This window comes from Myotis daubentonii, chromosome 3 (assembly GCF_963259705.1).
Source record: "Myotis daubentonii chromosome 3, mMyoDau2.1, whole genome shotgun sequence".
Classification (NCBI taxonomy): Eukaryota; Metazoa; Chordata; class Mammalia; order Chiroptera; family Vespertilionidae; genus Myotis; species Myotis daubentonii.
The window spans coordinates 140030859-140274388 of record NC_081842.1 but is presented as its reverse complement, the minus strand read 5'-3'; the positions used below and the strand labels follow the sequence as shown (position 1 = coordinate 140274388).

The following is a 243530-nucleotide window of genomic DNA, read 5'->3' as shown; positions in this document are numbered from 1 at the left end:
TAATACATATTTGATATGGATCTGTGATGGTGAAGGTTAGAAGAAGTGAACTGGAAATTTGTGGTTTCACTGCTGAGAAGTTAATGCCTAACTAAATTGCAGGTTCATGCATTCTCAGCCATTCTTTAGGCCCATACGGATGGGAATTAGGCATTCTGCTGTGCTAGAAAGGTTTTGTTTTTACTTAGTACCTTTTTTATTTTTTAAACAAGTGACTGAAAGCCATGAAGTTGCTTTTCTTAAAAGTGAAATCATCTGCGCCTTGGCAACTGAAGTATACAGGGCCTGGAACTTGTTTTTTCCATCTCCATGGTTGAAATTCTCAGGCTGCATAAGGCAACTTGAGTACATTCATGGTAGCAGCTGTAACTTCCAGCCTGTCCCTATTCAAGCTCAGCAGAGGTATCTCCTTATCAGACTAGCTCAGGCTATAGAACCACTTTTGATACACTCTCTGTGGCTGTGATAGCTTATATGCTCCATACATAAGTAAAAATTGGGGGCTGCTTGTGGAAGGGTGGTAACATGACAAAACAATATTGGCCCACTTTTCATGCTGGACCAATGAGGAATTGTGTTTTTTGTTGTTTTTGAATATGTTCTTACTGATTTTAGAGAGAGGGAGGGGGGAGAGAAACATTGATCGGCTGACTCCTACTGTGCCCTGACCTGCAACCTCTCAGTGCATGGGAGGAAGCCCAGTTGATTGAGTCACACCAGCCAGGGTGAGGAGGAATTGTTTTTAACTGAAAACAATCTCTGAAGAGAGAAAAGCCTTATGTAGAAAGATTGAATAATTAGGTTTGTTTATATAATTTGGTCAGTAGTTCTCACTGAATTGTACATCCATGTAAAGTTGTGTTAGATGTATATTCTAGGACCTCCTCGTCAGAGATTAACTCACTGTGTCTGGGCAGGGTCCAGAAATCTGCATCATTAAATAAGCACCTGGAGGACTTGCCACTTTAAGTACTAGGTTGTTTTGAGTAATTTATGATTTCAGGCATTAAGAAAATTCAGACAATGGGAAAATTTGTCTTTAAGTTTTCTTTATCCTCATCCGAGGATATGTTTTTATTGATTTTAGGGGGAGAGAGAAACACCGATATGAGAAACATCAATCAGTTGCCTGTCATACACACTCTGACCAGGGGTTAAACCTGCAACCTAGGTATGTTCCCTCACTGGGAATTGAACCTGCCATCTTTTGGTTTACGGGATGATGTGCCAACTAACTGAGCCACCCAGGTGCTTATTATTTGTTAGAAATTCTCCCCTGAAATTGTGTTAAGATTTTATTTTAAATAAAAGTGGTGGACTGATTTTAACAATTTATAATCAAGCCTTAAACTTCCTGGTTTAGCCTGGGAAGAATTTGTATTTGCTTCAATTGTATTAGTATAGTCATGCGTTATTTGACCCCGGATACATTGAACAATTTGTCATTAGGCGATTTCATTGTTGAGCAAACATCATGTAGTGCATTTACACAAATCTAGATGGTGTAGCCTACTCCACACCATGGCTATTGCTCCAAGGCTACAAACCTGTACAGCATGTCACTGTATTGAATACTGTAGGCAGTTGTAATGCATCATGCTATAACATAACGGCCATCTCGTTACTAGGCAATGGCAATTTTTCAGCTCCATTATAATCTTAGGGACCACTGTTACACATTTGGTTCACCAAAACATCATTAGGCAGGACGACTCCATTTCATTTCCTGGGTCTGTTTATATATCAAGTTTGAAACTCAATGGAAATTTTACAAAGGCTAGCCTGTTTAATGGAAATTGACAAATTTGGTATAGTAAAAATGAAGAACTGGGTGTTTTGGATCCAGCTACACACAGCTGCAGTATGGCCATGTCAGTGCCTTTATTTCCTTACTAGAGGCCCAATGCACAAAACACATGCATGGGTAGGGTCCCTAGGCCTGGCCAGCAATTAGGGCTGATCTGTGGGGCAATCAGGGGGCCCTTTTTGGCACCCACCTTGGCTGGCCTGGGGGCAGCTCCTGCATTGAGCATCTGCTCCCTGGTGGTCAGTGTTTGTCATAGTGACTGGTCGTTCTGCCGTTTGGTCGATTTGCATATTAGGCTTTTATTATATAGAATAGGATAATACAGGCAACTTTTATACACTTACCTCAGAAGTCCACTCTAGTTCCATGATGGGCTGGACTCAGAACAGCACCTTGTCTGTCTACAGGACTCAGACCAGGCCATAAAGCTACATTTGAGTTTATCCTTCATTATCTTTGCCTTTGAAGAACTTGTTTTGTGTTCTGTCTTCTAGATTTGTAAAGATTAGAACAGGAAATGCTTGTGAGATCAGAACTAGGTTTAAATTGCCCAGCTGACTCATTTATTAGCTATGTGACTTGAATTTCTGGTTCCTCATGTGTATGGGTCCTTACTATGTTGCATGATAGTTGAGGTGGTTAACCACTTTAAGACAGGAAAGTTTAACATTAAGCCTAATCATCTATGGGCAACTTTTGAATGACTTGCTAAGATAATATATTCCAAAAGTGGATGATGATTTTGGTAGTCCTTTGTTTCTGAAAGCATTCTAGTTGACTGCAGTGGCCACTCTGAAGACAGAAAGCTGTATTTGGAAGGAAGTTCTCCCTTTGGAGATTCTAAAACCTCAATGAAACAAGCAAAACATAAAATCATTGGTGACCAAGTATTTATTGAGACAAAGAATACAAATTGGTGGCATACAAATTATTAAAAATAGAATGCTGTATTTATTTATAGGCCAGGCCATCAGGTATTTGTGGGTCAAGTCCTACTATAATGGCTGCAAGGATATATACAGTTTGAAATGACAAACTTCACCCAGTCAAGTACTAGTACATGAAAAAATTTCAAACTTTGGTATGGGAGGTGGGGTATGGCAAGTAATTGAAATACTTGTCAGATTTTAGGAATACTGTTATTTAGAAATATTCTTCAAAAGAAACAAGAGCCTGGGATAGATGCAGAATGAGAATATTTAATGCCCCCAATTCCTCTCAAAAAGCCCTTTATTCCCAAGTAACAAATTAATTTCCAACTCCTACCTTCTTTTTGCTGGAAATATTTATGCATTAGTGAAACACAAAGGAACATCTTTCTTTTAGAGTTAAAATATTTTACTACCATTTGAAACAAAAAACACTGAAGATGCATTTTTATAATTCAGATAAAGTGGCCCTCTAATATAATACATTTCCCCCCAATCCTACATATTTGGGTAAAACTGGAAGGTAAATGTTTAGGTAGAAAGAAGTAACTTCTGAACCAGTCCTACTCAAGTATCAGTTGGGCAATATTTTAAAGGCTTACTTTAAGAAGTGTTGGCTTTATTTCTGTGGTCACAGATTAATCTAAAAACAAGGCTTGCCATCACTCACACATACCTACTCTAGGCCCAGGGTGAATATTAGTGTCAGACCTTCCCATGATGAACCAGACACTCAAGTTACCTTTGGCAATGAGAACTGAGATTTCCTAGAGGCCTGTGGTTTTTAGGGGACATTCATAGAAAGTGTGTTCTCGCTCAGCTAGACTCCTATTTTTTGTTTCATTATTTATGTTACAAAAGTGATGAGTGATGTTTGTACTATGAAGATAACTTTCTGCCTTTAGGCTAGAGCTTCAGCATGAGAATTATACTTTGACACAGAAAAATCAGCATTTCTATAAGACATATACTAAATAAATAGAAAATACTGAAAAGAGGGATTCTCCACTCTTTACTCCAAGAGAAAAAATGGCTCCTCCATCCTCCCCATTTTGTCACTTTCTCAATTATTTGGGAATCAAAATCTTTTCCTTAGGGCTGAATTCATACATAGAGTTGGATTTTTTTGTTTGTTTGTTATAAAAGCAGACAAAATAATACTATATAGTTATTCAGTATAACTTGAATCCTGAGATGAATCTAAATGAATCTACACATATGTACAATGTTTTAAGTGTAACAAACCAGACTACTTATTTGCTCTGTTTTACTATATAAATAAAAATAGCCTAGGTGGTAAACCATCCAATACCTGAGAGGAAATGATACATTAAAGCTAAATTCCAGAATTACATGACTGAAGGGCATTTCAACTTGAATTTCAATCAGTACCAAAAATATGTGTGTGTGTGTGTGTGTGTGTGTGTGTGTGTGTGTGTGTACACAGTGGTAAGTTTATGTAACATTTCCTAATTTCTAGTCTAATAAAATTTTAGTTTTCTTACTTTTTATTGTGAAGGGCCATAACAACTTCCCAGAGGTTACAAGTGAATGAACTGTTTAATACTGATACACTTAACTGACAGGCTATCTGTGATGATGTATTTAATATAACTTATTCTAAAAAACATGGTTTATGCAGTTTTACAAAGGGTATTAAGGATACTGTTAAGGTTTCTATAGCCATTAAATGTGAATATTTTCAGTTTTAAATATCAAAGAAAAACCCACTTTAAAAATTGATACAGTGATAGACGTGTCTTCCATTTGCTAATAAAATTAACACCAAAAATAAAGCATAGAATGACCCTTTAACACCAAAAATAAAGCGTAGAATCTATTTATGAACTTGTCCGACACAGTTTAGTGTTTTGTTTTTTGAAGATTATCAGAGTTGGAGAAATGTCTAAGAAACAAAACTTTTAGTTCAGGTATATCTCAACACAGCTAACTGGATCATCTAACAAAAGCAACCACACACTTGAAACAACTTTGCTTCAATAGGAAAATAAATTAAAATAGCAATACACAGTGTTACCTAGCTTAACTTTTCCTTCAAAACATCATCCGTGGATAGGCCCAAAATACAAGCTTTTGGCTCACACAACCAAAGAACTTAGAATTATGTCTGGAAATGCTACTCTTCCTTGTTTTAGAACAGTCCATATGGGGAAATTGCTAATATTTCACAGGTTACCAGTATTTAATCATGAAATACTCAGATTATTTAACTTGACGTTTCAAAAGTTATGGAACTATATAAAATTTAGAAGGAAACTAGTGTGTAGATATCCTGTGTGTAGAGAGAAGTTATATTCAGAACACTGAAAAGCACTAATACTTCATGCTGCACACATACTGGGAATATTGTTTTACAGTAAATATGCAACAATTTGATGGAAGTAATTCCCCTCCCCCATATGTATAGTTTGATTTGGAGCACTGAAAATACTTGCACATGAATTTTAAGTTAAATTTACAATGAAAAATTAGCCCCCCCCCCCATTGAAAGCAATCATTAACTTAGCTTCTCTTTAAAAAAAAATGTTAAGCAATGACAATACTTTTTCATCATCATGCAAAACTCTGCCCCAAAATACATGTTGAAGCATTAACAATAGTTGTAAAGTTACATCATTCCCACAGTAAACTGCAGTGCAGATTTTAAAACTTTAGGTAAGGGATCTGCTAGGCCTGCCTCACTTGCCCCTCTCTCTTGCAGCGAACTCACCACCTCCTGGGATGGGAGATAAGTGGATTATCAAATTTGTGTCCCCATTCTCAGCGAAGACAACAATTTCCCCAAGAAGTGTTAACTAAAAGATGAATAATGTGTTTATAAAACACAACTGGACATTTTCCATCATTTTGGGATAAACCAAAATAAATTCTTAAAGTTTCATTTAGAGATTTCAAAACTGAAAATGCTTTCAGCAAATTCTAATGCCTTAGATCTTAGTATATTTTGTCCATTGTTGATTATGAAACCACTTGACTTCTTTTTTATCTAAAATTTTAACACTTGAATTCAAACAGGTTTTTCTTCTGGAAAAGTTCTTTGGCATTCAAGTAAAATCAATACTTTCAGAATAGTCACCTGTATCACACTGGAGTGACTGCTTTAATTTCTAAATCATCAATTAACGTAACCCAGGGATACTGATGGCCTTGATACATAATTTAGTCTTGTCATTCCAGAAAGTGTGGAATTCAGGGCTTTTGGGGGCATCATCTGACCCCATTTCTTTTTACCACAATGGTTCCTGCTACAATGTCATAGGCTGTTCGATTATGCTGAAAAAACAGCAGTGTGATGAAAGCAGGGAAAAAAGAAGCAATAGAAAAATTCTTGATCAATGCTCGTATAGTGGACCTAAAAATAAAGGAAGTAAAAAATATCAGATAATTTGTATACACCACATATAGATGAGTACCTTCCTATCAAGTCCAAAGTATGTATTTAAAACATTCATAATTGAGAGAAATTTTACCTTTGATATCTAAGTTATTTTCAAGTATCCTATCAAACATACTCAGCTAGTTCTAAAGACTTCATCAACATAAAAGACTAGAACTTTCACATGAAAAGCAGTAATGTCTTACAATGTGAACTAGTTTATAGTATTTTGCCAGAAGAAAACTACTTGCCTTTTTAAAAAATATATATATTTTATTGATGTTTTTACAGAGAGGAAGGGAGAGGGATACAGAGTTAGAAACATCGATGAAAGAAAAACATTGATCAGCTGCCTCCTGCACACTCTCTACTGGGGATGTGCCAAGGTACATGCCCTTGACCGGAATCGAACCTGGGACCCTTTAGTTCGCAGGCCGACGCTCTAGCCACTGAGCCAAACTGGTTAGGGCCTTGCCTTTTCTATAGTCATCCATTCCTGTGTTTCTGTATCTTCTAAACTGAGTATGCTTATTGCAGCCTCATTTTCTATCTTTTATGAAGCACTAACATTTTAAATTACTGTGTATTTTTTTTTATCAGCTTTTTGTGGGATCCTGTGATTTAAAAAAGCTTTAAAAGGCTTTCAACAATAGCTTAGAATGGAGACGTATCCTACTAATGTTAGGTTTCTGCCTCAAAGGCTACAGAAAAGCACAGTGGCTAAGAGAAGGCTCTGGATCCAGACTAGCAATTAGATCCACTTTCTGGCAATCACAAGTTGTATTCCACATCTGTAAAAGGGTAAGAGTACATATAGTACCTATCTTGTAAGGTTGTTAGGATTTAATTAGTTAATACATATGCACTGTTTTTAAGTTTATGCTCAATAAACATTAGCCATTACTGACATTAACAGGATTATTATAAACACAAAATTATAAGGAATTTTTAGTATGTCAGCAAAAGTAAGTTTCTAGAGTTTTGTTCATATTTCCTTTTTATTAACAATCCAGCTCTGAATCATTCTGGCAGCAGTTCCAACCAGTATCTTGTTTTGCTCAAATGATTACCACCTACTCCCCTCCACAACTTCTATTATCACTATTTGTACCTTGCCCTAGAGCAGTGGTTCACAACCTTCCTAATGCCGTGACCCTTTAATACAGTTCCTCATGTTGTGGTGACCCCCAACCATAACATTTTTTTGTTGCTACTTCATAACTGTAATTTTGCTACTGTTATGAATCATAATGTAAATATCTGATATGCTGTATTTGTTTTCCGATGGTCGCAACCCACAGGTTGAGAACCGCTGCCCTAGAGGCAGATGCTAACAGCCTCTTGGGAGTATTACAAGCAGGTTGCATGTACAGTTCCCAAAACTCTTACTGCCTATTCTAATGGGATGATGACAGGTATTACCAAACGGAGACTGAAGACAGATCAGTAACTGACCCATTCATTATCCAAAGGTCTAGCCCAGTGGTCGGCAAACTGCGGCTCGCGAGCCACATGCGGCTCTTTGGCCCCTTGAGTGTGGCTCTTCCACAAAACACCGACTTCTGCGCATGGGCCACGAAGTTTCAATTGCACTGTATGTGCGCACCCGCACGTGGTATTTTGTGGAAGAGCCACGCTCGGGCCAAAGAGCTGCATGTGGCTCGGAAGCCGCAGTTTGCAGACCACTGGGCTAGAGTAGAGAATTAAAAAACTAGGCATGGAGCACTGCATAGATAGCATCAACACCCAAATCATCCTTTCCTTATTGTAACTTAAATTTCATAAAACGATTCTCTTGAAAATATATACTGAAGAAGGGTCTACAACAGGGGTGGGCAAACTTTTTGACTCGAGGGCCACAATGGGTTCTTAAACTGGACTGGAGGGCAGGAACAAAAGCATGGATGGAGTGTTTGTGTGAACTAATATAAATTCAAAGTAAACATCATTACATAAAAGGGTACGGTCTTTTTTTTCAATAGTTTTATTCATTTCAAATGGGCCCGCGGGCCGTAGTTTGCCCACGGCTGGTCTATAATCATATAATTGAAAAACACTCAAACTCTTGTTATAAACTTAATAAACGTAAGTTTATTACAGTATGCTATGAAGAAAAAATACCATCTTAAAAATACTATATTAAATGGTATAACTTATGAACTGTATTGATTACTTAAAAATTTATCATTTTTATAAGTATATAGTAGATTAAGATAAGAACTTACGTTGTAATGCTAACATTTGAGGAAGGAATCACTAAAACCCGACTTGGTGCAATAAGCACTGACGTGTCACATGTCACAACTCGAAGCCCCAGCAGGAACTTCCCTGGGGTAGCTCCGCCTGCTCCCCAAATGCAAATTATCTAAGGAAAGAAGGATAATTTAAAAATAATTTACTAGCTCAGCCATACCAATTTTAATTTTTTTCAAACTGATTTTAGAGAAAGAAGAGGGGACGGAGAGAAACATTGATTTGTTGTTCCACTTCCTCATGCATTCATTGGTTGTTTCCTGTATATGCCCTGTCTGGGGATTGAACCCACAACCTTGGCATACTGGGAGGACCCTCTAACCAACTGAGGTACCTGGCTAGGGCTCAACCACACCAATTTTAAGGTTAAGCTTTCCTGCCATGTTATTCATGTTTTAAAAATTTCAAGTTGGAGGAATTTCACAGAATACGCAAAGGTTAACCTTTTAATGTGTATTACTGAAGATATGAGAGATCATTTTCAATACCACCAGTTGTCTACTATAATATTTCTCTATGATCCAGTTGTTTCTATGGAAAAATACATCTCAATTTCCACAACCAATTTATAAATATATCTTTGGACCATGAGACTAAAATATATTACAACGAAATTATAAAATGTCTCCACTCAGAAAGTTTTAAAAATAAATTTATTTTTTAATCCTCATTCAATGATATATTTTACTGATTTGGGAGAGAGAAAAAAGAGAAAAAGAGAGAGAGAAAGAGAGAGATGGTTGCCTCCCGTACGCACCCATACTAGGGACCTGAACTTGAAACCTAGGTATGTGCCCTGACCAGGAATCAAACTGGCAACCTTTCTGTGCATGGGACGATGCTCCAACCGAGCCACACTGGTGCCCAGGGCAGAAAGGTTTTTTTTTTTAACTTGAGAAGTTTTATGTTAAAGAAAATTTGAAAAAAAGTAGACATTTGACAAATACACGATTAACTAAATTTCCACTGATTTTGGGTTGATAAACTAAAATTAGACAGTTAAATATTAATATTTGCTGAAGTCAGTAGCTTACCTCATAGAAACAAACTAGTAATCTGTATATAAGAGCCACAACCATCATTTTCTGCAAGTCTTCCATTGATGTGTCTTCATCTATTTCTTCTATTATATAATGCATAGCAAACTTAGAGATATCCCTACACAAAATAATAGTGTTGGGTTATAAAGAATTATCAGAGCAGTTGCATTGATTTTTTCCCCCATTAGTGTTAGTCACAGACTTTATTTCAAATTCTAAACTAATCTTTAGGTGTTTCACAAAACAGCTTATTCAACAAATAGGCAGCACTATCATGAGCAGGCACTGTACTAGCTCTGGTGAGTGAATTCAACATGGTCTCTGCTTTCATGGGACTCTAACCAAGCAGGGAGGGTAGGACAATAAGTGATAATAAAGTGAGATGAAGACTTGCGATAGGAAATTATAGTGTACTATGGAAACATACCAGGCACATTTAACTTGTGAAGCTCTCCAGAAGTGACATTTAAGCTGAGATCTGAAGGATGAAGAGAAGTTAGCCAGACTAATAAGGGAGAAGTTTCAGAGAGAGGGACTAACAAAGGGAGAAAACCTTGAAGCAAGAGTGATGGAAGCTATAAGCAGTTTGATGTGACTCAAATCTTAAGTATGAGTGGTAACAATGATTAAGAAATAAGGGCATCTTACTTAAAGGTAAACCATATGAAAAAAAACTTTACCTGATGGCAATGAGGAACCACTGAAGGAAGGATTTTAAGGCAGGAAAGGAGCAGAATCAATTTATGATCTCTTTGGTTTTATATCAGAGACTGGATTAAGATAAAACAGGAGACAAGGCTGAGATACCAGTTAGAAAACTTCTGCCATAATCCAGGCAAGGCATGACAGTAACTGGACTAGGGAAAAGCAATGATGATAAAAAATGGTCTGGGTTGAAGGCTATTCAGGAGTTTCAACAGAAAGGAATTGGTATTTGGATATGTAGAGGGTAGGAGAGGAAGAGAGAGAAGGAACCACAGTTAACACTCAGGTTCCTGGAAAGAGCCCTGAAATCTGACTACAAGGGTTTGTATCTTGATTCTGTCACTTATTATTACCTTTGTAACTTAGTAAATTCTGGGCTTAACTTCTTGTAAACCCAAATTTCAATCTCTATAAAATGGAGATATTAAGCTCTGTGGTTCATATGGTGGTAAGATTAAGAAAGAATCCTTATAAAGAGGTGAGCTCAAAAGAAAGTTGTTCTTTGGGAAGGGGGAGGTGAGAAGACACTGAGGTCAGAGCAGTTTTTAGAGCATTAAAGGGGTAAGAACGCTGGCCTTGGGACCTAACGACTCAGTGAGGGGTCCCTTCACCTTGTCATAGAGGGGCTTTGCGAGAAGACTAAAGTTGGGAACCCAGAAGCCAAAGTACCCAGCAAGCCCAATAAAGGAGATATTTTTTGTCTAGAGGAGGGGACATTCATGGAGGAGACAGGCATTTACAGTCTAAGGCTCTGAAGAAAAAAAGAGGTGAGTTCAGTGCCTAATATGTTCAGTGCCTAATATGTAGAGAGTACTTAGTGAGTACTAATTACTATGATTATTAATGTGAGGGGAGGATTATTCAAACAAATGGCTTACTTTTCAGTTCACTTGGGGACTTTCCTGATAGTATAAGCAATCCCATTTGGAAATGCCATCTAGCTGATTATTAATAGTTCACCTACCAAAACCTCTTTATGCATAGTAAGAGGGAAACGAGTTCTGCCTAAGAAAATAGCTGAATAAAATCAAGCCAGGCTTGGGGCTCCTTTTACCTACTTTTGATAGGTGAGATTCCCACAGATCTGGCAGAATTTATTGTGTTATTCTCTTTTTTGTAGTTATTTCTTAAAACTAACAAAAAAATCTCACAAAGCTCCTATAAAGAAATCATGACATTGGCAAACCAATTATCCATACAGTCACATGCAGGCATAAAAAGAACTTAACAAAATGAGATCTCTAGATAGGTTTTAATAAACCTTCCTGCAAATAGTCTTAACTTACTTTATTCCACTGAGGTGCATAATGCTTAAGACAATAGTTGCTTTTATAAAGAAGAGAATGAAGAAATCCACCATCTCTGCCATAAATCTGTGGGCTAAGGATGGAATAACATACTCTCTGCCTGTAAAAAAAAAAAAAGTTAGGAAAACTAATAATTTTACAGGCCTTGGGACCCAACCTAGGTAAACAAATGGGGAATGTAAAGTCAAGGTACAACTTACTAATAAAAAAAAATCCTTGCAACAAGCACTAGCATTGGCTCCACTGAAAGTACATTTTATTAAAATATAGCATACTCCACTATTTATGAAGAATTTAAGTTTGCTTTTACCTCTGTTTAAAAAGTGATTTCACAGATAAATTTAATTACTTAAGGTACTCCATGAATTTCACTAGGGACTAAAATGAGAATCCAGGTGATCACAGCTTATGACACAAAACCAATGTTATGCATAGAAAATTAGTACAAAGTAAATCCCTGTGTTACCTCTTATTCATTTAATTTGTCTTGCTTTCTATGTAATAAATCAATCTGCCATACTAAATTCTGAATGGGATCAAATTCAGAAACTTATTCTAATCCCATATATATGTAAGCTGAATAAACAGACACTAAATGAAAAACTATAACTAATGCAAAATATTCTAATTCTCATACAGACATAAACAGACAACATAAAGATCACTCAGCTAGGCCCAAAGGTTCATAACTCCATTTGTATTTACATAAATCTCCTTTTCTAACCATCAGTTCCACTGAACCTAATATAAAATGTAGAATTGTTATTTCTCTATTATATATTCTATAATAAATCCACGCCTGGTTATTTCCAGCATTGCCGTCAACTCCCTAACCCCCACGCCCACGTAGGTTTGCCATCTGAGAATTCAGCTGTGAATCTTATTCTCCAGAGCGTGGAAACCAAGAGGATAATTTAAGGAGCAGAAATTCCTTTACACGCGTTAAGGAGTAAGGGCATCGATTCGGAATGCCGGGCCTAAAGGAAAAGAAACGGTACAGCCCTCCGTGCACTTTGGGCATCTAAGGCTGGGGCACCGGCAGCCGGCGCGAGTGGAGGCGCATCCCTCGGAGGAGCACAGCAGCTCCGCGTGTAAAACCGACCCTGCCCCGCCGCCCCGGCAGAGCCCCGCAGCCCCGGCAGAGCCCCGCAGCCCCGGCAGAGCCCCAAAGCCCCGGCAGAGCCCCAAAGCCCCGGCAGAGCCCCAAAGCCTCGGCAGAGCCCCGCCGCCCCGCCTCTCGCTCGCGCTGCTCACCTGCCTGGCGCCCGGTCTCGCTCGGGGTTCGGGAAGGGGCGGCGGACCCCGCCCTCGTTACTGGGGTGGCCCGGACGGCGGCCTGAAGGTGAGGAGCCCGGGGCCCCAGGCCTGGGACTGGAGCAGGAGAGGCGCTGCCGGGAGCCGCCCCCGGCCCGGGCCCCGGGGCCGCGGCGCTCAGGAAGTAGAAGGGGCTGTAGTAGCCCGGCGGCAGGGCCGGCGGCGCCCCGGCCTGGGGGGCGGCGTCCCCCGAGGGGTAGCTGGGCGCGGGCAGCTGCGGGCAGTAGGCTGGCAAGGCGGCCAGGCAGCTGTGCCAGGTGAGGTAGCCGCAGTAGGACTGCCACAGCCACTCGTGCACCTGCCGCGAGTACTCGCGGGCGCTCAGCCGCGCCGGCTTCTCCCGCGGCCCCGCACCCGGGTCGGCCGCCGCCTCCTCCAGCATCCCGGGCTCGCGCGGCGGCTCCGACTCCCCGGCGGCCGCCGCAGGGGGCGGGAGGCCCGCGACGGGAGGCCGGCCCGGGGCCTGGGGCTCGGCTGGCGGCCCGTCCCGGGGGCGTGGGGCGGGGGCGGCAGCGGCAGGAGAGCCTCTCAGGGAAGGGACGGGTTCGCGGTCCCCGCCACCGTCGCCCTGTCCCGGGGGGCGGCCTCGCGGCTGCTCCGGCCCCTCTGCCATCGCCTCAGCAGCACCCGCCGCTGTCTGGTTGCTGCGCCTCTCACCTTCCCTGCTAGCCCCTCCCCAACCGCCCCGTCGCCACCGCAGCAGCCGAGGGCGTCAACAATCCGACACCGGAAGCGGAAACCCCGCCCCTCCGCAGCGTGGCCGGCGCGGGGGCGGGGCAAGGCGGGGCGGAGCGGGCGTGGGGGGAGAGGGCGCTGGGGCTGCGGGCAGGTCGCAGGCCGCGGGGCGCGTGGCTCCCCTGCTGGGTCCTCAGGGTGTAGATTTGGGGCCCACCAGCCGCCCCCCGCTAAGGCTTTAATGACGCCCGAGGCCGAGGCCCCTGCAGCTGGTCCCGGGGGCGGGGCTTGGCCGGCGGGGAGGGATGCTGACGCAGGAAGCGGGTTCCTAGAGAGCTCCCGGGGCCAGCGCCGCCTGTTCTGTCACCCGGCCCCGCCCGTCTCACTCCCCGGGCGCGGGGCTCATTGCTTATTTCCGCTCGAATTCATTCCACATAGCCCTCGGCCATTTGCATGCCAGGTGATGCGGGACGCATCCGGTCAGAAGGAATGAATAACCAAGTTAAACGGACATTTGTCCAGTTCGTTTGGCTCCGCTGCAGAGTTGCATTGTGAGAGAAGAGGGATCGTGCTGATTTAAGAGCTAGACTGTCCTTATTCTGGAACTAACCTTTTAAAATCTTACTTTCCACTGCTGTAGACAGAAGCCTACTGCTCCAGCAGAACTGCGCCTTTCCTCAGATCCAGTGTCCCCCACCGTGGGCGCCTTTCCTTCTATTTTCTGTTAAGGCAAGACCTTTCATATCGCAGGGCTTTGGAGCCTTCTCTGAGTGTATTTGTATTTTAATACACTTTCCTATGTCCTCAAGTTGATTAAGTGATAGCAGTATGTGTATGCGTTGGTGGTGAGAGCAGCACCAGGTGTTAGACTGGTGGAGTCAGACCAGACCTTGGTTTAGCAACCTCGTACTTGAGTTCTGGCTAATTTAGAGCCAAGACTTAAACTATGAGAGAAAGTTTATTTAGGAAGTCACAGAAGTAGAAGTGAGCTGTAGAAGAAATGGGCGCAGGAAACAATTTACAGGGGGAGCTTAGGAGAGAGAAAGGTAAAGGCAATGAACCGAGGGGTACAAAGAGGGAGAGGGGAAAATTGTGGGGATGCTTCCAGAAGGAGAGCGCAGCTGGGTCCTCCTGTCCTAAGGGCTTTTTTTTTTTTTAATCTTTAATTTCTTTATTGGTTAAGGTATTACAAATGTGTCCTTATCCCCCCATTAACCCCCCACTCCCCCCCCCCCCCCACTCATGCTCTCATCCCCCTGTTGTCCATGGCCATTGGTTTGGCTTATATGCATGCATACAAGTCCTTTGGTTGATCTCTTCCCCTTACCCCCACCCTCCCCTGCTTTCCCTCTGGGGATTGATAGTCTGATCGCTGTTTCTCTGTCTTTGGATCTGTCCCTGTTCATCAGTCGATGTTGTTCTCACATTTGAAGACCTATTTAAGACAATATTAGTATACTATGAATCTAAAATAAAGGAAAGGTCATGGTAGCATATAGCTAGAAAGGTTACCCTTACAAATTTGGTTTTAAAATAAACGAAGTGTAATGTTTAAACAAGCATTCCAAGTTTGGGTGGTGGAGGCAGGAGAAGCAGGAACAAAGAAATGAAGATGACATAAACAAGAGTGAAATATTGTGCTCATTGGACACATGGACTTTGTTTGGAACGCCACTGATTATATAGTAGCTGGCACAGTGCCACTCACATAGTAGACATTTAATCAGGACTATTGGTTACAATTGTCAGAAGTCCAAATGAATTTATTGACTTGCATAACTAAAAAGTAGAGGAATAGGTTTAAAGGATATCTAGTTACAGATAATCAAATGATAACTTCAGGGGTCACTTCTTTTTTTCTTTCTCTGACTTTGCCTTTGAGAAAAGTAAGAGTGTTTCTGTTTTAGTGCTAAAAAAACTAATTTTAACTTGCTTATGTAACCAACAAATTAAGAGGTTCTACATTTAAAAGGCATTTCAAAAGAGAGAAGAGAGGCAAAGTTCAAAGAAATGTTGGCCAATAATTTTCTAGAATTGAAGAAAGATGACTCTTTAGATGGAAGAAACACAAGTTGTTTTTTTAAAAAAATGTATATTTTGTTGATTTTTTGCAGAGAGGAAGGGAAAGGGATAGAGAGTTAGAAACATCGATCAGCTGCCTCCTGCACACCCCCTACTGGGGCTGTGCCCACAACCAAGGTACATGCCCTTGACCGGAATCGAACCTGGGACCCTTCAGTCCACAGGCCAATGCTCTATCCACTGAGCCAAACCAGTTAGGGCAAGAAACACAAGTTTCGAGAACATAACATACAATGTGATGAATATAAACAAAGAAAAAAAATTGACAATCTTAAGAGCAGCAATTAAAATATAACCTAGCTACAAAGAAGTGAGATTTAAATTGGAAGCCAAATTTTCAAAAGTAAAAATATGTGTGCAAAATATATATTACTGAGGGGAAATTATTGATAACCTAGAATGTTATAACCAATTGAATTATCACTCAAGAATGAGGTTGCAATATAATGCACCACTGCAAATTCAAACAACATCCTGATTAACCCTAGCTCCTTCCCATCATACTCAGCTAAGGCTGAAAAGCTCAGGGATGTAGAAAGAGAGTATTCATGAGTCAAAATGTAAATGGATTCTGTAAATATGGCTATACATGAGTTTTGAATCTCCATGAATCCCCACATAAACACAGAGTATACAGTGAAACCAAAAATGCATGGGACAATATTTGCAACAATACTAGATCACAGATAACTCCACAAACACAAAATACAAGAAGGTGGGGCCAAACTACAAATGCAAAACTTGCACAGTATCAATGCTGAAAAAGTCCTACTAAAACTGTTAAAATTTTAAGAAAAGTATATAGGATATGACAGAAAAAAAAAACAATAAGAAAAATTCAGAAATGAAGTAACAACTTGGGAAAGAATCAACACTAATAAAAGAGAAAAATGGTAATTGGCGTACGAGCTACCCTTTTCATTGGCTAATCAGGGCTATATGCAAATTAACTGCCAACTGAGATTGGCAGTTAACTGACAACTAAGATTGGCAGTTAACTGCCAACAAGATGGCGGTTAATTTGCATATGTAGGCACAATGCAGGGAGGCGAAAGGGAAAGCAGGAAGAAGCCCCCTGCCACTGACAGTGATTGGAAACCCAGGGCCGCCTTTGCCCTGCCCCCCAGCCATGATCGGAGAATCAGGTGCCTTTGCCGCCCTGGCCAGTGATAGCAGGAAGTAGGGGTGGAGCCAGCGATGGGAGCTGGGCACGGTCGAAGCTGGCAGTCCCGGGAGCTAGGGGTCCCTTGCCTGGGCCTAAAGCGGAGCCCACGATCGCGGGGCCGCTGCAGCTGCGGGTCCCCGCTGCCCGAGCCGGACGCCTCAGCCAGAGGCATCAGGCCTGGGCTGGGGGCAGAACCAGTGATGGGGGGAAATGAGGGTCCCCGCTGCCCAGGCCGGACGCCTCAGCCAGAGGCGTCCGGCCTGGGCAAGGGGCCGATCCTGCGATTGGAGGGTGATCGGGGTCAACGCCTGAGGGCTCCCAGTATGTGAGAGGGGGCAGGCTGGGCTGAGGGACATTCCCCCCCCCCCACACACACACCCAGTGCACGAATTTCGTGCACCGGGCCCCTAGTTAGAAATAAAAGAAAAAAATACTAAACTAGAAGGAACACTGGAGTAAACAAACACAATGATAGTGCCTAAAGAAAGCTAGAATTTGAAAATAAGCTTTTCTTAAGTCAAAAAGAAATACAGAAAGACATAGAAATTATTTGAGAGAAATGATAAATATTGAAAATAGGCAAAGAAGATCCAACATATGGATAAAGAGCCTCTGATAAAGAACACCAATCTTGCTAACAGAACAAATACATTATAATTCAAGAAAATTTTTCCTGAAATATATATTCTATTTACATATATTCACATATGTTTTTATATAAATATGTATATACATTTGAAACCATTTTTAGAAAGAGCATACTGTGTATCTGAAAACACTGAGAATGAAGAACAACAAGCTGTATTCTAGTAAAATTACTAGATTTCACATTTTGAAAAGTGGTCATTAGGCCAAAAAAGTAACTAATGAGTGAAAGAAAATGAAATCATCATAAGACTGTAACCTTAACACTTCATGTGAGAAGAAATCGGTGAAACATTTAGAATATTCAAAGGAAGAAAAAGAGAGCCAAGGCCTTTGTACCCAGCAAAACTGACCTTCAAGTATAAAAGCATAAGTGTAATTTGTTTTCAAAATGGAAGAATGCAGAGAACATTATGCACTTGAATTCTTCCTGAGGAATCTACTGGGGAATGAATGATGCCACCCAAGTGACTGACTATGACAGGAGGGCGATTGGTGAACATTAAATATTTCATTACATGTAGATTTAAGACTAAATGAAGGGTTGTTTTGGTCAGGGAGATTGAACCCACAAACTTGGCATGTCAGGGTGACACTCTCACCAACTGAGCTACTCCGCCAGGGCTAACATCACACAGTAATTTGAACAGAGAACATTTACTATAAAGAATTAATGGAATTGGAGTAAAGGGGAGTTAACTAGTATGAGGCAAAGATAACTCCTACAATATAGGATTAGTAGATAGAGAGAGCAGTCACCGCTCCTAGGATAGAAATAGAGTGGCCAAGGTACAGGCCCGCTGCACTTACCCCCACCCCCACCCACCCACAGGCAACTCGTTGCTGGAGAGGGCATGACCGTGGCTCACTGGTTGTCACAGAAGTTCAGTGAGGAGTGGCCTCAGTGGGACTCATTAGAAATTTTCTCTTGAGCGTGTGGGAGAAGCTATCTACAGGGAGGGGCCTTTATCTCAGAATTCCTTGCAAAGTGTCAGAGAAGCCACTTACAGGAAGGTGCTTTGCCAGCAGCAAAAGCCATCCAAGAAGCAGTGTCCGGGGGGAGCGGCCGTGGGAAGCTGCTGCTTGTTGCTGGTCATTGGGCACTGCTGAAAGAGACCATGTGCTCTGCAGGGGCCCAATGAGAAAAGCACATGAGAACCAGAAAGAGAAGCCTCTTCCTCCTCCAGTGGCATCCCAGTGCCCTCTACCAATAAAACATGTCAAACCTACTGGCACGGGAGAAGTATTGACAGAGTTCGGATTCGCTATTGCAGAGCAAGCAAATATTTGGAGCGGAGAGTCAACTGATATATAAAACAGGGTTAAAAGAGAATATACTCTGACATGGATTTATATTCTGAAATATTGATACAAAGATTACTATAAAATGAGAGTATGGGGAGAACATCAGCAAACATTTTTAAACTTTTCAGTATATTGATGGTGGTAATAGTATTATTTTGACAATGTGTGTGTAAAATGAGTGATTATCATTAATATGAATTCTCTTTTCAATTTTATTTTTATTTTTTTTTTAAATTTTGTTTTATTGCTTAAAGTATTACAAAGAGTATTACATATGTCTCCCTTTTCCCCCCCCCTTACATTCTTCCCGCCTCCCCTAACCCCCAGTGTCTTGTGTCCATTGGTTATGCCTATATGCATGCATACACGTCCTTCGGTTGATCTCTTACCCCTCCCCACCCCCTGAATTCTCTCTCTTAAAGAATTACAGAAACGTGATGACTATCAAAGTCAGGATAATGATTACTGTTAGGGTCACCGAATGAGGTACACATGAGGCTGAAAGTGGTAAAGAATTATAAATTTACTAGAGGCCCGGTGCACAAAAATTTGTGTACTCAGGGGGGAGGGGGGTCCCTCAGCCCGGCCTGTGCCCTCTCGCAGTCTGGGACCCCTCAGGAGATAACAACCTGCTGGCTTAGGCCCACTCCCGGGTGGCAGAGGGCAGGCCCAATCCCAGGTGCAGCCCCTGGTTGGGCTCAGAGCAGGGCCGATAGGGGAGTTGGGGGGCCGACCCCTGTCATTCACAGAGCAGGGCGGATTGGGAGGTTGCAATGCTACCCTCAGTCACGCTCAGGGTAGGGCTGATTGGGGGGGTGGGGCACTGCCCCCTGTCACACTCAAGGCAGGGTCGAAGGGAGGTTGCGGCGCCACCCCCTGTCATGCACAGAGCAGGGCCAATCAGGGGGTTGGGTCGCTGCCCCCTGTCATGCACAGAGCAGGGCGGATCAGGGGGTTGGGGCGCCGCCACTGTCACACTCAGGGCAGGGCCAATGGGGAGGTTATGGCTCTACCCTGTCACACACAGAGCAGGGCCCGTGGGGGAGGGGGGGTGGTGGTTGGGGCGCTGCACCCTGTCACACACACAGCAGGGCCAATCAGGGGGTTGGAGCACCACACTCTGTCACACACAGAGCCTCAGGGCGATCAGGGGGTTGGGGAGCTCCCACCTATCAGGCACAGAGCAGGGCTGATCAGGGGGTTGGGGCGCCTTCCCCTGTCACAAACAGAGCAGGGCGGATAGGGAGGATGTGGCCCCGCCCCCTGTCACACACAGAGCCACAGGGCGATCAGGGGGTTTGGGTGCTGCCCCCTGTCACGCTGATCCCGGTGCCGGGAGACCTCGCGGCTCCGCTGATCCCGGTGCTGGGAGGCATATTACCCTTTTACTATATAGGATAGAGGCCTGGTGCATGGGTGGGTGCTGGCTGGTTTGCCCTGAAGGGTGTCCTGGATCAGGGTGGGGGTCCCCACTGGGGTGCCTGGCCAGCCTAGATGAGGGGATTATGGCTGTTTGCATCTGGTCACACACCCTTCAGGGTGGGGGTCCCCACTGGGATGCCTGGCCAGCCTGGGTGAGCGGATGATGGCTGTTTGCAGCTGGTCACACACCCTTCAGGGTGGGGGTCCCCACTGGGGTGCCTGGCCAGTCTGGATGAGGGGCTGAGGGCTGTTTTCAGGCTGGCGGGTGACTGAAGCTCCCAACTGCTCCTTTTTTTCTTTTTCTTTTTTTTTTTTTACAGAGAGGAAGGGAGAGGGACAGAGAGTTAGAAACATCGATGAGAGAGAAACATGGATCAGCTGCCTCCTGCACACCCCCCAATGGTGATGTGCCCGCAACCAAGGCACATACCCTTGACGGGAATCGAACCCGGGACCCTTCAGTCCGCAGGCCGACGCTCCATCCACTGAACCAAACTGGCCAGGGCCTTTTTTTGTTTTTTTATTCTGGGCCAGCTTTAGCTCTGACTCCAGCTCTGAGGCCTCTGCTGCTGAAAGCAGGTATCTGGTTTGTTTGGGTTCTATAATCGAAACACTGTATCAACTCCAGCTCTGAGATCCCTGGGGCTAAAAGCAGGTTTCTGGGGTTTTGTTTAGCTTCTATATTTGTAACAATGTTTCAAACTGCAAGCTCAGAGGCTGGCAAGGCAGGCGGGGAATGTTGGTTTCCTCCATCATTGAAGCAAGCAAGCCTCATGTTAGCTTCAAGCTGCCTGGCTGCCGGCCGCCATCTTGACTGGCAGTTAATTTGCATATCGCCCTGATTAGCCAATGGGAAGGGTAGCGGACGTACGCTAATTACCATGTTTCTCTTTTATTAGATAGGATTAGGTCACCTGGAAACCAGATGGGCTGAGCCCCAAAATGGCACCTATACCCAGGGATAGGGAGTAGAGATTTTAAAGGATTCTAGGTGGGCTTTTTTCAATTGGGAATTCTCTTGGCAGGTCCGGATCCTGGGCAAGTCCAGAGGGGAAAGTTACTGGTCTTAGCTAATGGAATGTGGTCTAAGTGAAAGGAAATGTTGGTTGTGAAATGATCTACTGGTCAGTTTCCCAGGGAAGGGGTATCAATTCAGTTATGTGATCAGACCTAACAATTACTTTTGAGGGAGGGAAGGGTTTGTGATTGAGATGGAGCACACAGACAGGCTTCTGGGGTGGCTGACAAAATTCTGTCTCTTCATTTGGGAAGTGATTACAAGGATATTCACCTTATAATAAACCATCAAGCTGTTAGGGAAAGTGACACAAACGGAACCTCTTTCACTCACACACCTGAACTGTGAAGGATATCCTTCAGTAAGAGAGAAATGGAATCCAGAAGCAAGGAGTGAGATGTAAAAAAAAAAAAAAAAAAAAAAAAAAGCCTTTAAGAAAATGAGATCCTGCAAGGATCTAATGAGATAAATGAATTTGAGAAACAGAGTCTAGAAAAGCATGGTGAACTGATCATTGCTGGAGACCAGTTCCAGCATGTCATAATTTCAAGAGTTTCATCAAAAGGTTGATGAGACCTGGGGACTCAACAGGGTTGAGTCACACATGTAGTCACCTGTTGGGAATGGCTGAAGGCATTTCCCCAAACCTGAATAGGATACATTAAACTAGCCGTGGGCAAACTACTGCCCGCGGGCCGGATCTGGTCCGTTTGAAATGAATAAAACTAAAAAAAAAGACCGTACCCTTTTATATAATGATGTTTACTTTGAATTTATATTAGTTCACACAAACACTCCATCCACGCTTTTGTTCTGGCCCTCCGGTCCAGTTAAGAACCCATTGTGGCCCTCGAGTCAAAAAGTTTGCCCACCCCTGCATTATACTTATTGCTTGCTGCCAGACAGCTAAAAGGCATCTTAATCTACATGTTATTGCCTCCTACTGGCCAAACACCTGAACAGCTGTAGGCTAATTCCCCCATTCTGACAATGGACTCTGTACCGAACCCTGACCCTTTGAAGTGTATATCTCTGCCTCGCCTCAGGACAAGTTGTGTTAATAAAAATTATGGGGTTGTGGGGACGAGGAGAACCTAAGAACTTAGACTTAAGATCTTGGATCTTAGCTCCTTTAGCTAAGCTCCTCTGACTCCCAGTGCCTTTCAAAATTGTATCTCGTCTCCGGACTCTTTATTAGTCTCTAGATTCCTATTAAACCTACGCACAGCCTTCTCCAGATTCTTGAACCCTTCTTGATGCTGAGACAAGAACCACGGCAGATCATGTGTATTAATTTCCTTTCCAAAATACCCATTGAAAAGAAACAAAGGACTAAAGCTGTAAACCTACAAGGCGCATATAGTTTTGCAAGGCAGGAGGCCATTGACGTAAGGAGGAGAGACTCAGAGCTTGGAGGTGCATGAAAGTGGAAGTGAAGTACAGTAAGTTCACAAGAAGCAGATTGAGTAAAAGTCTGTATGCTAAATAGTGACTCCTCAACCCCACTCCCCCCTCCTAACTCTGTTCTTAAAATTCTATCAGCCAAACCTATGCCTCCAAAGCTAGATATTGAAATCTTTTGAGAAACTGAATGCTCTCAGAGAAAACCCTCTATATGTTGTCATTTGGGTATCCAAGAACCAAAGTTTGGTTTGCAGCTTATCACTCTCCTCTGAAACATACCAGGATATAAAAATAAAATGCTAATGTCTCAAGAGCAACAGTAGAATCTAATCTGTAAACATGTTTGAGATGGGAAAATAATATTGAGGAGCATTTAACAATTTAAAAAATAATTGCATAGATATACAAAAAACAACAACAACAAAAATTGAAAGGCAATCATTAAAACCATGAAGAGCAAGCCTTTCTGAGCTACCCAGAGAGTGGTCTATCCTGCATTGTTCTGAGTTCCTGTTGTAACTTAAGAGAAACTTGCACCATGTCCGGAGGCTTTGATGTTCTGCAAAAGAAGGAGGAAGATGTCCTCAAATTCTTTCCTCCCCCTTAGGTGACACTAACCTTGATTTTACATTATAAATCTAGAGAGAACCTGGGATAAACTTCTGCTGGCAGCTTTTGGCGTTGTTGCCATTGAAAACCGCGCTGATGTCAGTGTCATTTCCTCCAGAAATACTGACCGGGGAGCTGTGCTGAAACTGCTGCTGCTTCACTCCAGCATTCTGAGCGCGGTGGTTCCTGATCCCGGGGCTGAGCACCAGCCTCTCACAGAGGTGTCTGCGGTAGCCTGCTTACCGTTGCTCCGTGTAACCCAGACTCTCCTCTGCGCTGTGTGAACAGGGCCATCCTGTGAAACCACAAGGGAGCTCTCACTCAGTGGGTCTGATGTGGTGATGCTGGCCCGGGAAGTTCTGCGCATGCGCGGCACCATCTCCAGTGACCACCGTGGGAGGTCATGCCTGAGCTCTAAGAGCAGGCCACTGCTGAAAGGCTGTGACCAAGGAGGTGTTCCTGGGTGAGTGAACCGCTCTCGCTCTCACAGTGACTGCTGCTCAAGTTGAAGTCACAAGCTGGTCTGAAGGCATGCAGGTGCCCTCTGCGCCTGGTTCCCTACTGAAGACTGGGGCACTCAGCCTGCCACTGCCCAGAGCCCCGAATGGGTAGGAGCAACCACCGAATGGCCTAAAGCTGTTCTTCCACAGACTCTTAAACAGAATGGAAATAAGGGTGATGAAAATCAAACAGTTAAAAGATACCAGGAGAAGAAAAGAAGAGCCCCAGGGAGCAGGATGGGGGGCTGGGAATGGGGCCTGTGGGGCAGGGTATTGTCATTTACCTTTTCCTGTATTTGTTTTTAAAAGCTATATATATGTCACTCTGATGGCAACAAAAAAGGAAGGCAGGCAGAAAAAAGAGAAAGGTGGGGCTGACTTCAGGTTTGGTTACATAGAGAGGGTGCAAATAATATCATCAGGACCTGGGTTCTGTCTCAGCGACGCAAGCTATTTTTTCTCTCTCTCTCATTAGAACTTGAATCTTGAATGGTGATGGAAAGTGGTTGGATATCTATTAGTCTAAAAAGACCGTTCATGAGTTTCTGTTACTGGATCCTTGGATTATCCTTGGTTCCTGATAATTTTAAGGTCCAGTTGTTCACCTTTCCTTTAGATTTTGTGAGCCTGATTCTTTGGATTTTAACCAAAGAATAGTAACTATAACAGGATAATAATCACAAAATTCTGTATCAGTTGAACACATAAAAAAGAATTATTATTTTCTTTTGCTTTTCAACATCTCTTTGGGGAACTATACCTCCCTCCATTCTTAATCTATGTAGTTCGGATAAGATTGACTCCGTCTCCGTATCCCTGAAAGTAGACACACGAGAGTATTCATCCCCTCGCCACAGGTTCGGGGATAGGAAAGTGGTATGAACTGGGCTACACCGAGTCATCTTTGGAATTTTGCCACTTGAAGGAGATACTTCTGATTCGGAACCTATAGCTGCCAGTGGCCATTTTTTATGCCTCATCAGTTGACCTTTCCTAAAAGTGAAACCAACATAGAGAAAAGTGAAACTGTGAGATGGAGAGAAACAGAGAAAGTATTCTTGTGACATCCTGGATCCAGCTATATCTGAAACCATCTCCTGGAATTTTAGAGTTGCCCAGGCTAATAAATTCCTCGTTCCTTTGTTTCTGTCACAACCAAAAGAATCCTAATGCAGACTGGGATTCCAAAGTTCTTCACATGCCTTTTTTTGCTTTGCCATTGACCTAAGTCACTCACAAGTTCTCTCCTGCAGCATTTTTCCATGAGGAGAAAGGTTAACATCACAATTTATAGGTTTTTACAAGTGTTGACTTTCAACAAAAGCCCTTAGAGCCGGGTCGCACATATTTAAATGGTACCGTTTAAATGGTGGTGTTGCTCTTGAAAGCATTTTTCTTCATTGGTTACAAACCAGTGCTCAGGTCAGAGGCCAGTGGTGTTAACTCTCTTCCTTTGGTGGGGAAGCTGTTTGCCATCTGGGCATTCTTCTCCTCATCATCCCATAGTCCAGCTGGTTTATGTCATGAGTACTATGTGCCAGGGGCTGCACACTACAATCTCTGAGGAGCCTTTAAAAACCACCCATGTCTGGGTCCTACCCCTAAAGATTCTGATATAACTGGTCTTGGTTAGGGTTCAGCGATATTTTCTAAAACCTCCCCAGGCCATTCTATTGTGTAACCAGAGTTGAAAGAGCCGCTGGCACACACTGCATCTCTAGAGAGGCCTCACCGGTTCTAACCAAAAAGTGTTGGTAACTGTTCGCCCTGAATTGCCCCAGTGAGTATGTAGACTTTCTTCACCTCCTATAGCCACAAATTCATTTCTATACTCATTTACTGAGCATTTATACTCATTTAAGCATTCCTGGATACTAGGAATACAAAGGTGAATTAAGCCATGTTTTTTTTGTAGTTGAGGGACTACAGAATAAATGGGAGAGATTGGTAGGTAAGCACCTACATGACAAAATGTGAGCCCAAAGGAGGGTGTGGCCAGTTCTCCCTGCAAGGAGACAGAGTTGTAAATTGGAAAGGGCTTTATATAGGAGGTGACTTTGAGCTGAGTTGACTCTTTTAATTTTTTTATTGATCTCAGAGAGAAAGGGAGAGGGAAAGAGAGATAGAAACATCAATGATGAGAGGGAATCATGGATCAGTTGCATGCCCCCCACTGGAGATTGAGCCCACAACCTGGGTATGTGCCCTGACTGGTCAGTGCTTAACCACTGAGCCATGCCGGCCAGACAAGCTGAGTTGACTCTTAAAAGTGTTTATTATAAGGACACAGTAGGGAAGGTTATTTTGGGAAGAGGGTGCAACATGAGCAACTTTCATGGAAATAGCTAAGCTGATATTTGAGGTCTGGGGTGAACTGAGTAGAGATAAATTTGGAAAAGTAGGGAGGGGCTGGATTAGGAAGGGCTTTTGTCTCTTATAAGAGAGTTTGGACTCTATCCAAACGCTGTGGACAACAGAAGCTATTGAAAAGAGATAAATCTGGTCAGATTTGTTTTTTAGAAATATCTCTCTGGTAGCCATGTGAGAGGTAGGTTGGAATGTTATAAATTTGGAGACAAGGACTCCAGCTGGGAGATTATAATCTGGGTAAAATGACGTGAACCTGAGTCAAGGCAATAGCAATGGGGAGGTAAAGGAGAGAAAGCATTTGAGTGAAATAAATGAAGCCCAATTTGCAGAATTCAGTGACTGAATGGATTTGGGGAGAGAGAGAAGCATCACACTGTCTTTGGTTTAGATGCCTGAATGAGTGGACTGTGATGCCATTCATAGAAATTAAGGAAGGCATAAGGAAGCACAAGATGGGAGAAGGGAGGAGCAGTAAGGTGCCTGTGAGATGTCCAATGGATACTGGCTGTTGAATATATTGTATCATAAAGATACAGATTGAGGTGTTGTAAGCGTACAGGTGGCCCTTGACAAGTAGGTGGAAAACTCTGTGAAATGAGAAGAAATGAAAGTCAAGAGCAAAGGCCAAGGGACTATTGAAGAAGAAGGAGGAAAAGGAGGAGTAAGAGGAGGAGAAAAAGGTGATGAAAGGATGCTGAGGTGGGAGGGAAAGTAGGATTGAGTAAGAGGAGAAATTTTTCATAAGAAAGGAAAACCATAAAGTGTCAAAACCATAAAGGAATAAAGAATTGTAGCAGGTGCCCAGCTGGTGTGGCTCAGTGGTTGAGTGTCAACCTATGAACCAGGAGGTCACAGATTCGATTCCTGGTTGGGGCACATGCCTGGGTTATGGGCTCGATCCCAGGTAGGGGATATGCAGGAGGCAGCCAATCAATGATTCTCTTTCATCATTGATGTTTCTATCTCTCTCTCCTCTCCCTTCTCTAAAATCAATAAAAATATATTAAAAAGAAAAGAATTGTATCAGGCATTTTTTTGTACCCTAGCTCTTTTTTCCTTCTTGTGGTAATAGCACCCCAATTTCCTCTTATCGAGTAACCCTTCTCTCAATATATGCAGTTGGGGAAGGACTATCAGGGCCTTCTACTCTGCCACTCCAAGCCATGTGGTGGGCATGTGACCCAAGCTCAGCCAACTGGACATGCTCACCTGGAACTTGGAAAGTTGGGCAGATGGTTCAGGGATGGTATAAATATAACACCGGCAGAGATTCCTGGTAATACTGTTGGTTATTTCTTGCTATCTATACTTCTTTCTTTAATCTCAGAGGCTGTGATATCCTTCCAATAAATCCCTCTTAAGTGTAAATTAGCAAGTGCTGGTTTATGATCCTTCCAACTGAAGAACCTTACATGAATTCAGCCATTAGGAGGTCACTGATGGTTTTGCCTGGTAATTTCATGGAGTGAAGGGTGAAAGGCTGATTGAAGAGGAAATAGAAGGTGAGCAAGTAGGGATAATAATTGCATTCTAATCATCAAGGAGTTTCTTTTGGAAGAGAAGGTGTTAGGGAAATAGCTAATTATTCTGAACCATATTTAAATCCATGCTTTGCTAGGACAACTGACAAGAGAGTTTCTGAAAGTTGGGTAGCCATGAATCTGTTATTTTAGTATTGATTTCTCAAGTTTTTAGTGAGATTTAGTTTATCAATATATTTTAACTCTTCTCACCAGTAATGTATGAGAAAGCTACCCCATGATGACAAATTGCTCTTTAAAGTGTCTACTTCAGAACAAAAGTTTGTCTGATTTGATATCCTTATAGAAAACAACGTGAAAAAAAGAAAACCACCATGAAAGGTTTCTTCTGACACGTTGTCCAATGCACCCAATAAAAGATTAAATTTAAAAATAATTTAATTTCAGTACTTTTAGAAATACACATTAAATATCGTTTCTTTCTTTAGCCAAACATTGAGTGAATTACCATATGATGCTTTTCTGCCCTCCAGTGGTTGTTATAAGCATTAAGAAATTTATTATCTGTTTTTTAAATATTTTATATTATAACAATATATTTTCTTTATAACAGAAATTTTAGAATTCAAAGTGATTTATAAATGTATCAGCATTTACAAGAGGCGCATGTTATTCTTAGAAATGGGCAGCACTCATAAAACAACAGCAAACCTCATTCTATAAAGTCAACTGACTTGAGGCAACCAGTAGGTGGAGGAATTTCCAAAGCTAAGAACTCCACCATGCTATCCAAAACCAACTTCAGAAGCCAAGGATCTTAAAAATAACTGGTTCAGTCTTCCCAGTTTTACCCTAACAGGAACTAAAGACTGCTGAATAGCCCCAAGCTATACATACATACATATACACTTCGTGTCCATGAAATTGTGGTAAAAGGAAAGACTATTCTAGATTAAGATTAGATTTTACTTGTGAAATATGAGACTTGGGGGTGAAGTGGAAACTTGTTAGGTATGGATAGCATGAAATAAAAAGCTGAAAGTAAGTAGGGTATATAAAGAAAGTTATTATGACACTAGAGTCTCGATGCACAAAATTCATGAAAGGGGCTTGGCCCTCGCAGTCCTGGCTTTGTCCGGAAGGTCGTGGGGCTGTCTGGTCTAATTAGCATATTACGCTTTTATTATTATAGATAAGAGAGGAAAAGCGGCCGAAAGTGGGAGCCCTGATAAAATCTTAGTGTTATGATATGCGGAGAGGTGAAGGGAGGGAGGATGAGTTTGGCTTTCACCTGGTTAGCAATAAAAAGCTATTATGAACGACAAATGACAAATATTTATAAAATATGAAGTGTGGGTACAAATGAATGTGAAAAGCACTGATTTGCCTCTTCCTGCTGCTCCTTTATTTATCAGCACTGGAAGCAACCAATGCAGAGGGAGAAGCCACAAAACCTCCTAACTACCTGGTCGATTTAGCCTTTCTATGCCGAACTCAAATTCCTTCCTCAGAATTTCTTTCTTAGCTGTGGTACCTCCCCTCCCAAACTTCTTCCTGAACTCCCTCCAAGACTCTCTCCCTCTCCATGATTGTTTACTTTATTTGCCTGCCTTTCCCCAATTGTGTTACCATTTTCATAAAGTGGGACTGCACTGCCGGGTCAATGTGGAGTTGTAAACAGGCAGGACATGGACTGAAACTTGAATTCAACTTCATCAAATTTCACTCTGTTCTTGGCCCTCTCTCTTGTGGTCAAAAGCATGAAAAAATTCCACAGTTCTCCAGGTTTCTTCTCTATTTTCTCTTTGTCATAGGGTTTTGCTGACCTGCACCCTCTTTTCTAAATTTAATACCCTGGCTCATTTTGTTCTTTTTTTTTTTCCATTTTGTTCTTACTAACCAACCATGATAACTTATCTTCTTTTTATATAATAGACTCCCCTGCATTCTCAGTCAATTTTATGTACAGTTTTATAGGCGATATCATGTTTTTTGCCTGGAAAAACTTACTAAGACTGATGGTACCCACTATTGTTGAAATATGGAAAAATAGGTTCACTCATACAGTTTGTGGGAGTGTAAGTTCGCACAACTTTTTGATGGCTGATTGGTAGCATCCACCAACATTAAAAATATTGGAGACTTATGACTAATTAATGCCCCCTTTGGAATCTGCCTTTCAGAAATACGAGCACTAGGTATGAAGATGCAAGTCTAGTACATTCCTTGCAGGATTATTTGTAAATGTAAAGTAGTAAGAATAAATGAGATAGCCATCAGAAATGAAAAGATCAGAAAGCAGGATAGTATAATTTGTCAATAAATCCAATAACTAGATCTTTGAAGAAAAAAATAATAAATTCTGGCAATTTAATGAAGAAAAAAGAAGAAATCACAGTCATGGAACTTTAATAATAAGAAAGAACGTATAGTGCTAGCCAGTTTGGCTCAGTGGATAGAGCGTCGGCCTGCATACAGAAGTATCCTGGGTTTGATTCCTGTCAAGGGCACATGCCCAGGTTGTAGGCTCGATCCCTAGTGGGGGGCATGCAGGAGGCAGCCAATCAATGATTCTCTCTCATCATTGATGTTTCTATATCTCTCTCCCTCTCCCTTCTTCTCTGAAATCAATAAAAAAATTTTTTTTAAAAAAGAACATGTAATTTAAAATCCTGAAATAATTAAAAAATAAAACAGAATATGTTTAACATCATTCCAACAAATTTAAAATATTCGGAGGAAGTGAATTATTTCCTAGAAAAATAGAAATTGCCAAAATTGACTGAAGAAGAAAACAAAAACCTAAACATTTTTATTATCACTGAAAAAATTTAAAAATCAAAGAACTATCCACCAAATGGTTAATCTTTTAGTTATTTTTTAATTCTCATTTTCTAATTTCATTGTCTTGAGCTCAGAAACAATGCCTGGGAGAAACCAAGATGGCGGCGTAGGTTAACGCAGGAGATCGCTGCCTCGAACAACCACTTCAGAGATATAACTAAAGGACAGAACGGACATCATCCAAAACCACAGGAAGGCTGGCTGAGTGGAAATTCTACAACTAGGAGGAAAGAGAATATCATACCCAGACTCAGAGGAGGCGCAGTGCTGAAGTGAAATACTCAGGTGCGGAGTGCGCGCGCGGAGCGGGCTGGTGGCGGAGGGCGCGGTTGTTGTTTTCAATCGGGAGGGAGTTTCAGACTCTGAGCTCCAGATCCGGGCGAGTCTCTGGGGAGCAAGACTCAAACGGGAGAAGCGGGACTGTCTGGCTTCGGTCGGAACTCGAAGGCAGCTTTCTCTCCGAGGTTTGCAGCCATTGCTGGGACTCTGAGAGGCAGAGCCCCTGGGGAAGGAACTGAGAGCAGCCATAACTGCTCGCTCCGGCCCGCCCTGTAGATCCCCTGGGACCCGCCCCGCCCAAGCCCTGCACAGAACCATTTGCCGGATAGCCTCAGGCAAAGGCTAGATTAGCACCGCCTTAGAGATCCAGCACAGAAGCCCTCCCACTGCAGACCCAGCGGACTCTCATAGCCAGTTAGCCTGGAGGTCAACTCACCCCCGGTATTGCCGACATCAATCAAGGCTTAAAGGCAACAAGACTGCACACAAAGACCACTAGGGGGTGTACCAAGAAAGCATAAAAAATGCGGAGACAAAGAAACAGGACAAAACTGTCAATGGAGGATATTGAGTTCAGAACCACACTTTTAAGGTCTCTTAAGAACTGTCTAGAAGCTGCCGATAAACTTAGTAAGGCCCTCGAAAAGACTGGTGAGACCGCCGATAAATGTTGTGAGATCCTCAAGAAATCTAATGAGACCCTCGATGCTATATTGGGGAACCAACTAGAAATTAAGCATACACGGACTGAAATAACGAATATTATACAGACTCCCGACAGCAGACCAGAGGAGCGCAAGAATCAAGTCAATGATTTGAAATGCGAGGAAGCAAAAAACACCCAATGGGAAAAGCAAAATGAAAAAAGAATCCAAAAATGCGAGGATAGTGTAAGGAGCCTCTGGGACAGCTTCAAGCGTACCAACATCAGAATTATAGGGGTGCCAGAAGATGAGAGAGACCAAGATATTGAAAACCTATTTGAAGAAATAATGACAGAAAACTTCCCCCACCTGGTGAAAGAAATGGACTTACAGGTCCAAGAAGCGCGGAGAACCCCAAACAAAAGGAATCCAAAGAGGACCACACCAAGACACATCATAATTAAAATGCCAAGAGCAAAAGACAAAGAGAGAATCTTAAAAGCAGCAAGAGAAAGAAACCCAGTTACCTACAAGGGAATACCCATACGACTGTCAGCTGATTTCTCAACAGAAACTTTGCAGGCCAGAAGGGAATGGCAAGAAATATTCAAAGTGATGAATACCAAGAACCTACAACCACGATTACTTTATCCAGCAAAGCTATCATTCAGAATTGAAGGTCAGATAAAGAGCTTCACAGATAAGGAAAAGCTAAAGGAGTTCATCACCACCAAACCAGGATTATATGAAATGCTGAAAGGTATCCTTTAAGAAGAGGAAGAGGAAGAAAAAGGTAAAGATACAAATTATGAACAACAAATATGCATCTATCAACAAGTGAATCTAAGAATCAAGTGAATAAATAATCTGATGAACAGAATGAACTGGTGATTATAATAGAATCAGGAACATAGAAAGGGAATGGACTGACTATTCTTGGGGGGGAAAGGGGTGTGGTAGATTCGGGAAGAGACTGGACAAAAATCGTGCACCTATGGATGAGGACAGTGGGTGGGGAGTGAGGGCGGAGGGTGGGGCGGGAACTGAGAGGAGGGGAATTATGGGGGGGGGAAAAGAGGAACAAATGTAATAATCTGAACAATAAAGATTAAAAAAAAAAAAAAAAGAAACAATGCCTGTATATTTTTGCACTTTGGAATTTGACATATTAATATTGAACTATTACATAACTAACTTTTAAATGTGTTCTATAAGATGTTGGAAAAATAGTCTATACAATTGGCACTTTCTAGCTAAACTGCATAAAACCCCCACAATATTCCTTATTTGCCTACCTCTCACATATTTTTAATTACAAAAGCAAAAATATGATTATTATAACAAATTCAAACCATAAAGAAATATCTTTGCACCCCAAAGAGAGTTAAAAGGTCAGCCATAGAAGAGGTCAGAGAGACTGGACGTGAGAGTGATCCTCATGTTGGCCTTGAAGGAGGAAATAGCCATGCTGTGATCTATCTATGGAAGGGACCATGAGGCAAGGACTTGGGGGATGGCTTCTAGAAGCTGAGAGTGGTCCCCAGCCAACATCCAGCAAAAAAACCCCAGAGATCTAACTCCTACCACTTCAAGGAACTGAATTATGCTAATAGCCAGAATGAGTTTGGAAGAGAACCCAAAGCCTTATATGAGCTCTAGATGAGAATGCAGCTCCATGCTACATTCATTGATTTGATTTCAGTCTTACCTGACTCTGACCAGAGCACTCAATTACATCATGCCCAGACTTCTGACTGCAAAACCTAGGGGATAATAAGTGGGTATTGTTTTGAGCTACAGAATTTGTGGTAGTGCTGCAATAGAATAATACAAATACATAAAGACTTCTGAAAGTTATATTTTCAGTGTGAATTGTATTCATTATTATAAAATAAACTTTAATTTTCTATTTAATATATTTACTTTGAATTTTATAGTCTTATATATTATTAATGTTGCGACTCCTGCTTCTTGTTTGCATTTATTTAATATCCTTTTGCCCATTTTTTTAGGTCTAACTTTTTATGATGCTTTGTTTAGATGGGGCTTTAAAAAACCGTGTGGAATATCCTCCCTTATTCATGGTGCATACATTTCTAAGATCCCCAATGGATGCCTAAAGCTGCAGATACAATCAAACCTTATATATACTATGTTTTTTTCTTATAATACATACCTATGATTAAGTTTAATTTATAAATTAGGCACAATAAGAGATTAACAACAGTAGCTAATAATAAAAAGAATAGTTATAATAATACTAGAGGCCTGATGCACGAATTTGTGCATGGTTGGAGTCCCTAAGCCTGGCTGGCGATCAGGGCCAATCGGGGCCATCTCGCCCAGTCCCAATTGGGGCCGGACCACGGGAGGTTGGTCAGCCGGCTGGGGGGAGGGACCATGGAGGTTGGCCGGCATTGGGAGATTGGCTGTGGGAGTGCACTGACCACCAGGGGGCAGCTTCTGTGTTAAGTGTCTGCCCCCTGGTGGTCAGTGCATGTCATAGCAGTGGGTTGACCGGTCATTCCGGTCGTTCTGGTCGTTTGGTCATAATGGTCATTTAGGCTTTTACATATATAGACTAGAGGCCCGGTGCACAAAAATTTGTGCACTCGGGGGTGCGGGGGGGGGCCCTCAGCCTGGCCTGTGCCCTCTCGCAGTCTGGGACCCCTCAGGAGATGACCACCTGCTGGCTTAGGCCCGCTCCACGGGGGATTGGGCCTAAGATGGCAATCAGACATCCCTCTGGCAGCCCGGCAGCCCTCGGGGGATGTCCACTTGCCAGCGGGGAGCAGGCCTAAACTGCAGTCGGACATCTTTAGCGCTGCTGAGGAGGCAGGAGAGGCTCCCACCACCACCGCTGTACTGGCAGCCATCAGCCTGGCTTGTGGCTGAACAGAGCTCCTCCCATGTGAGAGCACCCTGACCACCAGAGGGCAGCTCCTGCATTGAGCGTCTGCCCCCTGGTGGTCAGTGTGTGTCATAGTGACCAGTCATTCCCAGTCATTCTGCTGTTAGGGTCAATTTGCATATTACCCTTTTACTATATAGGATAGAGGCCTGGTGCACGGGTGGAGGTCGGCTGGTTTGCCCTGAAGGGCATCCCGGATCAGGGTGGGGGTCCTGCTTGGGTGTCTGGCCTGCCTGGATGAGGGGATGATGGCTGTTTGCAGCTTGTCACACCCCCTTCAGGGTTGGGGTTCCCACTGGGGTGCCTGGCCAGTCTGGGTGAGGGGCTGAGTGCCGTTTTCAGGCTGGCAGGCAACTGAAGCTCCCAGCCTCTTTTTTTTTTCTTTCTTTTTTTTTTTTCTGGGATTTATTTACCTTCTATGGCTGTCACTGGAGCTGAGAGCTGGCTCCAGCTCTGAGGCCGTGGCTGGCTGAAAGCAGGTATCTGGGGTTTGCTTAGCTCCTGTAATTGAAACTCTGTTGCCATCACTGGCGCTCTAAGCTCTGAGCCTGCTGGCAGCTGAAAGTAGGTTTCTGGGTTTGTTTAGCTTCTATAATTGCAACATTGTTGCATCTGGAGCTCAGAGCTGGGCTGCGGCAGGCGGGGAACCTTGGCTTCCTCCGTCACTGGAGCATGCAAGCCTCATGTTCGCTTCAGCTGCGTGGCTGCCGGCTGCCATCTTGGTTGGCAGTTAATTTGCATATCTCGCCAATTAGCCAATGGGAAGGGTAGCGAAGTTACGGTTAATTACCATGTTTCTCTATTATTAGATTGGATACTGTAATAAAAGTTATGTGAATCTGGTTTCTCTCTCTCTCAAAATATTCTAATGTACTGTATGTTCAGTGTGGACAAAGAGATGGTTCACATCCCGAAGAGGATACAGCGGTGAGAACAGCATGAGATTTCATTACACTACTCAGAATGAGACCCAATTTAAAACTTACAAGTTGTTTATTCTGTACTTTATGTGTTGTTTATTTCTCTAATTTTCCATTTAATATGTTTGTACCACAGTTGACTGCAGGTAACTGAAACCACAAAAGTGAAACTGGGGATAAAACTACTGTATATACCTGTTGAATTGAGTTTCTGTATTCTCATGGTAAAATTTGTCACATTTATACCCATTTTTGTAATATCTTTGGTTTTATTTTTTATCTTGCTCCATTTTCTTTCTATCTCATTCTTCCTTTTATTTTCTGTATTTTGTAATATAAATTTTTTTTTTGTTTTCTCTTTTCCTGTGTTTTAGAAAGTGTGCATTTATTTTTTATAAATATTTATAAATTACGGTTCTCTAAAGAAATCCTCAAGACAGAGACTATGAATCTGGCCTCCTTGTATCCTCAGTACCAATTACATAGAAGTGTCTAAAACACGTTTAATTTGATCAATTGATATCACTAACATCTGTGCAATTATACTAGCTTTTGCCACTTTTGTTCCCTTTGGAATATATTTTTTCATGTTAATTATAAAACATGAAAAACATTTTTTTACATGCTCATTAGAATTAAGGGGAAAGATTTTTTTTCTAACCCCATACTCCAAAAATAGGCATTGTTGCCATTTAAAAGATATTTTTATTGATGTCAGAGAAGAAGGGAGAAAGAGAGAGAGATAGAAACGTTAATGATGAGAGAGAATCATTGATTGGCTGCCTCCTGCACGCCCCACACTGGGGACTGAGCCTGCAACCCAGACAAGTGCCCTGACCGGGAATCAAACCATGACCTCCTGGTTCATAAATCAACACTGAACCACTGAGCCATGCCAGCTGGGTGGCATTGTTGCCATTTTAGAGTATATCTTTCCATATTTTTCTCTACATTTTAATGATGATAACAATAATAATAATTAATACTTATTTAACCTTTCTATGTACTATATGTATATTGATTAATTAAGTCCTCAAAACAGTCCAATGAGTAAGTACTATTTTTACCATCTCTGTACTAGGGATGAACAAACTGAGGTGTAGAGAAGTTAAGTGATTCCCTGCCCCCAAATTATGCAGCCAATAAGTGATAAAACTATGATACATCCTCTCAACCATATATTAAACTGTTTCATCAAATATGTTTATATAACTTTATATACAAACTAAATATAGTTATTTTAATTGACTTACATTCAATAAAAATGTTCTTATAATCTATTTTTCTGTTACACTAGAGGCCTGATGCATGAAATTTGTCTGGAAGGACGTCCAGAAGGTCGTTCAGCTGTCCGGTCTAATTAGCATATTATGCTTTTATTATTATACATGCTCATTTTACTTACTGTATTTGTATATGTTTCCAAATTTGCTGAATGTATTTCTGGTGAGTGAACCAGTAAATCAGAGAATTCCTTAGGTGGCATATTAGTTTTGGTAGGCTAAATTTCTCTGATAAGTAAATCCAAAGAAAGTTTATTTCTCATGCAACCACCTAGGGCAGGTTCAGATCAGTGAGTGGCTATTTTCCATATTGTGACACAGGGGTCCAGGCTAACTTGTTCTTCTTGCATAAGCAGAGTATACTGTCATTTGCATGATTGAAGCTGGATGTCATGTCCAGTATTTGGTTGGTGGAAAGGAAAGGGAACATGAAGAAAACATACTTTAACAGACTGAATCCTGAAGTAGGATTTATGTTGCTTAACACTCATATTCCTTCAAGGAGAATCTAGTCATGTGGCCATTGGAAAGAAAATAGATTTTGATGGACAGCTAGTGACTGCCACAGGCAGTTTTGTCGCATATTTGTTTTATCATGTTTGAAAAAGAAATTTAACACAATTATCTCATTTTTAAAGAATGACATGTTTTTAAATGTATCATAGGTATTTGTTAAATGGACACACACCTCTGGTTAGTGGCAGATCCAGAATAGAAACCAGATCTGACTCCCAGGCCAAAGCTCTTTCTAATTAATACAAGACCTACTTTACTTTTTTAAAAAACTTAATGAAATATGAAGATATTTTTTTTCCTGGTGAAGCCAAGTCCTGAGGTGGTGAAGAGAGACTTATTTCTGAAAACGATAGAGTATGGAATTAATTTAATTTGGGAAAACAGCTGTCTAGCCTTTTGGCAGAAGCAGCTTGCAGAATGTAAACCATATTGCTGGTGTAATTATTATAGTTGCTAACAAATGAGAGAACATTTTGATAACTGTAGAGAGCCAGATTTTTGTTGTTAATAGTGGGACATCACTCTCTGAATTCCACAGCCACTGAATGGGCTTACATTAAACTATTCTTTCTTTTTTTAAAAAAATATATTTTATTGATTTTTTTACAGAGAGGAAGGGAGAGGGATAGAGAGTTAGAAACACAGATGAGAGAGAAACATCTATCAGCTGCCTCCTGCACACTCCCTACTGAGGATGTGCCCGCAACCAAGGTACATGCCCTTGACCAGAATTGAACCTGGGACCCTTGAGTTCGCAGGCTGACGCTCTATCCACTGAGCCAAACTGGTTAGGGATAAACTATTCTTTCTTTATTCTTCAGATACTTGCATATCAGTGGTGATTGAGCATAGAGGGAAGTGCTGACCACTTACAAAGTGATTTAGAACAGGTAATTTAGGTAACTTAGGTTTTCAAATAGTATTTCTTTTTCAAAAAGCATATGTAATTAATTTCTTTTTGCTTAAATTAGTCAGATAAATATAAAAATCTCTCTTTCAATTTATCATTGTAGTTAGAACTAAACAAGTGAGATTTTCAATGGTGGAGGAAATTCCTGGTTATTGCAGCCAACTTTTTTCTCTCAGGATATGGAGAATACATATAACTTACTACTCCTTTAATAACATATTACAATAAATTTATATCCTTTTAAAAAAATATGTATCGTATGTGGCTCTTATAAAATATTTCTTTGGATCTCTATACATCTTCCAGTAATACTACAGGACAATGTCTTTAAGTATCCATGCAGGAGGATAGATTTTTATCATGCTTGATTGCAGAAGGCAGTCACTTCCCTGGAACTGACCATCTGCATCAGCCTAACTCTTATATTTTCTCTTTAGCTTTTAAATTGGAGAAGAATGCCCAAAGTAGGGATGTCATAGTAGCATCAGCTGCATGCAGGACATGTGTCATTAGCTCCTCCTTGCCAGGAACGTGCCATTCATTATGTGTGGGTACGATGCCCATAAGGACAAGGAGCAGGAAAAACCAGTCTTCCCAAACAAATCTCACTCCTTCCAAAAATATCTATAGAACTGTTATGTTTGTGGGAAGACTTTCCATTATAAGTTTATTGGCTTATGAGCTGAAATGAGGTCATGAAGTTAGTATTAAAAATAAAAAATTAAATGCATACTTCTAATTAGTCTTTAAGATTAATTATTGATATAATGGAAAAATCACCAACTGAATTTTAATGAAAAAAACCTCTATGATATTGGTGAATGGGATTTAAAAATTAACATTATTGTTTAGTAAGTGTGGTCAATGGTGCCTCTCTTTCATCTGGATCTTCACATCAGTAAGAAGTATTATTTTTTGACTATGATGGTGCTAAAAGCAAGGTATTGAAATAAAGTGGACTTAAAACTAAAATATTGAAAGTTGTAGTTGAAATTTTTTAAAACAAATTTATCTTTATTGTTGAAAGTATTACAGATGCCCCCTTTTCTCCCCCTTTGATTCCCTCCATGCAATACCCACCCTCCCAGGCCTTCACCACACTACTGTCTGTCCATGGTTTATGTGGAGAGCAGCTACAGCGTTCGGACAGGTTCAAGCCTCAGACTGATGAGAGGGCATGGTCCTCTTGTGGCAAAACCACATACAAGTCCCAGCTTGGAGGGCAAAGCCCTCCCAGCACAATTATAGCCAAAGGCTATGGTTGTAAGCTTGACCTTAGGGTCCGACCCTGTGGTCCTAGGTGGCTGAGGGATGTGGGCTGCGGGAGGTGCAGCAAGTGCTTCCAAAACAAAGTTTGATAGAGTTCAGAGAAGTGCAACAACAAGAAAGAAGTAGATTTGAAACTCGAAAGAACATTGTGAACATCTTGACCACTTCTTTGTTGTGCTTTGTGTGATCTGACTATAAAATAAAGACTCGGCTTACAGGCGGGGTCACTGTTTCCTCATCCAGGTGCAGTGATCCACCTGGCCCCAACTATATTCTCTTGTTTGTTTTTTAATCCTTCACTGCTCTCCTGACCCTCAGGTTCACCACTGGCCGTGCTGGACATGGTTCAGTTTAGGCATATATGCATATAAATTCTTTGGTTAATCTCTCCCCATCCACCCATTTTAGATATAAAATAACATATTGTACTGGAAGGAAAGCTGAAAAAAATTATCTACTGATAGGAAAATGTTACCCTTTATTAGTTGCATATTCTTTGCCAAGTTACTAAAAAAACAAACCATTTTCAGAAATCTGGATGAATTATCGCTGGTTAATTTGAGCTGCCTTACTTTCCACTTGCAGCACAGGTATAAACTTCATCATGTACAGAAACATTGAAATGGTTAAATTTGCAAAAGAAAACTTTAAAAGACTTAAATCAGCTTATCTCAGTTGAAACAATGAAGCCCTTAAAATTGCATTTGTATCTGAATTGGTGCAGAAAGTGCCAATAGTTCAAAATAATTCAAAGAGAAGGCAGGGGTGGGTGAGTGGGTGGGGGAGAGATTAGCCAGGGAACTTATATGCATATAAGTAGAGCCATGGACACAGACAACAGTGTGGTGAAGGCCTGGGATGGGTGGGTACAGGGTGGAAGGAGTCAATGGGAAAAAACACAAAGGGGACATCTGTAACACTTTCAACACCAAAGATAAAATTTAAAAATAAAATAATTCTTTTGAAATAAACATGATTAATTAAAGTCATTTTTTTGGAATATTAAACTTACAAAATACTTCCAAAGGATTTGTATCAGAGACAATGGAAAAGACTCAAGACCCACATCCACCTGCCAACTCTCCATTTCCAATGAAATATCACAGAGATGCCTTGTTAAACATGTTCAAGACTGAACCATGGTTCCCCTCCAGATCTGGTTGTCCTCCTGTGTTTCCTATCACAGGAAATGGCTGGTTTGAAATCTGTGATGAGAATTGACTAATTAGAAAGGTGTTCAATGAAGTAGGGATGGGCAAGACTACTCTGTGGACACTTGGAGTTAAGAATTTGGGGAGATGGACTTGGGTTGGAAATGTGGATTTGGGAGTCATCTGCATTGAGGTGATAGGTGAAGTTAATGAGCATTTGGGGGGGGGGAAGTAGAAAGGAGAGAAGGCAGAGAAGTTTATTGTGTATCAAAGTCAAAAGGAGTTTAATAAGAAAAGGACAATGTCAAGAACCTTGATGGATGAGGAATGAGATAAAATGGGACTAAGTGACTTTTGGGAGTTTTAGAAATGTGGTTATAAGAGAAGCCAAATTACAGTAGTTATAAGAAGGTGTGTGTGTGTGTGTGTGTGTGTGTGTGTGTGTGTGTGTGTGTTCTAGTCCTTGCTTTATCTCTAACTGGTTGCTTATCTAATGTCTAATGTCACAGAGCCTTAGCCTTTTCATTTTTAAAATGAGGGGATTCCTTAGATAAACTCATCTAGATTCTAAGAAGTTGAGGTACACATTTTCAATAAATGAAAGAGTGAATGACTAAACTACATGCATTTCCTATCAGTTCTAGAAAGAATTTCTATAGATAAGGAGAAGTGGTTAGTACCAACTGCTCACTTTAAGACATCTTGCTGTGAAAGGAGGACTATCAGTAAGAAGCAGATTATCTAATGGAGTCAGTATTATCAAAGAAAGATTTTTAAAGAAAACAAAGGCTCTTTTGGATTATTTAAAAAATCATTTTGATCCTATAACATGATACTTAATAATATGACAAAGTAAACAGATCCTTGCACTTAATTATTTTTACTGGCATTTATTCTAGTTTTGATATTTTGTGAATTTGTATGACATGCAATTCTACTAAGTATGGACTCCTTTTATTCCTCCCTCCCTCCCTCCTTCCCTCCCTCCCTCCCTCCCTCCTTCCCTCCCTCCCTCCCTCCCTCCCTCCTTCCCTCCCTCCCTCCCTCCCTCCCTCCCTCCCTCCCTCCCTCCCTCCCTTCCTTCCTTCCTTCCTTCCTTCCTTCCTTCCTTCCTTCCTTCCTTCCTTCCTTCCTTCCTTCCAACTCTGGCAAGTGCTATTTTATTTAATAACTAGAGGCCTGGTGCATGAATTTGTGCATGGGTGGGGTCCTTCAGCCAGGCTGGTGATCGGGGTCCATCAGGGTTGTCTTGCCCAGTCCCGATAGGGACCAATCAGGGATGGCCCGCTGGGGAGAGGCACCACAGGAGGTTGGCTGGTGTGGGGGAGGGACCGCGGGAGGTTGACCAGCCATGGGAGGTTGGCTGTGGGAGCACACTGACCACTAGGGGGCAGCTCCTGCATTGAGCGTCTACCTCCTGGTGGTCAGTGCGTGTCATAGCTACTAGTTGACCAGTCATTTGGTGGTTTGATCGACTGGTTGCTTAGGCTTTTATGTGTATAGATGTAGCATATCCTTTTTAGAGTTTTTTCTTCCCGGTTAAATTTTTCCTCCAGAAGTTAATTTATTAACTAGAGGCCCAGTGCATGAAATTCGTGCACGGGAGTGGGTCCCTCAGCCCGGCCTGCACCCTCTCCAATCCAGGACCCCTCCGGGGATGTCTGACTGCCTCTCACAATCCAGGACCACTGGCTCCTAACTGCTCGCCTGCCTGCCTGGTCACCCCTAACCCCTCTGCCTGCCTGCCTGATCGCCCTAATTGCTCCCCTACCGGCCTGATTGCCTCTAACTGCCTCTGCCTTGCCCCGCACACGGAACCCAGGATTCCCTCCTCTGGCCGGTTGCAGGCACCGAGGACCCGGGCTTCCCTCCCTCTGGCCTACCGCAGGCACCCAGGGCCCAGGCTGGCTTTGCCCAGGCTGGCCACAGCCGCAGGGGACCGTGGGCAGGCGGCTTTGCCCGGGCCACAGCCACGGGCGCCCGGAACCACAGGGTGGGTGGCTTGTCCCTCACCCAGCCGCAGGTGTAGGTGCAGCCACTGGTGCCTGGGACTGCAGGGCGGGCAGCTTGTCCTTCTCCCAGGCCACAGCCTGGCTGGTCTCCATTCCTCTCTAGTGAGCTCATTTGTGACTTGCTGGTCCCCATTCCTCTCTTGCAAGCTCATTTGTGCCTGGCTGGTCCCCATTCCTCTCTCCCCAGTGTTGAGTGTCTGAGCCGTTATGGCGTGACAGCATGAGGGTGTGATGGCCATTAGCATATTAGCTCTATATTATATAGGATTGATTATAAAAGTTATTTATATTTATATTATACATTAAAACATACAGTATCTCTATATATAAAAGCCTAAGTGACTGTTCAACCGTTTAACCAGTCCCTATGATGTGCACTGACCACCAGGGGGCATATGCTCAATGCCAGAGCTGCCCCCTGGTGGTCAGTGCCACTCAGCTGACCAACGGGTGCCAGACGCTGGGCTCATGGCTGGTGAGTGCAGCTGCAGCGGCACAAGCCTCTCCTGTGGACACTCCCCTTGCGTGCCCCTCCCCCACCCATACCGGGACCGGGATCGGTACTAGCGTTGGGACTGACTGGGCATGAGCCTGTGGCCACTTCTCAGTCATGGGCGTGCTGGTATCGCCCTAGGACGGGTGCGCAGAGACTGCAGCGGAGTGGCAGTGAGCCTACTGAGTGGTGGCAGTGGCAGGTGCAGCGGGTCCGGGATGAGCGGTAGTGGCATGGCGCCTGGCCTGGACTCAGGCTCCTCCCCAGCCACCTGCCGCTTCAGCACTACTATACCCCTCAGGGGATGTTGGACTGCCTGTTTCGGCCTGATCCCCACAGGCCATGCCAAGGGACCCCACCAGTGCATGAATCCGTGCACCGGGCCTCTAGTATATAATACTTAGAAATTAAATTTATTTTCTGGGGTTTACATTAACTAAGATCTATGAGGGAGGTTTTCTCAGTGAAGAGACCTTGAATTATAAAACAATTCTAGAATTTCCTGACTAACTATTCCAACTACAAATGGCGTTATGTGATATGTATCTCAGAGAAGCCATTCTTCAGAGAAGGTGAGGGCATGCTGGACATATTCTTTAATTCAACCAGAAAGACAGCTATCTTTCCTAAATCTGACAGATGAGCAAGAGGCAAATCAAAGGAGAAACAAAGAGCTTTAATACCCAGAAGTCATCATAGCATTTAAACGATTAGAATATTACTTTATTTCATAATAAATTTACAGTTGAAAAAAAGATATTTACTAAAGCCACAACATTATTCATATAGACAAAACTTTTATTGCAAAATCTTGGTACAGGAGCATTAGTAATTTTAATTCCATATGGATATAGAGATATTTAAAAAAACAGAAACAATGTATTCCAAAGGCTGTAATAGGCACAATATATATGCTTGTGTTTGGTCTGCAAGCATTATACTATAACTCAGTATATCTGATCTAAGAAGTTGCAGATTTTCATCCCTATGTACTAAAAACATACAAAAGAGTATCATACTATGTTGAAAAAGCATGTACTATCAATACTACAAAATAGGAGCAGCAAGCCAAACCAACAAACGATTCCTTGGGTTTTGGAAGAAGTAATACATTTATGGCTTTTTCATGTTTGTTTTTGAGACTGGTTAGCAAGTCTGGCAAGTGGAAAAGAAGAAAGTGGTCTATAATATAACATTAAAGACATCACTTACAAGGCATCTGATATTTAACAGGTGCATAATTAGAAAACAAAAATTGAGCTTGATCTTAGGGCAAATTGTAAGGTAACATATCAGCTTCCACCCATCAATTTTTTGGCATAAAGACCTTTATGCAGAAAAGTAAAAGTTTTCCCAACAACAAGTGGAAATATTTAAGACAGATCATTAGACCTGACTTTTGGTTTTTAGTAACTGTAAAGAATACAGGTGTCCCAAGGACCATGAAACTGGATATGGTCCTTTGTATGGGATTTTCTTTTGTTCTGTAAAAACATGGGTTGAAATATGTGTTCATGCTGACAGTGTATCCATGCTGATAAAGCTGAACATGTGGTAAAAATAAGAAAAAAAAAGGCAAATTTTTCAGAGCATACTACTGCTACATCATGTTGAGATTGTCTTAAAGGTAAAAATGTACATCTTAGATTCTCGAAGGTTTTATTTTCCAGCTAGCAATTAAATATAAGTGCAAAAGTGAACCATGCAATATTTTTTACCTATCAGCTACTGTGCTAATGATATGAAGGGAACAGAATTCTTTCTTTCCCCTTTAAATGCATAATGCTCACAAGTTATCATTGGAACTCAAGTCATACACAAAGGCAAATCATGAAGAAATGTTAAATATTTCAAAATGCCCATGAAAGCATGCCAGAAATGATGCTGTTTCTATAGCACAGAATTGTTGGAGGCCACTGCTAAAGCAGTAGGAGCGACTGCAACTTCTAGGTCTTTAACACTGCTTTTTTTTGAGGGGGAGGGGGTAATACAGGTCAGGGGGTCTGGTCTCTCTGGAGGTTAACCCATAATTTCTGCAGGTTCAGTGACCAACTTGGATCCATCCCATGCAGTCTTGAATTGTTCAGGAATAGGGAATTCTCTCTGGAAAAAGGCAAGGAGAACTCAGTTATTTAAGAAGGCTTCCTTTTGCAAATAGATGGAAGGCTGATTAGTGTCATACGATGGACAAAGTCATTTTATGGAACTCAAACCTGTATCATGGAGACTTCTATGTCACATGAAGACTTGCATAGTCATGGATCAGTTTTGTGACTGTCTGCGAGTCTCATCATTAAAGCTAGGACTTATTAAGAACCAGATATATATTTTTTAATCCTCACCCAAGGATATTTTTCCATTGATTTTTAGAAAGAGTGTAAGGGAGAGGGAAAGACAGAGAGAAACACTGATGTGAGAGAAACACATTGATTGGTTGCCTCCTGCACGTGCCCTGACCAGGGCCTGGGCTGAGGAGGAGCCTGCAACTGAGGCACATGACCTTGACTGGAATCGAACCCGGCACCCTTTGGTCCACAGGCGGACACTCTATCCACTGAGCCAAACTGGACAAGAACCAGACATTTTTAAAGCACTGGATATACTAGTATGTGAACTCAGTTAATCGCCTACATCCCTGTGAGCTAGATACTGTTGAGATGCCATCTGCAGCAAACAGAGGCCTGAGAGGTTAAGCTATTATCTAGATGAGGTTACTAGCAAGTAGAACAGCCAGACTTCACACCTAGACGGCCTTTCTTACCCATGACTCTCTAACAAATTCAAACATGGACAGGAATCAACTGTTAAAATGCAGATATGGATTCATAGATCTGGGGAAGAGAATGGCAATCTGCATTTCCAACAAGTTCCCAGGGGCCACTGGGCTACTCTTTGATGAACTATAAGATATGCTTCAGGTTATGCATCAATTTCTTACCCTTCATTCTGCCACCCTACTCTTCCCATTGTGAAATATATGCACACATACCACACACATACATCACACATGCAACACACACACACACACACACACACACACACACACACACGCAGAATAACCAAAATAAAAGTAGTTTAAACTCTCTCCTTTCCCCAGAGAGGGTCTCCAGTCATTTCAGAAGAGGATGAAAAAGGAAGGTGAGGAGTAGTCGTCCTTGGCCCCAGCTTCTGTGGCCTTCCTGGACTTCTGTACACACAGCACTGCTGAAACCACACTGTCTGATAGTGGATGCCTGTGCTCACCATTGGTGAGATGTGAAGTTTCATGGGATACACCACGAGCCCATATCTTCCTAGATGTAGGATCCAACTATTTCCTCTGGAAGAAGCTATTTATTTATTTATTTATTTATTTATTTATTTATTTATTTATTTAATTATTTATTTTAAAGCAGTGGTTCTCAACCTTCCTAATGCCGCGACCCTTTAATACAGTTCCTCATGTTTTGGTGACCTCCAATTTCACAGTTACAAATTGAAGATAATTAAAGCATAGTGATTAATCACAAAAACAATATGTAATTACTAGAGGCCCAGTGCACAAAAATTTGTGCACTCAGGAGGGTCCCTCAGCCAGGCCTGTGCCCTCTTGTGGTCTGGGACCCCTCAGGGGATGTCCACCTGCTGGCTTAGGCCCACTCCCTGGGGAATCAGGCCTAAGCTGGCAGTCCGACATCCCTCTGGCAGCCCGGAAGCCCTTGGGGGATGTCTATTTGCCAGCAGGGAGCAGACCTAAGCTGCAATCAGACATCCTTAGCGCTGCTGAGGAGGAGGGAGAGGCTCCCGCCACTACCGCTGTGCTGGCAGCCGTCAGCCTGGCTTGTGGCTGAGCAGAGCTCCCCCTGTGGGAGCATACTGACCACCAGGGGGCAGCTCCTGCATTGAGTGTCTGCCCCCTGGTGGTCAGTGTGTGTCATAGTGAGCAGTCATTCCCAGTCGTTCTGCTGTTATGGTCAATTTGTATATTACCCTTTTATTATATAGGACTAGGGGCCTGGTGCACGAAATTCGTGCACTGGGTGTTGGGGGGGGGGTGTCCCTTAGCCCAGCCTGCCCCCTCTCACATACTGGGAGCCCTCAGGCGTTGACCCCCATTACCCTCCAATCGCAGGATCGGCCCCATGCCCAGGCCTGACGCCTCTGACAGAGGTGTCAGGCCTGAGCAGGGGACTCCCATCTCCCCCCAATCACTGGCTCTGGCCCCCACCCAGGCCTGAGGCCTCTGGTCCAGGAATCATGCCTGGGCAGGGGACCCCCATCTCCCTCTGATCGCTTACTCTACCCCCCGCCCAAGCCTGATGCCTCTGACCCAGGCTTCAGGCCTGCAAGGGGACCATCATATCCCCCCAATCCCCGGCTCAGCCGCCCGCCCAGGCCTGATGCCTCAGCCAGAGGAGTTGACCCTCATCACCCTCCGATCACCAATCACCGGATCGGCCCCTTGACCAGGCCTGAGGCCTCCGGCAGAGGTGTCAGGCCTGGGCAGGGGACCCCCAGCTCCCCGCGGTTGCAGGCTCCGCCCCTACCCAGGCCTAACGCCTCTGGCCTAGGTGTCCGGCCCGGGCAGCGGGGACCCACAGCTGCAGCGGCCCCGCGATCGTGGGCTCCGCTTTAGGCCCAGGCAAGGGACCCCTAGCTCCCGGGACTGCCAGCTTCGACCGTGCCCAGCTCCCATTGCTGGCTCCACCCCTACTTCCTGCTATCACTGGCCAGGGCGGCAAAGGCACCTGATTCTCCGATCATGGCTGGGGGCTTCTTCCTGCTTTCCCTTTCGCCTCCCTGCATTGTGCCAACATATGCAAATTAACCGCCATCTTGTTGGCAGTTAATTTGCATATAGCCCTGATTAGCCAATGAAAAGGGTAGCTCGTACGCCAATTACCATTTTTCTCTTTTATTAGTGTTGAGGATATATGTGTTTCCCGATGGTCTTAAGCGACCCCTGTAAAGAGTCGTTTGACCCCCTAAGGGGTCACGACCCACAGGTTGAGAATCGCTATTTTAAAGGGAAGGTCCTTTCTATAGTGAGTGATGAATTCTTCTTGAGTGAAATCTGCAATGTAAATTTTGATGAAGCAAAGAAGCCACAATCTTAATGACCTTGTGTGTGTGTGTGTGTGTGTGTGTGTGTGTGTGTGTGTGTGTGTATAGCCAATCCCCTTCTGGGGCTCTTCTTGATGAGTAAAAGAATACTACTCTGGGGTGAAGGCACCTCTTTGATAAAAACTGCACTGCAGCTGTTCCAAACTTTTTTGGGGGTGTAAAGTGAGAGTGATATGATGACAGATTTCTCTTGGGATGAATCATTGCTCCCATCCATTGCCAGATGACAGTGCCCACAGCAGGACTTCTGTATTGCTCTCTATGACCTCCACCTGGAAAATGCATGAAGAGGGCCTAGGACAGAGGGCACAAGGTAATTTAGGAAGAGAGGGAAGACTACATTTTCATGTTCAGGTTTTGACCTGTACTCATTCTTTATATCAGTGGATCCCTCTCTTGGCTCCATACTGAAATTATCTGGGAAGCTTTAACGAATACAGATGTCTGGATCCCATGCCCATGGATTGTAGCTTAATGACTCTGGAGTGCTCATCCAAACCCAATGCTTTTCGTAGCAGATCCAGTCCCCATGCAACTGAGCCTTCTGCTTAAATAGCTGCAAAGGCCAGGCCTCACCCTCATTTTTGGCTCGCTTCTCTGGGGCCATTCTTTAGTGGCTATAGCACTTCAGTAGTTTGTTTTAGGCGGAGAACATGCAAGGAGCCTCCTCTAGCCCAGGGTTAGGCTGTCCATAGACCTAGCAAAGTGCTGGCAGAGTCTTGTTTTTTACACTTAAATAATGAACTATAGGCTGCAATATGTAGGTGTGTCTGGGTAGTGCTGGAGAACTTACTGAGAACTGGGGAAAGGAGACATTAGCAGGCATTGGTCCTGTCCATACTTAGAAAACATTCTTGAGTCAAATAGCCCATAACATTCATTTCTAGTTTTGGTTCACATGATTAAGATATAAAGAATACTACCATGTTTTATTGACCCCATCATTGTGTCGAGGCTATATTGCCAGTAATCACTCTTCTTGTCTCAGTAGCCTGGCTTGTGAAAGCACATGGAATTAGGTAGGTGGATTAGGATTTGAATTTTGCAGAAGAGCAGGATTATATTTACTATTAGAGGCCCAGTGCATGAAATTCGGGAGCCCTCGGGGTATGTCTGACTGATGGCTTAGGCCCACTCCTCAGAGGGAGAGGGCTTAAGCCTTCAGTCGGACATCCTTAGCGCTGCTGCGGAGGTGGGAGAGGCTCCTGCCACTGCCCTTGCGCTCGCCAGCCATGAGCCTGGCTTCTGGCTAAGCGGCGCTCCCCTTGTGGGAGTGCCACCCGGGAGCAGCTCTTGCATTGAGCGTCTGCTCCCTGGTGGTCAGTGTGTGTCATAGCAACGGGTTGTTCTGCCATTCGGTCTATTTGCATATTAGCCTTTTATTATATAGGATGAGCCAAGTGTCTGCACGGACGTTTTGGACAGGATCAAACGCCTTGCAAGGAAAGAACATGAGAACAGTCATGTTGTCTAAGGAGATTAACCCAAGTGCTGACCGTGGTGTAGATAGTTGGTTGATTGACCCACAGGTTGATGGGGGTCTCTACATCTAAATGTGTGCCAGCTATGTCATGTTTTCTCCCACCCTCCCTGCTTCACTGCGCCCTCACACAGTTAGAATCAGAGGGAACGATCTCAGAAGTAATAACTAGTGGGAAGCAGCACTTGCTTCCAAACAGTAACAACTGGCAGTCCACCACACTGGGGATGCAGAGAATATACTTCTTTATACTTCCTTGGCAATGTGTGAGGATATCCGCACACTTCTGTCAGAGGCTGCTCTGTCGGGGAAAGGAGGCAAAGAAAATAAATGGTGGCAAAATCACGCAGGCTAGTGTTGCTCTGAAGGGTTGCTGGGCACACTGTTGGCTTATTACAATACAGATTCTCAGCTCCAAGTCTCCCAAATCCCTTTTGGGAGCAGGCATTTTCATGAAGCTTCCGAGCGAATTCGTGTGCTGAGTTTGAGAACCTCTGGCATAAGGATAACGACATACTTTGGTCTACTTATTGTTACTGCTCCCCCCTCCGCTTTTCCCCCAAAGCATTTCTCCCTCGTTTCTGTTTGCCTCCGCCATAGCAAAGGACAATATTTACTCCTAACTAATATGGACTCCCATGTATGCTGTACAGTTTGATAAAAGCTCGCCCATTAAGCTAATGATTAGTGAACTGCCTTGAGTCACACATTTAGGAGTGAGCGTAGTCAAGGAAATTAAGAGGGGAAAAGATATGGATTATAAATTAGGCAGCTAATTATGTAAAGGCAACTCTCGGAATGCCTTTCCTGTCTGTGAATGAGGCTACAAATGAAGCTCATAGATTGGAAGCTTAATGAATCAATCTCAAAGAAGGTTAACGATAAAGGCTCCAGAACAATTCTTTAGTCTTTTGAAAGGTACTTACATAATCACCGTCCTGAGGGATAAGTATATTCATTTCAGATGACTTGGCACTCACTATCTCACAGTCTAATGCATCTTCACTGAGGTATATGTGGCAGCCTTCTGTCTTATTAATGGAAATTGTTGGCACTTTCCCCATGACCTGAAATAGAAAAAAAAATAATCTAAGCAAAGAAATAAAGATTACAGTATCCCCAAATAAATACAACACATAGGCCTAACCAAGTGTTAGGAATAGCAGGGTCAGAGCTGGAGGCTGGTTAAAGGTGCGGTCTCCAGGCTGAATTGGTGGGTGCCATTTGGGGACAGAATGAAAGGACCACACAAGGGGATTGTCAAACCTCAGGGTCTCTTTCCTGAGACAAAATAAAGGGATAATTTGAAAACAGCAGCTAAGTGTTGAGGAAAAAGTCTCACACCCCTGTTAGTGGATTTGAAACATATATTTGATTTCATGATAAAAAGTAACAAGATGCATTGCCTTTATGTGCTTAAAATTTTAGTTTTGACAAATCTCTGTAAAAGTTGGATTAAAAACAAGTGCTAATATTGTCATTTAAGAGCAAAGAAGTTATTCTTGTAATTGAGATTTCTCCTGAACCTAAATAAGAATAAATAAGAAACACTACAATTCTTTTCACATAAGTCCTTTGCTAGATAAAAATCTCACTGGCTGAATACGAAGCTTAAATGAGAGAATGAGGGTCTAGGTATTCTGAAATGTATTCATTTCAGGAGTGAAAACTGGAGACTTGGTTCAAGCCACTCACTGTATAGGTAAAAGGGACCATACACACAAGAGGAGGAGATGCTTTGTATTGTTTACAAAAATCTAAGTGCTATAAAAGTTTCTATCAGCCTTAAATGTCTCTTTTACCAGTCAGTTTTCAGACGTCCCCCCCAAATCTCTATAGGGGTAGACTGTTCCCCCAAATGACCATATTACATCTCTATAATTTTCCTTTTTGTAATGGTAATTGAAGCGATAAAGACATCTCCTCTTTCACCCTGAAGAAAAGACTGGATTGCAAACCAAAGGAGCAACTCCTGTTGCTAGTGCAGGTGATGTAAAGAATTCCTTTGGGGGAGTCTAGCCAGGTCACCACACTTCTCTGTTTTCTCCTCTCTCCACAGCAACTGGACACTGATTTGGATTTGAGCCCCAGGCAAAAGAAAAAAAAAAGAGAAAAAGGCAGAGGTAGTTCAAGGTCAGGTAAGCACAGGGCTTTGCCATAAATAAAATAGAATAATAATACATATATCTATATTTCAAAAATGTGTCAGCAATAATGTTTTGGCAATCTAGACTTGTGTATTTTATAATGCTGAAGAGCATACACGTACTGACCAGAACTGTATGAATAGCAAAGGAATAAATTGCCAGTGAGTCGTAGGTGGTTTGTTTATGAGACCGAGTGAGGCCAGCACATTATGCTAATATAGTGTGTTTATATATTGCTATACTAGTATTATGTTAATAATGCTGAAACGCCCTGAAAATCTGAACACCAATAGTAGAATTTAAGAAATAGCCCCGATATGGTAGGAATTGTCATTTCCACAGCATTTTGGTCGATACTGTAGAGAGTAGGTTATACACACGCCCTTCCCCCTGGTAGTCTGTGAACACTTTGAGAACAGAGATTGCTTCTTATCAGAACTGGGCCAAAGAGTAGCTCCTCTGCTGAGTGGCAGGTGACATGTGACCATGCCCAGGCCAGCACTCCAGCATTTAATACATGTTTCTGGATGAGTTTTGCTTTTCAAAAATTTATTTCTCCATAAAAGTTTCCAAAATTTCCATGGAGTACCCTAGTCTCTTCTCTCATAACATGCACTCTTTTCTGGGATAGTTTGCCAAAACTAGACTTGCTGGATCAAATCATATTAACTTTGGTCCATGGCCTTTTCTCCCTTTCAATCTTTTTAACAGTATTGAGGTGAAATCTGCAAACATAACATTCACCTAGTCTAAGCGTACAATTTAATTATGTTTAGTGAATTTACAGAGTAGGGCAACCATCACTTCCACTCAGTTTTAGGCCATTTCCATCATCCGCCAAATACCCCTGGTGCCCATTTACAGTCAATCCCTGTCCTCACCCCAGGAAACCACTAATCTGCTTTCTGTCTCTCTTGTGTCCAGGCCCTTTTAAAACAACGTAGTAAATGTATTAAATAGATAATGACATTCACTTGGTTTGAACACTCAAAAGTTCAGAAAGTATTCAGTAAAATGTCTCTTGTCTCTGAATTACAGATAACATGGCTTACCCTTCCACATTATTTTTAGAAATCCTGACCATATCCTTAAAAAATTATGATATATTTTAAACATAGAAGGAATCTTGTAAGAATATATAAATATGGATATGCCTGCCAAACAGCTTTATCAGAGTTGAGCATTTGGCTTATTTGCCTTTTTTAGGACTGTAATCTTACAATATCTTTGAAGATTACCACCCACCACCTCATTCACCAACCTTTTTCTCCCCCCAGATGTAACTAACTCTTCTGAATTCTGCGTTTATATAACCTTCTGTGTTTGTCCCTTGAGTAAAGTGACCTTGAGCCCTCATAAGCATAATTAACATGTGCGTACTGTTTTGCATGTTTTCAATCTTTATGTAAAGGGACACGTTGCCAATGTCTGATTCTGTAACTTGCATTTATTGCTCAGTGTTGCTTTTGAGATTTATGTTTCTATACATGTAACTATAGTTCATACATTTTAACTACTGTACAATATTCTATTAGTGGAATTTATTTATTCACTCACCAGTTGGTGGACATTTAAATTGTTTTTTTTAAAAAAATATATTTTATTGAATTTTTACAGAGAGGAAGGGAGAGGGATAGAGAGTTAGAAGCATCGATGAGAGAGAAACATCGATCAGCTGCCTCCTGCACACCCCCTACTGGGGATGTGCCTGCAACCAAGGCACATGCCCTTGACCGGAATTGAACCTGGGACCCTTCAGTCCACAGGCCGATGCTCTATCCACTGAGCCAAACCGGTTAGGGCTAAATTGTTTTTTTTTTTATTGTTATGCATGATACTGCAATAAACATTTTTACACATCTCACGGACGTATGCACTAGAGCTTCTTTAGTGCACAAACCTAAGAGTGAAGTTGATCGGGCACAGGCTATGAATGTCTTTGACTTTATTAGGTGGTGCCAATTTACTCTGCACAGTGAGTGGGATAGATTTATTCTCCTAACACCAAGGTATCAGAGGTCCCATTGTTGCACTTCTTTAACAACCTTTGTACCATGAGACTTTAATATACCACAGTCCGTAAGCTCACAGTTGTGACATACATGAGCTTCAGCTAATATGTTCCTTGTAAAGACAGCCCGAAAGCAAAACTTTTGAGTGTGAAAAGATATATGTAATTATAGTACTAATTTGTATTCCTATTTCTGTTAAGTGGGTCATGAATATTTTCATATATTATATAAAAAATTCAGTTTTTTTCTTCTCTGGATTGCCTTAATATTATTTGCCCATTTTTCAATTGGGCTATTGTGTTTTTTTTTCTCGTAATGATTTGTGTTAAGTTCTTTATAAATTCTGGTTACAATCCTTTTTGATTATCTACAAATGTCATTTTTCCACCCATGGCTTATCTTTGAGCTTTGTGTCTGATGTCTTTTACTATATAATTTTGAATTTAATGTAGTTAGATTCATCTGTCCTTTTCTTTACAGTTTGTGTTTATTGACCCCAAAAGCAACAAATGAACAAATAAAACAAACAAAGAGACAGACAAGAGGATGATGCTTACCAGAGGAGAAAAAGCCTGGGGAGATGGTGAAAAGGGTAAAGGGGGTCACACATATAGTGACAGAAGGAGATTAGGTTTTGGGTGGTGAACAAACCATGGAGTATACAGATGTTATATTATAAAGTTGTACCTCTGAAATTTATATTAATGTTATTATCCAACATTACCTCAATACATTTAATAAAAAATGTTTTTAAAGTGTCAGTGATGAAAAGCCCAGTAAAACAAGGAAGATCTATAAAACTAGAACAAAATTTTAACAAACATTATTAGGAAATATCAGATAATAAGGGGTAATTAGCAATATGAAAAGAGTGTAATCAAAGAAATAAGTTATACTTGGCCAAAGGTAAGAAGTCCTTTAACTTTTTGCATAGTATGAAAGCCCATTCAGCTAAATCAAAATTATTAAAGGGATGCAGATTTTCTCCTGTTTTGCAAATTCAATTTCAACCCTATTTTCCAGGTTGTATATCTGATCTCATTGACTCTTCAGAAAACACCTCCCTCCCCCCCCTGCTTTTCCTCAGAATCGATAGTTTCCTGAGGGGAAAAATTGTCTTCAGGATGGTGTTATTATGTTTGGAGAATCTCTTGGTATTTTTTGTTCATTCATTAGTTGATACATTTAAATCTCTTACTCATCAAACATTTATTGTACACCTACTATGTGCAGGTACTTTGCACATTCTGGGGCTGTAAAGATTAATGAGCTATTTTTGAAATAGAGGTGGTAAACCAGTATTTGGAGTGCACAATAGAATGTATTCTAATAGATTGCAAAGGATGAATCAACACTGCCTAGGAAGTAAGAGAGGGCTTCAGAAGGGAGGTGATGATAGAGCTGTGTTAGAGGGAACGGGAACATGAGTGTTGTAGGCAGACACAAAGGGCTCTTGCAGGCAGACTGAATGGTCTGTGCAAAGCCATGCTGGGGGCAGAGCAGGATTAAAGGGCACTTACCTGCATCTGAATATCCTTAGAGTTGATCACTTCCACAATGCCCACCACATTGTCAAACACCAGACCAAACTTCTTACAGTTGTCTAGGAAAAAAACACTCCACTAAATATACACATCACATTTATACAAGCAACTTATCACGGTAACTATAGAGCTGTAGTTCTGCCCTACCAATTGTAATGGAATTTATTTTCCCTTTTATCTGTAGGGTAGACTTGTCGCACTTGAAAATGTAAGCCACTTGTTTCAGTTCAGTCTCTGAAATCACAAGGTCATTCCTGTCCTCTTGGTACTCCTGCGATTAAAACATATGCAAACATTAAATGTAAGGATGTGTAGATAAATTGAATCTATTGCATACTGAAATTACTATGGAGCTCAGCATGCATTCATTATAGCTTTTTATTTATTTTTTAAAAATATATTTTCTTGATTTTTTATAGAGAGGAAGGGAGAGGGATAGAGAGTTAGAAACATCGATGAGAGAGAAACATCGATCAGCTGCCTCCTGCACGCCTCCTACTGGGGATGTGCCCGCAACCAAGGTACATGCCCTTGACCAAAATCGAACCTGGGACCTTTCAGTCTGCAGGCCAACGCTCTATCCACTGAGCCAAACCGGTTAGGGCTCATTATAGCTTTTAAATATGTTTCTTCTTTTAGAACCATTTTCTTATAGCCCAAACCACAAGTCTCACTTTGTCATTGCAATGTTGGAATCAGATGGAACCACTGGTTGGAAGCGGGGTTGGTGCCAGTTTGCAAATAGTCAGGCATCAGGCACCCTGGTTAGGGGCTGGGGGCTGGAGCAGGGATGGGAGAGCTTGGTGCTGAGTCTGGACGCTGAGTCTGGACTTAATGATGCTGCAGCAAAATCTGCTGTGCCATGTACGAGTTGGGCAAATCTCGGTGTATTTTCAGACCATGGTAACCTTTCCTGTGGTTTTGGTCCTCAATCTTTAGGGAAGCTCTGGGACTGGCAGGGGGGCACTAGCTTCATTCAATGTGTCTTTATCCTGCTCACGTGGTGGAGGTGGCGGGCGAAGCGGCAGGTTATATCAGCACCACCATCAGTGGGGTAGAATGAAACATTTTACAGCCGATCAGAATGGGGCGCAGATGAACAGTTTATGGAAAGAGCGGTCAGACTCATAGAGACAGAAAGCAGAGTGGTGGTTGCCAGGGGCTGAGGTGAGGGGGGTGGGGCGAGGAGTTCGTGTTTAAGGGGTATAGAGTTTCTGTTTTAAAGATGAAAAGAGTTCTGTGGATGGATGGTGGTGATGGTGGCACAAAGTATGTACTTAATGCCATTGAACTGTTTACTTAAATCAGTGGTTCTCAACCTTCTGGCCCTTTAAATACAGTTCCTCACGTTGTGACCCAACCATAAAATTATTTTCGTTGCTACTTCATAACTGTAATGTTGCTACTGTTATGACTCGTAATGTAAATATCTGACATGCAGGATGGTCTTAGGCGACCCCTGTGAAAGGGTGGTTTGACCGCCAAAGGGGTCGCGACCCACAGGTTGAGAACCGCTGACTTAAATGTTAGGACGGTAAATTTTGTGTTACGTTATTTTACCACCATTAAAGGTAATTTTAAAAGTTGAAGGAAAGAATAAATGGGAAATAATGATAAAAAATGTTTATGGAAGCATCCAAAAAAGCCCTGGTTTCTAGTGTCGCCATTTCACTTGGATCTTTAAGGGCCTGGTACAGTTTTGCCTTTCGTCAGAGCGCGTCAGGAATAAAGGCTACAGGCTTCACTCACCACTCTCCATTTCTTCCCTTCCAGCTCGAACACGGGGGCATGTTTCTGAAGAGGATGTGACTGGGGAGCCTTGGGGCCCGGAGAGTGGCTTTTGGTGGGAGATGCAGTTTGTCCTCCTTGAGTTCGCAGGCTGGGGTTCTTGTATGTCTTCTGCGCATCGGTGACGTGCCGGAGCCCTGGGAAGGCAACGCAGAGACACAATTCTGTGTAGGTTATGCAAAGCAAAACGTCCCTGTCTTCTTAGAGTGACACGTGTAAACAGCACAAGAATTTTTTTTAATGCTATTTTCATAGCAGTCGAGTTAATATGCAGAATTTGAGACGTGTATAAGTTAGAGTTAATGGAAACACTGTAAGCATTTTTCAGTTTGAGGAACCTCTTCTTTAAGGAGATAAGATGACAGATAAAAGTTTTGCAAAAAGAAAACCATGGTGCCAAAATGGATCACTTGATTTATTTCTCCCATGGCTAAATCATTCCGCCCAATAGCCAAAAGGTAAGGGCATTCCAGTGAGTATATGTCAGAGTACCGGATCATTTAGGGTTACAGATCCATTCCCTTACTCTCCAGATGAGAAAGTGCAGCTAGTTGAAGCCAGAGAAAAATTCAGAATTTTGGGTTCTTAACTGCCATCCTAGTTCATAGGGACACTTATACTATAATTCCTATTACCCATGCAAAACTACATTTGCATAACGCGTTTGGCAACAGGACTTTATTAAATGTTGTATGATTTTTTAAAAAATTAACTGTTTACTGTGAGGAGAAAGTAGTTCAATGATATGATTCCTTGATAAGCCTGTGCAAGGCTTGAGGACACAAGTGCTATTGTTTGTCATTTGTTATTTTTATTTCACTTGATCTTGATGCCTGGGTTGCAGATGGTGCCATAACATCAGGGGCTGAAGTGTTGAGGCAGCGTGCAGTGGTCGATTTAGAACCTAGGGTCTTTGAGGTCTTTCTGGTCCGCCCACTGAGTCCGTCTACCCTGAGATGAAGACACTGCAGGCTCCTGCCTTCCCACAGCAGCTCCCTGTGTGCGGGGGACTGGGATGGAAGGGTGCAGCCGTCACTGTGGGCTCTGGGGGACCTGTGTGCCTCCAGGGAAACAGCTCCAAGGTGAGAGCTGATGTTTCTCACCTTTCGTAATGGCCTCCCCTTGGTTCAGTTGTGCAAATAAAGCTGAGCGTGAAGGGGAGGACTGCTCTTTGCTGCCTTCAGTCTCAAAAAGTGGAGGCGGCCCGGGAGGAGGTGGAGGAGGAGGGGGTGGAGGAAGGCCAGGCCCAGGGGAGAGGGCAGACAACGCGGCTGCAGCTGAGGCCACCGGACCCTGTGGGAGAGAGCAGATGGAAAGCACTGTGTTGAAACTGATGTCCTTGCCCAGCACTGGGATTTTGTTAATGTCACTTACAACCAATATTGCTAATGAGGAATTGGGGTGCAAGACTCACAAAGGGCACCCCAGAGGTACGCTTGTACATCATGGGTCTGTGGGATGACCTGGGACCCAGAGAGGGTTCACCTTGAGAACATGGAGCATGACTCAGCTGTCCAGACCTGTCAGTAGAAACTCCACACCCTGGATTCACGCTGCTAACTCAGAGGCAAACAAAGCCATACTCACAAGTTCATGTCCAAAGTTCAGAGTATGAAGGAAACTGAGCCTTTTGCCAATGGAGAAGCATAAGAAAAAAGTGGTCCAACTGGTAAGAGGATTCCCTTTTTTGGGACACTGGGAATGGTCACCACCGAAGAGCGAGAGAGTGTTGAAAAGTATTCAGTGAGTATTAGATGTTTTTGAATCTTCTTGTGCAACTGAAGAAAGAGATACTGAAATCCTCTCTCTGGAACTCATTTTTCTAGTATGATGCCTCACACTGACTGCCACGCAAGGACCACGTGTGACCTGGATGCTGTCCCGCCTGAAGGTGGTCAGGGACCAGGACCCACCTGAGGATTTGGCTCCTCTAATGCTGAGGGTTAACGAACCAACTAAAAGCTGCGATATCTATGCTTAGTCTTACTTTCTTTGCTATGTGAAGTGCAACCCCTGTTTTAACAAATTGAAATGGCAGTAAAAGGTGATAGACAATAGAGGGATTTGTTTTATCACTTCGAGAGGACTGCGGCTTGAAACTGGTAGGAGAGAAACACATACACAATAAAGCTGTCTTACATACCATTTTACTTTTAAATTCTGAAGAAGAACACTGTATTCCTAGGATAAGGAATTTTTTCCCCCAATGGTCACACAGTTCTTGAGACTGACCAATTTTTTTGGATGAAAAAAAGTAAGAAATTTAAAAGAGAGTGATGGAAACATGGCTTAAGCTCAATTGTTTTCAATACCAAATGCAGTACGTGAAACATTACATAGTGCTAAATATTAACAAAGGTAGCATATCCTTATTTTCCTAAACAACTCACTATTACAAGGGGTCAATGTCAGGTTTTTAATCTGTGGGTTTTTTAGTTAAAAACAACAACAACAACAAAAACCCCCACATGATTTTCAAAGTGCTTATATGATCCCTATTATGTGTAGAATTACCTTGAAATAAAAATTCTCTTAGTAAAAATTGCCAGTTACAAAAATAGTCATGGGGATGTAAAATAGAGCAGAGGGAATACAGTCAGTAATGCTGTTATAACTATGCCAGATGGATATTAGCTATACCAGAGTGATCACTTGGTAAGGTATATCAATGTCTAATCCCTCTGCTGTACACCTGAAACCAATATAATATTGTATGTCAACTATGATTGAAAAATACATGTACAAAAAGATTCTTCTCTATTCATAATGCAGATCTTAAAAACCAAGCAGGCAGGAGATCTCACCTCCTGAAGGAATAATATGTGATGGGTTTTGTTTCTAAGGAAAACCAGCCTGACTCCATCAGGATTTTCGGGTCAAGCGGAAAATGATCACACAGTTCTTGAGACTGACCTTTAAAAAAAAAAGGTATCTTAAATGTTTCTATTGTGTTACTGAGGTGAAATGTGAGACTTTGCTCTGAATCATAAAGAGCATAAAAGATAAGCTTTGCGCATCAAACAATATCCCAGCCCTCAGCTCCAGACACTGAGTATTGCTTTTACTCATAAGCACATAATAACTCAACTAGTCAGTGAAAGGACAGCCCTTTCTCCCCGTCTGAAACCCGGCAGCTTTACAGCCCTCCTATTTGTGGAAAGGAGAGACGATGCTGGCTTCTAAATCGCAGAGTGATTTACATGGCCCCCTGGCTCTCAGAATTCAGAGCCGCTCTCCAAGAGCCATAAAAGGACACTGAAACCAATAAGCCACATATTCAACTTTTTGGAACTCTGATACGTTCAGATGGCTGACCCAGGAACACTAAACAAAGGATTTACGGCAACAAATGTTGCATATAAAAGCCAAAAAATAAGAGAACTCAGGACCAGCTGAAACTCTGCCTTCGGCTTATCCTTTGTGCGTTCGGGCTCATGCCAGGATCAGCCGCAGGGAGAGCACAAAACTAGGCTCTGGTTTCCAAGGGGACTTTGTAATTAGCATTCCGGGGCTTTGCTGTGTACGGTGCACTTGAAAGCAAACTCATTAGACATTCCCTTAACAGGAGCTCTGTGGGCGCCCCTGGCAGCGCGGTCGCTTCTTTCTCCTCCCCTCCTCCTGTAGGGCATCACAGCACGTGATACCAGAGCCTTCTGCGCATGTGCCCACCCATGAGTGACAGCCACATCGACTGGAATCACACCCAACGTTAAGTCTTCAGAAGTTCCAATAAAAACAGAGGGGGAGATGGTCAGGGAAGGGAAGGCAGCCAAACATGCTGGAAAGTCTAGTGTGGGCCAGGCACTAATTGTTTCCATTCATTTAACATATATTCAATGTTCATTATAGGACAGGCTTTTGCCAGTCTCGATGCCAAACTTGTCTGAACCTTAGCATCATCTGGGAATCTCTGAGAAATTCCAAACCCTGGGCCACGTTGCAGAAACACTCTCCCGGGAGGTGGGACACAGGCATCGGGTTTTTTGAAGCTCTCTAGGCCAGTGGTCGGCAAACTCATTAGTCAACAGAGCCAAATATCAACAGTACAACGACTGAAATTTCTTTTGAGAGCCAAATTTTTTAAACTTAAACTATATAGGTAGGTACATTCAACTTTAAATTCAACGTTAAATTCATGGTTTTCGTCTTCCGTCTTTCTTTGCTTCTTTTTTGTAGCCATCTCAAACAGGGCACCTAAAAAAATGTTTCATTTTATAATAATAAAGCCACCAACACAAAAGAATTACAATTCTTTTTTTTTTATTGCTTAAAGTAATACAAAGGGTATTACATATGTATCCATTTCCCCCCCCCCCCCCCCCGCCCTAGACAGTCCCCTAGCCTCCCCTATCCCCCAGTGTCTTATGTCCATTGGTTATGCTTATATGCATGCATACAAGTCCTTTGGTTGATCTCTTACCCCCCTACCTCCTGTCCCCCAACCCTCCCCGGCCTTCCCGCTGCAGTTTGACAATCTGTTTGAGGCAGCTCTGCCTCTGTATCTATTATTGTTCAAAAGTTTATAATGGTCTCTATTATCCATGAATGAGTGAGATCATGTGGTATTTTTCCTTCATTGACTGGCTTATTTCACTTAGCATAATGCTCTCCAGTTCCATCCATGCCATTGCAAATGGTAAGAGTTCCTTCCTTTTTAGAAGAATTACAATTCTTAAGTTGATGACAAAAATACCTGTAGGATTTGTAGCTGGTTGGAAAAATACAGGTCACCCGCGCGGGATTTGCGGACACGACTAGCACTAACCACTGCACAATGAGACTGCTGACTGACTGGCTCACTCAACTAGTGCATGAATCACGTGCGCCTCCCCCGCGCTGTGTCTCTAGTCGCCCGCCCGATCGACATCCCCGACTTCTTCAAATGCCATTTCTTCAAAATAGACTCGCCCAGGCCAAAAACTGACTTTAGCGCATGGGCCAAGAAGTTTCAGTCGCACTGTATGTGCGCGCCTGCATGTGGTATTTTGTGGAAGAGCCACACTTATGGGGCCAAAGAGCCGCATGTGGCTCGTGAGCTGTGGTTTGCCGACCACTGCTCTAGGCGATTCCAATGTGCTGACAAGTTTGGGAAAACCATTCTATGTGCTGAGATTGATTATAGTCATCACAATAGTATTACCAGAACTGTATTGAAATCCTTTCTTTACAGAAAATAAAGCAGAAAGTCAGAAAGGCTGACCCAATATTAAACGGCCAGAAAGTGGCAGAGGCATAACTCAAGCACACGCCTGCTTGATTCTAAAACCTTCTTCAGGATCGGTGTTTGCCCGAGGTGGGGGTCCAGGGGAAATGGGTGAAGGGTGTCAAAGGTACAAACTTTCAGTTATAAAATAAGTAAGTCCTGGGGATGTGACTATAGTTAATAACCCTGTATTGTATAGTTGAAAGTTGCTAAGAGAGTACATTTTAAAAGTTCTTATCACAAGAAAAAATTGTAATTACATGTTGGATGGATGCTAACTAGACTTATTGTGGTGATTGTTTTGCAATATATATAAATTTCAAATCATGTTGTACACCTAAAACGAATATAATGTTATATGTTAATTATAGCTCAAAAACTTATTTACAAATTAAAGTCTTCTTCAGGGAAATCTTTTATACCACATTCAGACTTTTAAAAAAACGAGTCACTAGTCGAATGAAAGAACCAGAGGTATGGGCTACCTGAAGACATACCAGGTATGTAGTGTTGCTCTTGGGCCTCTTGGAGTTGGTGTGAAACTGGCTTCATTTTTATCTCCACTACAGCTCGCTCTATCCCTCTATCGCCTAAGCAGCTGACCAGCGCCTACAGCCACCCTGGAACCAGGCTTGATCCTCTGAGGACATAAGAAGTCTTGGGTATTGTCCTAGCTGGTTTGGCTCAGTGGATAGAAAGCCTGCCTGTGGACTGAAGGGTCCTGGGTTTGATTCTGGTCAAGGGCACATGCCCAGGTTGTGGGCTCGATCCCCAGTAGGGGGTGTGCAGGAGGCAACTCATCAATGATTCTCTCTCATCATTGATGTTTCTATCTCTCTCTCCCTCTCCCTTCCTCTCTGAAATCAATAATAATAATAAAAAAACCCAAAAGGAAGTCTTGGGTGTTGACACTGGTACCTCAGCATCAAGTCACCGTTGATGCTGGTTTGCTGTGACTCTGTGCTCTGGACCTGGAAACTGGTCTCCTGCCTTACCCAGTTTTCCCGAGTACCCACAGGTTCCAGTAATGGGATACTTGCACCTAAACCTTGGTTCCCTGCCTATTGCTCAAGCTGTTCTGGGATGGAGACCTAATTTCCCTGCTGTGGATAGCTGTGACGTAAGGGCATTGCCTCTCAGTGTGGTTTCCTCTTAGAGAGAAACTCTCATGGCAGAGGTAACGCCCAGGTTGACTACACTGAACAGGAAGCAGTGGCTCAGATCAGGGCCTGCAGCCTCAGTTGCCTGTTGAGGGTCCACTGCTGCTCACCCTCAGTGGGATGGAGGCCCCGTGGGAAGCAGAGCTAAGCGGGAAAGGGGCACTGGGAGAGGCAGGCTTGGCACGGCTCACACTCCGTTAGGTCTGTGTAGGGACGTTAGAAGGATCACTTCAGAAGGGCAGGTTGTCTGGAGGTGCTGAGACCAGGGCTCCAGGAACCCGAGAGAGTCCTGGGAGAGTCACAGGGCAACATTTCATTAGCCTGCAGAGTGCATTAATTTCTCAGGACAGTGGCCACGGTACGGGTCAGATTTCCCATGCAGAATAAAACTAAGACATTAAAAAGATGCTATTTACTTGTAAATTACCCAAATATTTCTGGTCCTTCTAAAAGAACCCGTTTCTTAATAAAAAATTCTTTCCTGGTATGTTTTACCCTGACAGTTACTTTAATGGTATTTCTATGGCCTAGAATTATACATCTAAAGCTCAGGACCTACAGGATTGTGATAGCCTGGGACCGGCACAGGTCACGTGGATTGGAAAGTAAAGGGGAGGAACCTGGAGGGAGCCTCAACCTTGGTTCAGCAGCTATGCCTCCCTCCACCCCCAAATGCTTTTAAAGACACGACTTCATTAGGTTGATGAAATGAATCTCGAGTACCTTAGAGCCCCAGACTAAAAAAAAAGTGGAAAAAACAACATTTTATTCAAGTCATGTTAATAATGGCTTACAACCTAAAAAAAGAAAAGCAGTACATTTATGATTCTAAGTGGCCATATTCAGGGGACAAAAGTTCACTTATGTTGCAAGAACACAGCACAAAATCTAAAAATGCTGCTTTTGAAAGCTCTATTAAGATTAATTTTGAGAGCAGATGTTTGATTATATACTTTTTTTTTTTGGAGGGGGCACAAAAGACCTCAAAAAATGTCTGCAAATGCCTTTCTCTAAATTAATTTCAACTGTCCCGGGAACAGCTGCGTCCTCTGATGTTAAATATACGAACTATAACTACCAGATAATGAAACCATTGTATGTGACATGTGGAAAGCTTGCCTTTTTTGCTTTATACAAATACATTATATAAAAATTATATATATTACATGTAATGTATTTATGTACCAATGTGCATCGACTTTTTCATTAAATGTTACTTGAAATAATTACTGATTTTATTACTTTATAATTTAGATTTTATTCTGAAAGGGAAAGCACTTCTAGTTCTTAAATGAAATCTCCACATTGTTTTGCTGTTGGCAATTACACATGTACTTAACAACCCATTTCTATCCCCAACGACAGACACCATTGCATTAGTTATCCAGTTAATTTGGGTGCAGTCTAGCTTTGGATCTAAATAATCTACAAAAAGGACTCCAATTTTCCATTTTGTTGAGTTTGTACAAAGCAGAATACTGGTACTTTTAGACAGAGGTTTTATGTCTTTGTGACAAAATTAAGCAAAATGTGAAACACTGCTGCTTAAGTAAACACACACACACACACACACACACACACACACACACACACAACACAACTATCAGCTACAAAGAGAAGTTTCCCATTTAAGATTTTCTGTTTAATAATTAAATTGGAGATTTTCAATTTTCACACTTTAAATTCTAAGATTTTTCAAACCCAACAAATTAGGGCATCAGATGATTTGGTCTAAATAGACTCTAACTCAGTGGTCGGCAAACTCATTATTAAGCAGAGCCAAATATCAACAGTACAACGATTGAAATTTCTTTTGAGAGCCAAATTTTTTAAACAGAAACTATATAGGTAGGTACATTGTTATTAACTTAATTAGGGTACTCCTAAGGCTTAGGAAGAGCCACACTCAAGGGGCCAAAGAGCCGCAGTTTGCCGACCATGGCTCTAACTCTTTAATAGATGGGTTGAAAAGTGAATTAGAATAAGTTGGGCTCATTTGTCAGTTCATCCAACAAATTTACCGAGGTCTACCTTGCAAGGACCTGGGATACGATGAAGGAGGAGGCATGCATCCTATTTGTTAAGAGGCTTATAACCCAGTGGGAGTGTGAAGTATATAAATAAGTTAACTGCAGATGCAGCTGGACATGTGCCATGTGTCACATGAGCCAAGGACACTGGGGGCACACTGGAGGGTGTGGCCATCTCTCCTCAGGAGAGTGGGCCCAGGACAGGCTGCTGTGGCCACACCATCCAATGCTGTGTAGAGAACAGAAGCTCTACGAGAGACACTGAGGGGTTGGTTCTCAGCATGGGAGGGACGTAGATCTAAATAACATTAATCTCCAACTCTAAGAAGAGGTCATGCAACCTATATCTTGGCCTATGCTTTTACAATTTTTTGAAAAAGCAGAGAGCAAGGAAATAAAAATAACACATGACAGTGTCTTGGAACAAGTGGATTGTGTTTCTTATCACCGAGCTTTTGTTGATTTTTTTTTCTATAAATTGAGCTTAGTGATAGTAATGTTCTGAGCCACCTGTCTTTAAATATTTGTGGAGAGCACAGATAAAACTGAAAAATAAAGCAGCTGACATGTGGTGGTGCTGTTTATGGGTTTTACCACTCCTGCCCCCATCCTTTCCTCATGTCCAGCTCCCCACCTCCTCCCCCGCCAACACACACACAGCTGTCTTCTGTTTCTTGGTTATATTCTCTCTTTAGCTGTCCACCCTGAAGCCATCCTGGCCCACTAATCACCTGGTATCAGTGACAGTTGACATGCGCCTACTTACAGACTTTAAAGCAGTTTAAAAATCTCCAAACCATTTTAATCAAAAATACACTTACATTACCATGCTAAAACTACAGGAATTCACAATGTTTTATAACTGCCTGTTTTGTTCAAATGCTGTTTTATTGATTTTACCAAAGAAAATGAATCTCAAATGTTCCTGTGTAATATGAGAAAAATAAGAGGATGATTAACTTCTCATACACCAAAATAGGAGGGAGGGCTTAAAGCAGTGGTTCTCAACCTTCTGACCTTTTAAATACAGTTCCTCGTGTTGTGACCCAACCATAAAATTATTTTCGTTGCTACTTCATAACTGTAATGTTGCTACTGTTATGAATCGTCATGTAAATATCTGATATGCAGGATGGTCTTAGGCGACCCCTGTGAAAGGGTCGTTAGACCGCCAAAGGAGTCGCAACCCACAAGTTGAGAACTGTTGGCTTAAAGGAAAGAACTATCAGTTTCAGAACCCAAAACTAACTTTCTATATACATAAATCAGAAAGTTTGCATAGCAGCAAGAAATGCTTTGCAAATTCATGATTTGGGGTTTGTTTATAGTTTCGATGTCAAAACAAGTTACTTTCTATTTTCTGAAAGATATAGTTTGATCAAGAACTGAGTCAAATTGATACATTTCCAAATTTGTAAATTTCTATAAGTATTTGCAAATTTTACATTCATATTGATATCACACTTTAAAAATATATATTTTCATTGATTTCAGAGAGGAAGGGAGTGGGAGAGAGAGAGAGAGAAACATCAGTGATGAGTGAGAATCATTGATTGGCTGCCTCCTGCATGCCCCACACCGGGGATTGAACCCGCAACCCAGGCATGTGCTTTTGACCGGAATCGAACCTGGGACCCTTCCGTCTGCAGGCTGACGCTCTATCCACTGAGCCAAACCAGCTAGGTCTGGATATCACACTGTTACTGGAAAACAACTATAATCAAGAAAAAAAGATTAATGGATGATCATCCTGTACAACATAAAGTATAAGCCAAAGTGAATTTATGACTTTAGTTTCTATTCTCTTATTTTTATCACTTCCTATAAATTTTGAGACTTCTTCTGCCAATGAAAACAAAGTTTCTGTGGGCCTTTCCAAGGAAACAGAATTGTTAAAAATACAACAATGAAATGCTGTATTATATTTTAAGCATGGGTTTATTAATATTTTTTAAAAAGTCCACTTAGGGAATATTTCCCATTTCATCTGTGGCAGCAGAACACCGCTCCCAATGATACGTCCATGCAGTTCAATAAAAAGGTGGTTCCACAAGCTGAAGGAAATGTGGGATCACTTTCCTTCAGAGGCAAGACTCCAAACACCCTTATAGAAGTAAAGAGGGAGGTAAGGAAGACTCCAAATCTCATGACTTCATCAATGACTTCCGGTCGCCTCACTCTTCCAGTGGTCCCCACCCTCCCATGATCTCTGTAAGCCGTGTTTTTGATGACCTGGAGGGATGTGAGCTATGGCAGCAGATGAAAAAAGAGCAAGAGAAAAATCCCTTCAGAGAAGGAAAAATCCTCTTGGGTTGGGAACCATCTGGGAATAATGTACACAGTCTATAACAGTTTGTGGAAACTGGTAACTTTGTTTTTATGTTCGTTGTTCTTCTATTTTATATATTGAATGTGGCCCTTCATAAAACATAGGTGGTGATTTCTGTTTAACGAAAAGTAGAAATGTGTGATGAAAGCAGACCATGCACTCAGAGCATAGTCCAGAAGAATATATTGAACACATTCTAATTTGCTCAAGCCACCCAGCTATTTTGCACAAATTGTCTTGATGAGTAGTCCCAATTATTAGTTTGGCCTTGCTTTGCTCCTGCTATCAGAACTAAATCTGGAATTTCCAGATCGCCTTTTCTTCTTGTCTGCCAGCATTGGCAGCTTGAAAATAAAATTTCTCATAAAATAAAAGGAAAGATAAAATTAATTTTCCATGGGAAAATATTCCAGAGTTAAAGATAGCAGAGTATACTCACCAAAGAGACAAACCACAGATAGCCAACAGTTATATGAAGACCCAGAGAGACTGACATGTGGCTTGAATTATCTGTACACTTACTTTATTTGGACAGCAAAGCCTAGGTCCGAACTTCATTGAATTAAAGTTTTCGATTTTCTTTCAGATTTTAGGGTCATAAAGAAACTCTTGTAATTATTCAAATTATCCATACTTGGTAGATGGCAGAGATGGGGGTGAGGAGGCATAATAATAGCTGTTATAAAGTTGATTTACATTTGGCTCTGTTTTCTATCTTATTTTAGGAAAAAATAAAAGCACCAATAGCTGCTGAGCATTACAGTTGAGGCATACTAACACAGTAACTTTTGTCTCGATTTCAGTTCCAAAAAATACAGGAAAGGTTAATTGGTGCTTACTGGTAGGTCTGGGAAAAGGTCTGTTATTAGCCTAGCTTGCATCAAGGGTACAACCTGGACCAATACACTGTGGTCTGGCCTTGACCCTGTGTTATATTAAGAGTTTGTTTTAACTTCAGAACACAATCTGCACCTTTCCCTTATTCCTTCTCAAGAAAATCTTTTTGCTTAATCTAATATTACATGCATTTCCCAAGTTTATACCAACTGGGATTAAGGGGCATGCAGGTGGCAGGTGCAGGGGAGGCACTGATGACCAATACGCCCTTATAATAAAATGCATTGCTCATTTCTATTACCATCATTTGGTAGAAGGAAAAAATATGATTCATATGGCTTTTGAGCGATGGACACAATCTGTATAGGTAATGGAATAACACTATAAAAATTCCACTGTGAAGAACTGTGATTACAAACTAACAAGTTCAGTTTAGCAAATGTGTTTGGACTTGGTGTGTGTTTAAGGCCCTGGACCAGCCACTGCTGCAGATTCCAGCGGAACGGGAGAAGGACTCTGCTTTCAATGAGCTCCAGCCTTGTGGAGAGGAGACACTTCTGTTCTCCCCGACTACGGGCACTTGGCTGTAGGCCTCTGTGTCTTTGCTCAGCTGGGCTGTGCCTTCGTTTGGAAGGCTCTTCTTCAATTTACTATCTGGAAAATTCTTAAATATCCTTCAAGATTCAGCTCACAGTTCTCTTCTTTTGTAGGTTTTCTGGGGCTCTCCTAAGAGGAAATGTCCTGTATCTCTATTACAAAGAACACCTGTATTTGTCTGTGAATTCAGGTTTGTCACCCTAGCCTGGGTTCTGAAGAGCCACTCATTATTCATATTTTTTGTTTTGTTTTGTTAACCCTCACCTGAGGATATTTTTTCCATTGATTTTTTTAGAGATAGTGGGAGGGTAAGAGACAGAAAGAGAGAAACATCGATGTGAGAGGGACACATCCATTGGTTGCCTCCCGCATTGACCCGGACCAGAGCCGGGTATTGAGCCTGCAACCGAGGTACATGACCTTGACAGGAATCAAACCTGAGAGACCCTTCAGTCCAAGGGTCGATGCTCTATCCACTGAGTAAAACTCTTCTAATGCCACCAGCAATGTGGCCCAGTGCCTGAAACAGGCTAGGTGCCTCATAAATATTTGCTGAAGTGAATAAGGAACTGCTTTATAAGGTAGAAAGTGCTAAGCATCATGCAAAAAATACAGATTTTATTTATTGCTTTAATTTTTTCATTGATTCTTTTTCAGAGAGAGAGAGAGAGAGAGAGAGAGAGAGAGAGAGAGAGAGAGAGAGAAATTTGTTGTTCTACCTATTCCTGCATTCATTGGTTGATTCTTGTACGTGCCCCCTGACTGGGGATGGAACTGGAAACCTTGGTATATGGGGATAATGTTGAGATAATGCTCTAACGAACTAAGCTACCTGGCCAGGGCAAGAAATACAGATTTTAGGAAGTGTTGCAGAGGTTCTGTGGAGGGAAAGGGTAACTTCTAGCTTGGGACAGGCAGAAATCAGAGCAGCTTCTTGAAGAGCAGACCTTTTGAAATAGACTGTGCAGGATGAACGGATCAGATTTGATACAAGGAAGCAAGAGAAAGGGGATTCCAACAGCAGGGACACAAGTACTGTCATTACAACACATACATGCAACTGGATTGTTAGCAAGCACACGGGAACGCACAGATCCACATTGTTACTGTCTTTCCACGCATTACCTTTGATGTGACACACCTGCTAATGAAACGGTCACTACTCAAAACGTTCTTTTAGAGACACCTTCAGCCCTGTGTACCAAAGCATGCCCACCAAAAAACCACTCTGGCCTTCATACTTTGCTTCTTTTGACTAAAAAGAATATTATTCAGATGAATTTCTCTCTAAACAGGGTCTCAATGGTTTGTGGCCATTTGAAAAAGATAAAATTCACCTTTAAAGAAGGAAGATTTGCTACCACTGAGCATCCTAAAAAGGATTGGCCAGCCGGAGGCTTTCTGTCAAGGCCCTTTCTCACTGGGGAGGGACAAGGAGATGGAGAAAGCCATGCAGCTATGAAGGTGATTACTGGAAGGCCCGGTCTCAGGAAATCATGGTGGAGGGGGGTCCTGGAGGTGTGGAGGCTAAGAGGTTGAACCCCAAGGCAAGGCACCTTATTAGTTAATAAGAAGCTGGGGTGCCCACTGAGTCACTCAGGGTGTCCTCCACTCCAGGGGCCCCAGCCCTCCTCTGGGAAGCAGCTCGGCATGCACCCCTAAATCACCACCTCCTGATTTTCCCAAGAGGGGCTGGGGGAGAGACTGGGAAACAGGGCATCCCAGTTACACACCGCCTTCAACATTACACATTAAAGAATTTTATATAAGCGCACCTGAATTAAAATAGTCCTGAGGTGATGGTTTAAATGAATCAGGGACATATATTAACTTGCTGGCCCTCAGGTTTAGAGAGTTCAAGTTCTTGGTTATGAAAAAGTTCTGGCAAATCAAATAATCTTGATCATTAAAGCAGGCAGTTTTAAAAGCAACTACTGTTTTGATTTAGGGAGAGAAAGATTAAAACACTCTAAAAAACATGTGTTCTAATCAACTAACAAAACTAACAATAAAACTCAAAGGTATTTATGAGACAATAAAAATAGTTCTAACTATAAAAAGCTTACGGCTTTATAGTACAGATAATTCTAAACTATTGTGTATAAAATTATGGATATTTATTTTAACCTACACTTATTCTAGTGAAGATATGGCGCAGGGAAAAATAAAATCATCCCCAAACTTCAAAAGACAGACGTTGAAGTTATAGGCAGTAATCTATCAAATCAGACAGCTGGTCAGTAAATAACCAAGAGGTCATTACGTAAAACCTTACTCCTTAATTCCATAAACCTGCATCTACCTCTAACGCTCCAGAAACTGCTTTCTAAAGGCCACTGATAAGATAGACGGGCAGCCTTTCCCAATCTTACTCCCCCTGACTGGCCCAGTGATGGTGGCAACCAGCCTCACTTTCTTAGAGTCTGGACTCTAGTTGTCTTGTCTCCGTGACTGATTCACACCGTTCTCTAAATAATGGAGTCGTCCAAGCTTTTATTCTCCACAGTATTCTCTTTTTTCTCTGTTCTCATCTATTTAACTATCATCTCTAGGTCCTCCCCGCACGCCTTCAGTGATTTTTTAAAATTGGTTGCCTCCTGCATGTATCCCGACTAGGACTGAACCCACCTGACTGGGAATCAAACCTGGGACCTTTCGGTGTACAGAACGACGCTCCAATCAACTGAGCCATACTGGCCAGGGTCCCATTCAGTGATTTTCATACCTGCATTTCACCTGCTTACTACACCTATTCATCTCCATGGATGTCGCATCTGCACCCCAAAAACAACATGGTGAAAGCTTGTGAATATTTTTCATGCTCCTCTACTAACCCCTCCTGTTGATTTCCCTATTTTCATTAATGTTATTATGATTCTCCTAGACTTTCAGATTGGAAACTTTGTGTTTAGAGTTAATAGCTCTCTTCACCTCTCTCTCTGGCTCTTCCCTTTGTCCTCCAATTCGGGGTCCATTCCAGCTCTTTCTTTGCATTTGCACCGTCACACTCTAGGTCACATACTACCACACCTCCCCTGGCCATCCACTTGTCTCCTAACATGTACCAGGGCCTTTAATCTCTCCCCGTTCCATCTGTCTTGCACATCTCCGACATCATTACTTACAGTGTAAGTTTCTGAAACAAGACCTAGTGTGAAGAAAAGAACCCTGCACATCACATAGGCACATCTTCTTAGGAACACGGAAGGATTTCGTCATTTGGCCCCGGTTTGCCTGTCTGACCTCACCTCTTGCCTCATTCAACTCTGCGAAACAACCCCCTTTTCTCTCAAAGCACTTTGTTCACGTCCTATGTGCGTGTGCTGAATTCTCTGCTAAGAACTGCCCTTTCCTTTACTGCCTGGCTCAGGAACACCTGCTCGTCCTTCAAGACACAAATCAAATATCTTGCCCACCCAGGAGCCCGATTAGCTAGGTTTATTTCCAACATAGCCCTGTATTGTTGTTATTCATTTTTGCTTCATAATTAAAATCTGCTATTTGATGGCAAAAACTGAAGCATAAATATAATGCCTAATGTATGCTCTGTACATGGTAGGTAGCAATAAATAGTTATGAAATAAATGAATGAGTAAAAATTAATGATATCCCTTGAGTCTCCCTTAAGTTGGACTCCTTTGTTCTAACTTAAATACATGAGAGCAGTGCTTTTCAAACTTTAATGTGCGTATAAAGCCCCTGGCAAGTCTTATTAAGAGGCAGGTTCTGATTCAGCAGGTCTGGGCTGGGGCCTTGGATTCTGCATTTCTAACAAGTTCCCAGGTTGCTGCAGGCTCAGGGACCGGGCTGCACTGCAGGATTGGGTGTCCCCCCCATATTTTCCTGGCCTATGAAGTACACCATGCTTCGTGTTCCCTCTAGCATGCTACTCATCCCATTATCATGTTGTATTGTTTATATATGCATCTAGAATGGGAGTTTCAGTGGACAAGAACTGTGTCTACTGAGTCATAGATCCCTCTTTGTATTCTCAGAATCTGGGGCATGGTAGGGGCGTCAGCAATGTTTAATTAGTAGTCTCTTTCTGGCTGAACTCACCACCATTTCCAACCTAACTCCATTATCTGTGTATTGGAGCTCATTTGTTAGTCAATGACCCTCCCAACTCCTTCTGGTCTCTTTCGTAGGAGAAGAAAGGGAGCTAAAAACCCAAGAGCAATGGAGCTGACTGAATGTAGCTGTGGTCAGGTATACTGGAGAGAGCCAGTCTTTGTAGCCACTGAGATCAATGGGCTTGTGATCCAGACAACCGGCACACCATCCAGGCTTTATCCACTCACTATGATTAATAAACCCCAGGCAGAGGTTTGGGACAAGTTTAAAATATGGTGTGTAAAAAGCTTGTATCATATGTAAATAAATGTGCACTCTGCCAAAAAATAGCAAAAATTATTATATTTTTTTCTTGAAAAAATACATAAAATAATTCTGTTTAAAGCCTAAATGAAAATTTAGATATAAGAGACTGAGTTTTTGCTTGTAAAATCAAGAAGAAGCCAGAGAGGACAGATGACTTGAAAATTTAAAGACATACATATTTAATGACATGCTAGAGCATCTACATTATTTATAATAGTCAGGGTACCCTCTGGCTGAATTTTAATTTGATCACAAGCAAACTGTTAAATTTTTGCTTTGTAAATGGACATTTGTTCTTTATGTTGAGAAACAAGCTGAAAAGAAATATGTACCTGCAAGAAAAGGAGTGATTTCAAACTCTCTTGCTTTGTGATAAATAAAACTCCACCTTGTATAATATTATAACCATTTCCAATGATATGCATTTTCTGGAGGTTCAGGGGAGGTTAGGATGGATGACAATTGGTATATAGGATAGATTTTTTAAAAAATCACCTTGTTAGCAGAGGGAATTCCATCACCATTATATACTACTTTATACACATTCATCGATGTGTAGTTTTATCCTGCTTTACAAATAATTATATCATAATTGTTTTCAAAGCTAAAGTAATTCAGACCAACATGTAAAAGGACAAAAATCTGTCAAGTTTAACATCAGAAAGTGAAGAAAACAACAGCACGTTATCCTATTTGTGTGAACTTCTTTTCATGACCTTTTTTCTGGCCAGATCCTCACAGAACAGAGTAACAGCTGGAATGTTGATCTGGGCAATTCATAGAAAGATCAGTTATTTTGGTAATTACAAGTGTAAAGATTAGGCCTTAGTGGTTCAGCGTTAGTTATCTGATTTGTAGGAACTGCCAACAGATATTACAAATCTGACCTACTGCTCAGGAAAATAATGAACAGTATTGGGTTCCTGCCAAAAGATCAATTTATTCCACAAAGTGCATTTGAGACTAGTGCATATGAGGAAACTATGTAAATTAATATGGAGAAGAGTTCCTGATCACTAAACTACCCCCAAACTGCAAGAAGTTTCTGGTGTAGAGTCCTAGTCCACGGCCATGTTGCAGAGAAGAGAAGATTCCATTTGCCACAGTGAATGTGAGGAGAAATTCCAGACGCATTACTTCACAGCTGCTTCTTCCCCCAGCGTACCCCCACTCGCGCCAGCACACTCGTGCACACAGGGACCCCTCACCAATCACTGTCCTGAAAAACTGCTGGCCACAAAGTTTCCATTTCACCCTGACAACTGAAGGCAGGAACAGTTGTCTGACACAGCTGCAGTCTGGACGCAAAGGTTAGGAGGTGGGAGCAGGCAAATACAGTTCCAGTGCTAACGCGGGGATGATCTTTCTTAGAGCATGTACCCTTGGAAACTCAGGCTCAGCAGCAGGCATGCAGTCAGCTAGTCACTCAAACCCACAGAGCGCAAATCTCAAAACCCAATTTGAAAGAAGAAAACCTGTTACTCAAAATACTTAACATTTATATTTAAATTAAAAAATATAATGAAAAATATTTTTAATAGTTGTTTTTTACTCCAAATCTAAGAAGGGAACAAAAATATGAGGAAATAGGTTTCTATGTATACGTCTTAAAACTTGTCAGAAGATTTTGTACATATAATGTTATCTCTGGACCAACATTTTCTTAGCATAGTCATTTCTCACTTTTAATATCTGGCCAAAACTTTATCATACTGCTCTTCTATTAAAGAAATGAAGTAGATGCTCTGCGTTATAATGATTACCATTTTGAATAGAATTTTTCAGGAGCATGACATGTGCTCAATAAATAATAGCTGTCATTTTTTATTATGGTAACCCATGCTGCCCAATACATGCTCCAAGGATCATTTACATTTTGCACAAATATAACATTTTTTGTTTTATAACATGTTTTTCAAAATGTGGAATATGACCCCATCAGTGGGTCATGAATTTAGTGAATCTCAGCCAGAATTTTATAAAAAATGAAATAAAACGTAAAAGAAAATATCTGAATGTATATAATGTGGTAAGAAAAAGTGTTGTTTTATGAAACTTATTTTAGTGTTGTGGGTACAGTGTGTGTGTGTGTGTGTGTGTGTGTGTGTGTGTGTGTGTAAAATGTATTTCTTACTATGGGTTGCCTTAAAAAAAGTTTGAAAGTCATTGTTACAAGGCATATATTTCTAATGAACATAATGAAAAGATAAGTATTCACTCTAGATAGAACAAAGCAAAACAATTACATTTATTTATCTACAATTAATAATAAATTGTTTTAAAAAATATTTATTGTTTCCCTAGCTGGCTGGACTCAGTGGATAGAGCATCAACCTGCGGACCTAAGGGTCCCGGGTTCGATTCTGGTCAAGGGCACATGCCTGAGTTGTGGGCTCAATCCCCAGTAGGGGGTGTGCAGGAGGCAACCAATCAATGATTCTCTCTCATCATTGATGTTTCTATCTCTGTCTCCCTCTCCCTTCCTCTCTGAAATCAATAAAAAAAATCTTTATTGTTGAGAGTATTACAGATGTCCCCTCTTTTACCCCCCATTACCCCGCTCCATCTGGTTTCTGCCCCACCTCAGGCCTTCGTCATCCTATTGTCTATATCCATAGGTAATGCATATATGCATATAAAACCTTTGGTTAATCTCTTCCTGCCCCTCCCCCTCTGAGATCTGTCAGTCTGTTCCATGTTTCCATGCCTCTGATTCTGTTTTATTCACTAGTTTATTTTGTTCATTGCATTTCTGTTCGTTTGATTTTTAGATTCAATTGTTGGTAGATATGTATTTATTGCCATTCTCCTCCTCCTTCTTCCTCTTCCTCTTCTTCTTCCTCTTCTTAAACAATACACTTCAACATTTAATGTAATACTGGTTTGGTGGTGATGAGCTTCTTTAGCTTTTTCTTGTCTGATCTTCAATTCTAAATGAGTGTTTGCTGGTTAGAGTAATCTTGGTTGTTGGTCCTTGCCGTTCATCACTTTGAGTATTTCTTGCCACTCCCTTCTGGCCTGCAAAGTTTCTGTTGAGAAATCAGCTGACAGTCATATGGGGCTCCCTTGTAGGTAACTAACTGCTTTTCTATTCATGCTTTTAAGATTCTCTCTTTGTCTTTAACTATTGGCATTTTAATTATGCTCTGTCTTGGTGTGGGCCTCTTTGGGTTCCTCTTCTTTGGGACTCTCTGTGCTTCCTGAACTTTTAAGTCAATTTCTTTGACCAGGTAGGGGAAGTTTTCTGTCATTATTTCTTCAAATAGGTTTTCAATATCTTGCTTTCTCTCTTTTCTCCTTCTGGCACCCCCATAATGTGAATGTTAGTGTGCTTGAAGTTGTCCCAGAGGCTCCTTACACTATCGTCATAAATTTTTTTATTCTTTTTTCTTTTTGTTCTTCTGATTGGGTGATTTTTGCTTCCTCATATTCCAAATCATTGATTTGATTTTTTGAATCCTCTACTCTACTGTTATTATTTATTTCAGTTAGTGTATGCTTAATTTCTGTCTGGTACTTTTTCATGTATTTGAAATTCTCACTAAGATCCTTGAAAGTTTCAGTAAGTTCCTTGATACTCTCATTAATTCCCTTGAAGCTCTCATTAAGTCCCTTGGAGCTTTCATTAAGGTCCTTGAGTAACCTTAAAACCATTGTTTTGAACTCTGTATCCAGTAGTTTGCTTGCTTCCATTTCTTTCATTTGTGACATGTTTCTTTGTATCACATTTTGGCTCCTTCCCTGTGTTTGTTTCTATGTATTAGGTAGAGCTGTTATGGCTCCTGGAATTGGTATTAGGTGTCCTGTATTGCCCAAAGGCTCAGTCTCCCCAGCCAACTGAGCTGGGAACTCTAGGTAGGCCCCTGTGTGGACTGTGTGCACTGTCTTGTAGTTAAGCCTTGATTGCTGTTGGTGTCACTGGGAGGAAATGACCCCCAGACCAATTGGCCTTGAGGACCAGCTGTGTCTACAATGGAAGAGCTGCTGTGCAGGAGGCACCCCTATGCAGCAGGACTTGCTTCAGTGGGGCTTTGGTGCTCACTGAGTCTTCCCTTTGAGTGTGTCACTTGTGGATGTATAGAGTTGTAATCTGGTATGGCCTAAAGCTTACCATTGGGTGCACTGGCTATGAAGCCTCCCAGGAGGTACAAACTCAGACACTGCCTTTGTGAGATCCGCAGGTGGCTGCTACTTGTTTTGGGCTTGGAAGTGCCCAGACAAGGCCCAGCTGTGAAGCAAGGCAAGCTGCTGCTAGTGCCAGGTCTTGAGCCTTTTATTGATAGCTTTGGGGCATGATGACACCAGCTGCTGCTTATTTGAGAGATTTTAGCAAAGTCTGGAGCCGGAGCCAGGATAGGCCATTCATATGGAAAAGCAGCTGCAAACAGCTTAGGTGGGGCTACATATTGGATTGGATGGGGTCTCAGGGAATCACCAGGGTAGAACAAACAGTGTGGGCCATGCTGATGGAAACTCAGATATGGCTGTCACTCAGCTCTGCAACAGGGGAAGTCTCAGCACAGGAACAATGACCCCTACGAGCACCCCTGTCTGGAAGAAAAACACCCCAAGTTTCTGACCTGATGCCAGACAGTCCAGTTCCTCCCCATATGTACCTGGATTCTCCCAAAGTCACCACCCAGCACTAGAGCTCAGAGGAAACGAGACCATATAAGTTCGTGTGTGGGCCCTTTAAGAGGAACACCTAGGACTCCAGCAGCCTCTATGTTACTCAGGCACAATCCCCACTGGTTTTTATAGCCTAAAGTTAGGAGGACTTCTCTTTACAGCTCTGGGACCCTGGGCTGGGGGTCTGGTGTGCAGCTGGGACCCCCTGCTTCTCACAGGAGGCCTTGGAGATATACCTCCCTATTAAAAAGATGCCACATGTGGGTATTGGACCAGCCCGTTCTGCACCTCTGCTCCTCCTACCAGTGTCAATGTGCTTTCTTCTTTACTTCTCTAGTTGTAGGACTTCCATTCAGCCAGCTTTCAGACGGTTCTGAATGATGGTTGTTCAGTATTTTAATTCTAATTTTGATGTGGTTGTGGGAGGGGGTGAGTACAGGCATTTACCTATGCTGCCATCTTGGTTCCAATCCCAATCAATTTTTTTTTTTTACATTGAAAACAAAATTACTCAGCTCTGCATATTGCATTAAAGGTATTTAAGCCATTATATAATTACTTAATTATTTAATTAAAATTAAATTTCTATTCATTTTCCATGGGCACCATTAGAGAATTAACATTTGTTCACATGATTATTTTCAATAAATTGCTGCTTATTCCTGTTTCATTTATATACCATGCAATAATGAGATATCCAAAGACCATTGATGTTTAGTTTGTTATTTTCTCATGATGACCTATCTTCATGGCAAACTTGTGACAATTTTCCTTGATGACAAATTACAAAACAGCATCTCATTGGAAATGTATGTAAAATAACTCCACCTACACATTTCCACACATACCCTTCAAATATTTATGAACTCTTCTCTCAGAATTCATACATTGTGAGCAAAAGAAAAATAATCAACTCAATTATTGTTTCTCACACTATACATTTCAATTTATGGAGAAAATAGGCAAAGTAGAAAATAAAAAGAAGTGTCAGTCTTTAGGGGGTCAATGTTATCATTTGTACAAGCATTGGGGAACAAGTACATAAGTCCCACACTCCCTTGAAAAATCACAAACTCTGCTTTCCTATTAAGCCTAATCTACTAGCATCAACATTTAGAATGAGGTTAGGTCAGTGGTTGGCAAACTCTTTAGTCAACAGAGCCAAATATCAACAGTACAACGATTGAAATTTCTTTTGAGAGCCAAATTTTTTAAACTTAAACTATATAGGTAGGTACATGGTTATTAACTTAATTAGGGTACTCCTAAGGCTTAGGAAGAGCCACACTCAAGGTGCCAAAGAGCCGCATGTGGCTCACGAGCCGCAGTTTGCCGACCACGGGGTTAGGTGATACAGTACAGCTATCAGGAAAGTGTGGGTTCTACCCTCAAATAGAATTCACAAATATGCCATTTCAACTCAGCGTTTACTCTAGTTAGACCATCCACTGTGACCACTGAAAGGTAACATTCATTTCTAACAGAAGGGATTTTTCCATGAGAAGCATTTCCCAAACAGGTACATAGTCTTAAAATGTCAAAGAAGATTCTAAAAGACCCATAATTCACAACTTAGTTCAAACTATTTGCTGAGCACTCACTCCATGCCAGGTACTATGGTAGGGGCTAAAGGTAGAGATGAGTTTCCAATTGAATGAGAGAGCTCTGGAACCACACAAAAAATTACAATTCTATATACTGAAGGCTATGATTGAGGTATAATAAAACTATGAAAGAGGCATAAAGGGAGGGCCATCCATTCCAGATGGAGAGCCAATAAAGATCAATGGAAAATTCTTGAAGAAGTGATGTTGAAGATGAGTCTTGGAGAAGAGGGAGGGTGTACTTCCCCCAGAGAACTCAGGCCACATAACATATTATATGTTTGGGACATTGCAGTAAAGGCTGGCCCTTATGAAATTTGCAAATTTTGAAATAATGACAATTTGATTTGGTTCAGCCTAAGCATTGCATATGGTCAGGATTCCATGAGCAGTTTCACAGTGTTGGGATGAAGTGAGATAAGGGAGGGTAAGAGAGGAAGCTGAAGAAGAAGGCGAAGGTCAGATCAACATCTCGTGCAAGAATTGAAGTGGGAACAGACACAGCCTGGGATTTTAACCCAGGACTAGGATATCATACAGACTAGTAGAATTGCTTAAGTATTCAAAAATATTATTTTATGAACTTTAAAACACCAGAAGAGAAAGCAAAAACATTACAAAAGACATTTTATTCATAATTCTATTTCCTTAAAATTAATAACAATTTCAAACCTTCCTACTTCCTTCCATTTTTATGACAGTTTCTTTTTTTTTTAAATTAAATCTTTATTGTTCAGATTATTACAGTTGTTCCTCTCCCCCCCCCATAGCTCCCCTCCACCTGGTTCCCACCCCACCCTCTGCCCTTACCTCCACACCCCACTGTCCTCATCCATAGGTGTACGATTTTTGTCCAGTCTCTTCCCGCATCCCTCTCACCCCTTTCCTCCCCGAGAATAGTCAGTCCACTCCCTTTCTATGCCCCTGATTCTATTATATTCACCAGTTTATTCTGTTCATCAGATTATTTATTCACTTGATTTTTAGATTCACTTGTTGATAGATGTGTATTTGTTGCTCATAATTTGTATCTTTACCTTTTTCTTCTTCTTCCTCTTCTTAAAATCCTTTAAGCATTTCATATAATATTGGTTTGGTGGTGATGAACTCCGTTAGCTTTTTCTTATCTGTGAAGCTCTTTATCAGACCTTCAATTCTGAATGATAGCTTTGCTTGGTTGTAGGTCAGTGATGGTGAACCTTTTGAGCTCGGCGTGTTAGCATTTTGAAAAACCCTAACTTAATTCTGGTGCCGTGTCACATATAGAAATTTTTTGATATTTGCAACCATAGTAAAATGAAGACATATTTTTGATATTTATTTTATATATTTAAATGCCATTTAACAAAGAAAAATCAACCAAAAAAATGAGTTCGCGTGTCACCTCTGACACGCATGTCATAGGTTCGCCATCACTGTTGTAGGCTCTTGGTATTCATCACTTTGAATATTTCTTGCCACTCCCTTCTGGCCTGCATAGTTTCTGTTGAGAAATCATCTGACAGTCGTATGGGTATTCCCTTGTAGGCAACTGACTGTTTTTTTTTCTTGCTGCTTTTAAGATTCTCTCTTTGTCTTTTGCTCTTGGCATTTTAATTATGATGTGTCTTGGTGTGCTCCTCTTTGGATTTCTTTTGTTTGGGGTTCTCTGCGCTTCCTGGACTTGTAAGTCTATTTTTTTCACCAGGTAGGGGAAGTTTTCTGTCATTATTTCTTCAAATAGGTTTTCAATATTTTGCTGTCTCTCTTCTTCTGGCACCCCCATAATTTGGATGTTGGTGCACTTGAAGTTGTCCCAGAGGCTCCTTACACTATCTTTATATTTTTGGATTCTTTTTTCTTTTTGTTTTTCTGGTTGGGTGTTTTTTGCTTCTTTGTATTTTAAATCTTTGGCTTGTTTCTTGCGATCCTCTAGTGTGCTGTTGGAACTCTGTATAATATTCTTTATTTCAGTCAGTGTATGCTTAATTTCTAGTTGGTCCTTTTTCATAACCTCAAGGGTCTCACTAGATTTTTTGAGGGTCTCACTAAATTTATCCGCAGTTTCTAGAAAATTCTTGAAAAACCTTGTAAGTGTGGTTTTGAACTCTATACCCTGCAGTTTGCTTTCCTCCATTTCTGTCATTTGTGACCTGTTACTTTGTCTCCACGTTTTTTATGCCTCCCTGTGTTGATAGAGTGGTTTTCTGTGCTAGGTGTCATATAGGGCCCAGTGGCTCAGCCTCCCCAATTACCTGAGGTGGACACCCTTGGTGCACCCCTTTGTGGGCTTTGTGCACAGTGTTGTTGTAGTTAAGCCTTGATTGTTGTAGGTATCACTGGGGGGAATTGACCTCCAGGCCCATTGGCTGTGAGAATCAGTTGTGTCTGCAGTGGGAGAACTTCTGTGCTGGAGACACCCTTATGGGGCAAGACTTGCTTCAGAGGGGCTTTGGTGCTCACTGAGTCTGCCCCTAAGTGTGTCCCTTATGGATCTGAGGAGTTGTAATCTGGATGGTCCCACTCTGACCACTGGGTACACTGGCTCTTGGATCTTGAAGGAGGTGGTAATTTAGCCTCTGCCTGAGGCTACCCAGCAGGAGCTACGAAGAGATCTGCAGATTCCTCTTCTTTGTTTGGGGATTGGAGGTGTCCAGATGAGGCCCAGCTGTGAAGCAATGTAAGCTGCTATGGGGCCTTGGGTCTTCTTTTGGAAGTTCTGGGTCTCTCTGACCCAGCTTCAGTTTGTTAAGTAATTTTCAGATTGCAAAGGGCCAGGTCTTTCATATGCAAAAGCCTCTGCACACAGCTTGGGTGGGGCAGGGTCTCAGGGGATCAACAGGGCAGAGCAAGCAGCTATGGCTGTTCCTCAGTCTTACCCTAAGAGGCCCCATGTCTCAGTGTCCTGGTAATCGCTGCAAGCACCTCTGAGAGAAAGCCGCCTTTGAGTTCCGACCAGTGCCAGACAGTCCAGTTTCTCCCTGTATGAGTATGGGTCCCCAGAGACTTGCCCGGAACTGGAGTTCAGAGCAGTCGGGAGCTTGAGACTCCCTCCCGATTGAAAAAGACAACCACATCCTCAGCTGCCAGCCCTTTCCACGTGCACCTCCGTACCTCTGCACTTTACTTCAGCACCTCCTCTGAGTCTCAGTGTGCTTTTCTCTTTCCCTCTAGTTGTAGAATTTCCACTCAGTCAGCCTTCCTGTGGTTCTGGATGATGTCCGTTTTGTCTTTTAGTTGTATTTTTGAAGTGGTTGTGTGAGGCAGCAATTTCTGGTGTTTACTTATGTCACCATCTTGGTTTTCATGACACAGCTTCTTAATAATATATGCCATTTAGGATTCATAAACTTTTGCACTCTAGCACTAAACTGACTACAAAATGATTTCCCATGTAAGTATAATGTTACTAAGAGGCCCAGTGCATTGAAGTTGTGCACTGGGGCGGGTGGTGGGGGGTCCCTCAGCCCGGTCTGTGCCCTCTCGAAGTCCGGGAACCCTCTGGGGATCAGGCCTAAGCCAGCAGTCAGACATCCCTCCCACAGTCTGGGGCTCTCACAGTCTGGGGCACTCACAGTCTGGGACCCCTGACTCCTTACTGCCTACTAGTGGGAGAGGCTCCCACCACTGCTGCTGAACTTGCCAGCCGTGAGCCTGGCTTCTGGCTGACCAGTGCTGCCCCTGTGGGAGCACACTGACCACCAGGGGGCAGCTTCTGTATTGAGCATCTGCCCCCTGGTAGTCAGTGCACGTTATAGCAACCAGTCATTCTGCCATTCGGTCAATTTGCATATTAGCATTTTATTATATAGGAAAGGATTTTTAAAAAATATTTTATTGATTTTTTTACAGAGAGGAAGGGAGAGGGATAGAGAGTTAGAAACATCAATGAGAGAGAAACATCGATCAGCTGCCTCCTGCTTAACCCCCAACTGGGGATGTGCCCTCAACCAAGGTACATGCCCTTGACCGGAATCGAACCGGGGACTATTCACTGAGCCAAACCGGTTAGGGCTAGGAAAGGATTTTTAACAGTTGCCCAGGGTTCTTACCATAGACAACTTTTCTTCTTTCTTTTGTATCTCATGTAGGCAGTTCCCAGATTTTCCTATGTTAAATGACATTTTTATAAGCAGTTTCTACATGTATGTTTTATCTTATGCTTTCCTTGAGGTAAATTCTAGTGTGAGGTTACTAGGCTACCAGAATGAATACTTCTGTGGTGTTTTGCTAGCCAGGTGAAAGAGGGCGTGGTACTTACTGTTTTGCTCCAAGTAAGGCCTGTGGTGTGGTGTTCCTTGATGTATGCTTGAAGCTCACTCCAGATGTTCAAATATGACTTCACCCAATCTACATGGCGTAAATCGCTTTATTATGAAAGAGAATAAATGAGAATGGAGTTAGGATTTAAAATCAGATTTAAAAGAAAAGCAGGGAGGCACATGATAATCCAGTAACTAAGGCTGGATGACCTTGGAGCAATTGTCTTTCTAGTTTGGTCACTGTGAACTGATTCCAAAGAGAACCTTGAAAGAAAGGCATTCCAGGTCTCTCCTGAGGGGAGCCAAGTGCCCTGGAGGTGGGGAACAGAGAGGAGCAGGGAGGCAGACCCCACAGAACCAAGTTGATTCAGGTCACGTGTCCTCATGTCACCTGTAATGGGAAGATGACTGTAGAGAGGTGATCCTTCCTTTTTGTACTGCTTCTAATGCACAATGAAAAACTAAGTGTTTTCAGGAAGGACAATGGAAAAGAAAAAAATGTCCTTTGGTTTGTTTTCTAATAACTTGGTTGAGTTATTCAGTTGAAGTATAACCAAATTGGACGATTTTCAACTGGTAAGGACACTGCTGTTATAAGAAAAATGATTTCGGCCCAGCTAGCATGGCTCAGTGGTTGAGCACAAATCTGTGAACCAGGAGGTCACAGTTTGATTCCTGGTTGGGGCACATGCCCAGGTTGTGGGCTTGGTCCCCAATGCGGGGTGTATAGGAGGCAGCCAATCAGTGATTCTCATTATTGATGTTTCTGTCTCTCTCTCCCTCTCCCTTCCTCTCTGAAATCAATATGCATATATATTAAAAAAAGAAAAATGACTTCCTACAAATGGGTATCATTCCATACATCTAAAGGTAACATTCATTTAAATTACCTTAATTTGATACTCACAACCACAATGTAAGCTAGGCGGGGCATTACCAGTACTTTTATCCCAATTTTGCTGAGCCAAGATGTAGTCAATGCTTACCTTTTACAATAGGATTAACATACAGGATTGAGTTGACTGTTAGAAATATTTAACTTGTAGACAGGCAAAAATAGTTGCATTTTCTTTGGATAATTTCCACTCACACATTTTCCCCACTTTGAATGAAGTAGTGATAAATGAGACAATGATGAGATCTCAGTTAACAAAAACATAATCATGAATCTGGACCATTAATTGGAAGAAAATCACTGAAGGAGAGCTCTATTACTAAAGCTCTTGTCAATAATGACTTTTTTTCTGGATGTATTTTGTTTTGTTTTCCTGGAAATGCTCCATGAAAAGTACCACCAGCACACTAGAATCCCACTATATTAAGTCATGCCATTGAAGAAAAGTGAAATGGGGAACTGAAGTCATCATTATCTGCCCTTCAAAGAGGAAATGTGAGTGTGGTTTTGTTCTATATTTTTAGATTTACTGATTATATTAATCAAATCTTTGAAAAATCTCATTTTCCCTTTCTTGCACTTTCAGAGTCAAAACCAGAAAGGCTAATTGTAGTTCCATATGTCTCTTGCATCGGTTTCTTTATGAGGTGTGTGAGGGTCTTAGTATAGTGCCCTGCGCATAGGAGGCAGTATATACAACAGCTATTGTTAAAACACTAAAATCATTTCAATATAATGTACACACATATTTATATATGATTATTTAATACATATATTGCATAAGTACATATGTGTATGTGCATACAACACACATGTCTATAGACATTCTAGAAACAGCAGGTTGCATATTTAATATATTTAAAAATAGAAAATAATATATTTTCTATTTAAAAACTCTAACAAGCAATGAAGTTCAAACATGTATATGCAAATTCATTTTTAACTGTTATGATTTTGACTTGAAGAAAGTTCTATCAAAATAGTGAGGAATAACAATATGATATCTTCTAGCCTGAAATCAGCCTCTATGAGACAGCACATTGAGCAGGACCCAACGACACATCAAGAGCTGCAAACCCATCCTCAGTTTAATTTACTCTGGAGGAAGCTATGGTGGGGGGCATGCGATTTCAATGAGTATGACTCGGAGAGGCCATTCCTCTATAAAGTCAAATTTACTGAAAAAGAGCCAAACCAGCCGAGCCAGTCATAAGGGTTATTTACACAGAGGCAGAGCTCACTACAGCTGGCTTGGGTGCACCCGTAAGTGGGTGTTAGGTGAGCAGTGTGTAGGATTCTCCATCTGTCAGGTTAGCACCCCTGGAAGTCCGACCAGTGACTTGGGACTGGTTTGACTACTTCTGGAAGTGAAGTGAATGAATCCATACCTCTGGCTGCATTTCCCCAGCTTCTGATACAGTCTTCAGGTGGTCCATTAAGTGTCACTGAGTTGTCCCTGATGCTGCCAGCAGTATATTTTCTACTCAGTAACTGACATTGAGTGGCAAACACTGGGCTCTATTTGCATGTGTACAAAAAGCAAAACACCACAACCCTCCTGGCTATGCTGCCACCTGAAGAGAATCACACCCATGGCCCCAACACACACTCAGATAGGAGCTGGGAGGAGGCCAGGAGCTGATGACATGTGAGGAAAACAGAAATGACCCCCAAGGGTGATATGCAAAAGAGCAGAGACCTAGGTGTTGCCCAAGGGGTCCAGTCCTGAAAAAAAGGCGAGGCACAGGAGGTCTTTATGATGTGGAAGTCACTATGGGCATAGGTTCGTGCCAACATAATTTTTATGTCCAGCTTTTGTAACAGACTTCATTTCTGAATTGTTATTTTTATGTGAGAAGAGCAGGCTGTCTTGAATTGTTGATGCTTCTTCTCATTCATATTGCACAATTCTATAGTCTCTAATACAATACCGCAACATTTGGAGTTGTATCCTTGGGCACAGACACCTCCACCACAGTCCTCTGGATGTAGGAAGTCTGTTACTGGGTATAATAATCACTTTATTGAAAGTTCCCGGGGGGTAAAAGGAAAGAAGCATGCTTAAATCTCCTACAGCTGCCCTTCTTAAAAGCTACAAGAACTCTTTTGCTAACATGGGATAAATAAACTATGAAGGCAGCACTGCAGTTTAGGAGGCGTTTTCCTGATATTCAGCTCTAGTGTCTCTCCATTTGGTCCCATTTTCAATTTTAACCCTAGTTTAGGTCTAACATCAATGATTTGGGTTGTAGAAAGCAACGATTTTAAAATTTAGAAGCTGGGTCTCTGGGCATACCCCTTGGTTCAGACTCATCTGCACTTCCAGCAGCCCTCTGAGTGGCTGCTCTTCTTACAGATGTCTCTCTGTCCACCCTGATTGTATTTCATCTTAACGCAATCTCTGGTTTCCCTCAAATTGGCCTGGTTTATCGTCTCATCTCATTTTTGTTCTTCATTTATACTTCATTTTCCGATTCCTCCTTTCCTCTCTCTGCTCACCCACCAACTCTATTTTGAACAGTGTAAAAGTTTCGGGGCCATCTAGGGCCGGTCATCACAAATCATCACAGAGCTCTCGCATTATTGTGGGAATCTGTAATAGATGACGTGCATTCAAGGGGGAGAGTCTGTTTATTCATCACAAGAAAACTAAGGCAGACTTTCTAAAACACACATGTTATCTGGACAACTGTTTCACTTTCCATGTTGCTTTACCTGCAAAGATAGGATTTTTCATTAACATTTATAGTAAATTAGCTAACAGCCCCTGGAAGGAATCAGTAATGAACTATGTTGAGTTTTAGGACAAATGTCTAATAAGCGATTAACTAGAAATTGAATTTAACACACTGCACATACCTGTGTTTGTAGTCCTTTAACACTCTGTTAGTGTAAAAGGTGGCGGCATCATTCATCTCCTTGACATAAGGGCCGGGTTTGGGGGACTGAGAGAACAGCACCATCACCCAAGCATAGAAGGGAAAAAAAATAGGATAAGAAATAAAATGTCTTAAAGAAGAAGAAAAGCAATGGAGACGTTGACTTGAAAGTTGGAGACAAATTTTGCTCTGTGAAGACTGATGCCACACTTTGCACATCGGAGAACACAAAGCACTGAACTTCAAACAGCACAAGAGCGGCACATTCCGCCTGCACAGCCTCGGCCTTCAGTAGCAGAAGAGGACAGAGGCTGAAGGGAGCCGTGGCTTCTCTGAAACGCTCCACAAATGTGACGAGGTGCAGGGCCCACACTGCACCTGACTCACCACAGCTATCCACCCCAGCGCCGGGATGCTTTCGCTGACGGCTGAGAGATGGTTAAACATGGTGCTGCCCCGGTTCCTCTCTCGGAAAGTTTGGATTTCCTGAATCTTTTCCGATATTGGTTTCAGAAGTGCAGCCACGTCATTCTGTAAGCAAACATTGAGCACTGTTACTTAGGACGGGACAGAAGCAGGTGGCCTCCATGCTGGCATGAGCCGTGGTCAGGACACACCATTTGTCAGTGGCTTTCAGAAAAGAATGACATTTTTTTCGTTACGATAATGCTATATTTTCATTCTCTGAAGTATGAAAATTGCACATAGTTTTAGCAACATTAATGTCTCCTGAGACATGGAAAACCCCCCAGCATATGATACAGCCCAGTTTTAGAGAATTATGCATGGAACAGAGTGAAATTGGTGAAGATCAGTTACATTTTAAAATGGGATGCGTAGCTCACGTGCTGTAATAACACAGGTCTAAAATCAGGGTGGGTGAGAGGTTGGTAAAAGGACAGCTTTCAATTCCTGTGGGAAAATGATGTGAGGGAGGGTCCTTGCCATATTAGAGTTACCCTCATCCACGTGAAAAAGCAGAAATCTTTTGTTGAGGCTCTTTTTAGGAAAATTTGATGACATAATATTTATAGTTACCTTAAAGTCTGGTTTGACTTTTTCTACATGTCCTGGGTCAACTTTGCCTATGACGACTTCTGATTAATTCAACAACTGATTTCACCCGCTATATTAAAAATGACTTTCAAAAGCATGTGAACTGACTTATGGCGTATCACAGAGGTAGGTGCTTGCAACATCTCTCTGCCTATACCCTTCGCATCCTCTACTTCCTCTGGTTTTGAAGAGCAGATATAAGGTTACCTGATTTTTTTTTTGGTGTGTTTGTGCTCCAAAGAAATAGCAAGTCTTGTACTTCAGCTTTGTAAAAGCAGTTGAAGAGGTTTCTAAGTCTTGTTTGCAGGAAGTAGGATAGAAAAGCTCCTAAAGCTCTTTAATTTCTTTAACCAAGACTTCAAAGGTTCCAGCCTTGGCTGCATATCGGAATCACCTGGGAGCTTTCAGAAGCAGAGGCCGGGTTTCACCCCCAGAGACTCTGATTTAACTGGTCTGGAGGTGACCTGGGATGGGGGAGACTGGAAAAGTTCCCCAGGTAAGATTTTTGTTATTGTTAATCCTTACCTGAGGACATTTCCCCCTTGATTTATAGAGAGAGTGGAAGGGATGGGGAGAGAGAGAGAAACTTTGATTGGTTGCCTCCTGCAAGCGCCCTGACCAGGGCCAGGGATTGAGCCTGCAACTGAGGTACATGCCCCTGACTGGAATTGAACCCTGGACCCTACAGTCATGGGCCAATGCTCTATCCACTGAGACGAACCTGCTAGGGGCCAGGTAAGATTTTAATCACTGCTACGGTGGTGGATTAATATCCCCAAATACTAGGGACAGAAAACAATTAGGGAAGTAGTAGTTATGTTCACTGCTGCAGCTTCCAGACCTCACTTTTTCTTCTTGAACCCTAAAGATTCGCTCCCTTAAAATAAATGTATGTAAAGGTGTTAGAATTAGAAAGAATTTAGTTCAAATCTCAGCTCTGCCACTTAACTAACTTTGTGGCCTTAAGCAAATTACTTAATTTGAACAGTGGTCTCCTCATCTGTAAATCAGATATAATACTTATAGCCTATAAACTATAGGAGATACAGCATATTAAATCTCTGGCACATGGAAGGTACATAGTAAGTGGAAGTTATTATTATTACTATTATGCAATTAGCTCAGACTGGAGGTAAAAAGGATGTCCCTTGTAATATGTGATATTGATTTGCTTCAAATAAATGTATATTTGACATTTTTAATTTTTCAATTACAGTTGACATTCACTATTATATTATATTCATTTCAGGTGTATGGCACATGGTTATATGTTTATATAACTCATGAAGTGATCCCCCAATAAGTGTAGTACCCATTTGACACTAACATAGTTATTACAATATTATTGACTATATTCCCTTTGCTGTATTTACCTCCTCGTGACTTTTTTGTAAATGCCAATTTGTACTTCACCTTTTTCACCCAGTCCTCCAACTCCCCTACCATTTGGCAACCATAGTCTGTTCTCTGTACCTATGAGTCTGATTCTGTTTTGTTTGTTCATTTATTCTGTTCTTTAGATTCCACATATAAATGAAATCATATGGCTTATTTCACTTAGCATAATATCCTCTACGTTTATCCATGTTGTCACAAATGGTAAGATTTCATTCTTTTTCATGGCCAAGTAATATTCCATTGTATATATGTACCACATCTTCTTAAGCAAATCATCTATTGATGGACACCCAGGTTGCTTCCATATCTTGGCTATTGTAAATACTGTTGCAACGAACAGAGGGGTGCATATATCTTTTCAAATTAGTGTTTTGAATTTCTTCAGATAAATACCCAGAAGTGGGATTGCTGGCTCATACTGTAATTCAATTTTTAATTTTTTAAGATGCTTTAGGACTTTAACATCCTTCACATGTTCAACATAAAGTACTAGCCTGCTGGTGTGGCTCAGTAGTTGAGCATCCACTCTTGAACCAAGAGTTCGATTCCCAGCCAGGGCACATGATGGGTTGCGGGCTGAATCCCCAGCAGGGGCCATGCAAGAGGGTGCCAATCAATGATGTTTCTCTCTCATCCATGTCTCTCTCTCCCTTGATCTCAATAAAAATCAATAAAACATATTTTAGCCCGGCCAGCATGGCTCAGTGGTTGAGCATCTGCTCATGAACTGTTCATTTCCCTGTCAGGGCACATACCCGGGTTGAGGGCTCGATCCCGAGTGTGGGGCATGCAGGAGGCAGACGATCAATGATTCTCTCTCATCATTGATGTTTCTCTCTCTCTCTCTCTCTCTCTCTCTCTCTCTCTCTCTCTCTCCCTCTCCCTCCCTCTTTGAAATAAATAAAAATATATTGAAAAAATAAAAAAATAATAAATAAAACATATTTAAAAATACACACACAAAACTGTCATAGGGAGAAAGAGTCCTCAGCAAGTATCTTCCGGAACTGACAGCATTACACGGAGAGGCCTGGCTACCTCCCACAGACCTAGCCCTTTCAGGGAAATCATATGGAGCCCAAGAGCTTTATCTGAAGCTAAACAAAACAAATAGCTTTATCGAGAAACATTTTTTTCTAAAGCATCACCTCCTTTTGCCAATTTGGAATGGAATTATCATTTTGCTTCTATTCTGGGACTCCCTTGGATGTCCCCAGAATCCTTGAGAACTATCAACTGTTAGAAGAGCTGGAGCTAGAACCCAGGTCTTCTGTGAGGCCCCAAGATGATTCTCTACATTGAAAACTCAGAAAAATACAGTTAGCTTCCTGCACACAGGTTTCTTCTCTGCCAACAGGACTAAGGAAAAGTATTGTGAAGAGATTAAAGGCTCAGGTCTGGAGTAGGACTACCTGGGTTCAAATCCTTGCTCCCCGGTACACTAAGCTCTAGAACTTTCCACCAATTACCAAATGTGTCTACGATTCCATGATCACATTTGCAAAATATTGTTGATAATGGTACGCACTTCCCAGGGCTGCTATGAGGAGTAAATGAGAGAACAGGCCTACACTTGCTACAGCATTAGGTACATTGTGGGTGCTTAACAAACGGTCGGCAATCTCCAAGGTGTCTGCCAGTTAGAAAGTCTCTGATTGATGGGATGCATTGGCCAGCTCTTTCCTATCATTGATATGCAAACACAAGGAGAGTGACAGCCTAACTGAGATATGCAGATGGACAGAGGCATGTGTTTACTTGGGGGAAACAGAAAGAAATACAGGGAAAGATAGCAAAGTGTGCTCAAAGTTCTCAGTGGACTTTCTAATTCTCCATGTTGAAGGAGGGGAAAACCAAAAAAGAGTTGTTGCAGTAGCCAGCCAGGCCTTGTGAAAACCTCATCAACACTTTCCCACTTCTCACTTTCCCTTCTGGCCATCACTGGGAAAAGGTCTTACAGATTTGGCCAAAGGACCCCGAGTCGGGTTTGTTTTGGGCTGAACTGTCCTTCCCAAACTCCCATGTGCAAGTCCTAATCCCTGGCACCTCAGAATGGGATTGTGTTTGGAGGCAGGGCCTTTAAAGTGGTAATTTTAACATGAGGTCATTAGGGTGGACCCTAAACCACTATGACTGTCCTAATATGAAGACGAGATTAGGACACACTGACACTCTGTGGGAAGACACCAGGAGAAGACATTAACTCGAAGCTAAGGAGAGAGGCTCCAGGAGAAGCCAACCCTGCCAACACCTTGACCTCAAACTTCCAGTCTCCACAATTGGGAGAAAACAGTTTCTGTTGTTTAAGACCCACCCCACCTGCCCTGTCTGTGGTACTTTGTTCTGGCAGCCTGAGCAAACTATTGCCAGGGTGAAATGCCAATGCAGGAAAAGCAAACCCCCCCCCCAAAACCAACAATAAAACAGACAAAACCCTCTAAACATTGCCTGCCCCAAACACAGCTATTTCATGCTTGTTTGTTAATGGCTGCAAAAGTCAGGTTTCATGCCTCTCCCTGAACCATACTCTTTAGAATGCAACACCTGTCAAAGATGTGTTATCAACTTTCCCAGAAGGCAGCCGGCTTTAATTAAGGCAAAACTACCATAAACGTCTTAATTTTCTCCAACAGCTTGCTAAGACATAATATTCTTGATGCAATGACATTTTTGAGAAAGACCAGAATATCTGAATTGTTGATGAAACTTGGCCTATTGCCCCAAAGAGAAGAAGAACCAGAAACTGTGTATTTACAATGTTAGATAGATTTATTAAGGCCATATTTGTTTATCTCCAACTTCTCAAGAACAAACTCTAAAGTCTGAGGAGACAGTGTATTCTGAAAAATATTTTATATTGGTTATCTGATGAAAGCATTATAAAGATGGAGAAAGTTTCCTTCTGCCTTAGTTTGGCAATTTCGTGAAGAATTGTCTTCATTAAAAAAAGAAAAGAAAAAAAGAAAGCAATGCAGAGAGAACTAAGTTCCACAGCTATGTGCACAACCTTAATAAACAGCACAGCTTTTATTTTGTGCCAGTAGATTTCTCCTGTGCTTTAAAGTAGGCTTACATTCTCCAGCTCATCCCTAACTTTCACAGCTGGAATCAAAAACACAGAGAGGACATTAGAGTTGTGATGTGATTTCCATCCAGGCTGATCGTGTGGGATGTCACATGAAAAGCAATGGGGAGGTTGTTATTTAGAGGCACTCACTTGCATCTGTTTAAGCATTAAGCGTGCATTAGGCGTACTCAATAAACACAGGTTGAATTGTACTGATGTCAATTAACACTGCAAGAGGGCTTGCAACTGATAGAAGGAGATACATTTAAGAGGCACCCTGGGCTTTTTTTCAATGGAATGCATTGGCGGTGGCTCCTCAGACACATCTAAAAGCTACTGTGCTTTGAAATAACTTCAGATCTGTCAGTTTTACACAGGTGTCACTCAGATTATTATTATTATTTATCACTTATGTTTCTTTTATTCTAGATGTTTCTCTGAAAGAAAATCATTTTTTAAGGCTCATGTGAAGATTAGCTGAAAAATCTCCCCCACCCTTCCCCAGGTTTCCGTGGTTTTAACAGAAGGCGAAAAATGGCCACAGCGAAGGAGATACATGCCCAAACTGTGAGTTTCAGCAAGTGTTTCCAAGGGCTGTTTAGCTTGATGGGGCTGTGCTTTGGAGAATATGTCAGGACTTTATGACTTTAGTTTCTGCTTTAAAGTTGAAGAATTGAGACCCATTATCAGCTTCATCTCAGTTTAGCTCCAGAAATAATTGTTTTGCAGAAAGAAAATTAAAGAGCTTTATCAGCAGGCTTTGTAGAAACGTTACCCAAAAAGGAAAACTAAATTCCCACTCATGCTGTTCTGCAAGGAATGGAACAAACCCTGGGAGTTTGACCTCAAAGATTTGTCATTAAATTAAGTGAAATGAGTCGTGTTTTTTTTCTGGAATCCAGGGTTTTTCTGTGGTTTCTACATCAGGTAAAAAATAGATCAATCTATTGTTACTTCTTTAAAAATAGTTTCTTTTTATGATTATAAAATTAATACTATTTGCTCTTTATGAAACATTGGAAAATACAGGTTGGAAAACATAAGTAAACAATAAACATTCCACCACATTGAGAACTACTGCTAAACTATTTTTCTTGTAGATATAATTATTTGCGATATCTTCAAAAATAACATAAATGATTTTAAAACAATGGTTTATGAAGACCATAAAGAATGGCCCTAAGAGTTGAATTCAACTCTTAGTTCAATTAAAACAAACAAGCTCAAAAACAAACAACCATCACTATATTCTTGGCAAGTATTATGAGAATGCTATATTCTAGAAAGGATGTTTTAAGTATAAATACCACAAAGGCATTACAACTCAGGCAAATTTAATGGCATTAAAGTAAAAATTAGAATTTTTCATTTTTGGATCCCACCTACATTTTAAATTGTAAGAAAGCTCAGATCCAGCAGTTCTTCTTAGCCAAGCATATTACCAAATATTGATCTTTGTTTCCGTGCAAAGTTTTAGCAGTTGCTTCTGTTTGGGTGCATGTATGTACATGTGTGTGAGTTTTAGCATAGAAAACATATGGAAAGTATACCTCAAAGTATTAATATAAAATTTTATTTAATTTTATTGGCTTATCAACATTCTCTAAATTTTCCAGAATGTACATGCATTTCTTTTGTAATTAAGGAAAAAGTTTGAAACATATTAACCAGGTTTGTAGCTTCAATGGTACAAAATTTCACATAGGTGTGATTAAGTTTATATATATCCAAAAGTACTAAGTCTCTTTCTTCCCATCAAGGAAGTAGCTTCAGGAAAACATATTCAGAAATTATTAAAATAAATTATTCAGATGAAGAAGAATAGTTAATATTTTCTTAGGCAAATTAGAAAGAGCGTTTGTTCTAAAAATATATTATTTGGGTAAACTCAAATAAATAAAGCAATTGTTTTCACCATTTTAAGTGAGGAGCTGATTATTTTTATCAGAGATATTAACTTGAGTTAACTTGCTTTGGTAGATATTTCCAGAGGCTCGTTCCCCTTCATGTTCCTCTTATGTAAATATTTTCCACTGCTCAGGAATACTTTGGAGATTTCAGAATATGCCTCATGGAAATACTTTCAGAAACATTTGTACATTTAAGACAACTTGAAAATTTAAAACATTTGCAAACTGTCACGGAAGTCAATCTAAATAAACAAAACCTACTGAGCACCACAAAAATACACGATACCATGGTAGTTACTATTATATTGCATCATGACAAATTCCGTGGAAAATATTTTTATATGTTCATAAGGCTTTACATTCCACGTATGTTTTTTACTTCGGGTTGCTAAACTCTCTTAAAAATACACTCTAGAATTCCAAAGCCTTTTGCTTATATTCCTTAAAAATCATTCTTAAAGAGTAAAAGCAAGGAGATTTGGTGTCCTGGGGGAATGAACTGCTTTGGAGAGTTGCCTTGTCCTGACACCTAAGAGAGAAGCTTACAACATGCATGAACTTTTATTTACATTTAAAATGAAAGGTTCAGCAGCTCATTATAGTCATCAGCACATTTTTTGGTAACAACTTGTTTAAAAAATAAATGATTTCAGACATCCAGAAAAACTTAGAAAGTAATAATGCCATGCACCCATGTATACAAAACATAATTTAATATCCTACCGGGCCCAGGATCATCACTGTGATATCCCTTTACTCACATTTGCTAAAGAACAGCTGGAAACACAGAGGTCTGGAGCCTGAGACGTAGAACTATTTAGGTAAGACCTGAGGGGTGGCACTAAAACTTGGTGCCATGTTGTTCTATTTTTTCTCAGAAAGGTAGAACAGTGTGCACTTGCAGTTGTCAATTGGGCATTTTTAATGTGAAGTCTTTTCTGCAAAAGCATTCAGAAAACTGTAGGCTAAAGAGCTTCTCCAAAGTCACTTCCTTACTTTTCAGATAATAACTTACACTGTTGCTATCAATGTATTTTAACTTGTCAGAGGCATTCAAAGCCTTATTTAGGATTTTGGGGTCATTGGCACAATGAGCAAGGGGCATGTCTTGGTCAGTTCCCACTGTGTTTTGTCTTTGCCCCTGTTCACAGGTGTGAGCCCTATCTCCCTCCCATCATTTCTAGTTTCTGTGCTGCTGTATTTGGGGGAGCAATCACTTAAAAACCTATAATTTATTCATCAGAACAAGAACAGAGTTCTGCTCATATGATATGTGGGCTACAATTTTCTCTAAGCTCTTTATGTTTGACATGTCTTGGAAAGTAGGGTGATATAAAACGTCAAGTTCAATGGAAATCTAAATGCTTACCCATTGACCCACAATAGTTTGTGTCCTTACGATATCACATATCCTGAATCTTGTTGCAATAGGGGTCGGAAGGCAGTGAAAAACAAATCCCAAAACCCTTAACATGAACTGTTCCCTCAGGTTAAGAGTTATAGTTTTCATTAAAGCTGTTCTGATAGGTAGATTCTTTCACTGGCAGTGCAAAAAGATAGTAGCCAGTCTGAGAAAACATTGCATTGATGTGCAGGCTAATGAGTGAACTTGGGATATATATGAAGCTCTAGTGAAACACTCCTGTACAGCTGGGCTGGACAAAATGGGTTCTAGAGAATGCCAGGGTCATGGCAGGGACATGGGATTAGCTGGATTATTTGAGATCCGGGAAGGAAGCAGTGGGTCAATTACGGGGAATGACAAATGAAGACATACAAAATCACAGCAGAGAGAAACCGGAAGGGAAAATCAGGCTGAAATAAAAAGCTTAACCTGGTTATCCACAATAATAGACTGGGTGGCCAAGAAGAATTTGATCTTGCATTTTGTTATTCTTTCAGCTGATTTTATTGGCCCAGCCAAAAAGATAGCAACTCTTCCCCTATCTGGGTAGGCACCACCTGGCTTCTGACAGTGAGGGCGCTTATAATCACCTATAATTTTACTTTATGGGATTCTGAACATTAAAGCTGAAAGGCAACAGATCTCACTTCAATGCACAGGGACTTCACTAGCCAGCTATCTTCAGGGATATAAGTTGGATAAAACTGCCAAAACCATTCAAACTCACCAGCTTTATAAAATCTAAAACAATAGACTATAATCAGACATTAGTTTTTGAAATAGGAAAAATTCTGAGCTGCCATTAATTTTTTTCTGCCATTTGTTGAGCATTAACTGTATGTCAATCAACCACGCTGACTGGTTTACACCAGTTGTGTCTGCTTTCTCATGATCTCAGTTTAAACTACCAAAGCCAACATCTGAAAGACCCCAGCCCAGTCAACTGTATTGTGTGGGTTATGTTTTCCCCTGGATAAGTCCCATGGGCCAGATCTTTCCTTGGAGATTCATTTAGGTGGAGCATTGCTGAGATGACATCTATAGCCTGCATTCCAAACTCAGGGGTGAGTCTGAAGACATTCCATTATTGTACCAAGCTACTGATAAACTTCGCCCCATCATCCTTAACCAGAAATTTGCTTTCTCTTTGAAAGTTAGCACAATCTTTATAAGCTTCCACGGTTTGTTTTTCTCAGGAACAGTGCACCCCACAGAGCACCGGCCCCAGCTTGGCGGCAGCTCAACACAAATGGTGCCTCCTGGTCAGTGGAGGGGAGGGACTTCTGTGGATGGCATCCCCTTCTGGCCAGTGACGATTCACAACAGAAACATATTGAACTAGGCTTCACCTGATGTATTTCAAGCTTTTCTTGCCTCTGTAATTTTTTATTTCCCCCCCAGTTTCCAAGGAACTGGTGTTCTGTGGAACAGACTCAGGGGAAGGCAGCCAGAGGGTCTGTGAGTGACTCTGTGGATTCATAGAGATCTGCTGGGCTCTTATCATTTATTCATTTGTTCTTTTCCTCTCCAGTTATTCTTGCTCATTACCATGGAGACACTTTCAGGGGCATTTAATGGAGAAAAAGAAGTCTCTTCTCTCTCACCTCCAACACACACACACACACACACACACACACACACACACACACACACACACGCTGCTTTTGGGAGCTATAATAATCTCTGGGAGGCTGTTGGCCTAGTAGCCCTCCCCCTCTGCACTGAGATTCTAGCTTCTATTGCTGTCTCCCTGTCATTCTTTTTTTGGCCAGCCCTGCCCCCTGCTTCTAATCACCATTGACAGTTACTATCTCTTCCTCTCCTTCCTCCTTATCTTCTTTGTTTTCTCTTCTCTCACATGGCTAACCTTGCCTGTGGAAAGGTGGGCCATTTAGAAACAATGCCACTGAATCATAATGTTCTTGTCCTGCTGAGCAAAGGAATGGCTAGTGACATTGCCTTTAGCCTTCAGGTCTTGAGCTCTTTTCTCTCTGAGCTGCCCATGGCCATGGACGCTTTTTTTTGTTTTGTTTGTTTCTGAAGAGGGATTTGCCTATTCCCAAATCCAGAGGAATCCCGTAGCTTTTCCCGATTTAAGGCTTCCTTATGCCATGGATCACACACACTCAAAAGTCAATCAGTGTTTGCAGATTGCTGTGCCTGGCTTTTCACACTGACCCCAAAGTGTGTGTGCAGCCAGCATCAAATGCAAGGCACATCCGGATTGCTTCCTAGGAGGCATGTGCAGGAAGACCGATCTTTGGCTCAGCTATAAAGCCTATAGCTCCTGCATATGTAATATAATGGAGATGACTGCATGCATTATATCTCTAAAGAGAGTCACCTTATTACCTGTTAGTTAATTTGTTTCCTCAACAAATATATACGAGTGCTGTTTATGCCAGGGCTGGTCAGAGGAGGAAACAGGACAGATAAGTTACAGCAGCAACATGCAGGGACTCTTAGGTCCCTGTCCACTTTCATTCAAGTGTGATGGGGAGCGCATTACTCGGGGTTTTCCTGGATCGGGGAGGCTGACAGTGAGTTGGCAGGCTGCAGACCCAGGAGAGCTGATGGTGGAGTTCCGGGCTAAAGGCCAACAGGCTTGAGACCCAGGAAGAACTGGTGATTCCGTCTGAGTCTGAAGGCAGGAGAACGCTGGTGTCCCAGTTGGAAGGCCTGCAGGCATGATGAACCCTCCGGGGAGGGTCAGCCTTTTGTTGTATTCAGGAACTTGAACTCATCCGATGGGGCCCACCCACTTCAGGAGGGCAATCGACTGTACTCTTTCTACTAATGTACACGTGAACCGCACCCAAAAACATCCTCACAGAATAATATTTGACCAAATATCTGGGCACCCTGTGTTCCAATCAAGCTGATGTATAGAATTAACCATCACTGGGGGAGACAAAGGGCAATAAACATAATAAATAACTAAATTACATAGCATGTTAGGTGTCAGAGGCCATAGGGGAAAAAAGTAGTCAAGTGAAGCGGATCAGAAACATACATGAGGATGGGTTTCAATTCAAACAGGTCCTCAGGTTCTCATGGGGAAAGTGGCATGTGGGTAAATACTTGGAGGCGGTGTTAGCCATGTGGGTACCTGGGGAAAGCAGACACAATCCTGGCAAAAGGGAAGTATCATTGCAAAGGCCCTGAGGCTGGAATGTGTCTCCAGTGTTGGAGGACTAGCAAGCAGTTAGAGCTGAAACGAGGGAGGGGAAGTGGTGGGTCTGAGGTGGGAGCAGACATAACAGGGGCGCGGATCACACAGGCTGTTGAAAGAATGTTGGCTTTTATCCTGAGTGAAATAAAAATCATCATAGTTTTGAGTAAAGAAATTACATGATGTAATTTTCTTTTATAAGGATCCCGGATGCTGCAGTACTGAGAACAGACTGGTGGTGGTGGTGGGGCGGGGGGAGTAACGGTAGAAGGGAGGAGCTCATATTTGAGACTCTGCAGCAACTTGGATGAGGGATGCAGAAAGCTGGGAGCAGAGTGACGATAGTGGAGTGTGTAAGGAGTAGATTCTGGATTGGATGTGGGCTAACTTGCAAAGGAGGGGTCAAGAATGACTCCTTGGTTTTGACCTGAGCAAACTGGAAGAATGGAGCTGCCATCACCAGAGGAGGAGAAATTGCAGAAGGAACAGGCTTTAGCAGGAAGACCAGGGGTTCAGATTTAACACAATATTTAGTCTACTCTTAACCACACTTTCCCAGGGACTGTAATTCACTAAAATGATCTGCAGCGTGGCTGTTGATGTCCTTAACTTCTCCTCCCCGACAAGCTTTGCTCCCGTCTGGTTTCCACTCTTCAGCTCGCCTTGGTGTGGGAGCATCTTCTCAATTTAGTGCAACACACAGGTCAATGTTCCTCACAGACAGAGACGGTGCTTTGGCCCACAGTCATCTGGGGTGGGCTCTGCTGCGTCTCTCCTGGTGATGGCTTGTGCCCCAGCAAATGTTTGTGAGGCAGCCAGCTGGATTATGGGGACGTTCTGAGGATTCTGATATCATAATTGGTGAATGAATATCTGGGCCCTTCTACAACATGGTCTCTGACCTGGCTTGAGTAATCAAGCCATTTTGCAGTTTAAACTCTGCCTCTACCTGATGTACTCCATTCTTTGCATTTTTTTTTTTTTCACGACAAAACTTGTTTTACTAGTTTATTTTTCAGACTCCAAGAGAAACTGAGGCACTGGCCCTGCCTTGTCTCCCCCACCTCCTTTGCTGAACATGGCTCTGTTGGCCATATCCCATGACTCATGACTACTACCTGCTGACCATGAGTCAATAGAAACTATCCATTGTCTTTATCTCACAATCCCACTTGTTGTCCGCTGACTTAGCAGACCCCTGAAAATCCAGTCCCCTGACAATCAGAAAACAAATGACCAAAAGTTTATAGTTTTGTTTTCCTAGCAACCCATTCTTTTGATCAGCAACCCTCACAACTCTGGCCTTTAAAACTCTTTTTTTTTAAATTAAATCTTTATTGTTCAGATTATTACATTTGTTCCTCTTTTTTCCCCCCATAACTCCCCTCCTCCCAGTTCCTGCCCCACCCTCCGCCCTCACTCCCCACCCACTGTCCTCATCCATAGGTGCACAATATTTGTCCAGTCTCTTCCCGCATCTCCCACACCCCTTTCCCCCCCAAGAATAGTCAGTCCATTCCCTTTCTATGTCCCTGATTCTATTATGATCACCAGATTATTTATTCACTTGATTCTTAGATTCACTTGTTGATAGATGCATGATTGTTGTTCATAATTTGTATCTTTACCTTTTTCTTCCTCTTCCTCTTCTTAAAGGATACCTTTTAGCATTTCATATAATCCTGGTTTGGTGGTGATGAACTCCTTTAGCTTTTCCTTATCTGTGAAGCTCTTTATCTGACCTTCAGTTCTGAATGATAGCTTTGCTGGATAAAGTAATCTTGGTTGTAGGTTCTTGGTATTCATCACTTTGAATATTTCTTGCCATTCCCTTCTGGCCTGCAAAGTTTCTGTTGAGAAATCAGCTGACAGTCGTATGGGTATTCCCTTGTAGGTAACTGAGTTTCTTTCTCTTGCTGCTTTTAAGATTCTCTCTTTGTCTTTTGCTCTTGGCATTTTAATGATGATGTGTCTTGGTGTGGTCCTCTTTGGATTCCTTTTGTTTGGGGTTCTCTGCGCTTCCTGGACCTGTAAGTCTATTTCTTTCACCAGGTGGGGGAAGTTTTCTGTCATTATTTCTTCAAATAGGTTTTCAATATCTTGGTCTCTCTCATCTTCTGGCACCCCTATAATTCTGATGTTGTTACGCTTGAAGCTGTCCCAGAGGCTCCTTACACTATCTTTGTATTTTCAGATTCTTTTTTCATTTTGCTTTTCTGGTTGGGTGTTTTTTGTTTCTTCGCATTTCAAATCTTTGCCTTGATTCTTGCTCCTCTGGTCTGCTGTTGGGAGTCTGTATAGTATTCGTTATTTCAGTCCGTGTATGCTTAATTTCTAGTTGGTTCTTTATCATAACATTGAGGGTGTCATTAGATTTCTTGAGGATCTCACTACATTTATCGGCAGCTTCTAGACAGTTCTTAAGAGACCTTAAAAGTGTGGTTCTGAACTCAATATCCTCCATTGACAGTTTTGTCCTGTTTCTTTGTCTCAGCATTTTTTATGCTTTCTTGGTGCACCCCCTAGTGGTCTTTGTGCACAGTCTTGTTGTAGTTAAGCCTTGATTGTTGTCGGCCATACCGGGGGTGATTTGACCTCCAGGCTAACTGGCTATGAGAGTCCGCTGTGTCTGCAGTGGGAGAGCTTCTGTGCTGGATCTCTAGGGCGGTGCTAATCTAGCGTTTGCCTGAGGCTGTCCGGCAAATGGCTCTGAGCAGGGCTTGGGCCGGGCAGGTCCCCCGGGTATCAACAGGGTGGGCGAAGCAAGCAGTTATGGCTGCTCTCAGTTCCGTCCCTAGGGGCTCTGCCTCACAGAGTCCCAGCAACCACTGCAAACCTCGGAGAGAAAGCTGCCTTCGAGTTCCGACCGAAGCCAGACAGTCCCGCTTCTTCCATTTGAGTCTGGGTCCCTAGAGACTCGCCCGGATCTGGAGCTCAGAGTCTGAAACTCCCTCCCGATTGAAAACAACAACCATGCCCTCTGCCTCCAGCCCGCTCCGCGTGTACTCCGCACCTTAGTATTTCACTTCAGCACTGCGCCTCCTCTGAGTCTGGGTATGATATTCTCTTTCCTCCTAGTTGTAGAATTTCCACTCAGCCAGTCTTCCTGTGGTTCTGGATGATGTCCGTTCCGTTCTTTAGTTGTTTTTTGAAGTGGTTGTTCGAGGCCAGCAATCTCCGGTGTTAACCTATGCCGCCATCTTGGTTTCTCCTCTTGCCTTATTCTTCCAACCTTAGAGCTTGTCTTTGGTTTGTGCTGACGGCTATATTCTCTGATGTGCAAATCTTGTCAGAATAAAACTTTCTTGTATCCCTCTGAAGAGTCCTATGGAACTTTTGTTTACATTGCTGTAGTTGGTGGTAAAATTATTTTTGTTAATTTCTTAGGTCAAATACTCATTATATCCTGAAATTAGCTGGCCCACAGAGAGATCAAACCTTTGGTCTTGATTTCATCTGTACCATAGTTTAACTAATAATAATAACTGATGGAGACATAGTATTTAAGATGGTTGATCATGTTATATGAGTGTATGCTGATTATCCAGCCTGCATTTTTATACTAAGTATAGTGCTTGTCACATAACACGTGAATGAATGAATGAGTGAATTAATAAACAAATTGTGAAGTTACAAATAAAATGAACCTCCTGAGAAGTCAGATATGATCTAGGTAGCAGCAATAAACTTATCTATCTAAAGATGGAAACAGTTTATCCTGTTTTGATATGTGTATTTTTTTTATTCATAAATGAAATATATTACCAGATCTTTTCTTTTACATGCTTCTCTTCTGTTTTCTTTCATAAACTCCTTTTGTGCTTGGTGTCCACTTACCCGGACTTCATCATGTTTTCTTGTTCCTATTATCTTTTAAAATATTTATTGAACACCTATTATGTGCCAGGTATAATCCTAGGTATTTGGAAGACAGTGAGATAACAAAGACCTCCCTATGAGGTTTACAGCAATGAACAGACCATAAACAATGAGCACAATAAATACATCACACTATGAAAAAAAGGAGTTGAGCAGTATATAGGAATCAGGAGTGCTGGGGAGTTTTTATTTAATATCAAAAGGTTTAAGTGAGAATGTTTGGCTATCTGAATATCTGGTTAATTCTATTTGATTTAGCTGGTCTGACATATCGTAGCAGCTGATGAGAATTGAATGTGGGGCATCAACGAGGAAAAAAACAGGAAGAAGAAGGGGACAAAAGTTAATTTCCCCTTCAAGTGGCTAACGTAAATTCAGCCACTTGTAGGCTATAGAGTTCACTGTCAATTCCAGACACTCTTGACCTTGGCACATAGTACAGGATAATATGCTTGCTGCTCAAGAGGATTACAGCATAAAATCTGCCAGCTCCAATTCCAAGTACCTGCTTGGCCACCTTGGTGTTTTACTAATTTTTATTTTATTTTATTAAACAAGAGGCCTGGTGCACAAAATTCGTGCACTGGAGTGGGGGGTTCCTCAGCCCACCCTGCCCCCTCTCACAGTCCGGGAGCCCTCAGGGAATGTCCTACTGACTACTTATGCCTGCTCCCTGCGGGCCTAAGCTGTCAGTAGGCCTCCCTCTGCAGGAGGCAATCTGGCTGATCAGGGGAAGGTGCCACCCCCATCACCCCGCTGCTGCTGCCACTGCCAGCCACCGCAGCCGCCAAGGTGTTTTCATCCACACAGACTCCAGTCCCTTAACCACGAAAAAAATGACAACTTTCTTTAGGCATTTTCAAGGTGTCTCTTTCCTAGGATATGACATTTCTTTCTTTCTTTTTTTTATCCTCACCTGAGAAAATTTTTCCATTGATTTTTAGAGAGCGTGTAAGAAGGAGGAAAGACAGAGAGAAACATCAATGTGAGAGGGACACTTCGATTGCTTGCCTCCTGCATGAGCTCTGACCTGGGCCCCGGCCAGGGATGAGCCTGCAACCTGGGTACATGCCCTTGACCAGAATCGAACCTGGACCCTGCGGTCAGCAGGCTGAGACTCTATCCACTGAGCCAAACTAGCTAGGGCAGGATATGACATTTCTTAGCCCCTCCAGCAGCGGACCTTCATTTTTTCCTCCAGGAGTGTGGTGGAAAAACCCTAGATCACCTTCTTGGATTCTTATTAGGCAAGTTACCAAGAACACTGTGAATAGTGTACAGGGAGCTTAACCAATGAGTGGTCAGAAAGGTGTTTCCTCTGCAGCTCACACGCAGAGGCGGGACTGCTGGTGAGGATGGGCTCTCTCCCTCTCCCCCTCTTCTCCCCCTCCCCCTTCCCCTCCCTCTCCCTCTCCCTCTCCTTCTCCTCCCTCCAGTCTACTCTCTCTAAAAAGCAGTGAAAAAATATCCTCTGGTGAGTATTAAAAAACAAAACAAAACACAGAATAATAGGCCTCCACCGTGGAGATACTGAGTATGTAGGCCTGAAAGTGAGAATTCTTGGTTCTGTGAAGATCCCTACATGAATTTTATTAACAATATTTGAAAAATTAGCCTAAGCCACACCAATGATTCAAGTTTGTGCTTTTCTGTGTTCCAGGGAAGAATCAAATGATCTTTTGTTTTATTGTGTCAAAACAAAATTTTGCATGTGTTAAATACATAATTCTTATTCAAATATATAATAGCAGATGCAAAAGTTCTGTGTAACTCAATGAAGGGACTGGCAGGATGATAATGCTGCTCCAAAGGTGATTTCCAAAGATGAAAGCCTAAAGTAAAACTGCTAAATTAGATAAAATCTGGCTAATGTCCTATAGGACAATAAAACCGTCACTTTTTGAATTGGTGTGTCTTTTAGACAGAAATTAGTTACATCTTTAAAAGCCTAAAAATTCTTTTCACCTTCTCACTTTGCTGATCATTATATGTAACTTTCCAGGGCTGTAAAATGTCAAAATATGTGGAACTTATTTAATTGTAAAGTGTGTCAGAGTTATGTGTTTCATAGAAAAGGAAATGACCATTCTGTGGGCCTCTAATGCCCCAATTATACTGAAAGGACTTGCTGTCAACATTTTACTCTGGGCCTGTGCTGGGCTGAGGCCTGCGCTCGCCTCTCAGGGCCAGCGATGGTCCCAGGAGGCTGTGGGCTTGGCTTGGCGGGGCTGGCGATGGTCCCGGGAGCTTGTGGGTGTGGCTTGGTGTGGCCGCCCTCGCCTCCTGGGGCTGGCGATGGTTCTGGGAGCCTGCAGGTGTGTTGCCCATCCCTGGGACCCAGGCCAATTGGCGCCACCCCGCCCCCGGCCACTTTGGCACCTGTGCATGCAAATTAAACCACCATCTTTGTTGGGTTAATTTGCATACTCACTCCTGATTAGCTGGTGGGCGTTGCAGAGGGATGGTCAATTTACATCTTTCTCTTTTATTAGTGTAGTTATTTTTATTGATTTCAGAGAGGAAGGGAGAGGGAGAGAGATAGAAACATCAATGATGAGAGAGAATCTTTGATCAGCTGCCTCCCGCATGCCCCACACTGGGGATCAAGCCCGCAACCTGGGCATGTGCTGCCCTGACTGGGAATCAAACCGAGACCTCCTGGTTCATCAGTAGATGCTCAACCACTGAGCCACACCCACCAGGCTTGTTTTTATTTTTCACTTGAGGTACCTTTTGTCAGCTCTGGGTCCTTTTGATTTTTCAGCCCGTAGAGCTACTTTATTAGTCAGTTTCCTTTTTTTGGGGGGGGGCTAAATACAAAATTAAAATATGAGTATATGCACCCTATCACTGGCCAATATTATAAGAAGTTGATGAATTTACAGATAGGAAAAATATACCATAATTTCCCAGAGTTGGTTCTAAAAGATTTCTCTTAATTTCTAAGATGCTCCTTTCCAGCATCATACATTAGAGTTGCAAAGCACAAAAAACAATTTCTGCAAAGGAAAGGCCAAGAGGTCACACTCCTTCCTTCTGACACATTAAGTGCTTTTTCCAGAATGAACGTAGGTACAGGTCAGGGCCTAGAGCAGCTGAGTTGGGCAGTCAATGGGATCTAGTCCTCATCAGCATGTTAGGAACCCCACAAAAGTCTGTACCAGTCCTTTGGCATGTGTATCATCTGAGGATCTCTTTAGGGAAGGAGGGAATAAATTATTGATTGCTGCTATAAACCAGGCACTATCCTTTGTATTCTATATCTTATTTTAAAGAGCACAAAATCTTGAAAAGATTGGCATTATTATTTCTGCTTTATGAATAAGAAAACAAGGTTGAGAACTACTTAGTGACTTGCTCAAGATCACCTGGCTAGAAGTGGAATTTGAACCCAGATATGTCTGGTTCCGAAAGCTTATATATTCTTAAGCTTAACAGAAAAAGCATTGGCTTTAACTCTCTGGATTTAACTTTCACCTTCACGTACACTAACTCAGAGTATGTACTTCAATGACTAACACAAATTACTACTTACTGAGATGCTACGATGCTTACTGAGTGATACTATGGTTTCCACCTCAATAACTGCTAATTCTCATAATGACTTTAAAATTAAGTATTCTTATCCCCATTTTTTTCAGCAGAGGAAACAGATTTAGGCAGATTTAATATTTTATCTCTGAAATTAATGTTGGTTCATAATATAAGTACATATATTTTTAAATTAGAGAATAAAATTCATCGAATAATTACTATTAATTAACTGTGACCACATTCCCGGCACTGTGCTGTCCACAGATGACAGAGATGGTCACGTGAACATATGGTGACTGTGGTCAGTGGAGCTGTGTGACTGAGCCTTGGGAGGGTGGCTACGCACAGGTCTGAGGTGGGTGGGGTCAGGTGGGACAATCCAGAGGGGCCAGTTTACTCATTGTTTAAGGATGAAAAGAAATGTGAGGGGAAGGCATTCTAGGCTGAGAGAACAGCAGACAAAAAATACAAAAAAATCACAGCATGGCAGAAGTGACACATTTTCCTGGATGGCCTGGAAGACGAGTCCTGTGGGGGTGTTCTGGGTGATGAGACTGCTAAGCCAAATGGGGATGTGGGTTGCAGTAAGGAGCCCTGGGAGGACCTTCAGCAGAGCAGTCCCTGAAGTGGATGCTTAAAATGACCAATCTGGCAGGGAGGAGAGATGAGCAACGAGCAGCAAGGCAGCACTAAAGTGGGGGCAGCGAGGCCAGCAGGGTGTTTGTAAGGTACTGATGCTGGACTGAGAAAGGCAGTGGCAAGAACGACTGGGAGAGGGAGATAGATCTGAGAGGAATGTAGGACGAGGATGGATTCTGTTTCTTTTATGCTGTGTCTTGATCACTGGGCACATGATAGGCCCTCAATAATTGAGTGCTGAGCTGAATGAGGTGAGTATGAAAACTGATGGCAGGGGAAGACACGGAGAATGATTCCAAGGCTCCTTGTTTGGAAGATGCTATTTAAGACTCAGGAAAACCACTGGATTCCATGTGCAAAAGAGAGATGGTGCACACCACCCGCAGCAGCTCACCTGGAAGTTAGAGGTGACCATAAGACTACGCTGTACAAAGGATCCCAGGCATCCTGAGACTGCCGCAGGACATGCGATGAGAACTCAAGCCCATCTTAACTGAGCCTTAAGGGGAAGAGGGACTTCAGTTGGCCTTTGGGTTATGGTCATAAAGTCAATAAGAGAAAACATTTTTAGATCCGTAGCCTTTAATGATTCCATGTGATGGTATCGGAGCTCTTTATAAGAAGCATTCCTATAGTCCTTTTATGACATCCCAGGCATAAATATGTTATTTATCTAGGTTTTTGCTTTGAAAAATATTTAAATTATCATTGGTAAAAAAAATCCTGGAGTTTCACTTCTGACTATTTTGTAGGATTTTTCTATTTTATTGGATCTTAGAATATGTTTGGCCACAAAAACAGAAGATTGTCATACAGAGGGATGTTGAGGTTTTCAAACTTTCACAGCATTATAGATCTGTGGATGGTGGGAATAAGCACAGGTCGTCTTGCCCCATCCTTTTCACTTGTCCCTCCTCATCCTCAGAAGGCCTTGCATTATGTGTGGGCCTGCCAGAGCCTGCCATGGAGGTGGGGTTTGACAGCTACTTTAATAAAAGGTTCTATGCATCCCTGGTTCCTGACAATGAAGGGACAGAGCATTAGAAACAGGGAAAAGGCAGTAAGACATGGCCGCCTTTTAGATTTTCCTTCCTAATGATTTACTTTTTTGGAAATACACTTTTTGGAAAAGTATGGCCTTATTAATAATTACTAACCTCTTTTGTTATCAATTACTGTATTTTCCCATGTATAAGATGCTATTATTTTTCTAAGACCATTAGACTGAAAATTGAGGGGTGTCTTATACACGGAAGTCAGCTGAGGAGGGAGCCATGGACGGGTGCGAAGCTGCCCACACCTTGTCAAACAGGCTTCCTCCACACCAGCCTTATTGTTACTGACGTCAGCTGATGCCGTAATTGGAGGTGGGGGTGGAGAGTGTGCAGATGCAACAGGGACTGGAGCGTTCTGAGCCCATAAAGATGTCAAAAAATAAAAAGATAAATATCGGTAAGCGATTGTCTTACTCTGCAAAATTCAAACTGAATGTAATCAGCTATGCAAAAGAGCATGGAAATAGAGCTGCAGAGAGACAATTTGGACCTCCTCCCACTGAGTGTATGATCAGAAAGTAGAGAAAACAGGAAGAACAACTCCTTAAAATGCCAAAAAAGAAGCAGGCCTTAAGAGGAAAACCAGCAAAATGGGCAAACTTGGAGCAGAGGCTAAAGACTTAGATTATGGAGCAGCACCAGAATGGCTTAGGTCTGTCAACCAAGCTTATTCAATGTCAGGCAAGAATGTTTGCAAGCGAAATGAACATTGTTGATTTATAGGAAACACAAAATGGTGCTTCAATTTCATGAGGAGAGAAGAGTTGGCCATGAGAACACAAACAAAGTTAGCTCAGAAAATGCCACCAGTTTATGAGGATGATCTCACATATATAGACAGTGACTCAGAAGACAGCAGTGATACAATAGCAGTTGAAGAATTTGATATGTCTGGGACTAATAGTGATAAAGAAGAAAGTAGTGATGCAGCAGAAGCTGAATAAAGTGATATGTTGCATAATATCATAGTACTGGTATGTAAACATTATCTGCGGTAATTACTAAATAAAAATGTGTTCTGTTTTATGTTTAAAATGTTGATTTCTTAATTTTGGGTTGGAAAAGTGGGGGGCGTCTTATACATGGGGACGTCTTATACAAGGAAAAATACGGTAACCCTTTTTCAGGGTCAGTAGAAATCAACCAAGGGCAATGAAGCAGCTGACAAGAAAGGATAAGGGGTGGATAGGAGGTGGGAGCTTGCACAGCAGGCAAAGGGTGCTGATATGGGTGCTGAGAGGATGAGGTTTAAATTCTCCATTCTCATTGACCACCCCAGAGCTAGCCATAGACCTGATTCCCAGAACCAGCTCACTTGCTGTCTTGGGTCAGAGTGGCATTGGTGACAAGCCTTGCTGGGGAAGGCTGGGTGGCACTGGTAACCAGAGGCTTGCGCCTGTGCTGTAAAATACCCTGTTGATCACTGCAGGTCTCTGGCAGATTCTGTAACTGAACATCTGCGAGCTTTGATCCCTCCATCTGTAGATGGAGTACAACATCATTACCCACATGCTCGAGCGTGACACTGTGAAAATTAACAGGTGATAAAAGAATTTGAGATTCTTGAATTAAAAGGTCTCTCATAAATATTCACACAAAATGCCATCAGTATTTATGCAAGTCATATTAAGACTCGGGAAAGATGTAATTTCTATTTGCCGTTCTACTTATCTCAATTTCTCTCACCACTGAACTCATCAAAGTCACAAAACAAATACTGTCCCTTCCATGTTAGCACTCTCAGTGTGAGTAGACAAGCTGGACAGTAGCATTTCAGTCTTGCATTTTGGATTCATGTAGAAGAATCCTCACACTAGAAAATCCTAAAGAATGATTTTCAAAGGGAGCGAAGGAAAACCATCTTTGGTTCTGGACAGTTTGTGTCCAGAGAAGCAATGGGACATGGACTCTGAGATAATGACACAATCCACCCTTCACCTGTCACAGGGACAGCTCCCGGTGTCCACAGGCAGCTGCAGAACGGTCTCAGAACCAGATTGCCTGTTGGATTTTCTTACTCAAGACAACTCCATGTACTGCCACAGTCAGGTTTCCTGGTCAGGCACAAGATATCGTGGGCATGGGATCCTGTACCACATAAAACTACCTCCACACTCGACTGACACTCATAACACACACCTTGGCCCATGTGTATCTCACTTGACATTTCCATTAGTAAAACACCCAGGAAACATGTTAGCTTGAGATGAAAAGCAAGGTGTTTACAAATTGGAAAAGAAATATGATATTTATCCCATCAGGTGAAATGAACCTGACAGATGTATTTTTGGTTGAAATTAAAATTGTGAGACCGATCATGTTACCCCGGGCGATGCCGCCAGATGCACAGCGTGTGTATGACAAAGAGGCACCCACTGGTCATTTGAGCCAGGCTGTGGGTTCCAGCAATTCATTACCAGCTTTTGCCTGAGAGGGGGCCCCCGCCCAAGGGCTGAACACACAGAAGCAGGCTTGTGAAAGGGGTATAGCAATGATTCTTTTCTACCTTTCCCAGCCCACAGACCTCCTCACTCTCAGGGAAGAGCTATGGAAAGAAAATGAATGCAGTCAACCATCTTTTTTTTGGCAAACCAGTTTGCCAAAATGGTTTTCATCTCCGACTAGCAGCCTAGACATATCCACCAGGACATAATAATGGAAATGGACCAGTTCTCCCCACTCTACTTGCTGGGATCCCTCTTCCCACTGGAATTACAACTCCGACCTGAATGTGTGCAGAAGACATGGAGGAGAGACACAGGCGAGGGCCTGTTTTCTCAGGCAAGCTCCTCTGGTTTTCATCAGGCTCCTCCTGCACACAGTTTATGAGTTTTCTTAATATTGAACAAGGAGCTGGTGGTTCCTGATGTGAAAACACTGCTGGCAATAGGAGAGAAAGATCTCTGAACTGTCTTTAGGGCCAGCCTCCCTAAGGGCCTGTGGTCCCACAGTGGGAGCTGGGCGTGGGACAACGCTGTGTCAAGGGGTCCTGGGCTCTGCATAGGTTTGAACTTCCATCCTTGCATACCTTCCCATAATGGACCAGTATTTGCTTCTTTAGTTCAGGGGCCTAAGACCAACCCTATCTCTTTGTAATAATGAACCTGGTCAAACTATATGCACTGTCATCACCTTTCTGTACCTCACAGAGTTCGCCTACTACTGATTGTGTCTCCCTGGAGTGTGACTACCCGCACACATGTGTCCCATGTGTACACATGGCATCTTAGGAAGTCACACAGATTCGCATAGAACTGGTCAAAAGAATTAGAAAGGAAACAATAGAAGGGGAAAAAGAATTAAAGCAAAGAGCTGCATATTATGTACCCTGGACTCTTGAGAAAGAATTTTGGGGATGGAAAAATTCCTCCTGTCCCCTTAAAGTGATCTGAAATAGGGAAACAACAAGACACAACAAACACAATATGATGTGCTTCATAAATAACAAATAAGCCAAACAAATAAAATTCACTAATTAACAGCCCGAGTTCTATGTAACAGTTTTGCAATTTAAAGGGGAATGAGCAAAGCCCCACAGACCTGGGCTATCTACTTGAATAGGGAGTGATGTGAAGCTCAGCAAAACTTGTGAATATTATGAAGGAATAAAAACACCAAGAGGGGAATTGGAGCAGCACAGATGGTGAGTGTTACCATGATGTGCTAGAACTGGCCCACATTTGGCTGCATCACGCAGATAATAATACTGGAGCAGTACCTGAAAAACCTAATGTTAATCATTGAATTATATCTCCCCCAATTCATATGCCGAAGTCCTAACTCCCAGCAACTTGGAATGTGATCTTATCTGGAAACAGGTGTTACAGATGTAATTAGTTAAGATGAGGTCACACTGGAGTAGGGTGGGCCCCTAATCCATTATGATTGGTGTCCTTATGAATAGGGAAAATTTTGACACAGAGACTTGCACACCGAGAGAATGCCATGTGAGCACGCAGACAGAAACCAGGATGATGTGTCAACAAGCCAATATATGGTATATACCAGGTGCCAGCAAACCCCTGAAGCTGGGAGACAGGCCTGGAAAAGACCTTCCTTGGCGCCTGCAGAAGGAGCATGACCTGCCGACATTTTGATTTTGGATTTCTAGCCTCTGGACTGTGAGACAATACAGTTTTGTTGTTTATGCCACTCAGCTTGTGGTACTTTGTTATGACAGCCCTACCAAAGTAATATACCAGTGATGGCGAACCTTTTGAGCTCAGCATGTCAGCATTTTGAAAAACCCTAACTTAACTCTGGTGCCGTGTCACATATAAAATTTTTTTGATATTTGCAACCATAGTAAAACAAAGGCTTATATTTTTGATATTTATTTTATATATTTAAATGCCATTTAACAAATAAAAATCAACCAAAAAAATGAGTTCGCGTGTCACCTCTGACACACGTGACATAGGTTTGCCATCACTGTAATACACCTAGGAAGCAGAATAAAGAATCTCAAGCTCTGAAGAGCAGGAGAAACAAATTGTGAAGAGCACAAAGTTAGGCACAGAGATAACAGAGAATGTACTGAATGGAAACAGAACTTTGACATAAACATCATGAGAATTCAGTCAAATTTACTCAGTGGTGGGTGACTCCCATACCTACATTTCCCTTCACATGTGTGTCTATCACTTTCCTAAAAAAAAACATAAGGACAAAGATAAAGCTTTAAAGCTATCACAAATAGAGGAAGTTGGTATTTAATGATGTAAGAATAATAATGCCATTATATACCCCTCCTTGGCCTTTGAAGGAGAATAGTGCTGTGTGCACAAACTATGACAAAGCCAAGACAAAGTACTTGACCAGGGTCACCTTTCTCTTTAGAGGCAGAGAGAAATGTTATAAGACTTAGAGGACGTAAAACAATTGGCCAACTAAAAATTCAGTGGGTCGCAAAGACTCCTAGCCATTCTGATATTGTAGGAGATAAGTAAGGCTAGACAGAGATTTAAAGACCTCTTTGGGAAACAAATGAATTAGAGGATTAAGCAAGTGTTAATTAATAATCCTTTCACTAATAATAAAAGCAATCGGTATATTAGCAAACAAATTCTTGAAGCTATCAGGAATTAGCAGAACATCAAAAGGATCTCAGATAATAACTACAAAAATAAACAGTAGCAGGGGAAACAAAAGGAAAAGGAATCAAAGTTTATCCTATCTAATAAAAGAGAAACATGGTAATTGGCGTATGACCGCTACCCTTCCCATTGGCTAATCAGCGAGATATGCAAATTACTGCCAGCCAAGATGGCGGCCGGCAGCCAGGCAGCTTGAAACTAACATGAGGCTTGCTTGCTTCAATGATGGAGGACTGCAATGTTCTCCGCCTGCCTTGCCGGCCTCTGAGCCTGCAGTTTCAAACATTGTAACAAATATAGATGCTAAACAAAACCCCAGAAACCAGCTTTCAGCTGGCTGGGATCTCAGAGCTGGAGTTGATACAGAGTTTCGATTATAGAACCGAAACAAACCAGATACCTGCTTTCAGGAGCAGAGGCCTAAGAGCTGGAGCCTCAGAGCTAAAGCTGGCCCAGAATAAAAAAGAACAAAAAGAAAAAAAGGAGCAGTTGGGAGCTTCAGTCGGCCTGAAAACAGCCCTCAGCCCCTCATCCAGACTGGCCAGGCACCCCAATGAGGACCCCCACCCTGAAGGGTGTGTGACCAGCTGCAAACAGCCATCATCCCCTCATCCAGGCTGGCCAGGCACCCCAGTGGGGACCCCCACCCTGATCCAGGACACACTTCAGGGCAAACCAGCCAGCCCCCACCCATGCACCAGGCCTCTACCCTATATAGTAAAAGGGTAATATGCCTCCCAGCACCGGGATCAACGGAGCTGAGAGGCCTCCCGGCACTGGGATCAGTGTGACAGGGGGCAGCGCCCAAACCCCCTGATCGCCTTGCGGTTCTGTGTGTGACAGGGGGCAGGTCCACAACCTCCCTATCCTCCCTGCTCTGTTCCTGACAGGTGAAGGCGCCCCAACCCCCTGATGGGCCCTGCTCTGTGCGTGACAGGGGGGAGCTCCCCAACCCCCTGATTGACCCTGCTCTGTGCATGACAGGGGGGAGCTCCCCAACCCCCTGATCGGCCCTGCTCTGTGAGTGACAGGGGGCAGCGCCCCAACCCTCTGATTGGCCCTGCTCTGTGCGTGATAGGGGGTGTCATCACAACCTCCCCATTGACTCTGCCTTGAGTGTGACAGGGGGCGGTGCCCCAACCCCCCAATCGGCCCTACCCTGAGCGTGACTGAGGGTGGCATCACAACCTCCCAATCTGCCCTGCTCTGTGCATGACAGGGGGCGGCGCCCCAACTCCCCAATCGGCCCTGCTCTGAGCCCGACCAGGGGCTGCACCTAGGGATTGGGCCTGCCCTCTGCCACCCGGGAGCAGGCCTAAGCCAGCAGGTCGTTATCTCCCGAGGGGTCCCAGACTGCTAGAGGGCACAGGCTGGGCGGAGGGACCCCCCCTCCCCCCCGAGTGCACAAATTTTTGTGCACCGGGCCTCTAGTTTAGTTAATAATAGAAACAAATAGAAACAATTAAAATGGATTTCTGAAATACACTAATGTTAAAATGTTAACAAATTGACCATTTAAGTCATCTTTTATTTAAAAAAATCTTAAAACATATTTTTTTTTATTGATTTCAGAGACATGAAAAGAGAGAGAGAGAGAAACATCAATGATGAAAGAGGATTATTGATCGGCTGCCTCCTGCACACCCCACACTGGGGATCCAAGTGAATCCCCAGTTTCGACTGTAAATGTGAACAGTCGAAACTTGCTTATTAAAAGAAAACATTGGATTAAAATATAAAATTCAATAACCAGTTGTTTAAAATAAAAACATATTCAGTATCAGAGCATCCTGATAGCTGGGGCAGGGGAGAACAGCCTGCGATTAACCCTCTTAAAAAGAAGAGCAGAGGTACTCTGGGCTTTTCTGTTTGTCGGATGCAATTTCATACACTTGAATCCTGCTTATCTTGCAAGACTGGGTTCAAGAGGCCCTTTCTCTGTGACTTCTCCAACTTCCCCTGAGCAATGTCCAGGACTGCTCAGCCCTTATTACACAGCACCACATTTAGATTTATCTCTTGCCCCCATTAGGCCTTAAGCTCTTGGAGAAAGCAGCTCTTGGTGTTTCCAAGCATAACTAATCAAAGTATGGGATATCATATATCTGTCAAAATAAAAAATTTATGGATTAGAAAGAGAGAGATGGACATTACTGGCCTATCAATCCTTCACATGAGCAAAGAAAGATAGGCACAAAGTGTACATGTTCAGAGAGCTCTTCGACTGTGTGATGGGGATATTAGATTTGCTTTGGGGAAGGGATTTAGGGAGAGGACTCAGACACTGACACAAGAAATTGCAAAGGGCCTTGAGTGTCATCCCATGGAGTCCATGGCATTGGTTGCAGAGGCAATGGGAAACAATGAGGCAGGATTAGTTTTATTTTTGCTTTGCTCTCTTTGTTTGGTACCAGTACCTCTAATGAGAGAATGAGGAACAGCCTGGAGGAGAGGGAGCATTGAGGCAGAGAGACTAGTTACAAGAGGCCACAGCTATAAGGTTTGTCTGTGAGTAGTGGAATTTTTTCTTCTTTGTATGCCTTTATTTTAGAGTGTTTTAAAAAGCTAGCTTGTAATATCTTTATAGACATTTTAAAAGCAGGCCATCTTTCTTTTCCTCTCCCTTTCTCTCTTTTCTTCTTTTTCTTCTTCCTTCTCTTTTTCTCCCTCCTACCTTCTTTTATATTTTCCGTCCTCCTTCTCTCCTCCCTACTTCCCTCTTTTTTTTACCTCCTTCTTTCCTTTTCCCCTTCCTCTCTCGCACCCTTTCTTCCTTTTTGCATTAGGGAAAGGGGAATGGAGCACAGATACCATAGATTCTTGTGGCCCGAGTATTGTCAGGTCTCAGAGATTGGTTAGATGTGAGGGGTAAAGGGAAAGGAAGAGTTAAGAGGAGTTAGGAATTTCTAGTTCAACTGACAGGGTGTTTGAGGATCCACCAACTGAGAGAAAGAACCAGGAGGAAGAACCTTGGTTGAGGTGTGTGTGTGAGTGAGTGTGGGTGTGAGTGAGTGTGTGTGTGTGCATGTGTGTGTGCGTGTGTGTGTGTGTATGTGTGGTTTTGGACAAAGTGCATTTGTATGGCACCCAGACCTGGATTGAGAAGAGCCTGGAGTCTGGAGATGTACAGTTGGCACTATTGGCACAGTGGTGAGTGATATCACCATGGAATTTGATGAAATTGACTAGGGACAGCCTAAGTTCAAGAAACTCCTCGTCTAATGATAGAAGAATGAAATTTAAAGAAATATATACACTTCAGAGGTATAGAAAGGAAGAGAAGTCAGAAAAAGAAATAAAATGAAATAGAAAGAATAGAGTTTCATTTCCAAGGTAAGGAAAAACTTTGAGGACAGTGATGGTTTGTGAGAAAGATTCTTCAAGAGCTTGAATGGAATGAGGACAATTAGAAAGATACTAAGATACCAAGAAAGTCTTTTTTTTTTCGTAAAATGATAAGAAGAGAAGACAGATGACAGAAGACTGAAAAGTGACAGGGAAATGATGACACAAAACCAGGAGGACAGAGTGTTCTTAAAAAGTTTGGAAGTGAAGGGAAGGTAAGAGATGACTTAGGTGGTCAAGAAAGTTTTTTTTTAAAGGCAAGGGGGACCTGATTTGGTTTGTAGACTAAACAGAAGGAGCCAGTAGAAAGAGAAAGAAGGAAATGATTGATAAGATAAGGTTGCAGAGAAACTAGGAGGGAAGTCCCACAAATGGGGATACATATAATGCCATCAGATTAAAAAAAATAATTCTGAATAAAAAGCAATGAGAATTGTAATAGACATAACCTATCTAAAATAGTAAATACTTATGAAAGAAAAGTGGGGAAAATGCAAGAAGAAATAAAATTAGTAATTGCATAACAAACTCTATTCAGAACCTACCGGAACAAAGAATAGAGACAAAATAGAAAACTGCAATAATGAAGAAAAAACTAACAGATTAACAGATATGTGAGACAACCTAACTGACAGAATTAAAAAAATACTTTTTCCATTAAAAACAGTTCTCTCCCCCAAATTTATCACATAAGGGAGACAAAATCACATTTAATAATCATTTGTTAACACCAGTTCGTAGGCCAGGAGATAATTAAGCTAGGGCGTTTCACGATGGCTGTACTGAGTGAGAAGCTCCCTGTGCCAGAGAACGTGCACCCCGTTAGCATGGAGGAGACTCTCCACTCCCAGGCTCCTGAGATGCTTACTGTAGAAAGTGATTGGGGTTGACTTTCCCTGTACTGTTTGTTGCCACAGACACACAGACAAGAGGAGGTTCCCAGAGACTCAGGTAATAAGTCATCTTGGGAGAAGGTCTTAGTCATCCAGAATATTTGGGGTCCAGTTGGTTTACTCATTCTGTGGGGCACCTACTGTGGGCACTGGACAAGGGCTAGGCTTTCATTGCTTGGCAGTACTGAGTAATCACATCCTACCATATGAATTCCTCCCTGGTACTTACTGGTAGTGATTCAAGTGATTACTCACTATCTAAGTCAACAATCAAATTGATTTGGTGCCAGGGACAACATAAGAGCATAAAGAGTCCATTAATACAGGGAAGACAACTAAGTTTAGGGTAACCTGACAGAAAATAAAGATTTTACAAACTAGTGCAAGGAAATTAAAGTGTTCTGATGATATGTGGTAACAGCACAGGCAGTCCTGTATGTTGTTAGGGCTCTATTTCTTCATTACTGCCTTCTGATGAACTACTATCTACACCTTACTTTTCCTGCTTTGGGGGCTACAAATGATGGACAAAGACACAAAGAAGAAAATAAGAGCAAACGAAACTGGATATCTTTTTGCACAGATAAGTCAAGTGGTAAGAAGTTCTCAGGTGCAGAGCCACGTGCTCAGCCCAGAACTGCCTCCCTCCCTTCCAGCTGACAGACCACAGGGACATGATTTTCCTTCTCTGCCTCTTTCCTCACATTCCTTCTGCTACTCTTCCCTGAATCCCTTTCCCCTTTAAGTCCTGGGAGATGGAAGAACAAGGAAAAGTTGAATGAGAAGAACGGGGCCCAAGAAACATCCCAAATGCATCCTTAGGAAGGCCTCTGAGTGTTGTAGTTCTTTGGTTGCTGTTAGTAAAGAATAATTCAATCTCAAGTACACCATTAGAGAATTACAGAATGATTCAAAATGTCTCTATCCAGGCCAGGGAAAGGCTGTCAAGAGAGGAAAAGAAAAGGCAGTTCTTACTTTCCTACAGAAAGTATTTTAAAGACAGTTGGTTGCGGGAGGATGAAGGGGGTAAAGGGAGTCAAATACATGGTGATGGAAGGAGACTAGAGCTTGGTAGTGAGCACACAATAGAATACGCAGGTGATCCCATCTAATAAAGAGGGAATATGCTAGTTGACCCTCATGCTGTCACAAAGATGGCAGCGCCCATAGCCAATAAGGAGGGAATGTGCTAATTGACTGCCCCGCCTTCAAAGATGGCAGTGCCCACAGCCAATAAGGAGGGAATGTGCTAATTGACTGCCCCGCCCTCAAAGATGGTGGCACCCACAGCCACAGGATGGTGGTGCCCAGTATCCTAGGCCCCGCTGGGGTGGCAGGCGCGCCGCAAGAACTTGCTGTGCATATGCCTCCAGGGTCCCCCAGTCCCCTCAGCCCACCAGCCACCCAGGGTCAGCCTGAGGTGCAGGCAAGCCTCGGATGTTGGCTGCCCAGCTGCCCAGGGCCACCTGAGGCTCAGGTAACCAGGGCCGCCCGAGACTTCTGCTGCCAGCAGTGGCAGCAGCAGAGGTGTGATGGGGGCATCACCTTCCCCTGATCGTCAGGTCACCTCCCGCCCCTGAGGGCTCCTGGACTGTGAGAAGGGGCAGGCTGGGCTGAGGGACCCCCCATCTAGTGCATGAATTTTCATGCACTAGGCCTCTAGTGTATTATAAAACTGTACAGCAAAACCTACATAATGTTATTAACTAATGTTACTCCAATAAATTTAATTAAAAATCAGTTAACAGAGAATAGTCATTTTACATAGAGACCAAAAAAACAATACAGAAAATCAATGAAACCAAGAGCTGGTTCTTTGAAAGGATAAACAAGATTGATAAACCTCTAGCCAGACTCACCAAGAAGCAGAGAGAGAGGACCCAAATAAATAAAATCAGAAACGATAGAGGCGAAATAACAACAGACCCCACAGAAATACAAATGATTGTTAAAAAATACTATGGACAGCTTTACTCCAACAAACTAGACAACCTGGAGGAAATGGACAAATTCCTAGAAAAATACAGCATTCCAAAACTCAATCAGGAAGAATCTAAAAATCTCAACAGGCCAATAACTATGGAAGAAATTGAAGCAGTCATCAAAAAGCTTCCATCAAACAAAAGCCCAGGACCAGACGGCTTCACAGGGGAGTTTTACCAAACATTCAAGGAAGAACTAAAACCTATCCTCCTCAGACTACTACAAAAAATTCAAGAGGAAGGAACACTTCCAAGCTCATTCTATGAAGCCAGCATCACCCTAATACCAAAACCAGGTAAAGACAACACAATGAAAGAGAATTACAGGCCAATATCCCTCATGAACATAGATGCCAAAATCCTCAACAAAATCTTAGCAAATCGGATCCAGCAGTACATCAGAAAGATCATACACCATGACCAAGTAGGATTTATCCCAGGGATGCAAGGATGGTACAATATCCGCAAATCAATAAACGTGATACATCACATAAACAAATTGAAAGAAAAAAACCACATGGTCATATCAATTGATGCAGAAAAAGCATTTGACAAAATTCAACACCCATTTTTGATAAAAACTCTCAGCAAGGTGGGAGTAGAAGGATCATACCTCAACATAATAAAAGCCATATATGACAGGCCCACAGCCAACATCATACTCAACGGACAAAAACTAACACCATTTCCCCTAAGAACAGGAACAAGACAGGGATGCCCGCTCTCACCACTCCTGTTCAACATAGTACTGGAAGTGTTAGCCATTGCAATTCGGCAAGAAGAAGAAATAAAAGGCATCCAAATTGGAAAAGAGGAAGTAAAACTGTCCTTATTTGCAGACGACATGATATTATACATACAAAACCCTAGAGATTCCATGAAAAAGCTACTAGACTTAATACATGAATTTGGCAATGTAGCAGGATACAAAATTAACCCCAAGAAATCTGAGGCATTTCTATACACCAATAGTGAACTTTCAGAAAGAGAGATTATAAAAACAATCCCGTTTACCATTGCACCAAAAAAATTTAGCTACCTAGGAATAAACTTAACTAAAGAGGTAAAAGACCTCTACTCAGAAAACTACAGGACGTTGAAAAAAGACATAGAGGAAGACATAAACAGATGGAAGAACATACCGTGTTCATGGATTGGTAGAATCAACATCATTAAAATGTCCATACTACCCAAAGCAATCTATAAATTCAACGCACTTCCCATTAAAATACCAATGGCATACTTCAGAGATCTAGAACGAACTTTCCAAAAATTCATCTGGAATAAAAGAAGACCCCGAATAGCTGCAGCAATCCTGAAAAAGAACAAAGTAGGTGGGATCTCAATACCAGATATCAAGTTGTATTACAAAGCCACTGTTCTCAAAACTGCCTGGTACTGGCACAAGAATAGGCATATAGATCAATGGAATAGAATAGAGAGCCCAGAAATCGGCCCGAACCAATATGCTCAATTAATATTTGACAAAGGAGGCAAGAACATACAATGGAGCCAAGATAGTCTCTTCAATAAATGGTGTTGGGAAAATTGGACAGATATATGCAAGAAAATGAAACTAGACCACCAACTTACACCATACACAAAAATAAACTCAAAATGGATAAAGGACTTAAATGTACGACAGGAAACCATAAAAATTCTAGAAGAATCCAAAGGCAAGAAAATCTCAGACATATGCCGAAGCAATTTCTTCACTGATACAGCTCCTAGGGCACTTGAAACTAAAGAAAAAATGAACAAATGGGACTACATCAAAATAAAAAGCTTCTGCACAGCAAAAGAAACCATCAACAAAACAACGAGAAAACCCACTGTGTGGGAAAACATATTTGCCAATGACATATCTGATAAGGGCCTAATCTCCAAAATTTATAGGGAACTCATACAACTTAACAAAAGGAAGATAAACAATCCAATCAAAAAATGGGCAAAGGACCTAAATAGACACCTTTCAAAAGAGGACATTCAGAAAGCCAAGAGACATATGAAAACATGCTCAAAGTCACTAATCATCCGAGAGATGCAAATCAAAACAGCAATGAGGTACCATCTCACACCTGTCAGACTGGCTATCATCAACAAATCCACAAACGACAAGTGCTGGAGAGGATGTGGAGAAAAAGGAACACTTGTGCACTGCTGGTGGGAATGCAGACTGGTGCAGCCACTATGGAAGACAGTATGGAGTTTCCTTAAAAAACTGAAAATGGAACTCCCATTTGACCCTGTGATCCCACTTCTAGGAATATATCCCAAGAAACCAGAAACACCAATCAGAAAGGATATATGCACCCCTATGTTCATAGCAGCACAATTCACCATAGCTAAGATCTGGAAACAGCCTAAGTGCCCATCAGTAGATGAATGGATTAGAAAACTGTGGTACATCTACACGATGGAATACTATGCTGCTGTAAAAAGGAAGGAACTCTTACCATTTGCAACGGCATGGATGGAACTGGAGAGCATTATGCTAAGTGAAATAGGCCAGTCAATATAGGAAAAATACCACATGATCTCACTCATTCATGGACAATAGAGACCATTATAAACTTTTGAACAATAATAGATACTGAGGCAGAGCTGCCTCAAACAGATTGTCAAACTGCAGCGGGAAGGCCGGGGAGGGTTGGGGGGCAGGAGGTAGGGGGGTAAGAGATCAACTAAAGGACTTGTATGCATGCATATAAGCATAACCAATGGACATAAGACACTGGGTGATAGGGGAGGCTAGGGGACTGTCTAGGGCGGGGGGATAAAATGGATACATATGTAATACCCTTTGTAATACTTTAAGCAAAAAAAAAAAAAAAAGAGAATAGTCATTTTAGTTGATATAAATAGAAAAGCTGAGAGAGTAGAAGAGTGTTTTGAATGTCCTATGTATGGTGCATACTATACACTGATTTGAGGGCTGAGGTTTGGTGTTTTCGTAGAATTCTATCTTATCTTGTGGGTCAGTGGTGTATTTTACCTCAACATGAATAAGTATCCTGTCTTCTATATTAAGTAAAAAAAAAGCAAAAATTATAGCTCATCCAGTTCATTCTACAAAAAGACTATTCAAAACCTGAAAAGTCAAGTAAAATCATAACTGATGAATATTTATTACAGCCATCATCAGTTTCAGAAAGCTAAGTTATGATATAGGCTCTTTAAAAATATATATATTTTTATTGATTTTAGAGAGGAAGGGAGAGGGAGAGAGAGACAGGCACATCAATGATGAGAGAGAATCATTGATTGGCTGCCTCCTGCAACCCCAACCCCCACTGGGAACTGAGACTGCAACCCAGGTATATATCCTGACTGGGAATCAAACCTTGACCTCCTGGTTCATAGGGCGATACTCAACCACTGAGCTACGCTGGCTGGCGATACAGGCTTTCTATGAGTTGTATAAGCAGTTAGAATTCATTAGAAACTCGTAATTAAAGTGAAGAGTATACTAGTATTTACAACGACCATGCAGAACTTACAGCCACATTTTCCCATTTTAGATAATTATAATATTTTAGTTGTATCACATGTGTAGTTTGCTCTGTCTGGGTTTTATTTGTTGTCAAGTTGGTAAAACATGAAGTTTCAAATTATATCCATGTTCCTTGGGGAAAATATAATCCAATTTGTGACTTTCCAAGAGGAATCCTGTACACATCCAACTATAGGATATTCAGTCAAAAAAAATGATGAGACTCTTGTTGTTTGAATCATTTAAATCCAATTTGTGTGTCGTGCTGCCCATGATTCCATACAGAGAATGCATCTGGAGGAGATGGGCTAGGGCCTGGAGTTCTTCTGCAGTTTCTGTGGCTCTAACTGCGTGACTCCTGGCTCCAGAGGGCTGACACTGGGCACTCACAATTTCACAGCCACAAGAAAGCACTGTTTTCCATAATTTACATGGAAGCCAAGCACAGGGAAGAATCCATATAATTGGAACATTTTTCAGCAGAGCTTAGATATCAGGCCAGCTGGATCTCCATCGCTCCTGTGAATTTAATCAGCACACTCTTCCCAGAACCTATATTCTATAACCATTGAAGGCTCGAGCTACATCTGTCACCCAAATCTGGTTGTGACCATTTCTCATCATTAGCTCTGCACACCCAGAAATGAACCGTTCTGTGGTAGCCTCAGAGGCACTCACTTTGTAAAAGAGCCTATGAATGAGAGCCTATGAGGAATGGTGTCTTTGAAATAAAAAGCCTTACTAACACCCTCTCACTTGTCCTTTCCCTAATCTTCCTTTTCCAAATCCCCATGAGGAATTCTTAATATTTTTCAAGGCTTATTCTATGTGGCAGACCCATCACTTACATTTGATATCTCATTCTCTACCAAATATTGCTCCAAATGTTGAGTTCTGTTTCCTTTTTTTTTTAAAAAAAATGTTTTTATTGATTTTAGAGAGATACAGGGAGAGAGAGGAAGAGAGAAACACTGATGAGAGAAACATGGATTGGCTGCCCCCTGCATGCTCCCTACTGGGGATTGAGCCCAAAACCTGGGCATGTGCCTTGACCTGGAATTGAACCACTGACCTCTTGGTGCACGGGACTATGCTCAACTAACTGAGCCACACCAGCCAGGGCTGAGATTTATTTATTTATGTATGTATGTATGTATGTATGTATTTATTTATTTAGGCAAAAGTTAATAGTATTACTAAACAAAAATGTCATTTCACGCTGTTCCATTCCTGTGCCCTTACCTATTAACCCAGCTTTTATTTCTCAAACAAACTAAGAGTGATCAGGAGTCCAAGCCTCTCTTCTTATCAAATTTGATGCCAAATAAAATATAGTTAAGAATACAATCTATCTAATAATAGGATAATATGCAAATTGGTCAGGACGCCATCACATAATGACTGATCAGCAGGCTGCATCCCTGCCCCCTGCACTGGCCCGGAGACATGAAGCTTGCGTCCCCAACCCCGGCAATGGGCCCGGGGATGTGAGGCTTGTGTCCCTGACCCCTGCACCGACCTGAGGGTCCGCAGGCACATGGAGAGGCCCCTCCGCCGCGGGCCTGGCCCGGTGTCCACAGGCGCGAAGAGGTTCACAGGCCTCCGCTGTGGCCCGACCCAGGAGTGGGGTCACAGTGGGGCCTCTGTGCGCCTGTGCTGGGGGTCTGCAGGCCTCCAGAGCAGCCCAGCCTGGTGGTCCGCTGGCCTCCCCTGGCTCTGGCCTACCTCTGTGGGGCAATCCATCGAGGAGCCCCAGATGGGTGGGTGGGGCCTACCTCTTTGGGACGATGGATTGTGGGGCTCCCACACTGTGACAAGACACAGGCCATGCTCAGGGAACACTCCCCCCACCCCGAGTGCATGAATTTTGTGCACTGGGCCACTAGTATGTCATAAAAGCAAAGACACACCTATTATAAAGATCTCTGAAACTCTTAGAATCTTGTCAAGGGGGTGGAAAATATGCACAAAGACAACAGTGGAATGTTTCTAAAATAATACACAACCAAGTTACTTCTGTTTTGACAGAAACTATTATATAGACGCTGATAAAGTTCAGAGCTATAAAGAGACAATCAGAAGGCATGGTTAATATGTTCCTTAATCGAATAAAAGTTAGGAAGGTGGCTGTGGTGGAGGCATGAGGGTGGTAACAGTTAAGATAAGTGCAAAGCACAGGAAAACATGAACCATGACAAATAACATCACCCAGACCCCATTTCCCCAATGCATGCTCTCATGCAATTGAGATAAAAGATGTAGGAGTGCCAAATGCTATGAATGCTATACAGTAAGCACCCAATAAATGTTTGGTTAAAAAGAAACCCCGGGGGAGAACCAAGATGGCGGCGATATAGGCAGATGTGTCCCAGGTCGTGTCCCGGAGCAAATGGAGCGAGCAGCTGAAGCTAGTAACACTCACACCGAATTGGCGAAATTGCTCAGCTGGTGAGAGGGTTTACAGCCGGGAAGAGCAGAACTCCCCTGGTAAGGTAAAAAAAACCCAGGGATTTGGGCAGGAAAGTTTGCCAGACCTCTGAGCCCAGAGAGTCGGAGGGAGACCGCGTGGCAGACAGCCGCGTCCCTTGGGACAGGCACAGCTCCTGACGGGGGAAAGGAGAACCGCAGGATTCCTGGCGCCGCCAGGGAAATTGAGAGCTGGGTTCTGTGACCGCGGAGGACTGAGCCTAAAGGGGGCAGCCTGAAGAGCTGACCTGACCATGCAGTCCCGGTAAGAGAAGAAGCTTACAGAAACCAAGCCTTCCCCGTTTCCGCGGCCGGCGTTTGTTTGTTTGTTTTCACTGAATCCTGTTCATGGGACATTTCGGATACAGACACTCACCTGTGCTGAAGAGAGGGAGAGTGTGCTGAGGAGTGGAATCTGGGGAGAGACTGGGGAAAGAGGGGGAGCCGGGAGAGGTGGTAGTGAATTGAGTGCTGAGACACCCCAGAGCCCGGGACTGAGGCAGCCACCCGCTCCTGAGAGGGAGTCTCCTCCCCCCAGCCCCCAGGCAAGGAACACAGCCACACCCAGATTCCACCCTGTACAAGATCAAGGATTAAGATAACCTGATCAGTCCCTGGGAGTTAACAGGGTCTGGCCTATAGGGGGATTTTCAATCCCAGCAACAACATAGCGCCGGTAACTAACTATTACGCAGTCAGCTCTGGGCAGTGAACTTCCACTGGACAGAGAGGCCCTATAGCCTCAGAGGCCAACCCCAGAACACTGCCACCCAGAGGCTGACCCACAAACTGACTCTTTGCTAAACACAAAATAAGGCAGTCTGGGAAATAAATGCGGCATGCTTTAAAATAAGGACTGTGGTTTACAACACAGAGGAACAGTATATCGCAGGGAAACTCAACACTCTCCTGAATACCTGGAAGGTCTAAGGCGAGCCACACTGAAGAATAGAAGAAACGAAGGACCTTCACTACTGCAATTTTTTTTCTTTTTTCACTTTTTAACTAAGAAACCAATTTTTTTTTCATTCTTTTTTTTTTTCTGTTCTTTTTTTTTCTTTTTTTTTCTTTCTTTTCTTCTTTTTCCATCACCTGATTTTACCCTTTTAATTACTACCTTCTTATTTTTAACCAGTATTATTACTGCTACCATTTTACCATTTTTTTAAAGTGCCATTTTATTTTTTCTTTATTTTATTTTGGGATTAGTGTTCACCATTCTATTTTCATCGTTATATTATTGGTTGTTTCTAGTTTGCATTCATATCCAGGGAGCTGTTGCTGGAATTTGTTGGGATTAATGGATGTTCTATAGGAGTATTCTCCTCATATAAAAAGTCTCTTCCCTCTTCCACTTCATTCTCTCTTTTCGCTCTTTTTTTTTTTTTCTTTTCTTTTCTCGCTTTTATTTTCCCCCTTCCTTTTTCCCAATTTCATTTTTGCACTCCCTTTTTTTGGTCCCTACTTTTCTTTTCCTTTTTCTCTTTTATCTTTTTCTCTTCCTTCTTCCTTATCCCCTAATTCTCTTAATTCAGGTGGTCACCTTTAATTGGGGTTATTAATATCGTGAATATATTTGTGTATAGCGCCTGGTACGTGGTGCTTTGTTGTGTTGTATTTTGTGCCTTTAAATCAACGCAGCAGATCCAAGCAACAGCAACCTCCTGAGCACCTCATCCTCTGCTGAGGAACAGCAGCTGTACGTGAAACCTTGCCCAACCAGCCGGAAGAGCCACCACAGCTGTGAACAGCACCCACCAGAGGAGCTGCTGACAACTGAAGAGCAGCTGCTACCGCAACCGCCCGAAGAGCAACCACAGACCAAGGAGTCACTGCCACCAAGGGAGCAACCACTGAACAACTCAACGTCTAGATATGTCAGTGAGATCAAACATGGGTAGACAAAGAAACCCCCAAAGGAAAGAGAAAGAGGACTCTCCAGAAAAGCAGCTAAGTAATACAGAGGCATGCAACATGACAGACAAAGAATTCAGAATAAGGATCCTAGAGTGCATAAACCGGATGGAGGAAAAAATCGACAACCTCTGCAAGAAGCAAGAAGAAACAGATGAAAAAATCGATAACATATAGAAGAAGCTAGAAGAAACAGATGAAAAAATCGATAACATATGGAAGAAGCTAGAAGAAACAGATGAAAAAATCAACAACCTAAGTAAGACCCAAGAAGAAATGAAGAGTGATATAGCTGCAATGAAAAACTCCATTGAAAGTATCAACAGTAGACTAGGAGAAGCGGAGGACCGAATAAGTGAATTAGAAGACAAGGAAGCAAAACACACCCAAAATGTACTGCAATTGGAGAAAAAAATTAAAAGACAGGAGGAGAGCCTAAGGGAGCTTTGGGACAACATGAAACGAAACAACATACGAATAATAGGAGTACCAGAACAACAGAAAGATGAACAAGGATTAGAAAACCTACTCGAAGAAATAATATCAGAAAACTTTCCTGAGGTGGGGAAGAAAAAAGTCACACAAGCCCAGAGAGTCCCAAACAAGGTGAACCCGAAAAGACCCACACCAAGACACATCATAATCACCATGGCAAATGTTCAGGACAAAGAGAGAATCTTACAGGCTGCAAGAGAGAGACGGAAAGTTACATACAAGGGATCTCCCATTAGATTGTCAAATGACTTCTCAACAGAAACACATCAGGCCAGAAAAGAATGGACTGAAATTTACAAAGTGATGCAAAGCAAAGGACTGAATCCAAGAATACTCTATCCAGCAAGGCTATCATTCAAACTTGAAGGGGAAATAAGAAGCTTCACAGACAAAAAAAGACTAAGGGAGTTTGTCACCACCAAGCCAGCAATGCAAGGAATGCTAAAGGGACTGGTATAAAAATAAGAAATAAAAAGCTCAGAAAGAAAACAGCCACACAAAAAAAGAAATGGCTACAAACAAGTACCTTTCAATAATAACTTTAAACGTAAACGGACTAAATGCTCCAACCAAAAGACATCGAGTGGCTGAATGGATAAAAAAACATGACCCATACATCTGCTGTCTACAAGAAACCCACCTCATTAGAAGGGACTCACACAGACTGAAAGTGAAAGGATGGAAAAATATCTTTCAGGCAAATGGAAAGGAAAAGAAAGCTGGGGTAGCAATACTTATATCGGACAAAATAGACCTCAAAGTGAAGGCCTTAACAAGAGATAAGGAAGGCCACTTCATAATACTAAAGGGATCAATACAACAAGAAGATATAACCCTGGTAAACATATATGCACCCAATGTAGGAGCACCCAAATTCATAAAAAAACTCCTGGAAAATATCAAAGGAGAGATCGACAACAATACAATCATAGTAGGGGACTTTAATACACCATTGACAGCACTGGATAAGTCCTATAGACAAACCATCAGCAAAGATACAGCAATCCTAAATGACTCACTAGATCAGATGGACTTAATAGACATCTTCAGAACACTTCACCCCAAAGCCAGAGAATATACGTTCTTCTCAGGTGCTCATGGGACATATTCAAAAATAGACCACATATTGGGTCACAAGCAAAGTATCCCCAAATTCAAGAAGATTGAAATCATAAAAAGCGTCTTCGCAGACCACGATGGCATAATATTAGAAATAAACTACAATAAAAACAACCCAAAATACTCAAACACCTGGAAGCTGAATAGCATGCTATTAAATATTGATTGGGTTACCAATGAGATCAAAGAAGAAATTAAAAACATCCTGGAAACTAATGACAATGAAAACACAACAATCCAAAACCTATGGGACACATTGAAAGCAGTCCTGAGAGGGAAGTTTATAGCTCTACAGGCCTATCTCAAAAAACAAGAAAAAATGGTAGTAAATCATCTAACTCTACAACTCAAAGAATTAGAAAGAGAGCAACAAGAAAACCCCAGAGTGAGCAGAAGGAAGGAGATAATAAAGATTAGAGCAGAAATAAATGACATAGAGACCAAAAAAACAATACAGAAAATCAATGAAACCAAGAGCTGGTTCTTTGAAAGGATAAACAAGATTGATAAACCTCTAGCCAGACTCACCAAGAAGCAGAGAGAGAGGACCCAAATAAATAAAATCAGAAACGATAGAGGCGAAATAACAACAGACCCCACAGAAATACAAATGATTGTTAAAAAATACTATGGACAGCTTTACTCCAACAAACTAGACAACCTGGAGGAAATGGACAAATTCCTAGAAAAATACAGCATTCCAAAACTCAATCAGGAAGAATCTAAAAATCTCAACAGGCCAATAACTATGGAAGAAATTGAAGCAGTCATCAAAAAGCTTCCATCAAACAAAAGCCCAGGACCAGACGGCTTCACAGGGGAGTTTTACCAAACATTCAAGGAAGAACTAAAACCTATCCTCCTCAGACTACTACAAAAAATTCAAGAGGAAGGAACACTTCCAAGCTCATTCTATGAAGCCAGCATCACCCTAATACCAAAACCAGGTAAAGACAACACAATGAAAGAGAATTACAGGCCAATATCCCTCATGAACATAGATGCCAAAATCCTCAACAAAATCTTAGCAAATCGGATCCAGCAGTACATCAGAAAGATCATACACCATGACCAAGTAGGATTTATCCCAGGGATGCAAGGATGGTACAATATCCGCAAATCAATAAACGTGATACATCACATAAACAAATTGAAAGAAAAAAACCACATGGTCATATCAATTGATGCAGAAAAAGCATTTGACAAAATTCAACACCCATTTTTGATAAAAACTCTCAGCAAGGTGGGAGTAGAAGGATCATACCTCAACATAATAAAAGCCATATATGACAGGCCCACAGCCAACATCATACTCAACGGACAAAAACTAACACCATTTCCCCTAAGAACAGGAACAAGACAGGGATGCCCGCTCTCACCACTCCTGTTCAACATAGTACTGGAAGTGTTAGCCATTGCAATTCGGCAAGAAGAAGAAATAAAAGGCATCCAAATTGGAAAAGAGGAAGTAAAACTGTCCTTATTTGCAGACGACATGATATTATACATACAAAACCCTAGAGATTCCATGAAAAAGCTACTAGACTTAATACATGAATTTGGCAATGTAGCAGGATACAAAATTAACCCCAAGAAATCTGAGGCATTTCTATACACCAATAGTGAACTTTCAGAAAGAGAGATTATAAAAACAATCCCGTTTACCATTGCACCGAAAAAACTAAGCTACCTAGGAATAAACTTAACTAAAGAGGTAAAAGACCTCTACTCAGAAAACTACAGGACGTTGAAAAAAGACATAGAGGAAGACATAAACAGATGGAAGAACATACCGTGTTCATGGATTGGTAGAATCAACATCATTAAAATGTCCATACTACCCAAAGCAATCTATAAATTCAACGCACTCCCCATTAAAGTACCAACAGCATACTTCAGAGATCTAGAACGAACTTTCCAAAAATTCATCTGGAATAAAAGAAGACCCCGAATAGCTGCAGCAATCCTGAAAAAGAACAAAGTAGGTGGGATCTCAATACCAGATATCAAGTTGTATTACAAAGCCACTGTTCTCAAAACTGCCTGGTACTGGCACAAGAATAGGCATATAGATCAATGGAATAGAATAGAGAGCCCAGAAATCGGCCCGAACCAATATGCTCAATTAATATTTGACAAAGGAGGCAAGAACATACAATGGAGCCAAGATAGTCTCTTCAATAAATGGTGTTGGGAAAATTGGACAGATATATGCAAGAAAATGAAACTAGACCACCAACTTACACCATACACAAAAATAAACTCAAAATGGATAAAGGACTTAAATGTATGACAGGAAACCATAAAAATTCTAGAAGAATCCAAAGGCAAGAAAATCTCAGACATATGCCGAAGCAATTTCTTCACTGATACAGCTCCTAGGGCACTTGAAACTAAAGAAAAAATGAACAAATGGGACTACATCAAAATAAAAAGCTTCTGCACAGCAAAAGAAACCATCAACAAAACAACGAGAAAACCCACTGTGTGGGAAAACATATTTGCCAATGACATATCTGATAAGGGCCTAATCTCCAAAATTTATAGGGAACTCATACAACTTAACAAAAGGAAAATAAACAATCCAATCAAAAAATGGGCAAAGGACCTAAATAGACACCTTTCAAAAGAGGACATTCAGAAAGCCAAGAGACATATGAAAACATGCTCAAAGTCACTAATCATCCGAGAGATGCAAATCAAAACAGCAATGAGGTACCATCTCACACCTGTCAGACTGGCTATCATCAACAAATCCACAAACGACAAGTGCTGGAGAGGATGTGGAGAAAAAGGAACACTTGTGCACTGCTGGTGGGAATGCAGACTGGTGCAGCCACTATGGAAGACAGTATGGAGTTTCCTTAAAAAACTGAAAATGGAACTCCCATTTGACCCTGTGATCCCACTTCTAGGAATATATCCCAAGAAACCAGAAACACCAATCAGAAAGGATATATGCACCCCTATGTTCATAGCAGCACAATTCACCATAGCTAAGATCTGGAAACAGCCTAAGTGCCCATCAGTAGATGAATGGATTAGAAAACTGTGGTACATCTACACGATGGAATACTATGCTGCTGTAAAAAGGAAGGAACTCTTACCATTTGCAACGGCATGGATGGAACTGGAGAGCATTATGCTAAGTGAAATAAGCCAGTCAATAAAGGAAAAATACCACATGATCTCACTCATTCATGGACAATAGAGACCATTATAAACTTTTGAACAATAATAGATACAGAGGCAGAGCTGCCTCAAACAGATTGTCAAACTGCAGCGGGAAGGCCGGGGAGGGTTGGGGGGCAGGAGGTAGGGGGGTAAGAGATCAACTAAAGGACTTGTATGCATGCATATAAGCATAACCAATGGACATAAGACACTGGGTGATAGGGGAGGCTAGGGGACTGTCTAGGGCGGGGGGATAAAATGGATACAGATGTAATACCCTTTGTAATACTTTAAGCAATAAAAAAAAAAAAAAAGAAACCCCGAAAAATAAATTAATGGAGTTGAGCAATTAAAAAAGGCTGGAGTACAAGGTGAGCAGGGCCTAACAAAGGTCGGAAGCAACTATTCACAGGCAAATTTATCTACTAAGAGATTCCAGAAATGGAAGTACTAGTCCTCCCAGCAGCGAACCCACCAAACCCTGACAAGACTTTTTTTTCCTGTCTAGTTTATAAAAAGAAGAAATCATCATGCAAGTACATTCTGTAGGTGTTTGCCACTTAGAAACCTGAAAGGGGGCGGGAGGGGGGAAGTGATGTGGAGAACAGAGGGGAAAAAGCTTGTGTGTGTTTTCTTCTCTCGATTAGTTTGGGAAATGTATCTCCTTTAAAATAAACTGCCATCAGCAAGGTGCCCCCTTGTTCAAGTTAGGAGAGGAGCTACGAGATGTCAAATGGTGAATTTGGGTTTTTATTAACCTGGCAATGTTAACTTGTTCCTGTTCAAAATTTATGTTTTAAAAATCTCTGGAAGGCACAGTGCATTTCAATTTAGGACATACAGTAGTTTGTCTTCTCCTAAAATCAATTATGTACAATTTATTCTGGATTATTTGTAATGTTAGTAACTCAGGGAAATATCTGCATTTTTAATTAAGAGCTAAGTATACAAATTAAAAGTACTGCACAGTGAAGCTTAAATCTTGCCCTCACTAGTTGGAGCACATAAACACTAATATCAAATGATGGTTTTGTCATGTGACCCATCCATCCCCCAGCACATACAAATATAGAACATGACCATAAAAAGTAATGGACCATGCCCTCTGCTAAGTAATTTATGACAGCGCACCCAGACTGGAATGCCAGCTGGAATTACCTTCTCCCCGACTGCTATTTTCGCATATACAGCTTTGAACAGATGATAGAAGCTATGTCCTGCAAAGAGGACCTAAATTAAGGCTGCTGGAACAATGAACAAGTAGCAAATCCGAACCAAAGGCCAAAGTATGTTTAGTTTTTAAAAAGATTTGTTGAATGACTCAATGAATGACCTCTTTTAAAATTAATTTTTGATTCAAGCTGTAAGAGAAAAACTTGCAACACTTCCAGTTTGTGTTTTTTCTTTTTTTAGATTAATGGTGGCAGGCAAGCAAACATTTAGCTTCACGGTGGAGAATGAGAAATAGCGGATAATTATTTTATTAAAAATATAAAGTGATCCCAACGTTTGACTAAACAGAGAATGAAAAATTTCCTAGCCACATACACAGTTCCAGCCTTTAAGAAGAAACTGCCATCAAGGCAGTCTGGAACTGTAACAAACTTCGTATGAAATAGTTGATAAAACAAAAGATATTCTTCTTTTTTATTGACCTTTACCCCTCAGATAATCCCCAAATCCCCTGTGTGTGATAACCACCTCACTTCCTTTGGGCGGCCATTCATTATCTAATTCATGTCTTACACAAAGACAGATGAGCTAATGTGCCTTATCAGATTAAAAAAAAAAAAAAGTCACCATGAGTGATGTCCAACAGGACAGGATCTTAGCAAATCCTTTCTGCCTCCATACTAACCAGGGTCACAGCGCACAGGCCATTCACGGCTTCATGTTGCTAAAGCAAACAGTCTGGGCAGAAGAATGACAGAATTACCCTCCTTTCTGATTACCCTCCTCTCTGCACCCTGATAAACGAATGATTAGCTTTCCTGTTGGGATTCAGCACCGACTGGGTAGCTTCAGGCTGTCAGCTCCCACAGACCCCGATGATACCACCCCTCCCTTGCCTGTGCTTCCTTCTTCCTGAACCAGCACTGCAGGGAGCCTCCCCACGGCAGCCAGGGTGTAATTACTGAGGTGATTTTCTTGCCGTGGAAACGCTCAGATGGAGAGCAAAGGCCTCTTTTAGCCTCATTTCTCCACCTACAACAGGAGATGCGCACAGAAAGCTGCTGGTTACCATACAGCAATCCTGGAGGTATCAGTCAGCAAGCAGTTTTTACCTGCTTGAGCAGATATTTTAGTTGGGGTTAAGCCTAAATTAAAAGCATTGCCTTTGGGTGCTTTTGAGTTGGCAGTGAAGAGAACCAACCCATTCAGTAATATGAAGTGAGACTCAAAAATTAATTTAGAAAAGGCCATAAAGTGAGCCACTGGTTAGATTAGAAAGTGCTACCTCTTCCTGAAACTGTCAACGCAGACCACTGGGAAATACCTCTATTTGAGGAATGATAACAGTATAATACAAAGGGTAAACTTTTTTTTTTTTTTTACCTTTTATTGCTCTTATAGTTTTTCTTTCCTATTTTCAAGATTAAAAATACTTGCTTGGCACATATAATTAATACCAGTTACTCAGTTCCTGATGCTTTTGTATTTAAAAAAAAAAAAAAAAGCTTCGTAACGATATTTGAAAGTAGGCATTTCATTTTACATTAGGGCCAGAATTACTTCCTTGCATGACGTTACCTGCCACATTCCCCCTAACAACAGAACTTAGCACTAATTATGGCCAAACCTTTCACGAAGACTCAGCAGCCCTGACTGAGCAATGTGGTGACATTTTCTGGGCACAGATGTAAGGAACGCTTGGGATTCTGGCTTTGTTCACTCGTTTGCCTTTCCTTACAATTTCCAGACCTGCCACAAGCACCAACTAATTTACCCAAGACATGCTCTGAGATCAAAGTCATGTGACCACTGTGTTAGACAATACTTTGACACTTGATGGTAAAACATTAAAGAGAAACAAAGGATGAACACACTCTAATTAAGAGAAACTTTAAGATGTTTGTATACATGTATCTATATCTGTATTTCTCCATCCATATCCAAATGCAATAAAAACACATTCAGTTGTTAGAGTTGCAAGCTTTCCTGCCTTTCTCTGGATGGCTACTGGGCTAGTAACCTGGAAAAACCCACCTGAGTGTTTAGAAAGACAATCTACTTCCACTGAAATAGACCTTATTTTAGCCAAACCAAGTTCCCCACTCTGGCAGATTGGCTAGATGTTCACCAAATCTATGACTTCTTCGTCCCAGGCACATGGGTTGGTTACATTCCTCAGCCTCCCTTGTGGCTAGGAATGGCCATGAGACTGAATGAAGTTGGAGGGGACACATGCCACTTCCAGGCCTGGCCCATAAAACTTCGCAGGAACCACCCTGCATTCTCTTTCCCAATTCAATGGCTGATGACCGGATGGGAGAAGCCTGGGTCCCTGAATGGCCATGTAGAATACGGTCAACCAAAGAGCAGACTTTATGAGAGCAAGGGAAAAACGTCTACTTGGCCAAATCTCTGAGAATTGAAAACTTTTTCCTAAAGCAGTTGGTCTATGTTGGCTAACGGTGAACTCTCCTCAGTTACCTGATACTTTCTGCTTTTCTCTTTCTATCCTCACTGTAACTTTACGAGGTAAAAACTATTATCCGCATTTTAAAGATAAGGAAACATAGGCTTAGACTAGAGTTTAACTGCCTTCCCCTAAGTGGGTCACTTGGCAAGTGGACTCAGTTAAAATTGTTCAGTGGAAATGTACTGTGGATTTTACCAAATTAAATTGCCACAAGTCACCCTGAAAAAGAAGACTTTAAAACTTAGGAGACACAGATGAACTTGTTGTTTTTTGCATGTGGAGTAGCAGAGCTAATGAGAGGGCCTGTGATTCTAATCCAGATAGGCCCAAACCGAAAGTTTCTACCCTTGACGACCCTCACAAATTACTAAGTCTTATAAAAATCTCAAACACATTTATGACCACTAGTAAACAGTAATCTGGATCTATCGATGCCTCAAGTAATTAGCAGAAATCTTGAAGTGACCCCCACTAGGCTTTCCTGCCTAGTTTAAGAGTAACAAATCATTTGCAAATTAGATACTGTTCCATGAATTTAAAAATCCTTCTGAGGTGAGTGCTTTGAGCAGAGCACTGTGCTGGGCGTGCATAGTCTCTCAGAGCCGGAGTCATGGCCAGAAGGAAGCTCTCTGTGCAAATTTTCCAACTGTATACAAGTGAAAGGACCAAGAATCAGTTTTAGATTCTTTCTCTGCACACAAGAAGGCACTATTTCCTTTAAAAATGCAAGTCCAAATAAAGACAGAAAAGGAGAGGGAGGCCAGAAGAAACTCACCTCTCACTTCTGGAGGAATAAAACCCTCAGACTCCCAATCTTTTCAATGGAATAAAATCCACAGGGCAGTCAGTGATCATAAATCATCTTCTCTGAAGTTGGAAACTTAGGGTTATTTTTTCCCCCTCTGTGTACCAGTAAGCATTAATAACACACACACACACACACACACACACACACACACACACACACACACACATACCATTTCATTGTCAGGACCTAGCAGTGTAAGAAATGTTGGAGAAAATATGGAAAGTGTGCCTAGGAGGGGAGGAGAACAGCAGTTCCCCAGCCCATAAACGCTTCCTATTTGTCTGTAATTAGCCAGGGCCCGAGGAGGTGGGCCTCAATGGGTGACCATCCAGGAACCCCCGGTGACAGCCTTCTTTGGGTGGTGCCCATCCAGGGCACTGGTCTACTGGAGGCTCCATTTTCAGCTCAGGCCAGAGTTTTGGGGTCACTCATGGTGGAGATGATTAAAGATCATGTTTCACATCTCTCCCAGGTGATGTGGAATGTCTCAGTGCTAAATAAATATTTCTTTCAGCTCTCTATTCAACTAAACACTTTCTACAGTTTTATTTTGACCTACAGGTCTATAAGTGACTACGCAGTATGGCTCTTATTATGTGTTGTGTCTATGAAGAGGACTTCGGATGGTGAGTAAAGGAACGGACCCTGGTCTGGATCCCAGGACCAGATCATTAATGTGTTACTGAATTTCACACTTCATGCTTGTAAAATAGAAGTAGCACATTTCCCTTCCACCCACCTATTGTAAAAGTAAAGGAATAGTTGGATGTGCCATTGTCCTTTGAAATTTTTCGCACCTACAGAATGGGGGTTTCTTGACCATTTTCCATATGAGAATCCTTCCATCAGCTGGGAAGAAACAGGCTTCATCAATTGTCACTAAAATCCACAGACAACAATACTGAAAGGACTAGGCCATTCTTTTGCCCACAGATCATTCCTATAAATTACAACAAGGGGAGAGAGGACAAGCATGAGATATTCTTCACATGTTTTATAACCTGTTGTATGTCACGAGCATTGTAATATATCAATGAGAGAGGCGCTTTCAAAATGCAAGGTGTCATGACCCATCAGTACATCATGAAATCCACTCAGTGAGTCATGATCATCATTACAAAAGGAGGAAGAAAAGAGCAGAGCAATAGAATGGACTAGAAGAAAAATGTCAGAATGCAGTGAACTTGGTAAGGGGAGCTGTTGTGAAACTGGGTGGTGAAATAAAATATATATACTTTTCTACGGATGATGGCTTAAAAATTTAAAAGCCCTTATATTACAGAATACAAGAAATGTGTTTCTTAGTTCAAAATGAGAAAGGAAACTTGAAGTTGGATGTCTTCATTGCCAATCAAGCCTACAGACAAACCTCTGCTCCTGTTTCTCCCAGGGTGAACAGGAGGAGAGGGTGGGGGAACTCTTAGGGCAAGGAAGAGAAAACAAATGGCAAGGTGGCTTCACATTTTGGTCTGTGGCTCATGGCCTTATTAAAAAAACGATTCTCTTAGAGTCTTGTAAGGAGAAGGGACTCAAGGTAATCTGTATTAGTTTTCTATTGCTGCACAGCAAATTACCACAAACCTAAAGACTTAAAACAATATCCATTTATCATCTCAGTTTCTATAGGTCAGAAATCTGGGCAGAGTAAAGATACGGTCTCTGCCCAGGGTCTCATAGGGATAATCGAGGTGTTGGCAGGCCTATATTCCCATTTGGAGCTACGGATCCCCTTTGAGGCTCACGTAGTTGTTGGCAGAATTCGGTTACTTGTAGTTGTATGAGGCCCCTGTTTTATTGCTGGCTGTTGGCAGAGGGTCTTTCTGAGCTTCTGGAAGCTGTCTTCTCCCTACATGGCAGCTCTAGTCTTCAAGGACAGCAGAAGAATTGGTCTCCAGCTACTCTGACAGTCTTATATGTCACAACAGAGTCACTGGAGTGACTGTCCCGTCACCCTCATAACCTACTCAAAGGAGTGATATCCTATGAACTCACAGGTTCCATCTACATTCAAGTGGAGGGATTTTATATTAGGTGGTGGGAAGCTTGGGGTCCATCTTTGAATTCTGCCTTCCACAGAATCTCCCCTAAAAGTCAGAATTCACCTAAAGTGACAACCATCAAGCATTTAAAGCGACTTAAAAAAAATGTTCAACTCTGCATTTTCCAAACTGGTGCACCAGCTTCTGCAGAACTTGAGTAGATATCCTTCTACAAGAAGCCTCTGTGGTCAAATAAGTTTTTGAAAACGTGGGTATAATAATGTTTAACATGTTTCTTTATTGAGCACAGTGTGGGGTTTCCCCCTAGCATATTTAACCCAGGAAATAGATTTTTGGGTTTGTGCTAAATAAATCCACCACTTTATGAATATTACTGTAATATTAATGTTACATTGAAGGAGCTGTATTACTACTCTTGCACTGTCATTTTATTTCCTTTACGATGCCTTTGTTGATCCTTTGTCTACAAGATCCCTACCTCCCTGAATTTTGGTAGCACTAATGGTCTACTTCACTTGATTGGCAGTTTGCTTATAATTGACTAGAGGCCTGGTGCACGACATTCATGCACTGGGGGAGGGGTCCCCTCAGCCCAGCCTGTACCTTTTCTGGGAGCCCCTGGGGGATGTCGGACTATAGGACATCCTTAGTGCTGCTACGGAGGTGGGCTGCTGTGCTCACCAGCCATCATCCCAGCTTGTGGTTGAGTGGGGCTCCCCCTTTGGAAGTGCACTGACCACTAGGGGGCAGCTCCGGCATTGAGCATCTGCCCCCTGGTGGTCAGTGCGTGTCATAGTGACCGGTCATTCAGCCGTTTGGTTGACTTGCATATTACCCTTTTATTATATAGGATAAGTATAAAATACTTTTCTTTTTTGATGGTCACCTTCTACTAAATTTAATCTCTTTGAAGGCTGCCACTCTGGCTTAAAGCAGCAGTGTAGAGCACCACACACAAATGTGCAGTGGTGCAGTGTGTTGGCTGAGATATCTGGGAATCAGAGTTATCCTGGGGCATTTTGTCAGCTTTGGAACTAAGAAGTAAACCAATTTCTTTCTCTAAAGCTCTCCTAGCTCATCTTTAAATTGAGAACGCTATGAGAGATGGTTTCTAAGGGCTCTTCCCAGCTAATATTTAATATATGCCTATCCTCAAGCCCTGCCCCATCTCATAGGTGTTTGTTTTTACAGTGCCTGTTAAGCACTTGAAGAATATTTGTCCACTGATTAACTGTGAGCTTGCATTGTTGTGGGTTCCAGTATTTTATCAGTTCTCTCCTGTGTTCCAGGAGGTTTCTAGCTTCCAGCTGGTCAGGGTGCACAACCTCAGTTTTTGGCATCAGCTTATACAACCCTCAGACCCTAACTGACCACTGATGTTGGTTTGGCCTTGTCTCATGCTTCTGCAGAGTTAGAGGTCACCTCCATCAGCAGGATTGGAGGCACCCCTAGCAGGTCCTCCTGCTTAAAATATCTTCCTTTTCTAATGCTTGAAACTCCTATTAAAGATTCATCCTCTACCATTTTATTTCAGAGCCTTATTTCAACTCTAAGTAAAAAATTATATGAGTAATTATTTAATAACACATCCTCTAGAAAGTAAGTCACCTTGTATAGGCATGACATGTGAGCAATAAATAAATCTCACTAAGATTTTGAAGATGTGTGTTACTGCAGCATAACACAACTTGCTTTGATGTAGACATGTTCGGAGAAAATAACACAAGTTTGATATTTGACTACCGAGGAATTTTGTGCTTCTGGAGATATTAGGTGGTAACATCTAAATTCTCGCTGCCCAAAATGCAGCAGAATCACCTGGTCAGAACCACAGATTCTTGGGCCTCACCAGGGACCTGCTGATCTAGACCAGCCGTGGGCAAACTACGGATCCGGCCCATTTGAAATGAATAAAACTAAAAAAAAAAAAGACCGTACCCTTTTATGTAATGATGTTTACTTTGAATTTATATTAGTTCACACAAACACTCCATCCATGCTTTTGTTCTGGCCCTCCGGTCCAGTTTAAGAACCCATTGTGGCCCTCGAGTCAAAAAGTTTGCCCACCCCTGATCTAGACCCTGAACTTTAACAAGATCTGCAGGTGATGAAGTGAAGATTAGAGCCTGAGAATCAATGCTCAAGAGGTAGCTGGACATGACAGTTGGAAACATCTGAAATCAATGTGAGCTACAGGCAGAACTGTGAGAGCCACAGGTTCTGAAAATGTGGTCCCTGGACCAGCAGCATCACCATCAGGTGGGAACTTCCAAAATGCAGATTCGCAGGCTGCAGCCAGGTCCTATTGAACTGAAAACTCTGTAAGTGGAGCCCAGAAACCTGCAACTTAACAGCCCCGCAGGTGATTCTCAGGTATGCTGAAGTTTGGGAACCACTGCCCTATGTCAGCAAAAGTTGAAATTACAGGAGTTAATATTCTCCTGAAAAAAGGAAGAGGGGATGACATGGACAGTTACAATATTGTTCCCATAAAAAACTATAACCTGCTTTATGATAATCTTTTTTATGATGTATCTTTTAGCATGTTCATGGGGAAAATAAAGGCCTGGTCATGGCCTATTCTCACCACTGTGGTGGTAACTTCCCAAATCTACTTTCCCACTGAGTGGAAGTACTAGAACAGTCCTCTGGGCAAAGATGGAGGGGATGGAAAAGGGGGGTGGGCATCAAAACATTGCTTTGCATTTCACCTACCTGATACTGCTGGGGTTTATTACGCTCAGAGCACTGTAATAAGTGCTGGAACACTGCCAGCCCATGCCCTGCCTGGGTAACAGTGCCCTGGAACCGATCCATTTCTTTCCCTTTGATTAAGAACGCAGTGGAGCTATACCCAAGATATTACACCCAAGAATCTGCAGAGCCACACACTCAGACACACATTATCCTTGACCATGGCTCCTCCCAGTACATTCATTCATTTCTTCACCCAATACTTAATGAGTGACTTTTATGTGCAAAGCTGCAAGGCCAACGGAGAAGCCTTTTTGTGTGTGTGCTTGAAGAACTGATTGAGTGGGGCACTGGCCAAGAAAGTCATGGTTCTTCCCTCCATCTGAGGCTCTCGATGATGCATTGAGTTTACTTCTCCTCTCACTTTAATCACAGAAAAGCCAGGCTAAGTCTGTCTCTCAAGTGCATCACATTGTCATTTTCTAGTATCACCGTTCTCTTTGCAAAGGGAGGAAAAATTAGGGATTGAGAAAGCCAAGGAAGAAAATGCATCCACAGCAGAACACAATATTTCCATCCCTACAAAGCTACCTGCCTAGGCTGCGTGCTAACTCGTTTCCTGTAAGGGAAGTGATCCATCCATCTATCCTGGTGGGGCTTGGTAGCTCTGGCTATAAAACTTTCAAGGCCAAGACCACTTTCTGATCAATTAAATCAGAACCTCTTGGAGTGAGAACTAGGCACTGATATTTTAAAAATTTTCCGGGAGATGCCACTGCACAGGCAGCGCTGGGGACCATGGTTCCAGGGAGGGTCTAGGGCAGTGGTCGGCAAACTCATTAGTCAACAGAGCCAAATATCAACAGTACAACGATTGACATTTCTTTCGAGAGCCAAATTTTTTAAACTTAAACTATATAGGTAGGTACATGGTTATTAACTTAATTAGGGTACTCCTAAGGCTTATGAAGAGCCACACTCAAGGGGCCAAAGACCTGCATGTGGCTCGCGAGCCACAGTTTGCCCACCACGGGTCTAGAGTCTTAAGTGCTGGTCCTTTATGGAGCTGAGCTTCATTCCCTGAAAGTCAAAGTCCTAGTTTCCCAGGATTCTCAGCTTTACTTTTTCAATTTCAAGAGTTTGTTTTATTTATTTATTTATTTATTTTTTTAAAATATATTTTATCGATTTTTCACAGAGAGGAAGGGAGAGAGATAGAGAGTTAGAAACATCGATGAGAGAGAAACATCGATCAGCCGCCTCCTGCACATCTCCCACTGGGGATATGCCCACAACCCAGGCACATGCCCCTGACCGGAATCGAACCCGGGACCCTTCAGTCCGCAGGCCGATGCTCCATCCACTGAGCCAAACCAGTTTCGGCTCAAGAGTTTGTTTTAGAATTAAAAGTGAGCTATTAAATTTAAGATATTGTGTTATAGTGAATATTCAATAACCTTCTATATTTATATAGTTGTACCAAAATTCAGATGCAGAACATTTAGTCAAAACAATTATTTTTTTCTTATTTAATAAAGAATGCTAGTACTAGATCTACTTTTTAGCCTATCTATACTACTTATGAAATAGAAGATAATAAAATTCATACATAGAATATATATATGATGATAGATGTGAACACATTTTGATAACAAAGCAGCACAAAGTATAAACTAAAAAGTAGTAGTAAACACTTTCTTGATTATAAAACTATTGTGAGAATAGCAAAAAGAATAGGATAGGAGAGGGTGTGTGGGTGGGAAGAGATCAACCAATGAAATTGTATGCATATATGGATAATCCATGGACTCAGACAATAAGGTGGTGAAGGCCTGGGGTTGGGGGAGGGGGCTGGTTGGAAGAGGTCAATGGGGGAAAAAGGGGACATATGTAACACTTTCAACAATAAAGATTAAAAAAATAAATTGTTCATTCAAAATTAAAAAAAAAAGATATAGGTGACATAAATAAATTGACCTTTTAAACTGGTGATGTCAATTTTTACAGAATGAATTTGGCCATATTAAGATTGTGAAGACAGATGAAATGTTCCATATTGTGGTCTGGCTTAGAGACAGAGCCCACATGTGCTGTAACTCTCATTTTCAGGTTGTCACTCACAGCAGCTGGTTCTGTTGCTTCCTATTTACCTTACAGCGCCCATTGCCCAGGCAGCCCTGTCTCTAGGGATGCATGCTTACCTCCTGGGGTTGTTGGTACTGAGAGGCCATGAGGAGGAAAGCCCGCTGGGCCTGGAAAGCGCTGTGCACCATTTCTGCCTGCGAACAAAGAGGAAGAGGAAGTTTAAATGTTTGAGCTCCTAAACAGAGTTACCACATGATCCAGAAAGCCCATTCCGAGTATATACCCAAGGAAAATAAACAAATATGCTCACACAAACGCTTGTAAATAGAGGTTCATAATGGCATTACTCATAACAGCTCAGATGTGGAAACAGCCTAAATGTCCACCAACTGATGAATGAATAAATGAAATGTGATATGCCCGTACAATGGAATATTACTTGGCATTAAAAAGAATGGAGTGCCGCCCGGCCGGCGTGGCTCAGTGGTCGAGCATCGCCCTATGAATCAGGAGGTCATGGTTTGATTCCTGGTCAGGGCACATGCCCGGGTTGGGGGCTCGATCCCCAGTGTGGGGCGTGCAGGAGGCAGCTGGTAATGATCCTTATCATTTCTCTTTCTCTCTCTCTCTCTCTCTCTCTCTCTCTTCTTTCCTTTCTGAAAATAAAATATACTTAAAAAAAGAAATGAAATACTGATGCATGCTACAACATGGGTTAAACCTTGAAAACATGATGCTGAATGAATAAAGCCTGTCACAAAAGACTGCATTTGTATGATTCCAATCATATAAAATGACCAGAATAAGCCTATCCGCAGAGTGGTTGCCAGGGGCTGGTGGGTGGGGTGATAGGGAGTGACTGCTAATGAGAATGGGGTTTCTTTTGGGGGTGATGAAAATGTTCTGGGATTGGACAGTGGTAATATCACAACTTGGTGAGTATACTAAAAACCACTGAATTGTGCATGTTAAAAAGTGAATGTTATAATATGTGAGTTACTGTATCTCAACGAAGCTGTTAAAGAATGTTTGAACCCCAAAGTGTTTTCAATGGGTGTCTCTCTTGTCCTTTTTCCTAGTGTGCCCAAACCTGTTCCATACCTTCTGGTGGAAGGAAAATTGTCTCTTATGCTACCCCCATACAGATATGCTCACTGAGAGCTAGTGGCTTCCACAATCATTCATTAAGATGGTTCCAGAAGAGATTTCAGTGCTACCTGGACTCAACCCCCCAAAAAGGAGTTGAGTGGGTGGGAATATCTTCAAACACAGGGTATCATATTCTTTATCCTCACCCTCTACACACTCTTAACTAATTAATTCTTTCATTTTTTAAAATTAAAAAGTTACAGAAGAGTACCAAGAAGAAAATAATTCCAAACACTCACATCCCCCATAATTAATCACTTTCGGCATTTTTTAAAATCTTTTTTTTTTTTTTTTTTAGTTTTTAAGAAAATTTGCACAGTTGTTTTTAATAACACAAAGCATAATGATATAAAATAGGTTTTTAAATGTTGAAGGTTTCAAAAATTAAAGTTTTGAAAAAAATGTCTCACAACCTAGAAAAAAATCATTATTAACATTAGCTGAATATTTAATATACATGTACAGAGAGGTTTTGAAAAATGAGACCATACTCTAGGTGCTATTTAAAAAGTATGAATTTTAATTCTAACTGAATAGTAGCAATGAAAGAGAAATGACTGATAAACTTCAAATAAAAATTTCTGCACTATATAATTATGCCATAAAATGATCATTCTAAGGTTAAAATTATAAAATGAGATTGGAATAATTATGTGTGGCATTTTGAAGTACATGATATAATTTTAGATAGTAGTGATTGGGAATCAATTGGCAAAGATAAAAACAAAAGTACTTTCTCACTGCTATCTCTAGTCCCCTATCGTCCATATTTTTTACTGGTTGTTTCCATTTAGCCCAATTGAAAGCATTCATATTCTACCTGCAATATTAATTCCCAGCGTTGTTTAGGACTAGTTCTACATTTAAACACACCTAATGGTTCTCACCAGATATTTTACCATGACTTCTCCATTTCTGAGTTATCTGGATGTTTTTATTGACTGAACTCTCATTATCAAGTATTTTCTTCAAAACAGTGTCAAGGTTGCTTTAGTTCTTCAGGATTAAATAGATTTCCCTATTGTCTTTATACTTAACAACATCTTGGCTGGATGTAAGATCCCGGGGTCTCTCTCCACTTTCAGATACCCTGGCCCTAAGTGTGGCAATGCAAAGTCTGAAGTCAGCCTGATTTTTTTCTCCCTTGTAGGACATTGGCTTTTTCTAGTTTGACATCTGAAGATTTATTTCTTTATCCTTAGAGATTAATAGCTTAAACAAGATGTTTAGGTTTTGAGCATTCTATATTCTATATCCTGGAATAGATTTGGTCCTTCGTTTCTGGGAAACTTTCTTATATTTTTCAATATTTCTTCCATTTCATTTGTTAGAATACCTATTCAAGGACTCCTATTATAATCCTCAGATTATATAATATTTTAATGTCCTCATATCTTTTAGATTCTTTCTCTGCCTTTAATTTCCTTGTATATCATCTGTATTTACTGTGATTATATGTATACTTTTCTCCATTGTTAGTAACCAGATTTTCAACACGGTTTCTTATATACATTAACATTTCTATTTAGATATGATTTTTACAATAATGTTGGTTTTGTTCTTGATTTGTTAGACTTTCAATTTTCCTTTTAATTTTATTCTTGTTTTCTAACCTTTCTTTATGTTTTTTAAAAAATACATTTAGCCCGGCTGGCATGGCTTAGTGGTTGAGCATCAACCTATGAACTAAGAGGTCACAATTCGATTCCTGGTCGGGGCACATGCCCGGGTTGTGGGCTTGATTCCCAGAGTGGGGCAGGCAGGAGGCAGCAGATCGATGATTCTCTCTCATCATTGATATTTCTATCTCTCTCTCCCTCTCCCCTCCTCTCTAAAATCAATAAAAATATTTAAAAAATACATTTATACTCTAAATTCCAAGAATATGGTATATTCTTATTAAACCTTGTGAGGAATCCATTTCTGTTCCTGAAGTTTTGTTTTCTTTGAGGGCTAGTCTGTCTGTCTTTCGCATGCTATGTTACTTTCTGACACTATGTAGCTTCCATGTGCTGATTCCTTGAGCCTTTGGCCACGGTATTGGAGGCCAGTTAATTTTCCCTTTCAATAGACAGTTCGAGGGCTAATTGCCTTGTGTTCTCTACTCTATTAGGGCCTGATGGACTAGGGAATAGGGAAAGGGAGACTCAGCTGTCCAGTATTTATTTGAGAATTTGGGGGCTCATTCTTCTGGAAATATGTTACATGTCCTAAATCAGGATTCACTTCACCTACATGAAACATAGCCCCTTTGATGAAGATTTGGGATCATTTCTCCAATTCCAAACCCAGACAGGAAGCCGTTACATATGCATAGGGAAGCAGCCCTGTGGCTTCCATTTCTTGTTTCATATTTTCATCTCCTGACTTCCTTTTTTAAGGCTTGTTTTTAAGGAGTGGGAAATAGATGCAGAGATAGGAACCAAAGGCTGCTCGGCCACCAGTTACTGACATGTGTTGCTTTAGATTATGGCTTTTTTTGTTTGGTTACTATCAGTGCAGTTTTAAAAAATCTTTTCCTCCCTCATTTGTGGGAGAGAAAAATTCTGATTTAGTTGTATATGGTCATAAATTTATATTCTTTTATCCTTGTTGATTTCACCTTTAATCTCATCCTGGTTAGCTTCACATCCGTTTTGGGCCAGTTTCTATTTCTCTGCCTTCTCGGATAATGGCTTACTTCTCTGAGAGATAAGTAAGAACTAGCTTGATACATTTCCAAAAAACAACTAGAATAATATCAACAGGATAGGTTAATTTCATCCCAGTGTCCATCAATATCAGAAAATTTTCTGGGCTTGATGGGTAAAGGTGTTAGCTAACTGGGAAATGACTAGTTTTCGTCATTCCATTATCACGTTTTGGTATCTGACAAATTTTCCAGAATATTTACTGAAATTTTGTTTCTAACTTTTCTCATTTCTCATCCAGAAATTTTTTTCTACTGAGAAATGGTTGAAATCAAACCAAAATTAGTAAGCCGTTTATTTTAAAATCACAAATTCAATCATCAATAGTATGACAGATCAAGTCTAATGTTTAAATGAGGGCGTAGTTTCCATTTTGGGATACATCGTCTCATCTTATCTTTGCCCTGGTATCTGATTGCTGGGATTATATTCGGCGGAATAGAGGACTTTTGAATTTTCCTGGAGGCCATTATGACCTATAAATAAATGTGAAGCTCTGAGCTGCATGAATGTTTACCCATGAATCAAAACGTGTGTTTTCAGTGGTTCAAAAGGACTGTTGTTGTCTCTAACAACCACAATTCCAAAAAGAAAGCTATTAAGTACAACTTTCCATAGCTTGGACATAAATAAAAGAACTGCACTTCTCCCAGCAACAATAATATGGAGGTATTGTCCTCATCTATGAAAAGCCTTGCAGAGCCGACTGAATTACAGTTGCTATGGGAACAGCAATTTGGGATCACCTGACTTCTGTAGTTGAAATTGCAGCTCAGAAGTAACATTAACAATATTTTTGTAGTTATCCCAAGATGAACACTATCATTAGCCTTTTTTACTTTCCCTAGAAGCAACATTTAGCATGTTGCTAATAGAGTAATTTTCTGGTGGCTTAGATTAGTGAAGATGGCCAATTTCATTAATTAGTCTCTTCCCCCAATGGCCTCTCACTCAACAATAGAGGTGGAGGTTGGAGCAGAATCTGGCTGAATATCTAGACATCTGCTTCACCTTTCCCTCTCAATTTGCTTATGTAGACAGATCTTTCTGAAGATTCAGCTGTGTGCTTCTTCCTGCTCCCGGGAACTCTGGGCATAACCAGAAAACTCTAAACCATATTCATTTTTAACCTCATTGGTCCAAGTTTCAAAGGATTTTCACTTCACCTGTGAGATATTCTAATCCATCTGCTTCCTGCTTCTGGAAAGTTCCATGAGTTCTCTCACCCAGACAGCATCCTATTTAGGAGCAATTTTACTGAACCTGCTGAGTTCTGATAACTTGAAAGGGAGAATTTGGCTCACTCAGGCTATTCAAAACATTGTGAAAGAAAAAGCCAAACGTAGGGATTTTCAGTCACGACAAATAACTGAGGGTTTTTGCTGAGTTTGTCCATCACACATGTGCAGGACTCAGTGGCCTTTGTGGGTAAATATGCACATCTATCTGCCTGTGAGCACGTGTGGGTGGAGAGGAAAGGGACAGTGTTGGTAAGAGCCAGGGCTGTGCATTTTCTTTGAACCCTATTAGTTATCACTTAGGCGACTGGGGTTCTTGGACAGATAGGTTGGTGGACCATCGTGTTCTATAATCCTAAGGGAGAATGTAGGAGAATGAATTTCAGTAATCAGTTTAAAATAAGCCTTGGGACAAACAGATATGAGCTAAATACCAGTATGACTTATTTTCAGCTAATCCCCTTGGGAGAGAGCTGGGTCCCTGAGAAAGATGAATCTCTGAAAAGTTGTCAAAGCTTTGCATGGTTTAAGCAGGAAAGCTATGGGCTGCAAAGCACCATGGAGATGACAAAATGAGCAGGTGCCACAGAGGGGAAGAGCACAGGCAAGACTTGAAGGAGTTGCACAAAGCATCCAGCCAGGGTGCCTGTGCCAGGTCTTCTGAAACTGGGTCAGCCTCTTCATGAGAGCCCGACAGTGAAAAGAAGGGGCTTATCCGCTGACTAAGGTCGGGGGAATGGGCATCTGCTCATCGGGTGCAATCTGTGGGCCCTGAGAAGGTCACTGTCAATGCCATCCCCGCATTCCTTCCCAATTAGTCTGCCAATGCTCTATATTCATAATTAGAAATTGTATTTTTAGATCTTATTCCATAGGGGCCTCTAATCTACCCTAATGTAGAAGTCCCTTGAATTGCAGCCACTGAAAAGATAAAGAGGGACCTGATAGATAATAGCAAGACAGGAAAATGGGCCGACAGGAGGGTGATACGATGCCCAAGATATATTTCACCTACATCACAACTTTGCTTAAAACAAGATTGAAGATGCCTCATTTTGTAGACATGAAAATAAGCACTGACTTAAATCAGATTATGAAAGGCACTTGGGTTGACATATTAAGAATCATGAAGAAGGCTTACACCAGTGGTTCTTGACATTGAATGTGCGTAATAGCCATTTGGAGGGTTTGCTAAAACAGATTGTTGAGTCCCATCCCCAGGGTTTCAGATTCAGTAGAATTGGGTAGGCCTAACCAATGTTCTAACAAATGCTGTTTCTGTAATCACTTATTAGTACCAAAGGTTGTGGTTTTTCTGTCCATTCTTTTAGATTTTGAACATAGATGGCAATGTCATCTGCAATAAAAGACAATTTTATGTCTTCCCAGTTTGTACACTTTTAAATTCCTTTCTTGCCCAATGGCATTACCAAGAACTTCCAGTATTATGTTGAAAAGAAATGGTGAAAGGGAACATCCCTGCCTTGTGTCTGATGTTAGCTGTAGGTTTATTGTATGGTCTTTATCAAGTTGAGCAAGCTCCCCTCTAGTAGCATTTTCATCATGAGTGGGTGCTGGATTTTGTCAAATGCTTTTCTGCATCTATTGATGTAACCATGTGACTTTTTTAGTCTGCTGATGTGATTATATTAATTGAATTTTGAATGTTGAACCAGCCTTGCATACCTAGGATAAATTCCACTTAATCGTGTTGTATAATTCTTTTTATATTTTTGGATTTGATTAATTAATATTTTGTTGAGAGATTTTGCATATATGTCCATGAGCTATATAGGTCTGTAGTTTTCTTTCCTTATAATGTCTTTGTCTGAGTTTGGTATTAGGGCAATGCTTGTCTCATACAATGACTTAAAAGTATTCTTTCTGCTTCTATCCTCTGAAAGAGATAATATAGAACTGGTATGATTTCTTCCATAAATGTTTGGTAGAATTCACCAGTGAACACATTTGGGTATGGTGCTTTCTCTTTTTGGAAGGTTATTAATTATTGATTCAATTTCTGTAGTTGATATAGGCCTATTCAGATAGTCTACTTCTTGTGTAACTTTTGGCAGATATGTCTTTCAAGAAATCTGTTCATTTAATCTAGGTTATCAAATTTGTGGGCATAGAGTTGGTCAGTTTTCCTTTACTATCCTTTTATTTTCCATGGGATCTGTAGTAATGTCTCCTCTTTTATTTTTGTTATTAATAATTAGTGTCCTTTCTCACTTTTGCTTATTTAGCCTGGTAGGGGCTTATCAATTTTATTGATTATTTCCAAGAATCAACTTTTGGCTTCACTGATTTTCTGTTTTCAATTTTATTGACTTTTGCTCTAATTATTATTTTCTTCTTTATTTCTAGTTTCCTAAGGTAGACACTTAGATCACTGATTTTATATATTTCTTCTTTTCTATATGATTACATATTCATTTTCTATATGATTACATATTCATTTAATACTATAAATTTCCCACTTAGCACTGTTTTCAGTTTTTACTGCATCTTCAAAATTCTGATCTTAAGCTTTCATTTTCATTTAGTTCAAAATAATCTTAAAACTATGGTATAATTGACATATGAAATATATAGTTTTAGGTGTACAGCATACTGATTTGATACTTGTATATATTGTGAAATGATCACCACAATAAGTCTAATTGACATCTGAGTTCAAAATATTAAAACAAATTTTTTGGACTAAGTGTCATTTAGAAGTGTGCTGCTGATCTCCAGGTATTTGAAAATTTTCCAGTTATCTTTCTGTTATTGATTTCTAGTTTAATTCCATTGTGGTCTGAGAGCAGACATTGTATGAATCTATTTTTTAAAATTTTTTAAGATGTATTTTATGACCCAGAATGTGATGTATCTCGGTGAGCTTGAGAAAAATGTATAGCATACTGTTGTTGGATAGTCTATAAGTATCCATAACATCCATTTGATTGATGGTATTGTTAAGTTCAACTATATCCTTCCTTACGTCATATTCTGCCTGATGGATCTGTTCATTTCTGAGAGAGGGGTGTTGAAGTCTCCAAATATGATAGTGGTGTCATCTATTTCTTCTTGCAATTTCATCAGTTTGATGCTCTGTAGTTAGGTGCATACACTTTAAGAATTGTAGTATTTTCTTGGAGAACTGACCCCTTTATTATTATGCAATGCCCTGATAACTTTCCTTACTGGGAAGTCTGCTCTGTTTGAAACTAACATAGCTGCACCTGATTTCTTTTGATTCATGTTAGCATGGTATATTTTTTGCATCTATTTACTTTTAATCTATATATGTCTTTATATTTAAAATGGTTTCTGTAGACAAACATAGTTGTGCTGTGTTTTTCTGATCCACTCTGACAATCTCTGTCTTTTAATTGGTACATTTAGACCATTGACATTCAAAGTGATTATTGATATAGTTGGATTAATATTTACCATATTCATTACTGTTGTTCATGTATTGCCTTTGTTATTTGTTTCTATTTTTGCCTTTCACTCTTTTTCTATCTTTTGTGTTTTGTTTTGTTTTATTTATTTTTTGCATTTTGTGGTTTTAATTATTTCATGATTCCATTTTCTCTCCTTTCTTAGCAATACCAGTTATACTTCTTTTTTTTTCAGTGGTAGCCCTAGAGTTTTCATACACATTTACAATGAATCCAAGTTCATTCTCAAATGATACTATACCACTTCACAGTAGACTAAGTATCTTAGAATCTTAATCCCTTCCTCCAGTCCCTTGATTCATTGCTCTGATTCATTTCATTTATATGTGTAAGCATACATAAGTATACATATGTAATATATACATAAGCATACATGATTGAATACATTGCTGCTATTTATTATTTTTAGATCAAATAAAAATATTAAAAATAAAATTTTTATTTTACCTTCACTTATTCCTTCTTTGATGCTCTTTCTTTCTTTATATATATTTTCAAGTTTCTAACATATTCATTCTCTTTAAAGAATTTGTTTTAACATTTATTGCAAGGCAGTTCTACTGGCAACAAATTCTCTCAATTTTTGTTTGTATAAGAAAGCTTTTATTTCTCCTTCACTTTTGAAGAATAATTTTGCAAGAAACAGAATTCTAGGTTGGTAGTTTTTTCTCTCTCCACACTTCAAATATTTCACTCCACTCTCTTCTTTTCTTGCATGATTTCTGAGAAGAAATCAAATGTTAAGTCTTATTTCTGTTCCTTTATAGATATGGCATTGTTTTCCTCTCCTTCTTCCAGAATTTTTTCTTTATCTTTGATTTTCTGTAATTTGAAAATGATATGCAGTGGTATAGAGTTGTGGTGTATTTTATTTATTTATTTATTTATTTTTGCCATTTATGCTGCTTTATAATTTTAAATATTTCTTCCATTCCTTTCTCTCTTCTCCTTCGAGTATTTCCATTATACATATGTGACACCTTTGCAGTTGTCACAAAATACTTGGATATTCTACTCTGGGTTTTTCTTTTCAGTCTTGTTTTTTTTTTTGTCTTTTTATTTTTGAAGACTTTATAGATACATCTATCTTCTACCTCAGTCTTTCCTCAGCTACATCCAGTCGACTAATAGGTCCATTAAATCCATTTTTTTTCCATTTCTGCTACAGTGTTTTTGCTCTCTAGCATTCCTTTTCAGTTCTTTATTTATATTTCAGAGAGGAAGGGAGAGGGAGAGAGAGATAGAAACATCAACGATGAGAGAGAATCATTGATTGGCTGCCTCTTGTATGCCCCACACTAGGATTGAGCCTGCAACCTGGGCATGTGCCTTGACAGGGAATCAAACTGTGATCTCCTGGTTTATAGGTCGACACTCAACCACTGAGTGGGCCTCCACTTTTTTTTTAATGTGGAAAAACGTATTCCATTTTCATTTTCAGACAACTTTGGAACTTCCATCGCAGTTCCTTCCTCTTGGTGACAGAGAATCTCCCCGTTACCTGCCTTTGATGTAAGTATGTAGACTTCTGAACAATGTGTGTGTGGGGTGGGGGTGGGGAGAGCGGGGTTATTTACACCTATGTGGGAGGGGCTTAAGGGCAGTTATCTGGTGGAGAGGATGGTGGTACTGTATGGTGGAAGGAGGGGTCACTCAGAGGCTCTATGATTAACACAATTTTTACCTGAAATGTTTCTGTTTGTTAAAAATGGCAATGTTGCCCTAGCCAGTTTGGCTCAGTGGATAGAGTGTTGGCCTGCAGACCTAAGGGTCTCGGGTTTGATTCCGGTCAAGGGCACCTACCTTGATTCCAGGTCCCTCCCTGGCCCAGGCCCTGGTCAGGGCGTGTGCAGGAGGCAACCAATCAATGTGTTTCTCTTACATCGATATTTCTCTCTGTCTTTCCCTCCCTCTTCCACTCTTCCTAAAAATCAATGAAAAATATCCTCGGGTGAGGATTAACAACAACAAAAATGGCAATGTTCTCTAAAGATGCTTTTATACTCACTAAATGAGATTTTGTTTTTTGTGCTTATCATGGTTATTTTTGTCATATTTGTGGATGCTTGGTGACTAATGAAGATAATTGGGGAAGATTATCTTGGCTTGTGATGGCATAAACTGCCTCTCTATGCCATCACAACCCAAGAAAAAATATACAACTTCTTAATGCTTCTTTGCTATGACTTCTTTAGTTCCCATGGACTTTTGCCAAGTTTGCATAAGTTTGGGAAAGGGCTCTCTCTCTTCTCCATGTGCCAATAGAAAAGGTCACAAGAAGCCAGAATTACCATTAGCAAAGAAACTGGCACATCTGCTTGTGCTAAAACTTGTTCTGAGGGCAAAATCTGTTTTGTCAGCAACATAGTCTAAAGCTGGAAGTTAAGAAATGAGAAATCAGGTTGATTGCTGTTTGTTGTTGAAATAGCCACAATGACACAGGATAAGGGTCACCTTCCCTTGGCAATATCATTTCAGTGGGCATCTTAATATCCCACCCAGTGCTTGGCATGTGTCACTTGTCTCTTACGTATGGCTGCCACATATTATGGTGTTGATTCTATCTTATTGAAGAGAAAACAGAATTTTGTCCTTATGAAATAAGTAAACCATCAAATCAATGGCAGTTGTTTCTCAGAAGTGGGACTATAAACGGTTTTTGCTCTCTTCTTCAAATTTATTGTCAATTTTTCTACATCAAATATTTAAATTTTATTATGAGAAAACTATTTCAAAGATATAACTGAGTGAAATAGAAATTTACTAATTAGTTTTTTTAAAAAGTATTTTCTGAGTAGCCTCTATGTGCCTAGGTTCTACTAGGTATAAATCAGAGGAAACAAGTGGTGAATACAGTGAATGGTCAGTGAATATGAGTGATAAGTGATAAGGTATTAGCTGTAGGGAATGGACAACAAACATCCAAAAAATGGTTGGCTGATAACCAGGACTGAAAAGTTAAGTTTTCCCATTTGGTTGGCTTGACAAAACGCAAGAAACATTCTCATTAAAAAGGGGAATGGCTATCACCAATAACAGATTTTGGAGAGGTTGTGGAAAAAGGGAATCTTCATTCACTGCTGGTGGGAGTGCAGACTGGTACAACCATTATGGAAAGCAGACTGGTGATTTCTCAAAAAATTGAGACCCAGCAATCCCCCTCCTGGGTATATACCTGAAAACCTTGAAAGCATGCATTTGCAAAGATATATATGCACCTCTATGTTCATTGCAGCATTATTCACGGTGGCCAAGACATGGAAACAACCAAAGTGTCCTGTGACAGAGGACTGGATAAAGAAGATGTGGTGCATATACACAATGGATACTGCTCATCCATACGAAAGGATGAAATAGCGCTATTTGCAACAACATGGATGGACCTTGAGAACATTATGCTAAGTGAAATAAGTCAGTCAGAAAAAGCTAAGAACCATATTATTTCACTCATAGGTGGAATATAAAACTGAAACTTGTGGACACAAACAGCAGTGTGGTTGCCAGAGGGAAGGGGGTGGTGAGAAAAGAGGATCCTAATATAAGGTGACAGGAGATTTGACTTTGGGGGCTGGGTGCATGGTGCAATATACAGATCTTGTAACCAAGAAACCCACACTTGAAACCTATATGTTCATGTTGACCAATGTCACCCCAAGAAATTTAATTTTTTAAAAAGGGAATGGCCTTGGCTGGTGTGGCTCAGAGGTAGAGCATCGGTCTGCACTGTGAAGGGTCTTGGATTTGATTGACAGATTCCCGGCCAAGGGCATGTACCTGGGTTGCAGGTTCCTTCCCTGGCCCGAGTCCCGCAGCCAATAGATGTGTCTCTTACATTTATGTTTCTCTCTTTCTCTCTTTCTCTCTCTCTCTCCCTCCCAATCCTTCTCCCTCCCTTCCACTCTCCCAAAAAATCAATGGAAAAAAATATCCTCGGGTGAGGATTAACACAGAAAAGGGAATGTATCCTTTTTTGAATAAAAGAACTCTTCTTTCTAGAACCCAAGAATCACAATGGTTAGTACCCAGTCATTTCTAACCAGCGTTTCCCTTATCATGGCTCTCTGCTGTTCAAAACAACAGGTTTTGCTAAAGCCTATGACTCAGCTTTGGCTGCCTTTTTGAAGTATCCAGTGTGTGCACAATTTACATCTAAATTTACAGTCTCACTAGGGAAAGGAAGCAATAATGTCACACTCCACTTACTTAAAAATATGTTGGCAGTGCTCCATTAAATCATAAAGACAAGCTAATTTAAAGACTCTGGCCTGCTCAAATACCAACAAAGTCCCAGTCAATTTCAGGCTCTGCCTTAGCCAAAACATACATCAAAAGGGCAATAATTTTATATTAGGTAATTGTTATAAATTAGTCTATTTACTGCCTTTACAGTTGACTGGTTTTTTCCTTTCAATGATACCACTCTCATTGGCAGAGAAAGGAGCCATGCTTATTGAACAGAGCTAAATAGTTTTGCAGTCTGGAAAGGAAAGATGAGTAGGTAGATTGAGAGTCAATGTTAGACTACGAGGCACATTTTGTAAAAAAAAAAAAAAAATCATTCAGGAACTGACAATAAAAGAGGTTTATTCTTCATTAATAGGACTGTTGCCTTGGCAACTCACATAAGTATTTACAGCAGCCCTGGTGCACAGTTCTGACGCTAAGACAGCTCTAATGTGTCCTTGCTGCAGCTAAGCCTGGAATCTCCCATTTTGTATCTCAGCTGCATTTTTGGTCCAGTGATCTCAACACCCAACCAACTCCACACAAAACATGTCAGATCCAGCCCCAAATAGGCAATTTAAACAAATTTTTTGGTAAGTCAAAATGAAAACCGGAGATCAATGATTTTCTTTTGTAAAAAAAAAAAAATGATTTATATAGGGAAATATAGCTTTGCTTTTATTTTCCTGCTTATCCAGCAGAGGGCAAAGTATTTTAAAAAACGAAATGCCATGAATGTTACTGTGCATTCAAATCATTTCCCTAAAATCCTTATTTTCCTAGTTTGTAATGATCACCACATAAGCCTAAAGCATGTTTAGACACTGCAAGTATATGAATTAGTACAATGCGTGTGTGGGGGAGAGAGTGGGTGGGGACAATAAATATTAGGGAGCGCTTGCCATTGACCTAGCATACTTCCTATTCTAGGAATTTGCCTTGAGGAAATAACTGTACAATATGAAAGAATGTTTGCAAAAGAAAATGCTTGCGGTTATATTCCTAATAGGGGAAAATTTGAAAATATCAAATGTCACTAATTTTTAAAATTATTGTAAATAGTATTAGATGATCATCATTGCAGGGAAAAGACCAGGGTGAGGCTAGGCAGGAGCCCAGGTGTGCTCCCTGTCAGGTTCACATTTTGGGGCCTCCCTAGTCTGGGCCCTGCATAAGTGTATGCCAGTATACATCATCTCACCTACATACAGTTTTGATTGTGTAAATCAATTATGGTGTAACTATACTATGCGGTCATTAAAAATAATGTAGACCTCAACTTACTGACATGGGAAGATGCTCAGAATATTTGGTCTAAGTTAAGCAAACAGGGTACAAAAATTGAATGTGCAGAGAAATTTACAAAATCTATAATAATAAAACCAATCACTCTAATTAAAATAAAAACCAAGTAATTGTTGCAATTTATATTGTAAAACATCAAAGATTTGAAAGAGTTATAAAACAGTGAGCATTTCTTAAGACATAGGAATAGAAAATAAAAGAAGCCACTATTGTTTAAGTACATTGGCTTTTCTGACGGGTGTGAATATTGTTACAAGTTTGTAATCTGGAAAAAGCTATTCTCCTAGTTTAACTTCATTTTCAAATTCAATCATTGTGTAGCTACAAAACATTTGGCAGTTTGGCCCCTCTCCAAATCTCTAATTTGTTTTTCTAACACTTAAGGTATGTAAAGAATTTATCAACATGTTTAAACCAAATCTTTTGATGTAGGAAGTTAGAACTTCCTGGGTGATGAGTCTTGGGTCTACACAAGGGAAGAATAGTTGACGGTTCCAAGACCACTCCGAAATACTAGAGACAACAGGCACTCCTTATTCTAGAATGTACTGCGACTCTAAGCATTGTCCTTCTACTTGGGTATTGAAGCCATTCTCTTAATTAACGGCCATGCACATACACATATGCCTTGTGTCTCCAAGGAGGTAATGCGTTCTTGAGGACTACACCAGTGAGTGCCTTACACAAAAGGGCCTTTCTTACAACAGAAGCTCAATAAAGATTGCTTAGTAATGAATCACTTAAATGATTAGAAAGCAGTGGTGTAGCAGAGAACCTGTGGGCTTTATATCTTCAGACAGACTTGAGATATAATCCAACTCTGCCCCCTACTAGCTGCAGGGCCATAAGAAGTTACCTGACCTTTCTGAGTCTTGGCTTCTTTATCCCGAATGTTACCTACCTAAGGGTTCTCCTAATAATTGAGTGAAGCAATGCTTGTCCATAGCTGGCAAAGTGCCTGGCACACAGCAGGCCCTCAATAAATATTAGTTTTCTCTCCTCTTCTTTGCAATGGCCTCTTTTAATAATATGAAAAGTGAAAATAAGGCAGGAAAATAAAGTTGATCCCTACTGATGATAAAATTATCTATGGACCAGATTTTGTTCATTCGACAATGATATCTACCTCACATCAATCCATCTATACTGAGATCTTCCCGTGAAGAGTCGTTGCTGAAACAGTGGTTCCCCACGTCCCTATGATATCCCAGGCAGCTCAGAACCCTGACGACTAGGGTGCCCTACAGCCACGCCGCATGGGCTGACACCACCTGGTGCCTGCATTTTGCTCACTTGTCTTTTGCTGTTCAGTGAACTCCCTTCCAGGCAATACCTTGATTCCAAAAATTTTTTTCTTAAAGTACCCTTTCCCCTTCATCTAGTGATAACAGTAAACACATACTTGTTGTAAAAATTTCAAAAGACATGGGTGTTTAAGAGGTAAAAGCTTTCAGTAAATCCTCCCACTAAAAACGACCATTGTCAGCAATTCTATGAGTACTGTTCCAGACCTCATTTTTAATAAGGGTGAACCTTTTAAAGTGTCCATATGATCTCTTTGCTCTCAATTCCTGCTTAGTGGTCCTCAGAAAATCTCTTTTCCTGCTTTTTAAAATCCCATTTGTGAATTCCAACGTTATTCTTATAATCAAAGTAGTGTGATATACATTCATAAGGAAAAAAAATCCTAAGTTTGGTAGTGAATGTAGAATCAGGCCCGATATCAGCTAAAAGTATAAATAACCTGTATAAAAAAATCATTATTTATTTATTTATTTATTTGTTTGTTTATTTATCTTTCTCTAATTAAACTCACACTCCCTCAGGCACCAGCATTCATGATAAACTACGGTTTTTCATTTAGTGCTATCATTTTCCTGCTTCTTTTTTTTTTTTTTTTTTTTATTGCTTAAAGTATTACAAAGGGTATTACATATGTATCCATTTTATCCCCCCGCCCTAGACAGTCCCCTAGCCTCCCCTATCACCCAGTGTCTTATGTCCATTCCTGCTTCTTTTAACTAAAAGCAGAGTGGAAGAATTTTTCTAACATTCTGCATTACATAAGTGCTGCTCAAAAAACCTTTTGGTGAAGGTTTTTATTTTTAATTTTTCATCTGTCACAGACTAATACTTTTATAAAATAAATTAAAGAGCATCACTAGAAACATGAAATGAAAACCAGATAATAGATTTAACAGACTTAAAATGACTCTGTTAGATTGTTATAAGAAATTCAGTCTTACTCACAATTTCTGTACTTATCTTGTGGTGAACCATTAGCAAAGACTTTGTAGACAGCAGTGGTCTGTGTCCTATAAATGGAGTAATGCTTTTCTGTATCTTTGTGTAAAAACTGAGCCACCCATCTCTGACATTAGGTCTATGGGCAAATGTCTTCTAGGTTTCTAAGAACTAATTTATGAATGAACTTTGGGGTGGGATCCCCATTTAAAAGTTTGGGACTGTCTGTATTTGGATATATTTAGACAAGCTACTGAATTTTCCCCCCACTTTCTATCCAGATGTTTAAAATTATATAAATACAGGTAAAGACTCTTGAAACCAGGGAGAATTAATTGTTGGAAATACGCAGTGAAGTCCCAGACAAATATTTAATTTCCCAACTAGCCCTTTCAGACTCCAAAGTTATTTCTTGCCTGATTACCATCATTCTGAATGCTAATGATAGAAGGGGAAAGCATCTGCCAAAACCCAATCCAGACAGAAACACCAAACAAAATTCTATTTCTCTTTTAATGTGACCTTTAGTTTAAAATACATATATAAGGTTCAGAAAAATATCCTGTCTCTTATAGAGCTCATGGGATGTCTATTGGCAATGACTACGTCAATATATTGATGGATTTTCACGTCACTTATGAATTCTCACTTGGCTTTCTGAAGATGTCCTGGAGCTCTAGACCGTCAATGGCTCACTTTCCTTAACTACAAAACAAGAATGAGAATGAAGGAAATAAGGGAAGTACTAGATTTATTGTCAGAGCTATGATAAATTCAGGGTGTGTGTGTGTGTGTGTGTGTGTGTGTGTGTGTGTATGTGTGACTGTGTGTGGTAAACAAATATCTATAGTCTATATTTCTTTCTATTTCATTTGCTACTTCATGACTTAAAAACCTGGCCTTGATTTTTTTTAACTGTTAGTCTAGGGCAGTGGTTGGCAAACTCATTAGTCAACAGAGCCAAATATCAACAGTACAACGATTGAAATTTCTTTTGAGAGCCACATTTTTTAAACTTAAACTATAGAGGTAGGTACATTGTTATTAACTTAATTAGGGTACTCCTAAGGCTTACAAAGAGCCACACTCAAGGGGCCAAAGAGCTGCAGGTGGCTTGCAAACCGTAGTTTGCCGACCACGGGTCTAGGGCAGTGGTCGGCAAACTGTGGCTTGCAAGCCACATGCGGCTCTTTGGCCTCTTGAGTGTGGCTCTTCCACAAAATACTGGCTCTTCCACAAAATACTGACTCCTGGGCATGGGCCACGAAGTTTCAATCGCACTGTATGTGTGTGCCCGCATGTAGTATTTTGTGGAAGAGCCACACACAAGGGGCCAAAGAGCTGCATGTGGCTTGCGAGCCGCAGTTTGCAGACCACGGGTCTAGGGCATTCTTGATTCAAATTGTCAGCCATAGCATATCCATACATCCACTGATTCAATAATTCATTAAAGAACTGATTCATGCATTTAAACATTTGTTTTCACTCATTCACTTAGCAAACATATATTAACCATTTACTATGGGCACAGTGCTGGACACTGAGAGGGCCAGAGGAAAACAACATACTTCTGGAACCTTGAAATAAAACCCAACACTCAACAGGTGGGCCCCCAAAGGTAAATCACACTACCTCTATTGCAGATTCATCTGTTTTAACTAAAGCAGTTGAAAGTATCAGCATTCCAAGTACCTTACTATTTGAACTATTCACTTTGCCAAGTGTTTTCTGAAAGGGGAAGGATTTCTACTGCCAATGCACATGAGTGATAAGTACTAATTCATTGAATACCCTGTTTTCTTTTACATTACCAAAACATCTTATATTTAATATAGTAAAAAGTTACTTGCAATGTGTTATAAAATGTATAATGTTGGAGAACCAAGATGGCGGCATAGGTTAACGCCGGAGTTTGCTGCTTTGAACAACTACTTCAAAAGTGAAACCAAAAAATGGAAGGGACATCACCCAGAACCACAGGAACGCTGGCTGAGTGGAAGTCCTACAACTAGGAGGAAAGAGAAACGCACACGGACACTCAGAGGAGGCGCAGTGCTGAAGTCAAATTCTGAGGTGCGGAGTGCGCTGAGTGGGCTGGCGGCGGAGGGGCGGTTGGCGTTTTCAATCGGGAGGGAGTCGCAGACTCTGAGCTCCAGATACAGGCGAGTCTTTAGGGACCCAGACTCAAACGGGAGAAGCGGGACTGTCTGGCTTCTGTCAGAGCGAGTGCAGCTTTCTCTCCCAGCTTTGCAGCGGGTGCTGGGACTCAGAGAGGCAGAGCCCCTGGGGACAGGACTGAGAGCCGCCATAACTGCTCTCTCCAGCCCACCCTGTTGATCCTGTGCGACCCGCCCCGCCCAAGCCCTGCACAGAGGCATTTGCCGGATAGCCTCAGGCAAAGGCTAGATTAGCACCTCCCTAGAGGACAGAAGTTCTCTCACTGCTGACACAGCTGATTCTCATAGCCACTTGGCCTGGAGGTCAAACCCTCCCTGGAATTAGCTACAACAATCAAGACTTAACTATAAGACTGTGAACAAAGACCACTAGGGGGTGCACCAAGGAAGCATAACAAAATGCGGAGACAAAGAAACAGGACAAAATTGTCAATGGAAGATATAGAGTTCAGAACCACACTTTTAAGGTCTCTCAAGAACTGTTTAGAAGCTGCCGATAAACTTAATGAGATCTACACGAAAACTAATAAGACCCTCGATCTTATATTGGGGAACCAACTAGAAATTAAGCACACACGGACTGAAATAACGAATATTATACAGACGCCCGACAGCAGACCAGAGGAGCGCAAGAATCAAGTCAATGATTTGAAATGCGAGGAAGCAAAAAACATCCAACCGGAAAAGCAAAATGAAAAAAGAATCCAAAAGTGCGAGGATAGTGTAAGGAGCCTCTGGGACAGCTTCAACCGTACCAACATCAGAATTATAGGGGTGCCAGAAGATGAGAGAGAGCAAGATATTGAAAACCTATTTGAAGAAATAATGACAGAAAACTTCCCCCACCTGGTGAAAGAAATGGACTTGCAGGTCCAAGAAGCGCGGAGAACCCCAAACAAAAGGAATCCAAAGAGGACCACACCAAGACACATCATAATTAAAATGCCAAGAGCAAAAGATAAAGAGAGAATCTTAAAAACAGCAAGAGAAAGAAACTCAGTTACCTACAAGGGAGTACCCATACGACTGTCAGCTGATTTCTCAACAGAAACTTTGCAGGCCAGAAGGGAGTGGCAAGAAATATTCAAAGTGATGAATACCAAGAACCTACAACCAAGATTACTTTATCCAGCAAAGCTATCATTCAGAATTGAAGGTCAGATAAAGAGCTTCACAGATAAGGAAAAGCTAAAGGAGTTCATCACCACCAAACCAGGATTATATGAAATGCTGAAAGGTATCCTTTAAGAAGAGGAAGAGGAAGAAAAAGGTAAAGATACAAATTATGAACAACAAATATGCATCTATCAACAAGTGAATCTAAGAATCAAGTGAATTAATAATCTGATGAACAGAATGAACTGTTGATTATAATAGAATCAGGGACATAGAAAGGGAATGGACTGACTATTCTTGGGGGGGAAAGGGGTGTGGGAGATGTGGGAAGAGACTGGACAAAAATCGTGCACCTATGGATGAGGACAGTGGGTGGGGAGTGAGGGCGGAGGGTGGGGCGGGAACTGGGAGGAGGGGAGTTATGGGGGGGGAAAAAGAGGAACAAATGTAATAATCTGAACAATAAAGATTTAATTAAAAAAAATTACGATAATTTTTTCAATAAAGATGCTGGCTTGTAAAAAAAATAAAAAAAAAGATGCTGGCTTGTATCAGTGGATTGATTATAAAAAAATAAAATGTATAATGTTGTGTTTTAAAGCTTGCAGTGTTAAACCACAATCTAAATACAACTAGAAAGTGAAAAAATATACTACAGGTGAGAAAGCATATCTTGTTCTTGCCTTATGCACACTGACAAATTTGCAAATACATTTCTTACAATTCGAGTGACCTTTGGGTCAGAGCTCTCATATATTTGACCAAGACTGTTTTTTTTCTCATGTGTTGCTAATACAGAATTCTGAGCAATCCTTAGGTGAATGATGCATATGCATATATGAATGTGTGTGCATGTGTGTATGTGTGTGTGTGTTTTGTGGAGATAGATGCATGAATATAAGTAACAAGATAATCTAAACATACGAATAATAGGGGTGCCAGAACAACAGAAAGAGGAACAAGGGTTAGAAAACCTATTTGAAGAAATAATATCAGAAAACTTCCCTGAGGTGGGGAAGAAAAAAATCACACAAGCACAGAGAGTCCCAAACAAGGTGAACCTGAGAAGACCCACACCAAGACACATCATAATTACCATGGCAAATGTTCAGGACAAAGAGAGAATCTTAAAGGCTGCAAGAGAGAGACGGAAAGTTACATTCAAGGAATCTCCCATTAGATTATCAAATGATTTCTCAACAGAAACACATCAGGCCAGAAAAGAATGGACAGAAATTTACAAAGTGATGCAAAGCAAAGGACTGAATCCAAGAATACTCTATCCAGCAAGGCTATCATTCAAAATTGAAGGGGAAATAAGAAGCTTCACAGACAAAAAAAGGCTAAGGGAGTTTATCACCATCAAGCCAGCAATGCAAGAAATGCTAAAGGGACTGGTATAAAAAGAAGAAATAAAAAGTTCAGAAAGAAAACAGCCACACACACAAAAAGAAATGGCTAGAAACAAGTACCTTTCAATAATAACTTTAAACGTAAACGGACTAAATGCTCCAACCAAAAGACATCGAGTGGCTGAATGGATAAAAAAACATGACCCATACATTTTCTGTTTATAAGAGACTCACCTCAGAAGGAGGGACTCACACAGACTGTAAGTGAAGGGATGGAAAAATATCTTTCAGGCAAATGGAAATGAAAAAAAAAGCTGGGGTAGCAATACTTGTATCGGACAAAATAGACCTCAAAGTGAAGGCCATAACAAGAGCTAAGGAAGGCCACTTCATAATACTAAAGGGATCAATACAACAAGAAGATATAACCCTGGTAAACATATATGCACTCAATGCAGGAGCACCGAAATACATAAAAAAAACTCCTGGAAAATATCAAAGGAGAGATCTACAACAATACGATCATAGTAGGGGACTTTAATACACCACTGACATCAATGGATAAATCCTCTAGACCAGCCGTGGGCAAACTACGGCCCGCGGGCCGGATCCGGCCTGTTTGAAATGAATAAAACTAAAAAAAAAAAAAAAAGACCGTACCCTTTTATGTAATGACGTTTACTTTGAATTTATATTAGTTCACACAAACACTCCATACATGCTTTTGTTCCGGCCCTCTGGTCCAGTTTAAGAACCCATTGTGGCCCTCGAGTCAAAAAGTTTGCCCACCCCTGCTCTAGACAAACAATCAGCAAAGAAACAGCAATCCTAAATGACTCACAAGATCACATGGACCTAATTGACATCTTCAGAACACTTCGCCCCAAAGCCATGGAATATACATGCCACTTAGGTGCTCATGGGACATATTCAAAAATAGACCACATATTGGGTCACAAACAAAGTCTCCCTAAATTCAAGAAGATTGAAATCATACCAAGCATCTTCTCAGACCATGATGGCATAATATTAGAAATAAACTACCATCAAAACAACCCAAAATACTCCAACACTTGGAAGCTGAATAGCATGTTATTAAATATTGAATGGGTTACCAATGAGATCAAAGAAGAAATTAAAAACATCCTGGAAACTAATGACAATGAAAACACAACAATCCAAAACCTATGGGACACAATGAAAGCAATCCTGAGAGGGAAGTTTATAGCTCTAGAGGCCTATCTCAACAAACAAGAAAAAATGAGAGTAAATCATCTAACTCTACAACTCAAGGAATTAGAAAGAGAGCAACAAGAAAACCCCAGAGTGAGCAGAAGGAAGGAGATAATAAAGATTAGAGCAGAAATAAATGGCATAGAGACCAAAAAAACAATACATAAAATCAATGAAACCAAAAGCTGGTTCTTTGAAAGAATAAACAAGATTGATGAACCTCTAGCCAGGCTCACCAAGAAGCAAAGAGAGAGGACCCAAATAAACAAAATCAGAAATGATAGAGGTGAAATAACAACAGACCCCACAGAAATACAAATGATTGTTAAACAATACTATGGACAACTCTACTCCAACAAATTAGACAACCTGAAGGAAATGGACATATTCCTAGAAAAATACAACATTCCAAAACTCAATCAGGAAGAATCTAAAATTCTCAACAGGCCAATAACTATGGAAGAAATTGAAGCAGTCATCAAAAAAGCTTCCATCAAACAAAAGTCCAGGACCAGACGGCTTCACGGGGGAGTTTTACCAAACATTCAAGGAAGAACTAAAACCTATCCTCCTCAGACTACTACAAAAATCCAAGAGGAAGGAACACTTCCAAGCTCATTCTATGAAGCCAGCATCACCCTAATACCAAAACCAGGTAAAGACAACACAATAAAAGAGAATTATAGGCCAATATCCCTCATGAACATAGATGCCAAAATCCTCAACAAAATCTTAGCAAATCGGATCCAGCAGTACATCAGAAAGATCATACACCATGAGTAGGATTTATCCCAGGGATGCAAGGATGGTACAATATCCATAAATCAATAAATGTGATACATCACATAAACAAATTGAAAGAAAAAAACCACATAGTCATATCAATTGATGCAGAAAAAGCATTTGACAAAATCCAACACCCATTTTTGATAAAAACTCTCAGCAAGGTGGGAATAGAAGGATCATACCTCAACATAATAAAAGCCATATATGACAAACCCACAGCCAACATCATACTCAATGGACAAAAACTAACACCATTTCCCCTAAGAACAGGAACAAGACATCACCACTCCTGTTCAATATAGTACTGGAAGTATTAGCCATTACAATTAGACAAGAAGAAGATATAAAAGGCATCCAAATTGGAAAAGAGGAAGTAAAACTGTCCTTATTTGCAGACGACATGATATTATACATACAAAACCCTAGAGACTCCATCAAAAAGCTACTAGGCTTAATACATGAATTTGGCAATGTAGCAGGATACAAAATTAACCCCAAGAAATCTGAGGCATTTCTATACACCAATAGTGAACTTTCAGAAAGGGAGATTATAAAAACAATCCCATTTACCATCGCACCAAAAAAATTAAGCTACCTAGGAATAAACTTAACTAAAGAGGTAAAAGACCTCTACTCAGAAAACTACAGGACGTTGAAAAAAGACATAGAGGAAGACATAAACAGATGGAAGAACATACTGTGTTCATGGATTGGTAGAATCAACATCATTAAAATGTCCATACTATCCAAAGCAATCTATAAATTCAACGCACTTCCCATTAAAATACCAATGGCATACTTCACAGATCTAGAATGAACTCTCCAGAAATTCATCTGGAATAAAAAAAGACCCCGAATAGCTGCAGCAATCCTGAAAAAGAACAAAGTAGGTGGGATCTCAATACCAGATATCAAGCTGTATTACAAAGCCACTGTTCTCAAAACTGCCTGGTACTGGCACAAGAACAGACATATAGATCAATGGACTAGAATAGAGAGCCCAGAAATCGGCCCGAACCAATATGCTCAATTAATATTTGACAAAGGAGGCAAGAACATACAATGGAGTCAAGATAGTCTCTTCAATAAATGGTGTTGGGAAAATTGGACAGATATATGCAAGAAAATGAAACTAGACAACTACTTACACCATACACAAAAATAAACTCAAAATGGATAAAGTACTTAAATGTACGACAGGAAACCATAAAAATTCTAGAAGAATCCAAAGGCAACAAAATCTCAGACATATGCCGAAGCAATTTCTTCACCAATACAGCTCCTAGGGCATTGGAAACTAAAGAGAAAATAAACAAATGGGACTACATCAAAATAAAAAGCTTCTGCACAGCAAAAGAAACCATCAACAAAACAACAAGAAAGCCCACTGCATGGGAAAACATATTTGCCAATGTTATATCTGATAAGGGCCTAATCTCCAAATTTATAGGGAACTCATACAACTTAACAAAAGGAAGATAAACAATCCAATCAAAAAATGGGCAAAGGACCTAAATAGAAACCTTTCAAAAGAGGACATTCAGAAAGCCAAGAGACATATGAAAACTTGCTCAAAGTCACTAATCATCCGAGAGATGCAAATCAAAACAGCAATGAGGTACCATCTCACACCTGTCAGACTGGCTATCATCAACAAATCAACAAACGACAAGTGCTGGAGAGGATGTGGAGAAAAAGGAACACTCATGCACTGCTGGTGGGAATGCAGACTGGTGCAGCCACTATGGAAGACATTATGGAGTTTCCTCAAAAAACTGAAAATGGAACTCCCATTTGACCCTGTGATCTCACTTCTAGGAATATATCCCAAGAAACCAGAAACACCAATCAGAAAGGATATATGCACCCCTATGTTCATAGCAGCACAATTCACCATAACTAAGATCTGGAAACAGCCTAAGTGCCCATCAGTAGATGGATTAGAAAACTGTAGTACATCTACAGGATGGAATACTATGCTGCTGTAAAAAAGAAGGAACTCTTACCATTTGCAACAGCATGGATGGAACTGGAGAGCATTATGCTAAGTGAGATAAGCCAGTCAATGAAGGAAAAACACCACATGATCTCACTCACTCATGGATAATAAAGACCATTATAAACTTATGAACAATAATAGATACAGAGGCAGAGCTGCCTCGAACAGATTGTCAAACTCCAGCAGGAAAGCTGGGGAGGGTTGGGGGGCGTGGGGGGGGGTAAGAGATCAACCAAAGGACTTGTATGCATGCATATAAGCATAACCAATGGACATAAGACACTGGGGGGTAGGGAAGGCCGGGGGATTGTTAAGGGCAGGAAACAAAGGAGACATATGTAATACTCTTTGTAATACTTTAAGCAATAAAACAATTAAAAAAAAGAAAGAAAGAAAAAGGGAAAGGAAGCATATTTTGCAGTACTGGGGGGCATGACTAACATTGGGAAATGATCCTCTAAAAGGGACTTTCTAGGGAGAAAATTCTTCAGAGAAAAGTTGCTGGTTACCCCCAGGAACTCCTGGCATGGACTGAGCTCTAAATTCTTGCTATGCTTTTTTTGTAGAGCAACGCCATTCATCTGCGACTCAATAGTCTACATTTTTTCATAGGTGCAGGCTAGCGGGTGGGTGACATGGCTTATCTCCAGCCACTGCAGCCTGGGCCAGTTCAGAATGCACCGCCGCATCATTCTATTTTGCTTATGCCAGTGAACACAGAAAAAAGAAGGAAAGCCAGGATTGATGATTTACCACAGGTTTCCTTAGAAGGTTCCCTTTAAGAAGCCAAAAGGAAAGCACTCAGGTAGATGAAAGCTTAGCAAAAGCACATTGACTGTCCAGGAAGAAAATAAAGGCAGGTATCATCTTAACCTGAGAAATTAATAGAACCGTAATCATTGTTTAAGCAACATATTTTAGTGACATATTTTATTTTTGGTAGAGTAAATGGGGCAATCCTGGTGGTTACTGATGTCTGGTGGCCCTTCAAGAGATGTTTAGATTCCAAGTCCAGTTTCTCATTAGCCTGTGCCCAACGCTCTAATATGCTATGAAACTAGAATGCTCGATGAAACAGACAGGGATTATAGGCCCTAAAAACAAACATTCTTAAATAGAAAAGTGGTCACAAGGATGTCCAACTAAGGTCAATGACTTAGCAGGAGATGGGCTGTGAGTCAAAGCATATGTTTAGTAGCAAATTATGTATTCAGTGCTGAGAATAAAAATTTTACACATTCTTGGGAAGAAATGATAACAGAGGCTGATATATCTGTGAAGTTTCTGAATTCTGCAAATATGGTGCAACAGCTCAAGCTGAGACAAGGTCAGTGTAATGAGGCAGAAGTGAAGTCCCATGAGGGATGGAGTTCATCTGTCCTGGAGGTCACCATTTTCCCTATTGCCTCACCCAACACTGCTCTGAGAAGACACATGAAAGACACGAGTTACAGTGATGTTCCACCCTCTCCCCAGCCCTTGGGCCTGAGCCAAACATCATAATGAGCTGTCTTCATGTGGTGGAAATTTGGTAAGGGGAAAGGTAAGTCCAGTTACCGACAAAGGTGTTGGGAGACAGCTGCTCAGCAGGTCCTGGCTCTGCCCTCAGGACATGGTGCTCCATTCAACACCTCACCTACATCACCTAACCTCTCTAGCTTGCAGTTTCCTTCTCTGAAGGAAGGAGAGGAAAAAGGGAAGGAAGGGAAGGAGGGAGGGAGGGAGGGAGGAAGGGAAGGAGGGAGGGAGGGAGGGAGGGAGGGAGGAAGGGAAGGAGGGAGGGAGGGAGGGAAGGAGGGAGGGAGGGAGGGAGGGAGGGAAGAAGGGAGGAAGGAAGGAAAAGGAGGAAAAGTAAAAGAAGCTATATATTGGAATGTATGATTTATAAGTTATTTCATCTCAAATAACTCTGACTATTGTAACTGGCTCAGACAGTAAGAAAGGAGGTTCCCAATTTAAAGCCTGTATGAAATCTAGAAGCAGAATTCTTTATACAAGTCATTTTTTAGAATCCTGCCTTTTGGAGAATGTAGAAGACATACAGATCCTTTGGGCTTGAGATCACCAAGGCATCTACTTCTAGTTATAATAAAAATGAATGTTAAAATTAAAACAATTAGCAGGAAACCAGAAATTAATGGGAGTAACTTGGCTGAAGGCGAGTAGGAGAGTGAGGGAAATGTGTAGAATGGGCTGTTTTGTTGAGTCAAAACTTGTGCTTCTGATGTGTTTGTGTGTGAGGAGGCAGGAGGGTGCCTATGTATACCCAGATCATAAAGCACCAACATTACAAATGGTCACTTTATAAATGAATATAAATTACCCATAGATGTTTTCTAAAATCAAAGGCAGAATACAAAAAGAATGAGTAAAACAAGCGTGTATTTATGTATTATTGATTTCTGAGATGAGGTTCTTAATTGTCCCAGAAATAAGGTCCATGTAAAGAAGTGACAACCTGTAAGACCAAGAACAGACTCATGGCGACCTCGGGTCTTTTTAAAGGTAGGGGTCTGACTTTCTGCTATCACCTGGGAAAGCAGGATGCTATTTCTCTTCAGTGTTCTGTGAGAGCCGAAAGGTCCTTGGAAGTGAGGTGTCCAGCCTTATTACTGAGCAGGTCAGGGGACGAGCTCAAGGTCATGCCATAAAAAGCAGAGCCAGCTCTAAATTCCAAGTACGAACGGCCAGTGCTCGCCAGAGGAAGATACTGCTTATTCTGCCACTCTTTGAACTTGTTACCTAGCCAGCCTGGTATAAACTGAACAAAACATTTTGTGAAGGGTTCAAATAAATGACGAAGACGAGGAGCATCTAGAATAATGACGGTGACCCACCAAAAGTGCAGCTACAATAATTGTCTAAAAAGGTTCGTCCTTTATAAAATCAGGGAACCCAACTGTGCAATGTGATTTAATCATGCCATGCTTACGTATGTTATACCTCTCAGTTGTTTCTTTCTTATCCATTTTAATCAAAACAGTAAACAAATGTTCCAGACTCCCAGAAGCATAAATTCTATAAATTTCCAAAAAGGGTTTGAGTTAGGAAGAGCCATACGATTTGCAGCTGTTTCATGATTTCCAAATCAGTTAGAAATAGACCCGAGATTAGTTCCATATAACATGAAAAACAACAGGATAGCTTTGCTAAAAAAAATCACATTTGTCCACTTAAGGATAAATGATGTCTGACCTAGGGCTTGGTATTACATAGGCCCAGTTCCTAGAGAATCCTTTGCTGTGACATTGAGGGCTGTGTATACTCTAAACAGCTATTATAAAATTATGCGTTGTTTATTCTTTCTTAAAAGGGGGTGCAAGCTTTGCCAGTGGTCCTGGGTTGAAAAGTAATTCGAATAAGCCCTTTGGTTTACGTTGCATACAAGAAGGCTTTACAAGATCTAATCTTTGCTAAACCTGTTATGTTCTTCGGTTCAGCAGAGCTTCCTAATTGTAGCTATTAGTTCCCCCTTTTTGTGGTCTGTTCTGTCAATAGACTATTGAGTGTTCAGTAAATTAAGCCCAACCAGCAGCCAACACATCGAGACAGACGTTAAATCATAGCTTGGCTGCCTGTATTCATTATTAGGATCTGTGAAACAGCTTTTAAGCACAGGGACAGGATTTAACATGATGCACATTTGTGTCATTCTCAAATTTCCATAGTGTACAATCAGGTATGTGAGGTTTTTTTTTTTTGGTTTTTTTTTTTTTTTTTTTTTTTACTCTAGGCAACAGGTGTGTTCTTGGAACAAAGTCCAACCCCCACTTCTGGCTTATGTGAAAGGCAGCAGCTGCAAGCTTACTGTCAACGACACATGGTTCTATAAGAGAGGAAAAATAAGGTACTTGTTCAGTGTATTAAAGTAATGGGCAGATGGACGATAGCTGCCTGCACTTTTCTTTGTCTTGTAGAATCAGAGTCCAAACTTTCAGATAACAAGTGTATTTTTCTCTTTTTCTTCTCTATCTATCTCCCCTCCCTCACTCCCTCCCCCTTCTTCCCTCCCTCCCTCCCTTCCTCCCTTCCATCTTTCCTTCCTTTCTTCTTTATCTCCCTACCTTCCTTCTTTCCTTTTTAAAAAACATTATGTATTGATTATTGTGAATATTCCTTCATTTGAGTCATACTGTTTTCAGGCTAATGAGTGGAAAGAAGAAAAAATTTTATATAATAAATCAAGCTATGCTTTATTTATAACTCAAGTTTGTTCTAAAAAGATTTTAAATGAACTGTTTACTATGCAATTTGAAGAGACTTAGTATTCAACTGCTACATTTAAAAAAATAAAAAATTAGCTTGGCCAGTATGGCTCAGTGGTTGAGTGTTGACCTATGAACCAGGAGGTTACAGTTCGATTTCCAGTCAGGGCACATGCCCAGGTTATGGGCTTGAACCTAGTGTGGGGTGTGCAGGAGGCAGCCAATCAATGATTCTCTCTCATCATTAATGTTAATGTTTCTATCTCTCCTTCTCACTTCTCTGAAATAAATAAAAATATATTAAAAATAAATAAATAAATAATTAAATGTACTTATCTATAGGCTTCATTATTATCTGGTAAAAAGCTTCTAAGACATGTAATACTGTAAACAATAAAAAAATAAAAGCTTCTATACAAAATTTTGTGAAATATTACTAATAAGAGTTATAATATACTATATACCTCAGAAGCACAATGTCAGCATTAATTCATAGTAACAATGAAACAATAATTATTATGATTGTGTTCAAGCAAGTAAATGTTTGTCAATGACTCAACAATCATTTTTAGTGTATTGGGGTAACAGTCCATTTTATATGTTAGCTTTCAGGTACCATCACACCTTAGAATATAAGAAGCTCAGCCACTCTCTTACTGTATATGAGCTCAAGAACAGACCAGAGTAATTATATAGCTCTGTGATATATTTGAAGCAAACATATTTCACTACATAAACATTTCTAGAACTCATGTATGTTAGAACTTCCCCTCTTTAGTCAGTGGGTATTTCAACAGGTATATTTAATAAAAATAGATGTCATGAGAAGTATCTTCATTTTTCTCAGATGTGTCGAACAAATTTGTTGCAAATGTGATAAGCTAAGCATCTATTTAATTACAGTCCTGGAACCTCTGGTAGAACTTGAGTCACCTGATCCCCTGGGAGACTGGTGTTGGGTGTTGCACATAACGTCTAATTGGGGAAGGAGCAAAGCGAGAATCCCTTCTTATGTGTTTTTTAACCCCAAACCACAACTTCATTCAATAATCAGATTTTATGTGAGTCTAATCTGAAAATGGTTTTGCCAGGACTGTCTCATTGCTGGGAAAGCTATAAGCAGATGGAGTTGGAATTCAATCCTCTGCGACAAACATAGGCAAATGAAAAAGAAGAACCTGGTGATAAACTTGTAGGTGTTTAATTGGTTTGGCTATTGCATTAGATTTTCACTAAATGCATGCAAATAATGACTAGCCTTAGAGAGGATGCTAAACATTTAAATATGTATAAAAAGTGTCTAAAACTGGAAAGCAGTCCTGGATATCATTAAAGGGCTCTACTAACCCAGAGATCATCAAATTCTATGACTTTGCTTTCCTCAAGCTATATATATTTAATTGTAGTAAAATACACATAGCACAAAATTTACCCTCTTAACCATTCTAAGTGTACACTTTAGTGGTGTTAAGTATATTCACACTGTTGTGCAACAGATTTCCAGAACGTTTTCTGAAGTTAGTTTGCATCACAAAACTAAAACTCTATACCCATTTAAGAAATTCCAATTTCTCCCTCTCCCTACCCTGGCAACCATCTTTCTACCTTCCATCTCCATGAATTTGACTACACTAGATACGTTATAAATAGAATCACACAGCATTTGTCTCCTGTGACTGGCTAATTTCACTTAGCATAATATCCTCAAGGTTTATCTTTATTGTAGCATGTGTCAGAATTCCCTTCCTTTTTGTGGCTGAATAATATTCCCTTGTATACCACATTTTGCTTATCCATTCATGGTCCACAGACACTTGGGTTGCCTTGTCTTTTGGCTGTTGGGAATAATGCTGCTGTTAGCATAGGTGTACAAATATCTCTTTGAGATCCTCCTTTTAATTCCTTGGGGCATATATCCAGAAGGGGAATTGCCAGATTGGATGATAATCCTACCTTTAATTATTTTGAGGAACCGCTATATTCTTTTCCATACCGGCCACACATTTGACACTCCCACCAGCAGTGCACCCACCTCCCACCGTCTCCTTTCCCTGCAGGACAGGAGAGGAAAGTACTCACATGCGTCTCCACGTCGCCAGCAAGGATCCTACTCTTCTTTAAAAACTCGGCCACTGTGCTGTTCATCAGCTTATCAAAGGCTTCCACCGAGGGGGCCACACCTTTGGAGGAAGAACACGCTGTGATTCCCTGGCAGTTTAATGAACAGCTGGTACTGCTTTGCCATAGGGAATATGCAAGTTTAATATCACTCATGCCATTTTCATTCTCTTCACTAAGTCATTCATTCCTTCAATCAGTGTCTATTACACACTTCTCAAGGGCTCAAGAAAACAATACTTTCCTATTTTTCATCCTCCCCAGTAAGCACTATCACCTACAAAATTTCACTTAATTCTCCCCCAAACTCATGAGGTAAGGAGCACCACCACGGCTTTTCTGATCAGAAATGAAAATGCAAACAGAGCACGTGACTTGACCAAAGCCATATGCCATGTAAGAGGCAGATCCAAAACCAGAATCAAGCCTCATTCATCCACAGCCAGTGCACTTCCTTCTAGACCAGCAGTTCTCAACCTGTGGGTCGCGACCCCTTTGGGGGTCGAACGACCCTTTCACAGGGGTCGCCTAAGACCATCAGAAAACACATATATAATTACATATTGTTTTTGTGATTAATAACTATGCTTTAATTATGTTTAATTTGTAACAATGAAATTGGGAGTCACCACAACATGAGGAACTGTATTAAAGGGTCGCGCGTGGCATTAGGAAGGTTGAGAACCACTGTTCTAGACTGACCAGACCAGGTGCTATAATAGCTTTGCCAACAGTTACCAATGTTATCCAGGGCAACTAGAAGCTAATATGGACTGTGGGCAAGTGGGAAAAGAAAGCTGATGTCACACATTCTGTCCCTTCTTCACTTCCAGGGGAGGAGAGGTGGGCAGGAGAGACTGCTGAGCTACTGCAGAGTAAGTTTGATGTGTCAAATCCCTATAAAAGCTGTAGTGACAACGGCTCAGCCTGGTGTGCTCTGAACTCTCCCTGCCTCTTAATTTTCAGGAAAAATTTGTCCAAGTCCTAGACTTCATATGCCTAATCTTGAGAAGATAACATGGATGGAGAACCTCAGCACTATAGGCTGCTAAAATCCAAAACAAAATCTAGGATTGCCTTTCTCATATTGGACAGAAATATCCATGCTCATAGATCTGTCAGATAAAGTTTTCCTTCCTTTTCCCTTTTTCCCAGTTGCCCATTTCCACAGGCCCAAAGGATGACTGAAACAGCTGTCTTCAGCTTTCGGCACCTAGTTTAACTTCTAACTTCCAGAACCTAAAGGGGGTGCAAGCCCAAAGATTCCTTATGGATCCATCTGGAAACAGGCAAACCTGTTTGCTGGTGTGGGAGAGGCCGGAGAGGTAGGTCTCTGTTGAGTATTCAAAGTAGTGGAAAGTTTTAGAAATGAGGTGGAGAAGGTACAATGATAAAAGGGAATGTTTTCTGATCGCTTTTCATCACTCAGCTCTGCTCACATCTCCTCCAGGCAGCCTCCGATGACCTGTATTTCTCCCCAGCCTGCATCCTTTGAGCACCCTGCAATTGAAGCATTTGTGGCCCTGTATAGTAATGCATTGAGACCAAAGATCCTAGAGCCGTGGTCGGCAAACTGTAGCTTGCCAGCCACATGCGGCTTTTTGGCCCCTTGAGTGTGGCTCTTCCTAAGCCTTAGGAGTGCCCTAATTAAGTTAATAACAATGTACCTACCTATATAGTTTAAGTTTAAAAAATTTGGCTCTCAAAAGAAATTTCAATCGTTGTACTGTTGATATTTGGCTCTGTTGACTAATGAGTTTGCCGACCACTGTCCTAGAGGATTAGGACATGATTCATCTTAGATTTTCTTGCACCTATTACAGTGCTTGCCACTTGGCAGGCATGCAACAATATTTCTTCCACTGCTAAGCCAAACTTACCTGATTGTCAGGGATAAAAAAGCATAGCAAACACATCATAACCCCAGTCTCATTAAGAAGGCAGTTCTTCGGTCTGTGCAAAGATGGATTTGTAATGGACCGGATTCCTTCCAAAAGTTTTTTTTTTTAAATAAAAAAATAATTTTTAAACTTTAATTATAGCATCATTGTAATGCTGATGTTTATATTTAAGGTGAGAGGTTGTCCTTAAGGGTTTTTTCAAAATAGAATTTAGATAATTACAAAAGCTTACTAATTAAGAAGAAATGAAAGCGATGTTGAAAATGTCTTAAGGATGGATATCATTCAGACATTTTACTAACTATCCTACTTACTAATTATCACTTTGTTTTAAATAGGATAATAAATTGGTGGCTAGTTGTTTTAAAAGACCTGACTTTAATAAGTGAGAAAATATTTGCTTAAATACTTAAGTAATTTAATTATATGCCTTTCAATTTTGCTTAGCCTATTAATTTTCCCAGAATGTTTTTTAATCCTCACCCGAGGATATGCTTTTATTGACTTTTAGAGAAAGGAATGGGGAGAGAGAGAGAGAGAGAGAGAGAGAGAGAGAGAGAGAGAGAGATCGATTGGTTCCCTCCCGTATATGCCCTGACCATGGACTGAACCCAAAACCTAGGTATGTACCCTCACCTGACTGGTAATTGAGCCCACAACCTTTTGGTGAACAGGATTACACTCCAACCAACTGAGCCATCCAGTCAGGGCCCCAGAATATATTTTTTATAAAGAAAATAAAAAGTGCAGTCTAGTAGCTCTTTGAGTAAGCGAAGTTCAAATTATGGAGGTTTTTTTTCCCTTTATTCAACAAAACTACATAATCTCTGGGTAGTTGAATTTAACTTTATTTTATGTATTTACCAGCTTTATATTTGTGGTTGGCAATTTTAGAGAAATGTCTTTGTTCACCAGATGCCAAAGTAATAGGGACACAAATTTACTGAAGAGAACATAAAAATATATTCTTGCAAATAAGGTTAACTGAATCTCACAGAGCAACTGTATAGTTAACAAAAAGAGGCTTAAAATGAAATCGTAGATGTGTCTCTGTTGATGCAGAAACAACTTACAGGCCCCTGGCAGCCTTCCTTTAAATAGCACCCCCTTTCAATGCGCTCAGAGCATTTTAATTTTCATTATGTTCAGCGGGAAAAACCAGCCTGCACATTTGTGCTCTCACAGTAATTTTTGTCCCAGGGCATGTAATACAAGGCACAGCTCCAAATACGCCTGAAATTCTAGAAGCACCACTGTGGATCTTGCCTGGCGAAAGCTTTGTTTGAAACCCCCTCTTCCACAAGTCTCTTCTCAGCCCCCAAAGCCTAACAGGATTCAAAATGGGTCAGATAAGGAGGAACCTTATGTGAGACAAGGATAGAGTTGCTAGGTTAAATACACATAGCCCAGTTAAATATGAATTTCAGATAAATAATGAATAAATTTTTAGCATAAGTGCGTACCATGCAGTATCTGGAACACACTTACAACTCCTCGCCCCACTAAACGTCAGCTTATCTAAAATTCAAATTTAACTAGATGTCCTGTATTTTTATTTGCTAAATCTGCAAACTTAGGCAAGAAGAAATTGGAAAAATTACTGTAGATAACTTAGAGAGTTTGCAATACCTGGTATCATGTTAAAGAAATAGTTAATTTTTTTATATTTGCTCAGATAGTTTTTAGGATCTATTTTTTTAAGTGTGGTGTTAGCATGTAATTTAAAAAATTCTTTTATTGCTTTCAGAGAGGAAGAGAGAGGGAGAGAGAGTGAGAGAAACATCAATGATGAAAGAGAAAATCATTGATCGGCTGCCTCCTGCATGCCCCACACTGGGGATTGAGCCCTGCAACCCGGGCATGTGCCCTGACTGGGAATGGAGCTGTGACCTCCTGGTTCATAGGATGATGCTCAATCACCAAGCCACGCTGGCCGGGCCTTTGCATATTTTTTTAAAAGTGTGTTTGGTTAGGAGCAGGCACAAGTAAAACAACGTGATGGGATCATGTCACTAGGAATTCACATTCGGATTCACATCAGGTTCACTCCTTTAAAACTGCAGTTCTTAAATTTAATGACTTGTTCGTTTTAAAATTAAAATCTACAGAATAATAATTCCTTCCAGTTTACATTCCAACTGAGGACATTAGTTTCTTTTTGATAATCACTTAGATAATATATTTAGTCATTGAGCGTGAAAGAGCAGCATAAACATTAAAACGAAAGAATAATGATACTTGGCACGTGGATTATGCTTTTAACAGGCGGAGGTACTGGTAATTTTTGTGGAGTGTGCGTTGAAACTTTTTTTCCCTTTCTATTTTTCATGGATTGCTTGCATCTGGTGAATGTCATGGTCACATATAAAGGAAGGAGTAGGGAAGTTGAAGAAAGTAGATAGAAATATTTCTTTCTTTTTTTTAATATATTTTATTGATTTTTTTTACAGAGAGGAAGGGAGAGGGATAGAGAGTTAGAAACATTGATGAGAAAGAAACATTGATCAGCTGCCTCCTGCACACCCACTACTGGGGATGTGCCTGCAACCAAGGTACATGCTTGACCGGAATCGAACCTGGGACCCTTCAGTCCGCAGGCCAACGCTCTATCTACTGAGCCAAACAGGTTAGGGCTAGAAATATTTCTTGAGAACTAAGTGGTGGGGACAAAATGAAGTGACCCATGTAGAGATGGGTAATGACAACGGTTTGTGGCCCTACCTCCGTTGACACCGTTAATTTCCCCACAGTTCTCAGGAGGCCGGTGTGACACCGCAGACAGCAACTCCAGTCGGCCGACTGCCTGTTCCAGTCTCTCCACCAATCCCTGCATCGCCTCCATTCTAGAAGACAGGAACAAATGGAGTTCATGTGAGCTCAGGCAGGATTAGCAAGCTGACACCAACACACTTAGCAGTGGCAAGAAGGAAAATAAAAATTGCTGGGAAGGGCTTTAATTACCTAGAGAGTATTTCTACATGTCGGGGAAATATGTGAAAAGCAAAAGAACATGAAACTTAGAACAAACCCCCTCCCCAAATTTTATTGAGTTTATTCAATTCAGTGACTTTCACAAGCCCCACATGCAATACACAAACATTCACTCTCTTGACAGCATTATCAGTGTTTCCTTGGGTGGTTCTTTGAGCTATGATACAATCTATGTCCAACACTTAGTTAAAAGCCCAAGAATATATATTCACAATTAATACTGTCAACTCTTATTGCTAATGGTGGGAGGAGACTTTAACCATTTCCAATAATTCTTTCTGTTAAAGTATAATTCCGCAGGGGACACTAATGCCTTGTTTACTTAGTTGCCTTAAACCAAACAGCACAGCCCAGGAGAACTGTGAGTTTGTGAAACTGTGCATCATTGAGGAGCCAACAGAGGCCATTGCCTCCAGAGCGAATTGTCTTCTACCTGCTATTAGTGTGTTTCAGGGGTCTGTTGTTAAATTATTTTAAATTGCAATTATTTTGAATGGTGGGTTTTTTAATTTAAAATATTATTTCCCTTTGATGTTGGTTGTTTTAGACAAAATTCAGTTTTAGGTGCGGTAGTTTTTGGAGACAGCGCTCTTGAGTTACCCAACACTCTTGGCAGGAATAAGCTGGCTCTGAGGTTGGCTAAGGAATTGGGGGTAAAAGTGAGGCTGGGTACCGATCCATCCTTCCTGCTTCTGAACAGATGTTAGATAGCCACACTGAGTATACACAAGGTGAGTCCCTTAGAGTTACTGACCCGGAATGTATGTTATTAAGGCAGCCTCTGAGGAATGGAACCCAAGCTCGTTTGGCCAGATTCCTGAGATCTAGCTAATAGGTACCATAACTCTGACCGTACCAACCTATGGTCTTGGCAAAATCAGGCTGCTGCCTCAGAGAGAGTAAAACAGGCCTCATCTCAGTGTCTGCACTTCTCACTGTTAGGAACTTTCCAAGCATCATTCTGAGCCACAGAAGATGACACGCTCCTGCATCTCAGACAACACTGCCCAGAGCGTGGGTAAATTTTATTGCTCTAAGATGTGTAACTATTTTCTCTTTCTGCCAGGAAGGCACTTCTCTTTTGTATTTTGTAGTCTCTTAGTTTTGAGCTTAAATGTAATGACTTGCCATTGCCTTATTTTAAAAACAAAGTTATACTTATCAAAGCACATGGATAGTTCGGTAATTCTGCATCCAAATGTCAGATGGCCATCAGACGCGGATGGGGAAGGCTCACTGTCTGTTTTGGAAAGTCATCTCCTCTAAAATTGCCAGTAGCCACTTTGTCAAAATATGGGGCAGTGTTCTCTGCATGGCTGAAATCAGCATCTAATCCCAAGGGCACTCAAAATTAGAAGTTTCTCATCTATTCTCTTCCTCTTAATATCAGAGTTTTTGCTTCCATTGCAAGTGAAAAGAAAAAAAAAAGGAAGAAGAAAATTAAATCCATTACGTAAGCTTGTGAAGGAACTGGGTATCCTGTAGGTAGGTGGGTAAGGCCATTTGAGAAATGATAAAAGCCCCTCTAATCTTTTAATAGTTGCCCATCTGTTCACAGTTATCTGTTCCCTGTTACTCAACTTGCCAAATGTTACCACCATAGACCAAGCCCACACTAGAAAAGAATGTGTTTGCTTTCCTAGTGAGCTCATTGTCTCCCCACAGAAAAGCACCAAGTACCTCCAGTCACCCCAGAGCTGTTAGAGGAAGGCCTGTTACATTTCACACGTAGGATTGCTGTCCCTGACTGTGGCTTAATCAGCTTCCCAGACAAGACCCAAATCACACATTATCTAGTGCTTCATATGTTGAAAGACAATAGGAATTAGCCCATAAACTGCAGGGCTGGGCAGACTGGTGTGGAATGCAGTCTAAAAGTGAATCAGATGTCACTTCATGTGAAATCACCATGAACTGAAGTCTTGCCACAGCCTCATACGAGGTTAATATGCAACTTCATGCAAGGAAGCTGGAAAGATGCCTCTGGGTTTAAAATTTTAGAACAGTTTCTAGAAGAAATGGAAGAACAAATAAAAGAAAGAATACACCAAGATATAAAAAACATACGTTAGTATTCCCAAAAAACATGACAGGGTCCAAGATAGCTGTGTCCTCTTCTCTAACACACACACACACACACACACACACACACACACACACACACACACACTTCTCCCCACATGCACCCTCAGCTGCTAGCCTGGCTCTCAAGAATGGAGAAAGAACAGAGCTGCAGATTCTCCAAATTCTTCCCAGGCAATTCCATTCGCCTTGGTTTTTCAAAATGGATTTAGCCAAGTTTTGACGAGGAGGTGGGAGCCAGGAATTAAGAATTAGATTGAGGAAATGGATAGGGGAGTCAAAGCAAATGCAGACAGCTAAATCCAGCTATGGAATGAGTCAGGGTCAGTGGACAAATGATGTGGATCAGGAAGCCAGCGAAGAAGGGAAAATGGCAAGATGGTGGATGTAAGATGTTTTGGGAATCGGGTGAGACACCAAGAGAAGCCAGATGTACAGCTGGAGAATCAAGAGACTGGGTTAGATGCTGCTGTTCAGATTTTCTACTCAAGCACTAGCCAGCCTTAGCGTATAGAGGATAAACACCAATGTTTGACCAGAGGGTGAGGGTGAGCGAAAAGAAAAAGGTGGAGGAACACAGAACTTCACAACTTTCTCTTTTTAATGTTTTAGGAAATGATACTTGAGGTTAATCTTAATGCTTTGTTTTGCATTATTTTTTGAGTATTCTCTTTTGAGTTTCTCTATAATGAGAAGTATAACTTATCCTTGCTTGTCCTTTTTTTCTTATTTAAATTTCTCCTTCACCCTTCATTTTTTATAGTTTAATTTTTATTTTTATCAAAGCTAAACATGAGCAGATGTAGAGTCAACAGTTCTTCAAGGCTTATGATAAAACAGAACAGTCCCCTGACTGCCTCCTTCCATTCTTTGATTTGAGAGTCAACCATTTGCAATTCTTTTAGCTGTTTACTTTAGTACTGTAATTGCCTCCTTATTTCTAAATAATATGCTTATAGTTCTATGTCTCATTTGCTTTCTTCACTTTCAGACATCATCCACTGAGTTCCCACCAAAAACAAAAGCGTTTACTGTTCTCTTGTCCCATCCCCACCAGCACATACATGCACATTTCCTTTTATCCCATTCTCCCAATAGTGTTATATCTCAATTTTTCTGTGACCAATAATCAGTGTTAATACAGTTATGACTATTCACAGCTACGTCATGATTTTCACTTTTTGCATAGCTTGTTTTCTTAAAGCCATGTTTTTCAGCTTCTCAGTTGTCTACATACTTAAAAAATTAATCAGCTCCAAAATCTTCCCCCAGTTGTGTAAGTCCACTTTCAATGGGACCAACCACATCTGGAATTCTTAGTTCTTTCTTCTCAGAGTTATCTCTTCTGAAGAATTACTCCAACTGCATGGTTATTCCGTAGGCCTGCTGCACATCTGTAACCTGGGACCTGCCTTCACCGTCACTGAAGGTGAACAGAGAAACCATCCTAGGGATTTCTCTCCCCCACTCCTTATGTGCTATCACCTGTTTTCTGGACTCTATATCCTCCTCTTTCTTGGTGTATTTCCTTAATTGGAAAGAGCATTGTCTTTTGAAAAAAGGTACATGAAAGGCCAATTTTTTTTGAGATTTTGCATGCCTGAGAATATCTTTATTTTGCTCTCACACTTGATTGGTGATTAGGCTGAGAATAGAATTACAGGCTGAAAATTTTCCTCAGAATTTTAAAGGCATTGCTCCATGTCTTCTAGTTCCCTAGGTTACTGTGGAGAAGTCCAAGCCATTCTGATTCTTCATCCTTGGGATATTCCTGTGTTTTCCTCTCTGGAAGAAGTCTTTGGAATCCTTCTCATTGTCCCCAGTGTTTAGAACTTTTATGATGACACTAGAGGCCCGGTGCACAAAATTCATGCACGGTGGGGGGGTGTCCCTCAGCCCAGCCTGCACCATCTCCAATCTGGGACATCCCTCTCACAATCCGGGACTACTGGCTCCTAACCACTCGCCTGCCTGCCTGCCTGATTGCCCCTAACCACTTCCGCCTGCCAGCCTGATTGCCCCCTAACCGCTCCCCTGCCAGCCTGATTAATGCCTAACTGCTCCCCTGCTGGCCTGTTCACCCCCAATGTTCTCCCCTGTTGGCCCGATTGCCCACAACTGCCCTCCCTTGCTGGCCTGATTGCCCAAAACTGCCCTCCCCTGCCGCGATCTGCCTCCTCTGCCGGGACCCGCCTCCTTCGCACAAGGCGGTAGAGACACCAGGACTGACCTCCTCCGTGCTGCACAGAGCTGTGGGACCCCCAGGCCTCACCGCATGGAGCCGCTGCTGGGCCCCACCTCTGCTGTGCACATGGCCATCCTGTGGTGGCCACCTTGTGATGACATCGCAAGCGAGGGCGCGAGGACCACCTAGGCTTTTATTAGTATAGACACTTTGTTGTTGATCAAATATTCTCCTTATAAATAATTTTCAAAAGGTGTAGAAAAGGTAGGAAAATGGGTATTGCACATTGTATGTCTCTGGGTGAGTTTATAAACCAAAGTTTTGAGTGGTTTTTTTTTTTCAAATAAAGAAGTTAGCATTCTAAATATTTAAACAATTCAAACATCTCTCATACCAATTTCATACATTTACAAATATTTCATATACTTCAACAAAAATAAAGCCAGTAATTATCCTCAAAGGCATCTCTGAGAATAATAATGTATCTTGGAATAATAAGTTGTGCTAGAAACATTATTGTAGGATAAAAGATAGCTATCATAACAAAAAAAATTTTTTTTGCTTCATTGGTCATTTTATAGAACCCATCCTCAAAGTACAGGAATTTGGTTCCTAACACTGTCCAATGGCCAATGTTATACCAACAGTACCATGACTAAGCTTAAAGCACTGAGGGAGAGCGCGTGCACACATTTCTATCCTTCTCATGGCAGTTTCCAGAAAACCAGAGTTCCCCACACTTTCAAACATTTTATAAGACCTCAATTGTTTTGCCCATTTTTAACTAGGGTGGTATAGAGGCTTTGGAATCACTAGCTGGGAGACTCTGGGAAAACAGCTTAATTTTGCTTTGTTTTAGTTACTACCTATACATAGAGTTGATGGAAGTATGCATATGAAGACATACAAAGAATGGCACATGGTCAGTGATAAACTTGCTAGCTCCTACTATGAAGACATCCCATCTCATTTTTCTTTCCATGGGAGTAGTTAGATCTACATACCGCTACATCAAGTCTTTGGGGATTTGCAATGTTCAGCAAGATCTGGCCAAGGAAAATGAGCAGCTGAAAAGTTTAGGCTATTATTATCATACTAGAGGCCTGGTGCACAAAAATTTGTGCACTCGGTGGCGGGGGGGGGGGGGGGGGCGTCCTTCAGCCCGGCCTGTGCCCTCTCACAGTCTGGGACCCCTCGGGAGATAACGACCTGCTGGCTTAGGCCTGATCCCGGGTGACAGAGGGCAGGCCTAATCCCTAGGTGCAGCCCCTGGTCGGGCTCAGAGCAGGGCTGATTGGGGAGTTGGGGCGCCGCCCCCTGTCATGCACAGAGCAGGGCGGATCAGGAGGTTGCGATGCCACCCTCAGTCACGCTCAGGGTAGGGCCGATTGGGGGGTTGGGGCACTGCCCCTGTAACACTCAAGGCAGGGTCGATGGGGAGGTTGTGGCAACACCCCCTGTCACACACAGAGCAGGGCCCATCAGGGGGTTGGGGAGCTCCCTCCTGTCACACACAGAGCAGGGCCCATCAGGGGGTTGAGGAGCTCCCCCCTGTCACTCACAGAGTAGGACCAATAGGGGAGTTGGTGCACTGCCCCCTGTCACACACAGAGCAGGGTGGATCAGGGGGTTGGGGCGCCACCCTCTATCACCCACAGAGTAGGGCCGATCAGGGGGTTGGGGCGCCACCACTGTCACACTCAGGGCAGGGCCAATAGGGAGGTTATGGCTCTACCCCATCACACACATAGCAGGGCCCGTGGGGTGGGGGTTGGGGCGCCGCCACTCTCACACTCAGGGCAGGGCTGATGGGGAGGTTATGGCTCTACCCTGTCACACACAGAGCAGGGCCGATCAGGGGGTTGGGGCGCTGCACCCTGTGACACATTGAGCCGCAGGGCGATCAGGGGGTTGGGGAGCTCCCCCTATCAGGCACAGAGCAGGGCTGATCAGGGGGTTGGGGCGCCTTCCCCTGTCATGAACAGAGCAGGGAGGATAGGGAGGTTGTGGCCCCACCCCCTGTCACACACAGAGCCGCAGGGCGATCAGAGGGTTTGGGCGCTGCCCCCTGTCACACTGATCCTGGTGCCAGGAGGTCTCTTGGCTCTGCTGATCCCGGTGCTGGGAGGCATATTACCCTTTTACTATATAGGATAGAGGCCTGGTGCACAGGTTGGGGCCAGCTGGTTTGCCCTGAAGGGTGTCCTGGATCAGGGTGGGGGTCCCCACTGGGGTGCCTGGCCAGCTGGGGTGAGGGGATGATGGCTGTTTGCAGCTGGTCACACACCCTTCAGGGTGGGGGTCCCCACTGGGGTGCCTGGCCAGTCTGGGTGAGGGGCTGAGGGCTATTTTCAGGCTGGCGGGTGACTGAAGCTCCCAACCGCTCCTTTTTTTCTTTTTTTTTTTTTTTTATTCTGGGCCAGCTTTAGCTCTCAGGTTTGGCTCCAGCTCTTAGGCCTCCGCTGCTGAAAGCAGGTTTCTGGCCTTTGTTTACCTTCTGTAATTGAAACAATGTTGCGATCCTGCTGGCTGAAGCCCAACGACTAAAGCAGGTTTCTGTGGTTTTGTTTAGCTTCTATATTTGTAACATAGTTTCTTAGAGTTGCAGCTCAGAGGCCTGCAGCGGCAGGCGGGGAATGTTGGAGTCCTCTGTCACTGAAGCAAGCAAGCCTCATGTTCACTTTAAGCTGCCTGGCTGCTGGCCGCCATCTTGGCTGGCAGTTAATTTGCATATCGCCCTGATTAGTCAATGGGAAGGGTAGCGGTCGTACACTAATTACCATGTTTCTCTTTTATTAGATAGGATTATTATTTATTATCATTATTATTTTCAACATTTAATTTCTCTAAAAGAGGTTTTCTCAAAACTTATGTGTAATGGTTACTATGAAATGATAATTTGGCTATGTAATTAGTACTTTTTTAGTCATATATTTCCCCCTAAACATTTTTATGATGATTCTTTTGCTTTTAAATTGTCCCCTGCAAAGGACACAAGCATAATCTCTGTGGAATCATTTTTGGAAAATAACACTCCTTCATCCCTCATATATTGCACCCAAACTATCTTATGCTCAGGGTCTATAAAGGCCCTACCTACTTGGTCTAACCAGTTATAAAAAGCTGCTTTCATAGTCACTTTGAAAATTGACACCCCATGGCCCAGAATAAATGGTGATAAGACCAGAGTAACAGCGTGTTTGTCTGTATAGCCTTCTGGTGCCTGGAAGACATACTGCCCAATTAAAATACCACCTCATGCTGTCTTTTCTGCCAGCACATGCACACCTTGCCTCCCAAGGAGATTAGTCCGAGCTTTTCATGGGCTGATTCTCCTTGTATCTCCCACTGAGCCTGCATGCTGCCATGTACATGGAGAATTCTATAAATACTTTCTGATTGACTAATTAATTGGCTACCCCTCACTGCCTTTCCCTCGCCTGCCCACATCCTGGCATAATCTCAGATCAGGCGGAAAGCCAACTTTTCATGGGAGAAATGTCCATGTAAAAGAAGATACTAGATTAGTTTTCCCACTTAAAACCACAGTGATGCCCTGGCCGGTGTGTCTCAGTTGGTTGGGCGTTGTCCTATGCAGCCAGGAGTTGCCAGTTCAGTTCCCAGGTTGCAGTAGTGATCCCCGGCTTGGGGAGGCAGCCGATTGGTGTTTCTCTCTCTCTCTCTCTCTCTCTCTCTCACTCTCCCTTCCTCTCTCTGAAAATCAATTAAAAATCTTTAAAGCAAACAAACAAACAAACAAAACCAAACCACAATGGCTTCCTGCCTTGATTTAAAAGGGCACATTTGCTCTCTCTAATGTAAACCGTAGGCTTTTCCATGGTTCCTCCTTCTTTTTTAGGTTTCAAAAATTTTATACCTACATTGTCCAAAGCGTTTTTTGTTTGTTTGTTTGTTTGTTTGTTTGTTTGTTTTGTAAATTCTTCAGAGCAAGTTCTTAAGACAAGTAGAGCAGAAAGCTACTTTGGTAACTCTTTCCTGTTAATAAAAGGGCTGGGTCTTCTGGGTGTCTGGGTTGCTGTAAACTAGCACCCTTAAGAGGCCAAAGGTGCAGAAATAATTGTGGTGAGAGTTTCTCTTCTGTTGTCTCTGTGCCTAACTTTGTGCTCTTCACGATCCGTTTCTCCTGCTCTTCAGAGCTTCTGATTCCGTAAGGGTCCAGTGGATTTCAAAGATCATAAGACGAAGATTAACTAGAAAATAGACTTGAAGTGACCAGGATATTGAAGACTTTCAAACCTTGTTTCATGGTGAGGCTGGGCAGCTGGCTTATGGGTGAGCTCTCTTCGAACAATAAAGTCGCAATAGGCTACTTTCTCGATAATTCCACCAAATTTAAAAAATGTTAAACTACCATCAAACTAGACTGTCCTGGATTGTTAAATTCTCTTTATCTTTTTTTTCCTGGAAGATCTTGTGATTCAGTCTTATTAACTGGAATAATAGTATATATATAAAAACAATGATATTCATTCATTCACTCATTCAGTGACTATCTCACTGATTATGCTTGCTTCATTCATTCAGTTAGTCTCCACGACCTGCTAAGCACAATGCTCATATCTAGAAAATCAGGAGTGATTAACATACTCCTGCCCAGCGGTAGTGGGAGGGGCTGGAAGCAGACCCTGCTTGGTCAAGCCAAAGAATTATTTCACTAGGAGACACATTCACGTTGCCGAGGTGCCTGCCTTCGTGTCTTTTGCTTACTCTCCCACAGAGCATTTCTGGAGCCATCTTCTTACCAAACAGAAAAGGAAAAAAAGGCACTGTTTTCTTTATATTGCAAAAAAGTTCCAAGAGTGGTTGAGTGTTGAAATAGTGTAATCAGAATACAAGAGATTAGGGAGTTATACAGGAAAAGAACACTTAAAATTTTTCACAAAACTGGAGAGAACATATATGAAATCCTGATTGGCCATTTGCTTAATGTCTCACTACAGAGAAAAGGAGCAAATCTTCAGTTGATTTTCAAAAGGACCTCACTCCAGCTCTCTGTACCTTGTCAGACTCCTGAGATCCAGTCATAGAGATGACCCCCCCCCCTCATACTTGTCCCCCGCATCTCTCCTCTATGCTGTGGTTCTGCTGTTTCCACTGCTTCAAGGTCCTTCCTGGCACTGCTGCACCCACTTTCCAAACCTCAACTTCTCTGAGGAGTCATTCAGCGTCCCACAAATCAGAGGTAACTTGCCTCCAGGTATTAACTTCCTGTCACCTGAAGGTAAAATAAGCAACCACATATAGAAATTACCTCCCCATCCATTTGCCCTCTGTACTCTGGTGGCACCACTCCTCAGAACAACCCCTGATCATTCTCATATCATAAACATTTCTCTTCAAGGTTGGAATTTATAAAGATAAGAGGCTAGGGTTTACAACTTGAGGTAGTGCAAAAGCATTTTTTGGCATCAGAGAATCTTTTTTTTTTAATTAAATCTTTATTGTTCAGATTATTACATTTGTTCCTCTTTTTTCCCCCCATAACTCCCCTCCTCCCAGTTCCCGCCCCACCCTCCACCCTCACTCCCCACCCACTGTCCTCATCCATAGGTGCATGATTCTTGTCCAGTCTCTTCCCGCATCTCCCACACCCTTTTCCCCCCCAAGAATAGTCAGTCCATTCCCTTTCTATGTCCCTGATTCTATTATGATCACCAGATTATTTATTCACTTGATTCTTAGATTCACTTGTTGATAGATGCATGTTTGTTGTTCATAATTTGTATCTTTACCTTTTTCTTCTTCTTCCTCTTCTTAAAGGATACCTTTCAGCATTTCATATAATCCTGGTTTGGTGGTGATGAACTCCTTTAGCTTTTCCTTATCTGTGAAGCTCTTTATCTGACCTTCAGTTCTGAATGATAGCTTTGCTGGATAAAGTAATCTTGGTTGTAGGTTCTTGGTATGCATCACTTTGAATATGTCTTGCCATTCCCTTCTGGCCTGCAAAGTTTCTGTTGAGAAATCAGCTGACAGTCGTATGGGTACTCCCTTGTAGGTAACTGAGCTTCTTTCTCTTGCAGCTTTTAAGATTCTCTCTTTGTGTTTTGCTCTTGGCATTTTAATTATGATGTATCTTGGTGTGGTCCTCTTTGGATTCCTTTTGTTTGGGGTTCTCTGTGCTTCCTGGACCTGTAAGTCTATTTCTTTCACCAGGTGGGGGAAGTTTTCTGTCATTATTTCTTCAAATAGGTTTTCAATATCTTGCTCTCTCTCATCTTCTGGCACCCCTATAATTCTGATGTTGGTACGCTTGAAGCTGTCCCAGAGGCTCCTTACACTATCTTCGTATTTTCGGATTCTTTTTTCATGTTGCTTTTCTGGTTGGGTGTTTTTTGCTTCTTCGCATTTCAAATCTTTGCCTTGATTCTTGCGCTCCTCTGGTCTGCTGTTGGGAGTCTGTATAGTATTCATTATTTCAGTTCGTGTATGCTTAATTTCTAGTTGGTTCTTTATCATAACATCGAGGGTCTCATTTGATTTCTTGAGGATCTCAGTAACTTTATCGGCGGCTTCTAGACAGTTCTTAAGAGACCTTAAAAGTGTGGTTCTGAACTCAATATCCTCCATTGACAGTTTTGTCCTGTTTCTTTGTCTCCGCATTTTTTATGCTTTCTTGGTGCACCCCCTAGTGGTCTTTGTGCGCAGTCTTGTTGTAGTTAAGCCTTGATTGTTGTCGGCAATACCGGGGGTGATTTGACCTCCAGGCTAACTGGCTATGAGAGTCTGCTGTGTCTGCGGCATCAGAGAATCTTAATTTGAGACCCTGCCCCTTAATTGCCCGCATAATGCCCCTCACTTCCAAAACACAAACTCTTTCCTTCTTCATTCATATGCATATGTGTGAGCTGTGTTCTGTGCTGGTTGCTGGGGTTGCACAGGTGGATGAGACTCAAGTATGTCTTCAGGGCACCATGGTCTCCTTGAGGAGAGGACAGTTGGGCTGTTGGGGACAGGCCAGCACTCTAGGACACCAGGCTGCAGGGAACTGGGTAATTTCAGCTGGAAAGAGCCCAGTGAGAACTGAGACCCTGGAGGAATCTTAGTATATCTTGAAGGCTTGTTCTGTGCCTTGACTTGGGGTGGTGGGACTGGGTAAGGACACAGCCATAAAGTCATAGGCTGTGAAGGCTGAGTGGAAGCAGGACAGGCCCCTATTCCACTCCCCTATCCTGAAGTGGGAACTCCTTTAGCTAAGCGTGAAGTAAGGACCCTCCATGGAAATGTAGCTCCCTCCCCAAACCCTGCCATGACCCTTTCTAGGCTCCAATGTTGTTGGGGAAGCTCTTTCTATTCCTGTGTCCTCATGCTTCCCCTCTGCTCTTGTTAGGCCACTGAGGAGGAAGAGGTCAAAGAGGTGCTCTAGGAGTTCCCCAAGGGCCACACCAGGCACTGGGAAAAGAAGAGCCATGGAGATGCCGCTGGCCAGGTTACTGCAGCCTGGGCAGGGCTTTCATGGACCTTTTGTCCCTCCAAAAATTATACCGTTCTCCTTGTATCCAGAATATATAAAGAACTCTTAAACTCAATAATAAGACCAACACTCCAATTTAAAAATGGGAAAAATATTGTATAGACATTTTCCCAATAGTACATATAAAGACATTCAATATTAATAGTCATTAGAGAAAGTTAAATACAAATCAAACCACACAATATCACTTCATACCCAATAGGATGACTAAAAAGACATATAATAACAAGTGCTGGTGAAGCTCAAGAGAAATTGGGACCTTCCTATATTGCTGGTGGGAATGCAGCTGCTGTGGAAAATAGTTTGGAAGTTTCTTAAAAAGTTAAGCATATATTTGGTATATGACCAGTCATCCCACCCATAGGTATCTACTCAAGAGATACAAAAATATATGTACACACACATAATAACTTGTCTACAAATATTCCTAGCAACATCATTCATAATGGCCAAAAAAGGAAACAACTTAAATTTCCATTGATAGATGAATGGATAAAAGAAATGTGGTATATTCATTCATTGGAATATTACTTGCCAATAAAGAGGAATGAAGTAGTGATCATGCTACAACATGGATGAACTGCCAAAACACTATGCTACATAAAAGAGGCAGAGATAGAAGACCATGTGTTCTACATTTCCATTTATATGAATATCTAGGAAAAGCAGATCTGTAGAGACAAAAAATAGATTAGGGGTTGCCTAGGGCTGGAAACAGGAAAGGAGAGTGACTTTAAATGGACACAAAGTTTCTATTTGAAGTAATGGAAATGATTTAAATTAGAATTGCGGTGGCAGTTGCACAGTGCTGTATATGTACTAAAAATTACTGAATTGTGCATGTAAAATGGGTGAATAGCATGATATGCAAAATTTTAGCTCAATAAAGCATTTAAAATCAAATAAAAAATAAGTACTGTTCCTCTTTATAAAGGTACAGTTTAAAACCTATTATCTCTGATAACTTGATGCTCTCTTCTCTGAGCAAAGTGATAGATGGTAACTAAACTTAGCCAGAGACTGCTCTGAGAGGCCACACTCCTCTCTCCTGGAACTAGTTGTAGGGGTCAAGATAGGGGACAGAAAAGAGTGGCAGTTCTCACTGTTCCTCTCTCTCCTGTGCATCAGAATCACTGGGAAGGGTTGGGCCTTAAATGCAGATTCCTAAGCCCCACACTCAGCTATACAATTCAGTGGTCCTGGGTATTGCTAGGAATCTGCATCTTTAATAAGTACAATATGAGGCCCCTCACTTTGAGAAGCCCTGCAATAGAAGAGTGTAATATGGGAGCATGTGGGAAGGGTCAAGAAATGAAGTACTCAACTGAGCCCTGGGAAGTAGGAGACTACTAAAGTTTGAATAGGAACTAAACTAAATCTCAAAGGATGAGGAGGTGTTGTTCAGAGGAAAGGTAAGTAAAGGTGTTCCTGAGCTTATGGCCAGTTTGTGCAAAGACATAGAGACAGTACAGCCAGAAAATATTTATTGAACATTGACTATGTGCCAGGAGCTTTCTAAGAAAGCAGGAGAAAGAGGAGCTTGTTGGGGAGTTAGAAAGAGTGTTTGATAAAGCTGGAAAGGGACCTGGGGAATTACTGCCATGATGACAGCGGATGGAAGATCTGAGAGATGTATAAAATAGGTAAAGTCTGAGAAAGGATTAAATGGGATCAGGAGGGAAATGCAGAAGGTGGGATTTCTTAGATGTCTTGCTCTGTGGTAGGGTGGTGTCGATCAAAACAGGGATAGGGAATGGAGGTGGGTAATGAAGAGAAGCAGTTTTGGACCTGTGAGTTTCAAGTGCCTAGGGTGATAGTGAGAGGATAGCTGGCAGCTGCAAATAGGAACCTAAAGTCCAGGGGACTTCTGGAATGGAATTATAAGTATAACCTACCTAATAGTAATAACTGCCCCAGACTCTATGGAAGATTAAAGGAGACTGTGAACTATAAGTGATGCCTAAGTGTTGTAATTTATCCGTGAATGCTCCACAGCACTCATCATCATGATCTGTCCCGAGTGCTCAACCTGTGAACTATTATAGAGTGTATTACCACCTCTCCTATTCCCAAACACAACAACCCTAACATTTCACACACCACTCATCCAAGACCATGCCATAGAACAGGGGTGGGGAACCTTTTTTCTTCCAAGGGCCGTTTGGATATTTATAGCATCATTCATGGGCCATACAGAATTATCAACTTAAAAATTAGTCTGCTATATTTGGTCAAACATTTAATTAACTCACCCCGAATGCCTTGCCAGGGCCAGGCTAAATGATTTCGTGAGCCTTATACGGCCCTCGGGACAGACATTCTCCACTCCTGACATAGAACAAAGAAACTACAGAAATGCTATTGACTGAAAGCATAAAGGGGAAAGCATTTTTTTATGGTCAGTTATTTCTCTTAGCATAACTAGAAGTATTTTACTTCATTAAATCTTGTCTTTCAGTGTTAAGACTGCCATGTTCTCTCTTGACTAATAAAGGTAAGAAGGTTTGTTGAAATTCTTCCTAATCTCAACATTCTGGCACTCACTGTAAAATTTATATACAATTGAATAATAGATTCAGCAGCTCTCTTAAAAGAAAAGCTGTAAGGATCACTTCTTAAGTGCTGGGCCAGATTTGTGCATGGATATTTTCAACAAATGTGACTGTGATCATTTGACTTAAAGTAGCCAGGTGATGGATTTGGCCCAGGCACTCTCCTCCAACCCCCTTTTCTTCTTCATGTGTCTCCAGCCTCTGGGTCTCCTTTCAGACTTGACTTTGATTTATTAGGAGTGACAAAATCAGTTTTCAAATAGAGCTGTGAGCCATCAAAGAACTAGAGGTTCTTCTTTTTTGCTCTTTAGACCTGACAGCCCCAAAAGAATGGGAAACAGATAAAGGGCAAGATGAAAAGAAAAAAATGGCAGGGTGTAGGGAAAACAGAGGGGGAAAGGAGGAGGAAACTACCAGTGACATCTTGAAGGTATAAGCCTACTGTAGCCTGTCTCTAAATTATATTCAAAATGCAAAAAGCAACTCCCCGACTCTGAAAGATAAACATTAGCAAGTGAATTGAGGAGAGCAACCAAACTTGAAAACAGGGCCCATTTTGGGCTATGTTTTGGGGCTTTTCTTTTTCTCTCCAGAGTTGGCCCAAAGGTTGGACCTGTGCAGGAGGTGCGGGCAAGAAAATCTTCCAGAGAACCCTCCTCTTTTTGGCCAGAAGACCTGGAAAGGAGGCCGCTGTAAATTGAAGAATGTGAGGAAAAGAGCAGGTTTTTCCCATTTTTTTCTTCTTTGAGTATCCACAGTCACAGAATTGTGTGGCATAAGCAGCTAAAAATTTCTGCAAAAGAAACCTAGTCTTATTGCTAAAGAGCGGGGGTGGGGGGTTGAGGGGAAAGAACCCTTGTGGTTCAAAGAGTGTGGGAGAATCCCTGTTATTTTTTCTCTCTCATTTTTCTCTCAGGGCTTTGCCTTGAGGGTGATTCTAGTCTATACTGCAGCGCCGTGAGCAACTAGAACTTTAAGAGAAACCAAACATTTCTGGCAGAAGATCAGGAAAAATTGGTTCTTAAGGAAGAGAAGAGCGTGGGAGGAATCCCAGAGGAGATAACTGAAGAAGGGGATCCCCTGATTGTATGCATGGAGTGCAGGCCATGGTTTCTCCCCTGGGCTGTGCAGATGTGGGGCAGACCCAATGGCTTTGAGAACTGAACCATGATATGAGTCCCAGTCTAAGCCCTAATGTATGCTTCCATGAGACCCAAAGCAGCACAGCAAAAGCTTTGAAAAATGAACTAATGTTGGAGCCATTGCCCAAAGAATACAAGCCAGAACTGGATAAACTGCCTGATAAGACAAAAACATTGAGCATTTTAAAAGGATTCAGAGTCTCAGAACATAATATTCAAAATGTCAAGAATTCAATCCCAAAATGTCTGACATGCAAGGGACTGGGAAAATGTCATCATTTCTCAAGAGAAAAAACAATCAACAACTCCACAATGACACTATGTTGAAATTATCAGATTTACAGGAGCTATTTTAACTATGTTCCAGGTGATAAAGGTAAACACTCTTGAAATGATGGAAAGATCAAAATTCTCATAAGAGACACAGAACCAAAAAATACAATAACAATAAAAAACACAAATACACTGGATGAATTCAATGGCAGAACAGAGAAGTCAAAGGGAAGTGTCAGTGAACTTGATGATATAGATATTATCTAATTTAAAGAACAGAGAGGAGAAAAGATTGAACAACAACAACAACAACAAAATGAACAGAGCCTAAGAAGCCTGTGGGACAATATTAAAAGGTTTAATATTAATGTCATTGGAATCCCAGGTGAAGACAAAGAGATTTAGGCAGGAAACATATTTGAAGAAATATTTGCCCCAAATTTCCCATACATGGTGAAGGCTATCCATTTACAGATCCAAATGATAGTGCTATCTATCTGGTCCTTATACACATACATGCATACACACGTAATACCTTAAAGTGAGTGCCTCCAAAGGGAAGAACAAGAAAGATGAGCAAAGTGAAGATATAACTGCCTAAAAATAAATAAATAAAATGTGATGGGCCATCATCTCCTTTTAAGAGGTATCCCAAGTACCAAGACCTTTACTTCTAAATGTCTTTCCTAAATCTAACAGAACAATGAGTCATTAGAACTACGTCAGTCATTAAATTGGTTCATTTACCAATACTAAACTTACAGATGGCATTTACCATATGACAGACCCTTGATTTTTGGTCAGAAAACAGAGGCAGGATGAGCTACAAAGAGATTTTCCAATTTGTATATAACTTAAAAGATCTTTGTAAAACTCTCTTGCATATTTTTAGATAGGTATATAAAAACTTTCACCAAAATGTAAATAGTTGTGAAGAATGTAACTTCCAGCATTCTGCAAAAGTAAAACTATTTTATCACTAGCTGAAATATGTCCATTGAAATTCATCACCATTCATTTTAAAAGGATACATAAACAGGCTGCTCTTTGAAAGTCATAAATTTTGCATAATAACATTTTCTCCTTGAACTTATATTTCCATTCTTCTTCCCCCATAGAATTTTATCCTAGTTTTATGTATTTTATGCTTTAATGTCTTTTATTCAATACCCTATCATACTTTTTTCTGCATCAAAATATGTATATACACTTAATTTAAATCCAGTGGCAAAAAAAGTTCTTCTAGTTGTTACTGTTGTAACTATTATTTGAATGCAAATTATAAAAGTAATACAAATATGACAAATGTTGACACATAATTACTAAACGTAAATAAAAAGTAAATTTTATTGGAAACCCCTCTCTTTTTGAGAACTTTGATTTTTCAATTATTTCATGCATAAGGGGATGAATATTCATGTTATTAGAATGAGTAAAGATTGAAAACCAATTTGACTCAATTTTTGTTTTTATCAATGAAAATGCTAGGAATCTATTCACATAAATAAGGAGATAAGAATGAATGAGATTTTGTAACAGAAACATTACTCAATTCTTTGAATTCCTTCTGAGTTATATACTAAACATCACATGGTGATGAAATATCAAAAATTATTTTAACCATCAGTGGAAGGAAAAATTGGGGAAGACTGAAATTTAGTGAGTACCCTATCTATTCATCCATCTGGGTTATCTCAGCCATTCATGGTCTTTGCCTAAGCAATTCACAAATCTGTACACAGAGATGTGAACTTGTAGAAAACTTCTAGAGGAGTCAGTAATTATGTTCTATGGGAATGCAAATACATTTTATCATGTGGAAGTCCAATTGACTTCCCTCTCAAACTATGAAGAAGCCAGTGTTATATCTATTAAGTAAATTCATTTCAGCATTCTTATCAATGGTCCTCTTTGATTGTAGACTTTTCTGGCTCTCTTATTTTTAAATTTTTAAAATGTTTATTTTATTACTTGTATGAGAATCACGTTTCATCCTCTTTTAAATTTTTCCTTTAACATTAGTTTACAGTTTTATTAGAGTACCTTCATTGTTGTTGTTTTTTAAATCAAAGACTTAGAAAACATATGATTTGCAATGTCCAGGAAATATAATTATTGACTTTCTCATCTCCAAAACTGATATTCTGAAATGTCCTCCTTTTTTTGCCCTCCCCATTCCCTAGATTTTTACATTCTTGGACAATGCAATTTAATAAAATGGGTTAGAGATAGACCTTTTAGTAAAATGGACGAATAAGATAGGTTTGAGATAGGCCTTTCTTACATAAAATGAGAGAAAGGTGACTGTACATGTACCTTTGGAAGTCTCTGCATGTAGTTAATGTACATAGTTTGAAGAATGTAGGAAGCACAAAAATTAGTCCCAGCCTGGCCAGTGTGGTTCAGTAGTTGAGCATCGACCTATGAACCAGGAGGTCAAAGTACGATTCCCAGTTAGGGCACGCACCTGGGTTGCGGGCTCCATCTCCCGCATACAGGAGGCAGCCGATCAATGATTCTCTCATCATTGATGTTTCTATCTCTCTCCCTCTCCCTTCCTCTCTAAAATATATATATTATTTTATATATCCTCTCATATACATATACTTTTTAAAAATGAATTCCACCCCTCATTGCATACTACCTGGACTCATTTGCATTAACAAACCTCTTCTTAAAGTTTTCAATTACTGAAGAACTTAGATAATTGTCCACCTTCCATTCTGAGGGAAGAGGAGGCCTATGAAGGGAGAGGCCATTAGGAAGCAGGATGGAAGAAGGGGGTGCTGTCTACAGAAGGAACTTTGAACAACCAGAGGGTACCATGAGAGTACTAAGAAATGAAAAAGAAGAAGTGGATATGAAGAAAAAACAAGACTTCAAGCTTTAAAAATTTTGTCCAAATATATGCGAACCTACATTGTACCCCTGAAAATGTCTTGCTACAGATTCTAGCATGGTAGAAGATGATGCCAGGAAAAAGACGGCGTTTAGCCTAATGCCAAGCAACGAATTAGATAAACTCTTCCGTCAACCTACTAATGGGCCAAATATCTCAGCTTCCTGCCACTTGAGAGAGGTGAGCAGAAGCACCAGACTGTATTCATTAGGTGGAAAGACCAACCTTACATGACACTAGTCTATTACCTACACATTCTGGGCAATACAGAGGTTTCTAAACTCAGATTCCATAAAATGAACACCTCCAACTACATGTCAGACTACAATCAGACTGAAATATGCATTCACCACTATGAAGCCTATTTTACCTGGTTCTGAAAAATACGATTGGCCAGTGTTCTTAGTGTGGTCCAATGTGGCTGCTTCTTGTTACCTTAGAGTAAAATAACTGATTTGTCTCATCAGAATTCAGTGATTCTCCTCAGAATAAAACCTCCTAGAAACAAGGTTGGACCTAATGATGACGACCACCTAAGCAGATCCTTTGAGATCTATGTTCACAGCTTAGGTCATCTTCTGTTCTGTCTCAGATCAGATCCTTCACTGGTATTCATCTTTGTATCCCTTTTGCTTCTCACTGGACATATAACAGCCACTCGGTGTGGCGGAATGAATGAATAATCAGGGGATCCCAGAGTGTCTCTGGATTTCGATGGGGACTGATGCAAATCAACAAAGGTTATTTTCTCATGAAACTGAGTATAAGTACAGACACAAGACAAGGTCTGTCTTTGGTGTCTCCAGCATCTGGCTTCTCCAGGGACCATCATCCTCTTCAATACTGCCATCTATACCACTCCATTTCTACTTGCAGTCTCCCAGAATTCTCTGGCTCTTTATTATCCCTTTCTATCAAAACAAGAATAATTTTAGAGCAGATTTTCACACTGTAGAATGGCCCTTAAGTTCTGTTAGCTGGTGCTATGATTTCACTTATACGTGGTACCTAGAACAGGCAAATTCATAGAGACAGAAAGTAGAATGGTGGTTGCCAGGGGCTGAGGGAAGGGGAGAATAGAGGTTTATTATATAACTAGAGGACCGATGCATGAAATTCATGCAAGAGTAGGCCTTCCTTCCCCCGGGACCCGGGCTTCCCTCGCAGCCCCAGCTTTGTCCAGAAGGTCATCCAGAAGGACGTCTGGAAGGACGTCTGGAAGGACATTCAGTCTAATTAGCATTTTATTATTATAGATGGGGACAAAGTTTCAGTTAGGGATGATGAAGAAGTTCTGGAGATGATGCTGATTATTGCACAACTTTTAAAATGCACTTATTGCCACTGAATTTACAATTTAGAATGGTTAAAATGGAAAATTTTATGTTATGTATATTTTACCACAATAGAAAATAAACTTTAAAAAATCCCTTACAATGGCTTGTTCTGACCTGAGGGTGCTCCCCTACTTCCTAACTGGAAATATCCCGAATAAACTGTAAAAGCTCACAGCCTGAATCACAGCAGACCTACAAAGTGTCCAAGGCTAAAATTCCAGATTTCCAACTGGCTTGTTACCAGAATAACCAAACTGATCATGTTGGAACATTGGAGTACCCAGCAGGATACCATACAAGGAAAATGTTAGTGAAGATTAGTAAGCACTTACTAGTATGTACCTTGCTTAAAGTAATGTTCCTTTGATATAATAAAGTTGTCCTCTGTCCCATCCTAAACCCAGGGGATATATACCAGTAAGAGGATGGAGATGCTCATAAGTGATTGAGGTAAGTGGTCCTGCTGTGAAATTGTTGTAAAGTTTTAGATTAGTATTTTTCCATGCTTCTTAGGACATGAGAAAATAGATATTACAATTAGAATTTAAATAGGATGAGAAGTCAGGTTCTCATCTCTAGTTACTTTATCTTGGTTTGAGGGAGTGAATAAGCGGGGTAGATAGCATTTATCTATAAGTCAGGGGAAGAATCAACCTTTTGGGGGTCATTAAAATACAAGGCACATTCACATTCACATGGAAGAATTCTTGCACATGTGTGCTAAGACATGAGAAGAAAGTTTTCAAATTACACTTTGTAATAGCAAAAGACTCAACCCAAATGCCCATCAATAAGAGAATGGGTAAATAAAGTATGGAATACCTAACAATGAATACTATGTAGCTACATACAACAATTAGGATAATTCTTAAAAATATAATGTTGAATTTTTTAAAGTGAGAATATTATACATACCCTTTTTATAAATCAAACATAAGCAAACCAAAACAACATATTGTTTAGGAATACATACATATGTCATAAAACTGTCTTACAGTACAGGAATGATTAACACAAAATTCAGGATTGGGAAGGAATGGGAATGGCATAGGAGAAGCTCAGAAAGAAAGATGCAGCAGCATAGGTAATCTAGTCTTTTCTTCTAGCCTTCTGTTTATTTTCTTTATCAGTTTTATTGAGAGATAACGCACATAAGATAGAATTCACCCATCTGAAGTGTACAATTCAATGATATGTACAACCACCACTACGGTCGATTTTAGAACATTTTCATCAGCTCAAAAAGAAACCCTGTGCCCTTTAACTAACACCCTCCCTAACTCCAACCCTCAGCCCTAAGTAACCACTAGTCGATTTTCTGCCTCTATAGATTTCCCTGTTCTGAACATTTTCATATGAACAGAATTATACAATGTGTGGTATTTTGTGACTAGCTTCTTTCACTTAGGATAATGTTTTCAAGGTTCATACTCATTGTAGCATGTATCAGCACCCCATTCCTTTTTATGGGCAAATAATATCCCATTGTATGGATATAACCACATTTTATTTATCCATTCATTAGCTGATGAACATTTGGGTTGTTTCCACCTTTTGGCTATTATGAATAATGCTGCTATAAACATTTGAATATAGGATTTATGTGGACATATGCCTCCATTTCTCCATTTCTTTTGGATATATATATACTTGGAAAGAAATTGCTTTGTTATATGGTAACTCTGTTTAACTTTTAAGGCACTGTCAAATTGTTTTCCAAAGCAGTCATACCATTTGATATTCCCACCAGCAGTGTATAAGGCTTCCAATTCCTCCACATCCTCACCAACTGTCATTATCTGACTTTTGAATGTAGCCATCTGAATGGGTGTGAAGTGGTATCTCACTGTGGTTTTGATTGGCACTTTGCTGATGAATGAGGATGCCGAGCATCTGTTCAGGTGCTTATCGGTCATTTCTTTGGAGAAATGCCCATTCAGATCCTTTGACCATTTTTATTTTGGGTTATTTATCGTTTGATTATTGAGCTGTAAGAGCTCCCTCTATATTTTGGATACAAAGTCCTTATCAGATATATGATTTTAAAATACTTTCTTCCATTTTGGGAGTTATCTTTTTACAATTATCTAGTTCTTAAGTCCTAGTTTTAAAGCTGAGTGATGGGATCACAGGTGGTCATCTGAATGTAATGTTTGTAGCTTACATAAACTTAAAGTATTATTTTTATGTATGAAATATTACATAATTAATGAATTAAAGATGAAACCTTATGCATAAAGATGTCCATTAGGTAATATTCAAGACAAAACACTGTAATTCCCAAGATAAGTTAATGCTACTCTTGAAGACATTTAACTTAACTCTAGGTATGACTCTTAGGCACTAGAAGAATCTGGCTCATCAATCCTTTCAAAAGGTTCCTCTCCAAACTCTGTCACATGGGAGTAGCAAACTACTACCAACAGAACAAAACTCTCCCTCCCCTCCTGTTTTTGTCCCCTCCCCCCTCCCACCTCCTCGCCCAAGCTAAGGATGATTTTTACATTTTTAAATGTACTGGTGAAAATTATATGAACTTCAAATTTCAGTGTCCATAATAAAACAAAATGCAACCACACCATTCCTTTCCGTATTGCCTATGGCTGCTTTCAACTACAGTGGCACAGTTGAGTAATTATACTAAAGAGACCATGTGGCCAGCAAAGTCTACCATTGAGTCCTCTACTAAAAAAGCTTACCAAAATTCACACTTTGTTTGACTTCTCACTCAACAATGAGCAGCAAAAACGTTTTCCCACTAGCCAAGACCAACTTGACGGCCACCTTCATGATTCTTCATAGTCAATTTCTTTTTATCTTTATTTTAACAAATATTTATATGACACCTTGATTCTGATTTTATTAAGGATTTTTAGATTTGGGGTCCTTCCTTGCAAAATATGCAATTTCAAGAAGTCATGATCCAGCCACACTCAAGAAGTCATAATTGAATTCATTAGTTTAATTGAGTTCATTAGTTTAATAAACTTTTACGTCTGCACATTACGTGCCCTGAGTCAAATACTGTTCGGTGCTATAAGAACTACCAAAAGCCACCTTTGCCCTCAAGAGGCTTACAGTCTAATTAGACTCTTGTCACCATAAGAACAAGTTCCACAAAGATCACTTGGCTGTTGTAATCTTACATTAAGTGGCCTTAGATATTTTACCGGAGAATGCTAAGGCATGGTCCTTAAAGGAAAAGCAGTGGTTATTCGCGATAAAGAAATAGTGCTCTGCAAACAACTCTGGAAAACTAAGGTGCGTGTGGCCCATAGCTTCTGCTTTCCCACGGGTTCTTGATCGTTTTGCTAAGTGTTCACCTCCTTCCGCTTGGGCCGTTGGGACCTAATCAATATCTTAATGCAGACACCTGTATTTATTCATTGTCAAGAATGCATCAATTCAAGTATTGCTAAAACTTGCAGCCTGTTATTTATGATGAGAATAAAGGAAAGGTCATCCGCATATGTGATTTCAGCCCAAAAAGTGATGACAGCGCGACTGCGAGCAAGAACTACCCTTTCCCCAAAGTGGTCCGCGAGCCAGCGGTGAGGCGCCTTCTCCAAGCTGCCCCCCAACGCCTCCGTCGCCTTTGCATTTAAAGGTGACTCCTGGCCTCAGGTCAGGTTCCGCAGGGAAGCCGGGTCCGCTTTCCCCCCCGCACCTTCTGATCGAGATGGCTGCCGTCAGATCCAGCCCCGCGACAGCCCCCGACCCTCCCTAACCCGCACCCCCGCGAGGCGCAGAGCCCGGCGCGCGGACACCCGCAAAGTTTGACGAGCCTGGCGCGCCAGGCCGCCCCCGCCGCCCGCCCCGCCGCCAGCCCGCACCCGCCTCGCCAGGGCCCGGGCGCCCCGAGCAGGACGGCGGCGGCGGGGGCGGGGTGCGCGGCGGCGCTGACCCAGATGGGGCGGCCTCTCCCGCCCGCGCCCGCGCCCCGCGCAGGGGCCTGGAGCGTCCGGCCCGGCTCCCGCCCGCGTCCCCGCCCCGGGTCCCCGGCGTCCGGCCCCCACCGGCGCCCACACCGCCTCTCTTCCTCGCGTCCCGGCCCCCCTTACCCCACCCGTTCAGCGCAACTTCCGAGCGCCGGCCGCGGGCGCCCCCCGCACCTGCACCCGCGGCCCTCCCCGCCGAGGCCGCGCCCAGCGCTCCAGGATTACCTGCTGGGGCGTCCTGGGGTCTTGTCCCCGCGATGCCAAATCCGTGGCCCGCCACTCGCGACCTCCTCCCGTCAGCCCTCCTCCCCTCCTCCTCCCCTGAATGGGAGTTGGTGTCGGTCACGCTGCTGCCGGGGAGAGCCGCCGGCGGCTTCCGGGAGCTCCAAATACAGACAAGTCAAGGGGGAGAGAGAGGGAGCGCAAAGCCACGCGGGTGGGGAGTGGAAATAAAGGGGAGCAGAGCGGAGAGGGGGGTGGAGGGAAGGAGGGGCAGATGGGCCGTGGGAGAAAAGAGAGGGAGATGGGGAAGGAGAGGAGGGGAGACAGCCTGCCAAGCGCCAGGCTGGGAAAGCAATGAAGTCACCGCATCAGGCAGCATTGCAAAGGAGCCTGGAAAGATCCAGGACGCCCCTGGCTGAAGAAGCCACCGCTAGAGTGGACCTCATACTAGTAAGACCTGTGCATGGTCCCACAACCCGGTACATGGATAAAGACCCTGACAGGAGAGGGCCGGGACATCTAAGGCTTTAGGTAGACATCAAGTTTTAAAATGTACTTTACATACAGCATCTTTAAAAGCTGAAAAAAAAAATGTACTTGATTATTTAAAAACAAATGTTCACCAAACCAATCTATTTTTTAAGTATTTGTGGTCATTGTCCCATTATATATTGATTATAATTACAAAATTGGAAGCTTTCTTACTTTTTTATACAAACCATTAGAAGGAAAACATTGATTTTTCAATTTTCATCAGTTTATTTCAATCTGCAGAAGTGGACTTGAAGCTCTTTGATGAATAAATGCCAGGAAAATAATTACAGGCAAGAGAGAAAAGGGGGGGAGGTATAATTGATACGTTTTAAAGCAAAATTTCCAAACAAACACAAAGATGAATGTCTAAAAAGCCAATATTCTGTGTTGATGCTAAAATGGCATCTGATTTGGTTCTGTGCATGACAAGGCTCATTCTAACGCCATAGGACACAACTTAAATGAAGGTCACTCCTATTACACATTGCTCTTGGCTAACAGTGGTGGTGAGGAGTGCCTCTGCGTATGTCCAGAACCAATGCATCCTTATTATGCACATACCTCACATTTGGTAGGTACTCAATACATTTATACTGAATAATGACTGAATGAAAGAATGAACGAATGAGTAAGTGAATGAATGAACGATGTATTATGTATTTAGAACATTTATGTTCTGTGCCAAGCCAGCTCAGCCAAGGGTTCGAAAGCCTGCGTCAGGGTGGCGAATGGATCAAGAAATGACAGACAAAGAATAAGCTGGGTCTAGGTGGATCTCCTGTGCCTGGCTGAGGCCACAGAGAGAGACCCAGACAGCAAGCTCAGCCTTTATTTTATAGCCAGAGGTAAACAAGGTAGTGGTCACCATAGTTACAATGTTCTTATGAGTTTCACTTGTTTTGGCAGCACTTGCTGCAGCTCCCTCAGCCCATTAGCTTCCCAGATAAGATCTAGGGAGCCTCATAAGGTCAAGCTTATTTATGCTAAGAGGGCTGTGCCCTCTAAGCGGGGACTTGTGTGTGGCTTTGCCAACAGGTCAGTCCGAGGCTTACCCCTATAGCCGTGCCCTACAATGTTCCAGCCATATAAAAAAGAATATGTCCATAGGACCAATTTGTGCAGGTTCACAGGAAACTTCCAAATATTCAGTCTAATATGAGTTTTCCCCCTTAGCATTAGCGTCAACAAATATTAGTAGAACATTTCCTTTAACTAAGTATATTTTGCATTGGAGTATGAGAATTATGGAGTATATAGGTGAGTAATGCAAAAATCCTGCCCTTAGGTTTATAGTATAGTAGGAAGATGAGGAGAGTATAAAAGTAAACACAGTGTAAGAAAGACTGCAAAGAAGTGTCCTAAGAGAAGTATGAGCAGTTATGTGAACGTGCAGAAAAGAGGGAGGTTGCTTCTAATATTGGGGATCAGAACATGCATCCCAGTGGAAATGAGAGTTGAGCCTTCAAGCAGAAATAAAACATGGTGAAGGAAGGACACACAAGATGAAAGGAGCAGCTGGGACAAAAACAGGGGAGGTGACAAAGGATGTCTGAAGGACAGTCAATGAGTTTAGCTGGAATGGAGAGTTGTGGGAGCCAGCAGTTGTGGGAGATCTGGGAAGGAAGGACACATCCCAGATGGTGGATGCCTTCAATCTGAGCCTGAGGTGTTTGAACCCTAGGGGGTAGGCAGTGGGCAACTATTGACAGTTTTGGAGCAGAATCATGATGGCAATGGTTAATTTGGTGGTTCTGTCTAGGATTGGAAAGAGATACGAGGCAAAAAAAAAAAAAAAAAATCCTCTCATTCTTTCAATTCTCCTTGAGATTCCAATCCAAATCTGCATTTCTCTTTAGCAGATCATCTCAACTGCTGTACAAGATCCACTGATGCCACGTTAACATCTATGCATTCAATTTTTCCCAAAACTTCTCCTACCTCTCCTCCCCTCCCCTCCCCTCCCCTCCCCTCCCCTCCCTTCCTCTTCCCAATCCTCTTCTCCCTTCCCATCCCCTCCTTAGATTTCATTTGAATTAATTTCCCTTCCTTGTCAAAGTCAACAATGTTCTTGTCTTATTCCATCTTGGGCCCCTCCTCTTGCATCTGAAACTCCGCCTCTCCATTGATTTTGTTCCCCTGGATTCCCCTGAAATTGCAATCAGCCAGGGCTGTACCAAGAGCTAATGATATGGTAAATGATATGGTAGACACTTGGAAAAGGGGGCTCATCATTGGAATGGCTCTACTATTCCTCTGCCTTTCATTATATAGCGTAAAACTTTTAAACTCTTTCATGTGAAGGGGTTTTGCTAGAATCTTGACAGAAAGTATGTGACTCAGAGCTTCAAAATTTATAGTCCGTAAGCTTACACAAGTATCAGAGGGAATTCAGGCTTTCACGATCCCCTTCCAGAATCTGCTCCTGGGGTCCAACACGCAGGGGGTTAACCATCTCTGCACTGGCTCGGTGCACAGTTCTCCCAAAGGGGTGCATTGGATGGAAACCAATGAACCCAAATAGACCCTCTTTCTTTTCTTTTCTTTTCTTTTTTTTTTAATTAAAAAACACTTTATTGATTAAAAATGCTAATAATCATCTGAGGTTTCAGCAAGTCATAATCTTTTTGGTATCAATAGACTTGCTTGACATAGGGTTGCCACTAACCATCAATTTGTAAAAAACACATCATCTGCAAAGTACAATAAAGTGAAGTGCAATAAAATGAGGTATACCTATATTCCCCAATACTGAGGCTAAATCCTTCTGTACATCCTACTCAATGCCTTATACATCCTTAGGTTTGTCCAGCTTGGCTGGTAGTCACAGGCAGTATTTCTAGCCTTGTGTCAGCTTTGAGCACTGTTACTTCTAATTTTGGGGGGTGCTTCTTTCCCTGGCCTCAAGTAGTTTCCTCAGATGCACAACTGATGAAAACTTAAGGGACCCTTGGCTGACCTCGAGTTTTCTCTCTGTGCAATTTTCTCCTTTCTCGTACTCTGTCCTGCCAACTCTGGCCACTTTTAGACCCTCTTTCTTAAGCAGTGTTCCGTAATCACGGAGAGAGTGTGTCTCTGGATTCCAAGTGGTGCCCTAAATGCTGGGCCCCAGGTCTCTGTGAAGCTGCTCCACCCACATGGCTGCTGGGACAACTGAGATCAGATGATTGCCCCTCACTGTCTTACCTTAGCCCCCTTCACCACACTGGCATGTCTTTCACTGGCAAATAGAAAACGCCCAGTGAACACAAGTTCTTTTTTGGAGCTTTTCCTGGCCCCGAGAGAAAAGGATAATGATGGCGAGCCTTCACAAACACGCCTTCTCAGGAGGCAGAAGACCTGAGAGCATGTTCCCAGTGTACCATGGGAGTTTGTATTTTATTTCAAGGACTGACAAGTGGAAAGTTACCCATGGTAATTTTACCAGCAGTTGATTCACACATTGTAGATGCTGAGAATGCAGTACTCTGAGCAAGCAGGCTAATAGCCATAGCGAAGACTTACTGAGCACTTACCTGTGCCAAGCTCTGTTCTAAGCATTTTATATGTATTAACTCACCAGCCTTATGAGGTGGGCACTGTTCTCGTCTGCACTTCATAAATGAAGAAATGGGCATAGAGTGGTTTAGCCATTTGCCCAAGATCACAAAGCAACATTGTAGCGGGATTTTGGATTCAACAGTCTACACTGACTTTATGCACTTAACCACCACACTTTGTAGGAACAAATAAAAACAAATGGGGACGAATGTAAAACTACTAGTTAATATTACAAATACTAGAAGACTAGATATCTGAACAGTTGTAATGGGGATGATGTCTACGCATCACCAAGAATACCTAAAAATAAAACTGGTATCCTGCTTCCGTTGAGCTGATGTAACAGGAATGGATAAATCTGACTAAAGGAAGTGATAGAAGCTTATAGCGTTGCAGAGTGCAGAAAAGGGGCAGATGAGTAATACTATCTTGAGTTTATGAAATGTAGATGAAGATAAGTTGTATAAGTTGTGTCTTCATCTCTGTAATACAAACTCCCTTGGCAGGTGTAGCAGTGAGTCACTGATTGCTTTGGGCATATGAATTCTTTACATTCTTCTCAAAGAAGGAACCAGGGTAGCTCAGCTCCTGCATCTTGATCCTTCTCCTCATTGCAGCATTGGAAGCTCGTGCCAGAGAAGTCAAAGACCCTGAAAACAAGTTTAAAATAACCCAAACGTGAACCGTTCAAAGCCCCTAGTAAGGATTTCTATCTTATTTACTTTCATATGTCCTGACCCAGAGTCTATAAGAGAGAGAACTCCTTGATGGCTATGCTCTGTAGCCTGATTTTCCCTAATATGTTACACTGAGCTCTCACTTGATGGAGCAGCAACAAGTAGGCAGACCTGGCTGCATCACCTCACCTCTGCAACAGCTCCGCCAGTGCCCACCTTCTCCACACCCGGCTTCCTTTGGCTACCTCTTGCTCTCTGATACATAATTCTAGAACTTGCAAACAAATTGGAGGTAGCAGCACACAGCCCTTTTTTTGTCCAGTTGAGGATCCTTAGTCATTATTTTGATGGGTCTGCCCACCCACACATGGTGTCGGGGAGGGGAAGGGATGAACAGGGCAGTTGAGTGGATCAACTGTAAATAGAGGGAAGGTAAACACTAGCTTCCCCAGCACTAAAGACATTGAAAATGATACTCTATTTACTCAGTGAACAGAGATCCCTAACCCGGGACCTCTAAACAGGCTTCAGGAATCTGTGAGCGCCAGGAATTATACAGAGTGGGGCAAAAGTAGGTTTACAGTTGTGAGCATGTGAAACACAGTGCATTCTTGTGTTATTATTTGTAGTGTCTTAAGATAATGAAAATACAGAAAAGATAAATATAATCCTATTATCCATTTCTTTCCATATCTTCTATGTGATATGTTTTGTAGTTGTAAGTTAAAAGTGAAGCTATAATATATAGCTACACTAGAGAATTAGATTTCAATTTTTAAATAAAATTGTGTTTATTAAATGGAATACCTTTTCCTTTCTCATTCCTTTCTCATTCCTCTCATCCAGATGTAAGGGCTTTTACTAGTGCTATAGGATGAGGAGCTAATTACTGATGATGAAGAAGGAAAAACTGAGAGATGTGGAGAACTTAGCCAAAATTAACAACCTCCTTTTAAGTGGCAGAAAGGTTAAAATATCCACCCACTTGGCACATGGAAGGCTCCCGATAGATATTGGTTGAACTGAATATTGTGATAAGTAACACTCAGCGAACGATCTGAAAAATATAAAGAATCTAGAAGAAACTTTCATTGTTTAAAATAATTTTAAACAGTAACTATAATAATCAGTGGTCTATTATGAATTTAATATTGTATATATATATATTATATACTTAACATGTATTAAATACAGAATACACTTAATACATATAAAATAAAGAGTGGTTGACCTGCAATTTCATGGAATCTTTAAGAGAATAAGTGGAAAATTCCAAAACAGTAACTCCTTCCAATTAGATATATTCCCACTCAGGGAACCTGAAAACTTTTTACAATGACCAGCTCTATATACTAGTAGTCAAGTTTCTGCATGCTTTAGTTCAATAGTCATCAACAAAAAAGGGAAGGATTAACTTCAAATAATTTTCTTGGCCAAATCTCATACTTGGAAAATAATATTCTATTGAGTTTTATGGATTGTTCAGTTTTTTGGAAACAGTGCAATCTGGATTAAGTATTTTGTAATGATCCTTAAAAGGAAACCAAAACAAGACAATAAGGCTGTTTTAAGACTTGACCCTTATTTCTAACACCTCAAAAGCTTTGTTGATAAGGCCCAGTTGTTTCTCATCAAATGGAAGGAATGGAATCATGAGTTATTTAGGTGTCTGATCTATGAGCCATCTTAGCCAGTTCTGGTCAGAGCAGGAGCATTTGTCTCCTCCTTCTCTCCCCCACACTTCCCATCCTAGATTATCTCCATCATCTTGTGACCAAAGGAGAAAATAACTCTGCAGCTGTCAGTGGCTTTCTCAGCTGCCAACACGAGAACTTGATCATACAGAGGGAATTTCCTGAATTCAGGAAAGACAGTCAACATGCACACTTTTGATTACACCATCCAGGCTTCTACTGGAAGTAGTGGGGACCGGGTGCCTCTGTCTGCACCCACCAGAGCTCTCTGAAGGATGTCTGAAGCTACAGTCACCTTGGCTCTTTTTATTATTCTTTTAGCTTCTGTGTTACTCTTTTGAATGAACTGTCATGAGGGACCAGACCTTTCACAGCTGGGTTTCATTGATACAGAGAAAGCATTCCTTGTGCACTGTATGCCACCTTAGAAATTTTCTGGGTCCTGTTGAATCTGTTCCTAGTGGACTGGCGGTGGGAGGAAGGGAGCAGCTCTGACTGAGGAGCTGAGGTCTTGCTCAGCACTGCTTCTTGCCCCAGGCTTCTAATTTTGAAGGATCAATAGGGCTGGAGGCTGGAGAAACTGCAGACACGATGCTGAAAGAAGAAAGATGAGGATACCCATGGATCCACCTGGCAGTGCATGTTGGACGGGGCCCTGGAGGAGGCAACAGGAGAAGTGTGGGGCGGTTTGCAGGGCAGAGAGGACAGGCAGAGCCAGAGCCAGCCTGCAGTGCCAGGGTTGGTGAGAAGCCTGGCTGGCTGGGGTGGGTGTCATGGAGTGGTGGGGGAAGGGTGGACAGTGCAGTATGTGTGTGGGGAGGGCTTCTGGGACAAGGGCCTGGCTGAATAAACTTTCAAGTCTACAGTCTATCACCATGTGTCAGGTCTCACTGAACATAGTCCTGAGACTAAATGGAAAGAGCCTAGAGAAGCTACATTTTAGAGTTCATGGTTTAAAAATAATAAAAACAATAATGGGTGAAATTCTTTATTTTTGAAACTTTAATAAGTACCTAACTATACTTTTGTGGATTTCCCTAGTTGTGATGAAATAAAAGTGGATGAACCGCTGCAAATGCCTGTGGGGAGAGGGCTGTCAACAGGGAGGAGGAAAATTCTACAGCACAGAATGAAATGCAGTTTATAGGGTGGGGCAAAAGTAGGTTTATGGTTGTTCCTATGGAAAATAATGCAATAATTAATAAATAATAACACAAGAATAAACTCTGTTTTGCACATTTACAGCTGTAAATGTACTTTTGCCCCACCCTGTTTATTTCCAGTTTCTGACATGAAGAAGAAGGAAGAAGAAGAGGAAGAAGAGGAAGGTGAATAATAATCTACACTAATAAAAGACAAAGATGCTAATTGACCATACCTTTGCTATGTCCCCAAGCCACTCCCACCAGCCAATCGGAGCAACTATATGCAAATTAACCCAACCAAGATGGCGGCCGGCAGTCACAGAGCTGGAGCAAGGAGGAGGCTTGGTTGCCCATGGAGGAAGCCAAGCTTCCCGCCTGCTCTGAGCCTGCTGTGGCCTCCGTTCATGGCAACAAAGTTTCAATTATGGAAGACAAATAAGTCCCAGATACCTGCTTCCAGCCAGCCTCCACTGGGAGCTTGGGTGGCTGGGGGCTGTAGCCAGCCTGCAAACAGCCATCAGCCCCTCACCCAGGCTGGCCACACCCTCATGGGGTGAGGGTTCCTGCTGGGGGGGCTAAGCCAGCCTGAAAATGGCCCTCAGCCCTTCATCCAGACTGGCCAGGCACCTTAGCAGGACCCCGCACCATGAAGGGGTTGTGGATAGCCTGCAAATGGCCCTTAGCCCCTCACTCAGGCTGGCCAGGCACCCCAGGGGGAACCTCTACCCTGAAGGGGCTGTGGCCAGCCTACAAACAGCCATCAGTCACTCACCTAGGCTGGCCACACCCTCATGGGGTGAGGTTCCCTGCTGGGGACTTGGCCAGCCTGCAAACAGCCATCAGCTCCTCACCCAGGCTGGCCAGGCACTCCAGTGGGGAACCCCACCCTGAAGGGACTGTGGCCAGCCTGCAAACAGCCATCAGTCACTCACCTAGGCTGGCCACACCCTCATGGGGTGAGGTTCCCTGCTGGGGACTTGGCCAGCCTGCAAACAGCCATCAGCTCCTCACCCAGGCTGGCCAGGCACTCCAGTGGGGAACCCCACCCTGAAGGGACTGTGGCCAGCCTGCAAACAGCCATCAGTCACTCACCTAGGCTGGCCACACCCTCATGGGGTGAGGTTCCCTGCTGGGGACTTGGCCAGCCTGCAAACAGCCATCAGCTCCTCACCCAGGCTGGCCAGACACTCCTATATAATAAAAGGGTAATATGCAAATTGACCCTAACAGCAGAACTACTGGGAATGACTGGTCACTATGACACACACTCACCACCAGGGGGCAGATGCTCAATGCAGGAGCTGCCCCCTGGTGGTCAGTGTGCTCCCACAGGGGGAGCTCTGCTCAGCCACAAGCCAGGCTGATGGCTGCCAGTACAGCGGTGGTGGTGGGAGTCTCTCCTGCCTCCTCAGCAGTGCTAAGGATGTCCGATTGCAGCTTAGGCCTGCTCCCTCCTGGCAAGTGGACATCCCCCGAGGGATCCCGGGCTGCCAGAGGGATGTCTGACTGCCAGCTTAGGCCCAATCCCCCAGGGAGTGGGCCTAAGCCAGCAGGTGGTCATCCCCCGAGGGGTCCCAGACTGCGAGAGAGCACAGGCTAGGCTGAGGGATCCCCCCGCATGCACAAATTTTTGTGTATTGGGCCTCTAGTAATAGTAATAATAATAATGGGGACTTAGATCTAAGTTGATTTGGGGGGAAAGTGATTAACTTGTTACTTCTCACAGATGTAGTAATGAAAATCCATTCTTCATTCAACAAAACTTGATCTTCACACAAGTCTTGAATGATTTACTAGTACTTCATATAATATGTAAGATATAAGAGACCTGTAAGATAAGACTAGGCTGCCTCATTAAAAAAAAAAAAACAACCATAGAAAAGTCTGAATAATTGTGTGGTGTCATTCAACATGTTTGATGGTTGATAACCCATCTAAAATTATAATTATACACTTGAACTTTTAAAATTTGTATTATGTACATTTATTTAGAAGATGATTCAAAAACGAGGCTCTTTTAGCATCATGAAAACCCACATTTTCCAACCTCATAACTGTGCTTCTCTTTATTTTTAAGTTCTATAACTCAGAAGAGATTTGTGTGTCTGATTTTTCCTATATTCAGGATTTTTCATAAAGTCTGATGTGGTCATTAATAAAGATCGCAATGAAAAGTAAGTGTAATCATAATCCTCTTGTTATCTAAAAACAATGGTCAGGAAATGGCTATCTTGCTGAAATGTTTAGTTATCATCTTCTTGATCATGTCTAACCAGAACCTGAATTTAAAAACTTCCTAAAAACAGCAACATCATCAGCCTTTCATTTATTTGATCTGATTCTAAATATGCATTGAGAGATTTTTGCCCTCTCACTCACCCCCAAACAGAGAACTGGTTGCAAATTGGAGCAAATGCTGACACAGATTTGCATTTTCCTGGATTCGTCAAAGCACAAGTAAGAGCTCCACGGCCTCCCACGGAGTGGCCAAAAATAGCCAATTTTCCATGGTCCACTGGAAAACTGGCATTTATCAGCGAGGGAAGCCTATTCATTATGTAAGCGTACATTCTGTAGATAGTTTTTCAAGTATCCACATAAAATCCAGCCCCCGTGCCAAAGTTCCAGATCTCGTCTTTACCTGATATCTGGAGCAATGATGACCAGCCTGTGTTCTGAGCCCACTAGATGATGGCTGATTCATTGTAGTATTTGCTGTGTGTGTTTTACTACTGGCAGCCTGCACAGCTCAATGACTTTTCCAGTTCCTGGCTTTGGAAGGAACAAGACAGCAGATTTCATGTTGCGCGTTACGTTAAACCTGTCATGTTCGAACACCTCCAGCAACCCTCTAGAGAGCAGTGCTGTCCAGAGAACTTTCTGGGATGATGAAGGTGTTCACCTAAGTTGGATGTGAAAAGTTCAGGTGTACTTCCCTCCTCCTCCCCGCCCGCTTCATCTCCCCCAGCAGAAGCCTCCACCATCACTGCCAGCAACCACCTTCTTTATCAGTCACCCTTCGGTGAGGACAGGAAGATTAAAATAGCAATCAGAGGGAGAATGACAATGAAACAGAATTCTGGCAAGTTCTCTAGAGTTGCTCTGTTCAATATGGAAGTCACTAAACACATGTGGCTATTATAATTTAAATTTAAATTAATTTAATGTATTAATTAAAATAAAATGTAATGAGCAATTTAGCCCTTCACTAGACACATTTCAAGTGCTCAATAGCTGCATGTGCTGGTGGCAACTGCTTTGGAGAGTACAGCATTCGGCCTTTCAATAGGATGTAGGAGAAAAAGAGTTGAAAGGAGAAACGTGTTCTCCCACTTAAACAGCCCGACTCTGACACTCCTTTTCTGATCATCACCATCATCTAATGCTTCTAAGTTTTAAAAACCACAGCTTGCAGTTTAAACTCATCAGCATAGCTTCTTATTTATGCAATACTAGAGGCCCGGTGCATGAAATTCGTGCACGGGTTGGGGGTCCCTCAACCTGGCCTGCACTCTCTCCAATCCGGGACCCCTCAGGAGATGTCCGACTGCCTCTTGCAATCCAGGACTGCTGGCTCCTAACTGCTCGCCTGCCTGACTGCCTGCCTGATTGCCTCTAACCCCTCTGCCTGCCTGCCTGATCACCCCTAACCACCTCTGCCTGCCCTTCTGGTCATCCCTAACTGCTCCCCTGATCACCCCTAACTGCTTCTGCCTCACCCCACAGCCAGGACCCAGTATTTCTTCCTCTGGCCGGTCACAGGCACCCAGGACCCAGGCTTTCCTTCCTCTGGCCAGCTGCAGGCACCCAGGACCCTGGCTAGCTTCGCCCAGGTTGGCCACAGCCACAGGGAACAAGGGGTGGGTGGCTTTCCCTGGGCCACAGCTGCAGGTGCCCAGGAACGTGGGGTGGGCAGCTTGTCCCTCTCCTGGGCCACAGGCACAGGCGCAGCCACTGGTGCCTGGGACCGCAGGGACTGTGGGGAGTGTGGATTGTCCCTCTCCAGGGCCGCAGCCTGGCTGGTCCTCATTTCTCTCTCCCCAGTATTGAGTGTCTGAGCTGTTAGGGCGTGAGGGTGTGAGGGCATGATGACCATTTGCATATTATCTCTTTATTATATAGGATATTTATACTAGAGGTCTGATGTACAAAATTTGTGCAAGAGTAGGCCTTCCGGATGTGAGAGCGATCTGGCTGCGACATCTCTCACCTCATTGATCGCCAGGGTTGATTCGGCTGACCTGGCTGGCTAGGCGGGTGTCCCCCTCCTCCCTCACAGATCCATGTGCGTCCCTCCCGAAGCTGCGTGCTCGGTCGAAGAGGATGACCTCCCCCCCCCTCCCCAGGAGAGGACCGGTCTTCGGTCAAGGGTATACGAGTAGCTGCGCTCCCCTGCTAGAACCTCCAAACAAGCTCTCAAGAGTAGGCCTTCCTTCCCCCAGCTGTAGGTACTGGGTTCCCTCTGGCACCCGGGACCGGGCTTCCCTCACAGCTCTGGCTTCATCTGGAAGGACATCCGGTCTAATTAGCATATTATGCTTTTATTATTATAGATGATAAGGAGGTCAAAACCTTTTCAGATATTGCTTTTTAGCAGCTTTATTGATGGCTAATTGACATAAAAATAAATCACAGCTATTTAAATCGCACAATTTGTTAAGTTTTGGCATCTATATACACCCACAAAACCATCACCACAGCCAAGATAATGTGAACATCTGTCACCCCGCAGTTTCCTCTGGCTTTTTTGTAATCGTCTCTTGACCCTTCTCCCCTTCCCAGGCACCCACTGATCTGCTTTCTGTCATTATTGATTAGTTTCAATTTCTAAAATTTTATGCAAGTGGAACCAAACAGCTGGTGTTCTTTTTTTTGTCAGGCTTTTTCCCTCAGAATAATTATTTTGAGATTTACCCATGTTCTTTTTGTTGTTGTTGTTGAGTAGTATTTCATTTTATGGATATCTCTCAATTTATTTATCCACCTATATGTTGAAGGACGATTGAGTAGTCTGGGAATATACAAATAAAGTTCCTATAAACATTTGTGTAAAAGTCTTTGTATGAACATATGCTTTACTTTCTCTCAGGTAAATACCTACTGATGGAATGACAGGGTCATGTGGTATAGGTATTTTGAAACTTTTTAAAGAAAGAGACAAAATACTTTCTAAATTGGTTGCAACATATTATATTCCCACCAGTGGTGTATGACAATTCAGTTGTTCTGTGTCCTCATCAGCACTTGGTGTGTTGTCTTTCCAATTATAGACATTTGGATCTCTAGTAAAAATCCCATTGCTCCCCCTTCTAAGCTTTTATTTCTTCATCTGACAGGAATGTTTGAGCATGTGACATTAATTTCTTATTATTTTTAAAAATTAAGGTCACCAAAGTGATGTCATTGATTTTTTTTAGAAATAAATGAAATAATATCAATTTTTACTTTATGGTGAGGTCTGAACTAAGGAAATTAAAAAGAAAGGATGGAAGAGATATCTTTTTATAGATCCAGATGCAACCCCCTTTAAAGCCTGGATTACCTATAGTTGTTTGGATAACTTACTATCTCTGTATTTTGCATATGAAGCCCTATTAAAGGATTAATAAAGCAAAGAGACGGTTTTATATATAGGAGAAATTTTTAAAAAATTAACTTAAAACTTTTAAATAAACTTGCTCTTGACAAAATTTAAATAGTACATAAATAAGAGTAGAATGTGAATTGTAGAAGTCTTTTCCCACGCCCAGCTACTGCAAATCTTCCCCATTGTGTCACTGTGTACAATCACGATTAAGAATGTGTGTGTGGCCCTGGCTGGTGTGGCTCAGTTGGTTGAGCATCATCCCGTGCACCAAGAGTCGCCAGGTCAATTCCCAGTCAGGGCACAAGCCCAGGATGCGGGTTCAATCCCCGGAAGAGGGAGTGCAGGAGGCAGCTGATGAGTGATTTTCTCCCTCTCCCTCTCTCTCTCTCTAAAAGGTGCTCCCCAGCTACCGTGATCCTGCCTGGGACTGTCCTCCCGCAGCTCCGCAGCTCGTTAGACCAGGGCCTTGGTGCGTAAAGCAGAAAGTTAGACGAACCCAGACGACTCTAGTCCCCTTTCTGAGGTCATATTTTTAAGCTCTTCATTGCCAATGGCTTTTTTTATACTTAACATGTAGAGAGAAAGTATGTTGTCTAAGAAAACTGTGCTTGACCAATGTGTTATTATATAAAATAGTCTCATTAAAAATCTAGGTTTTCCCCCTCTAACAAAATCTATTTTAAATATATTTTTGGGCCAAAGCCATTATAAATGAGACTCTTGAGAAATAAACTTCTTTTAGCTTGAAAAATAAAATAAAATACAAAATTAATAAAAACATATTCTTAAAAAAAGTGTGTGTATTGCTAAAAATGTCTTTATATAAAATAAGCACAGTTAAAAATGTTCGATACTAATCATTAAGGACATGTAAATTAAAACTATGAGATACTGTTTTAAAAAATAGTTAAAATAATAAAAAGAAAAATCTGACAATACCAAGTACTGACAAAGACGAGGAACAATTAGAAGCCTCCGCTTCTCCTGCCAGCTTCGATGCGCTTTTTTCTTCTCTAGTTGTAGGACTTCTATTCAGCCAAATTTCAGGCGGTTCTGAATGATGATCGTTCTGTATTTTAGTTGTAATTTTGCTGTAGTTGTGGAAGGTGGCGAGTGCCTATGCCACCGTCTTGGTTCTCCACATTTACTTCTTCCTTTCTACTGTGGATGCTTTTCATTTCTCTTACTTAATTGCTCAGGCTACGTCTTCCAGTTCCATACTGAATGAAAGTGGCCGAAGTGGGCATCCTGATCTTGCTCCTGATTTCAGAGGAAAGCTTTAAGACCCTCATCACTGGGTATGATGTTGGCTGTTGATTTTTCTTATACAGGCCTTTCTGTTGAGGCAGTTGCCTTCTATTCCTAATTTGTTGCATGTTTTTATCATAAAAAGGTGATGAATTTTGTCAAATGCTTTTCTGCATCAGTTGAAATGATCATGTAGGTTTTCGACTTCATTCTTTCAATGTGGTGTATTATACTAATTGATTTTTATATGTTGAATCATCCTACATATGTTTTTGATCTGTATATTAGCTGATCTTGAATGGTGAGCAGGTACAATATTTACTGTAATAAATAATCTTTGACTGCTTAAGAAATTGTTTCAGCTTTTGTATGTCGTTTTCTTGCTTATATATTTTTTCTTATACAATTGTTTTTTACGATTATGGAAGTCCATCACTCTCATTTTATATAACTTAAGATATTTTAGAGAGGTATAAAGTGAATTGGTTAAAAAAATTTAAAAAAACAACAAGAAAACCCACTGCGTGGGAAAACATATTTGCCAATGTCATATCTGATAAGGGCCTAATCTCCAAAATTTATAGGGAACTCATACAACTTAACAAAAGGAAGATAAACAATCCAATCAAAAAATGGGCAAAGGACCTAAATAGACACCTTTCAAAAGAGGACATTCAGAAAGCCAAGAGACATATGAAAACTTGCTCAAAGTCACTAATCATCCGAGATATGCAAATCAAAACAACAATGAGGTACCATCTCACACCTGTCAGACTGGCTATCATCAACAAATCAACAAACGACAAGTACTGAAGAGGATGTGGAGAAAAAGGAACACTCGTGCACTGCTGGTGGGAATGCAGACTGTTGCAGCCACTATGGAAGACAGTATGGAGTTTCCTCAAAAAACTGAAAATGGAACTCCCATTTGACCCTGTGATCTCACTTCTGGGAATATATCCCAAGAAACCAGAAACACCAATCAGAAAGGATATATGCACCCATATGTTCATAGCAGCACAATTCACCATAGCTAAGATCTGTAAACAGCCTAAGTGCCCATCAGTAGATGAATGGATTAGAAAACTGTGGTACATCTACAGGATGGAATACTATGCTGCTGTAAAAAAGAAGGAACTCTTACCATTTGCAACGGCATGGATGGAACTGGAGAGCATTATGCTAAGTGAAATAAGCCAGTCAATGAAGGAAAAATACCACATGATCTCACTCATTCATGGATAATAGAGACCATTATAAACTTTTGAACAAAAATAGATACAGAGGCAGAGCTGCCTCAAACAGATTGTCAAACTACAGCGGGAAGGCCGGGGAGGGTTGGGGGGGCAGGAGGGAAGGGGGCAAGAGATCAACCGAAGGACTTGTATGCATGCATATAAGCATAACCAATGGACATAAGACACTGGGGGGTAGGGGAGGCCATGGGATTGTCAAGGGCGGGGAGAAAAAAAAAAGACACATAAAAAAAATTTTAAATGAACTATTTGGAGAAAGTACTTATTACTTTAAAGAAAATTCTTGAGACGATTTCAAACTTGTGAAACAATGTATTTATATAACACTTTACTGGACCTATTCAATTGTAGTTATAGATATGCAGTTTTCTCGTTCTGGGAGTTTTTTAGCTCTTGATATATTGAAATTTAACTTTCTCTTTAAAAGTGGTAAAGGTGGCATAAGCATGCCAAGTGAGGTCCTCAATGGTCCTACAAACTGGAGGAGCAGGGGAAGTGTGCTTTTAGAGCGGCGTTCTCCCACGGAAATGTAACGTGAGCACGTAAATAATTTAAAATTTTCTAGCAGTCACATTTTAAATAGCAAAAAGAAGAGGGAAATTAATTTAATATGTTTTATTTAACTCAATATATTTGAATAGTATTAAGAGTGTAATCAGCCGAAACCGGTTTGGCTCAGTGGGCTGAGGGGTCCCAGGTTCGATTCTGGTCAAGGGCATGTACCTGGGTTGTGGGCACATCCCCAGTGGGAGATGTGCAGGAGGCAGCTGATCGATGTTTCTCTCTCATCGATGTTTCTAACTCTCTATCTCTCTCCCTTCCTCTCTGTAAAAATCAATAAAATAAAAAAAAGTGTAATCAAATTAATTTTCTGTGAAATTTATCTTTGAGATCATTATTGTACTAAATCTTTGAGATACAGTATATATTTTACACTAACAGCACATCTCAATTCGTACTAGCCACATTTCAAGGGCTCATTAAACACATGTGGTCCAAGGCAATGGTGCAACTTTAGTTCTACATCTTCTGAATTTACAATAGGAGAAGTTTTATACCTATGAAATCACATGACGCAATACTTGGTTATATCTCAGCATAATGTTTGTGAAGGCCCTCTAAGGGGGAAGAGACTGAGGGGTGATGAGAAATGGTCATATCACTACTTGCTAGGAATTTGGGGCCTATTGCCAACCCCCAGAATCCTTGGATAAACTCTTCTATTCACAAAAATTGTTGGTTCCTGATTGTTTTTTCTTTTCTTTTTAAACCAGAAAGTTAGGCTTCTGGCAGTGCCTACTTAGTGGTTAATGTAGTTGCCACTTATTTCCAATTTATAATATTTGAACTCAATTAAAACATTTTAATTTAATTTTAAATAGGCATATAAATGTCCAAATGATAAAAAGTCATATAATGGAAAGTCTCTCTGTTACCCTTGCCGCCTATCATCTCAGTTACAGAATCTCCAGTGCTTAATCATTGTTATGTATCCCTCATTTATCTTTTTACCTAATGAAGCTTAAGCTTTAGGAAACTCTATTTGCCTATGTCTCTTCTAAGGCCCTTGGTGGGGTCCCAGCTATGTGCTCAGAAAGAAGTAAATTTTTGTAAATATTGCAAAAACGTAAGATATTTTCAATTATAATAAGTTAAGACCATTGTCTCTCTCCACTCCAACCTACCTTCCAGTATACCACCCCTCATTTGGGTGGTGATAGAATGGTTATATTCAATTTTGGAATCTAGCCAAAGGAAAGTGTGTTAGGTTTAGAAGGATATATTTAAGTGGTTTATAGTTATTTTCATGTATAGTTAAGCTATTGGTAGCTGTTCCAATACAAGAGTAGATTCTAGGCACATTCCTACTGTTTACCGTGCTGAATTACTTGCCTTAGAACACATAGGTGCAGGGCCATGGACTGTGCCATTACATGGACATGCCATAATTTACACAACACTGGAAGAGCATGCTTAGTGGAGGAAAAACAAAGTTTGAAATATAGAGTCAAAAAGAGTTTGTGGGGCCCTAACTAGGTTAGCTCAGTGGATAGAGCATCGGCCTGCGGACTGAAGGATCCCAGGTTCGATTCCGGACAAGAGCATGTACCTTGGTTACAGGCACATCCCCAGTAGGGGGTGTGCAGGAGGCAGCTGATCGATGTTTCTCTCTTATCGATGTTTCTAACTCTTTATCCCTCTCCCTTCCTCTCTGTAAAAAATCAATAAAATATATTTTAAAAAAAGAAGAGGTTGTGGAAATTCTTCCAAACATCAAACATATTTAATTATAAATCAAGAATTTAGCTTTCACTGACATCTGATCAAAGCAAAAGTTCCCTTTTGTTATGAATATACTCAAAAACATAGCACATATAATTATAAATGTACCATGCATTTTTTTCCTCATTAAAATTGTGTAAAAAAACATTTATCAAGAATTTATACATTTAAAAAACACAAACATGTTATGTTATATAGTTTAAGAGGTCACAAATTTGATGTATATTAATATATTGGACTTATCATATTTCATACATTTTGCCCTAACGAAGTCTGGTGCTTTCTGAGAAAACAGAACCCCAAACTTCTAACTCCGGAAATGATCAATCATGTTAGAGAAAAAACTAAAGAATATGCCTATTGTCTCCAATATAAAAGAATATTATAAATTGTATTATGTAAAGAGGCAATAAAAGAGTAAGCAACCCCAAAAGTTGGGGGAGGGGGAAAGCATTTGGTGATGTCACACATTAATTTAAAAAATATTATGATTTTTATCCCTAGATTTTGTAACATTGGAGTATTTTCCCATATATGCCCATGATTTGGCAAAATTCTCCATCTTTTCAGCTTTTTAAAAAACATTCTTTCCTGATAACTATAATATCTGAAACACATACATTCTGTTTCTATCATCTATTTTCTCTTGGTTTCCAGTCATATAGTTTTGTTGCTTGGAGTTCCTCGTAATTTATCTTTGACTGTTAGACATTGTATATAAAAAATTCTAGAGGTTCTGGAGATATTATATTCTTCCAGAGAGGGTAAATCTTTAATTTGCATCTTAGACTGGAGTTGGCACACTCTTTTTGTAAGAGGAAAGACAATAAACATTTCAAGTTTTGTAGGCCAAAAGCAAAATCAAGGATATTATGTATCTATTTATGTAATATGAGAAAATAAACTTTCAAAAATTTTTAATGATGGAATTTAAAATAGAATAATAATTGATAACTTTTTGGTAAAATGTCTAGTAATAAGAAGAATGGAATTCTTTTTAGGGGATGATATATTGCTTAATTGGGCTTAAAATTTAGTGTTTCCTATCATCAAACTCAATCTCAAATGTTCATCTGTTAATGCTGATCTATAATGAATTTATGTATTTTCTTTGAAAATGTCCTTTTACACAGATAGGTGCTGTCAAATATTGATATCAAATTATAATCATATCATTTTAACAGAGCATATTTATTACTTGGAAGGCATGTGTATAATTCTATTAGATTCTTCTCTTTTTAAGATCAGAAAATATATACACTGAAAATTGGCACATGAATAGAAATCTTCCTTCTTGTTTTAACTTTTGCCAGAACAGGAGGTATACAAAGCATATTGACATTACTTGTAAACAACATTAATTGTTATCAAAATGACTTCACTTCAGTATAAGTTTCACATATACGTGCTGGTTTGCCTGGTAATTTTAAATTGAGGTTGTTAAGAAACATCATCAAATCTGTAGTAAAGCTAATTTCAAAAAACAAAGAAAGGTCTCAAATGTATAAGCTAAACTTCCAACTTAAGAAACTAGAAAAAGAACAAAAAATTAAACCTAGAGCAAACAAAAGGAAGGTAATAATAAAGATTAGAATGAAAAAATCACTGTAATTAAAAAATATATATAGATAAAAATAGCTGAAAATGCAATAAAACTAACTAACCCTTAGTTAGACTGCCAAGAAAATAGAGAGAAGGCATAAATGACCAAAATCAGGATAAAGAAGAGATGTTACTACTGACCTTACCAACATTTTAAGGATGCCAAACAATTAAATGAAGACAGGATAGTCTTTTTAGTGATGAGTCTACTATGTCCATTTGCAAACAAAACAAACAACAACAACAACAAAAACTAAAACCAAACCAAAACAAAAGCCCCGTGGAATAAAGAAATAATATTAATCAACAAATACAGAATCTTGCCTCACACTATACTGTAAAGTTAGCTCCAGGTCTCACCAGTTTGGCTCAGTGGCTGGTTTGGCTCAGTGATTGGAGTGTTGGCCCTCAGACCAAAGGGTTGAGGGTTCAATTCCTGGTCAAGGGCACATAACTCATTTGCAGGTTTAATCTGGTCAGGTGCATGCGGGAGGCAACAAATTGATGTGTCTCTCTCACCTCGATGTTGCTCTCTCTCTCTCTCCCCTTCCTCCCTCCCTTCCATTCTCTCTCTCTCTCTCTCTCTCTCTCTCTCTCTCTCTCTCTATCTCTCTCTCTCTCTCTCTCTCTCTCTTAAAAAAAAATCAATGGAAAAGATACCCTCAGGTGAGGATTTTTTTAAAAAATTAGCGTCAAAGGAGCTGAAGGTTAAACCTCTATAAAAAACCATAGGAATAAATTTTCATGCATTTGTGTTAGCAAAGAATTCAGTCATAACACTAAGAGCACAATTTTTAAAATTAAAAAAAAGATAAATTGGACTTTATAAAAATTAAAAATGTGTGCTTCAAAAGACAATATTAAGAAAATGAAAAAAAACTTGGGAGAAATATTTGTAAATCATACATTTGATAAGGTCATGTATGTAGAGTCTATAAAGAACTCTTACAACTGAAAAATAAGAAGATGAACAACCCAATTAAAAATGCACAATAGACTTGAATAGACATTTTACCAAAGAAGACATATGAGTGGCTGGTAGGCACCTGGAAAAGTACTCAAAATCATTAATCCTTAGGGAAATGAAGTTTAAAGTCACAATAAGATACCACTATTTGCCTAGAAAGAATATTTATTCTAAAAAAGGACAAACAATACCAAGTATTGGCAAGAATGTGGAGAGACGAATGCTCATACATTGCTGGTGGGAATGTAAAATGGTACAGCCACTTTGGAAACATTTGGCAATTTCTTTAAGTGTTAGAGGTAAACATATCATGTGACTCCCATATTTTACTCTTAAAAATCTAGCCAAGAGAAATAAAAACATAGGTCCATGAAAACATACATAAATGTTCTTACCAGCATTATCTGTAATGGCCCCAAACAGTGAAGTTATCAATCAATAGACAAATGGATAAACAAACTGAGGTATATCTATATAAACAAAATACTAAAAAGCCTAAGAAAGAAAATACTAGTACATACTACAACACAGATAAACTTTGAAAGCATTATTATAAACTAGAGGCCCGGTGCACAAAAATTTGTGCAAGCGGGGGGGGTGGGGGGGGAGTCCCTCAGCCTGGCCTGTGCCCTCTCACAGTCTGGGACCCCTTGGGGGATGACCACCTGCTGGTTTAGGCCCACTCCCTGGGGAATTGGGCCTAAGCTGGCAGTCAGACATCCCTCTGGGAGCCCGGGATCCCTCGGGGGATGTCCACTTGCCAGCGGGGAGCGGGCCTAAGCTGCAGTCGGACATCCTTAGCGCTGCTGAGGAGGCGGGAGAGCTCCTACCACCACTGCTGTACTGGCAGCAGTCAGCCTGGCTTGTGGCTGAGCAGAGCTCCCCCTGTGGGAGCACACTGACCACCAGGGGGGAGCTCCTGCATTGAGTATCTGCCCCCTGGTGGTAAGTGTGTGTCATAGTGACCAGTCATTCCCAGTAGTTCTGCTGTTAGGGTCAGTTTGCATATTACTCTTTTATTATACAGGATAGAGGCCTGGTGCACAGGTGGGGGCTGGCTGGTTTGCCCTGAAGGGTGTCCCGGATCAGGGTGGGGGTCCCATTGGGGTGCCTGGCCAGCCTGGGTGAAGGGCTGATGGGTGTTTTCAGGTTGGTCACACCCCCTTCAGGGTGGGGGGTCCCAACTGGGGTGCCTGGCCAGTCTGGGTGAGGGGCTGAGGGCCATTTTCAGGCTGGCCAAGCCCCCCAGAGACTGAAGCTCCCAGCCTCTCCATTTTTTCTTTTTTTTTTTTATTCTGGGATTTATTTACCTTCTATAATTGAAACTTTGTTGCCTTCAGTGGAGCTCAGAGCCGGCTCCTGCTTGCTCCAGCTCTGTGGCCACGGCCAGCTGAAAGTAGGTATCTGGGGTTTATCTTCTATAATTGAAACTTTGTTGCCTTCAGTGGAGCTCAGAGTCAGCCAGGAAGCTTGGTTTCCTCCATCACTGGAGCAACCAAGACTCCTGCTTGCTTCAGCTCCGTGGCTGCCGGCCGCCATCTTGGCTGGGTTAATTTGCATATAGTCACTCTGATTGGCTGGCGGGCGTGGCTTAAGGTGTAGCAAAGGTACGGTCAATTTGCATGTTTGTTTTTTATTAGATTAGATGAGAGAAGTCAGATGCAAGAGATTACGTATTGCATGGTTCTATTTATTTGAAGTGCCCAGAAAAGGTAAGGTTAAGAGTCAGAAAGCTAATCAGTATTTACCTAGGGACAATGCTGGGATCAGGAATTAATTGAAATGAGCTTGAGGGGAAAAGTGGATTTTAATAGTTACACAAATCTATAATTTACTAAAAGTCATTGAATAATCTACTTCTGATAGACAATACAAATTTTATGAAATCTCAATTATACTTCAATGAAATTATTTTAAAAATTAAGGCTGTTTTTTCATATAACAAGACATCTGGGTATGAACACTCTACATCTAGGAAATGGTTTGACAATGTTGTCAGGATGTATCCAATACTTTTCTCTTTCCTATCTGCCATTCTAATGGTGTTAGCTTTCGTCCTCATGCTAGTTGCCTCATGAGGTCGCTTGCCACTGATCTAGGCATTATATTCACTTTCAACTCAGAAAGAAGGGAGGGGGAGGAAATAAATGCTATAGCTGTGTGTTCCTTTTTTCTCATAAGCTCTAAGTAGGCTTTCACTTAAATCTTATTGGACAGACCTGTTAAACATGGCTTATTTTGTTTTATAGCCTCTCTTCAAGAAGACAAAGAAGAGATAATGGCAATGATTATTAGGATATCCAACCAAGAATTTCTCATACTTCTTTTCTACCAAGGAATAAATAATAGATTTCATTATATTGAATGGTGTCAAACTATTTATGTAGATACTAGAGGCCTGGTGCACAAATTCGTGCACGGGTGGGGTCCTTCGGCCTGGCCGGCGATCGAGGCCTATCAGGAGGCTGGCTGGCTGGCTTGCGGGAGGGGTCATGAGAGGTTGGCTTTTGGGGGATGGGGTGAGGGGCTGCAGGAGGTTGGCTGTGGGAGTGCACTGACCACCAGGGGGCAGCTCCTTCATTGACTGTCTGTCCCCTGGTGGTCAGTGTGCATCATAGTGACTGGTTGACAGGTCATTAGGGTTGTTCTGCTTGTTTGGTTGTAATGGTAGCTTAGGCTTTTATATATAGAGATTTTCTGAAGGAAGGGATGTGACTGGTGTAGAAATCATTCTAAAGATACCTTTTCTTCTTACAACCATAAAGCTTTGTTATGAAAGTTTCTTCTTTGATATAAGAATACAAATTCAACTTTACAAAGATGGGAAGGACCTCAAAATAAATATTAGAATAGCTGCAATTTTCATTCTTAAAATACTTTTTTAGTAAGAATGCAAATTTAGACAGCTGATCAAAATAGTTGGCTAAAGGACAGGAAAAGGAAACAAATACTCCTTTATTTTAAGGTACCAGCCCAAACCAGCCTTAAATACCTCTGTAAAATCTTTTATGAAGAAAGATTCTCTCCAGGTGTCAAATTATTAAGGCATTTGTTTTTCTACTCTCAATACCCAACTAAGTTTGTTCCCCCACTTCCAGTTGAGGAGGCTTTCTTAACTCATCAGAGACTGTAATATCTCTTCCCAATGCAAACTTGAGTGGTATTGATGTTGGTAGCTTTAAATCAACCACAGTGGGAGTATTTATACCATAGAAATTGGAAAATGCTAAAAACCAGGGCTGTTTTCTTTTTTCTTCCCAGAGAGTAGTTAAACAACTACTAGCATATTTCTGCCCAATCGCATCAATTTTTAGAGTGACAGCATTGCACACTCACACAACACAAATATCTCCTTGCCATCCACAACCCAAAATGAATCTACTTGCCTTTTCCTTTGAAGGTTTATTTTTTTCCTAACTTGACAACAGCATACATACCAATACCAACAGCAAAACCAAGGCAGCCAGTAGCAATTTTATGCCCTACAAAAATTAAGCCATGAAAATATTCAGATGAGTAATTTGATTTTTTTTGGCGGGGGGAATGGTTAAAAAGTAAATTCATAGCACATTTGTTTTGTATAAGAGCAACATAAAATCTTTTGGCAGAAAAGTAATTCCTATTAACATCAGTAAAGTCAGCAGACATAGCACAACGTATACTCCTCCGCCTGGAGCTAGGTACAGGGCAGAACATTTATCTACAGCTCTGGTCTTGTTGCCTAGGAGGTGAGGGATTTTGTTTCTGGAATACCATCAATAACTACTGTCAGAATGTTATATGAGTATGGTAGAGGAATCACTACACCACTACTACCAGGATCTCAAATGGTAGCAGCCATCCTTGACACTAGGTGCTCTTGTGTGATTGTGGCCAAGGTATAGGAATGAAGGAATGAAGAGGGGATCTACTGGGATGAGGCTGAGGTTGAGCACAAAGGATTCTATCTGCTTCAGGCATGCAATTCTACTTCATCTTCAACAAGATCAGTCTAGACGAGATGTTCATCTTCTCTTTTAGGTTTGGAATTTAAGGAGGTACCTGTAATAAAGGAGTATATACCATATTCTCTGAGGCAAACTCCCTTGGACCACCTACTCTACTTCCTCTGCCTACCATAAACTATCATTCTTGATAGAATTGGTCAAATGAATACAAGTATTTGTTTAAGCTATGATATTACTTTTTTAACCTTAAAAATTACAGGTCAGGTCAGTTATTAATTCATGTCATAAAGTTGTATGTTTTTAGAATCCCATAATTGGCCTTTAAAGCTGTCCACCTGGTACTTTTCATTCAATCAACCAAGAGTATGCAACATCTCACAAAACAATCCATTTTATAGAGACCTGAATTTTGTCTTCATGAAACTTCCCCTCTTTGGTCCTAGTTTGAATCCTGAGAAAACTTTTTTCAACTATGTAATTGTGGACAACAAAAGGGGTTCTATAGAAAGTAACTTCACAGGGTGATCTGATAAAAATTTCTAATTGGGCGGTCATGTGGTTAGTAATGCCCCCTCATAACTTCTTTAGTAAAGGGTTTATCTTTGTCTTAAGTAACCCCTGTTCATTGTGACTGTGCATCTAGTTTAACACACATTTGAAGTAAGCTTTAACCACCTTCAGGAAAGCACATATTCTTGTTAACTATCCTGTAACCCAATCCCTGCCTTGCTTTCCCCCACCTCCATATAACCTTTCTTAAATTCCCTCCTTAATTTCAAATGCATAAAAGAAACCACAAAACTGATGTTCTCTGGAACATTTGAGATCTTGCTCTCCAGTATATGTTGGCAGTTTGACTCAAATTAACTCTTATAAACATATTTTTACAGGTTTGGACATTTCTTAGGTCGACATAATCAAATGTGGATAACAGCCAAAGTATATCCTTAGCTTATTTGAAGTGTCAGCCAGCTAAAAATCCCTGTCTTGTCAAATTAGATTTTATTAAACCATGTTTCCCTCATTTTGTACTTGTGTTGTTGGATTTCTAAATTTAAGGGTAGGGCTTTACATTAATCCTAAATCAATTTCATTCTCTTAGATTTGATCAACATTTCCAGACAGTCAAGATATTTCTAAATTCCTAGTTTTAGAATCCAAAGAATTAACTATTTTTTTTCCAGCCTTACATCATTTGAAACTTTGATAAAATGCATTTTTCTTCCCTATGAAAGGCATAGGTAAAAATATTTTAAAATAGGACCTGGGACAGAATCCTGGAGCACACCACAAGTTACCTTTCTTGGTGGTGAATGGAGATCTGGATTTGGTTGTTTCTAACAATTTCAAATCCACCTCATTGACTTGAATCCAATCCATTGATAAGGACATTGTGATATTATGATATAATAAGAAATATATATATATTTTTGTTCTCTGTCCTTAATTCCTGGCACAGAGCTCCCCAAACCCTTGTAATTTCTTAAGTGATTAAGTGATAGAAACATTTTTTGTTGTAATATTTGGTTTTTGTTCCTGGGTCCTGAAACAGCTTCAAAGCAATAAAGGGGAAAGAAGTCTTTTTTATAACAAGCCCGGGTCAACCACACCTGTATTTATGTTAATGAGGTGACTTTTGGAAAGCCTGTAAGGATCAGGGCTGGTTGCCAAGGGAATCAAGCATGTGATTAGAAAGTTGGAACTTTCTGCCTGGCACACATGGCTCAGTGGTTGAGCATCAACCTATGAACCAGGAGGTCATGGTTCAATTCCCGGTCAGGGCACATGCCTGGGTTGCAGTCTCAATTCCCAGTGGGGGATGTGCAGGAGGCAGCCAATCAGTGATTTTCTCTCATCATTGATGTTTCTATCTCTCTCTCCCTCTCCTTCCTTTCTGAAATCAATAAAAACATATTTAAAAAAAAAGTTGGAACTTTCAGCCCTACCTCCTGACCTCCAGGGAAGAGAGAGGGGGACTAGAGGTTGAGTTAATTATTATGGTTAATGATTTAATGAATCATCTAGATAATAAGAGCCTAAGCGACCGTTACAGCATAACGATCAGAACGACCAGTCGTTATGATGTGCACTGACCACCCGGGGGCAGACAGTCAATGCAGGAGCTGTCCCCTGGTGGTCAGTGTGCTCCCACCGCTCAGCCAGAAGCCGGGCTCATGGCTGGTGAGTGCAGTGGTGGTGGCGGGAGCCTCTCCCACCTCCACAGCAGCGCTAAGGAACACGCAGAGCAGTAAGGAGCAGCAAGCAGGTGGGTGGTGAGGAGCGAGGGGTCCCGGTCTGCGAGAGGAATTTTGTGCACTGGGCCTCTAGTGCCTACATAATGAAGTCTCTATAAAAGACCCTAACTGAAGTGGTTTTGAGAGTTTTCAGGTTGGTGACCCATCAGGGTTGGGGAGGGTGGTACACCCCATTAGGGCACGGAAGCTCTGCAAACCTCCCCCAGATCCTGCCCTTGGCATCTCTTCCAGCTGGCTGTTTCTGAGTTGTGTTCTTTATTATAAATATGTGTTAACTATATATGTTTATTACTATAATAAGAAGTAATAGTAAGCAAACTGTTTTCCTGACTTTTGCGAGCACTATTCTAACAAATTACCAAGCCTGAAGAGAGGGTCTTAGGAACCCCTGATTTATAGTCAGAAGTCTTGAAGGCCCAAATTTGTGATTGCCAGCTGAGGGGGGTCTATGCTAGCTCCAGGCAGTCAGTGTCAGAATTACTTAGAGTGGAAAACCCACACATTTGGTGTCAGAAGCAGAGAGAGGAGCAGTAGTATTGAGATAGGGTCTGTGGGGAAAGGGCTGTAACTGATAAGGCCTACAAGGACTGTCAAGGAGATAGTAAGACCCACCCCCAACAGATTTATGGTTTAGAACCCTCAGAAGACCAGCTGGATCCAACATGGCAATTAATTTCACCTTAAGGTAACCCCTAGCCTCATTATACGCTCATTGTAATACATTAGCATAGTAAACCACACACCATGACCAGAAACAAAAAAAGCTCATAAAAGAACACAACAAGGTCATGGTGCTCTTCAGAGAAGTCTCCACCCCTTTCCAGGAAAAATCCTCAATAGCCCCCCCCTTTGTGGAATGCCCTACCCCCTCATTAAATGAGCCTCCATTAAAGAAGTAAACCCCACTAGGGAGAGCTGCTTTGCTTGTCGAGTAGTCACACTCTGTCTCACTGCTTCACTAATAAGCTCTCACTCTAAAATCTATGCTGGCTCATGTTTGAACTTCCCTGCTTGAAGCCAAGGACCCACAATGAGTTACAGACCTTCAGGTCCCCAGACCCCCAGGAGATCTGCACAGTGTTAGAAAAAAACAGAAGTTTTCTTTTAGAGATCATTCATGAACAGATTCCTAATGAACCTACAGCCACTTTCATTGGTCACTTCTTACCTTTCTATTAAAAACAATCACAAAATTGTAAATAAATTCTCTTTGTTAAAGTACATAAAATACAGGAGGAAAATGACTAAAAAGTCAACCTTTCTTCAGAAGAAACCACTGTGAAATGGATGTGTGTTCTTCTGGATCCTTTCTTATATATTTACATGTACGTACTGACATACACACTCGTTTCTTCAGTAAATGTACTGGATAGTGTTCTATATTGTCTCTTTTAATAAAACACCTGAAGATCTGCCATAACAGCAAACATGCCCTATAATGACTTTAAAATAGTCCCCCATTTAATGTAATCTACTTTACTACTTCCCTACTGAGAGATATTTAGGTTGTTGTCAACATTTTGTTTTAATAAACAACGCAACTGTGAACATCCTTTTGTCTTCAGGCAAATGAGAGAAAATATTCATTTCTAGAAATAGAATTACTATAAAAAAGCATGCACGTTTTAAAATCCTAATGAGTATTATAATTTTTTCCAGTTTATATTTCTTTCAAGAATGTAGCCTAGCTATGCAAAGGATGGTCCAATAACAAATAGAATTGGCATCATCTGGGAGCTTGTTAGCAATGAAGACTCTCAGGTCCCATCCAGACCCACTGAATCAGGATCCGCTATTTAACAAGATTTCCGGTGACTCACATGCTCATTATAATGTGATAAGCACTGCTCTCTATATTCTTTTTCTCACTAAAATAAGATATTAGCAATCTCTTTAATGCTTGCCAGTTCCCCTTTATTTTCCAAGTACTTAAAAACTATTCATTTAAGAATATTTCCTAGAATTTTATCTGTGATCTCTGCTGAATGCATAGACTAGTCATCCACAGAATGTACCCTTTATGAATAAGAAGATATTATTTTCATTTTTCTAATTTTTGGGGACATTATTTCATTCTCCAAGATACCTTAAGGACAATTTACAATTATTTAACAAATTCATTTGCTGGTTGCCTCTGTTTTCTGGGACATAATTTATCTGGGTTGGGAGACCTAAATTTATTTAGAGCAGTGAGGTGTCCTTTTAACCTCTCACTGTGCTTACATCCATAGGGAATTCACAGACCACCTGGAGGATATTTAGAGCCATCAGAAACATGTGTGCCCCCCTCGAGAACTATCTCAGGGGAACATTTAGCAAATGCGCATGGAACTTCTACATTCCTTTTGTTGGTTGGTTCCTGAAGAAGGGTTTGCCCTCTCTGTCCTCTACCTCCTACCACGTTTCAAGGCAAAGAGCTCCTCTGCTTCCTATGGAAGGAAAGGCGGAGTTGTGCTAATTGGAGTGGATTGTTTCCAAATTATTGCCTAAAATGGCTTTGTATGCACCAGTTTTTGAGTCATTCTTTGACTTTTATGTGGCTAATAAATGTTTATTGACTGCCTACTGCATCCTAGATACCTTATTTATAAGCACTGGGTTTCTTAATCCTCAGGGCAGCCCTGTAAAATAGATCTCATTACTAGCCATTTTCCAGAATGAGAATTTGGAGATTGAGTGAATAATAGTATATGGTATGATCTGACTTGACTGCTAAGTACCACCCTATACCTCCTACAAGTGACCAGCAGAACTATTAGGAGGATCAGAAAAGAGACAGCAGGACTGAAGACTTTTCATGCAAAGCATCACTTTGATTGAGTAAAGAGTATGATAGAAAATGTTGCCATTTATGGCATTAGTAAATATAAAACTAAAACAAAGTTGCTTTATCTGTAAACATAAGTAGCATTCTTGGGTCTATTTGTTCCTATGAATACTCTGTTTCCTGGGGAGCTTAAGGCTCAGACTTGACAACGGCCCCTATTTATAGATTTCATGAAAGGGTAAGTCAAAGAAAAAATAAACTCATGATTCTCAACCCCTGTTAGCAAGCAGTGCTCTGGTTCACTATTTGGGTTAACTTACCTTCATGATCCTCCTTTGAAATCAATTTCAATGAAAAATACGTATTTCCTTCTCAGTACTTTTGGGGTGTGGTTGTTATAATATACAAGACCTTAGTAATTATTGCTCAAAGAACTATAATGATCATTTATTAAGAGATTTCCCAGAAGCTAAAGATTCTGTTTTCTCAAATATCTAATATACTCTGAGCAATAATTTATGGAGAATCTGAAAAATATGTGCAAGCCCAGATTACTTTAAGACCTTCTTGGGGGGCATTTCTCGAATTTGAACTCTTTCACAAACATACTGTATACATAAATATCAGATAGTTGCACTCTGTTGGCTCAATTGTTTTAGATATTAAAAAATAAAGAAAGAAAATGAAGAGAATCAATGATATATAAAGTATATATTAAAAATGTACCCCAAAAGGCCCTGGCTGGCTGGCTCAGTGGTTGGAGTGTCACCCTGTAAACCAGAGGGTTGTGGGTTAGATTCCTGGTCAGGGGACATACCTAGGTTTCAGGTTCAATCCCTGCTCAGGGAGCATATGGGAAGCAACTGATCAACATTTATCTCTCACATCAATCTTCCTCCCCCCCTTCTCTCTAAAAATTAATGAAAACATATCCTCAGATGACAATTTAAAAATGTACTCAAAGGTGGGGGAGAAGAAAATCTAATCCACTAATGGAATAGCCAAGGCCCCTGTTTGATGAATTTTCTTGACTTAAGCCCTCAAGGAATTCTGTGAGTGTAAATTGATAGGGGAAATGAAATAATCCTATGAAATTATAAGAAAACTAGAGGCCCACTGCATGAATTTGTGCACCAGTGGGGTCCCTCGGCCTGGCCAAAACTAGCTCTCCGACATCCCCTGAGGGGTCCTGGATTGCAAGAAGGCACAGGCCAGGCTGAGAGACCCCACTGGTGCACAATCGGGGCTGGGGAGGGGTGCAGGAGGTTGGCCAACTGGGGAGGGACCATGAAAGGGCTCCAGGGCGTGTCTGGCCCTTCTCGCTCAGTCCTGATCCGCCAGACCCCAGCAGCAAGCTAACCTACCTGTTGGAGCATCTCACCCTGGTGGTCAGTGCACGTCATAGCGACTAGTCGACTGGTCCACTGTCTGCTCCCTGGTGGTCAGTGCATGTCATAGCAAGCGGTTGAGCAGTCTTAGCATATTATTACCATATTACGCTTTGGTTGAATGGCTAACTGGATGACCGGACACTTAGCATATTAAGCTTTTATTATATAGGATATTTACTTGCAAAGTAAAGATGATGTGCTGGGGGAAATAACCATATTTCCATATTATGTGATTGGGAATGAGAACCTAGAGGTCCTCTTGCAAAATGAAGGGGTAACTTGAGTAATTTAAAAAATTAGTTAAATCCAAATATATAGTAATTTGTTAAAGATAATTTTCAAAACAGATAAAATCATGACTTTTATATACATATAAAATATGTTAAAGGGCTTATTTAACTCAATAATTAAAAAGGGAACCAGTTAAATGTTGTAACTGGTTCCAAGGGGAAATAAGAAAGCAGAGGCATAGGTAGGCCATAAAACTAATTTGCAAATAGGTGCAAATTGGTTATTTCTGCAGAATAAGGAACAGAAAGCAATTGTTTCTCCACTTGACAGAACATATTTGCAGGTTTATTGACAAAAAAATATTTGCATTGTAGATATTATCTTCCACTAATAGAAGGATAATATGCTAATTAGACCAGACATCTTCTGGACATCTTCCAGACATCCTTCCAGACAAAGCCATGGTGGTGGGGCCAAGCAGAGGCAGTTAGGGGCAATCAGGCTGGCAGGAGAGGGCAGTTAGGTGGCGATCAGGCTGGCAGGGGAGGGCAGTTAAGGGCGATCAGTCGGCAGGGGAGCAGTTAGGGGGTGATAAGGCCAGCAGGGGAGAGCAGTTAGGGGGTCATCAGGCCGGCAGGGGAGGGCAGTTAGGGGTGATCAGGCCGACAGGCAGATGAGGTTAGGGGGTGATCAGGCTGGCAGGCAGAGGCAGTTAGGGGTGATCAGGCAGGCAGGCAGGCGAGCGATTAGAAGCCAGCAGTCCAGGATTGCAAGAGTGTTGTATGACTTCCAGGGATCGGGCCTAAACCGGCAGTCAGACATCCCCCAAGGGGTCCTGGATTGGAGAGGGTGCAGGCCAGGCTGAGGGACCCCCCCGACCCCCCATGCACAAATTTTGTACACCAGGCCTCTAGTCTATAACAATGAAAGTGTAATATGTGAATTAGACCAGACGTCCTTTCGGATGAAGCCAGGGCTCTGAGGGAAGCCCGGGTCCAGGGTGCCGGAGAGAAGCTGGTGCAGGCAGCTGGGGAAAGGAAGGCCTGGTCTTGCATGAATTTCATGCATTGGGCCTCTAGTGGAGCTATAAAGTAGCTCAAAGACAATAAAAGACACAAGCTCTTCAAAACTAGATAATCCAGGAGAGTGTGATATAAGCAAAACATCATTTTTCTTTCTTTTGTTTGTATTTTATTTTATTTTATTTTATTTTATTTTATTTTATTTTATTTTATTGTTTAAAGTATTACAGATAGTAGTACATATGTCTCCTTTTTATTTTTCCCCCATTAACCTTTCCCCAGCCTCCCCTACCCCCTGGCACATGCCTTCACCTCCCCTCCCCCCAGTGTCTTGTGTCCATTGGTTATGCTTATATGCATGCATACAAGTCCTTCAGTTGATCTCTTACCTACCCCCCCCCCCAAACACTTCCCAGCCTTCCCACTGTAATTTGACAGTCTGTTCCATGCTTCTCTGACTCTGTATCTATCTGTTTGTTCATCAGGTTATAATGTTCTTTATTATCCATAAATGAATGAGATCATGTGGTGTTTTTCTTTCACGTCCTGGCTTATTTCACTTAGCATAATGCTCTCCAGTTCCATCCATGCTGCTGCAAATGGTAAGAATTCCTTCTTTTTTATGGCAGCATAGTATTCTATTGTGTAGATTTACCATAGTTTTCTAATCCACTCATCTATTGATGGGCATTTAAGCTATTTCCAAATCTTGGCTATTGTAAACTGTGCTGCTATGAACATAGGGGTGCATACATTCTTTCTGATTGGTGTTTCTGTTTTCTTGGGATATATTCCTAGAAGTGGTATTACTGGATCAAATGGCAGTTCCATTTTAAAATTTTTGAGGACACGCCATACTGTTTTCCACAATGGCTGCACCAGTCTGCATTCCCACCAGCAGTGAAGGAGGGTTCCTTTTTCTCCGCATCCTCTCCAGCACTTGTCATTTGTTGATTTGTTGATGATAGCCATTCTGACAGGTGTGAGGTGGTACCTCACTGTCATTTTGATTTGCATCTCTCAGATGACTAGTGACTTTGAGCATGTCTTCATGTGTCTCCTGGCTTTCTGACTGTCCTCTTTCGAAAAGATTCTATTAAGTTCCTTTGCCCACTTTCTGATTGGATTGTTTATTTTCCTTTTGTTGAGTTGTATGAGTTTCCTGTAAATGCTGAAGATTAAACCCTTATTGAAGATAACATTGGCAAATATGTTCTCCCATGCAGTGGGCTTTCTTGTTGTTTTGATGGTTTCTTTTGCTGTGCAGAAGCTTTTTATTTAGATGTCATCCCATTTGTTTATTTTCTCTTGCCCTAGGATCTTTGTCTGTAAAGATATTGCTATGACATATGTCTGCAATTTTGCTGCCTATGGAGTCTTGTAGGACTTTTATGGTTTCCCGTCTTACATTCAAGTCCTTTATCCATTTTGAGTTTGTTTTTGTGTATGGTGTAAGTTGGTGATCTAGTTTCATTTTTTTGCATGTATGTGGCCAAATTTCCCAGCACCATTTATTAAAGAGGCTGTTTTGACTCCATTGTATGCTCTTGCCTCCTTTGTTGAATATTAATTGAGTATAATGGCTTGGGTCAATTTCTGGGTCCTCTATTCTGTTACATTGGTCTATATGTTTGCTCTTGTGCCAGCACCAGGCAATTTTGAGAACCGTGGGTTGGTAATATAGTTTGATGTCTGGTATTGTGATCCCTCCAACTTTGTTTTTCCTTCTCAGGATAGCTGTGGCTATTTGGGGTCCTTTTTTATTCCAGATGAATTTTTGGAGAGTTTGTTCTAGATCTTTGAAATATGCCATTTGTATTTTAATAGGTATTGCATTGAATCTATAGATTGCTTTAGGTAGTATGGACATTTTAATTATGTTGATTCTACCAATCCATGAACATGGCATGTTCTTCCATTTGTTTATGGCTTCCTCTATCTCTTTTTTCAATGTCCTGTAATTTTCTGAGTACAGGTCTCTTACGTCCTTGGTTAAGTTTATTCCTAGGTATCTTAATTTTTTTGGTGCAATGGTAAATGGGATTTTTTTTCATTTCTCTTTCTGTGAGTTCATTATTGCTGTATAAAAAGGCCATAGATTTCTGGGTGTTAATTTTGTATCCTGCTATATTGCCAAATTCATTTATTAGGTCTAATAGTTTTTTTATGGAGTCTTTGAGGTTTTCTATGTATAATATCATGTCGTCTGCAAATAAGGAGAGTTTTACTTCTTCTTTTCCAATTTGGATGCCTTTTATTTTTTCTTCTTGTCTCATTGCTATGGCTAGTACTTCTAGTACTATGTCAAACAGGAGTGGTGAAAGTGGGCATCCTTGTCTTGTTCCTGTTCTTAGGGGAAATGGATTTATTTTTTGTCCACTGAGTATGATGTTGGCTGTGGGTTTGTCATATAGGGCTTTTATTATGTTGAGGTATGATCCCTCTATTCCTACTTTGCTGAGAGTTCTTATCAAGAAAGGGTGTTGGATTGTGTCAAATGCTTTTTCTGCATCAATTGATATGATTATGTGATTTTTGTCTCTCAGTTTGTTTATGTGATGTATCACATTTATTGATTTGTGGATATTGAACCATCCTTGCATCCCTGGAATAAATCCCACTTGGTCATGGTGTATGATCTTTCTAAAGTATTACTGAATCCTATTTTCTAGGATTTTGTTGAGGATTTTAGCATCTATGTTCATCAAGGATATTGGCCTGTAGTTCTCTTTGTTTGTGGTGTCTTTATCTGGTTTTGGGATTATGGTAGTGCTGGCTTCATAGAAAGAGCTTGGAAGTGTGCCTTTTGACTATTTTGGAATAGTCTGAATAGGATAGGTTTTAGTTCTTTGAATGCTTGGTAGAACTCCTCTGTAAAGCCCTCTGGACCAGGGTTTTTGTTTGCTGGAAGGGTTTTGATTGCTGTTTCAATTTCTTCGGTAGTTATTGACCTATTCAGGTTTTTTGACTCTTCTTGGTTGAGTTTTGGGAGCTTTTATTTTTCTAAGAATATGTCCATTTCCTCTAGGTTGTCCATTTTGTTGTAATAGAGTTGTTCATAGTATTTTTTCAAAATCATTTGTATTTCTGTGGGATTGGTTGTTATTTCACCTCTTTCATTTCTGATTTTGTTTATTTGGGTCCTCTCTCTTTGCTTCTTGGTGAGCCTGGCTAGAGGTTCATCAACCTTGTCTATCCTTTCAAAGAACCAGTTCTTAGTTTTGTTGATCTTTTGTATTGTTTTTTTTTTTTTTTGTCTCTATGTCGTTTATCTCTGCTCTGACCTTTATTATTTCCTTCCTTCTGTTACACTGGGCTTGTTGCTCTCTTTCTAAGTCTTTGAGTTGTAGGGATAGATAATTTATTACCATTGTTTCTTATTTTTTGAGGCATGCCTGTAGAGCTATGAACTTCCCTCTCAAGAATGCTTTCACTGTGTCCCATAGATTTTGTATTGTTGTGTTTTCATTGTTGTTTGTTGCCATGATGCTTTTTATTTCTTCTTTGATCTCTCTGGTAACCCAGTCATTGTTTAATAGCATGCTATTTAGCCTCCAGGTGTTTGATTTTTTTAAATTGTGTTTATTGTTGTCGATTTCTAGTTTTATGACATTGTGGTCTGAGATGGTGCTTGATATGATTTCTATCTTCTTGAATTTGAAGAGACTGCCTGGGATCCAATATATGGTCTATCTTTGAAAATGACCCATGTGCACTTGAGAAGAATGTATATTCTGTAGCTTTGGGGTGAAATGTTCTGAAGATGTCAGTTAATTCCATCTGATCTAGTGCATCATTTAGGATTGATGTTTCTTTGCTGGTTTTTTGTTTAGAGGATTTGTCCAGTGGTGATAGTGGGGTATTATAGTCCCCTACTACGACTGTATTGCTATCAATCTCTCCCTTGATATCCTCCAAAAGTTTTTTTATGTATTTGGGTGCTCCTGTATATGGTGCATATATGTTTACCAGAGTTATATTTTTTTGTTGTATTGTTCCCTTTATTATTATGCAGTGCCCTTCCTTATCTCTTGTTATGTCCTTCACTTTGAGATCTAATTTGTCCAATATAAGTATTGCTACCCCAGCTTTTTTTTCATTTCCATTCGCCTGAAAAATCTTTTTCCATCCCTTCACCGTCAGTCTGTGTGAGTCCTTTTTTCTGAGGTGGGTTTTCTTATCCACTCAGCTACCCTATGTCTTTTGATTGGGGCATTTAATCCATTAACATTTAAAGTTATTATTGATAGGTACTTGTTTGTCACCATTTTTACGCTTTACGCCTGTGTTCCTTCTTCATTTCTTATTTCTTCTTTTTACAGTAGACCCTTTAGCATTTCTTGCATTGCTGGTTTGGTGGTAATAAACTCCCTTAGTCCTTTTTTGTCTGTGAAGCTTCTGATTTCACCCTCAATTTTGATTGATAGCCTTGCTGGGTACAGTATTCTTGGATTCAGACCCTTCCTTTGCATGACTTTGTATATTTCATTCCATTCCCTTCTTACCTGATGTGTTTCTGTTGAGAAATCAGTCGCTAGTCTGATGGGGGATCCCTTGTAGGTAACTTTCTGTCTCTCTGGCCGCTTTTAAGATTCTTACTTTGTCATTGGTTGTTGCCAATTTAATTATAATGTGCCTTGGTGTTGGTCTTTTGGGGCTCACTTTGTTTGGGACTCTGTGAGCTTCTTGGATTTGTGTGAGTTTTTTCTTCCCTATATCAGGGAAGTTTTCTGTTATTATTTCTTCAAACAGGTTTTCTATTCCTTGCTCAATTTTCTCTCCTTCTGGCACCCCTATTATGTGAATGTTGTTTCGTTTCATGTTGTCCCAAAGTTCCCTTAGGCTCTCCTCCTGTTTTTTAAGTTTTTTTTCTAGATGCTGCTCTGCTTGGGTATTTTCCCTACCTTGTCTTCTAGCTCACTGATGTGGTCCTCTACTTCTTCTAGTCTACTATTGATGCTTTTCATTGAGTTCTTTATAGCAGTGATGTCATTTTTCATTTCTTCTTGGTTCTTCTTCATTTCCTCTTGGTTCTTATACATATTGTTGAATTTGTCTTCCATTCTTTTCATCCACCTTATGACCATTTTTCTGAATTCTTTCTCTGACATATTGCTTGCCCCCCTTTCATTTACTTCCTTTTCTGGTGATGCCTCCTTTTCTTTCATTTACGGGCTGTTTCTTTGTCTCCCTATGATCTCTCTTCTCCGGGTGTCTGGTTATGTAGCTCTCTCTCCTTTCAGTGAGGAGGAGCAGGGCTCATCTGAGTCCACATATTCGAGCTGCTTGAGATCTGGTGTTCCTGGGTTCGTAGCTAGTCCCGGGGTGCCGTGGTTGCAGGGCCCCTGGATGTATCAGCAAAACATCATTTTTCATTGAAAATATCTTTTGGTACAATTTTTTCCTACATAGAAGATATAAATACAAAGCCAAGTAACCCTATGTTTGCCTAAAGTTCTTACAGTTGTCTCCCCAGTTTGTCATGTTGTTTTCTGTGGTTTCAGTTACTGGGGTCAGCTGTGGTCTGAAAATATTAATTGGAAAATTCCAGAGAGAAACATGTTTGTTTTAAACTTTGTGCTGCTCTGAGTGTTGTGATGAAATCATGAGCTGTCCCATTTTGTCCTGTCCAGGTGTGAATCATCTCTTTGTCCAGTATCTCCACACTGCAGATGCTTCCCACCTGTTAGTATGTAACTTAGTGACCATTGTGGTTGCGAGAGAGAGAGAGAAGCAAAACCATACTCACATAATTTTATTACAATATATTGCTATAATTGTTCTATTTTTATATTAATTATTGTTAACCTCTCACTGTGAATACTTTATAAATTACACTTTATCACGAGTGTGTATGGGTAGGAATAGCATAGTATACTACATAGGGGTTGGCACTATTCTCGGTTTCAGGCCTCCACTTGGAGTCTTGGAACGATTATCCCCCTGGATAAGGGTGACTACTGTAGTTTATATTTCTGACATAGATGTAATCTTATCAAATATGATTTTAATCCAAATAGAGAAATGGTCTATATCTATTTATTTATTTTGATGGTGAAGATTTGTCTTTTACTTGCAGAAGCAGAAGATTAAAATAATTATTGAGAGCACATAACCTCTCTTGGAATGTGCATCTGATGTGGTTTTATAATGAGGTCATGCTAGATGACATGGAGACATCAGAACTGGGAGGTGAAGGTTGGGGGACAGCTGACTTTGAATTTTTGGTGAGTCTTCCCTCTGAAGTCATCAAAGAAAATATCAAGAAGCACTTCAAAATTGTTCAGTATTTTTGGAAATTTATTTATAAATTCTCTTAAACCTTGATAAATGTTATATTTTTTAATCAGATCATTATATTAATTGTGTCTCCCAGATGAGCCATTAATTCTCCGGGTTTTTCTCTCTGAACCGCCTGATCCAAGAGTTGCATATACTTTGCATGAAGCCCATCCCTTCATTTATTTTTTATAACTTTTTAATTCTAGAGTTCAAATTGCCTTTTAACCACCAATAATGTACAACAGTAAAGAAATTGTTCAGACGTAGCTCTCATGTTCTGATCAAAATGATTTCTCTCAAGAGGATTCATATTCTCACACTTTCAAAAATGTGCAAACTTTTATGTTGTTACTAATATACCAGCAAGGCTTCAGCTGTACCAAAGGCTAGAAATAAAATTAGAGCAATGATCTAATTAGCATTGTATGTATTTAAGAGAAACGGGCAAGTATTTTTTATATTTATCACTTGGGAATGGGAGGGGAGGGCTTGTCAAGTTTAAAACCCAAAGCATCAACAAAATTCTACCCAAGTCTTTTCAGATTCAAATAGTATTACTAGTGTCAGTGTGCAATGTCATCTTTTAGAAATATAAAAACTGGCACCAGAGAACAAACTGCTCTGCTTCTGGGAAAAAGAATCGAGTGCATTTGGCTTTTGAGCTTTTCAGAGAAACAAAATTGCTTCTCTTCAGACTGAGAAGCTATAATTGTAGCTCTGATAAAAAGATTTCTTGAGACAAATTCTTCTTTTAAAATGCCTTGATTAGGTTGTTTACTCTTAACTTAAATCGTGCTCTGAGTGAAGTTTTGTACAAAATTGAGTTAGTGTTGAAAGGGCGAGGGCTATGCCCTCCATCTTGCCCCGTACCCTCCATGTTGGGGCAGCTGCCATGTGCTCAGGAAAGTACCTTCTTCCTGGAAGCCCAGGCCTCTGCTGGCCACGCCCGGAGTCTTCTTAAAC

General features: G+C 41.2%; 2 protein-coding genes and 1 pseudogene across 2 annotated transcripts; 1 reads left to right on the top strand and 2 right to left on the bottom strand.

Moving 5' to 3' along the window:
- Nucleotides 1-2680: 2680 nt before the first annotated feature.
- Nucleotides 2681-13460, bottom strand: FAM8A1 (family with sequence similarity 8 member A1). Its single transcript, XM_059688721.1, has 5 exons — nucleotides 12693-13460; nucleotides 11418-11538; nucleotides 9421-9544; nucleotides 8359-8498; nucleotides 2681-6109 (listed from the first exon to the last, which is right to left on the bottom strand). Exons 1-5 carry the CDS (start codon nucleotides 13363-13365, stop codon nucleotides 5965-5967), a joined length of 1203 nt encoding a protein of 400 aa, XP_059544704.1. The 5' UTR covers nucleotides 13366-13460; the 3' UTR covers nucleotides 2681-5964.
- A 9546-nt stretch (nucleotides 13461-23006) lies between these two features.
- Nucleotides 23007-23495, top strand: LOC132230751 (small ribosomal subunit protein uS2-like; annotated as a pseudogene).
- A 19820-nt stretch (nucleotides 23496-43315) lies between these two features.
- On the bottom strand, nucleotides 43316-204495 carry CAP2 (cyclase associated actin cytoskeleton regulatory protein 2). Its single transcript, XM_059688708.1, has 13 exons — nucleotides 204146-204495; nucleotides 179748-179869; nucleotides 175087-175187; nucleotides 143957-144034; nucleotides 87906-88049; nucleotides 87499-87584; nucleotides 83744-83849; nucleotides 57838-58027; nucleotides 56696-56871; nucleotides 55094-55217; nucleotides 54923-55005; nucleotides 50170-50310; nucleotides 43316-44763 (listed from the first exon to the last, which is right to left on the bottom strand). Exons 2-13 carry the CDS (start codon nucleotides 179866-179868, stop codon nucleotides 44680-44682), a joined length of 1434 nt encoding a protein of 477 aa, XP_059544691.1. The 5' UTR covers nucleotide 179869; nucleotides 204146-204495; the 3' UTR covers nucleotides 43316-44679.
- Nucleotides 204496-243530: the final 39035 nt, after the last annotated feature.

Excerpts from the sequence above, each read along its gene's own strand:
- FAM8A1 (XM_059688721.1), bottom strand. The coding sequence starts at position 13,365 with ATGGCAGAGGGGCCGGAGCAGCCGCGAGGCCGCCCCCCGGGACAGGGC. Across the intron at positions 8,499-9,420 it reads TACTAGTTTGTTTCTATGAG|ATAATTTGCATTTGGGGAGC; the intron begins GTAAGCTACTGA and ends TTCTTTCCTTAG. Across the intron at positions 6,110-8,358 it reads TCAAATGTTAGCATTACAAC|GTCCACTATACGAGCATTGA; the intron begins GTAAGTTCTTAT and ends CTTTATTTTTAG.
- CAP2 (XM_059688708.1), bottom strand. The coding sequence starts at position 179,868 with ATGGAGGCGATGCAGGGATTGGTGGAGAGACTGGAACAGGCAGTCGGC. Across the intron at positions 144,035-175,086 it reads CTGGCGACGTGGAGACGCAT|GCAGAAATGGTGCACAGCGC; the intron begins GTGAGTACTTTC and ends CTTTGTTCGCAG. Across the intron at positions 87,585-87,905 it reads CGCTGGGGTGGATAGCTGTG|TCCCCCAAACCCGGCCCTTA; the intron begins GTGAGTCAGGTG and ends CTGTTCTCTCAG.